This window comes from Phasianus colchicus, chromosome Z, assembly GCF_987193195.1.
Source record: "Phasianus colchicus chromosome Z, bPhaCol1.hap1.1, whole genome shotgun sequence".
NCBI classification, from domain to species: domain Eukaryota; kingdom Metazoa; phylum Chordata; class Aves; order Galliformes; family Phasianidae; genus Phasianus; species Phasianus colchicus.
This window is the reverse complement of record NC_143476.1, coordinates 80,501,215-80,789,572: the sequence shown is the minus strand read 5'-3', so window position 1 is coordinate 80,789,572 and position 288,358 is coordinate 80,501,215. Positions and strand designations below refer to the sequence as shown.

The following is a 288,358-nucleotide window of genomic DNA, read 5'->3' as shown; positions in this document are numbered from 1 at the left end:
CTTCAGTAGTGGCAACAGTGGTTTTAAATATGTCCCACATACTGGTGAGCCACACACAGCTGCTACACCACATAATGAAGAGCATCTTGATCTGTTCATCTGCATGAATTTTACTAGTGCAGTATGCAGGCTCTTGCTCATCAATAGCAAAAATACACAGTTAATGGTTATTAACTTGTGTTAAAAAAGAAGTGTTTTGTAGCTTAGAATTTGTTCTATTGACTATTGTTATTGTGCTCTTCGTATCTGATGTAGTTTCTGTGGAAACAAATAGGAGGCATTACTTTCAGCCTCACCATGTTGTGAATCCATGAGTGAAGGATACCATATCATGGTTGAAGTAGTTATTTGCTTATTTTTTGTATTAATTTCTTATCTGAGTAAAAGGATCATTGTTTGTGTTCTTCCTAGGGATGCACTGATGATGTATGTCAAAAGAGCTGTACACCAAGTAAATGTATTGATGCATTATGTTAATATAGAATAAGGAGTTTTTAAAATGTGAACTCTATGCATTTTCCTTTTTTGATTTTTGTTATTTTTTTATTATAGTTTTCTGAATTTCTTTCATGCAGTGGCAATATTCATGTCCTCTCCGAAGTGAAGTGAAGAACCTGGTACTGAACAGAATAAACTAACCTAACATATCAGTGTGAGTGATATGATCTCTCTCCTTTGAAACACCCTTTTTCACCCTGATAACACTTCAAGAACAATTTGTAATAAATATTAAAGGACTGTTCCTATTTGCTTTTAAGTAAGTCACGGAGAACTAATGAGTTCTGTGGGCCTGGGGTCCCAATAGAGAATGGAATTTCAGAATGAAAAACACAGCAAGAAAGTAAATGCTGACTACCAGACAGCCTGAATGTCCGGATGCCAGGATTACTGTGAAGCAGAGATATTCTGAGATCTACCATAGTATATGTAACATAGATCATCCAGAAGAACTTAATGACCTTACATTGTCTCAGCTGATGTGGAGTGATTATATAGTGAAATAGAAGGAAAAAGACTTTCTGACATTTGTTTTTCCAAACCTGGTGCTGCTTTTTCCCTCAGTGAAAATTTGCATGTTTTCTCAGAGCCTGTTTCTTTCTCACAATAAACAATGCAAAGCCCTCCTGCCAAAAAAATGTCCAAATGCTAAGCAGTTGCTATTATAGTCATTATTATCATAGCAACTTTGAGCTATGTGCTTTTAAATTATAATTATTTTTACAAAAGATTTTTATGTGTCTTGATTGCAGTAATTATGGTTCTATAGTAATAAATGTGTGTTTGAACAGCCATGTTAGCTTATTGCTCCAAATAAACAAGTTCCCTCAACTGAACTTCGTACACGTGAATGGTTTTCTTTGTATTAATCTTATTTGCTATTCTAGCAACACACTGGGATGTATTAAAGAGATGATAAACCATTGTTTCATAATAGAAATAACTATGAACAAAGATGTCAAATAAAAAGCAAAGTTTTATATGAAATGTGTTTCATGCAGATACTGTTAGATTTTAATTTAGAAAGAAGTAATGCTCTTTAGATTTGTTTTTTCACCTATCTGACCTCATTTTATTTAATTATAGCATCTTGTCAAAGAAAATAAAGGAATGTGAAAAGGAAAAGGAGTTCAAGACTATGTCTGTTGTACAGGCTGGGACATGCACTACTGATAAGCCTGTACCTTGTGTAAAGAGCATCCCATATAAAGAGCAGTACAGAATACAAGAAATGGGCTTTTTTAACATACAGTACAAGAGCGAATAAAGACAGAAAACCATTTAGACAGTGAGACACCCACCAACAGCACTATGTTCCCATTACAGTACAAATGTGACATCATTGCCCTGTTGCTACCACGACCCATGGCAGTGCATGCTTCCAGCAGGGCTTCCCTTCAGCACATGCAGTAGCTCAGTCAATTCATATGTTAGGAAACTTTACATCTCTTCAGAGAAAAGATTTTAGAAAGATAAATCAGAAAGAGGTAGAGGAGAGAAAAAGAGGGATGTGAATCTCTGTCTCCAGTTCTGTGCTCTTTCCTAACAAGCCACAGCGATATGTGAACTTTTGAGTTGAACCTGTCTTTGTGGTTTTTGCAAGCTATGGGAAAGCCAGCAAAGTGACCCTGTACAGAACCTTGGAACTGAATCTCTACCAGCTGCTAATGTGATCCCTTCAGATTTCTTACAGTGACACTTTCCCAATCTCTTATCCCTTTCTACAGCCCTACCCACATTTTGGTAAGAATTATTCCATTGAATATTCACAACTGTGATAAGACATTCAGGAAAGAAGTTCATGAGCCATTTTCACTGCTGGCTAAACTTATATTCCCTTCGCCCTTCTCCTGACACTGAAAAGAGGCAGAGCTGTCAATCCCAACATGCATTGTGTAGTAAGGCCCAGGCAACCGGCGATGCTGAATGGAGATACTGCAGGTTGTCTTTCTCTGCTGGGAATTGTCACCGAGCAGAAAGGAATGCTGTGTTTCTATTGCACAACTTCTAACTGAAAAACATCAGAGCTCTAAAACATAAAACAACCATTATTTTTATGGCACAAGACCTCAAAATGTTGGAATTAAAATAGCCAACAGGATGTCTTGGCCAACTTGAGTTAGCAAAACTAAGACGGTAATTGGACTTTGCTTTTAAACTGTTCTTTTGTCAGAAGAGTGGCATTTTACAATAATCATTTAATCTCCACCATCAACAGAACATTTCACAACATCTCATTTATTTATAATTGGTTTTGACCAAATATTTGTAGTCTAGTAATCAGATGCTACAGTTGTGATGATAAACTCAAGTTCAGAGTGACCGGTAGATGGAATTATCTTCTAATAGTGAGTAACAGCAGCATGCTGTGATTCACGTCCTTGAGTGGTCTTAGAAGATGTGATCTGTGTTCCTTTATGATAAAAACAACACCAGATCATACAGTCCAAGCACTAACAGGTATTAAGGCTACAAAAAAGAGATAGTAATAATTCAAGTTGTTGTTTTCATAGTGCATAGATTCATATTTTCTAACAGAACATAACCTATGTCTTCTTTGATGCATGTGCACACAAGTATACACATTACAAAACACTATCTCTATTCAGTGAAAGTGTTAACTCTCACTGCATTGTATCTTAAACAAAAGTAATGTATATTTTTCACATTTTGCTGGAAAAATGGTATTTGTAAAATGCCACAGTGTTAAGCAGATCTGTAAGCAACCAAAACCAAAAATTAATTTCTCACTGTTATTTCAGCATGGTCAAGAGGAAAAACCCAAAAGCCAACCTAGTATCACAGGAAAAAAAAAGCATACCGTGGTCCAATGGAAGTATTCAGGAGCATAGGGCTTTTTCTTAGCTCTGCCAACTACTCGCTAGTTTATATGGATTAAATTTAACCTCTCAGAGCATCAGTTTCTTCACTAGCACAACAGGATCTAATGGTACTAAGCTGAGTTTGAGCTTGCAAGGCAGTCACATATATTCTCATTTTGTCCAATTTAGTTGAAGACTGGTTATGTACCAACATATAATTTACTATAAATAAACATACTCTTTCACAAGTATTTCATTCCTATTTTACCACTGTGGCAGAGATTGAATAAAGTTTCAACAACATTTAACTAAGCTTCTACCTAAACTATGAAACGTTAAAGGTACTGACAGCATTAATTGATAGTGCTGATTTGTTAATGTGAAGACTGGATTGCTTGGGTTGTTGAGATGCCTTTTTCAACTGGGATCCATGCACGCTCAAGCTAGGTTTTATTACCATCTGAGAAATGGAGTGGAATGAAATGGAATTCATTGCTTCACTTCCACATCTTGCATTTGCTACTTTTAATTTCCCTAAGGTTTTTTTGGATAGTTCTATTCAGATGAAAATAACAATACTTTTTGTTTGAACTGCAGCTTCCACTCTGATATCTTTACTTAGTTTAGAAAGATATTTTGCCAATGTACAAAGTACATTTACTGGCAGATTTTGCTCACAACAACAAAACAGATCTTGATCCATGCTGCCCATAAGGAAAAGGTTCAAATTAATTTGTTCTCACTCTATCGTGCATCTCCTGCTTTCCCAAGAAAGAACTGAAACCAAAGCCAAAAGCACAAAAGAGGGTGCTGAGCAAAAATAACTACATAGAAAGGCTTACAAGGCCTTACATTGTTCCTTGTCCTAAGGCACATAGAAATGATTTTACCAGTGTGACATTGATGGTAACACCTGGAATGCTGCTCTGTTACGGTACAAAGCATACTGATGCTTTTCCACATTCTGAGCATTGCCTGGTTCAATCTAAAGTCTATAATGTTCCTTGGAACTTCTATATTTTAGGTTGTTGTCCCTAGAAACTTATAATACTAAAATTACAGATTAGAGTCCATAACCAGTAACACTTTTAATCTCATCCTAGCCTTGGCATTAAAGATTGTATACTAAATCCACTAAATCTGCTGTTATTTTTATAAGGTAAATCCAGTAGGTGCATTTTAATTGTGTGTTGCCAGGAGACACTGCATTACTAACTGTGACTCATTTATTGTTATTGAGGAATACCTAAAATACATGTTTATTATTATAGTACTATAATCATAATATATTGGATAATAATCTTTATGTATTTTTTACAAGTTTCCTAATTTCACTATCAGAGATAAGTAGATTTATAAAAGGAATGGATGCTAAGAAATGAAAGAGAGAGGGGAAAAAAAAGAAAGAAAATTTTGGACACACTCCCAAAAAGCCCTTACTGTTCTATTTTTCTAAGCACTCTTCAGCAGTATCCATTGCTCAAGAGAGCAAATGAAAATATCACTGCTGAAGTTCAACTAAGCTGTCAGATTGTTTAATGTCTGTCTACATCTTATCACATTCAATAGCTAATTCTCACAAGATTCTCTTTTCTTATAGATTCGCCTATTAAAGGAAGTGCTAAAAGATGGTGTACTTTGGGATCACCTCACTTGGGTCCTGATGTCACTCTGCTAAGGCAACTGGAATATTACCACCTTTTGAACACAGGGCAGAACGAAGTCCTTATCTGGGAGGTGTCACAAAAATCTCGTCATGCTCCACAAGGAAACATCAAACACACTGATCAGTAGAGGCCAAGGGTCAGATAAGAGGTCAGTTCCCAACTCCAGGCAAGAGGGTGAAAATATTTAAAAACTGCTCCAGAAAAATAATGATGAGATGGACATCTAAGCTGCCAGGTATTAAAAAATGCAGCATGTGGTTTCTATCCTTGCAACACAAGCTGTTAACATTTTTTCTTGCTTTTTAAAATAAATGAATACAAAATAAGGTCATTCAGATGTTTATTTTCTCTCTTGTGAAACGTAAGATCAAGATTCCACGGTTCTCAATCCAAACCTTCATTAAGCATGAGTGTGGATGCATTATACTGTAACAATGGTTTTTTCTTTATGTTATACATTGTTGCGTGAAGCACATTTTAAATCAGAAAACATCTTTGCAAAGCTGTCACTCTGACTGGGTGAAAGTTACACGGCTCTGAGTTTTATTTCTTATCAATTTGTGTGTTTATTGTGTCAGAGTATTCCGTATACTTAAAGAAATTATTAAAGTCACATTATCTGTAAATGAATCTCATAAATGTAACATTTATTATATATTTATATAAATGTCAATTTATACATTTTGTTAATCTTATGGGAAAATGCACTTAAAATCTCATGACTTGAAGTCATGAGAATGACAAATACACTCAATTAGGATTATTGAAGAATTTAAACTGACTTGACCAACATTCATAATGTTAATCTCCTTCAAGAATAGAGAAATCTGTGGGAATTCCCCTGACTCTACTCTGCAAACGTCTTTTCAGTAGTGCAAACTTTTAAATACTAAAAAAAAAAAAAAAAAAAAAAAAAAAAAAAGAAGGCCAGTTATTTCCCAAAAGTGGGAAGTATTATGCTTTTCACTTCACCATTCACCCCATGCTATTGACACAGGTTGAATGGGGCTTAGCATCCAGTGGATTTAAATTGCCAAATGGGAGACGAGTCTCATCACGTCCTTTGATTATCTACAGGAAATGTGTAAAGAATTACAGCTGATTGCATTTTTCTCTACTCCTGACAGTGCTCCAGTTGCTTCTGAAAGGTATGTCTGGTTCCAATCCTGGGGGAAGGGTATTTATGAATAGGTGTTGTTAAGGGTTAGAAAATACCTGATAGCATCACACCTTGCTTCTTTTTGGCACAAGCTGTCATGCTAATGTATCATATCATTTATTTTAATGAGCACAGGGATGGTGTTACATAATTATGTGGAGGCTTTGCAGCTTTCAGCCTGCAGTGCCGAGTGGAGAAGCGCTCAGCTCCAGCGCGTGTGCGATCCTTGGTCCTTCCTGGGTTCTGATTTTGCATTTCTAATGAAGCTGAACTGACAAAGCGTGAAAATGGTCTAAAAGGAAAAACAAAGAAAGTGACCCTGTTCTCACTGCGCTGAGGCTCATCAATATTCCAGCAGCTCTGCTTTCCCCTCTCCCTGATGTCTTTAACTTTTTTTCGGAGCTGGGCTGACAGTCTCCTCCCCTTTCCTTAAGTTGCAGTGATAGCAAGTTGCTGCGTTCCCCAGCACACGCGGACTGTCAGTTTTCTGCCTCCCGCTCGCTGAACCGTGCAGCTCTGCTGCATTTGCTGGGAAATCCCAACCTGGTCTGCCAACAGCGCACGGAACCACACAGGTCTGGAAAGGTGAGCGGACCCTTCAGCTGCGCGGGAGCCCTCATTTCTCACTCCTATCCTTTGTATGTTCCTTAATACAATGATCCTTCTGCCTATACCCACGTTCTCTCTTGACCTTAGCACTGAGTTGTTGTAGAGCACATTAGCTCTGTAGAGCTCCATAGATTAGCTGTATGAAGCATCTAGGGAAGAAAAGGCATGCAGAATGAATCTGTTTCTTGCAAAACAGTGAAAATTAATTGCTCTGAAAAGAACATCTTGCACCTAGTGCTCATACTCTGGAATAAGTACTAACGTAAATATCTGGTGCAAATGTTTTCACTCTCTAAGTGAAACATGTGTCCTTCTGTTAAAATTCACAGAGAATGCTGCGCTCATGTGCCAGTCTCCAAACATATGGTAATTCAAAAAGCAGAGATCAGATCTCAATAAAATTAATTTGCTACTAGATGATATTTCCTTCAAGACAAATTGTTTCAAAACCTTTTGTATTTATATTCTAACTGCTTCCTAAAGGAGAAAAAATATATATATTTAGGCACTCAATTTACTAACGTTTTACAGTTAAGCTGTGTATATGCAGAGACAGGTTTCACTGGAAAGAACTGACTGTACGTGGATACAAATTTCTGATTTCCTCATAAAAACATTCTGGTATATTAACACCTCAGAAAACCAGATTCTCTGTCTGGAAAACCACCTTTGTGCAGACGCCATTATGAAATAAGTCAATACCAAACAGATGTCACTATTTTATTCTTAAACAGAAAGTAATGTTTTAATTATAAAATATTTTATGGTTGATTCAGTGGCAAGGTTTCTTGAAATCAGACTGTATGCCTGTAGTTGCTGGACATTACATGCAAGGAGAGCTTGTATTATGGTCAGAAACAACAAGCTAAGTAGGATATAACTTCTCTTACTTTACAGATGTACTCCAAATAGTTTGTACTTCAAAGATGAATATTATCAACACAGAACTGTCAGGGGCACACCTTCTAAATAGCGGCTGAGGGATGAATAAATGATTCCTGCTGTGTTTTGCCATGTGAAAAGGAGGAATTCAGACAATGCAGGCAGCCAGTTAAAAACATCTGAAGTGCAGAACACTTTAAATGTTCCAATTCAAGCAAAATATTTCTCTCCAGTGTTTATAGTGAAGATGAGCTGGCTTTTTTTTTTTTTTTTTTTTTTTTCTTTTTTCAGATGGGAAGGATTTCCTAATCAGATGGGAAGTACACTTGACATAGAATTTTAAACCCTATAGCACCTTACACTTCCAGGAATAGTAACCAGTTCATGTTACTCTATCTCTAGGAATCACAAAAAGTTACCCCTGGTTTTTACAGAATGGCAGCAAGCTCATTGTAACTTTTTAATGCACAGAATGCCTGTCTGAACAGAACATTAAATCTTTCCAAGAGTTCTTCTCGCAGTCAACAACTTAGGTATTACAACAAATACAAGTTTTATTGAAATGGGAAGAACATCTGCTTCCATGTAAACATGCAGTTAATCATTCCTCTGAAATCTTATTGCAGTTTTTGGTATTTCTTGTCTTACAGGCTCCTCCAGCAACACTTATAGAAAGGGGTCTCCCATTTTTCTGAAAGGATTTTGATAAAAGTTTATTATAAGAGAATACTTTCTGCAAGATAAATGACTAAAGGTAACGGAGAAGATCCCAAAAATGGAAGTAGGATGGAACGCTTTCAACAAGGAGTCCGGAAACGTACACTTTTGGCAAAAAAAAAGGTGCAGAGCATAACAAAGGATGATGTTAAAAGTTACTTATTGAGGAATGCCTTTGTGCTCTTCACCGTTGTTGCTGTGATTCTTGGTGAGTCATTTATTCAATAGGAATATTCTGTTCTCCACTGCATTTGACAATGACAATTTGCCTGGGCGTTTTGCATTACAAAAAAGATCCCAAATTCTTCTGCACTGATAAGGATGATCTTGCTTGGAGAGTTTGGGCTCTTGCAGCTGCGTGTTGAAGCTGTGGGAAGAGCCATTTAAATTATTTTAGTATTTGTAAGAAAAATTTTGGGGGAAGAGATCAGATGTTTTACAGGCTCTGCTCCTAAAGAATTAAGCTCAATAACTCTAAAAGAATGTTCTCAGTAAAATCTTTTACCCAAAGCAGGTTCAGCGAAATGCTCAGTCTCGTAATAATGAATTGCACTTTGCAAAGACTAGCAGAAGTTCTTTATGAATGAAATGGGAATGAAACTTTAACTTACTCCTAAGCATACTTCTGTATCAGAGCTTCTGTCTTTTTAATTTCCCCATAACAAATGCAAACTATTCAAAAGTAAGAGCAAGCTTATGCTTTCTCTGTTGCTCACAATCTTACACATGCATCTTTCAGATGCAATTGTGGCAACAATAGAAATGTTACCTGTTCAAAGAACTGCAAGATAACACTTGATTAAGTGCCTCTTTAAAGGGTATAGAGAGGAACATCAAACAGCACGCAGCAACAAAATGTTAATTTAAAATATAGCTGCACATTTTATACTTACGTTAGAGACAGAATCATCTGACAAAATATGCAATTTTTAAAGAAAAATAAATACTTTATATAACCTTATAATTACTTTTGATCATTTTCCTTTACATACAGATTGATTTTCTAAATGACATCATATGCTCCTTTAAGTACTCATACTGTCAGCAAAAACATTAAGGTTTTACCATCTTTTCTTTCTGTTTTCATTTTTAATTAGTTTGCAATATAGAACTGTGAAACTGCTCATCAAAACTCAAATGTTTTACTTAAAGGTATACATCCTAATCCTACATAGACCCTAATGTCCTTGATGATGCTTGTTCTATTATTCCATCTTTCTTAGAGTTGAAATTTTAGGGCTCTACTATTATTGTGGTTTGGTACCAGTACTGTAGGGGCATTTTAAACCTCTTTCAGTTCTGATGGTCTTTGTCTGGGAGAAAATTTCAATGGTCTGCATAAGGTTAAGATTAGGTACTTTGTATTTGATCAAAAGTACTTTTCATTCCTAAATAAGAATTTGATCAATGCAGAAAAGTCCCAGAACATTAATACTGGGGATACAAACTGTAGATATCTTATCTACAATGGTAAGGAAAGGCAGAGCAAACTAGCCAGGTTTTGAAACGCTGTCCTAACTCAAAGCAATACAATTGAGGTAAATAACAGACAAAAGCAAATCAAGCCCACATTTTTTTAACTACCATCAGGCTCCAGGGCGACTTTCTTAAAATTAGCAATGTAGGAACAGAAACATAGACTGCACAAGTGTGTTTACTTTCCTCGAATGTACTGATTAGCTTTAGAGTACTAGTTACAAACATCTGCCCATGTCTTCCCTACCACCTACAGCCAGGGTAGAGTACAGTAAGGATGGAACTCAAGTTGGAGAATTGATGAAAATGTGCAGCCTCAAATGTCTCAAATCCTCAAATTATGCTCAAGAATATATAGAGACCTCTATCTGCTGTAGTATCTTATAAGAATCTTCTCACTGCTATGAAGGAATATTCCAAAATTTTCTCACATGGGTGGTGTAATTTTACATTACATATGTGATTAGAACAGCATGTTCGCACTTGGCAGGTATAAAAATGTAAAACTTTTTTTGGATAGTTTTTCACTGCTGTGGAAATATACAGAAATCGGGAACAGGTAGCTTAAGAGTTTGGAGAATGTTCACTGGTTGTGCTTCTTCCATCTAGTCTGAACAGAATTCATATTATCTCTTAGCTGTTCAATGATTTGTGAAGAATCAGGTGGAGGGCTCAATCCTTTCCTAGCAGACAGGAACAAACACTGTGGAAATAAACCACCCATTAGGACTGCTGATTGTGTCATCAGAGATGCTTAGATGAGAATACAGGTAGAGACCAAACTATACTCAAGTAAAAGATCTTTAATGCTTTCTATAATCTGTACAGGTAGAAGACATCAATTTCTAGGGCCATCAGTCCACAAATTTTCATGAAGACTCAACTGCAAATCAAAATTTTAGCTTAAATGAGAACAGTGTTTCTTCAGAAGCATTTATTTTCGGCTACTTTTGACTAAGGAGTGAGATGAAAAAGAACATTTCTGAATTCTTTGCTGAGCAGGATCAACACAGGTACAGGTCAAGTGAGTAAGGATCATCTGCCCTAGCCCACTTCCAGGACTATAGCTTGAAGCAAGCATTTGACTATGTCTGGTGAGTTAGTGTCTGTGGAAACAAGCACTTTGTTATGAGGCAGATGGCTGCAACATGCAGTACTTTGAGTACTGATGCTTTACTGACAGAGCAGAGATTTTGTGGCATTCACTTGAGAAGGAGAAATACAATCAATTACCTTAACTTCTGCACACAGTCCAATTCTGAACTGATTTCTAAAGTGGCTACTCCAGTACAAAGGCAAATACTCTTTAAAAATCAAAATGTGAATGTTCCAGAAGTTCTAACCCTTACTGAGGACTACTCACACACTGTTCTATATTTTTTAAAAATCTCAAGAAAGTGTTTCCTCTGACTTCTCATTTTGCATAGATAGGTTCTGTCTGGCACATCATTCTCATTATCACAACTGTTGCCATTTTTAGAGAAATTCAAGATACTTACAAGTCCTTTGAGAGACTGAGAAAAACATGGTCAGCAAAGTGAGTTACAATTACATTTTTCAGATTCTGCTGGCTCAGCCAGAAACATTAAAATAAGTTTTTTTAGCAGTGGATCTCGACCAAATCCAGTAGATGTGTGACGTGAATTAGGAAGTTGACCATTGATGAATTCAGTGTTGTGATGACCTGGAGCAGTTTAAGGTAGGATAGTTGTCGGGGTGGCTCATGGAAAATCTGCAGGAAGTCTTACCAGCTTTGAAGTGTTGGCCAAATTACTGGCAGAATCTCAGGGGCTGCCCTTTCTCCCACGCTACTTCACTTCATCATCCTGTCCCCAAAATGCCTTCCTTTCAGAAGTTCTTCCTCCAGCGGACACTTGATTCTCTTCTACCAATCTCCCATTTTCCAGAAATGCACACAAGTCCAGATTTTGCTCTGGCAGAACTTCTGAGTGCCCAAAAATATCTTGTAGATTCTGAACTTGTTTTAGAGAAAAGAGATCCTGGGAAGCTGTTCACAGAAAAAATGCTATTATAATCAAGGAGCTCAGTGAAGAAGGAACTTGTGGAGAAAGTACGATAAAAAGCACTTTCTGCATAGAAATGAAACCATTATAGCACCATTCAAGAGGGAAGGAGAGGGAGCTCATTTTCAGAACAAATTTGTGTTTTTGGCTACTCACCCACCAAAGGGAGCACAGGGCTGGCTGCATTGTGACATGCAGTCCTCTGTAATTGCAGGGAATCTCACAAAAAATGTGAATTGCTGATAGGCTAATACAACAAGTGTGTGCCTTCCACAGGATCCCAAAACTTTCTAATTGTCCTTATATACAAACAAACAACCAGTTACAATTACAATAATATAATAAGTTAAAATGATTCCTAAAAGATGCAAGTGCTTCATGGGCAGAAATGGATTTAAAAAAAAAAAAAAAGAAAAGAAAAAAAAAAAGACAATCTTGTACTTTGAAGCAATATGCTTTCTGCTACTGGTAGATCTCCTGTATCCACTGAAAAGAGGGTTATTGGACCCTGTTGCATGCTGACAGTGTGCACGGTGACAGGCAGCCTTGGTAGAATTTACATGAGAACAAAGCAGAGATTCATCATCGTAGCAGAAACTGTTGTGGGAGGTGAGTCCTAGATGAGATAATATGGTAAACATAAAGAGCAAAATGTGATACCAGCAAAAGGATAAAATATATAGAAGTGAATCACGATACCTTGGGGACAGCTGGAAAGAAATTAATTCTATCTTTTATGAAGTTAGAGGCTGTCTTTGTCCCAGCATTTTCCTAAAGAACCTGCGCTACACAATGGATCTTTCTTACCATGTGAATTCTCCTAGCCCCCTGTATATAAGACATGTATATATGGCAATATATCTCTAAGCAAAGTCTTAATTCTATTTGAAGTTTTAAAATATTTATAGATGCATGGGGGAAAAAAAAAAATAACAAAAACAATCCAACAACAAACAAAGAAGAACCAGACGCCATGTTGTCCTTAGTACAGAGCAACACTTAAAAATTCAGATTATTCTTTTCCAAAAGAAGCATGGAAATACAAGGACCTGTCATTGTGCTGTTTAGCAGCCAGTAACAAATGGCAGACAGTGAAATATGAACAGCACACTGGTTAAGTAGTTACTTGTAAAATAGAATTATGTACATTTATTATCAGAATCTTAATTTCTTATCATGCTCTTTGGTGTTAATGAAACAACCCAGCTCTACTTGTCAGACAGCATACTACATATGCTGTGTAGTAATGAAAATACACACAACTGCTGCATTCAGTAACAGTGCAGATGTTAGCAAAGGTGCAAAATATGCCCAATGTTACCTTTATACCTTACTTGCTTTTATTAGGCCAATCAGTGGACTTGCCAAGTGGTGCTGAAATGTAACGTTTCTGGGAGATCACAAATCAATCCAGAGAAACATCTATTCACTGTTTTCTTCATACAGCTTGTGAAAATGTAGGCATTGCTGTCTTTTCCAAAACTTGCTCTAGAAATTCAATGTAAATTTTTTTATTTAACACTACTTTGTACAAAATGGATTTCATGGCTCTCAAGGGTGGAGCCCAGGCCATTAACAGAGACATTTAGTGTGTTTATGTGATTTCTAAGAGATTTACTGATAAATTTATCACAGTACTCATAGAATATGGCAATTGTGCCATCAAAGGATAATGTACAAAAGGGACAGAGGCTGTATTAAAGACCATCGAGAAACAGTTTGTAGTTTTGTGAGCATTAGAGAGGTCTAAAGTGATATTTCAGTGGCAAAAGAACTATTGTCAGACCCAGTTCTTTCCAATTTCTTTATGTGTGCTGTAATTACTATAGTGACTGCAAAGCAGTACAAAATCATAAGCAAAGTGCCAGTGACTTCTATCTGAGTAAATGTTCAACATATTGTTAGATTCTTACTACCACTCTAGCTACTGAAACACTTTAATGACCAGCCATCTGCACTGGAATGCCTTTCAGTTGGCCAAATTGAAAGGTAGTCCAAGATGTCATATTCAGTCATTTATTAATCCCTGAAGCTTTTTTTGTGTTGTTGTTGTTGAATATTCTTGAAATAATCAGGTATCTAAAAGTTTGTGAGATTTATGATACAAAAGTATTCGAAAAAGTACACAGAACAATCTAATATGAAAGAGAAAAATAAAGAAATTCGATCTTCTAAATTTTAATGTCTGCTAAAATATTAAGATACAAATGCGAATATTCTCATAGTTTGTACTATAATGTTGACTTTTAGATCAAGATAAGTGGAAGCTGAGAAATATTAACTTCTTGATTATTTCACTCCTTCTTCACAAGGTTAGATGCATAAAAGAGTCCGTACAGTTACGTTAGCTGTGTGTATATCCTCTTCATTTTCCCAATTCTTTCTTTTCCTGTTCATTACATTCACATTTTGTACTTCATTAAACTTCAGATTAGAACTCACCCACTATCCTTTGCATTTTCTATATTTTGTCACATATTTGTTGCCCAGCCAGTCTGACCTTGACCTTTGGAGCAATAAGACAAAGTAAGTGATAAATAACAAAAAAGGAGCTTAGAGATTTCTATTTTTTATGCTAATTTCACTGAATGAGCTTCTCACAGAATATACTGATGTCGATATTGTGTATTAGGAAGCAGCTAGGCTACTGATTTTGGAAGACACTGTGAAACATGGAGCAGGAGCAAATGAAAATAATTCCAGATATATTTTTGTAGGTGCTTGATCACTTTTTTCATTACATCAGCACTGCAGTGTTGGAACTGTACTGGCAACATGTGTACTTTTGACTAACACAATGAAATCCCAGAGTATTTAACTTTTAGAAGCCATGCAAAAGTTCAGTAATAGATCAGTTGAAGTGTACATCAGTGAAAAGGAAAGCAATTAAAAGCAGGAAGGGAGGCAAAGTCAGAAGGATAACATGAGAATCAGAAACGTGTTATTCTTATCATCTGTAGATGTACTTCCATGTTTCTTCTCTTACCAGTTGTTATATTCAACTTTTGAATATTGTTCAATTCCACAAACTGAAGAAACACATTTCCTTCCTTTAAATTTTACATGGCTACCTACTTCCTATTAGTACTGCTGTAAAACCGTGACTGGCTATCAGCTTAGCTGTTGCACACTGCATGCTTGGTTTTTCATCATTTCAGTAACCTGGCCCAACTGAAAATTCATTTCTTCCACAAAGGTCTATAAAAGATGCGACTTATGTGATAAACAGTATTTACACTACAGACATAAACTTCTCCTTCACATTGCCTCTGGTAAATACTCAGTTTTTACCACATACAAGAACCAAGTTAAAAAAAAAAAAAAGACAGACACTATCATAGCGTGATGCACTGAAACTACCAATGAAGAAATTCCTAGGAGTGCTAAGTAAACACTACTGATGGATTAAATTGCTGCACAATTTTTGATGCCTTTTGAAATCTTTTTCACTTGGAAATACATACATCAACAAAGACTTATAACTGAGACCTCTAAAGTTTAAGTAAAGGGAGCTGAGTATCTTTTTAGAACATGGTTGAGAGCTAGGAGATTCAAATGTGACCCCACAATTCTGCAAAGCAGATATGTAACTGTTTAAATCTTGACAGGAGGCAAAATAAAGCAGGATTACGTTCCTATTCCCACTCCTTTCTTTTAGTCAGTATCATGCATATATTTCCAACCAGTCAAGATCCAAAGCATGTGAATCATCACCTTGGGCATGGTGTCAATGACTCTTGAGTAACTGACTTGCACTCTTCCTTTCAAAATCTGAGTTTTAGGATGGATTCCACCATTTCTTTCAAAGTTGTGTCACTGGGTGGAAGAAAGTGCAAGATTGAAAGTTGTGTGCCAAGACAACAGAAGGAAGCATAGTGTTTTATCCTAATGGCTAAGACACTGATCTACACCAGGGAGCCCCAGATAGTGAGGAAATAATTGGAGAAAGAACAGTAACAAAAGGCATTCCAAATCCAGCTGATTCTCTGCATATATGTGTTGTTGTTTTAGATCATGGCAATTCAAAAAAAAAAAAACCCACAGGCAAAACTGTGAAAAGCTAGGAAACTTAATTATCTTAGTTAATTAAGTTAGTACGTAAGTAAATAAATAAGTTCATACATACATACATACATACATACATAAAAACGAGAAATGACCATTAACTTTACAGAGTCCCACAACTAAGCTTTTTTTATCTAGAGGGACTTTGAAGGTCAAAATTTGGACAGAGGTGCTTTGTGATTAAGTAATTGCGATTAAGTTCCAGGTGCCAGTTTTCCTTTGCTGTTTTTCTGACCTTCCATTCTGAATACTTAGAAGTTAGAGGAGAGGTATCAGAATTTATGCAGAAGTTGCATCCAAATCAATCCCTTTTGGTACAACATTTTCAGAATCACAGACCACTCACTGTACCCTTCAAATTACAACTCATAAGAAGTCAGTCAATTAAAAGGGCCGAATTTGTCCTCATCAAAATCAAATTAAATGAAAGAACTTTTTGAAATTCATATGTTGGAAGAGGCTGTTGACCAATGAATAGAATGGATGGAAGATTCTAGATATAGGTAGTTTCATCAAAGTCATAATAAGATTTTTAGGAGGCTCAGCTGAACAAATCCAACTGACTGAAAGCATTCTAACCACCTTTGAAAAGATGATAACACGATCCCACGAATTTCACTCATGAACTTGAAATCCTTATTGATAGAATACAATTTCTTTCAATCCTTAATCCTGATACAGCAGCAGTTTTCTATTCCACATCTGGAAATCCTTTCTTTCAATTCTGTCCAGGTTGTTTGCATGTATCAGCGAAATACTGGATAAGAAATCTTAAAAATCTTCTAACAAAGTCTGCCATGTGAGTTATGTTCCATGACCCAAACAGGTCTGGCACAGGCATATCTTGATTCAACAAAAACTTAATCCTCAATGGCAAATACCTCAATTACAGGTTTAGACTATCAGTGCTGAGTTAAATTAACAGGTGGTTTTGTAGGAATGAGAAGTTGGGCTAGCTCCATAGAGATACAAATGCATAATTCAAGCAGCCCACAAATGATCATTTAAAACTGTACATCAAGGAAGTCAAGCCTGCGAAGGAATGTTTTGTAATGTATGTCTAAGGTGGAATTAAAATACACAAATAAAGGCAACCATCAAGGTCTAACCTCAGGCTCTCCATTAAGCTACTCCAGACATTCTTCAGAGTAGAGCCCTGTTTTTTGATTTTGTTTACATGAAGTTCTTGGCATGGAGGGATCTCAGTCTCACTGACTGCAATTCCTGAAAAAAGACAAAAGATTACTGATAGGCAGATGAATCTGTTGAAGAGAGGAGCAGCATTTGGTGATGTTTAGGGCTATGTCAACTTTCAATTGATGAAAAACAGGCAAGAAAGAAATGTAAAGTCAAAAAAAGAACTGTGTAAACTTTACAAGACACCAGCCCTCTTATCTGTTGGGAATTACTCTGTATGGGAGTGAAAACATGAACATTTGTCAAGAAGGTTTGAGCAGCAAAGTAAAACCAGGCATGAAAAAAGTTATTACAGCAACATTGTAGAGCACTGAATAATACCTTAATTCTAAACAATATTTCACAAAATACAATCTATCTGACCTGCGTTGGGTATATGTTGTATTTTGTGCAGTACTGAAAACTCTTCCTCTTTTCAAAACTTCTAGAAAAGCTTTACAATTACTTGTCTCATTTTTAGCAGATGAAAAAAAATCAAAGATAAAAAGTAAACATAGAAACAGTCCAAGAAAGACAAGGCAAATAGTAAAGAAAAAAATTGAAAACTGAGAAACCTAAGTTGAGCAAAAACACTTCTGAATGTATTACCAAAGAAAAAAGTCATTCCCTGACTAAGGAAGAAAGGTGAATGAAGTTACTTGAGTAACTCCGGAATCAAAAAACAGCTGAGGACAAACTTCCATTTCAACTTCTTATTTTTTAAATATTTAAAACAACATTCAATACTTCTATATCTTTGGATTTTGTATACAAAGTGTTCTAGTATATTCTGCGTTTCACAAAGCAGTGATTTTATTCATTGCTTAATTAGAATCATAGGATTATGCAACGGCTTAGGTTGGAAGAGGCCTGAAGGATCATCAGGTTCCAATTCCCTATTGCGTGCAGAGCTCCCAGCTGCTAGATCAAGTACTAGCTCAGTCTGCCCAGGATCCAACCTGGCCTTAAATGCCTCCAGGGACGGGGCATCCACAACTTCTCTGGGCAAACTTTTCCAGCACCTCACCACTCTCTATGTAAGAATTGTCCCATTGACATCTAACTTAAATCTCCCTTTCTTCAGTTATAAACTGAAGAAGCCTTCCCCTTCCCCTATCACTATGTATCCACGTAAAAAGTTGATTTCCCTCATATTTCTAAAATTTCTTTAAATATTTGAAGGCCACAATGAGGTCTCCCTGCATCCTTCTCTTTTACAGTCTGATCAAGCCCAGTTCCTTCAGCTATCAGTTCTTACAGCTTCAGACTCCTCATTCCTACTCTAATCTTTCTATCCACACTATCCAAGGAAGGGCTGCTGTGCTTGCAGCTGTGCAAAGGCCCAACGAAGGCTATCAAGAACAGGCCCCTCTGCAGTAACAAGAAAATTTGAGTCTCTTAATTTTGAGCTGCAAATTGGGTACACTACGTATTTTAATAACAACTGTCTATAAAATAAATCACAAATTACAAAATGCCTCTGTATATTTGCAAATTGTAACTGAAGATTGATGCAAGTAGTCCAGGGTGGTTTTTGGAAGGTAACAGCTCTCACTGGATGAAGTAATTCTTCAGGGCCAGGTTCAGAAACAGACTGCAGCACAGCCTTTATGCTCAGCATAGCAGCCAGCACCATGGCACTCCTGCAGAGCCTGAGCAGCAGTAACACAATGACTTCTCCCACGGTATGAGGAACTAGTCTAACAACAGTCTGGAGAAAATCAGATGTGTGCTGGAAAACCTCTCTTTAGAGCCTTCAGATAGAATTTGTAGATTTTTTGCCTGTTTTCTGATCCTCCATAGCAGGAGTCTCGGCTGCATTGCTTGATGTCTGGAAGCTCTGCATTCATGAAGAGTGGGCTCAGTAGTACATAGGCAAAGAACTTCAGCACACCCTTGAAATGCCAAGCCTGCCACAACTGCTGTGTATCAAAGATCTCCGCTCGTGCACAATAAGCACAGTGCATCCTGACTGAAATAGACTTATTTTATATGTGGACAAGCCAGGTAATCCATTCTTGTTGCTAGACCTGTCCCATAGCACAGTATTACAGGCTCTTCTGCCCCAGTCATGACTAGGATATTCAGCTCTTTTAAACAAGTTCCTCCCTGGCTCCATCCAGCATCGTCTCTCAAACAAAGGAGAGAGTTGTTTGTATCCAAATTAACTCGTACTCTGCTTCACCATATCCACCTGCGAGACCTCCTTGGAGAACTGCTCCTTAAGCTCTCTGTTGTATCAGCATCAGCAGTTAAAAGTGCAAGAACATATAACTCATTTTTATCCTGCTATATGCAGGAGATCCTCTGTCAGGTCTCTTCCAGTTGAGAGCTCTCGAGAGAAATCAGCTGGTTTATTAAGTATGAAACAGAGAAGTAAGTGTATATCAAAAATAATTCATCCACAAAAGAAAACAGTTAAAGGAATTTTGAGCTACCTATATGTTCTAATTCCAGATTGCTATAGATGAGGAAGAGTAGCTGATGAGGTTGCTCAAGGGCATGTTTTTATGATAAATTAAATCAAGGAAGTGGATAAGAGAAAATTAACCTCAATTTAAATCCTCAGTGTTTGACAAGTACATGCGCATGGAAGCAGTTAAAACTTAGATCAGCTTAAATTGTAGCTCATCCATGGCTGTAGCAATTCGGTGCTCATCACAACATTATCCCCCTCAGTTTGATGCAATATATATGTGCCCAGTATTCCCGTGCTACAAGACTTGGAGTAAACAAGCTGGAATCATCTCTTCCAAACCAAGGAGATTTGGGGAATGAAGGCTGGTAGAGAGCTCTCAAAGCTACCCTGCCAAATATAATTTTTTGTGGAGGAGCTTTAAGAAGAGTCATAAACTCCAGGATAAAAAAGATTTGAAGAGGTATAACAAGATAGTACTGATGACTATACAATGCAAGAAATAGTTTTTAAATGCTTAACAGCAGTAATTCACCTGTAGACCCAAATTAAAAGCAAACAAAAGTAACTGTCTAGCTACTAAAGAACAGTTAGAACAATAGGAGTTAATACCTAAAATATAATTAATAAAATTTTTAAAAGTTACTAACAAGAATATTACTACAGTATTAAAATATGTAATACTTATGTTAGATACTTAGCATGTAGGTTTATCAGAATGATGACAAAGGGAACATACCTTCCTACCCACAAGGGGAAAACCAGAAAGCAAGGAGGGAATAGATTATTATATACAGAGTGTGGGCAGAAGGTTTCACTGAAAATTATGAAACAAAAAAAGAATGATTGCCGGCACCTTAAAGTATTCCTTGTCTTTGGAGGGATTATTTACCTGATTGTCTTAAGTAAATACAGTTGATGTCTTATCTGAAAATGGTTGTTAGAAGAAAAGGTGTCAGAACAGAATGGTAAATTAAGCAAAAACAAATGACCCAAAGAGCAGAAGCATTCATTCCAGGGCTCTGCAGGAACATAAGAATGAAATGGTTGTGCAGCTAACAGAAATATACAATGTCCCATTAGTCTGGTAGGAGCCTGATTCTCTCACTGGCTCTAACCTAATTTCTGTCATAGAACAAAGTATTATTTGCTTGCTGGTTACAAGGTTTTCTGAAAGATTATGCTTAACTGTGATTATTTTAGTGACCACTCTACTTAGTCTAAGGAACTCTTTTCCAGTTACATGGATATTTCCTATTTCCTGCTGGAAAAGATAAAGTAAGTCTGTACTTAATCTTTAGAAGAAAAGGAGTTCATATGACAGTAACTTGGGATCTACTGCTAAAAAGCAGAATATCTAGAGTAACCTCCAGTAGGGAACTCACTTTGCAGGAGGTTGGGCTAGATGACCTCCAGTGATTCCTTCCATCCCCTGTGGCTCTTTGATTTCATTTAAAAAGCAGTTTTTTCACTGTAGTTTTGTACACCATCTAACAACTTACACTTGACACAAATCTGAGTGACTTATGATCAGTTAAAAAGGTAACATGCTATGTATATACAGAATGTAGACATTTAAATAATATAAACTCCAAGAAATTGTATGGCTTCATTTCCCATGTGTTCCTGATGCAAAAAAAAAAGAGAAGAGAAGCTCTTAAAGACTCATTTTAAAATTGAAAATACTTCTTCAGCAGAACTTCTGCTGTTGTTCACTTAAAAATGTCTTGCCATTTCTCGGAAGCTTCCTTACTTTTTTAAAGTTATCAGTTATGTGAAGTAGAGAAAAAACTCATCCTTCTCTCTTTATTTAATTTTTATATGCAATTAATTGAGGTAGGCTAAAGAGGAGAATTAACTTCCCTGAAGTTCTTGAGTAAGCCCTTAGATCTGGGCAAAGACTCTTTTATCATCTTCTACGCGTTATGGGTTTTTGTTTGTTTGTTTGTTTGTTTTATCACTGATGTGGTGTTTTACATGCATGTGTAGATGTGCAACCTTTCCTTTTCCTACGCAATATAAAGTATCGTGTGAAACACTTTTCTACCAATGTGAGACCAAAGCATTATGTAACACAATTAAAAACATCTTCATTTTCTCCATGGAATAATTTAAAATTAGTTTTCAAATTTAAGTTCAGAAAACTGTACATGAGCTGACAACATTCTGGTAGATCATCACAACATCAGTTTTGTAATGACAGCATACAAAAAAAAGAACTCAGTAACTAAACTGTTCATAAAAACTGAGTATAAAAATATTACTTTTAATTGCTGCTCCAGACCCAGATTTTGATACTCAATTCATCACACTTAATCCATTTAAGAAATTTTAAATAAAAGAATATTTGTCTACAATAGTGAAAACTATTCTTTCCTTTCCTTACTGCAGCCATTTGAAAGTGAAAAGCCTAGACCAATTCATCAATATTTTCCTACTTTAGGAACAAGAAATCCCAAATCATATCTGCCATTTCTGCCATTTCAGTTCCATTCTCATTAGCAACAACATTATTTTCCCCTCTGTTCCTTTCAAGTTTTAAATCCTCTCTTGTTTGAATTTATATACGCTAAATTCTAATTTGAACAACTACACTGGAATAAAAATGCTATAGAATAGTTCAGCTAAAAGTTTATTCTGATTGCCATCAGGTTTATCTGCAAAAAGGTTTTCCATAAATTTGAGAGTATCGCTGACAAGTACACCCCAAAAGCCATATTTTTATAACTGTAACCTGATTTGCTTTGTTATGTTAAATCGTTCTTTTGTGCTACTTTACAGATGTAGCTACAGATGAGCTACTTTACAGCTCCTCAATTTAAACAAACACTGTTGATTTTTGTCCAGAAAAACAAAACAAAACAGACTCTGTTGAGAAATCTACTCTTTCTAGCAGTGTAGAAATGGTGCACCATTTACTGTTTGAGAGGTCAGGCTCTGATATTGTAGATTAGTTGTTCTTTTCTGTTACAAAGGGTAGACAGAAACCTGCCCTACAGGTTGTGGCAGCATGTTTCACACAAAGCTTTGTTTCGTTACAATTTTCAGAATTAATCAGAAACTTGAAACTTTTGCTGAGAAAAGCCTGCTCCATTATTTACCCTTCTCAGTCTTGATTGTCCATACCACTCTTACCAGACACTGATATGGATGGCTGTTGAAATACTGCACATTTTCAAAGATTTAATGGCATGAATTCATTTTAATCTTTGTTGTAGTGCCTGACTTAAATTATGGTTTTATGGTGTTATCTGATAATTTAAAACCTGTAAGCGTTGGCTCTGAAAAATGAATTAAAACAAGTCAAAGCTATTTTAACATTACTTTCATTTTTTTGTTTTCATGACCAGAATTTTTTGTTAATAAAATTTTAGCAGATAGGAAGAAATATCCAGTATCTAAGTATTAAACTCAGAACAAAAAATGATATTTCATCTTCATTTATTCTAAAATTAAGAGAGGCTAATAAAATCATGCTGTTCTGCTTTAATTTTCAGACTACAATGAGAAAATCATTTGGTTAAATTCCTTTTTCTGCTGCTAAGATCACTATGTTAACACAATATTCAGAGAGATCTGTAAAGCAATTACTACTCTATTTTATCAGTGGGGAAACTGAGTTAGAGAAAGGTTTTTATGGCCTAGGCATGACTTCACATAAATCAACAGTAGTGCTAAGATTAAGGCTGAAGAATTAGTAAATATCAGATGTCAGCCCAGGTCACCAGGGCACATATTTTCCATGTTGCAGAATTATTTTCTTGTAAATTACAGTGTTGGGCAATACTGTAATTATGCACAATGCACATTAGGACCAAAAAAAAAAAAAAAGAGGAATACCACCAATAATATTCATTGAAGCAGCCATCCACTTGGGTCCTGATTCTCTCTTAGCCAACATTGTACTGCTTGGACAGTAGTGTTTGAGATAATCAAGCCCTTATAGTATAGCATAAGGACTAGTTCTTATAGCAGCCTCAGAATCCCTCACTAACTTCAGTAAGGCTTTGTATTAGTGCAGAGCTTAATCCATGTAGAACTAATTGCAGGACTGGAGCCTAAGTAAGAGACTGGTTTAGCTCTATTTGCTTGTTATCCAGTTGTCAAAATGTAGTGCTCATTAAGTGAAGAAACAAAGGGTCCAGATGGATTCTTTATGTCTGAGAAATGTGTTTTCCATATAAAAAGAAAATAATTAGTAACACTGCAGAGGAATTTAAAATCTTAAAAGAAGGAAATTTTAATGCAGGTCTTCTGGGGCCTTTCTGCACTTTATGGTTCACTTTCATTTATAAAATCATTTGTACAAAACACACTTTGACTTCCTGAGTCCACAAAAATGAATGAGGCTAAAATAAATGCCCTTCAGTCCTACCACTCTCTTCCACAGTGTGATCTCCATGCTTTGTTCCACTTGTATTCTTAACACTTTTCTCTCACCCCTTAACACTGGGATTTTCTCTCCTACACATTTCCAGACACTTGTAACTTACCCAGTCTTCCAAGTTTCCCAGCAGGACAAATGCAGGTTACTAACACGGGAGTTATAGTTGTTTCCTTACGCCAACAGATGGCAATAAGCTAGTGTAGAAGGCATAGCAAAATATTTTAGCTGATAAAATTTTGGGATGAAGATATCTGCTGCATGAATTTACAAATCTAAAATCTTATTAAAAAAAAAAAAAAAAAAAAAAGCAGAAAGTGATCAAGAACTGCAACTAGATGCTATGCTCTGGCATCTGCAGTACCTATCCAAGTTCTAGGAAGTTTTATGAGGGAACTAGAATGCTCTGCTGCCCATTATCTGAGGATGCAGTTCCATGAAAAATATCAGGACATCTGAGTGTGCCTGGCTGCCAAAAAACTTCAGTCCCACTCTTCTTCAAGGCACACTCCTGTCTGTTTCCTTGTGGAACTACCAACAGTTGTGCAGCCATGCAAAAATATTACCTCAGTGAATAGAGCTGGAAGCCAGTAAAATAAATAATTTCTGCAGTTGAATTAGCTATCTGATTAAACTTTCTATACAGCCATAATTAGCCCAAATGCTAGTAATGGACAGTGGGCAAGAACAGGTTGTGCAGAGATGTGGTGGATGCCTTGTTTTGAGCCATCCATGGTCGAACTGTATTGGGCTTTGAGCAACATCACCTGGTTGGAGAAGTCCCTGTTCATTGCAGGGGATTTGAAATAGGTGACCTTTAAGGGTCCCTTCCAATTCAAACTATAAGCATGGAGTCAGGAGTGGGAAAGGATAACTGAGTTTCATCATTCGTATGAGTAAGGAATGTTCTAGATACAGAAGTGTGCTGCCTGGCTGGATATAGAAAGCCTACATCAGATAGGTACAAAGCCATTTAATTCTCAGTAAATTGTAATGAGTAATGTGAATTAACCAAATAATTAACCAAATAAGCAAGTAAGGCCGTTGGTGCCAGGTGGAAGATGAAATCTTAGAAGTTCCAGCTGTGAACATGGGACTACCCGTGGCTTCCATTTGTAAATACACCTCAAGCATCACTTATCTACTCCCAGCAAGATGAATGGATTCAGACACTCCCTCACCCTACTGCCTCAGGTGTTAAAACTTGCCACTTAGTCATCCAGAAAGGCCCTCCCACTTGATTATCTGCTGCTTTGCAAGTGCTTATGTGTCTGAAGGCAGGCATGTATAAAGCTACTCACATCCTGGTGCTGCTTTGCTGTTTGAAGGCCTAACCACAAGGGGATTCTCAGCTCATCTACTGGTTATCTCATCCCATCTGAAGCATGTCTACAGGATCAGGTCCTACAGAGAAGACAGGCATGGGCAAGACTTCTGAAGGCTTGTGGCTAGCATGCACATGCATTACATATATGATTACATTCAGAATCCCTGAAGTCAAGGAACTCAGCCACAGTAGTAAGGACAGTTTCCTTTTCACTAAGTCAAGATTACCTTTTACATAAACCCGGGTTATATAAAATAGTAATGAAAATACCATTCTGAATCTGTAAAATGTAATTCACTGCCTTCAGTAGAACTACTCATACAGGTGGTTGATATCCGAGATTGGAGTGTAGTCTAGAGCAAAAGCTGCATGTTTTATGATTTTCAGATTTGTCAAGTAATTACTGTACAACTGCTTATATTCAGATGTTACTACTGCTTCAGAAGAGTAAATCATGACATCTTTTCCCTCTCTACAGGTGTAATCCTTGGATTTTCTCTCCGATCATATAAGATGAGCTATCGGGAAGTCAAATACTTTTCATTTCCAGGAGAACTACTCATGAGAATGCTGCAAATGCTGGTCCTGCCACTAATTGTATCCAGTTTAGTTACAGGTAAAAATATTTGTTGTTATTAATTTTATAAAGATGCACCACACACCAAATAACAAAAAAATGACTCTATTCTAGTCTATTCATGTAGCAAAAGTTTTGAAGATGTTTTTTCCAGCCCCAAGATAACGTAACAGTACGTTACTCTATGCAGCTACTGTGAAGTTGAGTCTTTTTCTCCTACCTTCTGAAGAGGTGTTTTCTTCCACAATGTCCTATTATTCAAAAGAGAATAAGTCTCAGAAAAATGTTTCCAAGACCCGAGAAAATTCCAACTATTGATTGAGGTCAATAACCTGTGAGATTTATATGTAAAAAATGTATTTCCTGTAACAAATTTAAAAAAAAAAAAAAAAAAAAGATAGATGATATATAGATTATTTGGAAGAAACATATTTCCATCAGTTCTGGTTTTCTTTCTTCAGGTTAGCAGCTCTGTTAAACTTCTTCACTAAGCTGTTCCCTCAGCTAGAGATGTAATAATTTATTTCATAGAATCATGTACACCTTGTCATTCCACCTGTTTCATGGAAGATGTAACATTTCTTAACAAATGTTCATGATGCACTTGTGATGTGTTTATAGAATCATAGAATAAAAGAATGGTCTGGTTTGAAAAGGACCACAAAGATCATTTAGTTTCAACCCCCCTGCTATGTACAGGGTCACCAACCAGCAGACCAGGCTGCCCAGAGCCACATCCAGCCTGGCCTTGAATGCCTCCAGGGATGGAGCATCCACAGCCTCCTTGGGCAACCTCTTCCAGTGCCTCACCACCCTCTGTGGAAAAACTTCCTCCTAGTATCTAACCTAAACCTCCCCTGTCTCAGCTTAAAACCATTCCCCCTTGTCCTATCACTATCCACCCTCATAAACTGCCATTCCCCCTCCTGTTTGTAGGCTCCCTTCAAGTACTGGAAGGACACAGTGAGGTGTCCCCAGAGCTTTCTCTCTTCTAAGCTAAACAAGCCCAGTTCCCTCAACTTTCCCTCATAGGAGAGGTCCTCCAGCCCTCTGATCATCTTAGTGGTCCTCCTCTGGACCTGCTCCATAGAACACACATCCTTCCTGTACTGGGTGTCCCAGGCCTGGACGCAGTACTCCAGATGGGTATTCTGGTAATAATCTAAAGAAAGAAAAACAAAGACTAAGCAAATCAGTGATACAGCATGTAAAAAAAAAAAAACACATACTGTTCAGTCTTTGGGCCCATACACCCAGTATACTGCCTGCACTGTCAGAGGATTCTGTTCTGTGCTTCACTGATTTTCAAACATTTTAACGTTAGAATCTCTCCTTATGAATGCAATTGAGCATTGACACCATCTTCAAGGGTGTTAAAGCTGTTTATTTAACAGCAAAAAATCATCTAGGGTATTGACTGTTCTAATATCACTTGCCTTCATGTATTTCAAAGAGAAATAAATGCTTGTTTTTACACACACATTTCAGAAGGAGGCTGAAAGCTTAATGCATGCTGAAACTAGCGATAAATTTATGAATCTTGTATTGAAACAATGACAGTTTTTAGTCCCAGCCAGTGCATATTCTGTTGCTCAAATCTGCTTACTCTCTTGTCCCTTTCACCTGCAAATTCTTCAGGTTGCACAAGCATTTACAGAAGAACTATTAAAGGTGAAAAGGGAGAGAAATTTACCCTTCCTCAATATTAGCTGAGACTCATGCTGCTGCTCTTGTTGATCCAGTAAGACAAGAAATTTGGTAGAATTCACTTAGCTGCAAAATTCTGTAGAAGCACTTTTTTCAGGTATAGATCTTCAGATGCAGAGTCACAGATGTCAGAGGGAGTTGCCTTGCATTAAAACAATCTCATTTTAAGTATCTCCAGGTCTCCATAGGGATTTTTCAAAGTTTCCAGCTAATTCTAGTCTGGAAAGGATCTTCCATCCCCGTCTTCAAGCAATACTTTATTTATTTATTTACTTACTTACTTACTTACTTACTGTAAAAATCATTTACATTTTTATATTTATATTTTTGACAAAAAGAATTGTTGTCTACTCAAGAGATTCACCTAATTATCATGCAAATGCCTCGCAGTGCTCAGTGGAATGATCTTAGAGTTTCCCTTTAAAGCAAGAACATTTATTATTAGGGTGAACTACAATAGTCAAATTTCTTTAGTCTGGAAGGGAATAATCACAGTAAAATCAATGCAAAGGGTAGATTTCATTCCACTGAAAGAATTCTTAAATACAACATTATTATGTCCTTTTTTTGTTGAACTATGAGAAATTTGTCAGCTTGTTGCTAAAAACTCCGGAAAAAGTCTTTTCTACAATGAACAGTATCTCATTTAGTGCAAAAATAGTTTTAAAACATAAATATGTTCTCATATATTTGATGCAGAACTCTCACAGTCAGGTAAATACAAAGGTATTCTTCAATAACTAAATAACAAACTATAGCCTTTATAGTTATACTACTATACTACTATACAATAACATAAACACTGTTGGGTTTTTTGATACATTATAAGCTAATTCACTGGAGAAAAGTCTTATCCTTCTCAAATCACTTTTATGCCACTCTGTGGATCATCCGTGAGCCAAATTTCTTATTTCCTGTATTTCATTTGGCAAAAGCGTAAGCGTAAGTTTCCTCCAGGGTCCTACATACTGACAGCATAATATTACATAATATTATAATGTAGTATTATTTCTTCCCACTTCAAGTTATCTGAATAAATATTTTTGCTGTTTGCAGGCATGACAGTGTCTCCCAGAGATGATGATGTTCTTGGTTTCCATTTGTATTTATGTGTGTGCAGTGCAATTGGTTTTGAGGATGCCATCAAACTGTGAGATACTAGAAGTGTTAGAAGCAAATTCAGCATAATTACATTCCTCTGTTAATTTTTTGAAAGGCAAAGAAATTAGGATAAAGAGGAAGTAATAACTATAGAAAGTGTAGGCTGTTACATAAGTGACAGATATATGTTGAAAGTGAAGAGTTCTGTGCTCCAAGTAAACAGCTCTGACAGTCATCCACAGACTCTCACAGTGAAAATAGGACTATAAATAGTGAAGTCAACTCAGTCATATTTCTTTACTGTTTCAGCATTTTCACAGGAGAAGCAATAGAGAAACCCATTCAGAGATGTTTACTCACATTTGACTTCTGGCTTACCATTACTGTATTGGTTCTAGCTTTTCTCCATGAGATTCTATCTTCTGATCTCTGCGTTACCAGGCACGTACTAACATTTGCTTGGGAGAAAATTTAGGTTATTTGCATACCTTTCACAATCTTTTATTGTTTAAAGGAAAATAGGATTATATGAATATCTGTATTCTTCATCTTTTATGGTTTAGGCACAAATCCTATGCATACTCTATGCCAGTTTTTATTCTCTACAGTCTTACAAATGTCAGAACACCTAAATCAGCATTCTCAATCAGTATTTCTTACAAAGCCAAACTAAGGCATGAAACATAAGAGGTAGCATAAATGGAGAAATAGAGAAAATTTCTATTATTTTATAACCAAATTTGGCCTGACTGCTTATACAAATGCAAGGCTAACAGTTTTGTTACATTTCTGCTTTGAATTTGCTGTAGTTATAGGAGTTCCAAATATTTTATATTTTCTTATTTTGTTGTAACTTGAAGCATTTAACATAAACAATTTGCTTGAATTTACTTTAAAATATAGTGTCCTTAAAAATTATGTAAAATAAATATATATACATGTGCTAACAATTCCACTCATTATAAAAAAGCCAAATACTGCTAAATTTGCACCAACATTAAAAAGGCTATACTTTAACATTTTTGAGCTGCTACAGCAAGAATATCATGCAATTAAAATCACAACTCTTAAACTATCCCACAAGTTTTGTCTCCATATTTTATTTATTAAGACAGTTTACAAAAATGAGTAATGACAGTTCTCCATAAAAATCGTAGTTAGAACATAACATTTGTAAAAAATATTGAAACTAAAGAAATTTTCTAATGCCTTTTTGCAAATAGTTTGTGCAATTCTGGTCACAACTCTGTCCTTGAAATTTTTGAAGCTTGGACCACTACTTTTAAATGCAAGTAACCAAATTAAATCAAGTGCATTTATTTCAGGTATATTTGTCTGGTGAAATATAGAAGAGCACGAAAAGCCCAATCAAGCTGCATATTGCACAAACAAAATAAAAAAAACATCCTGCCCTGAAAAATACACTAGCTTAAGTCAAGCTGGGCAAGGAGGAAGGGAATGTGGAAAGAGCAATAATATAAGCAAGCACAGATGTTGATAGCATTTACCATCACACGCTATGAAAAGAGCTGACAAAGTGCAGAGACCTGGAATTTCCATATGTGGATGCCTGCTAACTTACCTCAGGCGTACATGTGGTGCTCTTAATTTCAGTTCTCAGCGGAGTGCAACAAATGATGATAATGCTAAAGACAAGTGGTAAGGAATATTATAAAAATAAAAAAGAAAATAAAAATTAAAGAAGACAGAAAGTGACTCAAATAATTAATCAAACATAAGTAGATACCACATTTAACAGTCAAGATGCTTTAAATTACCTATAAAGGAGCAAAGATAATATTCAGTGAAACAACTAAACGCATATTCAATTGTTGCAAAGCCAGGTTTTGCCCAAAGAAATTTATGGATGTAAACTGTGGAAAATTAATGCTGTGAAACATTGTGCAACCTTGGGCAAACCATGTTACCTTTTTGTACCTCTGCTTTATCCTTTCAGATGTAGTGTTGGCAAAGATTTTTTAATAGCACTGCTAACTAGAAGACTACATATACTGAAAATTTTAATGAAGAGATGTATTTGTCCTGGCTCAGTAGGTGCAAAGAGTATAGCATTTCTAATTATATCACTGTGGAGATGGAAATAAACTTGAGCAAATAAGTACAGCAAGAATGGTATGGGGCCAACCATGAGGCAGTTATGGAAATACAATACCCCTAGTTACCTGGTAATGGTTTTAAGCCAGCTATGATGTTATCACCAAAATACAAGGAACGCACTTCTTTTTACTTGATCCAACAAGAATGTATTACTCATGAAGTTAAAAATAATTTCTCCTGAAGGTAGCATGTGGTATGATGGACCTACAGTTGGTTGCATGACATAGAGCTGCAGTACATTAGCATAACCTTCCACTGAGAGCAGCTGTACTTTGTCCCTAATAAGTACATCATTCCAGAAAATACTACAGCCCTGAGTTATTAAATTTAAGAAGTTAGGGTTTACTTTCCCAGTGTTTGGCATGAGGCAGTAAATGACCTATCATGTGCAACTGGATGCAAGTTCTATTAAATTTCACCAATATACCCTTCTGCTGAAAAAGCATTAGCACTGTCTCATTTTGATATTCACAAAGTTCTATATGAACATATTAAATTAATAGCAGTGAAAGTAAAGGACCAGGCTGGGAATCCACTCTTGCCTAGTTTTGTGGAAGAGGAAGATATATCGCATGGAGTCTCCAATTAGTCCTGGTGATCTCTTGTCTATTCTGTGACAAGACAATGGAATAAGTACTGTCATTTACTATAAGGTTCCAGGTGCTGTCTGCTCTTGACAACAAATATATCAATACAAGGAATCTCTCCTTGATTTCTGTATGTAGAAAAATTGATTTAATCCATACTAATATTCTACTGAGTTTTAGCACAGCATCAGCAGGTTTTCACAGAGAGAACAAATGCAATCAAGCCAGCATTATCTTTTTTCCAGGGAGAAAAAGGAGATGCTAAGAGCAGACCCGCAAACATCTCAGGCACCCACTGAAAAAATGGAAGCCAAAAGTACTAGCAAAAATCAATATCTCTCACTTCCATGTCTCAGTTTGAGAAATATATTCCTGATTCAGGTCTAATAGTTCATACGTGACACTTAAAAAATTAGGCAGTTTGTTCAATTAACCTGGTCACCAGAATAATATATCTATTTTTCCAAAATCTAATTTATTTTTTTCCAATTATTCCAGAATTTGCTCATTTTTGTATGTCCTAAAGAAATTATTTCAGAAATCAGAACAATCAATGGGAAATTTTGTACTGATCTTAGTTGACTGTAGTTGTGGACAACAACCAGAACCAACAGGTCATCTATGAGGGGAGCAACATTTGAATTTTCACTGTATTTGAGCTGCCTATATATTTCTACTGGAAGCTTTCTACAGGGGAATTTTATAGATATCTCCTACAGGATTAAGCAGTAAGAAACCAATTCAAAAATATCCTAAGAACATTATGTTTTTCTCAAGCCTTTAATTTAAGACAAAAAATGTTACTAAAAGAATAACTTATGCTCCTTACAGAGCATCTGCAACTTGTCCACCTTCCCACTTCACTGCAGTACTACAAAGCATGTCAAGGCTGTGAAATTGCATGGCAGTTTTAATTTTATACTCTTGTTTGCTTCACATACACTACAATTAAGGCACTCACACAGGCATATATGCAATTTACACAGCTGATGACAGTGCTCTTCAATTTGAACAGTCAGATCCCTTTTTTCCAACAAAAGAAAGAAAACTCTCTCTTTGATTTGTGTGTCTCCAAATTCAAGACTGATTTAAAATATGGTCGTGATACTTATTAGACTTATGAAGACCCATTCATCTTGTAAACAGGATCCCTTGCAAAAATAAAGAAACTGAAGAAATATTACTAACCATGTTCCGTAGGTCCAAGTTCTGTAAAAAGTTTGCCTCAGGCTAATATATCTATAGTAGATTAAGGCCAATAGCAGCTAAAAATCTACAACTGATTTGCTAAAAAAAAAGCAATTTTTGCCATTTTTCATAGAAGTAAAAGGAAAAACCTATAACATCATCTTTTCAGTGTCTGTATTACTGTTTAAACCAATTGTTTATCAGTAGTTATCTATAGTGATCATTAGACAAGCAGTAAGAAGTAAAAGTTAGAACCTTCTTATACACAGTCTTTAAAGAAACACCAGCAGGGCAAATTTAATAATTACGTCATGTAATTCTAAAACAATTTGGACAAAAGCTCTCAGCAGTTACAAAAGTAGCAAGGCAGTTATGTTTTGGAAAATAAGAAAAAAAGTTGCAAACTACTCAAAACCTAGAAGTAGCAATACATAAATGTCTGTAAGACTGACACTTGTGATGATGATCTCACTTCTCAACACTTTTGCAATAGGAATTACCCAGAATCAATCTTCACAAGAGCCTGAGGGAGAAAATCCAAGTGAACTCTGATGCCCTTAAAAAGGAGAAGTCAGTGAGAGCAGAGATGAAATTACTGCATATAACATTGCTACCTACAGTAAAATTTGCTTATATCTTAAAAATAAAATTTAAGCATGGTAAACAGCATCCAGCAGTGGAACGTAATAAGAAGGGAAGTTTTGGAAATGTTATTTTCTGCAAGCAATATGCACAAACAGAAAAGTCTTCAAAATTAAAGTCTGTAATGCTTAAACAAAGTAAAATTAAAAAGAACCTCTAAAATAATTTAAGTTTGCTAATAGCACTTAATTTGAGGCTGATTTAAATTTCACTGCAAAATACAGATTTTCTCAATGGACCACTACTTCTAGTTGTTTCACAAAGTGCTGTATAGCCAGTCATTACATGCTGCCATTCATTTTGCATTCTCCATGGATTTCCAGTTGAGCTAATGATAGGTAATAACCTCCCATCCATAAAAGCTTTGTTTTGATTTTTTATCTTACTTCAAATGCATAACAACAGGGGTTTCCTTGCTGAAGGGCAAGTTGCTGCAGAATAAAAATCAAAAACTATTTGAAAAACTTGTAACAATTAAAAGACCTTGCTTAAGCACTGATGGACTGTGTCAAAACCACACTGAATCTTTATTAATATTTCTATGTCTATTTATTTCCTATTCCCATCAAAGGTGCAAGGACTGAAAATATGTTAGGGGCAAATTATAACAACATTTTAAAATTTTATTTTAATACAAGCAGATTTATACTGGTTACAGAAATAAAAACACACCATACCTGTAAAGTAAAAACCGCAACAATATTATTAAATGTAAAACTAGCTGCACCAGATTATAAACAAGTCTCCTAAACAGTTTAGGCATTAGAACACTTAGAGCTAGCATTTTATTCATGACAGTGAAGACTGAAGCTGTAAAGAATGCTGTTTTCAGTAGTGAATTACTGTGATAAAATGGCAGATGAACAGTGCCGAGTGCAACGTAATACACCTGGGAAAGGCAACCATACTACAGCTATACTACACCTAATCATTAGTTCTTAATTGGCCATTAGTACACAGGAAAGAATTCTCAGACTTGCCATGAAAGTACGAAGCAAGTGACAGTGCTTACTAGTGGTATACAGTTCCAGTGAAATACAATCAGGAATTAAACAGACTGCAACTTTTTGGCTTGGAAAAGATAAAATGGGTGGACAATCTCCATAAAAGTCTACAGAAATCACAAATCATTTTCAGAGGCTTAGATGGAGTAGTTTTTGTATCTTATAATGATTTTTCATAATGAAGGAAATATGAAATGTCCAATTAAATCGTTTGGGAGTACATTTATAATAATGCCCTTTTTCATATCCTGCAGAATTGAATTGTGCTGCACATTGGCACAAGCCAGAAGTTAACCATTTTGAAACAAAACTGGAGAATTCAAAGATACAGCCATTGTTGACTATTAAGCCTGCAGCTTTTGTTTTCCTACTTCTTTCACCTTATTACCTGTTGCTTGAACACTGTGATCTGCATCCCCCCTTCCTAGGCATGAATATAATACAGCTCCAGCATGTTTACTTCCTCGTTTGTTTGTCTCTGCTTTAACACAGGCTGCACAAAGATAATTGCTATAACCACTCATGAAGACCAGAAACATCTAAACAGTCAAGAACGTTCCCTCAATCAAAAATGTTTCTGAGGGTGCCTTTTGGGGACACAGGAACACCACTGGGAGTACTTGCACACCAGCACTAGTAACACTTATCATCCTTTCATCAGAGTTATAAAATCTGACAGACACAAATTACTTCCTGAATTACTGCATCAGCTGCTCAGATCATTGGAAGGATCCACTGCAAGCTAAGTCCTTTGTGCATAAGCAGGTTTTCAGCTCTCAGGAGACTGTAATGCAATCATCAGGCTTTCTACGCTTGTTTTCATTCCTTATTCTTCTTTTTCAGCGCACTGATAATGGGCAATTCTTGATCTTTAATGTACTATTTTGAGTAAATTCTCAAATGTAATTTCTGGCTCTGCTTTATGCTGCTCTTCAAACACATCTATCTGTTATAAAATTCTGTAAGACAGGATGACCTTTACTGGAGGCAGTTACTGTCTTTTGATAGCACTGCTGGATGTTCCCACCTGAATTCTGAGCAACTGCGAACTAGGGATATCACTATGCACCATAGGAACTACAAGACTCAAGCCTTGGGTCTGGGTTCCAGTAAAGTATTTGATTGTCTGGAAGATGAGGATGATTGCTCTGCTAGCTGTTTATCATTCACTGGTGTTGGAGAATGAGCAGGAAAAAACAGAGAAACTCAGAACAGAAATTTCTAACTGAGGAAAGATTTTTTGAGATTAAAGATATAAGTAAAAGACAGCAACATCTGGGATTTGAGCCTGATGATACTATCATGGAGCAGATTCTGCATCCTCTGCAATCCCTTCCACCCAGGTGCTCCTGTTTGTGCATATTTTTTTCTTTACTTTTTCTTTATTGCTGCAGCATGTGTATTCTGCAGCCTCCAATTCAGCTCTTTAGAAATGAAAGCAACAAAACATGAACAGTACTGTTGCATATGGAATTAAGATCGTCACAGAAGATAGCATGGCCAAGTATTTAAGAACTTGCATTGTTGCTAGGAATATCTTTCCAGTTGTCACATAGTTCCTTTTCATAGCAGATAACTTTTTGCAGATATGTGAAACACAGTGTGATACTTTTTCCTTATTCATCTGTTGCAATGTTGTCACCAGATGTGCCTGAGGCAGGCATGAACACAGCCAAATTCTAAATGTTTTCTGAAACATGGAGTCTCCTTACAGAACTGTCAGCCTGTTTTAATTGGTTGGAATGTCTTGTGATGTCAACTTTTTCAGGCTAACAGACTGATCTGGTTTTCTTCCCATCAGTCAATCCAGTGTGCAACTCAATGCTGTTGCACTGCTGAAGCTTTATGCAGAACTCATGCATCGTTCCATCAATTCCATAAATCGCTATTTTGGTTTGGTTTGGTTAGTTGGTTTGATTTTGGTCATGGTTAATTCTAGGCAGTGTTAGATTTGGGAAAGTCTGGCCATATTCTGCAACTTCTCTGCACTGCATCAGTCACTTTACAGGGATCACTCTGATGACGCTTTTCCCCATTTACACAATGTCTTTCTCCTTTCATTCTCTAGATCTCTCTGATCTTGCCCAGGTTTGACTGAAAACAGTGAGATCACTGATACATAATGATACAGCAAAGTCAATTACAGTCATGTTAAAGCCTCATCTTCCTGTCTCTGGAAAGTAGCAAGCACCATTTGAATTCCAGAAGTGAAGAAAAAGAAAATTCTTATGGGCCAATGATTGTTCTCATAGCTAGCTAGCTTTTCTCAGAGCTTCCCAGGTCAGCACTGGTGGTACATTTAGCTTTTCTCTTCTCATCAGAGAGTTTGTCAGTGCAAGACATAATCCTGCCCTCTGAAAGGAGGACATGTACAATTCATGTAAACATGGACTCCTCCAAGTTTGGTACAAGTATTGGAACAGGGAAGATTTGTATTTAACTCTAACTTGCTTCTGCTGAGAAAACACTTGTACTTTGAAAAATGGTAAGAGAAGCTGCTGGGACTGTAAACTCTTAAATCTTGATTACTCAGCAAACCAGATGAAAATGTCCAATTTCTTCTGTAGACATTTTCTTGAAGAGATCTTTTACTCCACAGGAGTCTATCAAAACTAGCCGTACAAATGATGGCCTTCAAAGGGAAGTAAAAACTATTAGGACACAGAAAGATTTGTGAAAAAACAAAAAAAGTTTATTTGTGTTGCCATGTGGGAAGTTAGAAGATAAAATCCCTTACAGTTTTGAACAATTGAATAGCAATTCAATTTTAATTCCGAATAAGAAACAGAGGAATAAAGAAAACTATAGACCATTCAACTCCAGCACCTCTAGAAGCATTCAGATTTTAATGTCATTTTTAAAAACTCATCTTTTATAGAAATGAAATATCTAAGGAAATTAACTCTAGATGTGAAGAAAAACTCAAAAGTATATTCTGACCATATTTCAAAAACTCAGCACTCGGACAGCAAAAGCACTTGATTTATAAAATGTCTATTTTTAAGTTATTCCAGTATATGGAACTCCTGTGTAGTTAAAAGTTATTGATTCTAGTATAGTTCTTTAGGCAGTATTAATGCACACTACTTCATTGAAGTGTTTGAATGACCTCATGGATCATTAGTTGTGAATTTGCCTCAGATCACTGTGTTTTCAGGATCAGGTTTTCAATAACCCAGAATTAAGCAGAATTTACATTTCATCAGATAATTGCACCTTTTTGTCTTCAGATAATTGTTCCAATAGCTCTTCACTGGTGGTTGATAAGTAAAAGGAAAAATACAGCATAGTACTGTAAGTACTATATTTGCACTAGAATTAATATGTTCCCTCCATAAACAGCTCTCACTACTTATATGCTAAGCTAAATGCTTACTTTATTCTGACATTCGCCACCCACTTCTAACTTAGATTTGAATATTTGATAATATCAGAGATTCTTCAGAGAAAATAGTTCCTTTTTAGAGCTAGAAACACAATAGGTTTTGGTCAAGAGTTCACTTAATGAATGGCTGTTTCATCAGTGAATACATTCTTGCACTGAAAATCAGCCTTGTCCTGTATTTACAGCCACAGTACATCTTAACTCTCAAAATCTAGTAAAAAAGAAAAAGCTCAAGAATGTTAGCTTACTAAGCCTGCTGATGTCTGTCTCAAGGATGCAAAAAACCTGCATCCACAAAGAAAATAAGGTTTTGAAACTCAAGATAGGATGTTTAATAGTTCCTTAAAAGTAAACAGGATTCTGTAGAGCATCACAGTCCAAAAACAATAATCTAAAAAAAAAAAAAAAAAAAAAAAAACCCTTCTCTTTCATCTGTTTAGTTTTAAAACAGCTGATACTTTCTTTGGTACCCCAGACCTCTCATAGAAATTCATATCCTCAGTTCTGCCTGCAAACAGATGATGCCCAGATGGCAACTGTACAGCACTTGAATCATGGAAGCCAGAACCCTTTTTCAGCCCTACTTAGCACTATAAGATCCCAGAAAATAGATGAATAATACTATTAAAAAATACTCCTTGGTACTGTCAGGCATTCCAGAGGAAGTTCCACTTTTTTCCAGTGCCTCCAACAAGTTTGTAAGGTGGAGAAAGACAAAGCAAAATATGTACAGCTTTGATGTTGCAAGGCTGTAACTGAATCAGTGACCCAGAGTTCAAGAGGTCACTGAAACAAAGGAGAGAAGAGAAAGAAAACAAAAGTCTGTTCACATGAAACTCCAACTCCACACTTTCATAACAAGTTCTCAGAACAGCCTTAACATCATTACTGAACTATGAAAAAAAGTCCAAAGTATAAAGGCAATTTGAAGCATAATGGAATTGTTAAATTCACAAATAAGATGCTAGTTTTATCTAAGGTTCATCTGTCTTTTACCCATTAAATTCTTGGGGTAGATTTAAATTAAATCGTTAGTTACTATAGTCCTACAGTCCTATAGTCTGTGAAAAGAAAGGTAAAATGTTCATGATCTCATGAATTAGAATGTTCTTATTTATTTTTAAGAGATTACCTGATGGATTATTGGTGATATTTTAAATGCCTGCTATCTCATAAATTTGAAAATGTTACACCATTTTTTTTCTAATACGTTTACATTGAATTCCTAACTCTGTTATACCTGATTAGAGAAGTCTCAAGATGTTTTGCAGATTCATTATTAATAGATGATTCAAGTTCTCACATTATTTAAAATGTTAGATGCAGAATTTTTATTAACAAATCCAAGTTACTGTGATTCTTTGGAAAAAGATGGGCTAAAAATACTCTAGATTGTCTAATTAGTTTCTGTTCCGCAGATTCTAATGCAAATCATGCTGTAGAGTAATGAAAGAGACAGCAAGGACCAAATATGTATTTCTTTTTAACGTAGACAGATAACACTATTTAATAGTGCATATTATTTGTATTATAAAAGGGACAGATGCCCCACTACATAGGTGCTGACTCTAAGTCACTACAGTTTTGGTGGCAGTGTCTTTCAGGACAAATGTCCCCAAACTGAGAGGGGGTTATATCTAAACTGCTGACTTGCATATTGTGGGTTAACAATTAAGATATTTTTCCACTGGTTCAGAGAATGCGGTAGCAGCAGCAGCATGGAGCTACATTTAAGTTGACTTATGGTACTTCAGGTGAATGCAGATAATGCTACAACTTGGAAGAGATTAAAACTATAAATGAGGTGTAAGAAGAGAAAAATCAGTGAAGTCCCGTCAAGAATGGCTGAAGAAAACATACATAATATTGGGGAAAAAAAAGAAAACAACGCAACAGCAAAAACAGAAAAACAAATGCCTGGCAAACAGAAAGGAATGTAATAAAGGAAAAAGATTACAAGAACATATAAACACGAGCAGGGTTTGTGTAGCACAGACAAAAAAGTAAGCAACTCAGATAAATGGAAGATAAATAGGTAAAACTGCAGCAAATAAATGAACTGGTATCTTGAAAGTAAACTGAAAATGTATCACTTTCAGGTTGGACAGAGATGAACCAATTGGTGTTGTTTTCTTTGATAAGATTTCTTAAGAATAAGTTGGTATAGCTTGATTATTAAGAAACAGGTAAGTAGTAGCTACTGCAACAAAAAAAAAATGCAAGATTCTTTAATGAGTGGGCAGTTGCTGCAATAACCTCAGATTACTCCAAAATATCAAGTCTTGTTCACATATCTACAGGCAATGTCACACGATTATTTCCAAAGTTACCTTAATATTTGCTGAATTAGCAAAGAAAGATAACTTAGGGTTTGAAAAATTGTGCTAAAATTAAATACAAGGAGAAATCCAATGGCCAGGTCGGTACCATATGCTTTAGAAACACACTGCCGATAGTTCAAATCTCAGTTAAGTGCCATACATTTTAGGAAAACTTCTTTCCAAATCATGGCTGCAGCATAAACTTAACCAGTTTCAGACCCCAGTGGGCAATCATTCAAATAAAAGACAGTACTACTGAGATGGGGTATTGTTGAATATTTTAGTAAAGACGCCAAGAGTTGGTTGGCCAATAATGTTGGATCATATCTTGGGTGAGGAGATGATGCCTCTAGCACAGAGCTATTATAAATTACAAGTTGGTGCAATACCAAACACCAAATCCAGTGTCATTTTGCACGCAAACATACATGTATTTAAGATCTTGCCCCTCTCACTAAAATTATGTTCTTTTCATTTTTTTAGCAATTCAACAGAAGTGTCTCTTCAAGTATCTATTACACATTGAAGATAGAAAAGCAAATGCATTTTTGTTAGACTGCAACATTAACTACTGTTCCTTTAGGTATATCTTTAGTCTCTGTGCTAAAGTACGTCATACTGAGAAAAATTCTCAGTAGCAGCTAAAGTTGATCAGGAGTGCATTAGTAACAGTAAATTGTTTACAGCTTCATCATGTGGTATGCAGCAACTGTACATTTGTGGGATATTGCTTAATAAGTTCTGTACATAATAAAAACTTGTCTTTGAAGGGCTCCAGGCACAGTTTGCCAAAACTCAGACCTGCATTTTAGCAGATTAAATGCTTCCACATGTATTTTAAGATACTGCTTTTATGGATCGCTAAGTGCTTAGCATCATTCAGAAGGGGAAGTGGCATTTTGCCAGAATACACCACAGTTTGTATTTAAAGTACATATTTTTGGCAACATGATCAGAATAAGTGAGAAGTGGTATTTTCATCCTTGGGAAACAGAGTAGAGGTCTGTTGCTATAAAGGTGGTAGTTACTGGTGTATTTATTTCAGTCTTGTAAAAACACATCCTGATCGACCTGACATAACTCACCATATTACATTATGTTTCTCCTTAAGCAAATTGTATGTGTTTATTATTTTACTCATGATACAGAAAATGAGCAGCTTCATGCCCAACCGAAGAATCCCATTTCCAGGGAAGTTTGGTCCAAATGTCTGGACCTGAAATTATGTCTTTTTAGAATCGCACTGTGCAGGTAGTAGCAGTGTTTTGTTACCAAAAAAATGTGAGCTGCTATTTTCTGTGTTCCTGAGTCTCTGATTCTTGGCTTGAATACAGTCAGTCCTTTGTACTGTGTTATTACAATGAGGTAACTAAAGAAAGAGAGTCTTGGTTTGAGACTGTCAGCTGTTACTAATCACTGCTCCATGGCTTGCTGTGAATCCCTGCTTGCTTCTCCCTCCTGCTCTGCTTAGCACACATAAAGAAGATAAATTACTCCCTAGTTTCCCTTCAAAAAGCATATTGTTTGACACATTCCAAAACTGTGAGCAAAAGATGGAATAATGTGAAGAGTTAAATGGGCATCTAAACAGGCCCACAGCAGTCTTCTTCTCAGGCAGATGTGAGTTTCAGGAAATGTCCTTCTGCAAACACATTCTGATATCTTGAAACCCTGGACAATAAATCAGTGGCAGTCTTCAGGACAGTACAGCATATTCCCGCAAGAGGTTTTCTTCACTAATACACATATCACTGGTGTACAATAAATGCAGTTTCTCAGTGCTATTTATGTATTTTATTTTAGTGGAGGCTGTGATACATTGATGTCTATGTATCATTTAGCAACGAATTTGCTAAACAAGTCTTGGGAGGATCTTGATTTCCCTGCCTTCAATGACTAGCACTGTCTGAAGACATTTAAAGGAGGAAAATGAAGTTATTTGTGTATTATTTGTGAAAAAATTCTGTGAAAGCCACCTCAGTAAGAGCAGTGGAAGACTGGAATAACCTACCATGAAGACAGCTAAAGTAAAAATAGCAACTGATCTGAACTTCAAGCTAAAGAAAATTCTGACCAAGACATTACAGTGTCTTTGCCAGCTGTATCAGAGTACTACGCTTAATGTCCCAGGAAATAGTTTTCACCAATGACAGTTTACTGTCATTTTTCAAAAAGACAAGATAACAATTTAAGTAGCTGCAGTGAAATTAAGCATTGTGTCATTCTGTTAAAATGAATTTATTACACAGAAGCAGCAATATCAGTGATGATTGACAACAAAAATGGTCTTTCATTATTCATGGTTAAGTGAAAGGTAAAGATCCTGCAAAGCCACTGGAGTTTGCTTGGGCCTCTACCATGCACAGCAAACTATGTTCTGTCAGTATCTTATTGTGGTTTCTCAAGCATGCTCCTACTAATGATGTAATGTGGTTAGAAGAGCAAGGAGGATGAAGGCCAATAAACCATAGTCAGTTAGTAACCATTTTCCCTTAACAAGTGTTAGAAAGGTAAGGAGGACATTTGCAGCCAGCAACACATTATACCTACTTGTTAGAATATTTTTATACTGTCTCTGTCAAGAGGCATTGGACTAACAGGAATAGATGTTTTGCTTGCATCACTGTGTTGTTGCTTGTGCAAAAGCTTCCAGAATCACAGGGAATCAGCGGTCACTGATTGGTATCCGGTGCTCACATTCAGATATAATTTAAACCAACTGTCATATGAATATCAGCAATAAGTATGCATGGTGTGGTTAGGTTTGCACCATATACAGCATTTCTCCTTGCTGTGGTGATGAAGGATCATCACCACAGAAAAAGGCACACTGTTTTACGTTCGTGCCTATGTGGATTCATACATGCTTTCAAGATCCACCTTCCTGTTAAGGTCTGTGATTTCTCTGATTCATTCATGCAGTGGTATTTCTTATTAAATGCAGCAAGAATATCTTTATATCTTCAGAACGGCTTATTTTGATGTTGATTTTTTGGAAGTCAGTACTATCTCATGTAGCTCCAGATCTGTCCTGAGCCCAGGTGTTCTTTTCCACACCTTTGTTCACTCGATCTCATCCAGCTAGTTCTTGTTGTGTTCTGCAAAGTGGTGAGAGCAGAGCCAGCTGAAAGATAAGCAGGGCAAAGTGAGGAACTCTGAATGTGCTTCAGCAGCACTGCCACCACAAGCAAAGGATGCAGTTTAATAGTACAGCCAACCCAAAGCAAAGGAAAACTGCTGCCAAATAGGCTGTCTTCTCCCAGACATGCCCTCCTTCTGCTTCCTTTGTACCAAGTCTGGTGTTTGTCTGATACCATCCTGAGATGATTCAGAACAACAAATTGACAGAAAAACTATTCTACAAAAAACAAAGTAAGTAGCTTTCTGGTGGCAAGGAATGGGGATGGATTACAAAGCTGTGGGGCATGTTTGGTCCTTCAGGAGCCCCTGTTGGCCACTTAATTGGCTCATTAGATTGCATTACTGCATCCCTGCCATGGTTTTCTTTATTCATTTTGGCTTAATCACAGTCACATAACTTTGGATCAAACATAATTACTGATTTTCCTGAGAGATTTGTCAAACTGTCTTAACGGACAGTTATTACTTCCAAAAATACAAAAACATACAATTTCGCTATTTCAATTTCCATATTCATGTCAGAATAAACTAAACTGAGATCTGGGGGCAGCTTGCTCTCTTAGTTCTTGTAAAAAAGGCAGACACAGCTTTACTTCAGACTTGAATTTTATGTGTCTTCAGGAGGAAATCAGTTGTATTAATTTAAAATTAATTAACTTTACCACTGCTTGTAATTCTTTGAAAGTGTTACATCACTTTTTTTCTTTTCAATTTTTTTTTTCTTACCAGAAGAAATAACCTGGAGCTTGGACTAATGTGGGGCCTGATCTTGCATAGGACTCTGGTGTCAAAGCTTTAAATATTGATTTTCCTTTCCTGGGAACACTTGGCAGCTATCAGAATGAAGCTTCAAACTTAATCATGTTAATTAAAGTCAGGCAATACTGCCGCTGTCTTTATCTAACTAATGCTCTTCCTTTTTCTTAGAATTTTTCTGTCAGGATATTTCACCATGAGCTTGCACAGCTTTATTCATTTCCACAAGTCCTCATCAACATACACAAAAGGGATTGTTCTCCTGGTCTCACACTGAGAGTTTACTCATCACATAGTGCTTAGTGGATGCAGGGGGTCGGGAGTAGTCCTTTTAAGACTGCTTCATTAGGAGAGTGAAAGACAACCTAAAAGAAACAAAATTAGGGCAACACTCCTGAATCAACAGTTGCCATTATTGCTGTTCCACCATACGAGTCTTTAATAAGCAACTGCAACTTCTTAATGAAGAGACTCTAAAAAATAAACAGGAAAATAATTAACAGTGAGAAGATGTTCTGTTCATAATGTTCTGTATTCAAAAACTCAGTTTGAAACATGCAAAGAAAATTTATATAAAAATCTACATTAGCAAGAAAGTGCTATTAATAGCATTAATAGTTCTAAGAATTGATATTGATTAAGAAAAAAAAATTGAAGCAATCTTAGAAATCTCCCTTTTTTACTTGCCTTAGTGAATATTTCTGAGGACTAGACAGTACAGTTGCCTGTACAAGTCCATTCAGAGTTGATTATTTTATGTTTAAAATCTTTATCATAGTGAGTCACAAATATTTTTAAAGTAACCAAAATTTAAAGCTACTCTGGGCTACGTGATAGGAAAGGAAATACATAAAATCTATTTTTTCCAAAAGTTTTAAAAGACAACAAAAGGCTTCCATAAACAGAGACCTTTTGTGTGAAAAGTAATGGCTGTTCACTTTATTTTTTTTCAGACTAAGGATATACACATGCATATAAGTGTACATCTTGCTTGTTCTGACATGATAAAATCACTGAAGGCTTTAGGGTCACTCCTTTGCAGTGACTATTTAAGAGAAGCAAAATGGGTCTTCTTAGCTGCCCAGTTTTTCAGTGGTGCACTGCTTACTCTTGGAACATTTTGGGATTACTGTGTGCAAAAAAAAAAATTCCATTTAAAACTGTTAGTTGGGGCCTTGTTTCAACAAATATAGTAATTAACATTAAGGACAAATTTAAGTTCAAGTATACTTTGCTGATTGAGGATTTAAGTGCAGAAATAGGGCCTCAGTCATAGCAGCTGCTGATCAGTTATCACTATGAATATGTATACTCTTTACTAAACATGACAGAACAAAACCAAACCCAAAACAACAACAAAAACCAGCACCAAGTAACCAACAAACAGCAACAACAAAACAAACCAGGTAGAAACTCTAAGGTACTGTGACAGGAAAAGTAGGCATGGGCTTAAACTCAATTCTCAGACTTACTAGCACAGAACTTACGATTTTAGGGTTAGAGTTAGGGTTAGGATTAGGGTTTGGTTTGCACCAGTTACAGGAGGAAGTGTTCTGAAGTTGGACTTCTTAGCACAGGTACTGATTTTTGGCTTTTAGAACAATTTCTTGGAATTCTTTTCAGTAAGCAACTCCAAAATAACTGATTTAAATACTATCTATAGAGGATATGATCAGTGTGTTTTACCTTTGATCTTCCTGAGGGGTACAGTATCTTGACTGTGTTAGTGTGCCCCAGTAAAATACAGGACTACAGAAAGGCTATGCACAGTTTGCTTGCAGTGTAGAGAAAATTGATATCAATTGAAGCACCTCCAGATCCATGCATTTTAGAATTCTTTGTAGTTTAAACTCACAAGTATAATAAATATTGAATTGAAAGAAAAGTAGTAGTAGTAGAGTAGCTATTCAAGGAAACTGCTACATGATCAGCTCATGCTAATTTGGAGAACCACAATTAAGTTAGGCAAACAATCAGAGCAGTCGGATTAACAACTCAAAATTCAACAAATTGCCCTAACTAGATTTTTCTTCCTTTTTTCCTCCACTGTTTCTTTCTTTTTCCTTCTTTTGAAGTTACCCTACTTACTTGCTTTCGTTGCGTTTCCTACATCCTCTAATACCTTTGTTAAAGAACACTGCAGTGCTTTGCTTTTTGTCCTGACACTCTGGAGATCTCTGCAATATGTTTTTATTTCACTCACAGTGTGACTGATTTGCACCTTACTTCTCAAGGGTGAAGAGAGAGGACAGGCAGGGGTTTGGGTTTGTTTGCAGTTCTGTAGACATACTCCAGCCCCCTTCTTTCTTGCTCACCCTTCATCTCCACCAACACTTAAAAAATTGTTCCTATTCACACTCCGCGCTCGCACACGCTAGGAGGAATTACAGGCGCAGTGCTTGAGGTTGCCCTGACAACTTCAAGGCATCCCTGTGCGTGGGGACCAGCAGCCCAGCAGAGTTTCCCAGGCCCCTTGGGGAAGGGGAAGGAGGAAAAGAGAGGAGGCTGCAGGGTGCGAGAGCCAGCAGCCATGGGGAGGGGAGCGGCAGTAGGATGAAAGGGGCACATACATCTCCAGTGACACAATGGGAGTTTTTCTGGCTGGCTATGAAAGGACACACTGAGGATACAATGGTCTGTGACACATGAAAGCTTTGGAGCAAACTTTATTGCTTCTCCATTAAGAACCCTTCCAGAGACCCATTCAGCTCTAAGAAATCTTGTCAACGTGTTAAAATATAAAGAAAACAAAAAGCTTCATTTTCTCATGTTCCAAAACAGATTTTCAATATTTTTTTAGATGTTGGTGTCCTGGAAGCTTTTGAAGTTTTAGCCCTGGCAGGTACTGGGTGTTCCTCTTCAGGTTCCTGTTAACCCAGTCTGAGGGAAAGCTGCCCAGCAGCACCCCAGTAAGGGTTCTCTGAGACAAGAGCTTGCTTCCTCCTCATATAGCTTTTGTTCACACGTGCGCCTGCCATCCCTCTGCTGTGAATGCTTCCTGCTATACATGCCATCAGCAGTTAGAGCCCAAGAAGAGAGGAATTACTGTCCCCTACTTTCAAGCTGAGAAGTCATTTATATGATAAGCAACAGCAGAAATGAGACTAAGCAACCTAAAATAAGGGGCCATGTAGTCACAGCCAGAGTGCATAGTAGGAAGCCAAGATGGAAAGCAGCTTACAATGGAAAGAGCACGACTCTTGCTCCCTGACATATCAGGTTCACATGGTTCACCACTTGATCCCAGAATGTGTCCAAGAAAGAAACAGGATCACAAGCACTAATCCTTCAACACGGTGCTCTTTAGTGTTAAGATACGACCTAGATTGACTCCTAGTGATCTGGGGGGTTTAGGACATTTAGACTAGAATCCAGTGTGGAATACAAAGATTAGAACTGGTTAAAGCGATAGGCTTTGGGAACCCTGCAGGCTGACAGCGCTCAGCATCTGGTCCTGAATACTATTTGGCAAAAGCAGGATATTGAAAACTGATAGAATCTGAGCATTTCCAAATCATTTTACCAAACTATATAAATTAAGTTCTTTTTTTTTTTTTAAGATGTAATCCAGCTTTAAAGCTGATCTTGGCTAAACAAAAAGAATATACGGCCCCTTGCTGATACTTTAAAGATAGCAAATAAAAACATAGAATAGCAATTTAAGCATGTAAAAATAAAGTTGGCTGAACTAGTATGCATGCATTAATTTTTCACTTTTTAAATTATACTTCTTTTCAAGATACATAAGGATACTTCAAAAATAAATTTTCTAACAGATGCTAACTGACATAAATTTTGTACAGCTTAGTAGCAGAAAGATAGAAAGACTCTAGTAATTATTAACTGTATTTTCTGATTGCTGTTAACTAGTTAATTATACCTGCATTTTCTTGCATTTGTATTATTTTGAGGACTCAGGAAAAACAGCAACACTCCATCCACCCATCAATAAGCCTAGCTATAGAATTTTCTTCCTGCTCACAAAAATAAGAGGACTATCTCTGAGCAGCATTTGACATTTTCCTCACCAAATTTCAAAACTTACAAATGTAAACTTCCACAAATACTATCATCCCGTTTTGCTAATGGGGAAGCTGAGCAGAGAAATAAAGGACTGAGGGCTTCAGAAGCCGGATTTCTGCTTTCAATTTCTTACTGTGTTCGTAACATTTCAGTCTTCTACTTGACTGTCAATGGGAGATATAAATCAAGCAATTATGTGTGCAAATCATTTTGTCGATATGAATCTTACTGGGCATAATGGCTTCTACTATTACAGGGCAAGTCCTGGCTGAAATGAAAAGGAATGAAACGTGATCAGTTTTATAGTCTGAAGATTTGATCAGAGCCTATAATGCAACCTTAATCTCATTTAAAACAGTGACTCTCGGAAGGGATCTCACTGTAACTCTGGTAGCATGTATTTCCTCATTTAAAAGGTATAGAGAAGTAGTATAATATATCTAGTGATGTTATGAGAAAATGTTTGGTTTTGCTAGTTATATTCAAACAGTCCTTTTGTCTTTTTAAATGTTTTCTCCTCTTATTTAGGTACCTTAGATTGTATTCTGAATGTTCATGAATGACACCTAAATCTGCAGGTGGACAGTCAGCAAAATTTGCATCCGATAGTGGTTTATAGGAGTCTATTGAAGAAGATTCTTTCATAATGTCTTTCTTCATCCTGCAGTTTGAAAGCACTATCCCAACAAGAAGCATTAGTACTGTTGTGGAACAGGTGGTGTAATCATGCAGATGGAGTTTGGGAAAGTTACTTACTGACTGCTTGAAATTTTAAAGAGAAAGTACCAAGGAACATTTTAGGGACAAAAAACAGTACCTGCACCCATTTGGAAAGAGAAAGAGCCATTTCTGACAATGCTCATGAGACACTCCTCAGAGGTTGCGAGCGGATTCGTTTAACAACCACAGTGCAGCCCTGTTGGTGCAATCTGGAGAACAAATACTTCTGCAGATGCCATACTGAGCACCCTAGTATTGACTATAGATCAGACACATTAAGACCAGCCAAGAATTAGGATTAATGTCACAAGTTTTGAAAAGCTTATAAAGGACTCTAACTGCTTATTCATAAAATAGTGAGGATTTTCTGAAGCAAGCTAACAGCATTCAATCTATTTTAAATTCCCATGGCTTGGAACAGAGGTAAACTCAGGTCATTCACTAACAATTGAAGAAAACTCACATTAGTTGTAGCAACATTATCAACATCTCTTGAGAGTACTGTTTTATTTCTTACCATTACAAATTAGGTGCAGAACATTTCTAACGCACATTTTTCAAATTATGGTCACTACACTGATGAAAATTTAAGTATTGGCTCACTGGAATAAGGGAATGCCATTCTGCTTCACACAAATACTATTTACCTTCAACAGGTGATAAGAAAGCACATAAAACTGTAACTCTTATGATAGAAAATGTGATAGCAAGCATTAGGTATGGGAAATGAAAACATTGGTAGTATGAGTTGCAAAAAAAAAGCCAACTTATATTGGACAGCTTTCTTTGTACTGGTCCACAAAACTGTTCCCACAAACCTATTTGATTATGCTGACCTTATAGTCATTACTTATGAGCTGAATGTTCTTGTGCTTAAATTTACTAGGAATTGCTGCGCTGGACAGTAAAGCATCAGGAAAGATGGGAGTCCGAGCAGTAGTCTACTACATGAGTACTACAATCATTGCTGTACTGATTGGTATAATCATTGTGGTCATCATCCACCCCGGGAAAGGTACAAAAGAAAACATGCACAGAGAAGGCAAAATTGTGCAAGTGACAGCAGCAGATGCCTTTCTTGATTTAATCAGGTATGGCTATGATATTGCATATTTTCTGTACCAATGACAACAGGGATATCTGTATTCACAGGAGATGTATTGTGAATACATTTAGACAGTGACTGTATAAACTAGCTACATTTCTTTCAGCTATGCAATACCGATATCTCTAACACTTACAATGCTACAATGCATATTTCTATATTCTAATCAGGCTGTTGCAAGGGAAGAAGCTGCTTCTAATACTCAAAGAAAGAAAGATTCTTTCACATACAAAATACAGATTTCTGTTCTGCTATCTGCATGGGTCTTTTCTCCTCCTTCCATAGCACAATCCTTATTACCAAATTCCTCTGCTTTCTTTACTTCCAACTTTCAAGAATTTTCACATTTCACTTCAAGCCCTGATTTAGCTATTCTTCCATGCCAATCTGGGTTTGTCTACTCAACCTTTTTAAATTGTATGGATGGGAAATAAATTCCAGGAACATGCAAAATGAATGCTTGAAATAGAGGGGCACAAATACAAAATTTTGTTTTCTCCTTGCTCAGAGACTCTGCAATACCTCTTTTCTAGAGTTAATATGTCGTAGATGTATTCCAAGGAGTAGGGAAACTGAGGTTTTGAACTCAGGAGCTTTTCCACAGGTAAAGCCATCAAAATTTTGTGTTCCACTAACCCATTTGGAGAAGCCAGAGACATGGAGAAAGGCCTCCAAGAGTCATGCTGCCAGGAAGGGGGACTTCAGAAAGATCCATGAAGAGGTTTGCACTCAGATTCCTCAAGATTTACTCAGTTACGCTGACTCTAATCCCCTCAGAAATATCACCATTTTGAAAAGGAAATAAACAACCTCCCACGTGTAACAACCATGTAAACACATATACTGTTATATGTGTCTGTGTTATTATTAAAGAATGCTTCGACTTCAGAGATATTTATTTTTTTAATCATAAGGCACTAAATTGAGTTATGAAAGTCATTATTTACAAGGCTATGTGACTGCAAATGTTTTTGGGAAACAGAAATGCATTATTAATAATTTCTTTATTAATCTAGGTTCAAAATAAATAAATGTAAACTTAAAAGTTGGTACCAATACATAGAGCTTTGTTCATGTGACAAATTAGCTCATTTTCTGCTTCATTGCAAGACCTGCTATGCAGTATTGGATCCAAAAATTATAACTGACATGATCTATCCAACCCTACTGCATTTTGTCCTGATAAAGCTAACCAGGCCAATTCTGTATGCAAAGCTCTATTGTTGTATGTAACTATGCACAAATATATATCCATCTTAGGGTTCCTTTGAAAATTATTTGGTCAACTATTTAATTGGCTGTGCCACTACTTAAGATGTTATTAGAGTCATATTATTTCTCATATAGTTTTCTTTCTCTTTCACAGAAATATGTTCCCTCCAAATTTGGTGGAAGCTTGCTTTAAACAGGTATGTACGTTGTTTCCAGATCATATTAAATCTGAAGATATGGGGATATGAAAACTCTTCAGAGACTGGAAGATGCTAAAAAATGGAAAATGTGCATAGGTTAGAAACTGAGGCAACAGTTTTTTTGAATATCAATAATAGAATTAAACAAGGGGACCTTCCATTACCTGTGATAGGAATGCATAGGAATGTTCTTACTTCATTGCTTCCCAAACTCCTCCCTCATTAGCCTAACAAAGTCCTAACATAAAGTATTCTGCAGAGAAAGTAATAGTAACTGGTTACATACCTCTTCTAAAAACAAGACATCATGGATCCAGTGAAATTTTTAATGTGCCTTGTTGTAACTTAATTACTTCACACAGAATCCATAAGCAATCTCTAACTGACAATTTACCAATTGTTACTGTAGCAACCAAATAGGCTGGAATGTGGAAGTAAAAAAGCAAGAGTACAAAGTAAAAGCTGAGAAGACGAGTTGAGTTACAGCAGGAGAGAATTTAAAATAAACAGTGACATTTTCTTTAGTCACACCATGACCACTGAAGAGCACTGACTTTCTACATTAAAGATTTGTTTAAGATTAAAGATAAACTAGACACAGGTCCAAAACCAACAAATACTATCCTGTTGTTTTTAACAGATTATGATGAACTCAGAATACTGATGCAAAAGGGCAGTGTGGAAATGGAAAAACCTAAGCTAAACTAGGAAATAATTCAAAGAACTTTATGCAATTAAGTCAGGAAATGACATCATTTTCATCTCAAAATAATGAAAAAGTTAGGGCTTAAAGTTACATAGCTGGTTGCAAGTATTTTTAATAAGTCTGTCAAGTTGGGAAGTTATTACCTGTAATGGGTGAAAGCAATCATACTGCCTGTTGAACTGCAATTTCAAAAAGATTTGGGAGTAGGTTTTAAGTAGCTAATAATTATTAGCTTGATCTTGTTCTGCTGAAGGCTACAAGTACATTGATGGAAGGAGAAAATTTTTAATAACAAACAACAACAACAACAACAACAAAAGTAAAGAGTAACAAAAGTGTCTGAAAAATGGATCAAACCAGAATTACTTATAGCCTCCCATTCTAATTGTGCTGATTTTGTATTTTTATTTTCTTTTAATGTGTGTGTGTGTGTGTGTGTGTGTCAGAGATGTGCAATGGTTTATTGGACTTCTGTGAAACAGAGTTTTTAGTATTGTATGGGAAGTGAAGAAGTTGAGCAGATATTTTTATTTGGTTATTTTAAGAACTATAAAGCTTGGGGTGAGGAGGACCCTCTGGAGATAGCTTATACAAGGTGCTGAACTGAGATATGGGGTGCATATCAACAGGTGTTTTTATGAACAACATTGCCACAGGAAATACACTGTAAAATTTACAAATTACGTAAAAGCTGTTTTGAGTTAATTAACAAATGCCTAAGAAGGTGGTATGGCTCAGCACGTTGTACACCTAGAGGAAGTATATGCATAATAATGAGTAAATTTACTCTTTCAAAAGTTGACATTGGAATTACTATGACTGAATATAAACTGGGAGTTAGTATAAGGTTTTTTAACTAGAAGGTTTTTCATGGTGAAGTCTTGAAAAAATCTTCAGTTAATGGGAATGAAATAGCTCATCTGTTTTTAATGAAGATTCCTACCACAACAGGAAATTCAATTCAGTGCATAGCAGTCCTAAATCTAAGCTGTTAATTAAAGATGTCCTGTAGATTCTGTTTCTATTACACATCCCCATTTCTCACATGCTTCACAGCTGAAAGGATTTTCCCAATAACAGTTCAATGAATAGGAAATGTTTAATGAAAGTTTTTTCTGACTTTCATCAGCAGATCTCACTGGAATATACACTCCACATTTAAATCAGATCTTTTGATGTATGACGTTCACACATTGTGTCTTATAGCATCCTCCAACATGTTTCTTTCCTGACAGAGATCTGCACTGAAATGCAGTGGAAGGATTTTCCTTCTTTCTCATTATTACCACCATATACAACCTCTAATGACTGTTAAGACTCACAGCAAATTTTGGACACTACATACCATATCAATAGCAAGTATATTCCAAGCCAGTTCCACTAATGCACCAAAGATGTTATCTCTATAGACCAAACATTATTCAAATCTTTAACATAGAAACTTTTACTTTCCTTTGCATAATTCATTTTAGTGAAAAAAATTGGTCTTTTAAATGTGGAATACATTTTATGCATAATGAGAATTGTTATTGAGGAGTAGCCAAGATGGAAAGGGCTTCTAGATGCAACTAGGACAGCTTTTGTGACATTGCTGGTGATAGAAGAAACTGGAAGAGTAGGACCTCAGGGCTCAATTAGAAAGTATCTTGATGGATTTTCTATGCTGCTTCCCAGTTAGTCTTCTTGTCCTTTGACTTCCTTTTACTGTATTTTCACAACAAACCTGTGAAGCAAACAAAACTGCCTCCACTTGTTTCTCCACCTCTTGCACTTCTTCCTCCTCTTCCTCCTCCTCTCCTGAAAATGTTCATTCCAGGAAACAGGAAGAATAGCTAAGGAAATCCTTGTTCAGACTGTTCAGCTGGGACAGTCTGAACAAGGATTTCCTTAGCTATTCTTCCTGTTTCAGGAAGGAATCACAAGATCCATTTCAGGCCTAGCTGATGCTGTTCATCACCGCACAGCAGGAGGGGCTCAGGGCACATCTTTTCCTAGCACGTCTCATTAAGAATAATAACTTGGAAAATGACAGGCTTTGGGTTCATTTTATTCTTCACAAGTTAACCTCTTTCTGCTCATGAAAGATCTGTTTGCACCCTGTCTCTACCCATACCCACTCCAAGTAACTAAGTGGCAGGTAGGGATCACAGGAAACAGCAGAATATTAAAGCCTACACTGGCTATTTCCATACGACATATGATGCTACTTTTTCTATGTGCAGCTTTTTTCAGCAACGAGAATCTAAAAAGACTGATGGCAATATTCCACGCTTGTCTAAAATTAGATAATTTTGTTTAAAATATTCTCTATAGTCCAGTATTCACTCCCAATTTGGGGATATGCAAAGAAACCTTGAGATTCATCTTTCATCTCTGACTACAGCTTTTCATTTCTCTTACCATGCTAAATTCAAAGTTGCTATCTATTACTTGTATGAAGCCTGCTTCATGGGCAGAAAGTGCTTTCTATCCGACTACTCTTTGTGCTGTGCTCTAGGGATATATCAAAAGACAAAAGAAACAAAGAGTGAACGTGGGACATCAGGAGAAACAGAATCAGTCTAATAATTTGGGGGAGGAAGTCATTGTGTTGTGAATAGGTGGAATTTGATGCCAGCTGAAGCTTAAAGTTCTGGAAAGGTGTATCTGATAATTGCATTTCATCTGAGCTGTTTCTAATTAATGTTCTTTCCAGAACTCATTCTTATCAAGGGGATTGGAAGTGTTAATTACACTTTAAGACAAGACTACTGATACTGTCTATTCCTCATGATAGTATTAGCTGTTTGAGATGCATTTTAACCTGTGACATCAACTCTTCTGCAGAAAATCTCAAACGGTTTCACACATGTCCATAAGGACAGGAAAAAATGAATCAGGAAGACAGGGTATATTTCAGTCTTATTCTCATTTATCTCTATTTAGCCTTGCATTTAAGGGCTAGCAAACCTATTTTTTTCCAAAATCATCACTCACTAAAAACTAATCACCACATTGACCTAGAACAGATAACACTAATTGTCATAGTACTGATAGTAAACCATGAGTTTTCAGAGCATTTACCAATGCAATTACATTTTTCACAAGCTAAATGGTAGCATGTGCTACTTCCATAGAATATACTGTTGCTTCTTAAGGTCATGCAATGAATTCAAATGAGATATCTATGAGTATCTTGTACCCCTAGTGAAAAAAAAAAAAAAAGTTAAAGTGCAAACATTCATTTATGCAGTTCATTATATTATAATGAGTAATTAAATCTATTGCCTATTTCATAATGAGATAGCTTAATTTAAAATAATTCTAAAGCACTATACTGTCTTGCAACTAATTCCAGAAACTACATTATATAATTTTCTTGCATATAAAGTTGTTAGTAGGCTATTAGTATTATTGTGTATCAGATAGAATTTTCCTTGCTACCTGTTTGCTTTCTGTACGTGAACTAAGGGACAAAGTATGACTATTTTGAATCTAAAATCTTATCAGGCAAAACTTTTTTTGCCTAGTGACACTGTATAGAAGACTCTTCAAAATGACAGGACCACAGTGAGGTTGTTTAGTCTATCACAGATTATCAGTGTAGGTGTTCAGACTCCTAGTAAAACACAGCCAACTCTCCTGAAAATCCTAAGCGTATCTGTAGGTTTTATAGGAGCAGTTCTTCTTTATCTATTTTCTTCCAGTACTAAATAATACAAAAGAATGAGAAGTGTAGTGTGATATTAAAATGTCAGAATGGCCAGGGTTGGAAGGAACCTCAAGGATCATGAATCTCCAACCCCATCTGCCACATGCAGGGCCACCAACCTCCACATTTAATATTAGACCAGGCTGCCCAGGGCCCCATCCAACCTGGCACTTCCAAGAACGAGGCGTCCACAAACACTTCCAGGGATGGGGCATCAGTTTGAGGTACATGCTTTTACTTAAATTTCCAAAGACAGCTGATAAACCTTATCCCAGCAAGATTCAGTAAAGATCTGCCCGAAAATATAAATTTCATAAAAACTCACGAAATGATCTCTATCAATAGTTTCTCTGCAAAGCAATGATACTCTCAGATATTGCCTTATCTAATTCACAATCTTTGATATTTTCTATCCTTTTTAAAATATTCTTTTGTCCTGTTGCTTTCTACAAACTGTTGGCTTTTTCACCATTTCACATTGAGATTTTTTATTCCTTTTATATTTTTTTTTTTCAGTGCTGGTTAAGCAATCTTCTACTTGGCTTTCAGCATCATCTGAAAAAAGTACTAAAAAGAATAAACTTCAACCCATACTTTTTCCTTTGCAGTTACTGTATTTAGTTTTCCCTAATTTCCTTTGCTTCACCAGGAAGTTTCTCACGATTTTTTGATAGACAGCTTTGTGCACAGTAAAACAGACACATCAGTGAATTTATCCATAACCTCATTTATCACTAATGAATGAAAGGCCAACACAAGTGACTGTTTTAGAGCAAATAAAGGTTGCTCTCTGAGTCGTGTGCTCAAATTCCCATTTTGAATTCAACTCTAAAAAAGCTTTTTTCACTGCCCTCCACCCTGGGAAGAATTCTAGAAAGACTGCTCTCCCTAGGGTAAAGCCAACATTTCTGAATACTTCATTTTTACCAACACTGAGTCAACAGAAAAGATCAACAGCTATGTGTACCAGTAGTACACAGAGTACATAGTAGCAGCAGAAAAAGGAAGACCTTGCTGAGAGAAGTTCTAAAATCTGTATAATCGCCCCTAAAAAACACCAATACAATGGGCACCTTCCCATTTGGACAGAATTCCAGAAGGAGCAAAAAGAATGAAGAAAAAAAAAAGAGAAAAAAAAGAGAGAGAGAGAAAAGGAAAAGGAAAAGGAAAAGGAAAAGGAAAAGGAAAAGGAAAAGGAAAAGGAAAAGGAAAAGGAAAAGGAAAAGGAAAAGGAAAAGGAAAAGGAAAAGGAAAAGGAAAAGGAAAAGGAAAAGGAAAAGGAAAAGGAAAAGGAAAAGGAAAAGAAATAATTACTGTAACCTAAGATGATTTCTAACTGCCTTTCCAAAGAGGTCAGAAACGTCATGTGATTGTGCTTTCTCCTCCATTGACAAACTCTTTCTCAGTTCCCCCTTATAACATTGGAACCCAGTATCTCCAATGTAATTGACACAGGAGTAGATGTCTTACATAAACAAAAATTGTGTTACTGATGAAATAAAAGCAGTTTATGGCTTGGTACATAACCTGTTGCAACAGGCAGCAGACAGCACGCATCTAATACTGTCTAGCAGCCCTACTATGTGTTGCTTTTGACTTACTCAAATAGGCAAGAATAAGAAAAGAACCTGGGGATAATTTAGGAGAATCAAGGAGAAGTCAGTAATTGTGTACCTAGGGAGAACGAGAAATAAAAGAAAATTCAGTAGAAAATTAGCCTTTAACTTCAGTCCTCATTAAGAGATTACTTTTTTATGTTTGTCTAATCTGCATGTCTGTCCAGCATAATTAGACCCTTCAGATGTCTGAAATAAGAAATGTCTACCTATTTTTGTTTTATTATATATAATAGCTAAGAGAAATAAAAATATTTGTATTACGAAGCCATCAAAATCCCCATTAAACCTTAAAAAAAATAACAGTTAGAACTATTTCATGTACAACTTTGGACAAGAGTCCCAACTTCAATGTTGCTCAACTTGTGGAATTCAATTTCTTGACTTGATTCACTTGATTCACCTCCACAACCTATACAAAAAAAAAAAAAAAAAAAAAAAAAAAAAGGAATCACGTCCAAAGGAATAAAAATCCAAAGACACTGAATAGTCTTGACACCTGTATCCCATTACTTTAATATGATATTTAGTATCTCAAGATAAACTAGAAATATTTCATGAGTTTTATTTAGTATTTCTTGTGCTCAAAAGAATTTAATAAGGATAGGGCTGAGGGTTTTTTTTGAAGGCTGAAACAAATATTCAGGGTACATACACATTTCATTTTGGAAAAGTAGTAGGTGGTGGAAGACTGGTTGTAGAGATTTAGTTTAATTAGAGATTTTAGTTTAAGTTAGAGATAATTTAGATTATAATAATTTAGATAATTTAGATAATTTAATTAGAGATTTAGTTTAATTTAGAGATTTTTAAACTGATTTCCCCATTCACTAGAGGAACTATTTAAATTAGAAACTTCTAAATAAACAAAAATGGTGCCTTTTTATTGCATAGTAGAGAAAACTAATGGCTTTTTTCATAGCAAATTTCTAATTTCAGGTTAAAGAATTAGGAAGAGTAGGTATGTTATATTTAGACTACTTTGTCTATTTTTTACTCATTCAAAAACAGTTGGAAATATGTTTTTGGGAATAATAATTATTTATAAAAAGGCAAATTAAATATCAGTAGATTTATGATAAATTCACAAGTGTGACAAGTGTCTTCAATTTCAAATTGTGGGAGAACAAGTCCTTAAATCCAAAGGGTGGAGATTTAGCTCTTGAGGTCAATATGTGTTTATATTGCTTTCAGGAAAGCCTGTTTTCGTCACAGCTTACTTTATCAACAAGTATTACACAGAAATTCATGTGTTCTACAATGGAATTTAATAATTTAATGATATGTGATTTTTACCACTGTTTGAACAATTCACATGATTTCCACCTTTCTGTTCTTCTCGTTTTACCAGTTCAAAACTAACTACGAAAAGAGAATGTTTAAAGTAGATATCCCATCCAATGACACATCCACAGTGGCTTCCATAATAAGTAATGTATCAGCAGCAATGGAAACCCTCACACAAATGAAAGAGGAAATGGTTCCTGTTCCAGGTTCTGTAAATGGAGTGAATGCCCTTGGCTTGGTGGTTTTCTCAATAAGCTTTGGCCTGGTGATTGGAAGCATGAAGGAGCAAGGTCAGGCCTTAAAAGACTTCTTTGATAGCCTTAATGAGGCTATCATGAGACTGGTAGCTCTAATCATGTGGTAAGTGCCTCTGATAAATTATGTATTAAGTTACTAACTTTATTCTTTCACTATGGTAGATAGAGTCTGTTTGGCAGAAAGTGGTACAATATGAACTTAACTGAATTGTACCTTTGTTAATGAATCCCTAAGTTGTAGTTCTGTATATTTAGTCTTACAGTGCGTTTGGCTTTTTACCCTGAGAAGAATCAGGATCTTTGGCACAATATACCAAGCTTAGTACTCGTTCTATGTCTTCATAATGCGAGAAGCCAAAATAACATGCTATCAAAATTTCCCTATCATCTACTCAGACTTCACTAGAGGAAACCAGCAAACCTCTCTTATAATCTTATTTCTACACAACAAGACCTTGCTACCATTAGTTTCCTAAATAAGTAGATCCTGCAGTTATGTAGTATGTAAATATGTCCTTGCATTGTAGCTGCACAAAGATATACATATTTTTTGCTTCATTTCCTGTGTTCAATAGATAATTGAAACCTATACATTTTCCTTCAAACACATAGAAATCCTTTTCAAAAATGAAATCTTATTTTCTGTCATGTAGAAGGTTGATTTTGAAAAAAAGGCTGAAATATCTTGTTGCCTTCTTCACAATCCCCAAAACCTCAAAACCTACACATACTTCTGTAGTACTAACTGCAAAACTAAAAGTGAGTATATTGTAAAATTCTTCTAATCCAGAAAACATCTGTGCAAATCAAAATTCTTTTCTCGTTATTTATAAGCACACTTAAGATACCAAAGCAAAGGATAGAAAATGTTACTTCTACACTTCAACATGGATTTTATGTTTCAAAGTGCGATTAAGATATTCTAGAAAATGATATTCACTGATAAATTAGTGTAATAAGACAAATGGGCATTTATGGAAGTGGAAATAGGGCTGTACCAAAAGTTCTGCTGTAATAATAGAACTATGTTTCTGTAGATCTGTAGAGTTTTGTGCTGAGTGCTAACTCCTTTATTTGTAGCTGTGCTTACTGATAGGAAGTAATATATATGACCACTCATGTTGCTACCCCACAGTGCCATGACCTCTGCCGTACAGACAGATTCACGCTAAAGTATTTATGGAGTGCTCCACTAGGAATGGACAGAAGCATCTTGAAATCATTGGAAGAGTGAGTTCTTCCTCTGCAACATAAGAAACAACAGTGGAGAGAGAGTGGAGATGGGCACTTGGCATAATCTCTAACTGTGTTGAATGAGACTTCATTCTAACAGGCAGAATTTTAACAGAATTTGATAAACCAGCTTTTAAATGATAATTGAATTATGAAGGAAGCTCATCTCTCTACATATGAAAGCCTATTGCTGGAAAATTTTGAGCTGAAACCGTTCTTCTAATGATTCTTCCTTTCCACTGTGGCGTCAGTCACGTGTCTGGCCAATCCAATTTTCCTAAGTGATTTACATGCATTTTTAAGTTATTCTTCAACACTTTATGTCTGAAAGGCATACTGTGCTCCTCTCACATTTGTCTTACCAGATTCTGAATCTAGCAGAGCCTATCAAAAATGTTCACACTGTGGTTTCATCCAAGTTGAACTCTTAATAGTCCAACAGTTAAACTCTAGAACTGATTCTGAATTACAGTCATCCAATTAGTAATATCCTACCTTCATGCACATATACAAACATGTAAAAGATGTGAACAGGGGAATGTTTTATATTGTTCATTACTATACTAATTTGATTTCTTATTTGCAGGTATGCTCCACTTGGAATCCTCTTTTTGATTGCTGGAAAAATTGTTGAGATGGAAGATATGGGTGTGATTGGTGGTCAGCTTGCCATGTATACTGTAACAGTTATAATTGGTTTGCTTATTCATGCTGTCATAGTCCTACCTCTTCTGTACTTCCTAATCACTCGTAAGAACCCTTGGGTATTTATTGGAGGCCTAATCCAGGCACTAGTCACAGCTTTGGGAACATCTTCCAGGTATAAAACAATATTTTATGGCCAAGTATATATTTGTTAATATTATTGTTTTAAGAAACACTTTCGCCTAATGCAACCGGTTGACTTCACTCTGAGAGATCCTTATATCATTATATTGACTCAGACTCTTATTTTTATTAAGAACTCCTGAACAGATACGAAATTGATGTGTTTGGTGATGCAGACTGTACGCTGGACCCTTTGTGACATTGGTTAGCCTATGTCTTTGAGTTCTGTAGGTAGTTTTTAATTGTTGGTAAAGGACAAAGCTGACAAAAGAAATCTTATGCATATCAAAACAGAGAAGCAAGAATGAAGGCTCAGAGGCATTTGTGAGAGAGCTCAAGAGTCTTGGCAGGTGATGTTCTATTCTAAAGATCCTGGACCTGCAAGAGAAAGGCCCCTTTGACATTGTTCCATGTCAAAGGGACTTCACGTGAACAAATATCTCTTTCCATCTGTGATGAAAGAAAATGTTGTTGAAATCAAATATGTATTTCCTAAACCATATCCAGATGATAAGCTATTATGACTATTAGAAAAGAATCTTAGTAAATTTTGTATTGCTTTTGATGCTCTTGAGGACTTAGAAAGGACTCTGTCATCATAGTTTCAGTTAAAGAAAGACAGCTACTGTTGAAACTGACTCTTCCTTAATTGGCATCTTGATGTCAGTCCTTGCAATGTATGGAATGTTTAAAAGGGAATTTTCTTAATGATTTTAAAAGGAAGATAGTGCAACTAAAGACAATCAACATAGTTCAAGAGAAAGCAGTGGCAATTAAAACAAATATCTAATTTTATCAAAACTTAACTTTGGTGGGTAAGAGTAATAATGTTAAAAGTGTATTTTCCCATTTTAGCTGCTTGAGATTCTTAGTAGGAACCTAACCAACCTACAGTTGCTGGATTAAGACAGCATAATGCAAGTAGATTTAAAAACTATTCAAAATTCAATTGTACGTTGACTGTCATCAAAGGGATTTTCTAGCACAGTCTTTACTGCCCTTCTTCACACTTTATCAGTATTTTTATTTCGTCAGTATTGATGAAGTTTTCCAAGTCTGTGAAGAAGTTAGCAATGAAGAGGTCATCCAAACACAGTAACCTGGATTGCTGAAAAACCCCTTCAGTGTGATCAGATGAGAGATTGGAGAGATGCATCTTTAAGAACAGAGAGCCAAGTCCACTCTTACAAAACAGTCAACTAGTCCCAGAGGATCAGGAGAACCTCCAATATTATATATGCCTTGGCAGATATATATATATAATATTCTGGTAGATCACAAAAAGTTAAGACAATTAGAGAAATCTTTCATGTCATTGCAGTGAATGACAGTTTGCGTTCCACTATGTAAAACTCATATCATGCATTATCTTCTTTTTGTTTCAGTTCTGCAACACTGCCTGTTACATTTAAGTGTCTAGAAGAAATAAATGGAGTGGACAAACGAGTTACAAGATTTGTACTGCCAGTTGGTGCTACAATTAATATGGATGGTACTGCCTTATATGAGGCTTTGGCTGCAATTTTCATTGCACAGGTTAACAACTTTGATCTGAACTTTGGGCAGATTATCACAATCAGGTACAGAAGTCATTATTACTACATCTAATCAAAGCACCTTTGTGATGATTCCTTGCCATTAAATGAGGGATTAAACAAAAAACATCTAGAGCTAAAAACAAGAACTACTAAAGTAGCTGAATAACTGTAATGATTTACACCTTCTGCCCAGAAAAGGCCCCCAGCATACTCTTCATTAGGTAAACATTTGAAAAACTGGTGCATGACATACATATCACTGCACTTAGTAGGGTCCACAAGAAGTTTTAAATTTCTTCTGTTATTAAAATTTTCTTGAAGTATACACACAGATGTTGGGATCTGCTAAGGATAGCAAGGTGGTATTTTCCTAGTCTTGGTCTCAAGTAGAGCAATCTGTGTAAGGAGAAGCAGTACATTGTGTTAAATCAGCTGATAGAGGTGGAGGAAATGAGTATGTTTTAAAGCAACAAGCCTTCATGTTTGAAATATAACAGAAAAAAAAAAAAAAGCATAAGTAGCACTTGATAATTGACTTGCATTAATTTTATTATGTGACTAAAATGGCTTAAGAGAAAAAAGTGATGGGTACATGTGCACTATTGATATATGTCAGCAAAGGGAGAGTGGGAAAATGTGGGCAGACAAACAGGTATTTATTACTCAGCCACACTGTACATTCAGATAATGGTGACCTGGAGATTTTTAAGCAGAAGTGCTTCTCTCCATAAAGCCACCAGGTTAACTCAATATTCTTTAACAGAAGGTAAAACTCTGCCTTAACACTCCAGAACAATAATTCAACATTCATTAATACTAGAGCTGCTCCCTGACAAATCATCTGGCAAAACAAAATTCTTGCTAAACTGAATATGAACAACTTCCACAACTTTAAGATGTTTGGGGTGATGGAACTTGTTTGTTCAGTGAGTTGTGGCATGTACCTATAATGTTTTTGACTGTCCATAAGCACAAAGGAGGGGATTTACCATGTCACAAAATCATGTTACCAGAGTTCTGGATAAATGCACAGTGTATTCATTTTGGACTAAAATCCACATACCCCTCCAGCTATGCAGTGTGCAGATTAGGGACTGAGTTCACATTTTTCTTTACTAAAGAGCAAATGACTTTTTGCTTCGTATTTGTTTTTAATGTTTATCAGATGGTAAAGTGTTTACATTGGAAGTGAATCAATTGTTCTTGCTGTCTCCTTGCACAGCATCACAGCTACAGCTGCCAGTATTGGGGCTGCAGGCATTCCTCAAGCCGGACTGGTCACCATGGTCATTGTGCTTACATCAGTAGGTCTGCCTACGGATGATATCACTCTTATCATTGCAGTGGACTGGTTCTTGTAAGTATTTCTATGGCTGAATTAAGAACTTAGACCGTATTTGGAGGTAACAGTAGCAGGCACAATTTGACAATACTGCAGTAGTGTGCTTTTGCTGCAGAAGTCTTGAATCACAATTTTTTGTAATTAATGTATGTATTTAAAGCAGATGGTGTAGCCTAATGATGGCTTTTCTTGTGTGCAAAAGGATGATTTATAAACCTGGATCCTTAGCATACTAAGAAAATTTTTATATACACTGTAATGCAACTAGAAAAGAATTGCTTTAGTCTTCCAACTTGTTTGTTTGTTTGTTTGTTTGTTTGTTTTGGAGGCTGTTTTCCTTCCGTCAGTCAGATGTAGAATATTGTAGCCCAGCTGGCTATTTAATCCAGGAAAGGTTAATGTCTTCCACATAGACACAGAAATGAAAAACAGTTGTTTACTTCTTATCCAGCAACCATACTGTATTGCACATCAGTTGTTCTGTTCCTTTGTCTGCAGAAGACAGTACAGCCACATCCATACGTATACAGGGAAATCTCCCAGATCCAAGAAGTAAATCACAGGCATGTTTCCTCCAATCTATTTCCTCTGACCTAGTTTCCAGAGACTTTTACCCTTCAACTCTTATCAAGTGATCCTTGCGAGAAGTTGGAGGAAACTCTGGTCAGGAGGGAAATGAAAATAAGGCAGATTTTCATTGGCTTATATGTTCAGAGTGTATAAACCCAAACAAGTATAAAAATGCTTCTGGTAAACATTTGCCATATGCTCCCTTTGTTCTCCACATCACAAGCTGTTTCTTAGTGTGGAGTTGCCAACAGTATTAACAGACTTAGTTTCCCCAAATCCTAGTATACTGCAACTTTCTGTAAAAGGAATAATGACATTAATGAATGCAATGAATATGCACTGTATACATAAAGCTGCTGAATCATCTAGTAGATAAGTAATGGCAATTTTAATATCTCGTCTGCATACCTCCCTGAACCAGTGATAAACTCAAGGCTAATTTACTATTTCTCCTTAGGGATCGTCTCCGTACCACTACCAATGTCTTGGGAGACTCCATTGGAGCAGGAATTGTTGAACACTTATCACGGCATGAGCTGAAGAACAGGGATGCTGAGATGGGAAATTCTGTGATAGAGGAGAATGAAATGAAGAAACCATACCAGCTGATCTCACAAGAAAGTGAGAGTGAGAAACCACTAGACAGTGAAACCAAGATGTAGGGTAAAGAAGGCATGAGTCTAACACTACAAGTGCGGAAAACACACATTTTTCCCAGCCTTTTATATCTTGAATTCACAACATTCACTTATCCTTTGTCTTTTCCCTTTATGCTAGCACTGAAAAGAATTAATGGAAATATATTCCAAAGTAGCAGTGATCGAGTGGCTTCCCACTTGAAAAATAAAAATAAAAAAAAATTAACAGACAACAACACTGGTCCTGCTAGACATGTGCTAAGTGAAGATAAAAAAAGAGAGATCAATTAAATTAAAAGGAAAAAAAAACAGTATATATGTTACTCAGTCCTTTAAATGTGATATTTTTAATGAACTGGAAAGTAACAACAGATAACAAAGCTTGAAAATGTTTTTATTCTTTAAATACCAGTTGGAAAAATTTAACATCTGTAAGCACAAAATCAGAACTTCCATCTTGATAGTTGCATCCAGCTGGATGATTTTTTTCACTTTCTGTTCTTTTTTTTCTAGCATTACAACCTGGTTCAGTTACTAGACAATAAAAGGACATTAATTGAAAGAATAAAAAAGGAGGTGTATAGATATAAAAACAATTCCCACAATCAGCACTTTGTCAGCTAAGCTGAAATACTTCTGAGAAAGTGATTTTATCTAGACACTATTTTTTACGCTATCCTCAGCTAATCTTGACAAAAACTCAGCCTAGTCAGTTCCCATGGATTTGCAGACATTTGTGTATGTATATATATGTACCTCCGCACTGGATTTGACCTTTAATTTCAACTCCACAACCCAGCTGAACAATCAATGTCTGTAAATGTTTGTAGGGGCAAGGCCCTAGGCTGTACTGACTCTGGGACTGGAAATGCATCTTCTTCTACTTTTGGGGATATAAAAAAATATGCTTTAGGTACACCAATTAATCTACTTAATAAGCAATAATATAAATAGGAGGCAGTGACAGCCCTCTGCAGAGAGTGCAGAAGGGTGAGTTGTTCAGATCCTAACAGGACTGGATTCTAAATCTGAATCCTTCGGGCTAACAAGAGATCTTCTGATTGTAGAGCTCCGAAACCCTTGGTCCTCCACTGATAAGCAGTAGAGCTGTTAGCCAGATTTATGTTTTTCCACGTGGAGAAGAAGGCTCCCTATTTCAATGCAAAATTCCAAAACCCTTATGCATTTATGAGCAGCATCCCAAAAATAAAAAATAATCCTTTAGAAAGTAAAAGTTATGGGTGCTTTTTTATTTTTTACTAGGAAAAATACATAAATCTAATCTAAAATATAAAACAGTAAATATTACAATAAATATATAAAAAAATAATTAGAAAGGATTTTAAAGCGCAGTATTGTAGGCTTCTTTCAGGGAATCAGTAGGGAAAGAATGAAAAAAGAGAGACAATGCACTTGTAATCCTGTTGCTTTTTTTGTTCATTCCAGCATTATTCCCCAGTGAAGCCCCTTATTAGAAATATTAATTATATATATTCTCCTTTTAACTTGTATCATTGTAGAGGTTAAACTGGAAAGTTTTATAATACAGCTACAGTTAGGGGAATTAAGAAATGCTAATCAGAAGGCAGAATAATGCTGAGTGGTTGTTTTATTTAAATGATCATTTTTCTTATTTCTTCCTTGCCCAACAAAATAAAATCTGACTATACGAATGAAGGATTCCCTTGTAATCCCCTGGCAATGCCTCCCAAAATATTCAGTATGCTGCTTTTGTCTTTAAGAGAACATAAATGTGGTGTATTTCACTGTAGTGAAAATGTCAACATCCTGATTGAAGGTAAATTTTTTCCCATGTTTAGGGCAACAAGGCAAGACTGTTTTGTTTAGGACTGAAAACTCCTGCCCATCTTCTCCAGTTGATTAGTCCAGACAATAGGAGCAGGAACTCTTCAGTGATTGAAGTGAGCAGGGTTTAACTCAGAGCATTGAGTGGTCAAACCTACAAAGCTCTTAAATTAATCTCTCACTGAAAGAAATCAAGTGTGACTTTTATGTTTTTGCTAACAGAATGCAAATCTAGGATACAGATAGACATCTTCTGATATGTGTAATTAGAAATATTTTTATATAGATACTGTATTCAAAATGTGTGTATAAATTTTAACTGTAGAATGTACAGCATAACAATTTAATTTTTGTTAAGATTCTCTTTGGAAATACATTGCAAAGACATAATGTAAATGGCTGTCTTTCTATGACACCAGTTGAGAAAAATGAATTGTTTCACAAAATATGCTATCTTTTTTATACTAACTTTGTTTCTTATGGAAATCAGGTATTACAGAAAGATTCCCTTGCTCAGCCCTCATTGGTTCTGCATTGGTATGCACACAGAGTGGATTGAGAAACATTACTTTGTAGATGTATTTTCAATAAAAATAGTTTTACATTACTGCTTTTTGGGGGGATTTCTTTAAAAGACTCTCTAACCAAAGTTCTACACAAACTCAAAGCAAACAAACTCATAATATGGGACTTCAGGAATTCCAGGCCATTTTACACAGCAGGGGTTCCTCACTTCAAATGAGCTTAGAGTTCCAAGATCAAAGAAAATAGATAAGTGAAACACCACTGACAAAAGAAGGCAAGGAAATGAAGGCAGGAAGAAACATTAAAATTATAAGAAAAAATGTCCAACTGAATGAAGTTCATTCACATTTAGGTATATAAATACATCTCTGCAAAATCTTAAAAAGGTAAGCATTTATATTTTAATTGATTCAGTAACTGAAAAGTTGCCAGTTCATTTTGAATGTGTAATTACAGGGTCCAAACGCAGTAAGGTCACTGTGCCATGGGAAGCAATAGAAGTCCTTTAACGGGGGTATTACAGCACTGTAATGTTATGGTCATCCTAGACAATCCACTGTTTTTCTCACAGAAGTAGTTTGTTATGGTGTCAGGGTTCATTTGGCAACAACTTGAGCTAGCAGAGATACTATCTAATGGAAGTGAATGTCTTGTCAGAAGGAGTGGGAAGGTATGTGAACTGAATCACTTGCATTTGGAAATCTGTCTTGGTTGGAGCAGATGGAGACAGCAGGGAGAAGTCTTGCCTCCCTGAACATAGCAACAAAACTGGATAATGACCTTCACTGATTCATCTGCAGCGTATTGCGCAAAAACAATACATAAATGCAATCGGCTTTAAAAAAACAAGCAAACAAACAAAAAAGTAATGGTACTATCAAATGCACAAGCATATTTTTTCCCTTTTTTTTTTTTATGTTACCTACACATGCATTCTTTGATTCAATTCAATTAGGTATCTTTGTGTTTCTATAATTACTATCACAATGTGAAGAGCTAAAGAAAAGAGAGTTAGTGTATTACTTGGAGGTATTAGTGGCACGGTGACCTCACAGTTCTATGGCTCCACACAGAATAAAGATCTCTAGTATTCTATAATTTTTCAGTGGTGGTTTCATTTGGAAGCTGAGGTACAAAACAGGCATGCCATTCTTAGACAAGAATTTATGTCTCTGTGACAGTGTGTGGCCCATACAAAGCAAAGGGATCATGCATGTGGAAAATGAACTACTGGCACAAGGAAGTGCTTTTGCCTTCCTTTCAGAAGGACTCGTTTGCACTAGGGACATTCACGTTCCAATGCAAGCACAATTGATGACAAATTGAGGACATTGTTTTCAACCAATAATACAACATCTATTTGGTTTAATAAAGAATAAAAATGACCCAGAAGAGTATAACTTGCTTCTGACATGATCAAATGTGCTAGCTGTGCTTGTTGTAATCAACACAGTGTCATCAACTTGCTTCTAGCATGATCAGCGGTTTCCCAGAACAGGATAAAAAATTGAGGTGAGCTGATAGATCACTCCCTGTCTGGTTTTCTGTCATTTTTTTTTATTAAGTGATTGGCTTACACTGGAAGTGTGGAGCAATAGAGAGATGGGGAGAGATGTCTACACCTCCATACCAATCTGAAAATCCAGACTTGCAACATCAGAGAGGCAGCAAAATTCTCTCTGACAGTAAAGAGAACATTAGCTGGAAGAGAACATCCTGCATGGTGAGACTTTTTCTGTCCTTTTTCTGTCCTGTTTCCTCTCTTCTGGCTCCCAGATACACAGAGTATCTAAAATGCCAAAATTTTAGAACAGGAACATTTTCATCTTTAAACAAAGTTTTTCATCAGCACGCCTCATTACACAAGTAGGGCTGCACAAATAATTGATTTTGCACTTCAGTGAGAGAACTGAAAAACATGGGAGAATAAAATTTTTCCATGGCATCATGAAACAATTTTTTTATTGCTAACTTTTTATTACAGAGCAGTCTGTTTCAGGTATAGCTAAATGTTTCATTTTCCCCTTCTTGAAACATCTCATTTTAATCTCATTTCTGGATTGAGTTTTTAAGTGAATTGTCTTTCTCAAATAAAACATTGAACAATTTTTCAAGGAAAATGTCAAAAAGAAATAGCTCAACTTTTCTACCTTTCCTCACTTTAAAGCCAGCTGTATTCACAAAAGCTGGCACAGCTTCAAAAGCACTTACCTCAACACCGTATTTTTCAGCAATATATTTTTATATGAACACTTCTTCTTTGCTGTTTACAACTTTCTTTCCCCACACATAGTATATTTTTCTGCTTTTCCTTATTGCTCAGAATTTTTTCTTCACTGTTGACAGAAAATAAGGCACAACCAGAGGAGAGCCACAAAGAATGATCCAAGGGGTGGAATATCTCTCCTTTGAGGATGGGCTGATAGAGCTGGGGTTGTTCAGTCTGTAGGAAAGAAGGCTGTGGGAAGACATGAGAGCGGCCTGTCAATATCTAAAGGGGGGCTGTAAGAAAGAAGGGGACACACTGTTTAGCAGGGCCTGTGGTGATAAAGGGAAATGGTTTCAAACTAAAGGAGGGGAGATGTAGATTAGATATAAGAAACTTTTTGCAATTAGAGTGGTGAGGCACTGAAACAGGTCACCCAGAGAGTGACTAAGTCAAAAAATGGTATGATTCCATGATTCCGTGATAGAGATTGTGGACAGCCCATACAGTGGAGCTGGCATACATAGCTGAGTAACACCTTGTGCACCTTCCAGACTCAGAAGATCTGCCCTTTCTGGTCTGGACCTTTGAATGCTTCTGTGCTGTAGATATTTGAAATGCATTTGGGAACTCATACAACTTTTGCTTCAAACAAAACTTAAATCAATTTGGTCACTGTAATTGTGCACAAAAAACAGGCCAAAATCTTTGGTGCTTGATTACTCCTCTAACTGGCAAAACTCCCACTAACTGCAGTAGGGAGAAGAATAGAATAAAGATTTGACTCATATTTCACACACACAGAGTAAAATACAGTGCAAATATATTCAGAATAAAATCAGCATTGATGCCAGATGGTGAGTCATTGGTCTTAGCAGGTACCACAAAACTTCCCTCCCCCACAGAGTTGCTGCTTCACCTTGCCCCTTGGCCTCACACCTCTTTGAATCTCACCCCTCCACCAGGCAGCAGTGCCTGGTTTTGTGATGCACACAAATGGAGACTGGGATGGGACCACCCAGCTTGCTTCCACTTCCAGGCTAAGCTAGGATGTAAGGCTGAGTCTCTGGGAGAAAAGGACTACGATACTAACCCAGTGTTCCACTTAGCATCCACAGTGCAAAAGAGCTATTCAGATGCTGCCAACACTTCATTTTTAGCCGTTCTGTGGCTCTGTAACAATCAGCCACCTACAAACTGCAAAATGTTTCCCAGCAGTGACAGCCATGGTCCCATTGGATTGTGCTGCCATCATGTGGCAAATGTTTTTTACAAGAAAAGTTTTCTCTCCAATTAAAAAGTGAAACCATCTGGTGAACAATTCAGCAAAAACTTCACGAGCCTACTCCAGCTGCAAAATGTTACTGTAATCCAGTTTATTCAGATGAATAATAGATTCATTCATCTTGTACTTTGTTCAGCACAGCCGGTAAGAGGTTAACTGTGAACACCTTTATTCTTGTTAATGGGTTCTTTTATGAGTGTGCTCTTTTGTCTGTGCTTTGTCTGAGCATCTCAGGCAAGATAAATTTTCTTAGAGTAAATGTCCAACACTGTGCCTGAAACACTCTTTTAATACTGGGACAGTGCTGGTGTATAGGCTTATTACTTACTAACTCTGGTTGCTAACAGGATGGAGTTTAGCACAACTGCTGATCTCTCTTCCACTCACTTGGTGATCTTGGTGATCTGGTATCTTCCAGTGCACTGTGGGAGTAACAGAATCACAGAAATGTGGAGGCTAGGAGGAACCTTTTGAGATCATCTAGTCCAACTCTCTGCTAAAGCAAGTTCCTTGCAGTATATTGCACAGGAAGACTTCAAGGTTGGGTCTTGAATATCTCCAGAGAAGAAAACTTCACAACCACTGTGGACAGCCAATTCCAGTGATCCATTGCCTTCAAAATAAAGAAATTCTTTCTTGTATTATTACGGAACTTCCCGTGTTCCAGTTTGTTCCCTCTGCACCTGGTCCTACTGCTATACACCCCTAAAAAGAGCCTGGCCCTATCCACTTGACTCCCACACTTCATATATTTAGAAGCATTTATAAGATCCCCCATCCGCCTTCTCTTCTCAGGGCTGAGCAGCCATGAGTCTCTCAGTGTTTCCTTAGAAGGCAGATGCTCCAGAACCCTCATCATATTTGTGGCCCTCTGTTGGACTCTCTCCAGAAGTTCCCTGTCTTGAACTTGAGAGCACAGAACTGGACATGGTGTGACCTCACCAGGGCAGAGTAGAGGGAGAGGATCACCTCCCTTGACATGCTGGCTGTATTTTTTTTAATGCATCCCAGAATATAATTGTCCTTCTTGGTCAAAGGGCATACTGCTGGCTTATGGCCAGCCCGTTACCACCCAGTCACCCAGGTTCTCTGGGAGTAGGACTCTATACTTGCTGTTGTGGAACCTCATCAAGTTCCTCCCCGCTCAAATTTCCAGTTCTCTTTTGTGGAATGCTAGATTTCTACACTTGGAAGCTATACTTGGAAACTTGTCCCCGTTGACACATACAGACAGTAAATAAAGATATTGCATTTTGAAAGGACTTAACCAAATGATAGTCTTTCTACAAGAAACTCTGAAATGGATTCATCCAGGTCATCAGCTGTGGTCAAAAAGCAACTGGTATATCTGATGAAGAAACATTAAAAAATGTTGAGTTTCTTTTTTCCTAAGACTGGTCCATGCCAGCTCCTCAACTCAGCTCTCTAAATTGATGACATTATAGAGCCCTGTTATAGATCAAGCATCTTCTTCAATGTTCTTCTACTTGGGTGGCTGATGGTCTGCCCCATGAACGATGTCAGAATTCAGATGAGATCTTTCAGAACTACATCTGTCAGCTCAAGGGTTGCTCTCTGCTGGCACAAAAAAAAAAAAAAAGAAGTCTGTGTGGCATCTGGCCAGGGCCTGAGCTTTTCCATCACAAAACTGCGGTGTTGCCAACTCTAGTAGTACCACATGTTGTATTGCACTCTCATAGAGTAAGAATAAGATTGATAATAATATCTTAAAATAACTTTTCATCCCTCATAGCTGTCTACAAACACAATTCCACTGTGATATAATCATTTACTCATATTAGAAAATACCTTTAAAATCAGCTAGTTCCAACTCCCTGATATAAGCAGGGACATCTCTCACTAGAGCAATTTGCTCACAGACCCATCCAGACTGGCCTTGAATGCCTCCAGGGAGGAAGCATTCACAACTTCACTGGGCAACCTGTTCCAGTGTGTCACCACTGTCACAGCAAAGATTTCTTCCTAATATCTAGTCTAAATCTACCCTCTACCAGTTTAAAGCAATTTCCCCTCATCCTGTCACTACTTCCCCTTACAAAACATCCCTCCCTGGTTCTTCTGTAGGTCCCCTTCAGGAACTGGAAGGCTGCTAATGTCTCCACCGGAGCCTTATCTTCCCCGGGCTGAGGAGCCCCAGCTCTTTCAGCCTGTCCTCACAGGGTAGGTGTTCCAGTCCTATGATCAGCTTTGTGGCCCTCCTCTGGACCCTATCCAACAGCTCCATGTCCTTCTTGTGCTGAAAGCCCCAGAACTGGATGCAGTGCTCCAGGTGGGGTCTCACAAGAGCAGTGTAGAGAGGCAGAATCATCTCCCTCGACCTGCTGGTAGTGCTTCTCTTGATGCAATCCAGGATATGCTTGAGCTTCTGGGCTTTGAGCACACATTGCCAGCTCATGCTGAGTCTTTCATCAGCTGACACCCTCAAATCCTTCTCATCAGGGCTGCTCTACAGCCATTCTACACCCAACCTGTATCTATGCCTGGGATTGCCATGACCCGGGTGCAGGACCTTGCATTTGGCCTTGTTGAATTTCACGAGGTTGGCATGGGCCCATCTCTCAAGCCTATCCAGGTCCCTCTGGATAGCATCCCTTCCCTCTGTCATGTCAACTGCACCACTCAGCTTGGTGTCATCTGCAAACTTGCTGACAGTGCACTCAGTCCCACAGTCCATGTCACATACAAAATAATAGCACCAGTCCCAGCACTAATCTCTGAGGAAAACCACTCATCACCAGTCTCAACTTGGCCATTGAGTCATTAACTGCATTGAGTCATTAACTGGTCTTGAAGTACGACCATCCATCCAATTCCTTATCCAGTGAGTGATTCACCCATTAAATCCATTTTTCTCCAATTTGGTGATCAGGATGTCATGCAGAACAATGCCAAATGCTTTGCAAAAGTCCAGGTAGATGACATTAATTGCTCTTCCCTTTTCCACTGATGCTGTAACTCTATTATAAAAGGCCACCAATTTTATTAGACATGACTTGCCCTTGCTGAAGCCATGTTGTTTACCACCAGTCACCTCATCTTTATTTTCCATGTGCCTTATTAGGGCCTTCAGGATGATCTGCTCCATGATCTTGTCAGGCACAGAGGTGAGACTGACTGGCCTGCAGTTCCCTGGAAAATGAAGTTCCCTGAGAATAACATAGAGAACCAGAAAGCAGAGAAAAAAGCCTCCAATTGTATTTTTTGTTAGTCTCAAAATGGTTCAACTGATGAGGTCTGTAATACTGAATGCTACTGAAGTAACACCCCTCAAAGCCACTATAGCAAATACTGACCTTTCAGTGAATGCCTTCATGAAACTGCACAAGAATTTTCACAGCGAAACTCCACAAACATCAAGAAGTGCGTGATCTGTTAAAAACATGGAGAAGATTTATGGGATTGTGAAAGTAAATGCAAGACCATGTCTGGTGAAGTCCCCAGTGACTCGAAAAAGGGAAACTCCCATTTTTAAGAAAGGGAGAAAGGAAGACCTGGGGAACTACAGGCTGGTGAGCTTCACCTCTGTGCCTGGGTGGAGCAGATCCTCATAGAAGCTATGTTAAGGCACATACGAGATAAAGAGGTGATTCGAGACAGCCAGCATGGCTTCACCAAGGGCAATCTGGTGGCCTTCTATGATGGAGTGACAGCTTCGGTGGAAGTTTTTCCTCACAGAGGAAGGTGAGGCACTGGAACATGTTGCCCAAGGAGGTTGTGGATGCCCCATCCCTGGAGGCAATCAAGGCCAGGCTGGATGTGATTCTGGGCAGCCTGGTCTGGTGGTTGGCACATAGCAGGGGGGTTGAAACTAGATGATCATTGTGGTCTTTTTCAACCCAGGCCATTCTATGATTCCATGATTCTACGACACTACATATGGCAGGCAGGACTTTACCGCCATAGGCATAGGCAGGACTGCCAGCCTGGAACAGTGTCCCTATGAGAGCCCTAACAACAAACAATAGAATCAAGCTTTGCTTGTTCCTTCTTTCCTTTCATTCATAGAATCACAGAATATCACAAGTTGGAAGAGACCCACAAGGATCATTGAGTCCAATCCACACAGCACCACACAAAATTCAAACTCTTTGTGTGAGAGCACTGACCAAATGTCTCTTGAGCTCCAGCAGCTCAGAGCCATGCCCACTGCCCTGGGCAGCCTGTTCCATGCCCAGTGCCCTCTCGGGCACAGCCTCTCCCTTACCCTTGTACCTCTCCCATGCCGTTCCCTCGGGTCCTGTGCCTGTCACAGAGAGCAGAGCTCAGCGCTTGGAGTTTGTCTCTGATGTCTCATCTCCTGTACGTATACCCGCAGCTGCCCTTCACCAGGTACATTTCCACAAGTTAAAATTCACGCTGTTGGTGATTGCCCAGACTTGCCATGGCTTTCCATAGCCGCCACTTCAGCTGGTAAGTAAAGACCTTCCCAGAAACAAGCACAGCTCCCTGAACACAAGAGAGCGAGCATTGCAAAGGAAAAGGTACAGATACAGAGCAACAGTTCTGACTTCCTTCCATTATAAGATGATAGGATAAATTCACTCACCACATGGATAAACACAGTTTTGTGAAGGAGCTGACACAGTATTTGCAAAGGGAAGTACAGCATTGCTGGCCTTCTGGAGTTCTGACAGTGCCCTAGTAGGGGAGCTGGCACATCTGTGAAAGCATTTTATTAGAAGTAAGTTACTTAGAAAACTCAGCAGAAAGAAATTCAGAAATGGGATACTGTGAAGTTGCTTTTTCCCTCTCTCTCTCTTGAGAGGCATTTTACGTTTCTTTTGTGCTGAAAAGGAGTTCTGACAAAAACTGTAAAAGGTCATGTGCCATATGGCAAGTCAAAAATAAGTTAATTCTGAACTTCTCTAATATTTTCATTTGGGAGAATTCATGATAGACACATATATTACAAGTATTATGAGAGCTTCAGATGTAATGTGACATCTCTATTCTAACAATTCCATTCACATAATTGTGCCAAGTATGATGCAGTGATAGACCTGTGATTTCTTTCCCTCAACAGTTTGTTTGTTCAGCTGAGATCACAGAACAAATCAGATCTTTTCTGTGCAGTCTGATCTAATGGGTGGCAAACCTGCCCATGGCAGGGGGTTGGAACTGCATGGGTCCCTTCCAGCTCAAGCCATTCTGTGATTCTGTGACTCTATGATGTATAGCTAAACCTAAAGGATGGCAGCACTGTTCATTTAATTTTTATCACTTTTTATCACACTGCTTCACCCCTGTCTAGCTGCTTTCTGGAATTGGGGTATAAGTAAGTTGGTATAGAAAGCATGTTCAGCAAGGGGCCTTCCTGAATTCATCTCATAGGCTGGTCTCTGGCCATTTATCCTCGTGTAATAGAATTGGTTGGGACAAGAAGCAACACAGAATTTGCTAGCTCTCATATAGTGAAAATTTTGCATCTGAAAGCCTGTAATAGTTTGCTGAAGTTTCACACCCATCCAGCAGAGTGTTTTAGTCCAGAAGATGTCCTGTCCCTACATTAATTACAACCTTCATAGTAGCATGTCTCTTTATACAGAGAAAATGTGAGTGATGGATGTTACAAATAGACCACTAAAAGAGGAAATTCACTCCAAATCACAATTTTAATTGTTTGTTCAGCCTGACATCTAGTGGCCCTGAACAGAAGCATTTTGAACAACTTGGACTTAGTCCTTGGCTCTCATTTCTGTCACCTATATACTATATGAAACTTTACTGTTTCAGACTGAGGGCATGCAATCCTTTAGAATCATAGAATTATAGAGTCATTAAGATTGGAAAAGACCTCTAAGATTATCCATTCTAATCCTTTTCTTGAATTTTTCCTTGAAAATGATTTAAATTTGGACTTTGATGTGTATAATTGTATTTCAGATGGAGCAAAATAATTCATTAAAAGTGTATAAGTCTCAATCACTATTCAAGAGAATCAGCTTTGATTATGCATGTGCATAATGTAAAAGCAAAACAGCTTTGATGCATGAGAGGTGAAATACCTGTCCTATAATTTGCAATACATCTATTTAAAACAAACACTAAACAAAACAATAAAGCAAACAACACAAAAAGTCACATCACAGATTTTCTAGAGTAACGTTACCTTCAGACATGGCACCCAGTAGAAGTGGTGCATGGAAATTCAGCTCAGATTTTATGCATACTGCTCTTCATTTTTCATCATTCTGACCTTAGTATTTAATATCTCTTTCAGCTATAACTTTCAGAAGTAATCCTTTCAAAAAACAATGTCAAAAATAGTCTATATTCAATGAGGATTAATAAAATAAGAAAATACTTCTGTTTTTTGTTGTTGTTGTTGTTTTGTTTTGTTTTCTAATGGACTGAATAGCAGCTCTTTCCTTTTCATATTTGGCCACATAATTTCAAAAACTATGCAATAGCAACAGGACATTCCAGCAAAGGCAAAGCTACTATCTGTATTAGCAGCACGAAAAACCTTCCAGCCAAAAGTAGCATAGAAGGAGTAAAATTAGTTGAAGTGCTACTAAGAAAGACAAGATCTCTATTAAGTGTAAAGCAAATGTGCCTTTTATGTTCTCTTTAACAAAGGGGCAAAATAGTAGTCCACAAAAATTCATGCACTGCAATCAGTTTCTTCAGATTATCTTGAGCTAAAGATTTCTGCAGAATACAGAAGAGTGCTATTTTATAAAGATGTGATGAGTAGGAAGAAAATCCACTCATGGTGCACTGGAACACATGCTCTATTCAGTAGTTTTGCACTTTCACTGAAGCTTTGGCTTGCTCTTCACAAAATCATATTATTAAGTGAAGTGATCCAAGACAGTGATTCTTGAGTTCCCAATTACCGTAGCAGAATGTGAAGCAAAAGACATATGTGATTATTACTGGAGGACAGGAAGCAAGAAATCAAGATTCTGTGAGACAAGTGCCCTATTATCATTTATATTACCTTGTACATTTCTTGTCACAAATACACCAAGATCCTTTTTACTGAAGAGAATTAGGATTTAGGATTTTACCTCTATCACTATAATTGTGAAGCTGTTCATTAGCTTATCTGGTTAGGAATTTCCTCTTTATTTCCTCCTTCATAAAACCACTTAATACCCATTTATCCTATTCGTAATACTTTCTACCACGTAGGTGGCTCTTTTCAATCCCATCTTTGTTAAGGTACTGCATTTCCTCTCAGCTCTCTTTCTGCTGGACAAAGAATAAACTTTTTCTAGTCTACTCTGACGTATATCTACTCCATTAACTGCTCACAGTCCCATGCTATGCCTAAGCCCTCACCCTTCTCTTACTTAAGCAACCAGAATTGTAAATAGTATTTCACATGAAATTATAGATGCAGAAAAACTTTAATTCTTCCTAATAGCTACCAAATATCTCTTTAAAACATCTTCAGATCCCACATACTCCTTTACAGTCATCTCATTCTGGCTACTTGCAGTCATCTTTAAAGATTTTCAACATTTTTTTTTTTTTTTTTGAATAGCAGTAAATATTGTTTTTATCATTTGACTTCTTTTTATATTAAAGACATTCAGTGAATTATGAAGATTTTTATCAAGGAGGAACTTTGCCAGTAATCTCCCCTTCAATTTTACTCATCTCAGTTTCTCTTTTAACCAGCGCCTCAAGGTCCTGAGCAGTTCTACATAGTCCCAGATTCTTTGATTCAGTCGATAATTTTCTCCAAGACATCATGCCAAGATTGAATGTCAAAGAAATATCATGAATGAAAATGATGTGGCAGATTTGACTTGATTTACACGTGGGGAATCCATTCTGCATTTATCCTGTTTCATTTTCTCTTCACATCTTAATTCTCCTTTTTCCCAAGTCCTTATGTTCTGTTTAAACCACTTAAACAATACTGCAACAGTGGGGGTTTTCAGATATCTGTAGAGACTAAGCACCTGTACAGAGGCAAAATCATAAGAATGTTATCTTTGACAGATGTGTGCCTGACCTGGTCTTGAAGCTAGCATAGCTATGAGAATCTGTGATTAATCACACCAGTGTTACATTTCAGAGTCACAGAATCACAGAATTATAGGGGCTGGAAGGGACCTCCAGAGATCATCGAGTCCAACCCCCCCTGCAAAGCAGGTTCCCTACAGCAGGAAGTTAGAAGCACCTTCTATCATTCAATTCAAGCCCTCTCTGCAGCAACAGAAGATAATTCTTTCTTGCTATTTTCCCACACAGAACAGAAAACTGTTGATCATCTTCCTCTTTAGTACAGCCTCGTTGTAGTCAGACACAGCTGTGCTTGCAGTATCCTTTCTTGCGGATTAAACAAACTCAGTTCCCCCAGCTTTTCCTAGGAGCATCTTTTACAAATCTTTTACATTTCTTCTTGTTTCCTCTGGGATTTTCTCCAGTTTATTTAATAAATATTCCATGTAATAACCTACTCATTATAATTTACAGTATAATTTTCTTGCAATCCTGTAATTCCTGCTTCAAGCATGAATGAAATTTGGTAACCAGTACAGTGAGTGTTTGTTGTGCAACATGTACATCAGTACATACGTTCCTGTACAATACACACAGTATTTGCCTAAGTCAGGTAAACTGTGCAGCCATTCTTTCACTGTCTACATGTCAGATACTGTCTACAGCAGATATATGCTGCTCATTCAAAGCATTTTATTTTTCCCTCTTCTACATATCTAGAGATAATGCAGATCCTACAGACTTAAGAAAAAATGAAGTCACTTCAAGGACTGTGCAGAATTCACTACCATGTTCCTGCTGAAAGAGGCTGCTCTTGGTGAATGGCTGCTGCTCCACCAAATACATCTTAGAGTCATAGAATAACCTGAGTTAAAGGAGATCCACAAGGATCGAGTCCATCTCCAGCAAAAAGATGTTGTTCTGTCCTTGACTTGGATAAAGCAGAACGAAGGTATCTTACATCAAGCAGGTGAAGAGGCTGAGATCTGGCTCGGGGAAAAGCTCTTGGAAGGGGGTGGATGAACACTGCATGGTTTCTCCCACTGCTTGAAGTTATGCCACTACTTGGAAAAGAATTTAAGATGCTGAGCTATGGCCAGCATCATTCTGTTGGTCAGTGATTCAGATACCCATCTGTGTTTCGCCCTCTAATACAGTGTACAATTCCACATTTATATTAAACCGTCAGTGAATACAGACACACAAACACCACCTAAAGAAAGAACTGAAATCTAGAGGTTTGCTCTCTTGAGTGAATGAACAGCCATGCAACATTTCCCTTCCACAAATTCACCAAAATTCCATTTAAAATAAGGCAGGTATTTTTAACCAACATTTTCTATCATAACTCCTAATGCTTTTCCCATGTAGTGTTTCCTCACATAAAAACCTTAGTGAAGCACCATCACTTTCTAGATCTTGTGTTTTTTTTTTCTTAAGATCAATGTGGCATTTTGACTTTCAGCATCATTTCAACTGACACTTGTTTTCTGCTTTACTTTGGCAGTATTCTTTGAATTCTAATTATAATTCTGAGCCTAAGGTGTATTTATTTAGGAGTTTTTCTTCCACTCTTTCCCATCACAAAGAAACTAATTGCTTGGTGCCTGCTCTGTAAATACTGTTGAATCAGTTCACAGACTTGAATTCCAGTCTTGTTGCCAGAACAATCATGATGAAAGGGCCTGAATGTCTGATGCAATAGCAATGTCCCCAGGTGTCATCTGGTCCTGATTTACCACACCTTAACATGAACTCCTCTGCTCATTTGTCTCAATAAACACTGCAGTCCCCATCTTCAGGCTCCTCATCTCCTCTGCTGCTCACTGTTCTGATTTTGACAGTAGGACTTTCAGTTATTTGTTTTCCTATCAACTTTAGCTGTCTTGTGCTTAAATGACATGAAGTATAAAGGATGTTGTACTGCAGCAAACACAGGTTTTATAATGAGGGTGTGTTCCAGTACCAGATAGTTTCCCAAGTTTCCAGATTTGTGATGCTCTAGGCTAATCAGTGACAGGATGTCTCAAATGGGTTATAGAAGTCTGGGCTTGCACAAGAACAAAAACTTTTGCCTTTCATAGCTTAAGAACTATGGAAAGACTGCCCATTTTTTACTTGAGGTAATTTCAGAGTCACTTCCACTTCAAAGTATCTTCTTGAAAAAAGTCAGTAGAGCTTTAGGCTGATTCCCTTTCCAGGAGGAACTGAAGAAGCAGATGTAGATCAGAAAGGTGCCCTGTGGGGGAAAGCATTTGTAGTACAGGAGCAAGGAGCTCTCCCTTACAGCTGTGGCCATAGGGACACAGCACACTTTCTTCATTGAGCCCAGTGCTCTAATTCCCCAGTGATCATGCAATAAACACCTCCTCCTTCGGAAAGAAGTAAGGAAGTGAGCCTGCACTGTCCTGTGAGCCTGTCTTTTTAGAGGGGAAATGATGCAGTCACAAATAAAAACATTACTTTAGTAGTGGTTGCTTGGGTTAATTCATTTTTGAACTTAAAGATGAGGGGCATAATCTTTAACGTGATCTCATTACCTGCCTTCCCTGTGAGTCCTTCACTACATATCTCCACGCTCTTCTTGTTTATACCTCACACAAACAGTAGGTTTTTTGTCTTCCCTTGAAGTCTTCCCTTCCAGGAAGCAAGCAGTTAAAATTCAATTTGAAATAACAGTTCCCAGAAGTTTCTTCTACCTCAGTAATTACTGCTCAGGGAGAGGAAGAGAAAACACCCATGTCCCTAAATCCCCATAGTTTGCTGGTAGTTCGTCTTTGCAGTTTACATTGTATTTACTGATATATTTTAATTCAAGCATGAAAAATTAGTCAAACACCAATAACTTTGTTATCCAGAGTGCTGACAAAGGAAATAATGGAGCAATTAAACAACACATTGGAACGGGCTCATTAAACTCATACAGCCACCATTTTACTGGCAGCAGTATCTTCATTAAAACTGGGTTGAGTATCAGGCAGAGGGAGAGAAAGACAAGGGAAGAGGGCTGGGAAAGTTAGGAAGGGAATGTAGTAGCATTTTGCAGGACATTTTTCAGCTTGGGAAAGGACGAGGTAGAAAAGTACAAGTACAAGGTACAAAATGACAAGTCCTGCCAGAGTCAGTGCCAGCAGCAGGTTATGCTGAGTTGCCCTCACATGATCAAAGACATTCCCAAGATCACCTCTGAGAAACTTCCTGAGGGAAATTATCACCTTGCTTCAGCAACAAGCTGAGTAACTCCTGCAAAGTGCAGGGCGGACAACACAGATATTGTGTTCTGATCTATGCGGGATTATGGATGTTCCTGCAGGATCTACATGTAAATCTCCTAGAGCCACAGAGACAGATCTTCTGCTTGCTGTCAGGCTTTTACTGAAGCAAATCAGTGAACTGCAAAGGAATGTGGCCAGACTCAGCCCATTTTTAAGTTAGCACAGTGTACTCAGTTCTCTGCATAGATCTTAAGATTTCCTGTGAAATGTTTATTGTTCTCATGAGTAGCAGGTAACTAGAAATTTGAACAGGTTGTTTGCCTATCTCACAGCTTGTCTGCTTTTATACCAGGAGAGATGAGGTGGAGGAAAGTTCTCTAAGCTAAGAATGACCCCTATCTGAATCTGCAGGCAGATGTTCTGAGGAATCTGTTTCTCATAGAAATAGCATGCCTGCCTCTTTCTGAGCCTTTAGAACTCACTCAAATTAATATTCCAGTGTCTTCATAAGCTATTGTGGCAAAGTCATATTTGAAACCACTTCTTTTCCACACTGAAGATTTTACACTGCATCTCTAGCTGATCTGTGAAAATCTGCTTATTAGTTTCATATCATCTGATGTGCGAAGTGCGTGCCACAAAGCTACTCCACTCCAGTCCCTATAGGATTCATGCATGCAATGTTTAATGTTAATCTGAACTAAGAAATCTTTGCCATGCATGGGTTGGAACAAAATGAATTTCAGAGAGTGATTATTCATTCAGCAGAAAATTGTGTGAGTCAGTGGTAAGCAGTGGTGGTTTGGTAAGCAGGACAGCAGCGCAGTGCTTCATGGGATACCACATGCAGGTGGAACACCCTCAAACCAGGCAAGTGCTGAATATGGTATACGTGGCAGGGGTGGAAGATGTAATTTTTAAATAGTAATGGCACTCATGCATTAGCATCTTTGAAACACTTTGTGAACATTAAGGATTAAATCTGGCTCTTCCACTCCCTTTTCGTGTGTGCTCTGCATTTGAGCAAAGAAAAAATGCAAATAGGGTAATAGGCAGAGTATAAGGAAGTTCTTGCAGTGCAACCCTCATCCTCACAGAAAGTTTCTCTGGGGTTACCTTGGCACATTCACAGCCAAAAGAATATGTAGAGACCTTCTGAGCAAAGGGAACAGCCAAATCCTGTTGGCATAGTTCCCTGTAGCCATGGGGAGGTCTGTGGTTCCAGCAGCACTTCCTTCTGCTCTGAGGAAGGAACGTATTACCACCTTCAAAATAAAATGCTAAGAAACTATAAATGAACACATCCATGGGAAAGAGCCTCACCACAAACAGTCATCTGTTTTGCATCCCATAAATCTCTAGCAGGAGATCCTATCAATCACAGTTGTGTACAAAGCCTGACCTAACTCCACTGGTGCCTCCAAAATTCACCAAAGTGCAGAGGAAAATAGTTTCTTCAGAGCAAGGTGAAATATAAGACAGAGGTAGGATGACATATCCACCTTCACTTGGAGTCTGCAGATTAATTTCTGATAATGGAACAGAGATACTGTAATAGCTGGTGGTACCCATACTATCCCCTAGGATCACCAGCAGCTGGTGGAGATATCCCTTACTTAGGCCCAGATGTAGTAAGCTTTGCAAGTAAAAGCAGCCCCTTTTAATGTGGATCTTGGAAGGCTGTACAGCAGGAAAGGGGTAAAGGTGTGTATCTGAGGAGCAGCAATGGATTGGGAACAAAGATAAAGAGATTTGGGTGAAAGCATGTGAACATTCTTAAGAGAGACAGGAGAGAAGTGAGAGGGTGAGAGGGGGGGTGGATCAGAAGGACTCAGGCTCGGTTGTGACCTGTTAATACGAAGATAGAATCTGAAGACATGCCATTACCTAGAAATGAAATGGTGGATCTAAGAGCATCCAGTTAATTAAGAGACCAGAATTCCAGTCTTTATTGATTTTAGTGAGATTACAGTATATATTCTGCCCTGAGAGCTGTTTAATCAGCTCTTTTGTTCAAATAATTATTTAAGCAGACTTCTGTCCATACTCATCAGTCTCTGCACAGGTTTGATCCTGTAGGCTGCTTTATATGGAAGAGAATCTTGGGGATGCAAACTACACGTGGGTTTGGCTTTCATGTAAGAGAGAAAATGAACACTAAACTAAAACTCATGCTGGATGCAGATGAATCCATTGCTGTTACTGCTATGCAGCTCTATGCCCAGCTTTTCATTTACATCTGACCTTCCTGCAACATACTTGGCACAGACTTCATGCAGGAAAAGAACATTCATATTTTGCCTCTAGACCAATGCTACAGTTACATCATTCCTGCACACAAAGGCAAACAAGTTTTTTGCACCCTGGGAGAAAAGCAGGAGGTGACTGAATGCTCTGAGTGCAAAACAATTGTAAGGAATGTGACTTAGCTTAACTTTCTTTCACTGCAGTCTGAACTTATTTATATAAGTGTTATAAACCTCATATATTGGAAAAGCAACATTTTGCTTGGCAGTCTTAAAAAGAATTTAAAACCCCTTAGGTGTATAATGTGCTCTTCCTGCAGATTTCTTTCCAAATCACAGGAGGAACATACCAAAGACAAGCCTATGGAAGTAGGAGAAATGCTACAGAGAAGTTGGTTCTCAATGATCAGGGACAGATATTAAAGTTGTGAGCACAATGTTGTCCAACACAATGTATTCTGGATTCATAGCTGGGACTTTCAGAGGGCGGTGAGGCATCTGCTAAAGAAAATAAGTGCACTTTCATGGTGTCAAAATGTGGTAGATAGACAAAATATCAGTAGCTAAAGTTCTCCTTACTTAGATCTAATGTGAGCACCACATAGAAACAAAGACTATAAGAAAATCAGCAAAGCATATCTACTTATTTTATCAGCCTTTCCAGACAAAGGGGCCTGCCACTTATCAGGGATATATAATCTACAACATCTATAGCCTCTCTGCCCACAGGCAAGACTAATCTCAAGCTGTGGTAAATGCCAGGGTATTTGGGCTGAAATGAGACACAGGGTAACATGTTCAAGCTGTGGGGTCAGAAGGAGGTCAGATAGCATCAGATCAGGGTCAGGCTCCACCACTCCACACTTAATGAAGCTATTCACTACTGAAGCATTCAGCACACCAAGAAAAGCTCATTAAAAATAAGGAAGTTTGGGGGAAGGAGAAGGAAAAAAATGAGAGAGTAAGTGAGAAGAGCATAATCAACTGTGGGACAATGAAAATTTCCTGCTGGCTGTAAGACAGATGGTAGCTATGGTCTTAGCAATCAGGGGAGAAAAAGGGACAGAAGTAGCAAAAGGCAGATATTAAAATAAAATACTGCCAATGACAGAATTGTTTATTTTGGTCTACTTGTTGCACTTATTACTTCAAATAAATCATTTTAATTTGTGCTTTTAATGTAATGGTGTTACGCAGTTGTTGGGCTTTTTCCAAGAAGATTTTATGTGCTGTTCCTGCAGGCCCAAGCTTGCAAGGTGTTGGAGAGCTGAAAACAGAACTTCAGATTCAGTCCAGTTTAATCCAAGGCAGCATAGTCTTCCAACTAGCTGAGCGTTATGGCAAGTACCAGTACAAGATTTTTTTTCCAATTGCATCTGATGTGATCTGATTTTTCCAATTGCTGCTGTGTTCCTCTGCCTACCTCAGACGCGCTCTGGAAATACACCGACCAGCGTGCCAGAAACAGGCAGAATGAGACTGCTTTGAAAGAGTGAAGCAATTACAAGGAATGTAAACAGACTTGCTTTGCACTCTCCAAAAAAACCCATGGCAACATTCAGCTATTTCTGTTATCTTCAGAGAATGGACCTATAAAGACGTCACTGGAAGCACTCTAGAAAGCACACTGACTTCTGCTGACTTTGCAACATGAGGTATTCCCCTGTCAGAGCCCCAGTGCCTGCTCCCCTCACAGTGCAGCCATGCACCTTGCACAGTGCCTGTTTCTTGCACTGGTACCTGGAGGTGTGTGCAATGATCTGCTAACACCAGCTGCACTGCAGAGTTTTCTAGTGATTGTACCAGTAGCCAGAGTGACCCAAGAGGCAAAAACCGCAGATTTAACTTAAATACACTCTGCCCTTACCTCCCAACCTGACCTCAGACACAAGCAACCTGTGAAATCCATCCCTTTCTCTCTAATTTAAAGTCAGTCTTTTCGTGCATGACAATGAAAGAGAAAAATTACTAAGCAAGTCTCAAAAATACCGTGTTGGGATACAGCACACTTTACTACTTTTAAGAGAAATGAGAATTAGTCTGATGGGATTTATTCTAGATGACACAAATGTTTTCATTTTATACTTACAAAAAACTGAGCTCTGTACACAGTATCTGAAACATGTAAAAAACAATGCTGCATCTTTTTAACCCAAACAAATGTCTTCATCTGACTTGTTAGGCTGGTTTGATGGTTTTGTTTTCCTTCCTAGATGGACTTTCTGGGATGATTTTCAAAGCTAGGTGTTTTGAAACAGTTTCATGCTTGGAAATGTTTAAACTCTACCACTTCTTATTCCTCCTTCCTGAGAGACGATTCACTCACTGCTGGAGCAAATGAGTACCATAAAATGCTCTAGAAATAATGAAGTGCAATAACAGAGACTGGCATGTTGCTCGATGTTTCAGTACGAAACATTTCTAAAAAACACTATCAGTTGAGGATGTGACCTAATTGACATATGCAGATATATAAACTTTCATTTCCCTATGATGCAAGGTTTCATGGCAAAGCAATCTAAAGGCTAATTCTGGTTGTCTGTGTCCATGACTTATCATTAAATACAGTTTTACCTGTCAGTGTTCATTATGTTCCTTCTCTAATGGCCACATTTTGCTTGCAGGAAGGACATACAGAGGTCTTGTAAAGTACAATACTGGCACCCTCAGCTCACGGAGGATGTCATGCACGCAGCTTTCACTAGTCTGACTTCAGCAACAGCGGTGTGGTGGAAGAGGAGGAAGAACACTGACAGATAGGGCATTGCCTGCCCCTGGCTAAGAGCCCACAGCTCACAGCCACACACAGCTGTATGGTCTGCAGGAGAATGGCTGTGCAGTGTGCATCCATAGCATGCTGAGGGCACACAGCTCACGTGGCACAAGCGCTTTTTGTGCACCACAGTCTCTGCTTTTGGGCTGACAGAGAGAGGCAGAGGTTTCTATTCCAGCTATAGGGTGTGGGCATGCTGTGCCAGACAGAAACGTGGCACATCATTCTGCTCACCTTTTTAATTAAACTTAGTGCACTTATGCAGATACAGAATCAGCACCACTGAGAGTACTCAGTGTCAAGTAAACTGAACACTCAGACAGAATATTACACATTGAGGAACTTCAAACGCTAGAAGAAAGTTCCACTTAGTTTTCCCACATGAAGTAAATGCAGGAATTTCCTTACAGCAAGGATAGACATTTGTGCAGAATCAAGCATACCTGCCAGACATGATATGAAAGTGTGATTTAGTAAGAAATGTGGCAGATTATTATTCATCGCTCATTATTTCTTTTTTCTTTTTTTCCTGTGGGTAAAAATTGATTCTGGTGAAGAATATGCAGCTAAAAATTCTGGTCTTATAGTCAGAAATCTACAGTTTATTCTTCGTGAAAATAGGAATAGGTCTGCAGCAGACAGATTACTGATGCTTCAGCTCTCTTTCACAAGTAGTATGAGAGTTTTCTTGTTGTGTCTTATTTCCTTATTATGTTACGTGTGTGTGTTTTTGCTCTGTGTTCAACACAGAGGATGACTATTCCTGCAACTTAGGCTTTACAATGCAATCTTCTCTTCTACAACATCATACTGGAAAAATTGTAGGACAAAGAATCATGCCAGAGGACAATAAACTGACTACAGATTTATTTCAATATCATGTTATGTGGTTGTTCTAACCAAGTTTAATCAGTTAAATGATGGTGTATTCAAATGATGTTTAGCTCTGCATTAATACTGAACTATAAAATAATTGCTTCATTAACTGAACTGTCTCTGCTTAATCCCTGAAAGCAATTGTTTTCCTCACAGTATGAAAAGTGTTTAGAAATACCAACACATGCCACCAGAGGGCTGTGTGGTAAGGTTAATTTCACGAGGTTCATTGTGAAGAAATGATGGGCTCTAAATGACAATCTTTTGCACATTAAGGTACTTCGGACAAAACTCAAAATATATATTTTCCTCTTTATTCAATGTTTTCATCATTCTAATTCTTATAGAAAAAAGAAAACTGGTTTGAACATAGATAAACCAAATCAAAAATACCAAAGAGACCAGAATATGTGTAATAAGGTATTTTGGAGATTATTACAATAAAAAAGGAACTGGGCATCGATGGCAATTGATGAACTGTTTTGTTCCTAATCACTGAAAATGTACCCTGAGGTGGTGTGGGATGCTGAGGATCACACACAGGTAGACCTATGATCTTTCAGTACATTTTCAGAGGTGTTTTATTAACTGTAACCAAGGGCAAACAAGTAAATTTAAAAGTTCTGTTGATATACAGAGATCAGGTTTAGGAGCACATGATGCTTTTACTACCCCTCACAAAAAAAAAAGTTCTATGCAGAATCTTAAAATTTTGTGTATCTAGATATTTCCTTGCAGAACAAACCTGACACCAGATTTATTGCAAAGCTGACTGTTCAATTAAAATTAATAAAGATGACTGATAACTGATCAAATTACTGATCAAAATGGGGAGAGTGAACTACGAGTAATTTATAGCTAAATAAAAGTGTGAAGAAATTGAGAGATGTACTTTATTTTTATAAAATTGAGACTAGATTCTTCATTTCACATCATCTGCCTAAAGAATAATTGAGTTACTGCTTTAGATTTTAAACAAAATTCAGACTTATGTTACAAAGAGATAATGTATAGAGGCATGCTTGTAGAAGGGTACTTGTACAAAAGCATGAACTACCAAAAACAAGAAAATTTTACATAGAATCAACATCTAAACAGTCTGGAGGTCCATCTGAAATCATGCAGGTCACGTGAGAAAGGAAGGACTTTTACACCAAGACCAATGACAGCAGGAGGTTCTAGGCTACTTCCAATGAAACCACAGGTGTACCAGCATAAGAACAGAAGTCTATTTAGAGTTCTTAAAAGTTTGTGAGTGTTTATGTCCAAAAGAGACTGCCTACCGTCCCACATATGGAAACTATTACAGAAATGAAACTCATTTTGATTTCAGGATGGTAACATTTATACTACTGTAATTAAGATGTCCAGAAGAACTTGGGTGGGTATCCCTCTCCAAAGCTTATGTAGATGTAACATTGAGGCATAAAATGGACAATATATGATATGGGAATCATTATCAAGGAGAATGAAAGATACATTCCATTCATGGGTTTCCAGGGTTCCCAAAACCTAGTAAAATCAGCCACGTTTTATAAACATCAGATGATGTGCTCATTTTGTACTGATAGTCAGCAGTTTCTAGAAAATTGCTTGTCAATCAGAAAGAAAGACAGATAATAACAATGATTGCAAACTGTACTCAGCGGAAACGTAGTAGACTATGCTCACCAGAGGCAAACAGAAGATTCTCAGAAAGCAATAGAATTGCAGCAGTAGTGATGTTTTGCTTTTTGATGCTATCTTACATCTAGGAATCTGAAAGCATTTTTCAAAAAGTGGGTAAACATTTTGAGAAAATGAAGGCATAGGATCTGAGTTAGTCAAGGTCACACCATGAAATAATGATTCAGAAATAGAAATTCACATCTACAGTTACCTGATCTGCTCCTGGAACATGTTTCCTCCATGAAGAGCACCATTTTCTTACAACATTTATTTTCCTGTCATTAAGAGTAGCTAACTCTACTAAAACCAAAGCCTACTGGGATCTCAGTTGCTCTGAGACATAGATGCTTTGTGTGCTGCAGTGTTAAGTCAAGTGTATTGCATGGTGTGATTTTAAACTGTCATTCGAATTGAATGCATACCTATCTGGAGGTTCTGCTTGCCATTATTTGTACTCTGTGTGTTTTTCAGTCACTTGGGGGGCAGCACAAGATTGTTCAGTTTCTGAAGGGTTATACTGGGCATTCAGACTCAACCTAGGATTCAGCAGATTTGTACAAAGCTTGCACAAATTAATTCCATGCTTAAGCAAGTCTTTCAAGAAGTCTGCAGGGCCATGTCTGCAGAACACATCTTTCATAAAGTGCTAAGCCCATCATGGCAAGTAAAACTTGTGACAGACTCAAAGGTCTGATCAAGTGTCTGTGCTCCATGCTTCTTTCAGGCTTCATTTTAGTCCAGCAGAATTCAGTGACGAAGAAAGAGTATGTGAGGAAAAGGGAAGAAAGGAGGAAAGGGATTTAGAAACACAGTGTACCTGGAATTCTACCATCACTTAATGTGTACTTGGGCTACGGTAGAAATAGAGCCAAGGTACACTGCCAGGAGATACTGCAGTGAGAACCTGCTGACCCATCCAAGAACTTACTTTTAATCACAGCAGTGCAGTGGCACTTGCAGCAGCTAAGTTCTTTGTTCTGGCCAAAACACACTACCTACAGTAATTCTCAAATGCAAAACAAAGCCATTCAATGGCCATATGTAACTGTAATTAGAGGTCAGAATTGTCCTTTATGTTGCTCAAAATGAACACTAAAGTCCATAGAGGCACTGAAGCATTATGCTTTGGTTTCTTTCATGTAAGACAGTTGGTGATGCTTTCTCACCTCTGGGGTGCAGTATTGGACAGTTAAAGCACATAGGATTCCTCCTAATGCACAGTAGAGCAGAATAGACACCCCTTTCAAATATTGTTGATTTTGTTTGAGAGGACTTAAGGAAGATGCACTCAATGCCCTCATCTGGGCTTCAATAAAGATATCAAACAGGATAGGCCCCACTACCAAACCCTGTGGAACACCACTTGTGATCAGTCACCAGCTGGATGTGACTCCCTTCACCACCACTCTCTGGGCCTGGCCATCCAGCCAGTTCTTTACCCAGTAAAGAGTTTATCTGTCCAAGTCATGGGCTGACAGCTTAGCCAGGAGAATGCTGTGGGAGACAGTGTCAAAGGCTTTGCTAAAGGCTGGATGATAGATTACATCAACAGCTTTTCCCTCATCCACCAGGTGGGTCACTTGATCATAGAAGGAGATCAGGTTGGTCAAGCAGGATCTGCCTTTCATGAACCCATGCTGGCTGTCCGTGATTCCTAGGTTGTCCCATACATACTGTGTGATCTCACTCAAGATGATCTTCAGGTATTAGAAGGTCGCAGTGAATTCTCCCCTTCTCCTGTCTGAAGGATGAGCATCATTTAGACAGGCTCATTCAATTATGAATGATTTAGCCTTGGAAAGAGATGATGCTCAGTGAGCTCTAGGCAAAACCATCTTTCTGTGGAATCTGCCACATAGGCCTCTTCCATAGATGTCTCTTTTCTGAATTTTGCAAAAAAAAATTGGAGGATGGAAAAATGACAGTTTACTGTTTCTACCACAACTACACATTTTCTAACAGCAACTGCCTTACATAGCATCTTTGTGCTTTGCAATGCAGCATATCTTTTTGTTACTTATGGTAAACACATAATAGTGATAATACTGTTTACAGCTTGCCTGCAAACTCAGGAGCTTCTCTTATAAATATTCCCAACAATTTTATGTTGCTGTGATAAAATATAAAGAAACAGATTATCACTCTTTCTCATAAGTCTTTCCTCACAAAGGAGATACTCCATGCTGCTCACCATCTTTGTAGCCCTCTGCAGGACTCTCTTCTGCAATTCCCTGTCTTTTTTGTAATGGGGAGCCCAGATCTGGGCACAGTATCCCAGATGTGGCCTCTCCAGGGCAGAGTAGAGGGGGACAATCACATTCCTTGTTCTGGCATTACTCTTTAATGCAACCCAGCATTCCATTGGCCTTGGCCACAAGGGCTCAGTGCCAGACAGTGGCCATCCTGTTGTTCACTGATACATCCATCTCTGCAGAGATCCTTTCCAGCAGATCGTTCCCTAATCTGTACTGATAAATGAGGTAATTCCTCCCAGCACTTGCCCTTGTTGAAACTCATCAGGTTCCTCCCTGCCCAACTCTCCAACCTGTCCAGGTCTTGCTGAATGGCTGCACAGCCTTCGTGTGTGTTAGCCTCTCCTCCCAGCTTTGTATCATCAGCAAACTTGCTAAGGCGCATTCTATTTCTTCATCTAGGAAATTGATGAAAATGCTGAAGAAGACCAGACCCAGAACAAACTCCTGGGGAACACTGCTAGTTACAGGCCTCCAACTAGGATCTGCACCATCAGTCACAACTCTCTAAGCTCTGCCAGTAAGCCAGTTCTCAATCCACCTCATTGTCCATTTCACTATCCCATATTTCCCATCTTACCCACAAGAATGTTGTGGAAGACAATGTCAACCACCTTCCTGAAGTCAAGATACACTACTCTCTCTTTACCTACTCAGCTCCATCCTAAACAAAATAATCAACAAAAAGCAAGCAAGTAAAATACAAAATCTTCCTTAAGTTTTGATTTTCTAAATAATATAGCTAAGTGAATGCCTTAAATTTTATTATTTTAAAATTTTATCCATGCCTAAAATAACTGTAAAAAGCTATGTAATTAATTACAATAAAACTGAAAACTACGAGGATAGATGTGATCCACAGAATGGTTCACTTAGCTAAGCTGGATATAGGTGGATGAGGTTTGTGGCTCCTATTCAGCATTCTTGCTTCATTGTCCTAGTACCTTCTCTCAGATTAGTCCTTATTCATTAATTAGACTAATTTCACTCAAATAGAGACCTCAAACTGTAACACAGACATAAATACAAGGAGTTTTCTGGTCTTCCTACATTGGGAATAAGGCTTTGCAGTTCCTCTTAAGTATAAGTAAATGAAAATCCCCTTTAATGTCACAGCAAAGGTTTGTGATTTGTCAGCCAGGTTACTTGAATTTTGTCCATGAGATGTGAACTTCTAGAGCAGTGGTACTGAAAACTAGTCCATAACACTGAAAAAGTGCTGGTGTTGTGTTATAAAACTGCTTTCACTGCTGAACGTTACAGAACAATCTGTTGGTATCAACAAGATATATATTTGTTTTTATTTGTAATTCAAAATGCACACTTCAGCGGCCCCTTTAAGGCCTAAATATTCAGGTCAGCAACTAAGTACCACTGGAAAACTTCCTAGCAACAGCTCCTGTCACTATGGCAATGTGTTGCAGCAACACTGAGTGGAGACCTGTTGCTACATAACAGGAAAGCTTTTTTCTTTTTTTTTTTTTCTTGGTAGATGCAAGAGGTATTCTTTCCATAGCATTAAGATAATATGTAGATCCAACAAAAAAAAAAATAGACTTCTGTTAGATACAACAGAAAAACATAAATAGTGTGTATGAGTGTGAAAGAAACACTCGGAGAAAGTATAGAAAAGTTTTGCCTGAAGTACCAGAACTTCAGAGGTCAAGGCTGCTTGAAGTCTTATGAGCAAACAGCTCATGGCTGTTTTTTTTTAATAGATTTTGGACATAGAATCCAAAATAAAGAATTGTTGAGCTTTAATTAAGTTCAGCCATGTGGCCAAGCCTGCTTACAGCATACGCTAATTTAAATGCTTGGATTTTATACAGACAGTTTCTAATTACAAGTAATGAGATTTTGCAGCTACTACAAAGATGTGGCAAATGTTCCACCTGCCCAAAGAACATATATATTCCTGAGTTTTATACTGTACACTTATGAACATTTTAATAACTATATTTCTAGTGCCAACAAAAGCCATGTCTTTTTAATTTGCAAACGACAGCCTTTAATTTCGATTTGCTTATATCCCAGAATGAGGAGGAAAGAATGGAAGGGGGAATGGATATACTCCTTCTAGAACTGCTAAGTAACAAAAAAAAACCAATTTGATGTGAATAACAGTTAGCAGTCAGATGCTACATCTGGGTAACATCCACTGTACAAACAAAAGTATTTGCTGAACTCCACAAGTTATAAAACTGGTTGTATTTGCATTTGAAGTTCGTAGTGTAGGTATTGTGAATGTGTACTGGGAAAGGCCACTCACAAGGAAAGAAAGGAAAACAAATTTTACCATTCTATCTTCTTGCCAGAATATTTATCCGAGAGACACTGTACAGGGGAGTCCAGTTCTTTCTTGCTTTTTTTTTTTTTGTTTTTTTTTCACGTACATATGTATCATACACATTGACCATCATGCCCAGTATTCTGGATAGCAACACTCCTGTGAAAATTCTGCAATATTAAACAAACTCAGGACAGTCGTATCTGCATCTTGGGATGTTCTATCTTACATTGTTCATTTTGGAAATAATTTTGTTTTCTGGTACACTGGAAAGTAACTAAGGCTTTATCCACCTTTAAACACATTTTAGACACTACTAATCCTATGACATACCTATGAATATTAATGTATACATTTTTACAGCAGTCATATCTTATAAAAAATCTAGATACTCAACTTACTGACATCATAGTGAATGATGTATTAGATTTGCTTTCTCAGCACAAAGATGTTTGCATAGTGGGGTTTCTACTAGCAAGACAGAGGCAGGAACATCTCTACATCCATCTCTGAAGATGGTAATTCATCAAGTCTGAGTCTTAATACAATGAGGCAGCCAGAACAAAATACTCCTTCAAAAGGCTCTGGAAGGAAGCTCTCCACAAGCCTTAGCATGTAGGTCCTCTAGGTACTAACCAACATCTATCTTTCCCCTGTCCAGACAGAGTTCTTGGCTGCGTACTGCTGTCAGTACTACCAGCCTTCATTGTTTACATGGCACCTCTTCCTCAGATCAGGACTTTCTCTCACTGAGGTATTCTTCCTTCTCTGAAAGAAAAGCCTGGGAACTCCCATACTTTGATCCAGGCTGGTCTGCTAGCTTCCTCATCTTTCTATGGCTGACTTACAGTTCTGCATTTCTTCCATCCCACATCATTAGATGACAAGGCTGCAATGACATTAATCTCTGACAGAGAGCCACCACAGCTATTAGAATAGTGTTTCTCTGTTTCATGAAGTGCAAGTCAACTAAGAAAAGTCAGAGGGCAGAAAAAGCAGAGTTTAACATAAAAATGTTTGAAAAGAAACATGAAAAAGAGATATCAGCAGGTCATTCTCCAAGGTGGAGATGTGAATTCAGTTGGCCAGACTAATATTTTAAACTAAATATCAAATTATTTGAATTTGAAGCATAATAGGAATATGATCATTTGAAGGAGTAAGCCTCAGGAAAAAAATCCAAGTTCCCTACATTACTTTCTTCCTACAATTGAATCCTCAGAAGTTGGTAGTTCAGTATATTTTTTATGGTGACAAATCTGTAGCTTTAATTCTCTCAAGGATACATTTTTTTTATTTTTCTTCTCATCTCATAATGTTCTTGCTGCTCCTACAACCATTTACATAAATAAACATCATAACTATAGAAATATTCTTCACAGCCATGCAGCTATACTTCTACAAACTGACTTTAATTTGCAGGCACCAATACAGATAGTGACAACAGAAGTGTTTTTATATGAAGTGAAAGTATCCATTTTCCAGAAACTGCCAAGTGAACAAGATCACTTTCCCTTGTTTCTAATGTTCTTGCACTGGATATAGTGCACATATTCTCCTTTTCATGTTTTGTGTTGATATGTTAAATAATAAAATGCGTAAATCTCACTCTGAACATAGCTGTTCCTCAGGTTTGGCAAAGATGGCTTCAGTTCTACCAGCACTTTAGGAAGGATGTATCTATCATGCAGTGGCAGTCTGATCCATGCTGAATCAGCAGGATGGCTCTTTTATCCATCAAGTTCCTCCAAAGAGATAACTCACTCTATGGCAATTTCTGAATCTTTTGAGCTTGCAAAGGACCTGCAACTGACCGAAGTTCAAGTGTGCATGCTACAAGCCAAGCAAAATACAGACCCTTTGCTCCGTTCAAAAATCACAGTGATTGTAATTAGCAAGCTGAAAATTTATTTCCTAAATAGGACTGAAGGAGGGCTGACGTAGACAGAATGCAATGCCATTAGTTTGCATAAGAGTATCCTACCTTTGACAGGCACAGCTTTCTGCTCCCATCAATGATTGCTTGACTTGCAATATGCTTGGGTTGCAACACGCTTTAGATCTAAGTTGTTTGCCACCGCATGAGTGGCATTAATTAGTTCCATATATCTTGACATCTCTTGTAGGCTTCTCCTCTCATTACAGAGCTCTCTCAGTTCCCCATTCCTCTGACAGCTGGACTGGATCACTTCAAGTGATTCTGCATTTAAAATACAAAAATGATACGACTGAATGTTCACTAGATGTTTTTCAACCAGTTTCACTTGCTAAGATGATTTTCCTTTTGCTTCCACATTGAAGCCCTGTTCTCTGCAATCATGCATATCGAATAATGTAACCTTTGCCTATCACTGACCTACATGATAATTAAGACCTGAGAGAATCTTAAGATACAATTTTCTATTCAGATTCATAAAGATAGTGTTATTTATTCATTATCCACAAAGGATCTGACAGTATAAGCATCTTCAAAGTTGATGGTTGATTGTTTGATATCTAGACTTGGTGAATGATCTCTCTTCAGTTCCTCAGGAGATCATCTACTGTGGATACTGGGATACAGACTGTTTTGGGGAATACTGATCTCTTTTTGATTTTGAGCTTAGAATAGGCCAAATTTATGAGACATATATTTAAATTTGCTCACTCTTTCCCAGAACAAATAGAAAAAAAGCCACATTATATATTTATTAATTTAAAATGTTTTTAAAGTAGAGGCCATGGAAATTGCTCACATTATATATCCATTAGGGCCTCCTAAATCAACTAAGTTTCAATGTGCAGCATTGCAACAGATTTTATTTTGATTTTATTATTCTGAGTGACATTTTTTGCTGATGCTAGTTTTAGTTCTACATAACTACTCTTAAATTAAAATAATAATAGTAAACTGAAAAAACCTGCTATGCATTTTCAGTACTGAGTAGAAAGACAAAGAGGAAAAGAGAGTCATCTCCATGTGTAAAACCACTGTATCTGACAGTCCAAAGTGTGGTACATCATTCTTCATATCTGCAGCACCTGAGAAACCTTTAGTCACCAAGCATGGTGGAACAGTTTTGAGTAATGACTGCTGCTGCTACAGAACAATGTGGTTCTCCTCAATCAAAAGGAAAGGAATGGAAAGTTCAAGGATTTTTATAAAGTTGATGATGTAATAATCATCTTTGGTACAAGTGATAAAAATATTCCTACTTAACCATTACAGCTTGTCAGTAAACAGCACTTCTATTGATCCATGGACTCAATGACATCTGAGTAGTTATGGTCTTCCAAGTCATCGATCTGCAAACCAAATATTGTCAAGGTGGACTCTGACACAATTTACTGCTGGAAGTGCTGATTATCAACACTGGAGTTATTGGTTCCTTAAATAGAAGGTGAGACTCTGATTTCATCTGAGTCACTCAGAGGCCTTAATTGTGTCCTTAACTTCTTCTAGAGTAGTTTCTGGTTTAAATCATCAGGGACTTGAGACATATCTCCTCTGCTCTGTTTTGCTGCATCTCACTCTGCTGATGGATTTTTATCCTCTTTTCTTTCATTTGTAAACTAAGAACAGATATCTCAAGGCCAAAAGGACTTTTGCATTAAGCTCAGTGATTTGTTTGACTAAGTGTATTTTATACATTTATCATATAAAGATAATTTTATTAAATGGATTCTAAAATCTATCCATGAAAATTGCTACATAACAGTTATTGTAACTACAGAAAAATTCTGTTAAATCAAGAAAGGAGGAATTAAGTGAACTGAAAGTTTTGCTGATGTCATTTATCTTACCTAGCATTGTATTTTAATTCCTCCACAGATAAATGACTTTTTCAATACAAATAAATATAGAATTTGAGTCCTGACTGAGGTCTATATACAACACAGTAATGCAAATAATGAATGTGTTTATAATCATTTGAAATATTATAAATTGGATAATGGCTAGTAATTTTTCTGATATTCTCATGCTATTTCACCAAATTCTCTGGAAAATCTGGGGAAATTTTTTGTAAAAGATTCACAGTTTGATCTCAATATAACATCAGTAAAAGTTTATATTCATAGTTTCTCTTTCTTACGTTTTTAATGAAAAAGTCATCCCAATTTTCCTCTGGCTGGTCTAAATGTCAATTTGACACCCCATTACATTGGCAGTCCATGAAATCTGACCTGTGTCCCGTATCTGTCTCTGAAGCTTTCTCCTATGTGATTCATTTTACAGTAGTATATATTCCATATAAATATTATCCTACAATTTAGTTGTTTTCTCTTATTTATCTCCACTGAAGAATGTTGATAGAATAGTCACACTGTAATAAGTAGCTTAGAATCCCAAACTATTTTCAAGACTGATTCATTTTATTGTATTCTTAGTTCTAAAGCAGCTAAGGGTTTTTTCATATTGTAGTGTAACTAACATTTTTAACTGAGATGCCTGCAATTCTATAGCAGCACATTTCAGTCTTTCCTTCTGCAGGAGAGGGCCAGAGGAGGAGAAGTAAAAACAAAAAATTGAATTTGAAGTTATGTATGCCCTGTATGTCCTTAATTTTTATATTTCAGAGGTGATAAGCAAGCTTACAATTTGGCAGGATTTAAAGCATCAGTATTAGCTGGTAATGTTCTATGGGGATGTCTTAGTACTCTACCTAAGGTGATAATTTTTCTTTGGGTACTTAAAATAAGCAATATTCTATCCAGTCAAGTCACATTTATCTACCAAACTTGTATACAATAAAATAACATCCAGAAATTAATCCTACTTTATAAATTTATGAATAATTACCATATATTATAATAATGTTTTCTTTCATAAATAGAAAAAAGAATTAAAAACAAGAAAAGCTATTGAAATATATTTTAAAAAGATAATAATCTTAAGCCAGTCCTCAGAACTTCTTAAATTATCTCAGATTGAGACTGATAAAAGAGTATCTAAGAAATTCCAAAAAGCAGCTCAGATATTCAAAGCTAAGTGGGATATTTTGTAAATGATCCTGCTTCCCAGTCCTGCTCTGTCATTGCCCATGCCTTCAAGTTCTGGATGACATGTGTCGTCAGTTCATTTTTTACCACCTGGAGGGCAGGGAAGAAATGTTCTATTTCACTCACTGAAAGCAAGCAGCCTCAAAAAACTGACAGACCTGGTCGTTATTTATGTACAAGGTCCAAGATCTTTTTATAGAGCCATTGTTTTCACTGGAAATAAGTTAATTTACATTAACTGAGGATTTGATCTGATACGGCTTTTACAAATCTAGCAAAGAAACACTGCAAAGGCCAGGCAGCTCCAGATTACTTCCTTGTAGTAGAAAGAAGAATACTTGTCTTTGTTGTCTTTAAAATTGCATTATCAAAATATCTGTATACAATGCTAATGATGTTTTATGACAATCCTAATGTTGTCATAAAACAGAATCATAGAATAGACCATTTTGTTTCAAATCACTACCAAGGACTAGTGGCTCCCCACTAGATAAAGCTGCCCAGGACCTTGTCTTTATCCAGGGCTTTATCTTTATCCAACCTGGCCTAGAATGTCTCCAGGTATGAGGCATCCACGGCTTCTCTGAACATGTTCCAGTGTCTCCGAGAGGGAGCTCTGTGTAAAAAATTTCCTCCTAGCTGCTAACATTAATCTCTGTTCCCCCTTGTCCTATCAGTATCAAACCTTGTAAAATTTGGTTTCTATCTTGTTTTATAAACTCCCTTTAAATACCTGAAATATTGCAATGAGATCTCTTCAGAAGCCTATCTGCCTCAACCTTTCTTTGCAGGAGAGGCACTCCTACAGAACCCTTTTGGAAGTGAGGTAAACAACATCAGTTCCTTTTCCTTTGCCTATAATGTAAAAGCCATCATTCCATCATAAAAGGCCACCTGCTTGGTCTTCAGTGAAGCTGTGCTGGCTGTCTTGGATCACCTCCTTGTCTTACATGTTCTTGAAAATCTCCTCTAGCAGGATCTGCTCTATGATCTTCCCAGGCAAAGACATGAGTCTCATCAACTTGTTCTTTCTTTCTTTCTTTCTTCCTTTCTTGAAACTGGGAGTGATGTTTCCCTTTTTCCAGTCACGAAGGATTTCTCTTGGTAGTCATGACATTTTAAATATGATGGAGAGTGTCCTGGCAACCTCATCAGTCAATTCCTTCAGAACCCTGAAATGCACATCATTGGTCTCCCATAGATTTGTACACCTTCAGTCTCATGAGGTGGTCTTGAATTTGCTCTGCTCTTACAGGGGAGAGGATTTTGCTCTCCTCGCCTGCACCTAGAAGTTCAGGGATGTGAGAGGCATGGGAAGCCTGACTGCCAGTGAAGACTGAGACAAAGAACTCACTGAGTACCTCAACCTTCTCTAACATGTCTTGAAGCCAATTCTCCCTTTATTTGTCAGAAGATCACTCCTTTGCCTGTCCCTTATGGCCAATGCACCTGTAAAATCCCTTTTATTTTTCACATTCTTTACCAGCTTTAGGTCCATCTGTGTCTTGGTTTTCCCAGTTCCATTTCTGCATGTCTTTGTATCTCTGCATGGATATCTTTGTATTCTTACCAGTCCACACATCCCTGCTTCCATTGCTTGTATATTTATTTCATGTCCCTTAATTTTACAAGCAGCTTCTTGCTCAGCCTAGCTGCCTCCTCTGCTTGAAGAGTCCCTAAGAGTTTGTCTTTCTTGAACACCCCCTTTGGATGCTCTCTCATAGCTGAATCTATGCTGGTTGTGTGAAAGAGAATGCAGGGATCTGGGGGTCTGGGATGGCAGGAGCCAAGGGGACAGGCAGGAGTGTAGGTCAGCCCATGATTTTGGTTGGCCCAAGAGATGCTGCTGCTTGTCAGCCCTCAAGGAGACCCTTTTGGAGGTCTCTTCCTAGTATGAGGCAAGCTCAGGCCCTTAGCACCTCTTTCTTTGCAGGAAATAGCCTCAGATCCTAAAGAAAATTGGGAGGAAAGTAACTATCATGGCCAACAGGAGAATTAGACAGGACCATTGAAGACATCAGAACACCACACCTGCCACACACAATCTTCCAGGGCGATATCGACAATGTGATATGCTTCTTTACAACAGCAGTTGTACTTCCTCCAGCCCAAAAGCCATGGCATTGCTGGGCAGCAGGAGGGGACTGACTATCCCCTCAGGGGTTAAGAGGTCCCAAACACTACTACAAGGGAATGAGGCAATGCTGTTGATCTACAGAATTTGTCTTGATCCCTGTCAGGAAAGCAAATCTCCAAACCCTGAACATCCCAGGATTTCAGCAGCAATCCAAGAACAAGCTACTATTAAAGGAAAGTAAAATACTTTTCATGGGTTTAAGATGTGGAGAGGTTAGGTTTCAGAAGCAACACCTCTGAGAAAACGTTTTGCATTTGGAGGGATCTATCTATGTTGATACTGAATATGAAAGGTGTTGAGATGTTGAGAAGTATAATTTAAAATCTCTTTGTTGGAGATAGACCTGCAAATGAAAAGCAAATAGTTGCAATTAACCTACACCTCCTCGGACAGAACAAACATCTACACCAGCAGTTCACTGGAGAGCATGCTGGTCTAGAGGCTGCTGTGGTTTAACCGAAGAGACAACTCAGCTCTACATACACATTTGCTTATTTCCACCACCAGCAGGATAGGGGAGAGAATCAGAGAAGGAAAAGTAAAACCCATGAGTTGACAAAAAGACAGTTTAAAAGGACAGAAAATGAAAGGAAAACAAGTAATAATAACAATAATAGTAGAATATACAAAATAACTGTTGTACTATGCAATTGCTTATCATAACCTGAGTGATGCCGCCTTTCACCAAGCAGAAGCAGCCTTCCAGCCAGTTCCTTAAGTTTTACTGTTCAGTGTGATGCCATATGGTATGGAACATCCTTTGGATGGGTTTGGGTCAGCTGTCCTGGTTTTACCTCCTCCCGGGGCCTTGTGCAGACCCAGCCCTTCCCTGGCAGGGCAGAGTGGGAAGCTGAAAAGTTCTTGGATCTGTGGGGCCACCATTCAGCAACAGCTAAAAAAACACAGAATGATAAGCCGTATTCTCATCGTAAATCTTAAACAGCACCATACCCAGCTAGAAGAAAGTTAATTCTATCATATTCATTTTTTGTCTTACCGAAACTTTGCCTTTTCTTCTTTTCAGAGCTCTTTCTCTCCTTCAAAATTCAGTGACTTCTACTGCCTCAATTGTTAGGGAATGTTTCACTTCCTATGCTTCATATTTCAATTCCTATAAGGATTCTTCTATCTCAAAATACACCATAAATCTCTCTTCCCCAGAGAGGTTGGAAAAAAAGCCATTCATACTCTTCTGGTTTGCTAATGCAAAATAGTAATATCTTCTAGGTGACAAGAAACTGCCATTTCCATGCAAACCTGATGCTTCAGAAAAATTGTTTTTTCTTAGTTCCATAACTCATGGTTGTAAGATTGTGAGTTTGTTTGCCCTACTTACTGCTCAATTATGTGTAAGGCTTGCTGCACCACCTGTGTAAATGAAGGGTAGATGCAATCATAAAGATAAAACTACGTATTGAGGCGCCTCTTCGAAGCTCTGCAGTTAAACTGTTCTTCTCTTCATTCAGGTATACCTCTTTGTTTCAAGCCTGCAGGAAACTTAACACTTAACCTCATGAAAGAATTCTGTACAGCATCTCCTGTTTGGAGGGGAAAGGTTATAGTGACTCTTCAGTTTCAGGCCTTAGGCCAGTTTCCCTAGGGCAGCACTCCTTCCATCTTCAGCCTTCAGAGCACGCTAATGTCTGAATCTCATGTTCCTTTTAATATGCCCATCCATAACTCAATTCATTTTCTCTCCATTTCCAATAAAAATGCATAGTAAGATCCAGTATATTAACACAATGCATGAAACACATTACACCATAAAATCACAGAAATCACATATTAAAATATATTTTACATGTTAAAGAGAAAAGAAGAAAAAAAAAAGGAAGTAGCCGAGAGTAGAAGGTAAGAGAAAGAGGAGCAGGAAACTTTTCAGTAAAAATGAAAGAATGCAAAACAAAAGCAGTAATGTTTACAACCATAATATTCTCTCATTAACTTGTAATCTAGTGTTTCTTCATATGAAGGAGTTTTACTTAGTGTTGTGAAATCTTTCAGACTTTTTTTTTTCTGATTTGCAATATCTGGATATGTTTCCACATATAATGCCTATAGCTTTCCATGCTGGATTTTGATACGATACAAATTCCACCAGTTGTGCATTCAGAACAATCTCTCAATTTTCTTTCAGAGCTCTCACTTCATTCCCAACATTCACACTGCAGAAATCTTACTCTCATGTTGGCAAAGTAAGGTTCTCCAAAGACTCCTTCCCTCTCCTGGTTGCTCTCTTTGTAACAGAAGCCTAGAGCCTGCAAAGTAAAAATAGTGTATCATGACTAAATGAAAGAGCAAGGAATCAAATATGCGCACTACTTTGTGCTGCATCAGCTCTTTCAAGATTGCACAATTGATCAAGTTGCTACTGTATAGATATTTGTATTTTTCTCCAAAATTTGTATGCATGGGCAGCACAGACTGTTCTTCTGAAAATTTGCCCCTAGTCTCAAAATTCAGTTCATCAGATTTCTGCAACAGAACATGCTACTTACTGCCAGGAGTCATTCTTCAGGTATTTTTACTCTTATGAATTTCTAGTTCTCAATTTTCCACTAAGGCTTTTAAAATAAATGAGTTAAAATATGAAAATTACTTTAATTATTAGGACTCATAAAAACTAGCAGATTGAAATAACTGCTCTCCATAAAATATTTTAATTATATAGAGTAATTAAGTCTGATAGACACATTCAACTATGCAAAGATCTGTTCAGACATCAGTCAGATCACAGAATTATCATCATGCTGAAGTGAAGAATGTAGAATTGTAGTTACAAACAATATTAGTCCTTCATATATCACTGATTCATTATTAGCATAGATCCAGTATTGAAATAGACCCAAAATTACATGGGGAGTTAATCTGTCAAATATAGCTTAAGTGTGGTGAAGGTCTCTATCATTCCACTGGAAAGAGGAGGAATGCAAAGTGATGTCTGAAAAAAGGCTGCAATTCTACCTGGCATTCCCATGGGCCACCCCAGGTAGGACAGACTCCTGAGCCATTCCTGCCTCTGCTCATGTGTAAAAGAGAATCTACCTTCAAGCAAGTACCTGAAGATCTGGTTCCTTAAGAAAGGTTCTTCCCCTTCATTACAACTGAAAAAAAAAAAAAAAAAAAAAAAACACCAAAAAAAAAACCCCACCCAAAACCAACCAAACAACCAAAACTTCCACCATTTCTTTGCTCTCAAAAAATTATTAAATAGGTCAACTGTTAACAGAAAATCAACTATGCCTCCAAAATTGGATAGCAAATAAAATAATGCCAGTTCCTTACAAAATAAATCCTAGTTTATTTCCTAAAATCATTATTGTTTTTCTTTGATAAGCCTAAGTACTTACTACCTGCTAAAAAATCAAGTCACCTAAAACTTGGGAGAAGCTTGTAGCTCTACAATGGAAATTATTGCTATGAATACTGAGCAGTAATCTGACATCTAACCCTATAGAATATTTTATTAGTATCAAGTAGGGTATTCAAATACTTTCACATTTCCATCTTAATAAGATTATCTATGAAGATTATATTTTATCTCTTTCATTATTCACCCTGGGCGATAGAACACCCATCCTTCCTCTCCTATCACAAACGACCTGCCAGCATCAGGACTGGTAATCAGATGGCAGCAATGTCTGGACACAGAATTTTCACTGCAAACTCTCCTGAATGTAACATACTAAAATGTTGCCTTTGTGGAGGCTGATGTGCATGTGGTTAGCCATCTACCATGAGTAAATATTTATATACATAAGGTTTTAACTACATCAACATTTAATGTACAAAATCACAGAGGACTGTGTAATATTTGCACACTAGCACTGTAATGCCTGTAAGACACTTTGGCTGTGAAAAATAAAAAACAACAGTTGAGATCTCATGTGCAGAAATAGTACATTATTTCTGTAGTTTCTCTTTGTATGTTATGCTGTTTTTCTCAACATTGCTGTGAAAATCTGCAGGATACACTTAATATATTCAAAATACAAAAATGTTTTCCCAACCTCTTTTTGTGGTATCCCAAGGATAGGCATCAGGCATCAGAAATAGAACATTAGCATTTCCTAATAAATGGTTAAAAAAAAAAAAAAAGCAGTTTAAAAAAAAAGGAGGAAAAGGAAGTTGACGCTTCTGAAGTGCAAGCATGAGAAAAGGGAGAGGTGGCATACACAAACACTACTATTGCAGCAAAAGAAATTGCAGGCACAAGTATTTGCAAATACCTTATATAACTTTATAATTCAGAATACAGCCTGTATGTATCTTTCACTTAATTTTCTTCACTACAGTGTAGATCCCATATAAACAGAGAACAGTATGTTCAACTTTATAAAACAAACAAGGGACATTCCCTATGGCAGCAGCTGTTGCTGGCTACCATGTAGCTAAGTAGATTCAGATATAGCTCCGTATAAAATGTTTATCATAGTTAAAATCTTGTAAATAAAGCCAAAACAGTGCTGAAAGGATGACTTTATAAAATGCTCCAAACAAGACCTTGACAATGAAAATGACCTTCCTGTTTGCAGGGAGTGGCTCACTGTTGTAAACATACTCTAGTTGTAAGACTAATAGCATATTTCTAACACAGGAGCTTGCAAGTCATACGGACTTCCTGGATCTTTCACAAGAGGTGGGGTGTGTCTGTTCAGAAGAGTGCAAAATTAAATTTGAGTGAATAATTAACAGCACACTTTCAGAACAGGGAATCCTCTTTTTTGGTGATACAGCAGTTTTCCAAGTCTTACTGTAAGAAGGGATGAGAATCCATTACAGAAATCAGACTAATATACCCAAGTTATACATTGCTGCGGAAAGTCTCCGATTTGACTGTTTAGATTAGATGGAAATGAAGGTGTTTGTGACTTAGCATAGCTTCACAACAATTTCCTGGGAACTGTAAAATGCGAATACTCCTTTGGACAGAATACCATAACCAGAAGTAATTTCATTTCAATAACCTCAGTACACTTCTCTGCTTCCATGTGTTTGGGAAGTTTTCCATTGAGCATCTATCTATAATTACTCTCTTAAGATCCTGAGATAGGTTTTTCTTTAAGATTTTCAATTTTTGCTCTGAAAATTTGGAGGCCATGAGATTTTTTTTTTCTCAAGAAGCTCCTTGCTTTCACTAGAGCTAGTTGAAAACATGCCTTAGAAGTTCATGTCTGTGCTTGCTTTTCACATTTAACAATCAATTCTGTAATGGCATTATTATTGTCTGAAATGTAGGTGGTGCTTAACACAAATGTATTGGGACTTCCACTGACAACAGATCTGAAAAGCTGCTATAAAACTTAACAACAGACAGTTTTCCTGTTTCAGCCATTTTTTTTCCATTTTACTCAGTGTTCTAAAAATACAAAACACTAGATGATGTTACAAAAATTCTTCAGATTTCTGTGTGATTACAATAGTTAATAGTATCAGAGATACACCTGAGTTTCTGCTGGAACACAGTGAGGATGATGGATTGATGTCTGGACTGATGATTGGACTAGATGATCTTAGATCTTTTTCCACTCTTAATGGTTCAATGATTAATTACAAAACAGATTCAGAACATACTTCTACTGTTCATTTTTAGAACAGCAGTGTTTATTTCATTCACAAGGGACAGACAGCAGCAGTGAATTAGGAGAGGAGGACAGCATCATTATGGCAGTGTTAACTTTTTCTAGCTCAAATCAGCTAACTCAGATCAGTCAGTTTATTTCTGGAGTCATAAATCACCCTTTAGTGAAACTTTGTACTTCTATCAAGATTCTACAAAGCATTCTGGTTTTCACCAGTGCAGAGATGAAACAGATTGGAGGCAACCTGCATTACAGCAGCCATGCCCTGGCAATCTCAAGGAACATAGGCCTGGCAGAGTGGAGTTGTTAAGGAATAATTAAGGAATTACTGTGTCTTCCTCCTTTCTCTCTCAGTGGAAGTGATTTCATCTCATCATTTTAGTTTAGCTGAAAACCACTAACATAATATAAACCCTTGTGTGAGAACTCTTCTGTGAGATGTCACACTAGCTATTCTTTCCTGCATCTTTAGAGCTTAAATATAGATACTTACATTCCTGACTTACTACAGATACTTAAATTTCTTAGCTAGAATTTTCTTAGAATGGTGTTTGCTTATCTCCTTTGACTGATCAGATAGGGCTACATTTAACTGCTTTGTGAGATGATGGCCAGGATCCTGTTCTCTGGAAAGGATTGCATTTGTGATGCTGTAAGAAATCTATGTAAAAATGTATTATATCTAGGCTCTTGGCAGACCAGACACTTGCTCTAATCTATCCAGTCTCTCTGATGGTGAAGATGATGCTTCTGGAGAGGACTGCAGAGATTTGGCAATAAGGATCCTTCACCTATGCTCTAGATTTCTTGGTGTCAGTAGTGTCAGTTACAACCTGTCTTAAAAGCACAGGGCTTGGGACTGTCAGAAATTCGAAGTTCAACTCCTTCCTGAATGTGCCATACAACTTTTTGTAGAATTTGTCTTCTTGGTCGACATAATGCAGCTTTGACATTCCTGAACTTGATATTTGTCCAGCTTCAAAACTGTACCTTCAAATCGTTGTCAGGGATCTTTCCGAGCAGTAAAAACCTCTATCTAGTTATTGTCCAGACATACTTTAATCACATGTCAGGTCTCAGGGATGACAGCACCATAGCTCCTCACAAACACAGGTTAGAAATAACTATTTTTAGACTGGTGGGCACAGCTTTCTATAGATCTCTCTGGATTATGTGGCCTACAGCCATGGAGAAGTGAAAACTTGGACCCCAAGTAAACCACAAGGCCTGCAGAGAAACCCTTGCAGAACTGTGGTGGGGAGTCACATTTGCTGAGGAATATATGACTTGTGAATAGAGAAACAGAAAATAAGTTTACATTAACTTTATATCGCTATCTAGGATTCTCCAGCCAAGGATCAGCTAAATTCCCCCGAGAGTACTGCACTTACAATCCTAGTAAGACATTCTCAAAAGTATTACAAACACCACCCTTATGTCTCCAAGGTGCTGAAGGAAATGATTGACAGGTAAAGGCACAGTCCTCCAATCCAGGATCAATCCTTTCCTTAGAAATAAATCTGTATTTTATTTGACGCACACTGAACAAGTAGAATGTCTGCTAATTACTTTGTGAATGACTGAGCTACTACTGAGATACCTCCTTCCACTGCACTGCCAGTTCCCGCTGTGATAGTACAAGCTGGAAGATGTCATATTGGCTAGAACTTTATAAGCTGACTGTGCTACTGCTTAAATGAATCACAGAATACATGTGGCTGGAAATCCCTGTCTAAAAACCAGGTATAGAGATCTTTAAAAGGATTTCTATGGGAGCAAGACAATTTTTTTTTTTTTTTTTTTTTTGGTCTTGTCTGAAACTAAGCATAGTGCCTGACTGACAAAGGAGGTCAGTTATGAGAAATGAAATGTCTTGCATTCTAGGTCTGCTCTGAAAGTAACATCTCCTATTTTATTATTTTGTCCCACTGTATCCGAGTCAGATGTTGGTGTTATGGCAGTAGAGACTGAACCTTCCCACCAATATTCCATTGCATTTTGTTGTCCTATGACAGGTGGCAGCAGAAAGGCTGTCTGACAGAATGGAATCTGACATTTGGTGTGGATGAAGCAAATTTGTGTCACTGAATTCCTCCATGAAGAAAAAATGGCACCCACTGACATTTGTTGATACTTGAGAATATTTATGGAGATCAGACAGTGGATGTGAGCACAGTAGGGTGGTGGGTGATTTATTTCAGCTGTCACAACAGTGACATGAAAGACAAGCCACATTCCAGATGGTCATGCACAGGCATCACACCACAAAATGAAGAGCACCTTGGTCAGTTTGTCCACACAGTTTAGCAGATTGCAACCAGGGAACTTTGTAAGGAGCTGAATATAAACTTCAACATATCAGAAAAAACAGTGGCAACATTGCCACCATTTTTGTTTGTGCCAGGTGGTCCCACCAGCTGCTCAGACAGGAACAGGAGGAACACAGCATGCAAGTTTGTCAGGACATACTGAATAAATAAAAGCCTGATGGTGACAGTTTCCTGGACCTCATCATGTCTGGTGAGAATCTGTGATGTCATCACTGCAAGTCACACCGATGTCACTGTCAAAACAGCAGTCCTTTGAGTGGTGGCATATGAATTCCCCATCAAAGGAAAAGTTCAAGACACAGCATTCAATGAGTAAAGTGATATGAACTGTCTTCTGGGCTAGGAAAGGAGTATCTTTCCAAATGCCCTGCAGTCCAGATAAGCTACTAACTGATTACTACATTGCGATACTAAGCTGAAGGCGCAAACTTCCAGAGCCAGGCCAGAGAATAAGACTACCTTTCTTTTGCAACATGACCACCCCCAGCTCCATACCACTTTGAAGACAGTGAAGTATGTTGCCAGTCTTGGATAGACATTCCTACAACTGCTCCTTCTGGATTTGGTGCCTTCCAACATTTGTATGCACTGATAAAAATGGACTGTATGGACAACATTTGTCATAGCAGGTGTGAAAAAGTGGGTCACCTTCTTCAGTGCAGAATTTTAGGAGGGAGGCATGCAGGTTCTTCTTCATGGCTGACAAAAATTCAGAGGTAATGGTAGTGACTATACTGAAAAATAGTGTTTGGTAGCTGAGAATTTGCTCTACCAAATAGTGTTATTGTGTTCTTTGTATCTGTTGTAGTTTCCAAGGAAATAAATAAGAAAACATTAATTTCAGAGTGACCTAGGTATATTACATGCAGAATAGTGCAACATGTATAAGAGTAACAAAAAACAGTAAGAATGATAGAATCACTCAGGTTGGAAAAGACCTTAAAGATCATTGAGTCCAACGATGATCTAACCATACTGTCCTAACTAACAAGCCTCCACTAAATCATGTCCCTGTGCACCACATCCAAATGGTTTTTAAACATATCCAGGGATGGTGACTCAACCACCTCCCTGGGGAGCCTATTTCCAGTGCTTAACAACCTTTTATGTAAAGAAGTTTTTCCTGTTATCCATCCTAAACTTACCCTGGTGCAACTTGAGGCCATTTCCCCTTGTTCTGTCGCCTGTCACCAGTTAAGAAGAGCCAGCCCAGCTCTCACTGTAAGCACCTTTCAGATATTGGAAGACAGCAATAAGGTCTCCCATCAGACTCCTCTTCTCCAGACTGAACTGCCCCAGTTCCTTCAGTCTCTCCTTGTAGGGCATATTCTCCAAGCCCTTCACAAGCCTTGTTGCCCTTCTTTGGACCTGCTCCAGCACCTCAATGTCCTTTCTGTACTGAGGTGCCCAAAAATGAACACAATACTCGAGGTGAGGCCTCACCAATGCCAAGTACAGGACATAATATAATATAATATAATATAATATAATATAATAATATAATATAATATAATAATGATAATGGTAATGATACTGATAATGGCAGTAATATACTGATAGAATACAATTATCCATCAGATTTTTTCATTTATCTCTTAATATTTGTGAGCTGGTTCCAAATACAGAAAAATGAGTCATCCATGAGAAAATACCTGTCTATGTAAACCAGCTGAGAATGCCAAAAAGAGCTTCTTGTATTCACTTTGTAAGCTGTGTTTGCTGAGAGAATAGGCTATATCTTCTAAGCATTTTTATAAGCTCTCAAATAACTTTTTAAATATAGATTGCCCTTTTACATACTGACTTTTGAACAATGAAAAAATTATTGGACTTTTGAAACCATAGGAATTCACTAAATGGATGATTCTATCGAAGCAGGTTGTCATTATTTTACGAGCTTCTTCTCTCCCAACATAAATGTCATTTTTTAAAAGTAACAGTGACATAATACGAAGTATATTTTAATCATACCATCTAATTACAAGGAAGAGTAAATCACTTAAAAATCACATGCAGAGTGTCTTTACTACTGTATAACAAAAAAAGTAATTAGCAATAAAATAGGATAGTGCTGGTTTGACAGATTAATGGAGTGCATGGTACTTTTGGAATGCATTTCCCATCGGAATGCATGACAAAGGCAGAATCTTTCACAGTTGTTACAGGGAAATTCAAAGATAATTTGGTTAGCTATTTAAATTTGTCATATAACAACTTTGAAACTGTCTTTGTCCCAAATTCAGATTTATTCTTTGAAAGATTTCTTTTGTGCTCATACACGTCTCAGAGACACCTGAATGCACTGAGTCTTGCTCAATTTGCACCAAGAACTGCTTTAAGAAGAACAAAGGTCCAGCACTGAAAACATTTGGGTATATCTGAAGGACATTTACAGAAAAATGAGAGTTTTACAATCATAAAGGAAATGGCGATGTTCTTTAAAAAGTTCGATTTGAACTTTCGTGTTAATATATATTCTCTCATACAGTTACCAAACACTTCTTCCAGAGAAGACAGGTTGCTTACTATCATTTCTACTGCTAGCAATCTACCAGGAAAAATAATTTCTTCAATAGCTAAAAAACTTCTAATATTCTTTTATTTTCATATAATTTTCTTTAAATATGGAAGACAAGTCTTGCCTAGGATGGCCCAGATTAGGGCTGGTAAGTGCCCTCCCTGTATTTGTATATTAATTAGTCTCTGTTTCACTAGAGTATGTTTTATCTGATCCATGGCAGCCTAACTTCTGTCTTTTCATAGCTGTAATACATAATCAGCTTGTAAACAATTATTACAGCCCTCTTCTTTTATCATCTGTATCTTAAAACCAGCCATTTTTGCTGTCAAACTTTGTAAGCAAACTCTCCTACTAGCACTCTCATACTTTTTGCAGGATTATTGTGCAAAGAAGTAGTAATCAAAAACAATAAAAGAGAACAAGAAAAACAATAGCATTCTTAATTTAAGAACTTGAATCTTTGAAGTCTATTTGCCTCAAACAATAGTTTTTAGCCCCCACATATCATGGTTGTGGTTTAGTTATTTCAGTCTGAACTTTATATTGTTTTTCAAACTCTCTATTGATATAGTCTCATTTCTGATGTTTAAGATTACATTTTTTTAATAGAAAATCAGGATTTTGAAAAAAAAGAAAAAAGAAAGAAACAAAAAGGAGAAGGGTTCTCATTTGTCCTACAGCCTTATTTCAGTGAGCCACTGCACTTATTAAAGATATTCTACTTCGCTCATATCTTCTTTAAACAAAGATCCAGGCAGTTGTGCTGGAAATATTTGCTATATTTTTCAGTGTTTTAAAAACATGTAAGCTATCTATGGGGTTTATAGTATTTACTGCCTCTGATGACAGGATGTGTCACCTTGCCTGATGATAAGTACAAGGATCATCAGCAGACTTTTTATAAACAGAAGTGAAGGTGAACAAATTCCTGAACACTGAGACAGGACAATTGCAGAAAAGTAAACAAGTGCAGTTAGACTACAGAGCCAAATCACTAGCTGACATCATTCTAAAAATCTGCACAGAAACGTGGGAGGGAAATACTAGTCACCTTTTAGAAAGGTGAAAGTACTGCTAATGAATGCAAATCTTTTATCAGGATGTATTGGGAAAATAGATCTTCCTCATAATTTTATCCCTTCTACGTTGGTATTACAACAATTACAACCTATTACAGATTTCTAACCAGATATACCTACCAGTTATGCCTTCTTGGAACCTTTAAAAGAATTAAGGAAGTTCTGTGAGAAAGCTAAGAAGGAATTAATTTAGAAATTATTGGATAAAAATTCGACAGACATCTTCAATTTTGATTCTCTACTCAGAGGATCCCAGAGACTTCACTGTGTAGGCCCTATACATTTGCGACACATAGTCTGGGATATCCCACATCATCCAAATATCACTGTGTGTATAGACATATTTTCTCTTGATATTTGGAACTCAGAATGATCTACAAATATTGTGTAAATATTTTTGTCTATAGCTAATATTTATATCCATAACTTGAAGATGTGACTAAAAAACTTTTTTCTCTTTGAACAAAAGATTTATTTTTAGTCACAAGAGCGACTCCTATTTTTAAAAAATAAAGAACATTCCTCCTTCTATACGTCAGTAATTTCCTTACAAACTGGCTTAAAAATACAACCAGAGACATTTTTATGGAGGTAAAAAAGATCTGGCAAAATTCCAGCATTAATTCTCAAGAGACTGAATACATATATATGTGTTTATATATTGAGTGCTCTATGCATGTATCTATTGGATAACAATAACAGTTTATAACAGATCTTTATCTTGAGTCTCCAAGGAAATGGTGAAAGTTTGGTCCTGAGGTGCTTGACAAAAAGTTTGCATGTGTACCACTATTTGTTCATACCACAATACATCTCTCACATTTCCAGTGCAAACCACAGGCTCTTATTCACTACTTTGAAACCAAAATGACACACACTGTCATTACAAAGCTCCATTCTGACTTCTGAGTGGGATAGCCACATAACAATTGTCAGTGCTGCTCAGCTGAGACATAATCACAAGTTATGCAGCAGTGAATGACACATGCAAACACTGTTTGCAGTACTAGTTGCAAGAGAGGGGAGAAATAGTATCAAGAAAAGAAAAAGATAATATAAAACCATTTCAGAATTGAAGGTGAGAAGAATGAGGGACAGAAAGTGAAAATAACAGTTTCAAAATGTTCCACATACAGGAAGTGTTCTTCAGCAGAAGTCTGTGGTCCTCTCAACTATTTTGCTTTGCTGTTTTGCAGAAAACAAGTTGGAACGTTTCCATAGCTCTTAAATGAAAGGCTTGCATTGAATCCTGTGCCACAACTGCTTCTGTAATGGCTATATTTAGCAAATAGTAAATACAAATGGTAAGTGTCTTAGAAATATGAGGTGAAGGTTTCTTACAAACTATCTGTTTATCATTTGCTTCTCCAGCTATTAGACATTCCAAAATGTACAGTAATCAGATATTTGATGTAATTCTTGGGTGGATGGAGGCAAAACACAATCATATTCCAATTACTCTCTATTTAGTCCAATAATCCTTGTAATAAACTCCTCCTAAATACCTATATATATCAAAAACAAATGTAAAGAATCACGAGCTTTAAGAGTTTGCCCTTCTTCAGTGTGCTAAATTGTCCCTCTACTAAGTCTAACATATTATGCACCCCCAGCAGATCCTTTAGAATCAAAAAAGCAAACAAATTTAAACAAGCAAACCATGAAAGTATATCACTGATGTTATAATTCCAAGGGTAGATCACCAAAATTATACAGTGAAGATCAAGGTGGATTTTCAGAATAAGGAGAGATGAGATCTGCATGATTTGTACTACATACATAATTATGCAACCTGTTTTTCACTGCTGGCAAAGGCTTTCTGCTGTTTGTGAAACATCTAGTATTAGCCTCCTTATGAATGAAGATAAAAGACATTACTCAGAGGAGGAGTAGAATGAAGCGTGGGTATTCTGCACTCACAGAAGAATCGAAAAAGACACTATGTTATCATATGATCAGTATGTTCATCATCAGATCAGTACAGCTTGGCTTAAGACTATAACTGGTAATGGTGTTAATGCACTGAAGAGAAGAATATTGAAAGGTTAAGAGAAATAATATAAAATGGAATAAAAGAATCTCACTTTGAAACAGTGCTTGCATTAAAAAAGCATGTTGTGTAACAGTAACAGAGAAGTATGTATGATCCACTTTTAGTCTGCTTTTACTCAATTGCACATCTATATGCAAGAACTGTGGTGTAAATATACTTAAAAGTTTTCTGATTCTCCACAGCTTCAGTTTAAAACTTGGCACTGAGCAAATTTTATCTTGTACTTAGTTCTACAAAGTCAAATTGTTTATTGAATTAAAAAAACAGTAATGTGAACATGACATTCAGTAGCAATTAATTCTAAAATGTATGCTTTAGATTTCACATATAGCTTGTCTTCCTGTTTGTATAACTGCTCATATAAATCAACTGATGTCTCCTCTCTACAACATTAAGTACAAAGCCAAATATACTCCATTGTATTGATATTGAAAAGCTATGGTATTTTTTCATAGCTAAGATCTGGTTACATTTCTGTTACTTTGGTTTAGTACTATTGTAACCAACAATTACATTTTTTGTCCACTTGGAAATCACAAGATTTACACTGAATACAAAGTACATTCTTCTTTCAAACTCTGAAAGAGAGTCATCACACTTTCTCAATGCAGAACATCAGAATGAGATTCCGCCATCCTAGTTTTATTTTTTCTTCGTATTTCTTTGACCTTTAGATCACATATAACTTTTTGTTGGACCATTGTACTTCTCATAAGTTTATTTGTTTGTGAACACACATCTCCATTTCCATAGTACCTTTCAGGACAAATTCACTTAAAATAACTTTAAAAAATACAGTCATCAAAACAGAAATATGTCTCCAACACCGAAATTCAGTGTTTAAAATGGTTGACCATTGGTTTTGTATATATGGTAGAACTTATATTCTAAATGTGGTGAAGTGATGGAAGTGATGAAATTTTACGATGAAAATTAATTGATGAATTGATTTCATGAACTTTGAAATTTTTTCTCCCTGTGGAAAACAAAGAATTCAAGAGCTGAAGTAATTTCTTTCTCTCAATTCATCAACTTGAAAACTTGCTTTCAACAGTGACTACCTGTAACAAACTTTTTATTTTTGACTATTCAGAGTTATTGCATGAATGAACAGGTAAATACTGAAATAATGCATTCAAAGAAGATATAGCTTCAGTTATATATTGGTACATGAATTTTAACAACATTAGGGAAAAACAAAATCTAAACACCACACTTCTGTTTCAGATATTTTCTAAAGTAGTTCTCCCTTTCCTCAGAATAGACTACACTCTTTCGTAAACTGCTATTACAATTGGCTATATCCAAAAGCAATAATGAATAAAATGCATGTGAAGAAGTTGTGTTCCTTTGAATAAATATGAGAAACTTCCAGGAAGGTCAAGTTTATCTTAATCATATTAGATCAGAGTTTATTCTCTTTAGTTTTCCAGATATTGTAGTTATAAAATGGAATAATAATGACAAGTGACAGTAAAAAAATAACTACATACTTCTGAGAGCTCTATCAAACAAGAAACCCAATGTCTCAAGGATGAGGTAAGTGCTATCTATGCTAGAAGTATTACAGGAACGTAGCAGTTAATTTGTGCAGTGAAATGGTCAGTGGTGACAAGCAATGCTCTCTCTGTCTGTGTTGCAAACCTTGGTGCCATGAACCAAATGAACATCAGTGGTTAGAGTACATCAGGTGCACTGGTGTGCACATTCTAGTTTGATTTCATCTGAAACAAAGCCCAAGAGTAGCAACAAAGTGACAGTTAAACAATAAAGAGTTCTGGAAAATGAAGGAACTGTTGCTAGAACTGAGCACAGTATAGTTTTTAAAGTTTTGTCGTGAGTGAAGATGTGGAAAAGAGTAGTGAAAACAATTACTTTTTTTTTCATTTTTTTTCCTCTGGTTTTTGAGTATTTTTTTGTTTGGTTGGTTTTGTTTTTTGTTTTTTCCCCAAAGATTTTTTTTCCCAGTCACAGGACCAAGAGCAGATACAGTTTGTCTTCCAGGTTGCTGGAGTATACTGCTGGCTCATGTCCATCAGAATGTTTAAGTTCTTCTCCATAAGGCTGCTCCCAAGGAATTCTCCCAGTCTGTACTCGCATCTGGAACTGCCTGCATTCAAGTGCAACACCTTGCACTTTGCCATGCTAAATCTCATCAGTTTCTCATGTGCCCACTTTTTGAGTCTGTCCAGATACACCTCTGGTGAGATTTACCAGCCCATATTTCCTCGGATATTCGTTCTTCCCTTTCTTGAATATGTGAGTGATTTTACCCATTTTTCAGTCACTGAGACTTTGCCTGACAGCCACGAGGTTTCAAGTATAAAGGAGAATGACCTGGTAACCACATCAGCCAGCTCCATCAGAACCTTGGGATGCATGTTTTTGAGCCCCATAGACTTGTACACATTCAGCCTCATGAGGTACTCTCAGACTTGCTTTTCTTTTTTGGGGGGAGATATTTCACTCTTCCAACACCCACTTAGAAGTTCAGGGACTTGACAGGTGTGAGAAGCTTGACTGAAGACAGAGGCAGTAAACTTGTTAAGTACCTCATCCTTCTCCACATCTGAGGAGGCCTGCTCTTTGTTTTCATTTATCAGAGGGAGTGCACTCTCCTATGCCTGTCTCTCCTGACAGTGTATCTAAAGAATCTCTTTTTTCAGACAGCATTCCTATTTTCTTCTACTTATACTTTTCCCTTTTTTTCCCCTCAGCTTGTCCAGCAGGTCCTTGCCCAGCCTTGTTGGTTTCCTCGTCTGTCTGATCTCTTATGCTGAATGATGGAGAGCACTTCTGCTCTCAGAAAGGCATCCTAAAAGTGCTGTCAGCTATGTTCTGTTCCTTTGTCCCTAATGACCATTTCCCAGGTGATCTCATCCAACATTTCCTTAAACAGCCTGAAGTTCACTCTCATGAAACTAGGGGTCCTGACTCCACTCTTTGCCAGGCCTACATTCCTTGAGATCACATAGTCAACCAGGGCTGCTTCCAATCTTACCATCTTTAATGATCTCTTCCAGATTGGTGAGCACTAGATCCAACAACACTTCAATTCTGTTGGGTCTGTCCACAACATGAACCAGAAAGCTGTCATCAGTGAATTCCAGGAGTCTGTTGAACTGCTTACAGCTTGCCATGTTGTATTCTCAGCAGACATCTGATTGAATGAAATCCCCATCAGGATGAGAGCCTGCAAGCATGATGCCTCTTGCAGCTGAAGCAAGAAGGCTTCAGCAGCAAATTTCTGTTGATCAGACATACTGTAGTAGACCTCAACAACCAGATGCCCATCATTGGTTCAGTCTCTAATTTTAACCCACAATCTCTCACCTGTTCACAAATGTTTTTCAGAGGCAACTCTTTGCAATCTATCCACTTCTTAACATAGAGGGCAAATCCTCCCATCCCTCCAATCTTGCCTATCCCTTCAAAAAAACTGACTGACCTCAATCATGGTATCCCAGTTATATGAGCAATCCAATTAGGTTTCTGTGATTGCAATAAGATCATATTTTTCCAAACACATCAGTTTCCAGTTTGTCCTGCTTATTTCCCATGCTGTGTGCATTGATATAGAAACAGTTCATCTGGGCTTTTGGCTACAACACCTTCTTGGCCCACCCAAAACTGCTGGGATAAATCTAAGGTTTTCTCCTGCTGCTTCCTAAAGAGACAGTGTTCCCTGGCTCTTCTCTGTTCCTGAGCAGTACAACCCTTTCCCTCATCAAATTTAGTTTAAAGCCCTGGTGATGAGCCCCATCGCCTTGGTGCCAAGTATATTCTTGCCCCACCTGTTCAGTTGTGCCTATCCCACATCAATCATCCTGGTTAATGAAAGATGTGTCCTAGATCACAGAATGAATTACTAAAAACCATGTATCATCAATGTCTCACTAGAGAGATTATATCTGGTCATATTTGTTCTTGCAAACTTACATTGAAACTAGAACCAAAAACACAGCTTTTCCGCTTTTAGGACTGCAATGCAATTTTTTTCTGCTTTAATAATGGTCAGTCATGAAGATAAAACTTTTTTTTCTTACAGCTGACTTAATTTTGTAAATATAAAATCAAAGAACCAAAAAGAATTGAAGGGAAATTCATTTACTCTGTTGTCTTACCCAAAGACCAGGCCTAATCTACTGCAGCATCAGTCCTTAATACTTCAAGGTTCTACACCATCTATTTCCATCTATTCCAGAATTTAACTACCACTGTGTAAAAATGCTGGGCTTTTATTTTTCTCTAAAGTTTAACCTCAATCTTTCTTCCAGCAAAATGAACTGTTATTTCTTCCCTCGTCTAGAGCAAATGCTGTTGTGCCCCTTTATATTTTCAAATATCACAGAATCACAGAATCACAAGGTTGAAAAAGACCTACAAGATCATCCAGTCCAACCATCCACCCATTACCAATAGTTCTCACTAAACCATGTCCCTCAACACAAAATCCAAACATTCCTTGAACACCTCCAGGGTTGGTGACTCCACCACCTCCCTGGGCAGCCCCTTCCAGTGCCTGACCATTCTTTAAGAGAAGTAGTATTTCCTAACGTCCAGCCTGAATCTCCCCTGGCATAGCTTGAAGCCATTCCCTCTAGTCCTATCACCAGTTACACGAGAGAAGAGGCCGACCCCCAGCTCACTACAACCTCCCTTCAGGTAGTTATGGAGAGCAATAATGTCTGCCCTGAGCCTTCTCTTCTCCAGACTGAACAATTCCAGCTCCTTCAGCCGCTCCTCATAAGGCCTGTGCTCCAGACCCTCACCAGCTTTGTTGCCCTTCTTGAACCCGCTCCAGCACCTCAATATCTTTTTCAGATAATCTACTTCTCATATCTGAATATAGTTCTGATAGTTTCCTCAAAAATTCCTTCTTTTGACTGAACAGTGTGCATTCATTCAAAGTATTAATGCATGTCATATTTTCCAGGCTTTTTTTTTCATTGATTCTTTGTATGTGTTCTCCATTTGTCCCCAGCTTTCTTGACATACAGTGGTTTTGTTCATACAGTGAACAAAATACTCCAATTTGGCCTTTACCAGATTCAAATACGAGAGACAAGTTCCTATATATTATTCAGGACATTTAGCATCTAAATACTGTGTTTATTTATTAGACCATAGAATGACATTGCTGGTACATATTTGGGATGTTTCTTTGCAGAATTGTTGTTTTCTAACCTAAATTTTGCATTTCGTTATTCCAACTTCATTCACATTGACAAATTTTCTAAATATCTGCTGGTACACCTAAGCTTGTTTTTCCACTGGAATCCTCTTAGATATGATTTCATTTGCTGCTTTTAATCTCTTCCTAGGAACCAAAAATTCTATAATTTCATGACTATGTTCACCATTATTGCTTCTCATCTTTAAATTCTCGGAAAAATCTATATGTGATTTCAACAATTAGAATAAAAAGTTTGGCCAGTATGCTCAGAAAATTTGTGAACACTTTGCATCCTGCCACATGCTAAAATACTAACAAAGTTCAGCTGATTCTGAAATGATCTCATCCACTCAATCACCTTGGATTGATTTTCTGTATCTGACTAACCACAAAAATGCCTTTTATTTCTTCTGTAGTTTCTAAACGCTTTAATCTCCTCGCAGATTCTGCCTCTTAAGCCAACTTTGTATACACTGATATACAGAGTAACATCTTATTTTATTTATTCTGTTTTTGCTTCCTAATAAGATTTAGTATTCCCTGTTCATATTCCAATCATGACTCAGCCTATGAAGTCAGGATAGACCAAACAGATCATCATCTTATTTAGGTAGTGACATTTCCAGTGGCTCCTCCTTTATTTTGATTTCTTCTGTGTGTGTCTAAGTGTACGTCTTTAGAGGAAATGTCTTAAGATAGTGGTTTGTAAGTAAAATATAAACTCAGATCTGTTCCTATTAAATTGAACTTAATTGAACGTGGGACAGTTGTTATGAGCTTAACTTGATTTTATTCTTCCTGCACAAATGGATGCTTTATTGACTAGACTTACAAACAGTGCAAAATGTTGGAGTGTTTTTTTGAACCTAGCAAACTCTAGCAATAGAACAACTTATTGACATAGACATTTTTATTGAGAGTTAGCAGGCTTTATTTTATTAACTCAGAAAATAGATGAAGTAAATATTCAGTGCAAAATTTTCAAATATTTCAGTAATGTCAGTGTTAATGGGTAATGTGATTATGAGTCTATAACCAAATGCCTATTCCAACATGAAAATATTGTATTACAGTGTTGTTTCTTTGGATTTTTTTTCTTTTTAATTTCAAGTTGTTTTCTAAATATGTAATTCAAAAATACATCAGCACCAATGAATGAATTGTCTGAGGCAGTTTCAAAGGTCTCCTTACACTCTCAACTAATTTCCTCTAAGAAATAAAGAAAACCTTTTAAACACATTGGCTTTTACTGAGGGCTGCTTTAACTACTGTTTTTGTAAGATATTTCCCTTATTGATATAAATTAGAATATATATTTTGTGGAAAGTGCACCTTGATTTGAATTTTATTTTAATTTACTTTTATTTTAAATATTTACTTTTATGACTTGTTTATTAAATTATTTATGAAAACTTATTTTAGATAATATGATTTAATAATGATAGTACAGTTATCTGTTATCTCTGGAGCAGTAGTTACTCAGAATTCTAAAGAAACTTAGGGAATTAAAATAGTTGCAGAAATGTGCACACAAAAAATTCCTTGACGATCCACATTTCAGTTCATAAGATTCCCTAGTAGGATGTGTTCTTATTCAGTGAAATACAGATTAAAGCAGTATTGATTATTTTAAAGACTCTTCTCTTAATCAAACTTGAGGGGAATCATACTGTCTGAAGTGGCAAGTGAAGGATAATAAAATAATTTCAAAAAAGCTTTTTCCAAGGGAATGTCCAAAATCCATGCAAGTTAAACCTCTTTGCTCCACCTGTGGCTGTACGTTGCCCACTGAGTGATTTATCTTTGCAGGAAGGCAGGCAGTTTTTGTACCATTTGCCTTCCTGAGATTTTACAGGGGCAAGTTTTCTTCACTGTTTTGATTGTATGAAACTCACAGTATAGAAACTACTGTAAATCAAAGCATTTGAACCTACTGTCTGCAGATTTTTCTTTTTGGGGTACAGGATAGACTCTGTATGATGCTTCAAAACAATTTTGAATGTCTTTTATCTATTCCTGACACTCTTGCTATTATGAAATTCCATATTCGCAGAACACCGCACAATTAGGAGTGTATGTAAATTATAACAAAGTTTATTTGAAAGAGTAAATTGCTCCGAAAATTAAAAATTTTATAGTGAAGACTAAAGTAAGTATTGCCCCACACCAAAGTTTGAATAATACAATGGTCAGTAGAAATAAGATTTATCTGGTGTAGTAACATTAATATATGAGTTCATCAAATTCATAGCAACACCTTGTTAAAAACATTTGCATCTCTTTTGTTGCAGAAATTCTTTACATTCTGCAAGAGAAAATGTCTAGATTTTTCCTGTCTTTAAGATGTGTCTCAAAGATCCACAGATGTCAGATCTCCTTGTGATGAAATGTTCACAAACTAGCTAGAGAAAACAAAGTACTCTTCATTTTTAAAAATGAGAGATTTTTAAAAATCTGAGAAAAAGAAAAAGAAAAAAAAGAATTGAAAGAATCACCTGCTCATTAATTCTACTTTTGCATTCCTTCTCATCCAATCCTTAGCTGTTTATTTAAACTGTAAGAGGGGAGACAGTCATTTTCTCACTTTCATAGTTGCCAGTGAAATTTGCTGGCACTCTACCCTAACATATTACAATTGTAAACAGGTGTATTCACTTTCATACAAGCTCACTAGATTTTTTAATCAATAATAATGAAGATTAGAAGATTCTATGCATCAGCTCAGGAAATGAGGAATTAGCTGAGATGGAAGAAATAGAAGATCTGTATCCCTGAGATTAAGAAACTGAGGGTGATAAAGCCAAGTGTTGAGAAATACTGAAAGGACAAAGGGGAGGCTAATGTTAAAGGGCAGGACAGCACATAAAGGTTTGAAAATCAGACACAAATGAATCAGCAATATGGATTTCACTCTCCTTCAGAAAACAAAATGTTTCTAACTAGAGAACTGATATTATATAGTTCACAGATATTTTAAATTGTTTAAGCCACAACATTTCTTGGAAGAAATTTCCAATCTTTACCTAAGACTGTATGTGAGACAGAAGTGACTATGAAGGAGAATGTCTTTTTTCCAGAGTCCATTTCAGCAATATCACAAAGGTAGTGACACAGTTATTTTATAGATAGATACAGATATCTTTATCTGCAGTTCAATTCATATCTTCCTCAGTATTTGGAAAATGAAAGAGAGAAAAAATATGTCATGGCTACCCAACAGTACTAGAAAATAAGTGATTTGGTTCAAAATGGAAATAAAAAATATATGTGTATTACTGAAGACACTGTACAATCAACAAATTATTAGATATTATGGATCAATTTAAAAAATGATTATGCGCACAGTGGTATGCACTAAGACATAAACTTGATACAAAAGTTGTTCATTCATGCAAATAGCCAACCACATGTAAAATAGAATAGCCACAGTATGAGAACAGTCATTTCATGGTTGTATTTAGAGAATTTATAATATTTTAAGAATGTATAGTTCACATTTTTTAAGACTTAAATCACACTGCAAAAGGTCATTAATAAGTTGTTAGTTCTGAGTGTCAATATTTACTATGCATATCTGCTATGATACATAACTAGAGTTTTAAACATTGCCTTAATTAATAAATTCAGTACTAAATGTGGTTGACTAAGACTTGATTCTCTGTTCCTTTCTGTAAATTTTTGTCTAAAGTCATTATTTCCACCTCTTTAATTGCAATAATATTACTTGTTTTATTTCAAGTTAATTTACGATTGTAAAATGTTTTTCTTCTTTTTTTCATCTTATAAAGCTCCCACACTCACAACACAATCATCATCAAATAAGATTTTGTTATTATTTTCTCACTACTAGACCACAACCTAGAAAGTCTGCAGTTCCTCCCAAACAAACTAGTAGGAGTTATAATAAAGTACAAAAATAATGAACATTTGGATAAATAATGGTGTAAGAAGAAGCATAAACTTGATTCTTTAGAGGCACACCACATTTAATAGACCTTTTGGGCCACTCTAGGTGTATCTCAGTTCTTCATTTTTCTATTACATATTGCATTATCAAATCTCATCTCTACCTTGCTCAGAAGACTTCTGTACCCTTTTTTGTATTATTCCATGGAGTAAACATATTTGCACATTTCAGTCGGCTGCTGGCACATGCCCAGACTTGCTGGTGGCTGAAACACATGATCAAAAAGCTGGAAAAAAATCACTTCTTTGCTCAGCACTGTCTTCTTTTATAATGCTGTTACTTTAATGCTTTGTTGACTTCCCTGATATACAATTGCTGCTACACTTCTTTATTCCTATGTTAAGTTTGTGTGTTTCAAATTAGGAAATATAGTATCCAAAACCTTAGTTTGAAAAATCATTTACAACAGTGATAAGACTGTGGAATGATAATGTATTTCTTACATAGAGGGTATCTAGCTGTCTTTCTCAAATGCAAGACTATATGTCTTAAGGCAGAAATGTTGGATTCAAATCTGCAATTAGGGAACAAAGTAAGGCATTACAAAAATGTGCTGAAAATACCTGTGCTCTAAGAGCAAGGTGGACAGTGCCATTCTGCAGTAGCTGATTTCTGAAAACTTGTCTCAGTCAATATAAGACAGAATGAAATGGAATTTAGAAATTCCACTAAATGTATGCCACAGTCTTAAAGAAATGTCTGTATGGAGTTGTTGTTTCTGTTATTATTGTTGTTGTTGTTTTCCTTCCAGTAAAGTAGATATAATGATATTTATAACAGTGGTAAGTACAGTGTAGACATGATGCAGGTGTAATCACCTGGTCCCACTCAGGGCAATAATATTAAAGAAAAATGCTTATAAATTTCCCCAGAAAGAAGTACCTTAGAGATAAGATAATTACCTTTGTTGTGAAGAGGATATTTTTGCAATCATAAAAGATATGGCGGAATGTAATGATGGATAAACAAGACACTATCAAGGAAATCAAAGGGAAGGTTCAAAGTGCTAAGGCTCAACAGGTTGTGTTGGCATCTGATGTAAATATTCATACTAATAACAAAATCATTCATACAGGAAAACATCTTCCCTCCTAAAATGTCTCCCCTCTTGTCTATTTCTAATAGCAACAACTTCTACTGGAACATTTTCAACATTTGCTTATGTTTAAAACAAAGAAAAAAAAAAACCAAACAAAACAAAACAAAAAAACCAAACAACTGGATGCTGATAAGCAAAACAGCAAAGCTCAATTTAAAATTTTCAGTATAGTCAGTGAAACTACTGTTTGATTAGTTACCCACTCTGAGCAATCGATTTTGTCTCTGTAAAAATATCTAACTTATCACTGATTAATAAACCTTTTAAAATCTGGTTAACAGTTACTATAGAAATCTATACAAGCTCTGTGATCTGTAGAAAACAGTAGTTAAAATTTAACAGTAATTTTGTCTGTATATCTAATTCTTGAATGAGAAATTCACTGATTTTCTGACACAAGTATATTAAAAAAGTAAAGTCTTTTATGCAGCATTTTCAGATCTTTTTATTTTTTCTGTAGGCAAGATAATGAAATCTATAGTAATATGTAATCTATGAAAATGAAAGTCTTTCAGGAAGTCTAATTCTAAGTGATTGCAATACTATAAAAATACAAATTTGATGTTTACATTTCTTTAGTTTTCTCTCTATTTTTAATATTTGAAGTTGTTCATCATTTTGAAATCAGTTGGCTATTACAAAGATGTTAAAACATTTAGTTCTTTTTCCAACTAATTTATAAATTTAGTATCTACTTTTCACTAACAATATTATAAATAAAACTATTATTTAAATTCTGATCTAATTGCATAAGTATTAGCTATTCATGAAGCCTTAAGAAATATAAAGGAAATTAATGTTCATGTTCTGTGGTTTGCAGGATTCAGGTTTCTTTTTCAATCAAAGAGAGAATGAATCTTGACACCCTATTTTAGAGACACTGAACTACTTCTGAGAAGTATCTCAGATGTTCTTGCGAGTGTCTTGTAAAATTTCTCATATTTGTTTTTTTAGAAAATACTGTAAATTATATCCAGGTCTCAGAGAGGAATACTTTTTTACTATGCTACTTTTAATGTTAGCTTGTATTTAGTGTTTTTTTCCTCTTCTTAGCTGATTTACTTAGAAGTGAGAAGGTCCTTCTGTGCCTCACCCCTCCCCTCCATAAAAACCCTCAAACTTTCCATTCTCATCTTACAATTCAATGTTTTAATATACCATATTTTATACTTTCCTGAGCATAGACTGCAACTCAAATTACCTTCACCCTTTTAGATGTACCAAGCCTGAGAATAAGCACTTAAATAACATGTAGATAATGAGGAAGAAGTAGGAAAACTAGTGGGGAGGGAGAGCTGTGGAGTAAATGTTTTGTATGCAACCCACACTTTCAAACCTTTAAAGTGAATGAGTTTTTAAGCTTTCTGCACTGAAGAGAAATGTTCCACATGTAAGAAGTGTAAGATTTTGAATCATTACCATTTGTTTTCAGTATGTATTGTTATTTTTGCACAACTATGTAACCCCCAGTTGCCCAGTGATATACCTTGTATTTCTGGTCACAAATGCCTGTTCTCCTAAATGTGTTCACAGCTCCAGTTTCTGCTTCAGTCGTTACATGTCTAAGTCCCTGAAACTCAAGTAGTTCCAGCCACTATTCTCTCCAGTTATCACTGAGGCCTTTCACACAGTCATTCGTGCTGTATGATGGCTATGTATGACAATGAACCATTCTTCTCAGTTAGACAAAAGGACTTGAGTGAGGCAGCTTAGAATGTCACATTTCAAAAATAATTTTCTAAATAATTTTCTAAAATAATTTTCCAAAATATTCTTCCTATGTGTTGTTATAAGTTTTGCTCATTAGTATCACTAAGTATATTTACACGTGAATAATTCAGACTCAAACTCTCCTAAGTTCAGCTTTCTTCCTAATCATATATACACTGCGCTGCCTACAAAACAGAAGAAAAACTCTGTTGAAGAGTATTTTTAATTGCCCACATATGTCTAAAAGACTATGAAAGAGGAATGTATTGCTTTCTTCTAGCTCACAGGAAACCAACCCGCTGTCCTTCAAAAGCAGGAGCCAGAGCTTTTCCAACATCACCATCTAGTGGGAAGGAAACATGAAACATTGAGAACAGAGCAGTGGCTGTGGACCAGTAGTTAGGGTGGTTGCTTTCTGTTGATTCTGCTCCTGTGAATAGCACTGAATGCAGACATGATTATTTTACAGTTGGATATAATTATTATCAAACAGTTGGATATAATTTTCTCAAACCCCATAATAAAGACAAACATGTGGAAAAATGTGTCCTTACAGGAAAAAAAAAATAAAAAAAAATAAAAAATCTTATTACATGTATAAAACAATAATACTATCAAAGTAATGAAGGGGGTGGGAAATGATTTGCACAATAAATGTTACATCAAATAGAGCTAAAATTTAAAAGTTCTATTGATACCATCAGGGACATTAAAGGGATATGGTAATTCAGAAAAATTTACTGTGACTAGGGTATGTTCAGGTATTTTCCAGACCAGAATTCAACTACTAAAGCATGTCTTTTCTTCCTTGGCTCTTAATAAGATAGATTTCTATCCTCTTGTAGACATATGTATTTCCATACCTAAATAAATTTCTTGCAAATACAATTCTAATATTGGATTTCTTGATGTGAGAACAAGATAGAAGCTGGCAGACACTGTGAGGGACATTTGGTTTTAAGCACTGGTATAGAGACCCTGAAATAGCAATCCCTGAAATAGCAATAAAGAAGACACCAAGTTGCCTGCTACAGGGAAGTTATGTCTGTTCTTTTCAGACTGAATCCAGAAAAAGATAGAAGAAAAATAGGCTATGGATTTTTATCAAAAATCAAATAAAACATCACAACATCTGTGAGGCTGAAATAGGAGAGAGAAGAGGTCCTCTCTGGAGTCTCACTGGGGAGGAGATCGGGAGTGCAACAGAATTGGCCATAACTTCACAACCTCAGGAGTTCCCAGTGCTCCTAAGACTTCTCTATATGGAAAGGAAAAGGCCTACATTTGACTGAAGAGACACAAACAGTGAAACTGTGAGTGCACACAACACCCTTGATCGCACTTTTTAAAGAAACTTGCACAGTTTTCTAAGCAAAAGCAGACATTTCTCATATGCACTGCATTAATCAAAGCCTTACAATTTATTGTAGTTATTCAGCAAAATTGCTTCCTTCTTTTTTACTATTAAGGGCTGTGGTTGCTGTTGTGCACCATGCGTGCTTTTTAGGTTAGAATACTAGGCCAAATATTGAAATATAAACCAAATGTGCAAAAGCCCATTTCAGACAAGAAGTTATAAAGCTGTAGTAAATTTAAATATTCTAGATGCTTAGTTTGTTATAGGAAATATGATACTAGTATTCATGAAGTGTCAGACAGCAGTACAAGTAATTAACCTTGCTTGGCCATACGCACTCTAGGAGATATGTAGTTCCACTGATATAGCTCTGGAAACTTCTGGAAAAAGGACTCCCACAGGAGTGCAGGAGACATGGACTTGTGGAAGTTCCTTTACCAGAATCTGTTTTTGCATGTTCACCACTGCTAAGATGTGCCTAATAATCTTAACAACCTGAAGTAAATTTTCTTCTTCGCTTACTTCAAGCTTTGTGCCCATATTTTTTTTTTTTACATAAAAAACATATGGTTGAGAATAGTATCATTTAGGAATTAGGTAATGAAATGGAAAATACGGTGTTCTACAGATGAAACTCTGATCCAGAAAAAACATGTCAGAGAAGGAAAATAGCAAGAGTGAAACACTGAATTTCAACCATTAAAATCAGAGAAAATACATTTGAGAGATGGTACTCAGGCCTCTGGAGGAGAGACTGAGGAATGGAAATGGAGCTTCTAGTGCTCAATACAGCCAAGAGACTGAAGAGGCTGAGGGCAGGAAAGGAGTCAATACGTTTTTCAGATACTTTATTTGGTATAGCTGAAGCTTTTTGAGGAATTGAATTGACACTTGAAGTTGAGGGGAAGCAGGAACAGAGAAATGGAGAAATAGCTGAAGAAACAGAAATCTGATCTAAGCAGCCTCTCACAGTGCATTATTTTAAAATGTAAGTGTGTTTAGTATAATTTTTTGTATGGTCACTGCAGAAGACCATATATATAAAAATCTGCACCACCTTACCATGGACATTCAGCTGTTTATACTGAAAACTGCAGCGCAGGTCCCAGGCTGGGACATCTCCATGTCTCCAGTTACAGCTCAAGAGGCAAAATGTTGTTTCTAGAAGGTGAGTGAGCCCACTAGAGAGGAGCCTTCCATGTGTCCTCCTCCGAAAGGGACCATTAAGGGGTGGAAGGTGGACACCAAGTGGAGTCTACGGAAATTTACCCCACAACACGTGAAAAATAAATTTAAAAAGCTGTCTAACCACCCAGTATTTAAACATCGCTGCTTATTTCTGCAAAAGCTTGTGAGAAGAAAACTCAACACATGTCTTTATCCAGTGGCATTCAAGTCCATCTGAAGAGCGTGCAGTCATCTTCCGCACTGCACACTGTCCACGGGAGAGGGCTCTTACAACCTCTCTGAAGTATGACAGAGGCAAGACTCGGGCTATCTCTTTGGAAGGATTAAACATTATCACAAGGTGGTTGATTTGGCAAAGAAGGAGTTAAGGTGCAGCGTCGGCGCGGAGGAACCCATCGGGCGGTTCTATTTTACCCTGGGAGGGGGGAGCCTGCTTCCACATTCTTTGTTATTCACTGTAAAATTCACCGTAAAATTTCGAAAGGAGAGGGAAAAATGGGCACTACAAATCACGAGGAGGAGATCTGTGAGTTAAAACCGGTGACACTGAAGTAAAATTCTAAGGGCTGCTCTCTGCTCTCCGGGGCGTGGGCACGTCCCGCCCCGCCGCCCGTCGGTGTCGCAGCTCGGTTTGAGGGAGGAGGCGCGGCGGCACTCGGTAGCGTGTTTGGGGCTGGCAGGGCGTTTTAAGAGCTTTTAGATCGGCTTTGACGTCTTCCTCCAGCATCGGCAGAGCTTCCCTCATTACCCGCTTCGCGTAACCGGCCCGGTTACCTGAGTGGCACTGGGACGAGAGGAGAAAGGGAGGGCAGGGGTGCGGTGGTGGGAGCGGGGCTTGGAGTGGCAAAAGGGCGGCAGCGGCCACCACGGGGCAGCCCGGAGTGCCTCTCCGCCAGCAGCGACGCGGCTTTCTGTGGTGAAAATACGGTAACGTGGTGTTACTGAGCCTCAAGCTGATCAGCGGCAGCGGTGTAACGAACAGGCTGGGCTTTGCGGAGTCCCGAATCTGAATGGGAATCACCGGACCGGCTGCCGCTCCGGGCGGCGGGTGCCGCCGCGCACTGCCAGCCGCCGCGGGCAGCTCTGCGCCAGGCGTCCTCTGCACGCGGGCTGGCAGCCGCGGAGTGGGCTAGAAAGGCCGGTGGTGTGCTCTGGGCTCTGTTTAAAACGCCAGCCCGTACACGAAATGCTTTTCGCTTCTCAGCGGTTTTACCGTGGAGCTTTTGATTCGGAGGCCCATAATAAGAGTTTCTCAAGGAAGTAAGGAGCCGTGTCCTTTGATCTGCGCATAAATGGAAAGAAGAGGAGGGCCCTTAAAATGGTCGTGAAGTAGCTGCTGTAAGAGCAGCTATTAGCGATAAACGTGAACTTTCTGTCATACAGAAAATGTTTCTGTAGGACCATGAGGATGTGCAGTGCTTCCCAGGCAGCTATGAAATGCCAAGCCCACTTCCTCTGAGAATCCCTGAAACTTAAAAGCAAATCAAAACCACACAGAATAAACAAACGAGGAGCCTAGAAGGAGGTGAATGGGAGGGATCTACACTTTGAGAAGCACCTCCTCCTTCCCACTGACTTTTGTTTTTTTAGCTTGATTTTATTTTCTCTGCATAGTTACATGGTTAATAAGAGTACGTCTTGTCTATCCAGTTCTATGTGCCAGCTGAGTGGTATAAGCAGTAATACCATCATAACATGCTAGATGCATGGAGTCCACATACAAGAGCTTGGAGTGCATTATAACTGTAACGACGGTCCCTTTGGGGCATAACAGCAGCAACAAAGCAGCACGGGGAAGTCTGCATTAATCGTTGTTCTTGCTCTGTTTGCTTTTATGGATAAGTGGATTTCAGTCTACTACACTGGCAATCCAGAACCTTTCTTGAGCTCTTAATTAATGCACAACCAAGAATAGCTTTTAATTAAGAAAAAGGCTGCAATATTTTTTTGTAATCAAAGAGAAGTGTATATACTGAAGAAAATGTATTAGATTAATTGTACAGTAACCTTTTCTTGGCACATACTGAGTTGCAAGAACCCAGCCTTTAAATCTTTGCCAATGAGAAGAAAACATTCCTAAAGCCAGGAACTGGCTATTCTATAGCTACCTAGGCATGTAATTTAATTTCTATTACCAGATTATTACTGCTCTTCCCTTAAATTACATGTGAAATTTTCTATTTCAGGCACTTTGGCATCAGTATGTAGCATTTTCAGTGAAATTTTGGGGAACTGGACAAATTATATTTATTACACGTGAAGAGCCCCATCCATACAGAAGTCTCACATAGACATCTCTGAAGTGCTTTTAGAAGAGGGCAAAACTGGTAGAGGCCTGGTAAGAGAAACCTTCATTTAAATGTACACATTTGTTATTAGTTTTGGGAGGGAAGATTATTAAATAAGAACTGAGAAACACACACACACACACACACACAAAGGATAATTGGACTGTTAGGTCTTGAATGTTTGATGAATTTTGCAGTTTTATACTAAATTCACATTCTAGAAGTTCATCATTACTTCCAATAATGAAACAAAAGCCTTAGGGATAGACCACAAAACGCTTAGATGGTACATCTCCCTTAGCTCATGTTATGTTTTTGGGTTAATTATCAACAGTATAAGAATAGGGTTTATCTTTTCAAGTTCTAAGTGGTATAAATGAGAAGATTTAGGAAACAAAGTGACCAAAATTAGCCTGTATGTCTCTATTTAATATGCCTCTAGTCTATACAATCAACTCAAGTACTTCTGAAGATTCCGTAGAAACACAGAAGTTTCCATAGTATAAGTAACATGTTAAGTTACAACATTTACATTTTAAATAAAAAAAAGAAGTGAAACATTTACACTGAGTAATTTGAGTGAGGATTCTGAAACTTAAAGGTGTGAAAAAATTGTAAATAGAAAGACCATATTTCAAATACACATTTATAACAATTTTTCTGATAGTGTTTTCATGTCAGTACTTTTTATGCTATGCTATACAGAAAATATTATTTTTCTAATATAAGTTTTACATTTAATCTTTTTAAAAACAGATTATCCCTTATTTAACTGACATTTTAATTCAAACATTATTTTAACATATTATTTTCTGTATAAATTCTGCAAGGCAAAATAGAATCAAAGTGGCATACCCACCGAAATGAACTCAAAGAATTGAGATTTTTGTCTGTATGGGCATTTAACTAGCCCACAAACATAACTAGCAGAACAAGTAAAAGCAGTAAGATGATTACTTACAGAAAAAAAAAAAATCTCTCTTAAGCCAGTGTATTCTCTAAGAGATACAAAGAGCAATTTAGATTTTGGATTATTTTTGCCAGCGAGAAAAGTTGAAATAGAGAAAGAAAGTGAATAAAGACTTTTATATGTTGCCTCTGTCTTTGGGAGCTAGAGAGAGGAAATACTCCAATATGCTTGGGAAAATACAGTCTGATGGCAGAGAAAAGATAAGCATTGTGTAAGGAAATACAGGAGAAACCAGCACTTTGACCAGAAGAGAATGGTTGCTGGAGTATCCTGAAGTAAAGCAAAGGACTGACTTCACTCTGGAAATGAAGGGAAACAGTTATTGAACTACAGAAAGTAATTAGTAACTTCAGGAAAATATCTAGTGGGTGAAAGTATAACAAGTTTTCTTATAGGGCATGTGTATATATTTTCTTGTTGGAAAAATTCTTATTTTGAATGCTGACATGAATGCTGACAATGCTGACATAGGCTACTATAATTTATGGATCTATTTAGAAGGCAGCTGTGATTAAAGCTGGAAATCTATTGGTACAGTCTTTGATTAGTCAATTGTCAGGTGAAATATATGGTAGCATCAGATATTTTGCTGCTTATTGTTTACACAGATTGTACCTATGCTCCTGTCCTCTAGAACCGATGGAAAATTTCTCTCAGAATCTCAAGTCCTTTTTGTTGACAGTCATCTTGAATCTCTCTCCATTTACTCAGAGCTACACTCCTGGTGTTTTGTCATGGTGTGTAAGGTTCTGTGTCTGAACTTATTTTACATCTTTTTTTCTCACATATGCATATCCTCAAATTAATATTCAAAAAAACACACCACCTGTACATGCCTTTATTCTGTATGGTGACATGTACCCATGTTTTGGTGGAGGCTGTTCTTGTTAGTGAAAGTTTAACTGCTTCTTATAATGATTTTAAAAAGCACTATCTGTGACCATTAGCTGTAATATGTTTTATCTAATAATAGTATTATGCATAATAAGCTATCATAATGGATTAAAATCTATACAGAAATACCCAAGCAAAAGATATATTTTACAACCCCTTAGAATGACCAGATTGTCTTTTTTGTATGAGTACGCTACCTACAAAGGATTGCAATTTTTATGAGGAATTCAGGAGAGAGAGTAGACAAGTTTTCAAGATGTTCAATAGTAACTTAAAACTATGAATTAACATTATTAACAATGCTGCACATACTGATGCTCTTCCATTGTAGTGAAAATTTGTAAACAATTTTCGCTTATCTATAACCTTTAAGATGACCACGCATGCTTATCCTCTTATTTTTCATAACATGTACCTCTTATGACAAGATTTTCTATGCTGTTCTGATCTACAGGGATATGAATGATGTTTAGGAAACTTAAAGGAAGTCTTGTAGATATTTTAAAGCAGTAGGAGGGCAAAAGCAAAATTATTAACATTGAAAATTGGAATTTAAGTACATCCTTATGCAAAAGAAGTGTAATTTTTTTTCATAACTAGATTACTGTGACTAGATTTTTAAGCTCTGTGTATTTGAAAATTCCACATTAACCATTTCTAAAAAATAAATACACTCTTCACACAGTCTTCTTTTTTTTTTTTTTTTTTTTTTTTTTTTTTTTTTCTGCAGCAGTGTTGCATCATCTAGGCAGAGGCATTTATCTGTAGGTAGTTGCATTGTAAAAGTCTAGGCAGCTTTTCCAAGTCATTAATTCAGCTTCCTGGACCATCTATCAAAAATTAAAACAAACAAACACCGAACAAAGGCTTTCTGCTTTAGAATGTACAATGTTGGAAGTCTGTAAGAAATTAAATCTGTGACAAACTAATTCTGTTTTGTGGGCCACAAATGGAGCACCCGCATGTCTTCTGAAGTGGTGACAGAGCAGATGAACCAATGTTTGTCCCTGTGGCCACACTGGGAATCAAGTTGCTAGTATATGTCCAGTTACAAAATTGAGTCATCTTTCTTTCTTTCTTTTCTTTTCTTTCTTTTCTTTCTTTTCTTTTTTTCTTTGTTTTCTTTCTTTCTTTCTTTTTTTTTCCTGTCTTGGAGAAGAAATTTTAAGAGGAATAGTCAGCACTCAGAAAATACCCAGTGATGCTCTATTTATTTGTATTCCTTTTCTGTGTTTACCTTAAAAACAACAATTACATTTTACAAGTTATTTTTCATTTCAAATTGATGTTAACACCCACAATTTAAAGGGATGCAAAAAATCCTTTATTTTATTGCACAGTGTGTGCTTTCTGCTTCCATTCTGTAATATTCCTTCATAAAAACTGCAAGATATCTGAGAAAGGGACATGCTTCAGATTAGAAGGCTTTTTTAGCCACCATACAGGACTGTTTAAGACATCTTTGCATGAAATATCTAACATTATTGCCAATTCCAATCGACTTTCCTTTATGAGGTTTTGCTGATAAAATATTGGATGATTGTTGCAGTTAAGAATTAACTGGAAATATTAAGGTGATTTATCTATAAGTTGGGGACCACTCTTACTTGCCTGTATTCTAGCTCATCAGTCCAAGGAGACTGCATTAGCTCTGTCTCTAAAATGTTATGTAAATGAAACCACCACAAAATGTTCAGGAACTCTGGAAATAATTTGTCTAAAAATTGTATGTTAGTGTTTGAACAGACTTTGGCACAGGCTAAAAGCATACTAGCTTGCACTGTCCCAGACAATTCCTGGGCACAGTTTGGAAATTTGTGTGAGTCAGGAGCCATCACCAATGGGCAGTAGATGCATGTGACTATATTATTTTGAATCATTAGGAGTTTAATAATGTAGGCATGAGACATTATGCAGTTAGTAGCCTTAATACCAGACAACAGTCCCAGGCATGTTTAACCTATTAGTTTATGTGTATCCATTGAATATATTGGCTGAGATTGTTAGCGCTTCACTATCTGAGGAATGGAAATTTCTCCATTGTTTTGAAGTAGCAGTTCTTAGAGGCCTAAGCCCAAGAGCTTTTTTAAAATATGTGATTTAGATAATAATCTCTTTTAAATCTTCTTTTTACTGGCAAGTTCATTAAAAAGGGAGTGGTAAGGCATTTTAAGCATGGTACGATTTTCTCGCATTTCTTTAATCCATGCAAGTGTGGCTTTCAGCTTGTGCTGAACACAACAGTCTTTTAGGCCAATTTTTAACTTCTGTCCTTTGCAAGAAGATGAATGTCCACATTCATTTGCTGGCCATGAAGCTATATTGGCTCACCTTTAAATCTTTTTAAAAAATGAGAAAAAATAAAAATAAAGTAAAATAAAATTAAAAAAAAAATCTTGCTTGAATGTTTTTGTCCTTTTCTCTACAAGTAGTCCATATTGGCCTTCAGTGAATCTGCAAAGAATTTTAAAGAAGTTCTAGAAAGTTCAGGAAGTTATAGTAGGAATGGTACCTTCTTCCTTTCTGAAGTTTATGTATGGTGATACGTATCCAGAGGAAAGTACGAAAGGAACCTCTTTCTCCATATTTCAGATTTCTTACAATGACAACGTACAGTGACTAACCTTCTTTAAAAAAACAGCTTTTGTTTGTTCTTATAACCCTTATACAACAATTCTGGGATAGACTACTTATTCAGCAGAGTTATCTATCACTGATCTCCATTTCTATTTTATTGTATCTGTTATTCTTACATTTTATAGTCTAAATTACATGTTATCCACTATCTGTATTTAATAGCTAAATTATTCAGAATGTCAAGTGCTTTGAACAATCAGAAACTGACCATAACGTTCAAATGAAAACACTAGGGTTACATCTTCTATCACTTTTCCTTCAAAGAGAACTGTTTTTTTGCAAGTATGTTTCAAAACATATGCCATAAGATTCATATCTGATCCCTATACAATCAAAAGCACATTAATATAGTACAGATCATGCAATTTTCTAACTTAGGAAAAAAAAAAAGTAGTAGTAGTATTTCATGTCATGACACTCTTGTTAACATTTTATGCTAGATATTTGGAGTGAGGAGAAGAAATTGTTATCTTTATCTGGCTTTCCAAAAAGGGGAAAAAGAAAAAAAAGAAAAAAAAAAAAAAGCAGTGACAATATAGTAGACTTGCAGCAACTACTTGTGCAAAGGTTTTACACCTCAGTCTACGTGTTTGCTTGGATTTTTATTTTACTGGTATCACTGAAGTCATTATTTGACATTCAGACTGCTTGCTTCTGAAGATGAATATTCCCCAATGAATTAATTAAGTGCTGCTACTATTTGCTCCTGTGAACTAAAGTTAATGCAAAGAATGTCACTTTGTGTTACTTCACATGCTGCATTCATATTTACATTAATCCTACCCAGTGTTGTAGTCCAACCTTAATAGCATTTTCCAAGAATTTGAGTACTTGAGTTTAGGATGACAGCAGGCATATTCATATAATTCATATAATGAGTTAACAACATTTTGAGGGAAAGTTTCTTTCAACTACCTGAGAAATTTACAGTCATGGAATCATGGAGGCATGGAATGGCCTAAGTTGAAAGGACCACCTAGTTCCAACCTCTCTGCCATAAGCAGGAACACCTTCCACTAGATCAGGTTGTTCAAAGCCATTTAGTAAAAAACAACAACAAAAGAACAATAAACACTTTAATTTAAAAAAAAAGAATCTGCACAGAAATACATACTATCTGTAAATTATTAACAAGTAAACAATATCTGTGCATTTCCTCAATTACTTAAAATGACATGCAATTGTATGTTAACTAGCCTTTAAAGAAAACAAAACGTGGAGAAGTACAATACACTTTTCATTCATTCTAGAGAAAAAAATTAAATGTCAACAAGCGATTGTTAAGAAAATATTGGTTCTAGGTGTGTTTTTACTACAATATTACATACTGTCTATAATTTATGAAGCCGAATAGAAACATGTAGCTGTCAGGAACATTAACATCAAACGAACAGGGAAGAGTCCTTTCCCCTGTTTTAAACAGTGTACATGCACATAATGGTAATGGCCTTGCAAGCAGAAAGCTGTAAAAAGCAGCAAGAATGGTATGTATTTTGGTGAAAAGCATTTGAGAGTTCCTGCCTTTTAAAGTTACATTAAAATTACTGAATTATATGTTCTCTTTAAAGAACAAGGAATGAGTCTCAGAATAACTGGCTATGCAAATACTTCATATTTATGGGAGCCCAATCATTTGTTTAGAGAAAAAAACATATTCTCCCTTGACTTCAAAGGGAGCAGATTAGGTGGTAGGTTTACCCTGAAATTTGCAGTTATTTTCACAACTATATAGGTGTGGACTTCTCAGAGGAATTTGAAGAGCCTTGCCCTGCTCTACACTGCCACCAGCTTTGTTTAGTGCAGAGTACATTCCTTAATGTGCCACAGTCACGGTTGTGTGACTGCATAGCTCCTCCCATACAGATTAGGACTACCTCCACCCCATGACTAAGGCCTGGAGCAGAAATAAGGTTTGAAGTAATCTTTTGCTGTGCTTTCTGATAATATTTGGAAGTACTTGTTTTTATTCCATTTTGTGTCCATTTCACATAAAAAGAGATATACGTACTAAAATATTTTTAGGAACTAGTGAGCTTTCATTAAACAATAATTTGTTGTGAGTAGACCTCTGAAGACAAAAGGGATACAGGAATCCTTGTCTGAATGCAGCTGAGGAATTGTTGTAAAAAGTGGATTACAGTAATATAGAATAGAACATATTTAACAGTTTCATTCCTTAAGGAAAAAAATTTACTCACGTGTGTTACAATAACACTTTCTAAAACAACTAATAAATTAGTTGTTTTCTTGTGGAAGTAGTGACATAATAATATTTAAACAAAACAGGTGCTTCCAAATATTCCTTTAGTTAAAAAGGATTATAAAAGCCTTAACTATTTCCAGTGATGTTCTCACTGGAAAATTCTGGCAGAAGCAGAATAGTCAAGTAGGTGTGTCTTACATGATGTTTCTACTGCCTAAACCATATTTGATATGGAAGACACCTGGCATTTGAAAACAAGGAGTATTTACATTTTATTTAAATGTTAAATCAATTAAGAAAAAAATCATTTTATGAATTAATAAAAATCATATAAACAGCCCAACAACATGAATTATTTAAGTAAGTTGGAAGTAGATTGAAATAACATTCCTGCAGCCTTGCCCTTTTAGAATCTTTTTTTTTTTTTTTTTTTGAATTCACAGGTAAGCTGACATAATACACATATGCTGCCTTGAAATAGGTAATTTTAAAATTCAGTTTATCATAGAAAAAAAAAAAGATAATTCCCCCCTTATTTTGCAGAATTGCACTGTATTAAATAAAGCATGAAGATTTTTGAACATGCTTCATCTGCTACACTAATTATTTGAAATGGATAATTTGAAATTATAAATGCAGAAGCAGTTGTAGGGTTGGGACCTTTTATACTGACATATAACAAAGGCACACAATACATTTCTTTCAGAATCTGGTTTACTTTTTTTCCTTTAAGCCCATTAGATAGAAGTACTGAATTACGGTGTTTTCCAGTGTCGTCTTCATTTGTGTACTTTCAAACAAAAACACTTGTGAAACAAACTTTGATTAATCCAATATAATGAATTTAACAGTTAAGCTTGAGAGCCAGGCTTGAAATCTGCCTTAAAGATAGAGCATTGCTCAGGAAATTGTTAAGTCTTGGAGAGATTCAAGTAGCTTGTAAGGTGTAAGATATTATATCTTTGTGCAAATAATATCCATCCAGAATTGAAAGGGCATGTTTGTATGTCACAGGACATTTACATCTTGCTGTGTCCAAGTGTATGGCTGAATCCTGAATCCATTCCATAGATGAGCAAGAATATAGAAGGATTTTTGTCCAAGTACTGAGAAGTTCATAAAAGAAGTGAGTATGAAAAAAAAAAATACGGTGAATTTATTAGATGTAAGTGCTTCCATTATTCTGTGCATGTTTACTCAGCGTTACCTGTATAGAGAAAAACAGAAAATCTTTCAGAGGAGGATATACTCCAAGCCGGTCCTTCGCAACCCACCGTTAAAATATCTCCAGTAAACCTGGAAGAGGGCGGGGAGCAACAGCTTCCAGCGAAAGACCCTTCACCTTAACATCTGTCGTTGTCCCCACGCTCGTCTAAAATTGTTGTTTACAAAGCCACTCCGTTTCGCGAGGTCCGCCTGGAAATCCCTGGCCCCGGCACGGCTTTCAGCCTTCGGTGTTTCAGTTCCTGCGACACAGTCTCTTTCCGAACGCCGGGGCGGACAGTGACGGTAACAGTAACTCCATCGGCGTCCCGGGTCTGCCGCGTCCCACCCGCTGGGGCGGAGGGGGCTGCCGCCTCGTGGGCTCCTCGCGCGGCTCCTTTTTACGTCTGCCTCCTGCGAGGTGGCACCTTGCGGTCACTTGCAGTCCTCCCCACCATCCGTAAGGAAAGCGAAAAAGAAACCCAAAACACGTACATATGCATTATTATGATTTTTTTGTTTTTTTTTTTCAACCGCCACTTCTTCACAAATCGCTGGGTGCCTTCCTCTCAGCGCAGGCCTGAGCGCGAACTCCGGGCTCGTACCGCGCACCAGCAGGGAAAGGAAAAGGAAAAGACGAGGAGCCCCGGCGGCAGGCGGAGGGCTGGGGCAGGGGAGAGCCGCGCCCGGAGAGGGCCGCGCGCCGCCAGGCGCTGCTCGGCGGCGCTGGGAGGGAGCGGCGCGGAGCGGCGGCGGAAGCGGCGCCGGCTGAGCGAGCGGGCGAGGAGGCGGCGGCGAAGGGAAGGGGGAGGCTGTTGGTGTTTGGCGCCGGTGGAGGGAGTCATTCCTGCAGCTGCACTTCCGGTCGGCATTTTGTTCTGAGAGGGAGCGAGAGAGACGCGCACAGGATCCTTCCCCCCTCCCGCTCCTGCTCCTTCTCCTCCTCCTCCCCCCACCCCTCCGCTCGGTACCGACTCACCGTGCCCGGGCCGCCCCCTCCTCCGCCCTCCCGCCCTCGCTCACACGGAGGGAGCGGCGGCCCCTCGGCGGCTCTGCCCCCCCCCGCCCCCCCGCCCCCGACTTCCCCCCCCCCCCCCGCCGCTCCCCCCGCGGTTCGGGCCGCGTCTCGGAACCGGTTCGGCCCGGCGCGGCCCGTGTCGATGTTGTGAAGCAGGCTCAGGGGGAAGGGATTCGTCTCTGGCGCTCACCCCCCGGCTCTACATGTTCGCTGCACTGAGGAGGAGACGGAAGAGGAGCCAGCCCCCCTCCCGGCCCGGATTATTGTTGTTATATTATCTCCCCTCCTCCTCCTGCTCCGCGGCGGCGGCGGCGGCCCAGCGGCGGCGGCGGCTCCTCTGAGGAGGGAGGGGGGCGGATTTCTCTCCCCCTCTCGGATTCTCGTTGGATTCAGACGCCGATTTGCTCAGGTAATCCCCCCTCCTTGTCTCCCCTTCCCCTCCCTGCCCTCTCCATCAGCCGGGCCGGGCCTCCGAGCCGGGGCGGCCCGGCGCTGCCGAGAGCGGAGGGGATCAGCTCCTCTCCGGGGTACGGGGGACTCGGTGGCACAGGAGGTGTTTATTTCGCATCCCCCCCTTCTTGCTCGCTCGGGTTTGGTGGACGAGATCGGTTCTTCCCAGGCTGCTGGGAGGCCTAGGCCTGGTGGAGAGCGCAGGCCCGCCGGCCAGCGCCTTTACTCCAGCTCGGGGATTAGAAAGGCGAAGCGGCTTCTCGGTGACAGGCCTCAGCCAGGGAGGAGGAGGAGGAGGAAACAATACCATTAGCCGCAAATGTGCGCTGATCCTGTGCCATATTTACAACTTCGCCAGAGCGAGGGAGCGAGGTCCCGGCGCAGACAGCCCTCTGAACTGAGGAAGGAGTAAGTGGAGGGACAGGGGAGGAGAGACAATGTAAATACACAGAAACAAAAATATCTGTCTTCACTGCTCTGATCTCCTGGCAAACTCCATTCTGAAAGTTCGAATGGATGTGAATTTATAACCTTTAAGGGCTTGATCTCTAAATAATAAAGCGATTGATTAGGGTGTTAATCAATTTGTGTATTTATAGCATAACTAGACCTTGTGGACTAATTGGTGCAATATGGACACCTGCAGACCTAGGAAACACATAGGCAAGCATACTGTGTTGGGTATTCCACAAAGTCTCAATGCTTACGTGCTGTAGGCACTATAGAAATGTGTACTAAATTCAGGAGAAATACTATTTTGTGCTTCCTTAAAAAAAAAAAAAAAAAATTAAAAAAAAAAAAATAGGGAGGGGGTTTAAGAGTAAAGTGGTACATTTATGACACCTCAGGGCTCAAGGTGAAGGTGAGATTTTACCTTAAGTTTGTGAGAAACAAACATAATTTTAATTAAGTGAAAAAGTGAAGAATGTTTTAAAAGTGCCATCCTTTCTTGTCAGGCTGTATCACTTTGAGAACCTGAGGTTGTTATTGGCTGTTTGTGTCCATGATGTTTGAATATGTAATTAGGTGTCACTTTAACAGGTCAAGTGTGTTTTGTAAATGATTGTTGATTAAATGTTAGATCTTTACAAATAAATGGTAGCTAATTTTCAGTAAAATAAATTTTGCATTTTCTATATAATATGGTTGAGAACGTTCTTATAAATTGAGGTCGATTTTAAAACAAACATCCTCCAAACTAATAAAAGTACTCCTTCAGAAATTACATAATTGGTGGAAAGTTTAAGATAATGAGTTTCACTTTTCATTTACTAAGAAAATTAATAGATGACAAGCAGCTAATACTTTGTAAATTTTCAAGTAGTTTTTTGAGTTGCTTAGGCATATCTGTTGTAATAGTAAGTGGTTATTGTATCTAGTAAAGTAACTTTCTGGAGTATTGTGTTTAGAGTTGTAAAAACCGTGCTATGATGGCTTTGAGTGCTCTGATACATGTTTAGAAGGGTGAAGTTAATATAGCTGTCACGTAGAAGGCGTGTTTTTAATGCTGTAAATCCGTGTAGTAGTCAGTAGCGTGTCCGTGATTTGTATTGGTCAGGGAGCAGTTTGAATTTTAAAAAGCCTGAAGATCCTGCTGAGCCCCAATCCCGGCCTCCCTCCCTCCCACTAATCTCCCATTCCTGTCTTTGTGCTGCCTGGTCCTGTTAGACACTGTTTGCAACAGGGCCTCAGGCCTACGTGCCTGGAGAGGAACCATTTACTCTTCGAAAAATCAGCTTTTTATTTTTAAACTTCACGATTTGCAGAGGGAGCCACTAGTTGTCTCTTAACTGTCTCTATCTCTGCGTGTAGCTGAATTGCTGTTTTCTTTTGGTCTGTAGCATGCGTAGGGGCCGAGTGCAACTTTGCTTTACAGGAAAGAAAGGACTGTGCAGAAGTACTTGTAGTTCTTGGGTAGTTTTGATCATTAGGAAGTGACGTTAACTGAAACATTTATTTTGTTGTTTCAAACAACTCTTTCTTCAACAAAGAAATGTGCTTATTGAGTTAACACGAGTGAATTTATTTGACTTATTTTTAATTTAAGGGGGTTTGTTTTAAATATATGAGATATGGACAGGAAATGAGCTACTGTAGTTATGTAGTTCCTGTCAAGTTTATCTCTCCAGGATTGTGTTTATGGCTGCTTTTTTTTTTTTTTCCTTCTCTTTTTTTTTTTTTTTTTTTTTTAATCAGAAAGCGTGCTCTTCTCTGGTATAAAAGCTAGGCATAGTTATAGAGGGAACATTATAATGGTGTCTGTTTATGATTTGTAATGAGTTTTTGTTTTTGTTCTTTTGAGCCATAGATGGTTAAATCTCAATTACCTGCTGTATCACTGTTTATGCAGTGATTTTAGGCAGATTTATTTTAGCAGAAGTATTTAATGGAGAAATGTAAGGTGACTCTTTTTTTTTAAATTATATTTATAACATATAGAACTGTACATGTTTTTTTGTGCATGTATTTCACTTTCATACTTCATTTTCCATAGCATTAAGAGGTCTTTTGCTTGTCACAACAACTAACAGCCTAAGGATATAGTTATTTTATTAATGTTATGGAAATAGAAAATCAATTATTCTTGAGTTGTTGGTTTTAAAAATTATTTTAACTGAAAGAGGAGAAACAAACATTTTTTCTTCTGTCTGTCTTTTACTTTGTGCTTTTGGCTACCTTGTATGTTTTGAATTTGTCACCTATGTACAACTTCAATTTCTTTCCCTGTGAACTTCTTCAGTGTTTTATCTGAAGTTATTCCAACAAATAAATATCCCTGAAGCTTTTGCTATCTTGTAAAGCTGAATTTGTGGGCTTTTTTTAAGTATGTGTGTGTGTATATATATATGTATATATATATGTATATATGTATATATATATATATATGCATGTATATAATATAAATATAAAGACATAGAAACAGGCATATGACAAAAAAAAACCCAAAACATTAATTTTCTACATTTGAAATGCCTATATTTTGATTTAGGAGAAAAATAAAGAATAAGCAGGGAAGCAAAATTATGCAGTTAAAACAATTTGCAGGTCCCTCTTTTAGAGAAGGGTACGTGAATCTGGGTGCAACCTCATTACATGTTTGGGAGCCCATTGACAATAGTGTTCCTCTTCTTGCAGAATCAACACAATATGTAGCAGTGTCTTTGGGCTGGAACCATGTTTTTGTTGTTTGTATGATGTTAGACATAATCCCAAATGGTTCGTGTATATATTTCTCTTTGTAATATAAGCAAACCATATTCTGAAGGATATTAAATGAAAGAATAGTGTAGGTTGATTTCAGCCAGAGATTGGTATAGTAAGTTTCCTATTGCAATTGTCTGTGTTTTCAGTAGTAAGTGTGGTACTTTTTTTGTGTGCATTACATTATGAAGTGTAAAAGTCATCCTATTAAATTTAAATTAATATTAACTTCATAAATGTTAAACAAGTTAGTGGACAATTGCTACTAACTGGAAAAAGAAATTAGGATTCTTTTCTGAGTATCTAGACCTAAGAAAGAAATTGTTTTCAAATTCAGAACTTTATGCTTTCTAGGTATTATTCTAAAAGAATTTATTGTATGTTCATCAGTTTGTGTACATTTTGATAGCAATTATGAATGTACTTAATTGGAAAAAATATAAGTCATTTTAACTTTAGAGTTCGGTGTTTGATAGGCATGAGGTGTATCATCCAGTGTTAGAATAGCTATTTACAGTCACAGATTGTTTTGTTAGAAATATTCAACATTTGAAAAGAAGGGCCATTTCAATATGATGCAACTTATTTTCAGTCTTCCTTTTCATATGCCCTCATTAGATGTAATACAAATTAGGTTAGCTTCTGATTTTCAATAATGAGTGGTATCAACCTATAAGGAAGTGCTTGAAATTGGTGGCACTTCTATATTATGGTAATAATCCTGTTTAAAGGTGATCATCTCTAAAAAAAAAAAAAAAAAGGAATTCCTTTTGTTACATCATTGTTATAAAACCTTTTAATACAATTTATCTATATTCATGTTTTTAGTTCATTAAGGTTATAAACATATTTAGCAGATGTTCCTGACCTGCAAAGTACGTGTGAGAGAGGTGCTTTCTCTTGATGTCTGCTGCATCCCAGGAGTGAGGCAATAGTGTTAGAGGAGATTGTGCAGAATCTATGATTTGTGTCTCACTTCCTGTCCCAACTGTTCACTGTGGAAAATCTCACTAACAACAGGGAGGAGAGAAGGAATTTTGGCCAAGCTGTATGTAGGAACTAAAAGGCAACTTGAATGTAGTTGGTGCTGTTCTTGAAGGTGATTACATGGCTTATAGAAATAAAAAACATAAACACTGAAGAGCATTTTTCATGTTAAAGTCTTTCAGTCAGACCAGATTCTATAATACTATATTCTTACTACCCGTGGGTTCATAGTGGTTCTTTATATAATTAAATATTCCAATTTTTCAGATTATTGCTATGGTAGATATAAAGAATTTCTATGGTGGTGATTTTTTTTTTTCTTTTTCTTGTTTGTCTTTTCAGCAGAGTGAGTGTGTAGGCCTGCAATGCATTTTACAGGAAGAGTGTTAAAAACATTAGACTGTAAAGTCAGGGACTCAGATAAGGAAAGAGAATAAGACTTAAGAAACAAGCATAATCTAGCCCCCTTCTCTGTACACTGGATCATTAACTACATTACTGTATTTTCTCCTTACCCAATTCAGTGCTTCACACAGTGCATGGGAAATGACAGCTGACCAGTATACTGTTATAACCTACTTTATATATTTGCTTGGCTTTGTCATGTAGCGTGCAGCCTACTGACTTATTACCTGCTGTATTACATCCAATTACATCTTTAATGAATGTTGAAGTGTTTTCATCTATTCATTTGTAGGAATTATCATAAAAATACGTATCTGTGTCACCAATGTTAGAGAACACTTCTTTGGTATATCCATAAAATATTATTTCTATTTTACAGACAGAAAGCTGAAACTAAGTCAAAATTGTGTTTTAAAAGTGCTTATAAATCTTGAGTGTGTAATTTGACATGTTTTATTCTTGAGATCTTTAGAGTTACTTCACAACATGGAATTAGTTCGTAATTTTTTTTTATTTTATTTTGTTTGTTATTGTGGTGTCTCATACTTCAACGTATCAGGCCTTGTTGTTTCCATGCTGCACCCATAAAAAATGTAGAGTGGGTTTTCACTGATGGTCTTGAACATCTTTTCAGTGTTAGCTGTCTTGATTATGCCAGGAACTAGACAAAAATAGATTTCCTGTCCTGAAAAACTAAAAAGAATCTCCCTCCATAAAGTGAAGAAACAAAAGATCAGAGACAGCAACTGTAGCATAACACCAAATCTTCAAGTGATTAAATAACTTGCTAACCATATTTAAGATTCTCAAAGCACTACTTTGAACAGCATGCTGAAATAGCAAGCATGGAGAAGGTCTTAAGCCTTCCTTGGTGAGCAATTGGGGTGTGACTCTGCCCCTTGAAAGTGGTAGTTGTTGCAGTTCATGTAAACTGGTTGAGTGAAAACCCTTGTAACCTAGTGGTCTGATCATTTCACTGCAATGCCATTTGGTCATCCAATTAGTATTTATGCTAAACTATGTGTTCGTGTTAGGAAAGCAGGACTGTTTTGAGGTATCACATGTGTATTCCTAGCTAGAGCTTTGCCTTTGGGATGTAGAAAGTCCCATGTTCAAACTGTATCAGAGTTGTTTGTGAGTTTTTCTTCCTCCATACAGCTTTTTATTGTCTAATCATCTGCTCTAATCGTGACCCAGAGGCTCAAGGTATATTATAGAACAGGTAGAACAAGTAGCTCTAAGTTTATAATGGTTTGTGGGTTTTTGTTGTTATTGTTGTTTGTTTTTATGTTTTTTTTTTTATTACTATTTTTGTAGACAGTAATTGTTTTTGACAAACTGGCAGTTTCCAGCAGATCATCTCTGTTTTGGGGAGTTTTTTTTCTTTTTTTCTTTTTTTTTTTTTCTAAATTAACTGTATTCCATTCAAATTTCACAGAACAAAGCTCCTTTTACTATATAACTATGATCTGTTTCATGGCCATCATCTGTCACACACCATACATAAAGCAGAGACGCTGTGGTTAACAAAAGCAGTATATGATCATTTCATGAAGACAATTCAGTCTTCAGTGCTTTTTGATATAAGTGTAAGTGATTGCAATTCTGACACTTTGTAATTCTTTCATGTTTAGCTTTACAGTACAAACCTTTCTTTTTTTTTCTTTTTCTTTTTTTTTTTTTTTTAATAATGTAACTTCAAACTCTGCGAATGTAGACGCATGTCTACGATGCTGCAGCTTCTATCTGTTATGTCTGAGCTACAAGCTCACCTTTGTGTTGACCACATATTCAGAAAGGATACATTTAGAAGTACTTTGTCTCAAAAATTTTGTTTTCAGTTATAAAGTTTCAATAGAGACTGTCCCTCTTCTTGCATTTTTTTCTTCCATTCAGTCACATATATTACCTATAAGCTCTCTTTGAGTACTGAAAGGTTGAAGTGTCTCTCTGGTTTCAAAGGGTTAGAGAAAGCAATGTTCAAAAATAATTTCTAACCTTTTCTTCAAATCAGTTGATCATCTCCATTCTCTGAGAGAGGATACTAACATTTGAGCATGAAGTGAATTCTGCTGTTGGGATGTACATCTTCTTGCCACCTGAAAATCTGTGAAAAATTGGGAAAATTACAGGTATCTCCAAATTATCTCACTTCTCTTACTGTAGGCATTAAAGGCAAAAAAATATGTGTAGTTTGTTGTAGTGAGGTATGCTATGGATTCTACAAGGGCTGTGCTGAAAGTAATGCCATCTTTTGGTGTTTTATAGTGTTGGCCCTTGATATCAAAGGCAGATATTGGTGGTATGGCAGAAGGGGGTAAACCTTCCCACCAGTATCCTGTTACATGTTGTTGCCATGTGACAGATGACAGCAGAGGGGCAGTCTGACAGAATAGCATCTGGTACAGAAATGTAAATGTAACAAAGGTGTGTCACTGTATTCTTCCATGTGGAAAAAATGACACCCACTGACATTCGCTGATGCCCATTGAACATTTATGGAGACCAAACTGTGAATGTGAACGACAGTGAGTTGATGGATGGTGTGGTTCAGCAGTGGTGACCATAGTAATAAGTTGCCTCCTCTGGTGCAGAATTTTATGAACACAACATGCAGACTCTTGTTGATTGCTGGTGAAAGTGCATAGATAATGGAGGTGACTAAACACTGTTGAAAAAGTGTTTTGTAACCAAGAGTTTAATTTATCAATTTTTTCTCTTTGTAGCTGTCATAATTTTAATGGAAATACCTAGGAGACGTTACTTTGGAGCAGCCTACATAGTTTCCTGGTGTTCACTTACTGCTTATACATAGTGTTGATTTGTTCAAATGTGGAAGAGAGAAGAACTGAGGTTGCAGATGTTTGGAAGGGTGAACACATAGAGGAGAAGGGTGGTGGATTGGAACTGAACTTAGGGAAGGAATGGGAGTTTTATGTTCAAGAAGTTGGAATGGAGGAAGTTGCTAAGAAAGTGATAACTGATTGGAACTGAATAGGGAAGCTTGTGAGATAGATACTGATGTCCTTAGTAAAGATACAGATAGACCCGTAATATGGTTTTAGCAAGAAACCAAGATAAAGACTGGACTGGTGTTGGGTATACAGTCAAGGGAATCTCTGCGGAGGTGAAAATATGTGAGAAGTATCTATTGAGAGAGGCTTGAGAAGCCAAAACTACAAAACAAGGATTGGCTAGTCAGATAAGTGATACTTCACACACGGAAGTTTGTTGTTTGAGTCTGTCTGTTATTTTTGTTTGTTTATTTTGTTATTAACTGAGAAGAGCATATAATGAAAAGAAAAACCTCAGAAATATGGAATACATCTAATAAGAGAAAATAGGAGGAAATTCTGTAGTTTAGATATTCGTAGTCTGCATTTGTCATTTTTGTGAATGCAGTTTGGTAGGTAGTCTTAGTTTCTTGTCACTTTATCTATGGTAATTTCAGTGCCTATTTAGTGACTGTGTGGAATGAAAGTTGTTTCCTTTATAGCGATATAAAACAAAAACAAAAAAACGACGATAGGTTGATATCTTCTAGGAATGGTGATGGGTATCCTTTCTTGAGAAGATTAATCCTGCCTTGAGAAGATGAATCGCATAATGGTAGGATTGGAAGAGACTTCTGGAGATCGTCTAGTCAAACTCTCCTGCTAAAGCAGGTTCTCTATAGCAGGTTACTCAAGAAAGTGTCCAGCTCAGTTTTGAATATCTCCAGAGAAGGAAAGTGTGCAGCCTCTCTGGGCAGAGTTCTGGTGCTTTGCGACCCTCAAAATAGAGAAGTTCTCTCTCATATTCAGATGGAACTTCCTGTGTTCTGCTTTCCAGATGAACTCTCAAGTTTGCTTCCAGTCTTAGCTTTTATTTTCTCTTTGGTGCTCAGTGTATATAGTCTTTTATCTTAATTGCTTTACATCGTTAAACCTTGCTCCATTGATAGAATTCTCACAGACATTTATGTGCTATATACTGGATTACTGGAATGCTTTGTAGATTTGGTTTTAAAATGTTTTTGAGGAGAGTGCATGATCTTACAAGTTAGAAACTGAGATGCAGAAGTTGGTCACTGTCTTTGTAACTTTAAAATTCCAACTGGACCTGACATTTAAATTAGTCTGACTTTTTTTTTTAATTGTAACATACATGGTAATATTAGAGCAGATTTCATTAATTTTGATTATAGCATGATTAATGAAAAATTCTTCAAGTTAGGTTTTGGAGAATGCAGGAACAAAAGAACACAGAAAAATTTATAATTTGTAATAGAAATGGGATCAGATTCCTAAGAGTGGCATTTTTCTTTTTCTAGAAGGCTGATCTCCCATCTCCTTTGCTTCATACTTCTCTTTCACATTGACTTAAAGTTGGAGAGCCATGTATGCAACAGACCTTACAGTTTTATGAATAGCTTCTGATTCATTTCCAGATCAGGTCCTTTCTGTACAGTGAATGGAGGTTGGGCCTGTGGGTGGGAGAGGAATGTTACATGATTATTTAATAATAATAAAAGACTGTGTCAGAATTCCTGAGTGCAGGGGGCATTTATTAACTTTTGATTGACCGATCTTTTAGCCTGGGGGTATGGGATTTCCTGGTAGAAATCTAGAGGATTTTGTGTTGATGCACAGAAAATGTAATGTTTGAGAATCTGTTCATGTGAAGGCTGAATTTTGTATTCAATGTTCTGCTTTAGAGGGTTTTTTGAAGTTAGATCTCCAATGTTTTTAACATTATGAATTCTGATGTATAGAAATGTAATTAATATATTGTCTTTTTAAGCATGGACTTGTACAGCTGTCACAGATTAGTAGGTAAAATTGTGATCTTGATTTCTGCATCATAAAAAGGAGTTGAAATGAAATAAAAATGGGGCTTTGCTGTGATTCTACTGTTGAACAGATTAGCCCATGAGTTTCAATCACAAGTCAGAGATGTGTGAGCATGTAAAATTGTATTGTGGTGCTTAGTTAGGGGTCCAAATAGCTAGGTTAGTCAGTAGAAAACAGTGAATGAAATTTTACCTCCTAAAAGAGTTTAAATTTATCTGACTCCATACTCTCTCTTTTAGGCTCTTTCCTTCTAAATTGTCTTTGCTCTGTGGTGCACTATTCCTTCAACAGGAGAAGAGGGGAAAGCTTGTTGCTCCTTATAATCATAGAGATAGTAAGCGATTCTGAAGGATGTGACAGATGTACATTTGAACCAATTGCTACTGAGGAGGATGTCAGAATATCAGTTTCTGGTATCCTGAGCAAGTGCTCTTCTATCCTGATGACATTTTGAGTGAGGGGACGGAGGTAAAGATGTTGTGATGCAAAGTACTTATTTTTTTGTGTGTAAAGCATGTTTGAAACATGTATTTAACTGGATTTCTCCTGCTGTAAGGAACTTGCTCATGCTTAGGTGCAAAACAGACGTTGTTTAATTCTGCAAAATAGTGGTCGTTCTGGCATACACTGAAACAAAGCTGTAGGTGATAGCAACAATAAATTAGGTGACTAGTGGCTTTGATGTAGAATTGTGGGAACATACTGTGCACTCCAGGGTCACTATTATAAAATTTATTTAGAGTTATGGCTCTGCATATTTACTCACTGGAGTAATTCCCTCTGGTTCTTCTAGTATGATGTAAAGTTTAGTCATGTTATTTACAGAAGTAGATCATTTATTTTTACCGTGGAAAATATCATTAAAATATTTGAGGAATTGCAATAAAAACAGATTGGTTTAAAGGCTGTTTTGTCTGTAATTCTCTGAATATCATCACGTGATCAAGCCATCATAATTCCACAAGGTTCTAAGTTTTCACATCACATTGTAATCTTATCCTGCAACATGAAGAAAGAATAATGAAAGCTACTTACTTAATTTAGTACCCTGTTAAGAAATTATATTGAATTAGTAGGCTTCAGAACAGGAGTTTTCTTTTTTTAAATGTTTGTGCCTATTTCTGTCAAACCCTTTGTCAAGCTCAAAGTAGGCTTGTGATGTTATGGTATTAAGTAAGTTCTTAAGCACATCTTGATAATTAATTAGCCAGTAAAGTTTTACAAAACAGCTCTTTAGATGGACTCTTGAAGATTCAATATAACTTGTTAAGTCCTGGTAATTTTAACTTATTGTGTGTTCAGCAGTAGTAAATGTTAAATTCTATATATGTAACTTGTAGCAATACTTCATAACTTGATTTAATTTAGCACTATTTCATTGCTGGCTAAGGAGGGTTGAATTAGTTTGCATTTTTCACAGTTTAAGTATATGTGTACAATTGTTGGAAGTCATCTGATGAAACATAACTTCAGAGACTAGGCTAATGAAACTTACCTGAAATGTGTCTACAGTTCACTGAATATGAGACCCCGAAATGTGAAATGTGGGGAGAAAACAGTGTTTATCAGAATCCAAACTATTGAAGGTCTCCTACCTACTCCCACATACACATACAAATTTACACAGATGTAAATTTGAACTAGAGAATGATGGTAAAAATGGAAGAATTACCTCATTTTAAGATGCATTGATTTTTGAAATCCTGTCAGAAGATCATAAAACTTTTTTATAGATATATAAATGTAACTATTTTAAGCAAGAACAGGAAAACCTCATCTGTTTTATGATCATTAAACTTACATGCTTATACTGTTTTGTAACAAAAAAGAAACAAAAATCAGAAGATGAATATACTTTGGTTTGAATGTAAGGACGTAGAGGTTTTATTAGTAAAATGACATCTTGACAGAATTCAGTTTAGATTTATGTACATGATGCAGTGAATTAAATATCTGTAAATCAAGTTGAGCATGAACTTATTAGTGGGGTTGCATGTCAGTGCTTTAAAATGTTACTTGTACAAAAACATTGCCCTCAGTAGATTTACACATATGGGATTACTGGAAACAGGTACACATCAGCGTTTACTTCCTGAAATAAGTTAGAATCCTCAGCCGGACTTTAAATAGGCTGGTTCCTAAATCTTAGGGTATTCAAATATGATAAAATATTTGGTCACTGAGCTCAGTAATTATAAATTGGCACATGAGACTCTTTGAGAAGAGCTTTTGTTTTTCTTTAGATAATCTGTAATCATTTTATAGATTTACCCATTAAGACCAACACTAATGATTCTGTTGGAGTTGTAGTATGGTTCTTCTGGTTAATTTAGGTTTTGTTGTAATCATTGTTAAGCATTTTATTAATCTTTACAAAATGAAGACTTAGGGAGTGTAGGGTATGGAGGAGAGGATATCAGTTTGTGACTTGGAGTGCTCACTGCTAAGATACAGTGGTCAGCTTGTGATTTCTTTGAAATAACTTTGAATTCTGAACATAGTTTAATGAAATTCATAGCTTGCTAACATAACACATCAGTGTTAATGTAATCTCAACTAACTTCAAATACTGTAATAGAATTTTATAGTCATCTGTGTAAAAGGCTTATATGTGTGTATATATTTACATATACTTTTCAGTGGAAAAGGACAGCATCATCTTTAAAAATCATCTGTGTAAAAGGCTTATATGTGTGTATATATTTACATATACTTTTCAATGGAAAAGGACAGCATCATCTTTAAAAAACTTGCTGTAAAGTCTTTTGGGAACTGAAAAATACCAACTTAAAATACACATACTTGAAAGCCATCACCATAGAAGATTTAGAAGAGGGTGTTTTCTGTAAGTTAGGAATAATTAGCAATGGAGGGTGCTCAAGTTAAATGTAATATGAAGCTCGAAAACATGCATATAAATGAGTATTGAATAATGTGTGATTCCAAGCTACTACTATACACAATACTATTGCCAATATGATCTTATGTCTTAGGTATAAATATTATCATGTGTGCCAAAGTATGCAGACAGTCATGTTAAACAAGTGGCCTGAAAAGGCCGCTTGTCATTCTATAAGTCTTAGGTTATGATCTCCTCTGGCAACTGTTAGAGAAAGAAAAGGATTATGAATTGAGATTTGTCCCTGGATCATATCATGTGAGTTTAAAGTTTTGCTTTGTTTGTTCCAATTTGTTTGTTTGTTTGACGAGAGTGGATGGGGCTATCCCTCTTTGTTTTCACAGGAACAGATCTTCTCGTTTCTAATTCTTAGCTGTGCTCCTCATAGTTGTATGTTTTGCTGCAGAGATTGGTGGTAGTTTACTAAGAAAGAGGGCAGTAACTCAGAAGCTGAAACCCTGGATAAATAGCTAGCAAAGGGTATAATTCCTACCAATGTAAAGTACTTGAGTATCTAGTGTAAAAAGGGAAGACAAGAAACTGTTAATAATTACTCCTTATTTTTACTTGAGTGTACATGCTGATGCTAGTTTCAAGGAGTTCAGGCCTGATTCATTTCAGCTCTTTCTGGTCTGTGTTTGAATGACCTGAATAAAGCTGGAAGGGTATCATGCTTCCTTTCAAATGCTTCTGTGTTGTCAAAGGTTTCTAATATGGACGTATAGTCTCAGGGTCTTATTTGTGCTAAAGCAATTTCCAGTTTGGAAAGAAAGCAAATTGATTCTATTCATTCTGCAATAGCGAAGCTACAGAGGACAGAGAATCTTCTTTAAATGGATCAGTAACTCTTATGAAATGAAATTAATGCCTCACATGAGAAAGACTAGGCCACCCTTTCTAAAAGTTCAGTGTATCACCTGTAGACTACTGCTGGTTGTCTTTAGCTTTCCTTTACTGGCATTTGTATGTAGGCATGTGAATTGTAGTGTGTCTTACATTGCACATAGTCATTTTCATTCATTAGTGACTGATGGCAGGCAAATAACTGTATCTTTTTTATAACCAGAAATACGTAACAGTTTTAATATATTTTCAAATGTTTGATTTTTAGATAATTGAAAGATGCAGTGCTGATAATCAGTGGCATTTTACTTCTTTTTAGCATAAAGCATTACTGACACACAAAAAGTATTTTAAAATCCATCCCTGCCCAAGGAGGAATACTTTATTGCAAATTACTGCAATTGGAAGTTACATAAGTAAACTTCTCAGCATGGAATTGTGGACATTCTATTGTAAGTTAGGCATGTCTGAGTAACCCAGTCTTTGATTTAATTTGTGATTTATCTGCGCTGCCAGTTATGGCTATCAGTGTCTCCGTAGTATATGGACCACAGTTCACCTTTGCATTACCAAAAGCCAGGACAACCAGGACAATAGCGTTGTCTTAGTGCTGTAGTGGAAAGCTTTATAGTAATGCGTTAGAGAAATTAAGGGCTATAATTAGCTCTCTGTTCCTGTATTCCAGTGAGTTTAAGATTCTTTAAGAAAGAAGAATGTAGATGATGGTCATCATTTGAGTAAAGTGTCTGAAGAATAAAGTACATAGGTAATATGGGTTGGTTACAAGAAGAGATGGAAAGATGTGGATTGCTTTGGCTTGATCCTGTGAGGCCAGACCTAACCTTTTTGGAGCAGCTCCTGCACAAATGGCTGTCAGGTGAAGTTCCCAGTGACTAGGAAAAGTGAAATACTGCTCCCATTTTTAAGAACGGGAGAAAGAATGTTCCAGGGATAAGCCTCACCTCTGTGCCTGGGAAGGTCATGGAGAAGATCCTCCTAGATGCGATGTTAAAGCACGCATGAGACAAAGAGGTGATCTGAGACAGCCAGCATGGCTTCACCAAGGGCAGATCTTGCCTGACCAATCTGGTGGCCTTCTATGATGGAGTGATGGCATCAGTAGACAGGGGAAAGGCAACAAATTTCATCTACCTGGACTTCTGCAAAGCCTTTGACATGGTCTCTCACCACATCCTTCTCTCTAAATTGAAGAAGTATGGATTTGAAAGATGTCCTTTACCACATCCTTCTCTCTAGATTGGAGAGGTATAGGTTTGAAAGATAGACTGTTTGATGGGTTAAGAACTGATTGGGTGGTTGCAGCCAAAGGCTTGTGATCAATGTTTCTGTGTCAGGGTGGAGGCCAGTCACAAGCAGTACCCCCTACGGGTCGGTCTTGGGACCAGTGCTCTTCAACATCTTCATCAATACAGAGATGATGGAATTGAGTACACCCTCAGCAAGTTTGCAGATGACACCAAGCTGAGTGGTGCAGTCGATACTCTGGAGAGAAGGGAAGCCATCCAGGGAGGGCTGGACTGGCTGGAGGAATGAGCCCATGAGAACCTAATGAGGTTCAGCATGGCCAAGTGCAAGGTGCTGCGCTTCGGCCAGGGCAATCCATACAGACTCCTTGAATAATCCCTTTAGAGCAGCTCTGTGGAGAAGGGTCCTTGGTGGAAGGGAAGCTGGACATGAGCCAGCAGTGTGCACTTGCAGCCCAGAAGGCTAACTGTGTTCTGGGCTGCATTAAAAAAGGGTGGCCAGCAGGGAGAGGGAGGTATTGTCCCCCTCTACTCAGCTCTTGTGAGGCCCCATTTGCAGTACTGTGTCCAGATCTGGAGCCCCCAGTACAGGAATGACACAGAGCTCTTGGAACGGGTCCAGATGATCAGAGGGCTGGAGCACCTCTCCTATGAGGAAAGATTAAGGGAACTGGGCTTGTTTAGCTTGGAGAAGAGAAGGCTCTGGGGAGACCTCATTGTGGCCTTCCAGTACTTGAGGGAAGCCTATACACAGGAGCGGGAACGGCTGTTTACGAGGGTGGATAGTGATAGGACAAGGGGAATGGTTTTAAACTGAGACAGGAGAATTAGGTAAGATATTAGGAGGAAGTTTTTCACACAGAGGGTGGTGACACACTGGAACAGGTTGCCCAAAGAGGCTGTGGATGTCCCATCCCTGGAGGCATTCAAGGCCAGGCTGGATGTGGCTCTGGGCAGCCTGGTCTGGTGTTGGTGACCCTGCACATAGCAGAGAGGTTGAAACGAGATGATCTTTGTGGTCCTTTTCAACCCAGGCCATTCTACAATTCTATGAAATCATGGACAGCATGGTAGTTAGTCAGTATCTTTGAACTATGTCCCTGGACTAGGACTTGCTTCTTAGTGAAATATTTAACTCCTTTTTTTTTTTTTTTTTCCCTCCCCTGATCAATTTAATGGGCAATTTTCTGGGAAAAACTTTCTTCCTATCGTGAGGAAAGTAGTATTTTCACTACTGTTTCTCCCCTGTACTTTATTTACATCCACTTACATGTTACCATGTAGTCTGGATAATATTTTTAAACCTCTGCCTGTTAAATGATTTCTTTTTCGTACATGCTTAAAATAACATTTGTAGGATCTTTTATAGATAGTGGAATTGCTTCTTTATATTTTTCTTGCCATTTTCTGGATCTATCACAGCCCATCTCAGAGAGCTTTGGACAGCTTTGATATCATGCATGATTTTAAAATTTGGCTAAGTAGGTCAGTACCTCCTTCTTACAGGAGGTGGCTAGAACTTTTGGAATAGATTCAATTCTGTTGGTGCTAATGTGGATTTGTTCCCTATTTTTGTAGCAAAAAAAAAGTTCTGTTTATCAAGTGTGAATTTAGGAAACTAAGAATTGAAGAGAAGTACTTTCTCCAGATTGGTGGATTTGTTGTATGTGGACGGTGTATTACTTGGAAAGCATGATATAATCTTTGTGAATTATTTGAAATGAAGTTAGTATCTGTTTCTGGAGTATAGGGGTTTATTAGGAACAACCATGTTTAGTCATCCTGAGTTATTTGATACTATATTTGGTCAATCTGATTACTTGAAGAGAAATGCTTTCTCCACAGTAAAAGAGTTTGAAAGCTAGTAAAATTCTGTAAATCTATTCAAAACTGTTGAGTTGTATTGAGAAGTAGTTGATTTACATAGCCATGTTGTTCTGATTCTAAAAAAGGAATATTAAGGAAAATTCATATAAAAATAGATGAATAAAGCGGCTTCATCAAATTGTATTTACTTTTTGTATAAAGAACCCTTTTTAATACTTCAGTTAAATTTATGCTTGTGAAAATGAAAGATAGATTGAAAAATAGAATATAGTTTGGACAATCAAGTATAGTACCATTGCATGCAATTGTTATATATCGACTTGAGTCTATTCTAGATTATTTATTTTCCCCTCACCAGGGTTTATATTTTAGGTGGAAAATTTAATTAGGTGTTTTTTGTTGTTGTTGTTTGTTTCTTTATATATTCTGTTACCAAATAGATCATCGTATGTTCAACTGTGAAAAATAATCACATAACCTGAAGTTCCCTAATGATTTCCTAGTTTTACAATGTTTCTTCTCTTAAACATCTGTCAACAGTTTAAAAGAGAAAGCAGAATCATTTTTTTCTCTTTTTCAGAAGCAAGATAGCAGTGCTCAAAGTTTACAAATATCCCAGAATACTGGCAGTCCGCCTAGACTTTCAAGGTCAAGTTTTCAGTGAGCACCGGTGAAAAAGATAAACTTACCCAACGAAACTCTCCGAGAGCAGAGAGAGATTCGTTCTAAAAAAACTAAAAAGCAGCTTTTGCCCGCATTCTCCACCAAGAATGTCAACGGTTTACGGGCTGGTTCGGCCCAGTTCCGTGACTAGCAGGGCGGAGAGATCCGCAGATCCGCGCCTCCGGAAAAAGGAAACAGGGGAATCCAAAACAATTAAAAACAGCGGCAACGATCTGAGGAGAAACAAACTAATTTACTAAATATACTATCAGAATGCAAGATAACACACTATAATACAATATAATTAAATTTGAAGCTAATAAATCAAATATAATGAGAGAGAGAATGTTTGAAAGGTGGGTAGGCCTCACCACAGCGGCGAGGGCTGAGGTGAGATGCGCAGTTCAGTTGAGCAGCCAGGAGAAAAGGGGGGAGAGCCAACGAAGAGCAGGCAAAAGAAGAGCGCATCAGGTGACCTTGCCAGGAGTTGTATCTCGAGACTCTCTGTGACCACAAAGTCCCCTGGGGAATGTAGTTCTTCTTCTCTTCCAGGCAGGTACCAGAGCTCAAGCATTAACAGTTAAACTCCTACTGCCCCACATGATGTTATGATGTGGAATACTGAAAACCAAAAATCACAAAACCATGACAACATCATTTTGATACTGTCTGTTCAATTAATCCTATACCTTACAGCTTTAGTTTAGTTACAGCTTTAATTTTCATGAACTAAAATAGTTGTTAATTTAGATACTGTTATAGCAGAGATGTTACTGGCCAGGAATCTTCATGATCAACTTGATAGCATCAATTATACTTGTGTTGTGTGTCTGTCTGTCTATATATAATACAAAGCAAACTGACAAATCTACGATTTGAAAACCAGTTTGAGGGGAAAAAAAAAAAAAATACAATAACAGACTACCGATCAGGCATCTGAGCATTAAGGATGTCAGTTTAGTTTCAGTGTTTTCTAAAACTATAGGGATGTGTCTCAGTTGTGTTTTTGGTTCTGGGTTGTTGTTTTTTTTTCCCCCACTCTTGAGGATTTTTATATCCAACTTAATGTACTACACCGCTGAGATAAATGGTAATAAAACAAAACAAAACAAAAAAACTTATTAATTGCATAAGTCATCTCTGTACTTTAGCTTACTTGTGCTGTAAAATTTGTAATGAAAAGTTTTTGGATAAGAAGGGCATTTTTCTTCATGTTGAATGTTACCTAACACGTGGGATTTATTCTTTATTGAACTCTTTTGCTACTGTTGTATCTGATTGTGAATAGTATAAAAACTGACACAGTCTATGATTAAATCATTTGCTGGAATGATGCAGTTTAGCAAAGCAGTCATAATTCTGAAACTAAGAGCCATATGTTCCTGGTTCTAAGTTTTTTGGTTCCACTTACTGCTCGTGCAGAATGAAAGATTGATGTTGCTTTGAATATGTCTTACTGCAAACAACAAAGCAGAAGTTGTGGTCAACAGCAGATATTAATATGTATTTTTTTTTTATATATAAGTTAGTGCTTAAGAGACAGGTCCTTTAAGTTATTAAGTTTTGTTCTATAATGTTCATAACTTAGAATTTTAATGTATTTACTACAATCATATTTCTCACCTGTCATATGCTAAATGAATGCAAGAACATGAGAATCATGCATTCTCTAAAGTTAAAATTGTAGCTCTATCTTTATTCAGCTGTTGTGTGCCAAGGAACTTTTTCTATTCAGAATGTGAGGCTGTTTGGAGTGGAGACTACCTGTGATGTTTAATTATTAGCAACTTTTAGTTCAGTGAAGTGGGCAGGCTGTTATCTTTCTGATTAGGGCAAGATAACTAAGTTTGGCATGCTCTGTCTGTCATTTGTTGAAACTGAAATCACTTAGCTGCTTAGGTGGAGTGACAAATTTAGGAATTGATGGTTCTTAGTTCTGATGCTCATGGCTTACAGCTTTGATTTTTTTTTAAGCAAATAAAGAATACAAGGGGAAGTCTGATAAGGGAAAAGAAAAGTACAAATGTAAAAAATAAAAACAACTAAACAAACAAAAAACCCCAACACAACTATCCAAAAGAAAAAAAAAAACAAAAAAAGAAAACACCAAAAGTTCTAACCAAAAACCAATCAACACACATCCCTAAGCCTGCCAAACTTTGATACATTACATTTTCATTTATTACTGTATTATATCTTCAGAATTCTTCCCTAGTCATTATTTTTCCTGTCATTATTATTCTTAAATTTGCATCTTGTTTGTTTACTTGTTTTTGTTTTTTTCTTTTACTTTCCTGATAGAGATAATGTTGTCTTTTATCCGAAGGATTTCCTATGAAGTGGAGGGAGAGGAGAGAGAAAATTGAGAAGGTGCCCATTAGTGTACAACTGATACATCATGATTCTAGTATGATGGAGGAAGTGTAGTTCAGACTTTGGTATGGGATGGAAGCTGCCACTGTATTAGTTCACCTGCAGAAACTCACATCACTGGAAGTTATGTATTACTGTGCAAGAGAATTGTTTCTACAGTTCCTTAGTCACATGGAAAGCTTTGTGGGCCTGATCTTGTGAATTCTAAGGACAGGTATAGCAGATATAAGACAAGTAAGCCTTGCCTGAAGAATTGTTTCAATTATTTTGCTCCTCCCAGATGAGCTTGGAATTTTTTAACACTGTACATTTTTGTTTCCAATATTTTTCTGTTTTTTTCCTGAACAATAAGAGTCAGAGGTTTCTTTTCATATTTTAGTATTGTATGTTTTTCCAACAGTATTTTATGTTAATTTCTGAACAAATGAATGGAAGAGAGAGATTTAAGAATGCTAATGTTGTATAAGCCTTACTTGTTCTTGTAATTTGAACATAGTTCATTTTTGCTAATAGCTGGAAAAAAGCTACCTACAGTTTAATTAATAGATGCCTCTTCCACAACATTTTGTATTAATCATACTTATTTGGCTACAGCCTCTTAAACAGCTATTTACTCCTTGGCAGGCCAATGAACATGCCTGCAGGCCAAATAAATGCTTCTAAAAAATACTGCTACTCAAGTCTAGGTTTTATTTGCCTCTTCATTTGAGTGTTAGTTATTTTCTAGTATTTACTATTGCTGCTATTTGTGGATCAGAAATAATTTTGTAAACATCTTGGATCATTAGGCTTTTTGAAACCTGGTAATGTCAGAGACACTGCCAAAGCATTCTTGAAATTTCACCCCAAATCTCTTACTACTTTGAAGGGTTATGTGCATATTCTAACATAATTCATGCTAGAGAAAGCTTGCTCTTGATATCTGAAATCTGTACTTTTACAAAATGAGCCATTTTCAGTGGACAATGGGGATTAAATGTTAAGTATGCTGTATGTTAAATAAGTGCTGTCTGTGCAATGTTACACAGCAGGTTAACTGTCTGCATATACACAGATGTTGCTGAAATCAGCTGTGAGTTGCTTTCAGTCAATCTATTCAGTAGATGGGCAGTTCATTCCTTCCAGTGAACTGCTATGGGTTAGTTGGCAAGTGAAATGTCAGCTGGAGTTTGTGTTTGTTAGCAGTGTTTTTCAAAGGCCAACCTTGGTAGTTGTTGTACAGTATAAAAATAATTGTGCCAATTTTGCTGACTTCCTAGTCTGCAGAAGAAATAACTTAGATAACGCTTAGACATTTTTCCCAATATTAGTTATGAAACAGCCAGAGTTTGCCAGTGCTTATTAAGCTTTTGTATTGCAGAAGTTGTAAGGATTTCTGGATTCTGCAGAACAGCCTGTTAGAGATTCTTCAGTGATGTATGTTCATTTGAATAGTTTATGGTATAGTGATTGTATGTCGTTTTTTTAATTCCTGCTTATTTCATTCTTTTCTTGCATGCGGTTTTTCATGTAATGATGCTTACCATTGCATAATAGTCATAGGAGAAGTGCTGGTAATGCCAGGGTTGTGTTAGAACAGCTGCTTTATCTGGTGGTTGGGACTAGTAGGGATTTGACAGTGAAATGAACATTTGGATTTGAGTATTAAAATTTACCTGTTTCACCGTGTAGCTCTTGGCTAGAGGTCATAGCAGGTGAAAAACAAACAAATAAACAAAAACTGCTTTAGATACTAACAGTCTTGGTAGTACTTGGAGATGTGGGGCATTTCACTAGAGTGTTACTTTCATCATTGACAACAAAGTTCTTACTTCTTACGTCTTTTTCAACCCCCTTTTTTCTTTCCTCTGTAGCTTTTTGTCCCTTTGTTTCTAGGGCTAGATACACATATCAACTTTAAATTATTACCATGTGTTCTATTAATATCTTCACCAATTATATTGACAGTGGGATTGAGCAAACCATTAGCTAGTTTGAGAATGACACCAAATTGTATTGTGCAGTTGACAAACCTGAGGGATAGGATCGCATTCAGAGAGATCTAGACAGGCTCAGTAGTGAGTCAAGGAGAACCCCATGAGATTCAGCAAAGACAGGTGCATGGTCTTACACCTGGGTTGTGGCAACTCCCACTCTCAATGCAAGCTGGGGTCAAAAGCATGGCTGTGCTGAAAGGACTTAGGGGTACTGGAGGATGGCAAGCTGAGCATGAGCCATCAGTGTGCCCAGAAAACCCACTGAATATTGAGCTACATCAAAAGTACTGTGGCCAGCAGATTGAGGGAGGTGATCCTGCTGCTCTGCTCTCCTCTGTGAGTCCTCATCTGGAATACTGTATCCAAATGTGGAGTCCTCAGTACAGGAGAAGCATAGACCTGTTGAAGAACTAGCTACAGCAAATACGGAGAAGGCTGAGGTACTCAGTGAATTCTTTGCCTCAGTCTTCATTGACAGCCAGGTCTCTTATGTCCCTGAACCTCACATCCCTGAAACTGTAGGTGGAAATTGGGGGAGCAAACTCCCTTGGCCCCTAACTGCTAAAACAGAGCAAGTCTGAGACTGACTCATGAGACTGAATGTGTACAAGTCCATGGGGACAGTCAACATGCATCCCAGTGTCCTAAGTTACTGGCTGATGTGGTTGCTGACCCACTCTCCATCATGTTTGAAAAGTTGTGTCTGTCAGACAGCTTCCTGGGGACTAGATAAAAGGAACCACCACACCCATTTACAAGAAAGTGAGGAAAGAGGACCAGGGGAACTACAGGCTGTTGTGCCTCACCTCTGTGCCTGAGAATGTCATGGGACAGATCCTTCTGGAAGACATGTTAAGACACATGAGGGATGAGAGGGTGATCTGAGACAGCCAGCTTGCCTTTGCCACACTTTACCAAGAGAAAGGTGTGCCTGACCAATGTGGTGGCCTTCTATGATGGAGTGATGGCATTGATGCACAAAGGGAAAAAAACTGACGTTGTCTACTTGGACTTCTGCAAGATCTTTGACATGGTTTCCCACCACATCCTTTTCTCTAAATTGGAGAGATACACATTTGAAGGATGGAGTATTTGATGGATAAGGAATTAGTTGGAAGATTGCAGCCAGAGAGTTGTGGTCAGTGGCTCTATGTCCAGGTGGAGGTTGGTAACAAGCAGTGTTCCCTAGGAGTCCATCTTGGGTCCAGTACTCTATAATCTTTATCAGTGACATAAATTATGAATTGAGTGCACCCTCAGCAAGTTTGCTGATGACACTGAGCTAATAAAGGCGAAGGAAGGGACGTCATCTGAGGGACCCTGACAAACTCAAGAAGTGGGCCCATGTGAATGTAATGAGATTCAGCAAAGCAAAGTACAAGGTTTTGCACTTGGGTTGTGATAATCCAAGATGTGTATACAAACTGGGCAATGAACTCCTTGAGAGTAGCCGTGCTGAGAAGGACTTAGGGGTCCTGGCCGATGAAAATCTTAACATGAGCTATCGGTGTGCACTTGCAGCTCAAAAGGCCAACAGTATCCTGAGAGGCATCAGAAGAGGAATGGACAGCAGGATGAGGGAGGTGATTGTCCCCCTCTTCTCTGCCCTTGTGAAGCCCCAGCTGGAGTACAGCATTCAAGTCTGGGGCACCCAACACAGGAAAGATGTGGAGCTGTTGGAGGAGGGCCACACAGATGATTAAAGTGCTGGAACACCTCTCTTATGAAGATAAGCTGAAGGAACTGGAATTGTTCAGCCTGGATTAGAGAAGGCTGCGGGGATACCTCATTATGGCCTTCTAGTAATTAAAGGGAGTTTGTAAACATGAGGGAAGCTCATTTTTTATTCGGGTAGATAGTGATAGGACAAAGGGAAGTGGTTTTAAACTAAAGGAAGGAAGATTTAGATAAGATTTCAAGGGTAAGTTTTTTACTGAAAGAATGGTGAGGTGTTGGAACAGGGTGCCAACAGAGGCTGTGAACACCCCAGACCTGGAGGCTTTTAAGGCCAGGTTGGATAAGGCCACGGGCAGTCTGATCTAGTACTTGATCTAGTGGCTGGCAGCCCTGCCTGTGGCAGGGGGTTTGGAACTTGGTTCTTGGGGTCTTTCCAACCCAAGCCATTCTATGATTAGGAAATAAAAAGTTTTAGGGTAAATATATATATTAAAGTTATAAGTATATATATAAAAAAATATAAGTATAAAATTAGTTCATCTCATTCTTACTCTCCTATTTGTGTATTGCATCTTACTTTCACTTTTAAGTGAATAATGAATTGGCAACAGTCCTGTGAGAAACAATAGCTTTCAGTGTCAGTATGCCACTGAAACAGTTCAGTGGTTGCATGGAATTTCATCTTGAACATTGTGAGTACCTTTAGTGCTACTACTTTCACCTATCTTCTCTGATTTCCAGGCTGTTCTTTATTCATTTTTTTTTCTTTTTAACAGTCATTTCTGGTTTTTCTTTTTTACTGATGTATTAATTTACAAAATGTAATAGTACTAACATTTGTCAGTTGATCATTCTATTTCTTGCTATAATCTTCCTTTAGAGAAGACATCAAACAATTTCAATTAATTTATATAATGAATGATCTCAATTAAAAACATCAATAACAGTGGAGTGATTCAGACTTTTTCTTGCATGTCTTTTCTTTAATCCAAATTTAAATTATGAATTACTTATTTTGATAAAATGACCATGCTAAAGAAAAAAAAAAGGTAAGTGATACCGAATTCTACCTGATATATAAAAGAAATTTTCAAGGGCTAAATTTTGCTTGTCAAAGCATGGTAGCATACTTTCATATATTGATAGGAATGTTTGCTCTTTTACTGTATATCAGTTTGAAAGCTGTAGAAAGTCACAAGCAGTTCCCATAGCTCAGCTAATGGACAGTAAGCTGAAGAACAGCCCTGGGCCTGCTTTCTAGGTAACGTGCTGTCCACAGTTCTTGTACTGAACTAAATTAAAACTTGTTCAGAAATTCATCAGGAAAATAATAACATTAATTCCTGAAATAAGCAGTTTTAAAAAGGAGTGAAAGAGTAGCACATTACCTGAGCTCTGCAGCTACCTTCTAAAATGGAATGTAGCGATCAGTTCTCAGTCTGATGAAATTTGGGATAATCTGTGGGCATATGGAGTAGATAAAAACAATTACGTTTAAGAATTTGTATGAACAAGGTGTACTAGTTGCACCTTGTGTATGACAGTCAGCACTGATATGGATTCAAAGGGTGGACAGTGAGGTGGATAAAGACTTGGATGGATCATCAGAGCCAGAGGATTGTGGTCAACAGCTCTAGGTGGAAGCTGCTGATGAGTTCTGTCCCCCAGGGGTCTGTCCTTGGACCCGTGCTCTTCATCATCTTTATCAGTGACATAGACAGTGAGATTGAGTGTACTGTCAGTAGGTTTGTAGGCCACACAAAGCAGAGTAGTGCAGTTGATATGGCAGAAGGAAGAGCTGCCATCCAGAGGGACCTGGACAGGTTCAAAAAGTGGGCCCATGTGAACATGAGATTCAAGAAGGCCAAGTGCAAGGTTGTGCACTTGAGTTGAGGCAATCCCAGATATGTATATAATCTAGGAGAAGAACTCCTTGAGAGTAGGCCAGCTGAGGAGGCCTTGGTGGTTGTGGTTGATGAAAATCTTAACGTGAGCCAGCAGTGTGCGTTTGCAGCCTGGAAGGCCAACAGTATCCTGAGCTGCATCAGAAGAGGAGGGAATTACTGTGTCCAGTCCTGGATCACCCAGCATATGTGGAGTTATTAGATTAGGTATGGAGGAAGGTCATAAAGATAATCAGAGGACTGGAGTGCCTTTCACCTGGAAACAGGCTGAAGAAGATGTGCTTGTTTAGTCTGGAGAGGAGGGAACTTTGGGAACACCTAATTGCAGCCATTCCAGTAATTGAAGGAACTTATAATCAGGAGGGAAATCGATCATAGAGATGTTTGTTTTGGAAGGGACCTTTAAGATCACCGAATTCCAACCCTTTGCTATCGGCAGGGACACCTTCCTCTATACCACGTTGCTTAAAGCTCCATCCAGCCTAGCTTTGTATGCTTCCAGGGAGGGGACATCTACCACCTCTCTGGACAAGTTGTTCCAGTGTCTCGCCACACTCACAGTAAAGAATTTCTTCCTAATAACTAGTCTAAATCTACCCTCTTCCAGTTTAAAGCCATTTCCTCTCATCCTGTCACTACATGCCCTTATAAAAAGCCCCTCCCCAACTTTTTGGTAGGCCCCCTTCAGGTACTGGATGGCTACTATAAGGTATCCCCAGAGCCTTCTCTTCTCCAGGCTGAACAGCCCCAGCTCTCTCAACCTATCCTTGTAGGAATGGTGTTTCATCCCTTGGATCATTTTTGTGGCCCTCTGGACATGCTCCAACGGGTCTATGTCTCTCCAGTACTGAGGACTTCACATCTGAACGCAGTACTCCAGGTGAGGCCTCATCAGCATAGAGCAGAGGGACAGGGTCACATTCCTCCACCTGCCAGCTATGCTTCTTTTGTTGCAGCCCAGGATACAGTTGGCTTTCTGGGCTGTGAGAGCACACTGTTGGCTCATGTCCAGCTTCCCATCTACAAGTACCCGCAGGTTTCTTTCAGCAGAGCTGCGCTCAATCCCTTCATCCCCTAGCTCGTATTAGTAGTGAGGATTACCTCAGCCCAAGTGGAAGACCTTACCATTGGTTTTATTAAGGCTCATCAGGTTCTTCTGGGTCCGCAGCTCAAGCTGTCTAAATCCCTCTCGGTGGCTGTTGACCGCCACTCTCTGAACTTGATCCTGCAGCCAGTTCTTCATCAGCCCACCCATCAAATCCATATCTTTCTAATTTGGGGAGAGGGATGTTATGGAATACAGTGTCAGATGTCATACTGAAGTCCAGGTAGATAAAATCACTGACAGCTTGTAAAGTATTGATTGGTTCTGGTTTTTTTTCTTTTTCTTTTTTTTTTCCCTGAAGTTTTTTTATTATTATTTTTATTAGTTCAGAATGATTTAGAAGTGGCAATGGGGGGGAAAAAAAAGACAGAAACAAGCAAAGAAGATTTCTGAGTTTGTAGCACTTAAAGAAACATAAATATTTAAAGTTCTTAAAGTTCATAATATTATTGTGAAACTTGCCAAAATTTCAAGCTTTGAAATATTTAGTTTATATAAGCAGGTTGAATTGTATCAATGAAGTAAAGCAACAAATGAGTGCTGTTCAGATGAGACTTTGATTATTGCTTTTATGTTCTAAGTAATTCCTAGTCATACCACCTTCATCTCCTGACATGTCAAATTACAACAGTATTTCATCATTGAACCCTGTTCTTTTGAATAGGGATATCATGAGTCACCTCTAACTCAGAGTTAAATTACTGGCATATTCAACTTGCTGAACGTTTTGTGTCACTCTCTGTAGAATTTCCTCATCCACTGATAAATGTGATTCTTTATTTTGATTTGTTATGGAAAGAAATGGTTGAATCAAATTCTGATGGAGTTTTGTTTCTTTTTTTTTCTTCTTTTTTTGCCAATATCAGCTGTATCTGGAAGAGGAGTGACATTCTTAACTTTTAAAGACAATTTATTGCAAGCTTCATGAGCAGTATCTTGGCTGAATGTGATAAAAGTTCTAAATAGTCCTTCCCTGCAATGTTATGCTAGAGTAAACTTACACATAGCTGAGTCATAACTTTATAGCACTGACCAGCATCTATGTAGCATTGAGTTAGGCACAAGAGATCTATATGTAGTGCACCCACAACAAGGTTAGAAGGTAAAGTTCAAGTTAGTGTAAGTGTAGGGTAGGAGTCGAGTTCTGACTGATGATGTGGATGAGAAGATAAAGTGCATGCTCAGTAAGTTTGCTAATGACATCAAGCTGGGAGGAAGTGTCAACATGCCCGAGGGTAAGAAAGCCCTACAGAGGGATCTGGACAGGCTGGATTTCTAGGCTGAGGCCAATGGGATGAAGTTCAATAAGAGCAAGTGCTGGGTTCTACACTTTGGCCACTACAACCCCAGGCAATGCTACGAGTAGAGTGACTGAAAGACTGTGTAGAGGAATGCCTGGGAGTGTGTTGATCAATGTTTGGCTGAATAGGAGCCAGCAGTGTGCTCAGATCGCCAATAAGGCCAATGGCATCCTGGCTTGTATCAGGAATAGAGTTGCCAGCAGAAGCAGAAGGTGTTTGTCTCTCTATATTTAGCACTGGTGAGGTTGCACCTTGAGTGCTGTGTTCAGTTTTGGGGCCTCTCACTATAAGAAGGATATTGAAGCCTTGGAGAGCATATCTGTGATGCTGTGTGCAACAACTTGGTTTGATCTTCATTTGCCTATCCCTATTACCAGGGAGAGAAATGAAGAAAGTGTCTTGTGTCATATCTAGAACGTATGATGACAATGCTTTATTTATTTCCTTCCCTGGCAAAATATTTGCATTTTATGATGAAGTGTGCCAGAGTCCTCAGATTACAAGTTTGAACAAGAGCAGTTGTTTAAAACTGTTGTGGAAGTACAAAAACTCTGCTTTGAGACAGTGAGTCTCACAATTTTAGGCTACTTTATTACTAGGAAGAAAACTCCCAGAGCTAAGTGCTTTCTTTCCCTGCTGCACCTGATCTGAAGCAGTTTTACAAAAATCTCCACATGATATCTTTCTAAAATAATAAAATCTCTCATAGACTGTGATAAAATAGAATTTGAATGGAGAAATATTTCTGACCTGAATTATTAAGAAATTCATTTCCATGTTTCTGGTTACTTTTTCACATGTACAGTTCTACTCAATTTGATGAGTTTCTTTTTGCATTAAACTTCAGAGTGTCATATAATGTTTTAAAAAAATAAAACAAAAACATTCTCCTTTACATGTGTAGAAACAACTATTGTCAGTTTTCATGGTTGGCAAAAGGTAATTTATAAGGTAGAATGACTTGTCGTATCTTTTTCTCCCACTCTGTGTATGTAAGATTTGTTGCAAACAAACAAACAAAAACAGAACAAAACAAAAAAAAAACCAGAGCGTCAAGTTTTTGCAGTTTTTAAAATACTTCCCGGCACTCAGCTGTGTTGTGTTTGCAATTCTAGCATGATAAAGCTGTACTGTATTGTTGAAACCCTTTTTAGTTATGCTATGTAGGTCTGAAAGTAATACCTCCTATTTATTTCCATAGAAAATTCAATGATGAAGAGAGCAAAACAACATTACTTCATAGAGGAATTTTTCAGCTACAAAACACCATTTTTCAGTGTAGTCACCACCACTAGCTATGTATTTCTGCCAGCCTTGAACAAGGGCCTGCATGTTGCACTCATAAAATTCTTCACCAGTGGTGGTGACCCATTGGTACTGCTGCCACTGCTGAAAAACACCACCCACCACCTCACTGTGCTCACGTGAACTGTTCAAGCATCAATGGATGTCAATGGGTGCCATTTTTTCTGCATGGAGGAATTCAGTGACACACCTTTGCTTCACATGCACTTCATGTCAGCAGATGGCCGTGCTGCCATCTGTCACCCTGCAACAAAATGTAATGGGATATTGGTTGGAAGATTCAACCTCTACTGCCATACCACCAACATCTGCCTCTGATGTTATGGGCCAACATAATAAAACAGAAGACATTACTTTTGAAACAATCCTCATAGAATGTTTAATTTGCAAAAACCTATTTTTTAGTTAGTTATTAATCTAGTGAAGAAGAAAAACTTAAAATGTCAGTATTAGAAGAGGTAAATCAAATCAGCAGTCACAGAGTTGACAGTGTAATTCTTTGCATCCAGAAGCATTTGAAATTGAATCTTGGATTACTTGGTAGTTAGTTCTGTGGTAAATCTGTTTTTATCTATCACATGGTCCTGTTTTGCAGGAGTGAGTATTTGTTTAGCTTTCTGAGGTTCTGCCAGAAACTAGTAGAAAGTATGTAGAATAGATGTGAAAGACTTGCACATAGTTTTTATTTTGGCTGCTTCCGAAGTGCAGGTTGTTTTTTTTAAATGCTGCCAGAAGTGGATATCTGAATGTATCCATTTAAAATGTATCTGGTGTTTTTAACCATGTTCTGAGAAGAAGACAGTAATGTGATTTTTAGAACAGTTGTTTTTTAATACAAGATTCCTGGGAATTATGTCTTCAGATAAGGGAAGGATTTAACATTTTGTTTATCCTTAGATAACTGATACCTGAAAGATGCATCAAACCTGAGCAGATGCTTGATTTCCCTTTTTTTTTTTTTTTAATATCAAGAGAGATAAGAAGTCAATCAATGCTTTGATAATAAATTGAACTTACGTAGATAATAAAAAAGTAAAGGATCTGTCATTAATTTTGTAGAAGCTTTTAAAGACAAGGTTTTATTTGCATTGAAAGTTACGGGAAACAGTTCAGCAGCTCTAAGGAAATTTTACACTGAGATTCTGGCTCTTCATAATTGTTACTAATTCTGTTTTACCTTTCAGAAGGGTACTAAATATAACCCCTGGACTTTTATATGCCTTACATGTCCAACAATAGAATGGCTTGGGTTGGATGAGACCTCAAGGATCATCAAGCTCCAACCTCCCAGGGGCAGGCAGGGCCACCAACCTCCACATTTAATACTACTGTAATTTGTGAAATTGAATAAGCTCTGAGAGATACTTTTTGAAAAGCACATTGGTGGTATTGGATCAGTATCATCAGTCAAATGCTTCTTTATATCTTTATAAAGGTTTTTCTGTGTTAGAAGTTCTCATTTCTGTCACAGTGGTTTTCATTGTTTCATCTTTGGTGTTTTAAATACGTAAAATTAGCGTATAACTAACTAACGTGTGTTTCAGAGCTCTTTTTTTTTTTTTTCTAATCAAATTACATTTAACAGTGGATTTCTGCTTTTTTTTTTCAAGTGATCTTTAAGAAATTACTGTTAGCACTCTTTTTCAGATTGCCCATTAAATTTTGTTAAATGATTAAGAATTTGAAGTACATAGTATACTGCCTAAGTATCAATTCTACTGTGTTTATGCCAAAGCTGTTATTTTAGGTTAAGTGAATAGGGATGGATGTTGAAAGCAGTAGCTTCGATTCCTGTTTTTTTCCATTTCTTCCTTATGTTAAGCCTTTGTAGATAGTTTTTGTGTTCATTGTATGTTGTTTTTATATATGGCATAATTGTCTTGCAGCATGCATTGTTGCTTGCCTGTTTAGAATATTGAGCCTGAGTCCCTCAGGATTGTGGCCAGTAATTAATATGTAGAACTATGATGTCAACTTAATAAAATTCAGGGCATTGAAGTCAAGTAAAAGTTTGTGAACTTTCAGAAGAAAGTGAAAATCTTATCATGAGATGTATTCTCTTGGTTTGGAAGACTTGTTATGTGCATTTGAGGACACCCTAGACTGCACTTAGGAGAAAATTGCAATTTCCCACTGCCATTTTTTGCTTGTCACACTGTATTAAGTCTTACTTAAAAAATAATTTAAAAAAAATTACAGACAGTAAGGTTTCTGAATCAGCATTGTGAAAGGTGCATATGAATTATACTGTGATATATATATAGATTGTATAGATATACTGAAGGAATAGTAGCTGCTGGAGGATATTACTTTTGTAGGAACCTTTTTAATAGGTTTACTTCAGCCTATCAAGTGGTAGTTTTGATGACCTGCTAGCTGTGTCTGCAAAGAAGTGGTTTTTTTTAGTCCTGTACTTGATCATCAAACAATTCAGTGTAGTTTAGGTAAAGCATGTTTAGATTGTATATGTTTGGTAAAATTTGTTTATTCCTAACGTAGGGTTGCAGAACAGTTGGAAGAGTAATACTGAAATCATGTTGTTTCCTTCCTGTTAGCTTAAGCTAAATAATAATAAAAAATAATAATAATTGATACGTGCATCTTCCTGTACAGAATCATCACTATCTCCTTATACTCTATTCTGTTTGTATAATCAGTTCCTGTAACCACTAAAACCAATCTTCATCAACAGTGAAATCAAGGCAATTTGAGGCTATTCACCAATTCCTACTTTAGAAAGTGTGAGCTGGTGTCATAACAGTATTTTAAACTGTATTTCTTAAGTATTTTCTCAGAAACAGTCATTTAGTTGCAGAGAGATTCTTTGTTTCACACATTATGAGTGCTTTCTTTCTGTAAAAGATTTGTTTTGACCATTTAGAATGCTAACTATTCCAACAGTTTCTATTTTTAGCTCTTAGGTTTGAGGGTTGGGGTTTTTTTTTAATTGTTGATTGTTTTTAAATTCATAGAAGAAACAAAACTTTCAGCAATTGAGATGAGGTATCTAACTTGTTGGCTGGAAGTTGAACCTCCATAAGCCTCTATTCAGATGAATTACTTAGTCTGAGGAGTCACAGGACTTTCAGGTCCCTAGGAATTTTTTTCTTAAATTTATCTTCCTGCAGAATGAATCCTTTGACTATGAAAAATATGTGTAAATATAATATGAGGGTGATGCAGTAAGTTTCTGTTCTTCAGTACTCAGAACACAGATAGAGTGGGACACCCACTCCTGTTTAAGTGCTGGTCTAAAGTGTTAATGTATAGGTAAAACCACTCTATCATAAATCATCCTCTGCTATAAGTTAAGAGAACATCTAAAGTTATCAGCATCTATAAGGGGAGTGTAATGTCATTTATTCTAGCTCTCTCTATATATTTATTTTCAGTTTCGTAATGCAGACCTTTTAAGTGCAAGTTAAAAAAACATTTTTGGGGGTGAAAGTGTGAGTATGATTTTTATACATCTTTAGCACACAACATGGAAATGTTGAATTTGTTACTGTTGTCCCGAAGCATGTAACCAGCACTACCCTCACAGCATCCTATGCTGTTCTGAACATACCCTTGTCCATGCTGCAGCAATGTTCACCATGATCTTTTGCATTGCATAATATTGCTAGGCTGCTGTCATCACTCATTATCCTTTTCCTATCCATATAAATTCTTGGAAAATCTTTATTATACTATGCACAAATAAATTTCATGCTTGAAGTTCATGTTGCTTTAGTAAAGGCGGATGACTGAAATACCATCTTAAAGTTAACTTTTAAGTTTGTTTTGGTTTAATAGTCAAGGAAAAAGGTATTTTAATTTCTGTAATTTCTCTAAGAAATTATGGTGATGCTGTGCATATCCTTCTGAGAAGAAGAACTTAAGCTCAATCAATCTACAAGTTTAATTTGTTTAATCAATTTTTATTCTACAGCATTGTCCTGTTGACAGTACTACTTTTTTTTTTTTTCTTCTTTTTTCGGAGTTGAGTGGGCATTGGTTATAGAAATGTAGTGGAAGGTATACAAAATAAGAGGGAGAACAGAGAGTAGTTGTTTCAGCTATTGAAGAAGCCTGAGATCTGTAAGATTTGATACCTTTTTACCCTTTCCTAATCTAGCTGTCCTTTATCTTCCTACTTCTTGCTTTCCTGTATGAGTAACACTTGTGCAACAAATGTGCCATATGATAATTTCAGCAGAACAAGGTATACAGAGTTTCTGGTTGCAGGAACTGATTGTGAAATTTTTCTTGCCAAGTGAGTAGTAAATTTCTCAAACAACTGATACTTCAATGTGAAGTTTTCAATTAAAAAGATCTTAACACAGAAGATGAATCACTGACTCAGGAGGAAGAAAACAGAGAGAAGAACTTATTTTAAGACAGGAAAAAATAGCTTCATAGAGGACAGTTGTAAAACATGAACAGCAACTAACGACTGTTTATTTTGTAACAGAATTGCAGAATCATCATGGGGGTTGGAAGGGATCTTCTGGAGATCATCTAATCCAATCCCCTCCTAAAGCAGGTTCCCTACAGTAGGTTGTACAGAACAGTGCCAGGCAGGTTTTGAGTATCTCCAGAGAAGGAAGCTCCACAACCTCTCTGGGCAGCCTGTTCCAGTGCTCAGAGTAAATAATTTTTTCCTCATGTTCAGATGGAACTTCCTGCATACCAATTTTTGCTCATTGCCCCTTGTCCTGTTGTTGGACGCTACCAGAAACAGCCTGACCCCATCCCCTGGACGCTTGCCTTTTAGATATTTATAACCATTGATGAGATCCACTCTGTCTTCTCTTCTGGGCTGAGCAGTCCCAGGTCCCTCAGCCTTTCCTCAGAAGAGAGTTCAGCGGCCTCTAAGCATCTCTGTAGCCCTCTGCTGGATTGTCTGCAGAAGTTCACTGACTTCCTTAAACCGGGGAGCCCAGAACTCGGTACTCCGGATGTTGTCTCACCAGGGCGAAGTAGATGTGGGAGGAGCATGTTGAGAGGTCAGCAGGCTGAGGGAGGTGATCTTTTTAATGTACTCCTGGATGCCTCTGGCTTTCTTGAATACAAGGGCACACTGCTGGCTCATAGCCAACCTGTTGTCCATCAGAACACCCAAGTCATATAGTTTATTAGGATATAAGTATACACTAGAAATTTGCAGACACATTTAGTATGTATTTACATGCTTGTGATGTTTTCTTGGTAGTCCTAGTAGATGTGTGACTTTTGTTGCTGTGGCATTTCTTTCAGTAAGTTGATGTAAAATATATAAAAATGTGATCTTACAAAGTTATTAAACTAAAGAACTATTATTTTTAAATCTTATGTAGTGTGAGAATGAACCACTAATCAGAAGAAAGCTGGTCACTTTTATTTTATTTTATTTTATTTTTTGTCTTTAGATATTTCATAATGATGTCTCATTATAGTAGTTAGTTGTTCTAGTTAAAGGCAACCTGGAAACTTCTGTGCCTTTTAATACTGGACCATGAAAAAGAGTGTCTTTGCAAGATATTAGCAGGCAATCTCCTCACTTTAACCCCTTGATTATTAGTGGGTGTAAATTACATATGATTCTTCCTGACTTACTGTTATTCTTTTGTATTGATCTTCAGCTGTCATTTTGCTAGTTTTCGAGTTTGGGAAAGACATTTAATACTGAATGGTGTAGTTGAAACCAGATAAGGAAACAATGTGTCACAGATTTTGATAACACCTTTGAAAGCATTGTCAAGTACCTGATAATCTTCTGTGTAAAGATCTGATCATTTTCTTCTCATTGCTTTAGTTTTTGTGCCGTAATCACATTATAATTTGTTTGCCTTCTTTTCTTTTCTTTGGTAACAAGACTCTATTGCTAAATCTCTTTCCTTACTCTATAAACAACTTGAAATAGGTTGTGTGTAAATTATGTATTTACAGTCACCATCTGTAGATATAGTTACCATGTTACATAATTATTTTATTTTAGCAGTCATAGTTTTAAGTATGAATTGTGGAATTTGGTTTCTCAGTTTCACAGTTGTGTATTAGTTTTTAGTGGGCATATACACTGCTTTTTCAGATATCAAAATTAGGATTTAGTAGTTTACTGGCATATAAACCACAAAGCCATCTAGTGCTTTATTGAAAGAGCTGTATACTTTTACCTTCTATACATCCCTTGAGAGATGTGTTTTTGAAACCTCTTCTCAACTTGTAGTTTGATCTTCAATCCCTTCAAAACTGTTGGTTGAATGCCATCAAATCCTAGTCATTTATGGTACATAAAATGTAAAATGGTTGAAAAATATTTACCCTTTACATGTTCAGTATTTGAAAGTTTCTGAAATACTCTTCTACATGTGTTTTTGTTGTTGTTGTTCGGGTTTTTTTGTGTGTTTTTTTGTTTGTTTGTTTCTGCATTGTCTGCAGGTATTACATATATTCAGCACTTTCAACCTTTGATAGACTTGAAAAAACTTCTTATGTATCTTTGGCTAGTTGTTTCTCAACTTATGTATCGTTGGCTAGATGTCATAATTGCCACTTGAAAATTTAAATGCCAGGATTTGTGTGGCTAATACTGGCTATATATAGGCTAATGTGTAAGCAAAGCCCAGTATATGTATATAAGCATATATATACATGTTATTTTTATCATTTTTTCCTTAATGTTTTATGTATATATTCTCTAGCAGGAATTGATGTATACTAATTTTCTTTGATGTTCCAGTACATGGGAGTGAAGTAGAGGAGTACAGTCACCTCCCTTGACCAGCTTCTTATGCAGCCCAACATGCAATTGACTTTCTGGACTGCAAACACATTAGCAGCTCACTTTCAGTTCTTCATCTCCAGAGGGCCCTTCTAAACTTACTGTTCTCTGATTTCTTCTCTTTGATATAATTCTATTGTGGTTGAACCAGGTAAGCAGCTAAACACCGCACAGCCATTTGCTCACTTCCCCCCCACCCACCCCAAAGTGGGATGAGGAGGGAACTGGAAACAAAATAAAACTTGTGTGTTAAGATAAAAACTATTTACTGAGACGGAAGAGGAAAATGGAAACAAAACCACAATGATAGCTGCAGTGCAGTTGCTTGCCACCTGCTGACTGATGCCCAACAGCAATATAACATCCTTATGGCCTGCCAGCAACCAGGGTCTCTCCTCCTGTTCCAGTGCCTTCTGGATCTGCCTATGGCAAGTGGTAGATCTGTTTTGACTCCTAGAGCAGTCAGTTCCAGGTGTAGTGGATCTTTGCAGTGACTTGTGGCTCTCCAGAATTGACAGAATTGCCATGGTGACAGCACACCTCCAAATATTTCACTAGTTTCTCAAGATTCTGCTGTTTTTCAGACATGACGTTCCAAATCTGGAGATGCCCACTGTTCCAGGTACCCGTCTATACCATCCCACTCTCCCTGCCACTCATAACTATCCAGGCTTGGGGAAGATCTCTGGGGGTTATTTGTATATAACTGTTTAACCGTAAACAAAACCTGTAATACATTCAGTAGGCATAGCAGTAGGAACATGTTGGTTTGAACATTCTACATTCCTGTTTGTGTCTCCCATAGCCTGGCTCCTCAGAGAGACAAAATGAAGACTAGAAATTAATCATTTATTAGTAATCGTTTCCAAGATATAGTATCTGAAGTATGAAGATGACTGCAATGTCAAACACGAATACCAGATTATGTCTCTCCCCCCCCCAAAGCTTCCACTCCCACCCCAGTGCCAACTCATGCACAACGTCCCCAGACTCCCCACAGCTTTCTGACCTTATTCATTGGTGTCCCGTGATATGGAATAACCTCTTGCTCAACTCTGGACACCTCTCCTTTGCCCCCACTCCCTGCCACTGCACTTTTAAGGCAGTGGCTCTTCCCCACTGACTAGCCTAGCTCTCGATATGCTCCCATCACTCTAACAACATCAGTGTGCTATTAACACTATTTTGGCTCAAATCAGGAAAAATTCTCTGAAGATAGAACATTTACTCATGTTATGCAAGTCATTACAGCTATCTATTATAGAATTTTTTTGTAACGTTACTTTCTGATTTCAGTATCTTACCTTTCACATATATTTCTTTGCCAGGAAATGTGAAATCTGCTTCTTGCTTCACATGTTCTTTAGAAATGGCAATTTATTGCCTAGATACTTCGTCAACCTTTTTACTTTGAATGCTCTTACATTAGGAAAAAAGAAGAAGCTTTATGGCATATGGCAATTTTTAACAATATTTCTTCATTTCTGCTAATTTTATTAATTAAAAGTATTTTTTTCACCCTTCTTTTTCCGTGGGAAGCTATTGATTATTCAGTAAGTTATTACATGCTCAATTTTTTCAGTGTTTCTGCTTTAAGACTAACTGTGCATTGCAAACATATAAACTACTAACTGGATTGCCACTGACCATCAATTTCCTTTGGGTTCTTCAGGTTCAATGGCATCTAGAACAAGTTTATTAACAGAATTTTGATTTAAAGCATCAGTTTAAGAGATCTTCATTGTGTTATTGGAAATTGTGAAGGCAACTTTCTCCCATATAAGATCAATGCCTTGAGCTTAAAGGCCATATACTATTATTCTTATGCAGTTTTAGTTGGCAGTTCATACTAACATGGAACAAACATGGTAATGAAAAACTGGACTTAGGCTTTTTCTGGATCTCACTGTGAAAGTAGATGTATCAATTCTGAGAGGACAATACATGATTATAAAAAGTGATACTGACATCCCATGGAAACCGAAAAGAGTTGCTTGCCTTTGAACTGTTAATTTGATTTTGTTATATTTCATTGGAGCTTAACTTTTCATAAAAATTCTGCATTGTAAGTGGCTATGCTCTCCAATTTTTGTACTTACTGATACAATGCATTTGCTTGTAAAACTGTCTGTAAATATAGCTGTGACTTATTGTCTTCTGTTTTGAATCTTAATCTGGGGGGAAGAAAAAATGGTTCTGCTAAATGCTTTTTAAAATTGAGCCATGCCCTAGGTGACTACAGAGAAAGCTGTCACTTTGTAGACTATTGCTGTGAATCTTTCCAATTTCCTCAAATTATCCCCCTAAATTGGTTACCAGCTAAAGTTTATTTTTATACGATACGTAGTGGAATTTAACTTTCCTTTAATATTAAAAAACCTTTTTGTCTATTATGTGTTAATAAGCAGTGAAGTATTTCTTGTTAAATGTACTCCTAAAAAGATAGAAAAACATAATAGAAATTTTATGGCAATGATTTCTTACAGCTTTCCAAGAGTGCATCTCATATAATATTGCTTGTGAAATATAATCTATATGAGGCGTTGGATGCTTTATGAAGGCTAAATACCAAAACTGCCTCCTGAAATGAGAGACCTTGGAGAAAGCTCAAGGAATATGGCAAGCCCTAGTCCCTTTTCCATCAAGTTTCAAAATCTATGCAAAAGGGTGATTCCAAAGAACTTTATTTTTTCTAAGAAGTACCAAAGTCTGGTAACCTCATTTCTGAGAACCAGTATCTTAATAAGCTGATTTTATTTCTGTGATGTTTTTGTGTTTGTTGTTTTGTTTTGTTTTTTAATCCTAGGACAGGCTTTGAAAGAGCAGCACCTTGAGGAGAAGATGCTGACTTGCAAAGTCTTCCTGGAAGACTGAACTGAATTGAGGGAAGCCAGATGGTTGTTATGATCAGCCATATGCATTTTTAAATCATATGCAAGGGTTGTGACCATTGCTTTGAAGCAAAAAAAAAAAAAAAAAAAAAAAAAAAATCACTCTCATACTATAAAAGTTCTTTGGAAGAATTGAGCAACTGACCAAAACATTTTGTTAAATTTTGACTTCAGAAGCAAATGCTTTGTATGAGAATCTAATCTCTGCTAATAATGGTTAGTTCACTAGATCAAAGGCATTATAATTTGTGATCTTGGAGAAAGATTACCTGAAAGGGGAGATCTTTTTATCCAGATTTTTATCCAGCAGCGCGGCTTTATTGGAAATGATTCAATCTAATCTTACTTTAGCTTTTCATTTCTCTTACTGTTCATAAAGAAACTCAGGGCATTCTGTGCTTTTGTATTAATGCATATTAACTTGTTTTCCATATGGATTTACTTTTTAGAGATTAGTGATGAACTTTAGGGAACGTACTTGCTCTTTTATTGTTGGAAAATAAAACAGTATTCTGGAATTGCTAAAAATATTAAGTTACACTGATATTTGTCAATGTTTTATTTACACATTTCATCTTTGGAATATGGAGTCTTAGATTTTAGAAAATACTTCCCTCCTCACTTTAATGAAATATGTTGTCGAAGGGGCTGAATTGTCTCTAGATTTATGTTGTTACTGAGAAAGTTAGGTAGCTATGTGTCATACATGAGGATTACTGCTCAAGAAAATAAATTATGTAGCCCATTCAACTGCATTATTATTTTTTAAAATGTAATAATTTAATTTTTATTTTTTTCCAAGTGTCTAGACAGTGTACTTTTGGAGTCTTTTCGTGAGCAGTTGATTGACCTTCCAACCTCAACAATGCCCTGTTTTATTTTTTTAGAAAAATATATACAAACTTGGGCATTTGTGAACACAGTAGTTCTTTATTCCTTCTTTTCCATTCAGGGGGGTGTTAATGGGACAGGGGGAAGAGAGTGAAGGAAGAATAAGTATATGCGGTGCTTTTGTAATGTTTATTGGCATTGACAATGTATCTACTTGGTACTGAAAGACATTTAATGTAGTGAAAAGTACTTATAGCATAGATTGACGATAATTTTTAGTCCTGTCAAGTTTAGGAGACTTGTTTTCTGCTGTTTCTCATGTTGTGTACTGAAAAGCAGAGCTCTGCATAAATACTTGCTTGAATGCAGACCACATTTTGGAGGAAGGAGATTAATGCATACATCATGGACACTGTGAAAATAATGTTTTCATTTTAATGAAAATAAGCATTCAGAGTAGGGAGAAGACAGGTCAGGAAACAGTAAGGTTGCCTGTTATTCTTTAAGTCACCTGAAAATGCTTCCCATTTTGTGCTGTGCATGATCATTCAGAACATGGCTTTTCTTTCATGTTCTTGTTGCCATTACTGAAATATAGCACCCACACCTCACTATGCTCACATCCACTGTTTAGTCTCCATGAACATTCAGCGAGTGTCAGTGAATATCAGTGGGTACCATTTTTTTCTTATGGAGGAATTCAGTGACACACCTTTGCTTCATCTGCTCTTCCATGTAACATGACTTTCTGTCAGACTGCCCATCTGCTGCCATCTGTCATACAGCAACAAAATGTAATGGGATATTGATGGGAAGGTTCAGCCTCTACCTCCATCCCACCAACATCTGCCTCTGACATTGTGAACCAGCACCATAAAATAGGAGGCATTACTTTTGAAGCAGTGTATGCTTGGCATCGGTGCTTATACTTTCAGCACAGTTCCTCAGAGGGGTATTTTCTCAATTATTTTGTGTGCCCTGTGTTATGGCTATGCATTGCTCTTGTATGTGGGAAAAATAAAAATAAAAATGAAGTGTGTTTGGTATGGAAAACCTGCAATCTAATCTGTATGACCTGTGGTTTCCAGTGACATGCCTTGGTTTTGATATTTTTTCCCCCTCAGATTAATAGTGATTCAATGCTGAAAAGTCACAGTGAATCTTCTATTTATTCTGTGCACTTTTATCCTGTCTACGTTAATAGTAGAAGTTATAGAAGTTATGGTTAGAGTCCACAGTGTGGAACTTAAGTTTTTTCTAGTTGAAACTAGATCACAGATAAGCAATATGTTTCTATTCAGCTGATCTATTTGAAAATCTATAAATTAATTTTGTCCAAAAAGTAACGGTATTACACAAGCCTTGTCTTCATCAAGACTCTTAAGGCTTCCAATGTAAATTAACACAATAAATTATTTTAAAGTGGGTAAGTTGGACTGCATTAAGCACAGAGTTTATGTTTTCATTCAAAATGAGTTGTTTGAATTCAGTTGTTTTTACTTTACTGTAAAATTAAGTTTCATCAAATAAACACTATTTAAATTTGAAGAAAATTTCCAGACTATTTTGGGGTAGTTGAATCTCTTTTATGAACAAAGAAATAAATCAGATTAGTGTTTTCAGGAATTTCTATGGATAAGAAGATTTTCTTCATAATAGTATCCTTTCTTGTGCTTGTTCAATACCAGCTAGGTTGTGATAGTCCTATCCAGACAAATGTTTAGTTGTTATTCTGCTACACATTGTTACTTCTGCAGATATGTTTTCGCTCTTGACAGCTACTTTGTGTTCTTTTGTACTGCTGCTAAGCTTGCTAACTTGTAAAATTATTCCTGTCATACCCAGTGGAGGTGAGCTGAGAACATTTGACATGTTGAGATCAGACATTGAAAGTCCCCGTGTATTTTTGTGTGAGCATTGTAATTTTCAGATGCCACCTGATATTTACAGATGGAGTATTTGTTTATGCTGTGACATTGTAAATTTAGGAAAATTTGGAAGTTAGAAAGTGTAAACTTGACTGAAAAGTGCATAGCCTGTGATCAGCTTGGAGATAAATGCCATGATTGATAGGTAGATTTGTTTTGCGATTTGTGGTATCTACAGCCTATTGAGACTAGGATAGAGAGATGATCAGAAAGGTGAAAGAGATGTTGCTTTAGAGAAATTTTTTTTTCTTGGAACTGCATCCCTTCTTTCAGCATTGTTTGTGAACTTTAGAAATTTCTATCACGTTTAAACTGCAGACATAAGGGAACCAGCAATAGCAGTTGAATTTCAGTGGGATGTAGGACATTTTCCTTGGGAACTTCTTGAATCCTTCCCAAGACTGACAAAGGCCATATCCTAACATAACAATACTCCTACCTGTTGAGAGATAGTTCGTTACTATCTAGCTCCTGGTGTTCCTGGTGATCTGGTAATCATCTGCTTGGTTTAACAGTAACTTCAACAGAATACGTCTACGTGCATACATCAGGGCACCCTAATAACTTCGAGTATGTATGTGCTCTCCCTACTGTAGATTCATTTGTTTTCCTCTGCTATGTCTTTGAGTTCACTGAGCTAAGTTTAGGTAACCATTGTGTTTATATGAAGAGAAGCTTTTAGTCACTAAACTGTCTGCACAGCTGGAAAAAAAGGGTATCTTGGCTTACCAGTGATATTGTTTTGCATGCTCGTTGACAGCCTCTGGAGGGTTCTGGTTTATTTTTTGCTTTTTTTCTTGGAGGGAAAAAAGAATGTCCTGACACTAACCAGCCTTTTGTTATCACAAAGTCATGGAGCTTTACATTTTTAGGCTTGCTAAATTAGTATGTAAATTAGAGTAGTATGTGCCAGAAAAATTTATATAATACTCAACTTTACAATATGAACACCGAAGTCAGTTACTGAGATGAAATTTCATAATCATGGAATCACCAAGTTTGGAAAAGACCTTCAAGATCATCCAGTCCAACCATCCATCTACCACCATGTCTTCCCACTAAACCAGGTCCCTCAAATCTAACCACCTCCCTGAGCGCTCTGTTCCACTCCTGACCACTCTTTCAGAGAAAAAAAAATTCCTAATATCCGACCTGACCCTTACCTAGTGCAACTTAAAGCCATCCCCACTAGTCCTATTGCTATCCCCACCATCTTACTGCTAATTACATGGGAGAACCTCACCCTTGTCACAACATCCTTTCAGGTAATTGTAGAGAGTGATAAAGTCCCCTCTGAGCTTCATCCAGAATGAATAGTCCCAGTTCCTTCAACCACTCCCTCGTGCTCCAGACCCCTCCCAGCTTTGTTGCCCTTCTCTGAACATGTTCCAGGGCCTCAATGTCTTTCTTGCAATGAGGGGCCCAAAACTGAACACAGTACTTGAGGTATGGCCTCACCAGAGCTGATACAAGGGATGATCACCTCCCTGCTCCTGCTGGCAACACTATTTATTTTAGAAGTTAGGATGCCATTGACCTTCTTGACCACCTGGGCATGCCACTGGCTCATGAATAGCCAAGAGTTGACAAATACCCCCAGGTCCATTTCTTCTACACTGTCTTCCAGCAACTCTGCCCCAAACCCTCTGCCCCAAACCCTTAGCATTGCCTGGGGTTGTTGTGGCCAAAGTGCAGTACCCAGCACATGTTTTAAGTCTTAACACATTTATTTTATTTATTAAACTAACATTGCATTTATTTTTTCAGAAGGTTACTTTTGCTCTTGTGTTTACTCTTTCTAAGTGATGCATTTTTGCAGTATGTTAGTAATTTTAATTAAAATGTTAAATTCCATGGACATTTTGTGATTTTTTAAAATGTTAGAAAATGTATTTTTTCTCAGGGTCCATTTTTTTAATCTGTATGCTGGATGAGGAATACACCCCTTGTAAAATGAATCAAACAGCAAATTTTGTATTGTGAATACTGTATACCTATAAAAGCTAATTGTTTTACTAGTAATTGCATTGTCCTGTTGTATTGCACAAAGCTGTCTTTTTTTTTTTTTTTTTGGTGGTCCTGCACATAATTAGTAAAAACACTGATTTGTTTAATCATCTTCTGCCATATCGTTATTGCATTTGTTTCTCTCTAAGTGCTACACTCAAAGAGTTTTGGGGGGGGGGGGGGGGGGCAGGTGTTGGTGGTATGGCAGTAGAGGCTGAACCTTTCCACCAGTGTTTCATTAAATTTTGTTTCCGTGTGTTTATGGAGACTGACCAGTGGATGTTGACAGAGTGAGGCGGCGGGTGCTGCATTGCACCAGTGGGTCACCTCTGCTGGGACAGATTTTTACAGGCACAGCATGTAGGTTCTTGTTCATCAGTAGTGAAAATGCAGATAATGGCATTGACTGTGTTGAAAAATAGTGTTTTTTAGCCGAGAGTTTGCTCTATCAGATAGCACTATTGTGCTGTTTGTATCTGTTGTAGTTCTCGTGGAAATAACCAGAAGGCATTACTTTTGCAGCAGCTGAAGTACATCCTCTCTCATACCTCTGTCACAAGTATTTCAGTAACAAATATGTGTTCTCTAGCCTGAAGTAGTCTCCTTTGGATAGTACTGGCTTACAGAACCATTTTAATTCATCATACAGTTACGCACATCTATGAACTGTATCTAATATCAACTGTTGCTTATGTTCTGAGCAAGCAAAAGTGCTGTGCTCACTTAAACAAGTACAACTGTGGGTGTACTTTGTTAGCTGCAATAAAAATTGCATGAGGAATATGTAGTGTAGAAGAGAAATAAAATGTATGAACTATTGAAGTGTTTTAAGATCTTCCCTTTGCAAATTTCTCAGATATGCTTAATATCATGAGTGCTTCCAAGTAAAGAAGGTGTGTTCTTTTTTTTTACACCTTAATTCTGTGTTTGCTTGTGAAGGACAAAAATAATAGTTCTCAGTGATGTCTGAATCTTCCACGTGAAGGGAGAGGCTCTTGAAGAGGATATTCATAGAGTTTGAAAAGATATCAAAGGACCAGCACTAAACTCCCTAAATAAATGAATTCTTCCTTTAAAAAGTTTTAGCTGCTTTGTTTTGCAGAGCTGGTGAATGTAACTGACACATTTCATGTCTAATAGCTCTTAAAGTAATTGCGCCGGAAAAAAAAAAAGTGTACTTCTATTTATTATTATTATTGTAGTTGTTGTTGTAACAGTTTAGCTTTTAAAGCATGTCAGTTCTTGGGTTTAGGTGTGGATTATCAGTAAGACTCTTATCTTACCTGAGCTCTCTTGTGGAGTAGCCAGTAACATCTTGTTTTGGATCCAGGTGCAAGATTTTTTTTCCATTCACTTAGATTCTTAATTCTCATGTTTAAAGATGACAGCTGATCTACCTAACAGTAAATGGTCTTCAAAAAGCCTCATCTTGCCTCACTTCTCTAATGAAATATCAGGAAATACATTTTCCTATGGAGCAATGTTCTTGGTTATTTAGCTTGATCAGTGCACTAGGTATTTTCCATGAAAATCAATGCTTGCAGAACTTATGTTTTCTTCTTTTACTGCTATGGGCTTCACATGTTGATCATCACAACACTTCATAAATATAATCTGTTTTTTCTACAATTTTTTGAGATGTCAAATTGCCAAATGAATTTTAGGCTTTTAATTAGTTTTTAAATTTTAATATATGAAGGACTCAATATCAGCTTCTTTTCAAGAGTTCTTAGTTTGAACAAGTCTGAATTAAATATTTGATTGTTGCTTTTAGGTGAAGAATGCTTTGTATGTGTTTTTTTGTTTGTTTGTTGTTGTTGTTGTTTTTTTTAATTTTTATGTAAATTAAAATGAATGGGAAAACTTTCCTGTGTGTAAAAGAAGGAAATGGCTTTAACAGAAAAGGTCCTAATAGTACTGAGGGACTTGCTCCTTCTTTTCAGGGAACTGTTCTACTGAATTTTTACTCTTTTTAATTGCAAGGTAATAATGAATGGTCAACATTTCCTGCTATACATTCATGTGGTATAGATCACGGATTACCTGCAGAATTTGTTCTCATGACTTTGTCTGGTGATGTAATTTTTTTGTTTTTGATCGATTCTGTTAATTCCCCTTCCCTCCCATGCCAGGAAGGGTGGTTACAGATGTAAAGCACAATTAAGTCTTGTGTTCATTTACCCTGGTAAAAAAACAAAAAAGCCTATACATACTCTCTCGCTCTAAGGACCCTGTCCTTGAATCCACAGATATTTTGTAGAGCAGATGCTTCCACCATCTTTACTGGTGTTTCTTCTCATGTACAGTAGTGTTACTGTAGCTAGTAGCACTTGGGCTGCACAAGGCATCAGAGCAAAGGACGGTGGTTGCAGTGACAGAGGAAGAAGTTGATTGCTGTAATGCTTTTGCTGAAATAGTTCTACAGAATCTTTCATCCAGAAAGAACCTACACTTGGCTCAGTACACTACATGTCCCTACAGCTGTTTTTGTAGTAGTTATTTAGTGATTTGAACAGCTATTACTGGAATTGTTTTAGGAAGATACTGTTACGCTGATTTAGAAATGATATTAGATAGATATTAGACATTTTCTGTCTCAAACTCTTTAATCTTTCACTTGGTTTATCAGCATCCCTCACATTCCACCAGTTGATCATTTTATGAATCAAACACAGATTTCACTGGAACACTGAATTTCATCTGATTCTGTGCTTCTGGGATTTCCGTATCTGTATTTTCAAATTTAATTTCCCCTACTCCCTTTTTTTCCCTTCCATACATGAAATTATAGAAGGTGAGACCATTCTGTATAACACTTGCATTTTCTGATAGTGTGTTTTCATGGGCTTTTAAAATGAGATTTTCTGATTTCTGACCCTCCAACCACTTCCTCCTTCCATCTCCTATATGCTCATTCCCATTTGGTTGTTAAAGTTAGATTCACTTGAGGCAGCTTTAAAATTCCTTGCACTACCATTTTAACCTTAAGACAGTTCTGTCAGTGATTAATTACTTTTGATGCTGACTTTCGGAAGACGGATTTAGTGCTAAGAACTTTCACTCGTTTCTTAGTATGAAGCACTGATCTGGAAAGAATTTAGCTCAGGAAACTTGGAGCAGACTTCGTGTATTTGTATTAAACTGTAGCTCTGGTTTGGAAGCCAGAAGTCTGCCCTCTTGTGGGTATGGGTTGTTATTTATTCTGACTCAGTGTCTTGGGCAAATGAGAATTAGAGGTGTTAATTCATGATCCTTTTGACCCACTTCATTTCTGAAGTGATATTTTTTTCCTTAGGCACTACCTTACAGATCAATAGCTGGAGGAGATTCATATAAACATAGTATCTAATGAGAAAAGCAATTTATTGCCAAATGTGGAAGTTTAAATGATTTACGATTTATTATATGTTTGATGATTTTGTGAAGATAAGAAAAACTTCACTCTCATTTAAATTAAAGATAGCTGGCTGATACATGAGTTGTGCTGGTTTACTTTGAGGTGCAGTTGCAGACATCAGCTTTAATCATGGTGCTGTAGTTATACCAGTACTATTCTACTCCACATATAAGAAATGAAAACTGCTTTCTAGTTTGAGTGAAAATATTTAAAATATTTGATAATTGTAACTAATTGAAATGTAATGTATTTAAAATATTATTTGTAGCTGAATGATGTTAAAAAAAATAGAGTGGTAGTATCATAACCTTCTTGGAATTTAATTTTAATTCACTTAATATTATCTTTAATCTTCTCAGGAGCATATTAGGTCAGTCTAAGTGTTTTGTTGTTGTTATTTTGATTTTTAAATCTAGAGATTTAAAAGTTAAAGAAAAGTTAGTTTAACAGTTAAAGTAAACTCTATAGTATGAGGAATGAAATGTTTAAACATATTAGCATGTATGTTTAATTTCTGAATCCTGAGTTTGGTTGCAAAGCTGACAGTACATACTGACTTACTGCTGAACATGTGTGTTACTGTGTACAAGCCAACTTTCCTTTATGTTGTTTTCTACTGCTCTCATGATTTGCATGAACAAAGTTAAGCTATGGAAAAAAAAGCTTATTTTTGTTAAGGGAGATCAGAACATATTTCAACAAAGAGGGACATTTAATAAGTGCAGAATTTCAACTTTTTGTGCGGTAATCAGTAGTCAGAGTCCTGCAATTTTATTTGAAAGTCAGATGGTACAGTGTTTGGAAGAGGAAAAAAAATAAGAATGAAAACAGGACAAACTCAGCTTGTTTCCTTCCTCCCTCTCTCTCCCTCCCCTTTTCCTCCCGCTCCCACCCCTCCACTCCCCTTCAATGCAGCATAGTCAGTACTGGCGGCAGTCAGTATTTTCTATTTATGAACTATTCTGTCTACCAGGTATTAACTTTATCATCCCCTTTAAGAACAAATAAGCAATCAGCTTTAAAAAATTATCTTTTTGTTAGAAATTTTCTTTGGAATGTTTATTTACAGTAAAGGAGGATATATAGATAACTGACGAAAAATGAAGGTAAAAACCAACATATTAAAGTAGTACTTAAAAAGGGTAGTTAAAAAACATTATTAATAGTATAAGCTTTTTCTTTTAATATCACTTTTAATGCTATCTTGTCATGACTGCACTTTTTTGCTATGTCTTATGATGATGTCTTTTCCTTAATATATTAATATATATTCTTAATTTTATGTTGGCCTTTCACTGTTTTCCCTCACTAAGGGGTTTTTTGTATCACTTCCATTGTGTTCTGCAGTTTTTTTCTCCCTGGAATAAGTTTTACATATCCTCTGCTTCCAAGAGAGAGCAAGAATAATTAAGTGTATTCTGAATATGCAAGATGTGCTTTGCGTATATGTAAATTGGATGTGCACTTCTCTGTTTGAACTGCTACACTCTCATTCATTGTTTACAAGCTAAATAATGCAGCAGTTCATTAATTTCCATAACTCAGACAATACACTTTCTTTCTTTTTTCAATCTGGAGGTAGGAATTCTGTACCTCCAATAGTAGCTACTCTACAAAGATGATAATGTAAAGTACTGCCTAAAAATTATTAAGTTTTGATTCTCCTTGACTAATAGTGAGTTGCTACAATTTATTACTTTTAATTCTTGTTGTTCAGGAATGGAAGAAACAAACAATACAACCTTATCCATCTGTCAAACCATTAATCATTGCATGTTATTCTGGTAGTTGAAGGCTAGAGCCTGTTCTTTAGTTGTCAGTTTTTCTACCCTAACTGGTTGATATTTTAAATTCCCTAAATGAGTAATTTTACTAATATTCCTCATTTGACAACAAATTGTAATTATTGTTTCAGTGGGCCTGAGTTTCCAGTTCTGGAATTGATTCTCAGCTCTTTTTTTTTTTTTTTTTTTTTTGCCATTTGTATAAGATTCAATTTTGCACTTAACATAACAAACGCAATCTTTGCACTCAGATATTCTCATATAGTTTCTTCACATTATGCTTGTAGTATAAATCAGTATCATCACTTAATCCCATCAGTCAATTTTTTTTGTCTTTTTTTGTCTTTTTTCCTACTCTCATCTGTGTATTCACATCATCATACTTACAAAAACATAGTGCTCTAAGAGTCTTCTCACTGTGCTTAGTTGCTTGCTGATGCAGGCAACCACATCCTGTCCCTTGTCTAACATCTGCATGATCCATCTTAAATTAAAGATGTTGATTAAAGTTGTTGATCTATTGCTTCTCTTAAGAGGAGGCTGTTTCAGAAAGTGGCTGCTCTGCTGGTGGGCAGCTCTGATAACCTTGCTTGCTTGTATTCATGCCTCTGTTTATTATTATATCAGCATTGGTTTTTAGCATTCTTCTTTTTCAACTTTATTTATCTGCTGTACATAGAAAGAAGCCACATTCCCTCTTATCCTTTGTTTTGGTAGCTAACAGCTCTCTTACAGTGAAAGTTTCCTCCTCCACTGACCATCCTAAGTTTTGCTACTTTACCAGTTCTCATTTCAAATTGTGTAGCTGTGGAGAAAGTTTCTAATTTAATGGTCTGGATGAATTCTTCCCATCTATATAATTCAATTATTGTGGCAGTAATGCCAGGAAAGAACTGTTACTAGTAGTGGCTGTCTCGGATGTTTACGCCTTACCCAGGCAATCAGGAAGTGAAAGTGATAATGTTTTTTTTTTCTTGCTTCAGTGTTGCTGACTGGATTTCCAACGACACTGACATGGCTAAATACTGAAAGTATTAGTAGTTCTTGTGGGTTTGCTGTTGCAGACTCATCATGGTACAAATAAGGTTGTAGTTTTGTTCTTAAAGAAAATTTTATTTATGGAACTAAGAAACCACTGAAATTCTGCATATGATGGTGTTAGTTTCAGGTGAAGAACCTTAGGAAGTATTTGAAACTACACTGGGTGCATGAAAGCTGTTTCCTCCTAGTTAAAGCAAACCAAAGTAACCTAAAAATTCAAACTATCCAGTATATCCATCTGCAACCATTTCTTTAGCTAGATTTCACACTTCTAATAAATCATATTTTTAATAAACAAATATAACTTATTGGTAATAATGAGATTGCGGCAAGTGCTGCAAAGGAAGTCAAGTCTCTTTAACCTCATTGTTGGCATTTATTTATTTTTTTAATAATTCAGTTATGTGTAGGTAGGGAAACTGCAAAGTTAACTTCCATGGTTCATGACACATTTATACCATGCGGTTTTCTTCTCTTGCTTGGAATCTCTATGTATTTGTTAGCAACATTGTCAAGATTGTCCTATATATTGCTGTTGGTGTGACATAAAAAGAGAGTATGAGTAATTTCAGCATCAACAGTACATAACGTCTACATATGGAGGAAGTCTTTCTATTTAAGAAACTGTCAACACAGGTGACTGTCCATAGTAGATAGACATATATTTATATCAAGTTCCTTTCCTTTAATTTATTTTGTTTGTCTTTAAACACCACCATGCTCAATTTTTCTCATTTCATTAGTGTAATAATAGTAGATCGTGGTGTGTTGTCTTTGTAAATTTTATTGTTCTGCAACTGCAGCTGAAATGATTTTGACTTTTTTTTTAAAGTAGTACAGACTTCATTATACTTGGAATCTTTACCTAGTGAAATCTCAGTTAACAAATACTTACTAATTTGTGCAATGCAAACTGTACCATTTTACAGTAAATAACCAAACTTCTTTAGTAGGACTAAGCCTTTCTTTTTTTGTGAAATGAAGATACAGTTGCTATCAGTAGTTTTGCTACAGAGATTTTCAGTAGATACTTCTTTGAAAATACTCTTAAGATTTTGAATTTTTCACAGTTTTCTTCATTTTTTATGTCTGTATATTATTGCTTTTATTTTGGTAGCCACCCTGTCTATGAAAAATATTTTCTTTTCCAAAATTGAGAAGTGAATGTAGCAGCTCATCACTTAAGCTGGTTTTGGATTATGTGCTCTCCACTGCAGTAAAATGCAATGGAAGTTTTTCTAACAATTTTCTTTTAAAAAAAGATATAAAATTCATTAGCTGTTTTAATACTTTGTACTTCTAATAATCAGATATTGACTTTTGGTACTGTATAACCTGATAAAATGTTTTGTTTGCCTTATTTTGCAGTGTTTTTGCTTGAGGGCTTTGCTTTTGACATCAAACTTGACTGCTTTATGCCATTTAATGTTTAAATTAACATTGTTCTACCTACTCTTGACATATTTTATTTAGTATGTAAATGAGGTTATGGCCTGCAGTTCATTTGTATTACTGAAATTAAACTTAACATTGTAATTTGTTGGATTTTTTTCTTTTTTCTTTTTTTCAGTGCTTGGGAGATGGGAAGTAATGATAGCTGGCACCTGAACTAAAATATCTGTGTAGGCACTACCATCCCAGAACTTCAGGATGAATGGGGATATGCCTCATGTTCCCATCACTACTCTTGCAGGGATTGCTAGTCTTACCGACCGTAAGTACTCTTGGTTTTTTTTTGGACTTTAATATATTGCTTTTTACCTTTTGGGTAAATATTTGTATTTTCAAACTACTAAAAATATTAAAAGCTACTTACTAAAAAAAAAAAAAACTGATTTAAATTAGGTTTGGCATTTAAAAGACTACTTCTGCTTTGTTGCAACTTAAATTTTTAACTTAACTTGTAAATAGAATATTTTCAAATAAAATAATGCTAACATTTAATAAAATGTAAGTTAAAAACAAAATAATGCAATCTGAAGTAAACCTGACACTTAAATAATTCAGAATTAAATTAATTCATCAGAAACATATATAGGTACCTTACAAATAAAGAAGAAAATAAGACGTCTTTAAATCATACATTCATTGAAAGAGAAGTGTGAAATATGCTGTGTATTTGAAATATATTCCTTCAATTTTGTTAGAGTTGCTCTAATATTTAGATGCAAAGGGCTGCTAATGAAAATAAGCAACTTGACCTCTTTCTTGATTGTTTAGCATGTAATGGAAATGGATTATTATGATACTGTTAAATTTGGAAAAACTTTCTAAGAGCAACTAAAGTTACGTACCCCAAAATTGAGTTTAATTTCCTAGTTTAAAAGCAAACAAACAATGGACAACACAAACCAAAACTGATATATTTGAGAAATCAGTGGCTCTATATTTTAAATGTATTTTTCAGGATTGTTTGTTTTCTTAATTATATGAGGGAGTAATGTTTGTGTGACTGTGTTCTGCAAAATGTTTCTGAACTGCTTTCACTCCTCTGATGACAGTTTTGAACCAGCTGCCTCTTCCATCACCTTTACCTGCTACAACAACAAAGAGCCTGCTCTTCAATGGACGAATAGCTGAAGAAGTGAACTGCCTTCTGGCTTGCAGGGATGAAAATCTGGTTTCACAACTCATCCACAGTCTCAATCAGGTGTCAACAGATCACATGTATGTATTTTGTACTTCAGTTTTATGCCATCACTGTCCTTGTTCCTTGAGATTAAAAAAAAATAAGGTTGAGAAGGGTATGAGAATCTGAACATTGGAATCTGGAAGTTTTTTATTAGGATTGTTTAGCAGATTACCACTGTGTAAGATTCAATTGTTTCATGTAGCTCTGAAGTATAACTTCATTCTTTTTTTTTGTTTTTCTTTTTGATCTTCATAATGCTGGTTGTGAGTTCAAACTTGATGGTTTTGACTGTTCTTGACTTATTTATGTTCCTGTTAGCTGAATAATGTAAAATTATATAAATTATATACCTGATATTACCCAAAGAAGAGTTTTGGTGATGACCATGGAAGACCCATGTGAATTCTGATTTAGTTATGAAACTTTGATATTAAAAGAATCAGCAAGTATCTGCTTTTGTTTATGAATATTTTGTTTCTTTTTGTAATATGTCCTTTGAATTGCCTTGTGTTGAATTGCATTGTTTTTTTCCTACATATTCCAAGTTATCTTGATCAAATGGAAGTAGCCATTAAAAGTCTTCAAAGCAAACAAAGAATAAGAGCACAGATGTATTTACGGAAAATCTATTACATTTTCAATAGTTCAGAGGGAATTGATATGCCATTTTCCCTTTTTAAAATAAAATATATAACCTGAATGTTGTGCATTCATGCATATCTTATTTTCACACTTAGACTACTTTCTTGATGTTACCCAAAGAGTTCTTCATCAGTGGAGAAGATCAAGGCAACCATGGATATATGTGGATTAATTTTGATGAACTGTAGGGCTACTGTTTCTTCCAGTCTTTAACAAAGAGATAAAAAAAAATAATAGTAGTAATTAAGACAGGGAAGGGACAGTGCTCTGCAGAGTTGGTTTTTTTGTTCTTTATTTTAGCAGTACATTTTTTAGTTTCATTTTAGCATTTTTTTTTTAAATCTGACAATCATTTCTTAAAATTTGAAAATACATTTCATTCTTTATTTGCTTTCTTCCACAATCACAGAGAATTGAAAGATAACCTTGGCAGCGATGATCCAGAGGGAGATACACCAGTTTTGCTGCAAGCTATCCTGGCAAGGAATCCTAATGTTTTCAGGGAGAAAAGCATGCAAAACAGATATGGGGTACAAAGTGGTAAGAATTTTCTATTACTTACTGATTGTATTTGTGTTCTATATATTTAAGGGTCTAATACTAACAACAAACACATATGGAGTACATCTGTGGTATCTATGCGTTACTATGTGTTTGATAATGATAGTGAAATAATAGTAAATAATTGAGTTCATTCACCTAGATGAGTGAGTAAAAAAGCCATATAAGATTTGAACAGGACTTGTGTAGGACAGAACATGTAATGTTCCTTGAGAGAATGCAGAAATTTTATTGAATGAAAAAGTAAGCCTGATTCTGAATATTTAAAACTTCACTGATCCTGAAATTTAAGCTCTGATAGCGATTACCATGTGCTGTGTTCAGTGGTAAATGTGGTAGAATGATTTTTCCAGCTGTGTGAATTGTTGCAATTGTCCTACCCATTCACACAGTAGGACAGAGGTTTCACAAAGAGACTCTGCCTCAGTATTTTGCACTAGTTTTGTAGGGTAAAATAAATTTTTTCCAGTGGAAAAGTAAGATAATGCTTTTTGAATTCTTTCTTCCAAAAGAAGATTTTGAAAGAAAGAAAACAAACCCAGATGCTTTCTTTCTAGATTTTGCTAATGGTGTTGTTCAGAAGGAGAAATACTTCTAAACTTGATTTAGTATATTAAGAGTAACCCTTAATAAGCACCTCTACAATTAGTACTTATGTTTTACTTTATGCTAGAAGGAAGGTATGCTAGGTAGGAAAATACAGAATTAAGAATGGCATAAAATGAAACACAGAGAATAGGTGGTGATGTTTTAATAATGTTAATACAATGTTTCAAAGAGATCAGAAGAGATCTGAACTGAAAAATTCTAGATTGTTCCATTGTATTGCATACTTTGAATTCATTTGTCATTTGAAGCATTGAAGTCTAAGTGTGAAATTGGAAACTAGAGAGAAAGAAGGAAGAAGGTGAAGCTTACCTGTAAAAAAACTATTTTGAGACAAAGATGATCTTGGGAGGAATGTTTGAAAGGACAAAGTGTTACATCATTTTCAATGGGAAAGGACATTCTCTTATCTTGATATATGTGGATCTTTAAGCTAAGTTCAGGAAAACGTTGATAGTCTTATTAGGTGTTAATATATCCCATTCAGATATCCAAGGTGAAAGCACTTGGATATGGTTTTATTGGGGCAGGAAAGGTTTGCTTTTCTTGTTTTGTGCAGGTTTTGTAATCCCTGTCGTCAAAGTTTGTAGAACAATTTGGCAGAGATTTTATGGAATGCATATTTTTCAGCTAGAAGAATGATTTTTTTTTTCTAGTATTTCAAGCTCGTCTCTTGTGGTTTCTTCACTGTCTTCCTTCTGAATATTGTCTTTCTGCCTTCTGTTGAATCCAGTGCAGAAACGTCAGTACTAGGTGCTGTGACCCAGTATTTATGGTGCACGCAATTGAGAAAGAATGAACAAAGGGGGACACCCCTGCATCTGGATTACCTTCAGTCTTAGGGTGGGCCTCAGCTCTTTGTTCACTTTAGTCAGATTCATCACTAGCATGGACAAAGTGAACTCTAATGAATTTATTCCCACCTTCTTCTCTGATGTAGGAACAGAAAAACCACATGAAAAACATGGAGAAAAATTATTGGCTCAGTACAATTTTTCGAAGGAAGCAAAGGCTCCAGAAAGCTAGACAGGTTTTCAGTTGCTGTAAATATAAGCTAAAGCACAAGCAATTTTTTGCTGTTCTTTTTTCCCCCAAAATTCATTTTCATCTGTAGTTCAACAAGTCTAGAACTAGAATTGATATTAGTTGTGATTAACAAATACGATGTAGCAACAGAGAGAGGAGCCTGAAGACAGGAGGAAAGCAAATGTCACTTCTATCTTCAAAAACAGCAGGGAGGATAATCCAGGAAACTACAGCCTCACCAAGATCTCTGGGAAAATGATGGAACAGGAACCTGAAGGAGAAGAAAATCAGGAGTACTCAGCATGGATTCACCAAGAGGAAGCCACACTTCATCAACCTGATAAAATTCTATACGGAATTGACCAGCGTGGTGGTTGGGGGGGGAGTACAGGACATTGTCTTCCTTAACTTCAGTAAGGCTTTTGACAACACTGCCCCCATCAGATTCTCACAGAAAAGCTGATGAAGTATGATCTGGATGAACAAACAGTAAGGTGGATTGAGATATGGGCCCATAGTGTAATCTTCAGTGGTGAAAAGTCAGTTTAGAGATCTGTTAGGAGTGGAGTACCCCAGTGGTTAAAAGTGATTGTAGTCCCGACTAACGTCTTCATTAACAGTGTGGACAATGAGGTAAAGTGCACTCTCAGCATATTCACAGATGACATGAAACTCATTGGAGTGGCCGACTGGAGTGGCTCCATCTGGAGAGACCTGGACAGGATGGAGAGGTAGGCTGACAAGCCTCATGGAATTCAATAGGAGAAATGCAATGTCCTGCAGCTGAGAAGAAGCAACCCCAGGCACCAGTACGTACTGTGGAAATCTGGATGGAAGGCAGCTCTACAGAAAGGGACCTAGCAATCCTGGTGGACACTGAGTTGAACAGGAGTCAGCAATGTGTTCTTGCTCCTAAGAAGGCTCATGGTACTCTTAGCTGCAATAGGCAAAATATCTTAGTTAAGAGATCACTTTCTCAGCAGAGTGATCCTTCCCCTCTGCTCAGTACTGATGAGACCACATTTGGAGTCCTCTGTTGAGTCTTGGGCCCCTCGTGCAAGAGAAACATAGACACACTGGAAAGTGTCCAACAGAAGGCTACCAAGATGATTAAGGAACTGCAGCATCTCTCCCTCTCTAAGAGGCTTAGAGAGCTGGAACTGTTCAGTCTGGAGTAGAGCAAGCCCAGGGGATCTCATCAGTGTTGAGTAAATACCTGAAAGGAGGGTTCAAAGAAGACAGAACCAGGCTCCTTTCAGTGTGTCTTGTGTCAGGACAAGAGGCAGTGGGCACAAACTGGAACAGAATTTCTTTCTATATATCACAAAGCAATGTGTGAGTGACTGAGCTGTAGCACATATTGCCCAGAGAGGTTGAGGGAGCCTCCTTGGGGATTTCCAAGGCTGGTCCTTGGGTATGGCACCCTTCTCTAGATGTCCCTGCTTGAGCAGGGCATAGGCTAGATAGTCTTTTTCCACCTCAACCATTCTGTTATTCTAAGAATAATGTAAGAATGAGATAGTATGAGGATACCTTTTTTTTTTTTTTTTTGTCTTATCTTCTTTTCCCTCTCAACTCTTTGTTTTATTTTGACAGATTTTTGGAAGTTAATCTGAATTAGTGTTTTGCTGGAGGCTGGTATCCTTAGCATAGGTTAAGGTCCTAAAGGTCTTAAAATTCATAATATAACTTGTGCATTTTTGACGGCTTAAAATATTTCTGTCTTTCAAAAAGTTTCAAAAATTAGATATTTTTTTCCATTTATACAAGAAAAACATTGAAAATGTATGTTATCAACCGAGAAAAACATTGCAGATGTATGCTATCAATTGAGTGTCTGTCTTACTGAAAAATCACCAGTAGGTCAGCATTCACAGATTAAACATGTGTGATGCTATGAAACAGTTTAGTCATAGATATCACTCATTTTATGTGAGCCACTTTATGTAGTATATTCTTTGACAGTTAGTTGAAGTGCAAAAAATGAAATTATTTTTATTACTTTTCTCTAAGCAAAAAAAGTAGTCAAAATCAGAAGTGTGTGTTAAAGAAACTTCTTATAAGAATGTTATTATTGGGATAATAGTTTCTCAGTACTACACGCTACCAAATCCACAGAATCATCGAGGTTGGAAGAGACCTTAGGACATCATCTCATCCATCCCTCTGCTAAAGCAGGTTCCCTAGAGCAGGTTGCACATGAAAGCATCCAAGCAGTTTTTTTTTTAATATCTTCAGAGAAGACTCCACAATCTCTCTGGGCAGCCTTTTCCAGTGGTCTGTCACTCTTAAAGATTTTTCTCATGTCCAGATGGAACTTCCTGTGTTCCAATTTGAATCCCTTGTCCTGTCATTGGGCATCACCAAATGGATGGTGGCCCCATGCACTTAACATCTGCCTCATTGCTATTTATAAGCATTGATAAAATCCCCTCTCAGTCTTCTCCAGACTTAAATGTCAAAATTAAAGTTGCACTTAAAAAATTCTTAAATGTTTAAGGTATGGAAATACACAATGGAGCCCTAAATCTGCTGTGATATGCCAACAGTGTGCAAGATATTTTAGAGTTGATGACCTCAAGCTACTTTCAGTTCCTTTGCAGTCTAAATATTAGGGCCTTGTTTTTATCCCTTCCTTGTTTTTCTTGTTATTTCATTATGATGAAGACTTGGAAACTTTTGAGATACAGTTTTACTTTGCAGGTTACAGACTGCAACATGCTTATATGCCTTCCAACATGCTGCCACTCTCTTCCTTCTATGCCATCTTTTTCTCCTCTTGCCCCTCTCAATATAAATAGAGGTGTGAGAGCTATCTGCCGCAGAACAAGCTAAAGATTTTTGAATTATATTTAAAAAAATCATTGCAAAAAAGAATTTATTCTGTTAAACTAAAACCTACCACATTTGTGGGTCAATTTTAGTTTAGATTAAATTTGAGGATAGAAGTATTTTAAAAGTGCAATCTCTGCTTTAAACATAAAATGAAATCTTTTCTGTATAGTTCATATAAAATTACATGACATCTGTATAGTTTTAATATGAGCATGTTCTTTCTGTATGTTAGTAACTACTCATACTATCAATTTACTTTTCCCAGAATAAGGAAAATTAATTCTTACTTACCTGCATGGCTTGCTAATATTCTTACAGAACAAGTTTAAAATTTTAGGTTTGGTCATGCATGTTTCAGGTTAATTGGTGACAAGACTTGATTTTTGTATGTATCTTTGCTAGATTTTTCTGTCTCAGAATCACAGAACAGTTCAGTTTGGGAGGGACCTTTAAAGACATCTCATTCTAAACTCCCAGCCATGGTTATGCTTGCCCTGACTTAGTGATCGGGTTTCCCAGTGCTCAACCTGGCCTTGAGCACCTCCAGGGATGAGGTATCCACTGCTTTTCTTGGTAGCCTGGACCAGTACCTCACCACCCTCACAGTTCAAGTAGGCCAAAAAAAAAAAAAAAAAAAAATAGAGAGAGAGAAAAGAAAATTATAACTACCTGATGAATAATATGTCGTTGTTAGTGTCTGCAACACATGAACTGGGCACTGAGGGACCTTCCTTTAATAGAAAACCACTGTACAGGAAATGCCCAGGGAGCATTTCGCACATTCCTCTCTGTGGTTTGTACCTGTGGATACAAGTTTATTTCTCACCTGCCTCTGTAAGAGGCAACCAGTGTTCATTGAAGCAAGTTTTTGCAGGAGTTGAGGCATTCTCTGCTGTTACTCAGGATAATGAAGTAACATTTCTAGTGAAGTATGAAGATATCTGATTTTTTTCAGCACAACTAGGGATTTTCACTCCTAATCTGGGCTAGTTTAAATGTGTTAATTTGGTTGGAATGCAGCACTTCACACCAACTGGGGAGGTGATAACGGCTGCATTCCTGAGGGATTATCACATCTCATCTCTGTTGGGAGAAAAAGGAAAGAAAAAAGGTTCAGAGGGAAGATTTCTGAAAAAAGCTTTTCTTCTGTAAATATTGCAGTCATTGAGATCAGTGATAGTAGGCTGGACAGCCAATCTAAACTAGGCTCTGAGCAACCAGATCTAGCTGTGGATGTCCCTGTTCGTTGCTGGACATTTGGAGTAGATGACCTTTAAGGGTTCCTTCCAACTCTAAGGATTCTTAGATTCTAGTACAGTACTTAGAGCATTGATGACACTAGGCACTCCAAATTGTAGATAGAATCTAAGCATTCTATGAAATCTTAAGTATAAAATATTGCAACACTGACATGCTTTCACCCATTTCTGTGAGTCACTTGTTATGGCTTCCTATACTGCAGTTTGTACATGGGTTCTGATGCTGTTTAAATATGAGACATTTTATTCTGTCATTAAAATCACATGATTAAAAATCATGGAAGTTTTTATGTATTTTCACTGTTTTAACTTCCAGTGTCATGTGGTTATTAGCAAATTCTTTATAATGGTACTGTAAAAAGGGAAAAAAGATTGATTTAAAGTCTCACTGGTAAAGATGCTTGTTAGTTTCAAGCACAGTGGTACTTGTGACCTGATACAGTTCAGCTTCTGAATGTCCAAATCATGGGTCTGGGACTGTACAGACTGTGGGAATCTACATTTCGGGAAATTGGCTCTGCTTTGCAGTTCAAAATATTTCAGCACAATGATACATTTTGTAAGTGTACTAGAGGCAGAATGGAAAGACGTTATCATAAGTATTAGAAAGGAAACTGTTAGGTATTACTGAAGGAATGAAAGTATCTCACACCTTTCTGTATGAGGTGATTCTTAACTCTACTTGCTAAAAAAATGGGAGATAAATTTAATGAGTCCTTCTACTTTGTGAAGTTCCTGAATATTTTACTCATTAGCACAGTAAATACTGTACACACTGGAGTGTGAGTGTATGTCCTGTTTTAAAATGTTTCTATCTACTACCAGGATTTAGATTGCAAAGTTTGAAGTACATAAGAGGAAATAAGTCCTGTTGAAATCTGTAACCGAATTAACATTCCTTTAGGAATGCTTTTCTATTTTGCAATGTAAAGTAGATTCTTACACAGTATGAATGTTATTTAATGTTTTCTGACAGTTGCAGACATGTAACATTTTCTACCTATAAAGTTACTGATTGCTTGGTATATAGTCTTTCTGAAATGAAATGCATATATTTAATACTGTTGTCTTCTTTTCAATAGGGATGATGATTCCACAATTTAGTATTTCTCAGAATTCTATGCGTGGTAGTCCTGCATCTTCCAATTATCAACAAACCACTATTTCACATAGCCCTTCCAGGTAATGTAATATTTTAAATGAGGGAGGGAAGGGGCAGCAAACTTAAAATGCTTTCTACAGTGACATTCAATTCCAGTTGTAAGTAAATGAGAAGAAGTTAGAAGATCAATGTCAAGATTAACCCTGAATTTGTCTGACAGCAGGATGAGTTTCTGCTGCTGAAAAAGTCAAATTTAGCATTTACTCACTTTATGCATGTGAGTTAATCCTGTGTTGTAAGGATAAGTCAGGATTCTCCACTCTGTTCTCTTGCATAGTTTTGGCAGATTTTCTTTCTTAAGGAATCTTCCTGCCTTTGCCTACCCCTTCAGTTGTTTTCTTTCTGTATCAGAGTATAAAGGAGAAGAGAGTGTGTGTTCCAGCATGGGTAGCAGTACTAGTATGGCGGAAGAGTGGAAAAAAAAGTCTTGTTAAAGCACAGAATACTACTCTAACTGTTACACAAAAGGCACTCATAGGAAGATAGGTCCAATTGTTTGCCCATCGGCTTCCTCTTCAACTTTTTTGTACTTTTTCACACTCTTTCAGGTAAGATATGCCTTTAGGTTAGGTCTTTATGAAAATAAGAAAGTACCATAGAATAGAGAAAGAAGTTCTGCGTACAGTTCCAGTAGCTGGGCTGTTGGACTAAAACTGAATCAGCAGATATTAAACATCATTATTAAAATTAACTGTTATTTCACACTTCATTTCAGGTTAGTGTAATAATTATTTTGGCAAACAGAATGCTTTTTATCTCTACAAAACCCACTGCACTGTCAAGAGTAGTGGTTCTATTTTATTTTATTTGTTGGTTTTGTATTTGAAAGTGGTAATGAAGAAGGTTTTATGAATTGAGAATGTTACAGTGTGCTGTGTCTTCTCAAGATCCTTGCAAAATTGTTGTTTTAAATATTTTGCTGTAACTTTCTGTGGAAGCTTACCTTCACAAAATTACTGTCTAAAACAGAGTTGTGAATGGTTTTTGTGGGTTTTGTTTTATTTTTATTTTAAAAAGCAACACAAAACTGATGAAAGAATATAAGCTATAGTATACATACATTATCATCACAAGCCTGTTTGATTTTTATAACATTCTTTCTCTAGGATTTGTCCAGGATAAATTCAATGAAAGAATAAGTTATTTTCATTAATCTTTAGATCAGGTCCTACCTAACTGCCTATATTCCTATATCTTAGCAGTATAGTTGTGTTAGACAAAGTTATTTGAAATCTTACTGGAAAAGTCATATTTAAATAAGATGACTCCTTTGTTAGTTCTAGTGAGCTTGTGGTTATTTGATAATAAGACCTTAGCTGTCGTTTTCATTAGTGATTCCAATAAACTTCTAATAAGATACAACTTATTATGGTAAATGTCTATAACTTGTGTTATTGTTTGCTTTCACTGGATGTAAATCTTCTGAATGCTTTCTATCCTTTTACTAATATAGTACCCGTTTTCTGACTCCTAAGTAGTAACTGAAGTTGAGAAGGCATTGATGGATTTAAATGCTGCTTTTGAAGAAGTTTCTTCATTGCATTAGAATAATATCTTTTCCGGAAGTTAAAATGTTCCAGGTGTATACTATTTCAAAAGAAATAATAACATTGTCTAAATTTGCTTTTACAACTTCTCAAATCCTTTAAAATTTTATTTTTAGCCGGTTTGTGCCACCACAGACAAGCTCTGGTAACAGATTTTTGGCACAACAGAACAGTCCAGTGCCTAGTCCATATGCTCCTCAAAGCCCTGCAGGATACATGCCATATTCACATCCTCCAAGTTACACAACACATCCTCAGCTGCAGCAAGGTAAGCCTGTGATGTTTACTTTCATGTGCACGTTTCGTGGCTCTTGAGCCACAAGCTTAACATGAATCTTTGTATTGATAGAATTTTTGTTGTTGTTGTGTTTAGCTTTGTTTACCTGACTGCAGAACATCACAGAATTATAGAATATTCCAAGTTGTAAGGTATCCACAAGGATCAAGTTAAACTCCACACAGGACCACACAAAAATCAACCCCCCTCTCTAAAAGCATTGCCTAAACACTGTTTGAACTCTGGCAAATTCGGGCCATGACCACTTCCCAGGGAAGCCTGTTCCAGGGGCTGATCACAAAAGGGTGAAGAACCTTTTCTAACACACAGCCTAACCCTTCTCTGACACAGCTCCATGCCATTCCCTTGGGTCCTGTAGCTGTCACCAAAGAGAAGCGATCAGCACCTAGTTACCTACTTTTTCTCTTTACAAAGTTGTTGGCTGCCATGAGGCCTCCATTCAACCTCCTCCAAAAGTTACAGTATTAAAAAAAAAAAAAAAAAAAAAGGGAAAAAAATGTGAGATACCTCTTCACATGACATTTCTTCCCAGTGTACACTTATTTTGCATAGTTTTCATGTATTTATAACAACTGAAAAGCAAACCCTAAGGCTTTTATTTGATGGCCATCATTTACCTGTACCAGCAAAAAAAATTCATTTTTTTCCTACGTAACTTAAGTTTTGCTACCGGGTTAGCTCATTTTAATAAACCTGTGTAGTGTAAACCGGACTAATCCCAATTTGACCCAGAATGGATGCGGAAAGAGCTTGTCTAATGTTCATGGAACTTAGATTGTAAATCCTCTTGAAAATTCAAATCTTAAACACGTGATTTTATTCAGGATATTCAGGATTGTGGCTAAAGGATACAATCAGGAAAAACTTTTCTTGTTCAGATTCCAGACCTCTTGTATATAGCTCAACAATTTCCTCTTTTATAGTAATATTTGTGAAACTTTAAGAGCTAAGGAGTGTCTATGTACATATCAGTATAATTATTTACTTGTTTTGTTTTGTTTTTGCATTTCAGCTTGTCCCATTGTCACAGCAGGGATGAGGAATCTCCATGAAAATAAAGTTTCAAGTCAGTTGTCTGGAAATTCAGCTAATCATCATGCTGATAATTCTAGACACGGATCAAATGAAGACTACCTACAGATGGTGCACAGATTAAGTAGCGATGTATGTTATCTAAATCAATTTATCATAAAACATATTTAGTTGCCTTGTGAGACAGATATTTTACTGTGTTGTTGTTGATTTCTAAAACCACTGAAAACATTTAAGTTTCAGACATATTCACTCAACTGTGCAACTCTAGCATGTGAGGTTTCATTTCTTGTAGAAGACATCTCTTTCCTTTGCAACAGTTTGTATCACACTGTTGAAATTATGATAAGCAAAAAATTTTACTTATTTGCAAGTTTATGTTAACAAAATGATAAAGTGTCACTGCAGTTATTACATCAGTATATTGATGCTAACAATACTAGATTCTAAGTAGGTGTAGAGTTAACTTGTCTCTCTAAATACTCATGTACTTCTCAAGTAGACTTGACATAATTGAACAATGTATCCAGTAATATCATAGTATTGCCAAAAGCAAGAGGTCATATAGACAGTTTTTCTTACTGATCTACATGTGCATCATGGTTTGATTTCTTTTGAAGAAATTTTTTCCTTGTGGCTTTAGTTTATGTGGTAGTAATTCTTTCTGATATCTTGAACACTAATGTCTTAACAAAAAACAAAGTTGCCCCAGTTTTTGTCTGTGGTGACTTTTTTTTTTTTTTTTCTGAACTATTGATTATTTTTCATCTTAATCATGCAGATATAGTTTGATGGAGGTTCCTTAAAAGTTCAATGCAATCTCTTAACAGCTCTCGAGAGAGAGCACCCAAGTTTCTGCTAGTATTTTTTGACTAGGTCTTCGAATTGTGAGGTCAGTACTGTAAGTATTGATGCCTGCAACATAACAATGTAACAGTAGTTACAAAATTTCATCAGGAGCTAGTTGCTGGTCTATTTTGCCTTCTCAGGTGTTCTTTCACAACAGCTATGCGTCTCTGGAATTGGAAGGACAGGGACATAAAGACATGGTTGAGGACCCATAAAGATATGGCTGAGGACCCATCTATGGTACAGGAGTCACAAGGGTTAGGTCAACTGATTCCCAGCACACTGCTGGCTCGTGTTTAGCTGGCTGTTGACTAAGATCTCCAGATCCTTTTCTGCAATGCAACTTTCCAACCAACTGCCCAAAAAGACAGCTCATCTTGCAGCACAAGGTGATGGCCTGTTCTTATGCCATTAAGATTTCCTTCTTGAGAAAGTGTCCAGCCTTCCTTGGACGCCTTTGCTCTTCAGAACTATCTCCCAAGGGACTTCTTCAACCAATGTCCTAAATAGTCCAAGGTCTATCCTCCAGAAGTCCACGGTTTTGCTGGCCTTCCTCCTGACTTCACCAAGAAATGAGAACCTATCACTTTGTGGTCACTATACCCAAAAGGTCTTCTGACCACATCTCCCATCATGCCTTCTCTGTTCATAAACAGTGGGGCAGCTCCCCTGATAGACTCTTTTAACAGTTGTGTCAGGAAGCCATCTTCCACACACTCCACGAGCCTCCTAGATAGTTTCCTTTCTGATGGATTCTACTTGTATTTCCAGCAAGTGTCTGGTAAGTTGAAGTCCCTCACAAGAGCTAGGGCAAGTGATTACGTGTTTTTTGCCAGCTGCTTGTAAAATACTACTTCTGTCACTTTTTCCTGGCTGGATGATCTGTAACAGACTCCTGCCAGTTTATTTGCCTTGTTGGCCTTCCTCTGATCCTTACCCATAAGGACCCAACCTTAGCATTATCAGCATTGAGCTCTGCAGGATCAAAAAACTCCCTTGCATACAGGGTTGTATGTCCCCTTAGGTTATCATCTACTCTAGCTTTTTCAAGAAGTCCAAGGACAATCAAAAGAGACTTCATGGCACTGAGAAAATTGGTGAAGGAATCAGAAATGCAAATACTATTCTCCTTTATCTTTCCAGTTGTAGGGAATGATACTGAAGAAACAGGCATGAGAATGTGAGGTGGACAGATAGTGCTGCATGTAAAGAAATTGCTGGATTGTACAGTGCTTGCTGTCAGGGTTGAAAGTCTCTCTAAGGATTTAGCATAAAAACTAATAAAGCGGGTATTGTCATGTGAGTCTACTATAGATCACTTAGCCATGATGAGGGCAGAAGGCTGGCTTGACTCAACAATTTTCTCCTTCAGGAACGAAGGTGGGAAAAAGAAATTGTATGAACTCTGTTCATCACTACAGGGAGAAAATTGGTTTAGCCAAATCTCATTTAGAGTAGAACCAGTGCTGTACCGGATAACTAAGAAGGTTTTCTAAAGTATGTTAACATCAAAAGGAGAACTAAAAAAGGCATTGATCCACTACTTGATGGTTGGTCACCTTACAAATAGGGATGAAGAGAAAGCAGAGTGAGACATTTATTTTTTTACATCTGTTTTTAATGCCACTGGTGGGTCCTGGAACTCTTGGGGTCTTATGTTTGCGAGAGTGATAAGCTTGCAGTTGACACCGAACGTGTATGGGATTTGCTGCTGCAGCTAGATGCACGTGAGTCTTCAGGACTCAGTGGAATTTATCTCAAGATACTGAAGGAAATGGATGATGTTATTACCAAACCACTCTGTTACTTATCAATGGTCTTTGGAATTTGGAGAGTTCACAGCTGTCTGGAAGCTTGCTGATATTATTCCAATTTTCAAAAAGGGTAAAAAAGAATACTCTGATATTCTACTGGTAGTGACAGTACTGTTAGTCTCACTTTGGTGCTTAGTAAAACTATGGACATTATTCTGGGACTTGTTGAAGGGCATGTAAAAGACTTAGCAGTAATTGTTCTAGTGCAACCTGGGTTTATGAAGAGAAAGTCATGACTTACTTACTTAATATTCCAGTATGACAAGGTTATTCACCCAGTTAACAAAGGAAAAGCAGTGGATGCAGATGAATTTTTTTGAATTTTAGCAAGGTTTTTGATACTGACTCTCATAATATCTTTGACAAAATATCCAACATACAGTCTGATACTGTACGTATATATACAATACCATGAGTGAACAACTGACAGAAGAGTTGCACTCAAGGAGTTGTAGTAAATGGAATAACATCAAACTGGTGGCAAGCCACTTGTTGTGTTCCCCAGGACTCAATTTTAGGCCAGTCCTCTTTAAAATTTTTATTCATAACCTGGGCCCAGGAGTTGGGTGCACACTAAGTTTGCAGACAGTTCTAAACTGGGAGGAGGAAGAATGAAATATTCCCTTGAGAATATAGAGACCTTGCAGTGATATATTCTTAGATCTGAGCATGAGGCAATCACTAACTTTTTTTTGTTTGTGGTAAGCTCGATATGAGTGAACAATATACCTCAGTGGCCATAAGAGCCAACCATTTTTTAGGGGTACATTAAGCTCAGTATAACTAGCCAGCTGAAAGAAGTGGTTGCTCCATTAGACTCAGCATCAGAATGGCCTTATCCTGAGTAATGCATACTGTTTTATTGCAGAGACTCTGCAATATAAAGCTGATATAAAATCATTAGAATGTGTCCAAACAAGGGCAACGGAGATGCTATAAGGACTAGAAGGCATAATGTATGAGGAACAGCTGAGAATTTTTGTTCTGTGCATCTCACAGGAAATTGAGAGATGACTGCTGTCTGTTTCCTCTTGAAGGTGAGCAGAGAGGGAGGTGCTGCTCCTTTTTCTCTGGCAACCAGTGATAGGATGTGATGGCTTAGAGCTGTGTCAGATGAAGTTCAGATTGCATATTAAAGTGTTCACTGACAGGGGGTTCAGATACTGGACTGCAGGGTCATGACTCCAGGTTTGTTAGTTTTCAAGAAGCATTTGGACAGTGCTCTTGGGTTGCCTTGTTTCAAGTCAGGAGTTGGCAGTCCTCATGGATTCAAGCTCAGTATATTCTATGACTCTTGTAAACAGTATAAACTTGCACTTTTATTTGTAATTATAGTTACTGTCAGGTGAAAAGCTCTTTCCTTTGATCTAATAGCACGAACTACTCCTCTGCATGACATAATGTGTATTGTAGCTCGTCTGCTAGTATACATGTGAGAACTGTCTGTTTAGCCATTACAAAAGGGAGTATGCAGTTGTCCATCTATGTAGGCTTCTGTCTCCTTCAAATGCCAGTTTAGGGAAGAAATAAAAAGGAGTTCTATGAAAGGAATCTTTCATATAGGGAGTTACGTGAATGAAATCTTTAAAAGATTTAATTTAAAAAAATTGACTTTTTGCAATTTATTTATAATTACAGAAATTATCTTCTCATAGTTAAAAAGGTTGTTGATTTGTTTGCATTTTTTTTTCCCCCAGCAATCCTATCATTGTTTAAAAACAATGCTTATGATAGGAAATACTGTTCTATCACAGTTTAAATCTATTCAGTTGACTGAATATATATATTCTTGGCCAGCAGAGGGCTCCATGACAGCGATTTAAGGAAAATAATAATATGAATTGGGAATCTGAATAATGGTTTTCATATTTCATTTTGAAATAATGATGTAGGGAAAAAATTGACATTTACATTCTTAAAAATAGAGGATGAACACTCTTAAATTGTAATTGGTATTGTATTATGAAATTTGTCAGAATGTAGGAGTTCCATTAAAGCAAGTTGCTTTGTGCAAAGGTAGAGTAGTAAAACTTTTGTTGTTGTTGTTTTTTGCTGTGTTGTGGAATTTCTTTTAATTTCCATCAATTTGTTTCCCATTAAACTGTTAGATGGGCAATTAACTAGCTAAAAACACTCAAACTGTGTCGTATACAGGACTGTCTCACTGCTTCATTGGGGGTGCTACAGATTTTGTTCAGTCCAGATATGTGGTTGGTATGCTGGAGAGTGTGAATATGAAGTGTTGGTTTGCTTAAATGTGAAACTGTGGTGGCATTCTAGATATGCTTTAGGGGTAGGCTAAGTGGAAAAACTGTTTAATGTGTTTTAAAATCTAATTTTTATGCTCAGTTTTAGTTGTTATTATATACAGTTAATTCTTCTGCTTATCAACCTTTTGCTATTACTGGTTGTAACAAGAAAATTTTGCATATGAATGTATTTTTCTGTGCATATTCTGGTGATTGTTTCTTCTAAGAGCTCTTGTGCTCTGGAACATTACTATATCACAGCCTAAATTGTAAATATTTTCATATAAATAAATATTTTTATAATATTTATTGTGTGGTTTTTCAGCTAATCAATTTTATCAATGTATGTACTAATTTTACTTTATTTTATGAAATATTCATGCTCATAATGATATTTTTTATCATTGTCACTTTAGGATGGCGATCCTTCAATAAGAAATGCTGCATCTTTTTCCTTGAGGTCACCACAGTCAGTCTGTTCTCCAGCTGGAAGTGATGGAACCCCTAAAGGTAGTCTAGCAGTCATATGTGTCAATGTATTTTTCTTAATTTAAAGGAACAGAGAGTTTAAAGAGGTATTTAGTTAGTCCTTCTAAATTCTGTTTTCCAGTAGGATTAAGGAGTATGTAATTAGATTTCAGTAACAAAATTATTTTGAGCCCTCATCCAGAAGAAATTTCTGGAGGTCCAAAAATTGACAAATGGTACTTCAAAACATATCTTAAATTAATGGAGGACAGAAGGATTCAAAATCCTTTCTAAAGCGAGGATTGAATTGTTTATAAGAATGGATTCAGTTGCTCTGCATAACAAGTAGTTTCAAGGCAGCATTACGAGTATTGAACTCTTGACCACCTCAAAAGTGTTTTAACATGCAACTCTTGTCTTAATTGCAATCATCAAATTTAAAGATCATGAAATTGAAAGTAGTTCAATGAACACAATACACATAGCATAAATGAAGCCTGAACACCTTAGCTATGGAGAAGGAATAGGGCAAAATGTCAGTTGAAATGGAACAGAAAAAATCTGCTCAAAATAATTCTTTATGCTAAAATCTAGAAAGCATACCACTATTGATAATGTTATTGTTAAAAAGCAATTATGGAGATGCATGAGACTTAGTGAAGCAGGGGTTTGAATGTATTTTTGGTAGCAGAGGTTTTTAGTGCTTATGTGTTATATAGAAATAGTAGAAAGATACAAGAGTGCTTTCTTCCCTTTTAACCCTGGAACACATTTGATTATTTCTGGATACTCAGATTAGATTGACAGGGAGAAGGGAGTGACTGCAGTGAAGGTGAGGTTGTTAGGCTTGTTCAGCTTGGATAAATCAAGTCCTCAGAGGCAGCTTTCCTGAACCTATGAAGAGGCTCTTCAGAGTGGTTTGGAAAAAGGATAAGATAAAATGAACGTAAATTGAAATGGAAGGTTTTGTCTAAATATAAGGAAAACCCTTTTAATTATCAGGATAGTCAATCCAGGTTGTCCAGAGAGTCTGTGCATTCTCCATTCCAGGAGGTTTTCAAGGATAAAACCATGCATAATGATTTGACTTTGCTTACCCCGTTTTGAGCCAACAGATGGACTACAGACCTTCTGAGGTCATAACTGAATTATCCTTTGATTCTGTGACTGCTAAATGATCTCTGTGGTTCATCTAATATATATGTATATTGGCAGTGATGTAAAAAAAATGTGACTCACATGCAAGTTAAAAGTATTTTGTATAGTGTGCCAGTGGCATCATTATTTTAGGAGATCTTGTGCTAAAGAACTTGTAAGACATGTATAAATGCCAAAGACTAAACGTGGTTGTTTTTCTTAAACTGATTACACAAAATCCATGTTAGTAGAACATTCACAACACTGTAAAACTAAGCTTTTTCCATTTAGATATGTGATAACCACTCAGCCAGAAGGATATTTAAATTATTTTTTGTTAAATTGCAGCTGTTTAAATTGGCTGCCTCAGAACCCATTTTGAAGAGATCTCTCTTTTTTTTCTCTTCCTGGAAACAGTCTGATTCTGCTGGTCATGTTGTAATGTTTCAGCATTAGGGGTACTGAAAAAGTTCAAGAGGTATTATTTTTATTGACTTACCTGTAAGATTTATTTTTCTTGATGATAAAGCGCATAATTGAAATACTGTTACTAGTGGTGGTACCACTGTGCCTTCTTTGAGATTAATGAATCCTGATTGAGAGAATGAGTTCTTGATGCTCCAAGAACCTTGCATTTACTTCCGTCAATCTAATTTTATAAATATCCTGAAGACATCTAGATAATTACAAGACTGCTTAGAGTATATAATTCCTGACAGTGAGTTTTTGGCTTGATTTGAAGTGAAGGTTGTTGGTCGTGCTTATAAATTTATGAGATTTTCATTGCTGCTGTCAGTAGCTTTTGAAAGTTTGGTTGACATGTTGCAAACCGTGATAAAGAAAATCAGCAAAATATGTGATTGTGTGCGAGGACAGAAAGAATGGCACTAGATGTGAGGCAAGAAATAGATCTCAGGGAAGGGCATTACAATATCTATACTTCCTTATGTAGTATAGAAATGTGAGGCAATTTTTGAAGATAAAAGTACAGGCTGCAAGACATTTCTGTACTTTTGACACGGAAATAGCAAAGACATATGGTGATTTGTAGACTGCGGTTGCAAAGTCTTGAATCATTTTAAAACTGAGTGATAGCTGTCTAATTGACAGAATTTGAATAAGGTGTAAGTTTGGTTTGTAACTCAAGAAAATATTTGAGAGGGGACAAGTTATATTTGTTCTTTGGTTGGTTGTTCACTTACTAAATGGAGTACAGTTTCTCTGATACAGAAATTACTGCTTCATTTCTTTTGCTCCAGTACAGGTACCAGACCATTGAAGTTTATTGCAGAAAGTTTTAGGTTGGACTTTATCCTTCCTTGTTAGTATAAATTTTAGTCTTCTCAGTATGAAAACAGAATTCTGGCTCTACTTTCTGCTGTTGTCTACTGCCTTATCGGCTATCACTGAAAATTCATTCCTATAATTCTTCTGTGGAGAAGAAATTTCTTTCTGTTTTTCCTTTTTTTTTTCCTTCTTCTCATAAAATATTTTGTGGAATCCATTACCCAAAATGGATTACTTATCAAAGTCCTTTGTCTGTTCTATTTTCCTACCACTCTGGAACTTCAGAGAAAAAAATATAGATAGATAGATAGATACTATGTATATAGATACGTATTTAAAGACAACTGACTACTTTTAAAGATTTGTAGAAAGAAAAGTCTTCCTTGGGGTTTAAACCACTGCTTTCTGAAGAGAAGAGCTCTTATTTTTACAGTCCTGTTTCCATACAATTTTGGGAAATACTTGGGAAACATTTGTCAGAAATAACAACAACCCTTACTGAACTAAACTTTGGCACCTTGTTTTTCCCCCCAGAAATAACTTGCATTTCCTCCAGAAATTGTTACTATTTGTCTTACAGGAAATAATTCAACATAACCTTCCAACATTTTATAGGACAGTGAGAATTACAGTCATACTCAAAAATTTTATTAGAAGCTGCTGTCTTCCAAATTGGCATGGGTACTTGATTATTTTCTGAATAATTTAGCAAGATGACTTTTATTTTCTCAAGTATTTATAAGACTTCTGCAGAGAGATTCTTTTCTACTTGGTCTCTGTGTACAATGGATTGTAAGGAGAACTACAAATGTTTTCAGATGTCTGTTGCAGACTTCAGTGCTGCCAAAGATACTTAGGAAAGAATATAATCTCTCCCTTTCTCCTTTGAATGAAAGGTGGAAGAAATTCATTCTGAAGTGTTTTCTGACAGGGTCAAAAGAAGCATTCATTCTTACTTCTTCAAGTTTTAACTTTTTACACAAGGATGCTTCCAAATGCAGCAGTTCTAACTGGAATAGCCTAATTTCTTTTCATACAGTGTTTCAAATTGTGGAGAAAGTGGTGGGATTCTTCCTTGAAATTTATTTAAAGAGTATTTGGAAAATGAGTATTTTCCAAAAAAAAACCTCCCAAATCTGTGTTCTTTATCTGTCTAGTATACTATCCCTTTAAGTCTGAGTTCTAAATGAAGTTACACTGTTTGAAAATAGACATCAGCATGGTTTGTTAATAAAAATAAATGTGTGTATATATATATGTGTGTCTGTATATATATATGTATATATACATATATAAATGTATACTATAATGTATACTATATTGTATATTATATAGTACAAATTTTGGGAAGATTTCCAGAGAAAGACTCTGAGATTTCAGAAAGTAAAGCACAAAAGGAACTGAGGGCTTCCTGTCTTCTTACTCTCACCGTGAATGAGCTGTACTAGTGTCATTCCCGATAATTTCCATCTAGTTTTCTGCTACAGTGGTTTATTTTCTCTTGCAATCTGTTCGAATTCATGCTGCTAGGAAGCACTTTTCCTAATGTTTTACATGAAACATTTTTGTTGGAGTTAGGAATAACACTTCTTGATTTCTTTCCAGTGATCAAGGAAAAACAATTTATGTTCCCTTTTTTTTTCACATAGCATTCATGCATGTATCAAAGACTGCTACAGTGTCTTCCACCATCTAATCTACTTTTCAAACAGAGCTGCTTCTTTCTATCATCTTTACATAAGTCAGCATTTCTAAGCCTCTAAATGTCTTTTGTGTTATTTGAATTCTATTTTCTCTATTTGTCCTGATGTTGTACTGCCCTAAGTTGTACACATAACAGCTTGAAGATTTAGAAGGAGGAATAGTTAGAAAATGACATCTTGTATTTTATTCCTATTGCATATGAGAAAACAGCTGCTCTTTGGTGACAAATTAGATTTTTTTGCAAGCTGCTACAAACATACTGCTGCCTTTGTGTGGAGTTTGTCCATCTTCCTGTCTTGTTATTACAATTGCTCTTTCTCAGATGAGTAAAGTTTGTGCTTTTTCTTACTCAATTTATTTTGTTTCAGTAGAAAGATAATTGCAATTCTGTTTCTTTCTTTAAAAACAGGTGCAGGCCTCAACCAAAAACTCACCGAAAAGTTCAGTATAATCATTAGATTAGCGAAGGTAATCTCTAATTCTATTAGTTGAAAAGTTGACGTTGACAAATATTTTATTACTGCTACCCTTAGGATGTGCTCTGCACTGGTTTGCCCACATTCTGTTCACCCATTTTTACCATAAACTTGAAACTCTCTTTGAAAACATTTTTCCAGTATGGTGTACTGCAGTCTTATAATTCTTTTGCCCAGACTTTCCTCAGCTGTTTGTGAACTTGCTATGAGAAATTGTTTAGAAAGTCTTAATTTCTTGGACTTAATTTCTTGGACCCATCTTGGACTTGCTTAAGTCCAAATGTGGCATTAACTTCTCTTTATTTCTCAAAGCCCACCACTTCATAAAATCAGATTATTGTAATTTGAGGATATTTATTCTTAGCAAACTCACTGTGGAATATTACCTCTTAATGATTCTCTCAATTCTTACAGAGAAATTGTTTTCCTAGAATGTGCTGAAATTATACAGGCCATGCATAATACTCTAGACAGTCCTTTACTAGTCTTTTCAAAAGTCTGTGTTTTCACTTTCAGAGGGGTGGAGGCACAAATTATTATTATTGATTGTAAGATTGTTTTAGCTAGGTTTTCAAGGAGAATTTGTCTGATTCTGTTAAGTTCAATTTAGGTGAAGGTGATTAAGAAGATTATATTAAATAAAAAAAATATTTTGTTCTTCCCATTTGTTCAGTGTAATTGCTGTTTCTTAAGATCTTTTGGCAGTAAGTTGTGAATGTTCCTCAGATCCTGTCAGCAGCAGCTTCTGAGCCTTTCCAACAGACAAACATCAGTACAGAATGGATGGTGAGTTCCTGCTCCTGCTGGCAGCACTGTTTCTGTTACAAGCCAGGATGTCATTGGCCTTCTTAGCCACCTGGGCACACTGCTGGCTCATGTTTAGCTGAGCATCAGTCTGTTTCCTCTACACAGCCTTCCAGCCATTCTGCCCCAAGCCTGTAGTGTTGCCTGGGGTTGTTGTGGCCAAAGTGCAGTACTTGGTGTTTGGTCTCTTTGAACTTGATTCCACTGGCCTCTGCCCAGCTATCAGCCTGTTCAGATTGTTCTGTGAGGCCTTCCTACCCCCAGGCAGATTGTCACTTTCTCTCAACTTGGTGTCATCTGCAAACTTAGTGAGAGTGCACTAATCCAGGTCATCAGTGAAGATATTGAACAGAACAGGCCCCAGTACCAACCCCTTGGGAATACCACTTGTGGCCAGATTCCAGCTGGATTTAATCCCATTCACCACCACTCTCAGGGCCTCCAGCCAGATTTCTGCCTAGTGATGGGTACACCTATCCAGGCCGTGGGCTGCCGGCTTCTCCAGTAGAATACTTTGAGAGACAGTGACAAAGGCTTTGCTGAAGTCTAGGCAAACTATATCAAAAGCTTTTTCCTCATCCACCAGGCGGATCACTTGATCACATAATGAAATCAGGTTGACTAAGCAGGACTTGCTGCCTTTCATGAACCCATGCTGGCTCGGCTCAGTTCCCCAATTGTCCTGCACATGCCGCACATCTCCCTCAAGATGATCTGCTCCATAACCTTTCCTGGCACTGAGGACAGGCTGATGGGCCTCTAGTTGCCTGCATCATCCTTATGACCCTCCTTGTAGATAAGAGTTGCTGGCAAGCTTCCAGCCTTTGGGACAAGAGATGCTGAAAGATGATGGAAAGTGGCTTGGATATCACCTCTGCCAGCTCCTTCAGTACCCTCAGGTGGACTCCATCCAGCCCCAAGGACTTATGGCAGTCAGGTGGAGTAGTAGTTCTTTAACTGTTTCTACGTGAATCATGGGAGTTTATTCTACTCCCCATCCAAGACTTCCAGGGGTCAGGGTAGAGCAGATGGAAGGTAACTGATCTGACTTCTAAAGACAGGTATAAAGACGGTATTGAGAACCTCAGCCTCTTTCTTATCCTCAGTTCCCCACCGCATCCAGTAAAAGATGGAGATTCTCCTTTGCCCTCTTCTCACTGTTAATATATTTGTAAAACAGTTTGTTGTTCTCTTCTACCGCAGTGGCCAAGCTGAGTTAAACTGGGCTTTTGCCTTTCTAATTTTCTTCCTGCATGTCCTAGCAACTTCTTTGTACTCTCCCTGAGTTGCCCATCTCGTCTTCCCCGGGAAGCAGATTCTCTTTGTCTCTTGGGGCCTCAAGAAAATCTCCTTGTTCACTCACGTCAGTCTTCTTCCATGCTTTGTGCTCATCTTGCAGCACAAGGGGACAGCCTGCTCCTACTCCTTCAAGACTTCCTCCTTGAGGAATGACCTGCCTTCCTGGACCCTTTACTCTTCAGGACTGAATCCCAAGAGACCCTCCCTAACAGTGTCCTGAACAATTCAAAGTCCTCTCTCTGGAAGTCCCAGGTAGCAGTTTTGCTGCCACAAAGAATCGAGAGACCATTTCATGGTCACTCCGTCCAAGACAACTCCTGACCTCCACATCTCACACCAGTCCATTTCTGTTTGTGAACAACAGGCCTAGCAGGACACCTCCCCTGGTTGGCTCTCTCACCAGCTGCATCAGGAAGTTATCTTCCATAATCTCTAGAAACCTCCTAGACTGCTGCTTCTGCACTGTATTGTATTTCCAACATAAATCAGGGATGTTGAATTCCCCTATGAGAACAAGGGCTGGAGATCACACAGCTTCTGCTACCTCTTTGTAGAATGCCTCATCTGTCTCTTCATCCTGGTTAGACAGTCTATAATAGACTACCACCAGGACATGTGCCTTGTTAGCCCTTCCCTTGATCCTTACCCTTAGAGACTCAACCTTATCATTCCTAGCCCTGAGCTTAACATCAAAGACTCTCTTAATAAGGAGAGCCACACCACCACTCTTCCTTCCTTGCCTATCCCTTCTGAGGAGCTTATAGCCATCCATTACATTGCTCCAGCTGTGGGAGGATTGCACCATGTTTCAGTAATGGCAACTAAGCTACAGTATGCCTGTTTCATGATGGCTTCCAGCTCCTCCTGTTTGTTTCCCATGCTGTGTACATTGGCATAGTTGCACTTCATCTGAACTCCTTATCTCAAAGGAGATCCATTGTTCCTCTAGGCTCATCTCTAGTGGGCCTGGTTTTATCCCCTGCACTCTTTATCTTGTTTAAAGCCATCTCAACAAACTGCCAGCTCCTGGGCTGGGATCCATTTCCACCTTTGAGACATCAGCAGCCATCAGGCCAGGCACTGACTAAACCACCCCATGGTCAAAAAAACACAAAGTTCTTACACCAACCTCTCAGCCATGCATTTATGAGATGAGTTTTCCTGGTCCTCTCAAGTATCCCTCCCTGCCACTGAAGGGATAGAGGAAAATACCACTGTACATCTGCTCCCTCTTTGTTCACTAACTGCCCCAGTCCCCAGAAGTCCTTTTTGGTAATCCTCAGGATCTCTCAGTGCTGGCCTGAACTGACAGTAAAAGATAATAATCAGAGGAGTGAATCAGACTAGGAAGTTTCCTAGAAATATTACAGGGAGGAAGCACGCTTCCTTATGGTAATGTTCTACGGTAATGTCTGGAGAATCACATTGTAATGAATTTTAAAAGGCATAGCACTTTGAAAATTTGTGGTGTTTTTCTCCAGAAGCAAACTATGCAGTAAGGATTATACATTAGTCTTTTTTCACTGGTATTTTTTTTCTGGACTTGATGCACTACAGCAAAAGAGCATGTACAATTGGTGAAAGATTTTCTTTGAACATCTGGGAACCTTTACCTGAAAGTGATTTAAGAAAATGAAGATACTGCTTGGAATGAATCTTTTGAAGTCGTTATGTGACTGAAAAGCTAGTAATTCTTCTAAATATGAATTCTATGTTCCCGATCACCTTCAGAATTGTTTTTTAACCATGTGGGTTACAATAAAGAATGTGACTAGTGATGGGACTTTGGTGCACCAACTTTGACAGGCAGCCAATTCTAGAAAGGCTCCAAGATGATCAGAGAGAGTATCATGAAAGGTTAGGTAAGATGCAAATACTGTAACATAATTAGAAAGTATGCAGTTCAAAAACTGTAAGATTTAGATATCAGTGATGTGTATAACCTCCTGAACAGAAGCTTATTTCTTTGCTGCCCAAATTATAGTTGTACACTGAGCAAGTGAAGCCACTTCACATGGGGGAATGGGGGGAGGGAAAGTATTTTTGAAACTTAAAATTCGTAAGGTAACTAAGTCAGTGTTAATGTAATGCATTTTGTAGTTACTTGCATTACAAAGGATATGAAAAAAAATCATTTGAAACTTACAGGGGAAAAAAAAGGTTCAAAGTGCTAACACAGTTTGTAAAACTTCTTTCATACTCAGTGCCATCTATCACTAAGAAAATTAATATAACCAATCCTTACATTATCATGAGTGGTCAGGATGACTTTGTAAAAGAGAAGCTATAGATGTATTGTTTATGGGTCTATTTGTTCTTCATAGAGTCTTTAATTCACATGGTGTTACCTACTTGTCATTTATATTTGGCATTAGCTGGATCATCATCGGTCAGTAATGATAGAATGACCTTCCCAAATCAGAGGAAAATCTCTTCTTTTCTCACAACCTTTGTATGTTCTTGCCATACAAGGAAATTTGGTCAAGGTTCTTTTACTGTTACCATGGAAGATCAACAACAGAAAGTCAGTTGTTTTTTTTTTCTCACAAATTAGTGCACAGCTCTACATTTAGACTGGAAAGCTACTTGTATATTTCTCTATTCTAAAAGAATATTATGACAGTAGAGTCATTCACAAAGGTCATTTCCAGTGATCACCGTATGTTTTACTATACTGACATCATTTACCTTCTCAGCTTTGTAATCTTGACTGCTTCAGTTAACGTATCATACCTGTCTATTCTTTCCCTAAAAACATTTCTTTTGTTGTCAAAAAGTCTTGTGAGTACTTTGTTCTCAGATGTATAATGCCTTAAGTCTTTGCTCATAGGAAATATTCCAGACTGACTTCAGTAGTAGTAGGCAAAATTTTTCTGTCTAATGAATGATGTTTTGTCTAAAGTCTAAGCATCCAACAGTGTGGTGCGTGTTCAGTGTGTGATACGTGTTCAAAACTATTAAGGTCTGTGGTGCAATTAAACTCATCCAGAATACATGTTTTTTTCCCCAGTTGCTTCAAAATCTAGATATTGTACTGCCTACATCCATTTATTGCCAGAGGCTTAACATCATCTTCAGATATCTCAGAATATCTCAGAATATATACGTTTAAAATGCAGCTTATAGACTTAACCTTCAATGCCTTCAGGGAGAAGATAGCTATTCGTAGTGCTGCCTAGCAGAGGGAAGACTGTACTTCATTTCTTCGTTTTCTAAGTATGCTGAATGTAATGTACTGAAATCCTTCTGACCTCCAACTCCAAGTCAACTCAAAGATTAAACAAGATTAAGACAAAAAAAAAACAAAACAAAACAAAAAAAAACCAACCTCATCTGCACTCATCTGCAGTGTTATTTTTCAGTATGAAAAAAATAATACCAAATCAGAATGATCTTGTCATATTTATTTAAAAGTTTAGGGCAAGGAAGAATCCTATCTTTGTCCTCTCTTTGAACAATAGAGAACAATAGAGCAATAAGCATTTCAATATTTCAGTTTCAGAGATATTCATTTAAGTGATTCAAGAGTAAAGATGTCAGTAAATTCTCTTTGAAAAGTTTTGAGCTGCCTGTAATATTTGTGGACAAAATGCAGCCTCCGCCTAGTGGTACTCATTACCTTTAAGGAAGTAAATCGCTAACAATTTCTGCTATGCTTTATGCTGAGACAGTTTTGTAAGTTATTGTCTAAAGAGATGGTAATTAGGTTATGTGTGTGTGCACATATCTACATGCATATCAAGAACAGAAATCTGGTGGAAGGCAAGTGAGAGAGTTTTGTAGGATGCAGCCAGGACTTTGGTATGTTGCATCTAATTTGAGGAGGTGAAATGAAACAGCAGAAAAGTCTTGAGAATCAGGATGAATCAAAACAGGGCTTTTCAACATTGTAGATATTATTGGTAGAAAATAGAATTTGTTTCTCATGGTCAAGGAGAACTGTGTAAGATACCCAGCATTACATACGCATCTCACAGAATGTACCATTAGAGAGAGGAGCTAATATATAGCAGTCTACAAAGTTGTTAGTAAGGAAACAACTTTCATTTGAACTGAAACTTTGCAGGACTTACCATTCTTTCTTTCATTTGTAGGCCAGTATGTTGTTTAATGATTAATATTTCTTAAAATATCTACTATACATTTAAGCTGCAGAATAGATCTGCTTACTTATTTAGTAGTGTTTCTTGAATGAAGCATATGGGGGTCCTGTCTTCCAATAAATTTTTGAATGTTTTTAGAAGTACTGACTTATGATGATCTAAAACAGAATGACTAACAATACCTCAGTCACCTCTTTCTGAAGATCAGTATTCCCTAGTGGATGAATGGGATCAGAGAAATGTTTTCTTTGTTTAAACAAAAGCAGGCTGGACCCTATTGGTCCATCCTCTTTTTCTTTCTTTTTTTTTCCTCTTGTTTTCTTTTTCTTTCTTTCTTTTTTTTTTTTTTTTTTAAGTGTAAGTTACTTGCCTTTCAAAGTTTTTTCTGGGCTAATAGTTATGGGGAGCTGTTTTAATTTGAGGAAAGAAAAAAATTAATGTGCTGAATTGAAGAATGTTTTTAATGAAAAATGTCCACTTTTTAAATTTTCTGTAGATATGCTCTAAGTCTGGAATTACTGCATGTAGAAGTAAAAATTTGTATGTTTCAAAAAATGAGAAAAAATTTTAAAAAGAGATGAGGTATTGCAGAGAATGGTAAAAGAATGCCTTAAGACAATTAGTGTATTAGTGTTTTCTAGATATTAATGGGGAAGTGGGAAGAGGATAGAATGAGTTTACAAAAAAAAAAAAAAAAAAAAAAGACTGTCAGAGTCAAGCAAGAAAGCAAGAAGGAGAGGCCAATTGATCTTTTAATATGTTTTCTATTTTCACCTTTCTGTGGAACTGTAAGGTAGGGGAACTCCCCTGAACTACATTTGTTTTGTTCTTTTCTTTTTTTCTTTTTTTGTCTTTCTTTTTTAAAATATTTGCTTAAAAGTATATGGCTGAAATGGCTAGTATCTATTCACTGATCTTTCACCATTGGACCCTATGAAGATTCTTTTTTATCTTTTCTCTTTCTGCAGTCAATTTGCTTACATTCACTATTTTTGATAGTTGATATTCTAAATCTGCAGGTACTTTTTTTTTTTTTTTTTTGTGGTTGTGGGTTTTTTTGTTCCATCTTCTCTGAAATGATCCCTTCTCCACCTGCAGTTACCAAAATTTCCTAGGAAATAGAGTGCTACTATCTGGATTACATCTTGATCTAGGAATAATGTGCTTCCTACCAATCTCATTTAGATCTTTTATGAACACAGATATATTTACAAATACACATTAAAAATATGTAGGTTATATTTAGTGTGTTTTTATATAAACATGAAACAACATAACTGTTCAGTTTTTCTGAATTATTATTCTAGGATCAAGACCACCTTTAATCCTACAATCTCAGCCTCCACCTTATTCATCACCTAGAGATGTTCCCCCAGACATATTGTTAGATTCTCCAGAAAGAAAGCAAAAGAAACAAAAGAAAATGAAGTTAGGCAAGGATGAAAAAGACCAGACTGAAAAAGCTGCAATGTATGATATCATTAGTTCTCCTTCCAAGGACTCCACTAAGCTTACATTAAGACTCTCTCGTGTAAGATCTTCGGATTTGGACCAGCAGGATGATATGCTTTCTGGTTTGGAAAACAGCAGTGTGTCAGAGGGTGATATTCCTTTTAATGTGCAGTACCCAGGACAGACTTCTAAAACACCCGTTACTCCACAGGATGTTAACCGCCCACTAAACGCTGCTCAGTGTTTGCCGCAGCATGAACAGACAGCTTTCCTTCAGGCACAACAAGTGCCTGTTTTACAACAGAACACTTCAGTTGCTGCAAAACAACCTCAAACTCCTGTGGTACAGACACAGCAACAGGTTTCGCAACAAGGAACTATAACGTCATATGATGAAGTAGAATTGGATGCATTGGCTGAAATTGAGCGGATAGAACGTGAATCAGCTATTGAAAGGGAGCGATTTTCAAAAGAAGTGCAAGATAAAGGTAAAAGGATTGTGTGTGTGTATACACTATATATTATACTAGTATATATATACATATATATATATATGCCTACGAAACTCATATATATATATATATAAAAAAAAAAACCCTTCCTTTCATTGTCACATAGTTCAATTCTGTTTACTCAGTGTAGGTTCTTCTACAACATTCATCTCCATTCCCCTCCAGCAATGAACTGTAATCTCTCATATATGCATATTTTTAGTAGCTGATTTTCTTTATTTGGGGTCTTACTGTGTGGAAAGTGAAGTTCTTATGTTTCAAAATTCTTTCTAACCTATTCTTATTTGAACCATGGGACTGAATGAAGTACGATTAACATTGTTTATAAAGTTTCTAAAATCCCAGCAGTACCATAAGTCAAAATTAGCAGTAAGTTATGGTAGCTGAATTATTCATGCTGATGTTACCTCATGTAAGAAAACACAGAAAAAAATTTACTCCCATTTATTCATATTCCCATTTAAACCTAATGTGAAAGAGATGTTAGATTATAATCACATCTGTTTTTTTTCAAGCCACTGTAATGATTGATTAAAACATACCACGTTGCACCTGGATTTCCATTATTATTATTCATTACTATGCAGATATTATAATTTTTAGAGGAATGCCATATCTGCATGATCTCTAACACAGTAGCAGATGAGCCTCTGAAATGTTTTCATTTCAGTGGCTATACTGTTGACTTAACTGACTTCATTTGAATCTATTTTATTTTTTTGCTTTGTGTGGCGGTTTGATGGTCCTTAGGCTTCAAAAATTTCAAAGTGTATTCAAGATACATGTGAAAAGCTTCAAATTAAGATTTATTTTATAAATGAGGTAGTTATATGTTAACACAAGTATTTCTCAAAAGCTTCCTCTGCACTGTGTTTAACTTCTGAGAAAAAAAAATTGGATATAATAATATAATGCAAATTTACTAGATAATTTCAGGAACAATTTTGCAGGTGTGTAAATTGAGCAAATTCTAGTTTCAGAAGCCCGTAGTTGGAAATGGCTGATTTTGGACATACTTGTAAGGATGCAACTATTTTTATGTAGAGTTTGGATTTTGGCCACCAGAGATAGCATGTTTTCTCCCCTCCCATGGTGTGTTTTTTTTTTTTTTTTTTTTTTTCCCCTATCTTATAGGTGTCAGAAAAGAGAGACAGTTTGTATATAAATATAATTGCTGAGGTTACTAAAATTTTTAACTTAAGATATTTGTCATTTGGTAACTAAATCAAGTCTTGTTAGAAAATGTTTGTCAATCTATGTAGAAAATGGGTGCTCACTTCAATAGATCTTTACTGCTTTTAATTTTGTTTTAATGAAATTGATCATTTTTGTGCTCTGTTTACATCATCTTGTAATCAGTGATTTTAAATTTATTCATGGAGAGCTTGGGTCTTTTCTCCTAATATTTTTTTTCTAGTAAGGTTACTTTTACTTTTGCAGTGCTAGGTATATTGAGCATGCTTTAGATAAGAAACATCTGGAAAAATGCAGTGGATTTTTTATGGTGTACCATAGCCTTCAAAACATCAAACAAGACTAAACTCTTCCTTTTTTTCTGGCTTTCAAAAAATTATGTACTTAAGTTGTGAAGTTTATATACCATTATTATGTAGTCACAGGTAGACTGACTTGTTTCTCTTTGTGGAAAGGAGTGATTTTTGTATGATGCAGTCTTTCTCCTTCACCATTGCTTGATAACCATCTCACGAAATAAGTGTTCCAACTTTATGCTTCCTCTGCATCCTCTGTTAGATCTCAGTTCTTCCAGAATTCCTGCAATTGCTATGGATCAGGTAGAGGAGTTACTGCCTTATTTTGGGATAAATGATCACCATTTATTCAGTGGTATTAAGGTGCTTCAGTCTAGATAGAACCTCTTTTCTCCCTGACTGCTAGAGTATTAGTCATGATTAATTAAGTACTGAGTAGAAGAATTTTTACCAGTTTCATGGCAGATTACTTGAAAACCTGTTACCTTAGAGAAATACGGTTCTTATTTTTTGTAACATTTTTGCATTTTTGTTGTTGCTTCTAAGTTGATCCTACCCTTACTACTTGGTATGCTCAGGGATTGTTCTATACTTAATTTGTTTGGTTTGACATGAGAGCAAGAAGGTTCTTCTGTGGCTCCTATCAAAATTTGTCTGTTCAAAATATGTCCTGTACCTCGTAAAAGTGTTGTGAAGTTTTGAGAAGCTGCTTACTGTTATGATGCAAAAACCTCACATTTGTGCACTTAAGAGCATTTATCATGAATTCAGATCATATTATGTCGAGAAAACAAGTGAGTATTTGGACTAAGTATAGCAGGATGGCATAGCAGAAGTGATATGGTACATAGCAAGCAAGCGTCCCTCTAGTGCTTTTATTATAGATGTTAGCAGATGTGGAAATCTGCATGGAAATGTCTTTGATGCTTTTGTAATTGAGATGTGGGAATACATACTGCAGTCATGTTACACTTTCTGTGTATGCAGTCTTTGTTGCCTTTCATGAAGTACTTTGAGTAGAATTATACTTTTGGTAGCAGATCAGTGATCTCGTCTGTCTATTTTTTAGACATGAAATCTCTATAGTGCAGTGCTCCATCAAAGATATTCAGATGCTTCTTTTTAAAACAGTAAGGTTTTAGATGGATATGCCATTTTCTTTCCAAGGTTTGGAACTGGCAGTGTGGTGGATCTGTTCTAGACAAGAAGCAGAGATGGTTTTCTTGTTAAAAATTATACAACCTCTACTCTTGATTAAGGCAATGTTACAGAAGGACCTTAGCACTAAAAGAGGACTCTTATATTTGGAAAATAGGGGTTTAGGGCTCTTTGGAGTATCTTCTGCAATATAACCCCTTACTCATTCCCCCTATATCTAAATAAAAACATTAGAAATTTTTAGCCAAAGTCTCTCAAAATGGGAGGCCATAGGTGGAACAGTACGTTTTGCAGAAGTGCCTTCTTTTATGAAAATCAATATACTTTTTCTGGAGCCTGATTCTCATGCTTTTGCTTTCTGAAAAAGTGCAGAAATCACTTATGCAAAATCTTAATGTCTATCAGGTATGCATAAAGACAGATAATACAAGATAGAACTCTTGTCTCCATATATGAACGCTTTTCAGTACACTTATTTTTACAATTCTATCCTTTCAGTGTATTTGATTTCTTGAATTTGAGTAGTTTAATTGGTTTTATCACAATAAAAGGGTACAAAGTTTGGAAGATTCATCTTGTTCTTTTCTTCTGTGTGGAAGGACAAGATTACATCTCTTCCTTCTACTTCCAAAGAATTCTTTCTGCACGGATTAATTTTGCAAGCAGCTTGTATGTATAGTTAATGAAAGGACTAATTGGAGATTTTGAATATCAAGGAAACACCAGAAGTTTCATTCTAATATGCTTATTATGTCTAGTTGCTGTAGAACAAATAATAAGTGCTCAGGTCTTTAGTTCCTATTGCCCTTCTCATAATGGCCTCCATATCCCCGTCAGATACAAGTTGTCAGTAAATCTAGATCATATCTTCTGTTTTGAAAAGATATATGGTATCATGGGTAGTTCCAGGTGTTGTTTATCAAGACTTGGATTATCTAACTAGCCATAGTTTAGGTGATTCTGAAGGGCTAATACAGAAGGGGATTATCTTTTTTCCACAGCAGTCAACAAGAATGTAACCATCCTCTGCTTAGGTACATCAGGATATCCTTCTCTTGTATCACCATTAGTGGTCATGTTTCCTGCTTTTTGCTTTTGAATGCTTCTGAAAAAGAGCGGAGATCCCTGTTCTGAATCCATGTTGTTCACACAACTAGAGTTGTAATTAGTTCGCACTCTGAAATTGACGCCAAGAGAGTACAGGAAATCCTACCGATTTTTAGAAACTTCTCTCCCAGCAATTTTTGTGCTTCTTGTAATATTTCTTTGCAGGCAAGGAGGGTGGTGTTCAATGAGAAATTTTGTTTTGGTAACCTTGGTATGAACTTGTCTTTTGTGGCTGTTCAGATACAAATGGATTATTTTTGTGTATATTCAAGCAGATTCAAAGCTGGTAATTCTAAACTTTTCCCAGAACATTACATTAAGCTCTTCATGTTCTTCAAGATTCAGACCTGTTCCTGAATTAAGTTTCATGTTCAAAGTTTCTACCCTCCAAAGCTTTCATGCTTTTTTTTTTTTTTAAAAAATCACATACTGCAAATCAAAATTATGTAGAATTTATAAAATAGTAGTGTTAAAAGGAGCCCTGAGTCTTTCAAAAATGGAAAATAGCCTTGAAAATTAGTTGGAAAAATAAACAGAGTGGAACCCATCTTTTTTCATAGACTCTTTCTTCAATTGCTTTAGATTTTTTACAATTCAGATTTGTTTACTTTTAATTTAAGCTATTCCATATATAGTACTGTGTGTTCACTGTTAGATTTTTAGGCCAGTTCCAAGAAGTGTTTCTATAATGCACCATTCGTAAGAGACTAAGTGAGTTGTTAATCGCTAACTGTTTTACTAGAGAGGCTAATACATGGTGGTTTTTGAAAGGAGTTAAAAGTATTAGAAACATTCTTTAAAATAAGACAAGCATACTTGTATCTATGGTTTTTTTCTCTATATGATTTACATCTGAGGATTCATTTTACCCACTTCTTTGGGATCTTAATTTAGATGCTTTAAATTAGGAAGAAATAAAGCTGTAATAACTTTATTTCCACTAAGTGGATCAGTTAGGGAGCATTTGGATGCCTGCTATGGGCCCTTCTGTTTTAAGTTCATTCCTAGCCCATAGCAGCAGAGACACACATCACAAGAGTGTGAATCTGCAGGAGCAAAACTATCAAAACTACAGTTATAGGTAAGTAAACTTTTTCTCTTATCTTTTAAGTTCTTATCCAGCTCCTCTCCCTTTCTCCCTTTACCCCATCTTTCTCAAATTCTTTTGAAGAGGAATTCAGCAGAACACTGTTAAGAATTAATATTTCAAGTTTAATATTATGTAGCCAATGAATGAAATGACAGGATATGTAGTTATAATCATTCATTATTACCCTTCACATCCAAATGTGCCTTACATTGCGGAATATTATAGGGATTTTATTTCCTTATCAGTGAAGACACAAGTGTAGGCATTTGTATAGTAATCTGGAAGAAGATGAGAGTCGCTAATACAAGATGAGAAGAAACAGTGTAAAATCTAAATTGTTATGTCTCTGTGTAGAAGGAAAATGTAAGAATTAGGTATTCTTTTTGTGAGTATAAAATTTAAGAAGGCCTGGATTTAGCAGTGGTTTGTAGTAGATGAAGCTGGCACTTTATGTAGCTGTCCCTAGAAAAAATGGTTTTGCAATATTCAATTTCTATGGGTGAGAGACTTTTTTTGTTTTGTGTTCACATTTAAGAAAAGGTAGAAATTCCTTTTCTATGTAGAGAAGTTACAATAAAATGTTGCAAAGTTTCATCTATCTAGGAAAAATTATTTTTAAAAAAAAAAGAAAGACTGATTGCATTAAAAATGCATTAACTCATTTGTTCAAGAAAGAGACGGTTTTTAAGTGACTTTTACTTTTACTTTCTTTAACATGGAAGCGAATTCCTCAAATAGGAAGTCCATTTTGATTTTGTCTGTAGCACAAAGATGACAAAGTTAAATATAATGTGTATTCCATATCCCCTTGGTTGTACATGTTAAATGGGAGGATTTATAATATTACTTACGCAGTAATTACTTTATTTCTTGTGAGATAGTCACTTTTCTGTGATGGACTTAAATCTTGATAAAGAAATGGCATGTTAATTAATAAAGCTTATTGAAAGTTTAAGCCCAGCTTTTCTATAGATGGTAGTCACTGAGTTCACTCTGACATCATCCTAAAATGATGCAGATCTGTTTCCATTATCATACTGTATGAATGTTACTATATTTATTCAGTTGAAGACATTTTTGAATGTAAGTTAAGATTTCAAAATGTAGACATCTGAAAAGGAAATTAAAAGTATTCACCAATAAATGTTAAATTTCTTTGGTTTACCATTCATGGAAATGAATAAAAAAAAATTGGATATGTCAATATGTGACACATGAAATAAGCAGCATTCATTAAGCCTACTGTTTTTGATGTGTTGTGAAATCAGGTGTTGTACTCTGCATGTTAAAAGTAATTGCACTTCAAGCTTTTGCTCAGTTTTTTTAACAATGCAGTTTAGAGAACAGTAATTGTTCACAATAATTCTTCTATAATTCTCATAGATAAAGGCCAGCATCCATGTCAAGAAAAATCTATATTATAAATGAATTAAAATATTTGTTTTTGTAGGGAACATTATTAAATTCAGGGAATTTAAGCTATGGCTTCCAATCTCTAAACAAAAAGTGTAGATGCTTGATTACATTGTTCTGTAGTTCAGTTCCTGTCCCCAGTGTATTATTTCTTCTGTAGTTGACAGGGAATAATGAGTTACAAGACATTTTCTAATTGCAACGATTCCTAAAATCGTATTTTATACTCTAGCATTATTGTTGTATTTAAGAAAATGAGTGAAACTTACAAAAATGAAGATTCTAAAGTCTTCTACATGCCAAGGAATGTCAGAGCCTGCTTTACTCTTTTTGTGATTTGTCCTGAATGAGTTTCACATCTCTTCTAATTGGCTGTCTTTTTTGCAAGGCAGACAGAAGTTTGTTAAATTCTTTTGACAGGTTGCTAAAAATTAGCCCTCCAGTCTACCTGTTTATTGAATCTTTGAAATTACATTCAGTTCTGAAAGTTTTCCTGTACCAGAATTATCATTGCCCATTTTCTTCTGTAAAGGAGCACGCTGTCAGACTGAAATTACTGAGCTTTGTTTACTCAGTCTCTCCTGCAAGTGGAGGAGTTTGTGCTGTGGGAATCCATTCTGCTGATTGGAAGGGAATCTCTGATTGTTCATTTCTTTGGTTGTTGGAATATACTTTTAGAAAAAAGATGAGAGAACAAACTTTCAGTCAGAAATGCTGAATGTTTATGCAGAAGCAGAAGGATGAAAATGGCTATTTGTCCTCACTCCCTTGATAGGCCATGCATCAGAAACATTAAAGTAATTTAATATATAAACCTTTGTTATATACAGATCACACTGAATGGCTTAGGTATTTGTGATCTGCAAAACAATTTTGGTTGGTGGGGCAGGGTATTCGAACAACTTGGATGAGATCTGTAAAGAATGTCTAGGAAAAGTGAAATACTTGTCAGTAAACATAATTTTGTTACTTAAGAGTATGGTTGTGTGCTATTTGTTGAAAGTTCCTCCTTTTGGTTAGTAGTGTAAGTAAGATAAACTTGTAATTGGACTCTGTCTGACTTGTCTTGTTCAAAACCAAAAGGTTTTACAAGAGGTTAGGATTATACTGTTAGGTTTGGATATGTTTGGTACACATGTATTAATTGTTGATTTAAATAGTACAAGTAAGTTGCATTTCAAATGAGTGGAGGCATATCCCTGTGATCCATAAGGATTGTCAGAGTTGTAAAATATTAGACTCTACATTTTTATTCTTTAAAAAAAAAGACTATACTGGAGTCATCAAAATTGTTGATCCAGAATTCAGTGTTGAGGGTCTGTCTTGCTACTTTAGAACTGTCTTTGCAGTTCTAAAGAGGAGCAAATACACATTTAACCTTCTCAAATCTGAAGTCTCCAACTTAATTCTTTACAGAGTGTAAATGAGGAAGAGATAACTTTACTGTTGATTCTTCAAGATGATTCATGATCATTCAGAAATTTCTGGATTTTAGTGTCTGCAAAACAGCATTAATAAGTCTGGAATGTTACCACTCTGCTATAACAAAGCTCATTGCTTACATAACACATTTTTTAGGCTATTGCCCTATTTTATTCATTTGTTGGGTGAGTTTAATGTGATACCGAAGGCAATTATTGGATTTTCATGAAAGCAGTAATGTTGGAGATTTCAGCATTAGTGATGTTCTGGCTGCTGCTTTGGAAAAAATTCAGGTTAAATGGAATAATTGAGACATTTCTTTAATCCAACTCCCCACATCCCTAACATTTGCTCAGCTTCCAAATACGTCTGTTTTCAGGATGATGATTCTACATGTGATTGACTTGTCCTTGCAGCAGAAATGTATTTGGAGGTATCTGTAGTTATTTCAGTGCAATTTGATATTGCACAAAAGTTCCATAGTAATTAAATAATTTCTAAATCTGAAAGTACTCATCATTTTGACACACGACATTTCCAAGAAGAAAGCCATATCTGTTTTTGAGAACACTATTGATAACAGGACAGGTGAGACATAGCCTCTTGGAATTATATAAAACTTTTTTCTTTTTCTTCTCAAACTTGTAATTCCTGTAATGTTTAGTTTCTTGAGCTACAATGACATTTAATTTGGGACATCGTCTCTATTGTATTTTAGAATGAGGTAGCTTATGGGTACTAAACTATTACAAACTGGTGAGCGTGCTGCTATGTTAAGAGAATATCTATGTGGATTTTCCAAGCCGAAGAAATGCTTCTATTGGAGAATAACTGGGATCAGACAGTACTCTGAACTGTCATAATTTTGTTCAAGGAATCATTTTGGATGTATCTACATTTGTGGTATAAAGGTAGAGGAAGAGAATATTTTCTAGAAATAGAAGTATCTGAAGACGAACTTGGATGCCTGGTTTCCAACACAGTCAGAAAGCTGTTCTAACAACATATACATTATGTTACAAAAACTGTTACAGAGTTAGCAAAAAAAGTCACACTTTACTAGTCTCCAGCTTCTCAGCCTACCTGTTCAGAATTCTGGCAAGCTTTGAATGTAGGTCTGCGGAATTTGAAAGAAAAACGTATGCCTGATGTTTTGATAAAATCCTAGATCCTGATAACAAAAAGAAATTCCAGTGTCTCTGGGCTGAAGTGGATGAAGATTGGATATTGATGCCTTGAAGGATATGAAGTGCATTTGAATGGACATTTTTAAAGTCCCTAAGTTTATTTGTTCATCATGATTCTGAGGGGTCCTTGAACTCATTCCTTAACAAAGTAAATTTATGTAAATTTGCATATATCTTATTGTAAAAGAGGACATTTCAAGACATCTTTTTGCAGAAGTTAATTATCCTTTGCTCAATAATCTGTTGATTAAGCTCATGTAATTCAAAGTGCAGTTATGATTTGATCAAGTTCTTGAAGCCCAGTGGTGTTTTTCACCTTTCACACTTCTGAGCCATCATGACATCTCATGTGCTCATTCAGTGGATTTTTTTTCATTTATTTGTGATGAAGATAGTGCTACTATGTATTCATCCTACCTATGTTGGATGCCCTTGTTAAATCTGGTATTTTCATATACCTAGGCCAACTTTTCTGTCCTAGATCCACAAATCTCTTAGAGGAAGAACTGTAATGATCAAATCTAGTTCTGAAGATGGCCATGAAGATGCACTGGAAATAAGAAAAAATATATGAGTAATCTTTAACTCTGTCTACAGTCACCTTGCCCTTTAGGTAAAGGAAACTTTGAAGGCATCTTCTTCTCAGATAAGAACACAACACGTTGTGGTTGTGACAAACATCAGTATTCAGTTGTCAAGAGAAAAGAAGTTCCATCAAAAATGCTCTGTTTTTAGAGAGAATGTGCCAAGTCACGATGTGGTCTTCTGTTTATAAGTTCTCAACTTACAAGTTGACATTTTGGATGATGAAGATGAACAGCATTTTGAGCCTGGTCAGTTACGGAAGTTCAAGAGTGAAAATTGGTCCTACCTGAATTATTTTGGTTGTTTAATCTTGGAGCCCTCAGCATGAGGGCTCTGAAAGGTGAGTTTTGGTTGATCCAGCTACAGCAGTTTAAGTCATCACAGCTCTTAGCCATCGCCTTGCTTGCCAGTAGGGGTAGCAGAAGGAAACATTTGCTTGACTCTTAGCTGACTTATACTGTCTGATAGGTTAATGCAAACCATCTTCACTAGTGCCTTAAGCTGATGCACTGGACAATGAAACACACTTGTGGAAATGTGAATGTTTGTTCCCTTCTGCTACTGATAATAAGCTTACTTAAGGAATGGGACAGTTAAGTGGTACAATAATGTCTTAAAGGCTAAAGTTAGATTAGAGCTATATGAAACTTTTTTGGTGTGGCTGATGTTTCTGGGTTAAAATGAAGAACCTGACTGATTTTTTCTTAAGAGCAAAATTTTCTTAATTTGTGTTTCAAAATGGAGTTTTCACTTGAGAAGGTAGTGTGTATACCTGTGTATATTTAAAGAAAAAAAAAAAAAGAAAAGAAAAAGCAAATTTGAAACTTATCAGCTTTCAGTTTGGAGGCTTCCACTTCCTGACTATTCCTGAAACCTACCATGAAGTTCATTGAGGTCAAAGTTCAAAGGCCTCAAAGTCACAGAGAGAAAAAGAACTTTTGTCACTCTATGAAAATTTTATATATATATATATATATATATATATATATATATATATATATATATATATATATATATATTTAATTTGAATCAGTTTAAGGAAATTAATATGTTCTACAGAAAAAATAAATCTGTGCTGAAAAGCAGCATATACTAAGTGGCAATTTTATCATAAATTTTTAGGTAGCATGTGTATAATAACTGTCAGGCTTTCCTACAGGATTTTGTTTAGAATTTTGAAAAATTCCTTATTTTTGGTTGATGGATTTTCTGCATGGAGTTTAATTTATATGTCTTCACTGCCTACCAACCATTAAAGGCTGTACATAATTTTAAAATTATAGGAAGTAGAAGTGCACAAATAGATATGAGCATGAAAATGATGGGGTAAAAAAAGCCTGTCCACATTACTGAAATTAACCTGCTATGCAATGGGGCTGGACTTGATGATTTCTGGAGAGTGCATGCAGCCCCTACAGTTCTGTGATTCTGTGATTCTCCTTGTTCCTTTGTTCTAATGTTAATTTTGAAAATGATTCTTCCAAATTTTCACTGTTTTGAGAAAGAATCTTCTAAAACAGATGAAATTATAAGACATATGTTGTCATTTTGATTCATAATCTGTACAATTTCAGGGACATCTTTGATTGCACTCTTCTTAGCCTTCCCCTGCTCTCTAAAAGAGAGCTGGCTAAGACACGAGAAATGTATTGTGTTTGTAGTATGACTGACCATAGATCTACAGAAGTTTCTGACCTATATTTAGTCATTCCTTAGACTTAAAACTATATTCCTTGATTATTGAGAAGGTAATTGCTTTTTTGAATTCTTCTTATTATGTATTTTTATTTTTTTATTATTTTTAATAAATTACACAATGGTAGTTCACAAATGAGTACAGGTAGGATTTACAGTTTCAATGGCATTAATTAATTTTACTTTATATACCATGTTGATAAAATAAATAGCTTGTAATAGCTGTACAAAACACATTCATTTTTATATTTCCATGTGCTATTCATTTCTGTGACTTCTATCAAATTACAACATGTATAGTTGGCTCGCTTTTTATTTTACTGTATTCTACTCTTGGTAATTTTTTTATATAAACTGGAAGGACTGTTGATGACTCAAGCTCTTTTTTTACACTATGTAAAATTGTCACTTAACTTTTAATTTCATCTGTGCAAAGTGTTATGGTTCTGAAGGGAAATTACTCAATCTTGTAATTGAATAGCTGCCCCCTAACTAATACACATGTTATGGTGTGGGCTCCAACTCTTGTCATACTGCTTTATTTCAAAGAGAAGCACAGAGTGTTGGAGTTATTTTGATCATTTTTGCACATTGTTCTTCTGCTCATGTCACTAATATCCATGAAATCCAACTAATGAACAGAACTAATGCAGGGAGAGCCTCTGATTTAATTATGGCAGATCCTTGCTAATTTCATGTATAATGAAGCAGGCTGTATCTGCAAATAAGAATCTTTTCCAGTAGTAGTATTCATCAAGGAGTAGATATGAAGGTGCACTTTAAGCTTGTCTTAGCAGACTTTTGCTTCAACATTAAATATTTTTGTTTGGTTGCTTGTCTTTGTCATTATTTATTGTGACTGCTGCTAAGTTGTTCTCATGGAAGTTTTACAGGAGCCTTGATTTCATGTGTTTTAAGGTTTTTTTAATGAATAATTGGCACCTCTGTTTGGCTGGCAGTGAACAATAGTCTATGAATACACTAAAAAGTATTAGCTAGAGAAGATCTATTCTTGCTTTTAAATTCAATGACTTTTCTTGTATGTGAACATACATGCTGAGAGTGGCCAATTTATGGCCAGGAAGATACTATGGCTTGTACAATTAACCTTTTTCTATATATAACATTTATTATTTTTCTCTATTAATTTGCAGATAAGCCTCTGAAGAAGCGAAAACAAGAAAACAAACCACAGGAGGCTGGGGGTGCTGCTGGAGGAAATAGGCCAGCTTCTCAGGAGACAGGTTCTGCAGGAAATGGGGCAAGGCCAGCGCTGATGGTTAGTATTGATCTTCAGCAAGCAGGAAGAGCAGACTCTCAGGCAACAATAACTCAGGAACTTGAGGCTATCAAAAAACCTGAAGAGATTAAGCAGTATAATGATGGATTTGTATGTATTCCCCAAGAAGAGACTGTTGGAGTTCTTAAACTTAAACCTGAAAACCACCCTGAGATTTTTAGGAAAAAGTCAGACTTTGAGGTTCAAAAGACAGATATCCAGCAAAATGAAAACAGACAAATGGAGTTTCAGCAAAATGAGAGCAGAAGGTTGGAAAGTAAATACAATGACAATAAACAGGTAGAAGCTAAGTATGAAATCAAGCATGATAGCAGACAAATGGAGGTGAAACAAAATGAGAATAGACAGGCAGAGTCAAAACAGAATGAGAGCAGACAAATGGAGATGAAGCAAAATGAGGGAAAACAAAATAATGGCAAACAAGAAATAAGACAGAGGCCTGAAACGCCAAAGCAGAAGAGCGAAGGCAGGCCTGAAACACCCAAGCAGAAGAGTGAAGGCAGGCCGGAAACACCAAAACATAGACATGATAACAGGAGGGACTCCAGTAAACCATTGACAGAAAAGAAAATAGAATTATCTAGACATAAACCTGATATGAAATCTGATACTTCAAAGGTAAAATCTGATAGTAGATCAGATCCAGTGAAGCAAAGGCCTGATGGGCGTTCAGTTTCTGATACTCAGAGGCGTGACCACGATAGCCTTAAACAGAGATCTGAGGACAGGGAATCAGAAAGATACAGAGGAGATCCATCAAAGATTAGACGGACTGAATTTTTGAGATCCTCAAACAGAAATGAACATGATTCTAAGTATGGTATTAAATCTGATGGATCAAAACCTGAAAAATTTGAAAGGAAACACAGACATGACTCTGGTGAATCAAGGGAAAGATTTTCTTCTGGGGATCAGAAGTCGGATCAGAAGTCAAGACCTGAGAGCCCTCGTGTAAAACAGGATGGCAAAGGAGATTCTAGCAAATCAAGACCTGATAAACCTGGTTTTAGATCATCCAACAGTAAGGATGAACGAAGGACAGACAGTAGTAAGAGTAAAGTTGAGAGTAATAAAGCACATCCTGACAATAAAGCAGAGTTTCCCAGTTATTTGCTGGGGGCAAGATCTGGTGCACTGAAACATTTTGTCATTCCAAAAATCAAGCGTGACAAAGATGGCAATGTCACTCAGGAGTCAAGGAAAACTGAATTTAAAGGTGAACAGAAGGACAAAGTAGAGAAGATTGGGCTAGTTGAAGACCTGAATAAAGGAGCTAAGCCTGTAGTTGTCCTTCAGAAGCTTTCTTTGGATGACGTACAGAAATTTATTAAGGATAGAGAAGATAAATCAAGGGGCTCTTGTTTTAAACCTAACAAGAACAAGTCGTCCAAATCTAATAAAGGTAAGATTATTTTTGTTAACTGCACTGTATTTTGTCCTCTCACTTTCTTTTAGATTTGCTGCTCCTGGGGTAGGAAAGTAAACCTAAAAGTTTGATTGTTCATATGCTTGCTTGCTTATACGGTGATATTAGAAATCAAAGTGAAACTCATCTAACGACTTGTTTCTGGATGTTTTGCCCCAGTGTAAGTGAAACGATTTATTCTGTTGCAAGTACCTAATGTAGGAAGTCTTAAGTGATTTCAATCTGTACTTCATCTGGGTATGTATGTAGTTAAACGTAACTGGTATATGTGTGACCAAAACTGGTTTAAGTGTGTCTGTATAAACCAGCGTCGCTGGGGCGGTAGAAGCTACTACTTAGACAAGCCCCAAGATTCTTCTGTATCTTTAATTACTAGACTGAAATGTGTTTTTTCCAGAGATGTTTTAACACAACGCGAGTAAGAGCAGGTTACAAAATGCCATCAGCATTTGCACCACAAATGCAACACTTCTGGGGAGCCTGCATACTTTAGGCTTTTTGACAATAAACTGTCTTAAAGGTTCTGTCTTTAGAGGAGCATAGATGTTTCTGTCTCTGGGGTCCAGCGTAAATGGCAAGAGGAAAGGAACCAGTAAACAACTGGTTGATATTTTTTAAACTAACACAAAAAATATTTGTGTGATTTCCAGTGTCGCCACTCTAATTTAGAGAAAGGGTATTCACTGTGCTACTCAGGGCCATTTTTAGTTATAAACATTTTAATGCCACCAAAATGTGATTTTCATAAGCATCCTTTATTTGATTCATCCTACACTTCTTAGTAGATTGCGTAGCCCATCTTTTCTAATGTTGCCTTTAGCATCACTGATCCATTTCTTCTTCCATCCCTCTTATTTCATGTAGCTTAGAACATTTTGAATTCTCTGTTTTTACTTGCTCATATTTCTTGTCCTTTATTTTTTTCCATTGTCATCCATCCCTCCCCCAAGAAAATATCTTATTCTAGCCTTAATGGATCACTGCTGTTCAGTTTGAAATAGAGGGAGTTCACCTAGTTGAAAACACCATTTAGATGGTCATTCTGTCTCAAGAAATAATTCTGCCTCAGCTAGGCTAAATGTTTTGTCACAGAACATCTTTACAATCTATACAAATTTTAATAAATTTTAAATTTGAAAATCGTGCCGTTGTTGTGCCTGTGTATAAGCCTTCATTGTTGTGTGAAAAGATAAACATTTTCATTGTGTTTTGCTGACAAGCTTGTAAATCTGTAAGTTATTGAATGAAGGGAAGGAGTAGCTGTTATGCTTGAATCATCTTGAATCATCCTGATGGTCCGTTTTGGCATTTGCAAGAAAGAAACAATGTTTTTTTCTCTTCTGATCTTTTAGCTTTCTTTTTTTTTTTTTTGGAAAGCTGTAGTCTATTCTCAGGGGAAAGTTATGGAGCTGCTTTCAAAGAGTTGTTTGTTTGTTTGTTTGTATGCTTGTGAGGGGTCTTACTGTAACCTCTTTTCAGCAGGTCAGAATGAACACCTTCCATTCTGTATTTAGTGAAATGTGTTGTGGGAGCACCTTGGAACCCTTCAATATCGAGATTGTGAGGTCATGTGTCCCATCCTTTCTTTACAGGGCTTCAGCATATTCCTTCTGTGCTGCTTCCCTGAGCCATACTGATCAGCTATGTTAACAGTTTCTTAGTTTATGTATTCAGAGCAAGATTTACTTTATTAAAGCATGATACCAATATGTTCAGTAAGAGAAACTAACTGCCGATATAAGGCAGCGTCTGTGGTTCATTGTGTGTGAAAGGCTGTCTTTCCAAAATGAGCATTGTGTATGTAATGCAAGTTTTAGTTTAGGACAAATGAGAGTGTTTTTAAGACTTGTGCAGAAATGCCATTTGGATCTTCAAATATAATCTCTAAAAGTTTGTTTTAAAAAATTCTAATGCCTATTCCCACTCAATGTGTTGATTGCTATTACAGGACTTCATTATCTGTTCAAGAGTTGTGTAAACACAAACTTGCTTGTTCAATATAAGTCTTCTAAACACACTAAATTCTCCACCAGTGCACCTGAAATTTCAGTGCAGATTTTTCCTTTCTTCAAAGGTATGCTTCATGCATAGTCTTACAGGAGGAACTAAAGGTTTCACTGCACTGCACTTCGGTAATCTTCATGTTTTAGAGTTACAACAGTGCATCTAGATTTACTTTCTACTAAGCCTGTGTGGTTTTTCTTTGAGCCTACAGTGACTCTTGTTTTACTCTGGTAGTTTATAACAATGTCAAATTCTGTTGCATTTGTGTAACACAACATTTTATTTTTGAGTTCTAGCACTACTGGAAACAGTCTGATTTGTCAAGCTCAGTAGTCATTTAGGTGCTCATCTTCTAGGTAGGAGTGACTAGAAAGGAAATACTCTGAGATAACAAACTGCATCCACATTGCTTTGCTGATTGAGCAAACTCATGCCTCAGTTTTCTGGGCAGCATGGCAGGGCTTCTCAACTGTATTCTCTTGTATATCTGAAAATAATAGAGAAAAAGGGAATATGATTCTTCAACATTTGTTTAAATCCCTTACGTATAGGTCTTACGTAAAGAATAGATTGTCCTACCTTTTGGAAAAACAGCTTGTGGATATTAACACATGAAGAAAACATAAAAGTTCACTCAAAGTTATTTATAGAACTAATTTTTTTTATCATAAAATGAGCACACTGAAATCAGTGCGGCAATGAAGCACTGCAGTCAAAGGATATTTACTTTTGAAAGTTATTGTTTGCGATGTAGCTTCCTTACTCCAGTACAGATTGTAATTTTGTAAAGGCTGCAATTCTAAAAGTTTTTGATTCCACAGGCCTAAATTTTGGGATCACTGTCTTGAAGTTCCAGTAGAAGCTGCATTTGCAAGTGTAAATGGAGAAATAGTAACCCACTAAGCATCTTCCAAGTTGCATATACTGCCAGTTGCACTGAGCAAATTACAATTTTCATTCAAGGTTTACTTGAAAATTACACAGCATTTCAGAGAAACAAAGAACATTTTGTGCTTTACAGAAAGGGACTTTTAATGATCCTTCTGAACTGAAGACCTACTGTAAGCTCTAAATGTATCGGGACTTACAGGAAAAAAATCCTATCTCTTTTGTAAGAATTGTGGAGCCTTTCTGTCTTTCTCTTGTCACAGAATCACATAATTGCTTGGATTGGAAAGGATGTTAAAGATCATCTAGTTCCAGCTCCCCTGGTGTCTATTAATGACTACCTCTTTTCAGCTTACCTGGACAAGAAGACTTTCCCTCATGGCATTTATAAATACATTGGATTTGTAGAAGATCCATTTTAATATATACTTTTTTTCATGTAGCCATGTCTTATTTTTCTCGTAGTGACAAGGTCACATTTTGAAAAATATGCTAAGTACAGTTTCATTAAAAACTAAAACCAAATGTATATAATGAGTTAATTCCAATAGTTTAGAAAACTTGCAGTTACTTAGCATGCTTTGTGCCAGAATGGGTCATTTCTACTTGCAGGGTTTTTTTTGGTCAATATATAACCATCCTCTCCCAAAAGGTATGGTGAAATATGTGTTGGAATCATGTAGTCTCTGAGGCCTTCATTTTTTGTTTCAACTTTTCATAAATAAGTGTTGGGAAAATTCAGCAGTTACATGATGCAGTTTTTATTTCTATTGGTAGTTTACCAGTGAAAAAGGAGAATTTTTCAATACATTGCTTTGTCTAGAGGCTAATTGAGTTATTTCCTACTCTTATCTTTGCCATTAAAGTAAATACTCTGATTCTTGCTCTCATAGTTGTTCCTAAAACTTCTCTGGGTAACAAGAGTGAAACGTAGATATTGCATATCCAATTCTTGAAAAAAAGCAATATATTCTACAAAGCTCACCTGTTTGTTTATATGTTTGTTCAACAGAAATACAGTGCTTTGTCTATTTGCAGATTTAAGAGTTACAGATAGCCTTAAACAAGTATCTGAGGACAGGGAGTCAGAAAGACACAGAGGAGATCATCCAAGATTAGAAGGACTGAATTTTTGAGTTCCTCAAACAGAAATGAACATGATTCTGAGCAAGGTAATAAATCTAATTGTTGAAAACATGAAATGTTTGATAGGATACTCAGACACAAATCTGATGAATGGAGAGAAAGTCTTTCTTCTAAGAATCAGAAGTCAAGACCTGACAGCCCTCATAGTAGACAGAATGATAAAGGAGATTCTAGTAAGTCAAGACCTGATAAACCTGGTTTTAGATCATCCAACAGTAAGGATGAACGAAGGACAGACAGTAGTAAGAGTAAAGTTGAGAGTAATAAAGCACATCCTGACAATAAAGCAGAGTTTCCCAGTTATTTGCTGGGGGCAAGATCTGGTGCACTGAAACATTTTGTCATTCCAAAAATCAAGCGTGACAAAGATGGCAATGTCACTCAGGAGTCAAGGAAAACTGAATTTAAAGGTGAACAGAAGGACAAAGTAGAGAAGATTGGGCTAGTTGAAGACCTGAATAAAGGAGCTAAGCCTGTAGTTGTCCTTCAGAAGCTTTCTTTGGATGACGTACAGAAATTTATTAAGGATAGAGAAGATAAATCAAGGGGCTCTTGTTTTAAACCTAACAAGAACAAGTCGTCCAAATCTAATAAAGGTAAGATTATTTTTGTTAACTGCACTGTATTTTGTCCTCTCACTTTCTTTTAGATTTGCTGCTCCTGGGGTAGGAAAGTAAACCTAAAAGTTTGATTGTTCATATGCTTGCTTGCTTATACGGTGATATTAGAAATCAAAGTGAAACTCATCTAACGACTTGTTTCTGGATGTTTTGCCCCAGTGTAAGTGAAACGATTTATTCTGTTGCAAGTACCTAATGTAGGAAGTCTTAAGTGATTTCAATCTGTACTTCATCTGGGTATGTATGTAGTTAAACGTAACTGGTATATGTGTGACCAAAACTGGTTTAAGTGTGTCTGTATAAACCAGCGTCGCTGGGGCGGTAGAAGCTACTACTTAGACAAGCCCCAAGATTCTTCTGTATCTTTAATTACTAGACTGAAATGTGTTTTTTCCAGAGATGTTTTAACACAACGCGAGTAAGAGCAGGTTACAAAATGCCATCAGCATTTGCACCACAAATGCAACACTTCTGGGGAGCCTGCATACTTTAGGCTTTTTGACAATAAACTGTCTTAAAGGTTCTGTCTTTAGAGGAGCATAGATGTTTCTGTCTCTGGGGTCCAGCGTAAATGGCAAGAGGAAAGGAACCAGTAAACAACTGGTTGATATTTTTTAAACTAACACAAAAAATATTTGTGTGATTTCCAGTGTCGCCACTCTAATTTAGAGAAAGGGTATTCACTGTGCTACTCAGGGCCATTTTTAGTTATAAACATTTTAATGCCACCAAAATGTGATTTTCATAAGCATCCTTTATTTGATTCATCCTACACTTCTTAGTAGATTGCGTAGCCCATCTTTTCTAATGTTGCCTTTAGCATCACTGATCCATTTCTTCTTCCATCCCTCTTATTTCATGTAGCTTAGAACATTTTGAATTCTCTGTTTTTACTTGCTCATATTTCTTGTCCTTTATTTTTTTCCATTGTCATCCATCCCTCCCCCAAGAAAATATCTTATTCTAGCCTTAATGGATCACTGCTGTTCAGTTTGAAATAGAGGGAGTTCACCTAGTTGAAAACACCATTTAGATGGTCATTCTGTCTCAAGAAATAATTCTGCCTCAGCTAGGCTAAATGTTTTGTCACAGAACATCTTTACAATCTATACAAATTTTAATAAATTTTAAATTTGAAAATCGTGCCGTTGTTGTGCCTGTGTATAAGCCTTCATTGTTGTGTGAAAAGATAAACATTTTCATTGTGTTTTGCTGACAAGCTTGTAAATCTGTAAGTTATTGAATGAAGGGAAGGAGTAGCTGTTATGCTTGAATCATCTTGAATCATCCTGATGGTCCGTTTTGGCATTTGCAAGAAAGAAACAATGTTTTTTTCTCTTCTGATCTTTTAGCTTTCTTTTTTTTTTTTTGGAAAGCTGTAGTCTATTCTCAGGGGAAAGTTATGGAGCTGCTTTCAAAGAGTTGTTTGTTTGTTTGTTTGTATGCTTGTGAGGGGTCTTACCGTAACCTCTTTTCAGCAGGTCAGTATGAGCACTCTGGTTTTAACATTTGTGAATACCTTCCATTCTGTATTTAGTGAAATGTGTTGTGGGAGCACCTTAGAACTATTCCCCCAGCAGTTCAGTTGCTGTCACTGATACAGTGGACAGACATCCTGATGATTTTCAGCAGTTTTCACGTATTGTTTGTATTCTCTGCTCTTTGCCTAGATCTTTCATAAGGCTCATTGGAAGTCTTCCTTTCCACCAAAAAATACTTCTTGCTTCTCAGAGTGTCCTGTATTTTTATAAAATCATTCTTGAATATCTGCTGCTTTTCTGTGGGCAGTGATGACTTCCACAGCATTATAGAATTACTCACTGGCTTTGTCCAGATTCTTGTCTGTCCAGCCTTTATGGGTTCCTTTTCTCAAAGCCAGAGCTGAGTACTGGAGACTCGGTCTCTTTTTATAAGCCAAACTACTGGAACTTTCACCTTGTGCCAGTACTAGGACTGATGAAGAAAAATTATTTTGAAAGATGTGTTCAAGCAGATTGTATGGAATGGTAAAGGACGTACTTTTCTCTCCCACTAAATCCATTGCTGTAGAGATTCATATGGGCACAGGACTAGGATCCCCAAGGATTTAGCATGCTGTGGAACACTTCTTTAGGTGTTCTTTAAAGAAAATGTTCTTAATGTTCTTTAAGGAAAATAACTGTTCAAAGCATATTTTTAATTTGTGCACTGATATTTGGAATTTTACAGCTTTAACAAGTAAGCTGTTCGTTACATACATACGGTTATTTAACCCTCTGCACTGTAGTTCCTGACTGCTGAAGTATAGTAGTACTGAAGTATTTTAAAAAGACATTTATTTTCCAAACATCTTTTTATAGCAGGGGTGGGTATTCACATCTCTTCTTTCTAATTTGGATGTCCCACTAGCAGCATCTCACCACCTGCTGGCAGCCAGCCAATCGCTGAGCAGAAGCCTGCCACCAGCCAGCTTCCCACAGCTTTATGGGCTTTTGCATGATGTCACATGATGTGGAACTACCCCCTTGCTCAGTTCAGGGCCCCTGGCCTTCACTCCATCCCTGCTGATGCTCAGTAAAGGCTGCAGCTCTTCTCATCTGAATGGCCTAAGTCACATCTCTCGGTAGCATCCAAAACATCGGTGTGATATTAACACTGCCTCACAAATCAGGACAGTGTTTTCATTTGTAATGTCAAAAAGAAAGTGTATGACAAGTTGTCAGGACAAGTTTCTGAATGTGGAGAGTGACTAAATTTAAACTTTTGAACACTGAGAAATGCAAACTTAAGATAAATATCTCCACCATAAACAAGCAGTCCTTTACTGTCTTCCACCTTTCTGTGGTTTTACACTTTAATGTTAATGTTTGGAAAGATTACTTTTTAAAATACTGGGTACATTCTAAGATTGAAAATACAAAATTTGATTAATTTCATTAAATTTTCCTTCTTAAAAAATATATTAGCACATCAGACTTGGAAAGACATATATATATATATATGGGAAGCCAGCTTATGCTGAAGATTTCATTATTGTAAACCTTGTTTTCTATGAACCTTGTTTTCAAAATGAACCTTGGGGCAGTTTTTTCTCAAGCGCTTGTATTTGTACTCACAGACTGTTTAGATATCATGAGAACTGAGTTGTAGAATCATGGAATAGTCCAAGTTGGAAGGGACTGACAAGGAGCATTGAACTCAACCACAAACTCACTCAAAATTTAAACCCTATGTCTGAGAGTTGTCCATAGACTTCTTGAGCTCCAGCAGCTCAGTGCCGTGCCTGCTGCCCTGGGCAGGCTGTTCCATGCCCACCGCCCTCTGGTGCAGAGCCTTTCTCCAACCCCCGGCCCTCCCCTGGCACAGCTCCATGCTGTTTCCTCAGGCCATGTCGCTGTCACACAGAGCAGAGCTCAGCGCTGCCCTCCGCTCCCTGTGAGGAGCTGCGGCTGCCATTAGGCCTCCCCTCAGCTCCTCTGCTCTGGGCCCAATAAACTGGAAGTCCTCTTCCGCTCCTCATGCATCTTGCTCTCCAGATTCTTCAACATCATTGTAGCCCACCTTTCAACACACGCTAAGTTTTATGTCCTCCTTATACTTTAGCCAAATAAGAAAGTAATAATGCATTACAACTAATAGGGGAAGTTTCTGAGGTCTTCAGAATGTGATTGGAGATACTAGTTACCATTCAAGCAGGTTTGCATACTTTGGTATCATTATTGTCATTTTAAATAGTATCAAGAAAATAGGTTTACCTAAATTGTTTCTGGCAGAATATGGCTTGCTGTGGAACTCCATAGCAAAAACTTTTTTCTCTTTTTGCAGTTTTAGATCATTGTAAAGCAACTAAGAAGTATGACAAAATTTATAAATGGTCAAGCAGACAGTATCTCACCAGCCAGGCCTAGAAATCTACCCAATCTAAATCCTGTTACAATCTCATGCAAAACCACATCCAAGAATCACAATATGAGTAATGTATAGACATGTTCTAAGCCTACTAAATACACAGTTTATTTGTCAAATTTAGTTTAAAGTAGTCCATATTTTCAAAAGGCACTGCAGAGAACAACTGCAAGGACAAGATGATGAGCAGAGAGAGCTTGAATCACAAGCCTTATTATCTCATGAAATTAAGAAAAATAGAAACAATCTGTATCATTTAAGATATGAAATATACTAAATGAAAATTTTTGTGGTTTAACTCAGCAGGCAGCTAGGCACCACACACTCATTCAGTCAGTCCCTTCTCCCAGAGGAGTCACTGAATTCAACTCCTAGCTCCACATGACAACACCCAAAATCTGAACCCTATGTCTGAGAGCATTGTCCAAATGCCCATTGAACTCCAGCAGCTCATGGCTGTGCCCACTGTTCCATGTATGACCAGCCTCTGGTGAAGAACCTTTTCTTAACACCTAACATGACACTTTCCTGATCTAGCTCTGTGCTGTTTATCATGAAGCAACTCTGAGGACTGCTCTGAAAGTAATGCTGCCTATTTTTTAATATTAGCTCATGACATCTGAGTTGGTTATATGGCAGTAGAGGTTGAACCTTCCCACCAGTATCCTATTACATGCTGTTGTGTGTGACAGATGGCAGCAGAGGGGCGGCCTTGCAAAATGATGTCAGACATGGAAGTATGTAGGAAGCAAATGTATGTCAGTGAATTGCTCCATGCAGAAAAAATGACACCCGTTGAAACATTTATGAAGACGAGCCAGGGAATGGTGAGCACAGTGGGTGGTGTGTCTCAGCAGTGGCAACAGCAACAGTGGGTCACCTGTACTGGTACAGATTTATGAGCACAGTATGCAGGCTGTTGTTCATCACTGGTAAAAACACAGAGCTAATAGTGGTGTTCGTGTTGAAAAATAGTGTTGTAGCTGTGATTTTGCTCATTCAAGTACGGTTATTGTGTTCTTCATATCTGTTGCAGTTCCCATGAAGAAAAGGTTGAAGGTATTACTTTCAAAGGAACCTTACATGTATTTAAAGAAAGCTGTTGTTGATTGCTCCTATTGTATTAATTAAGTATTTGCAGACCTTTCAATTATATGTGGCAAAACCACACTTAGAAGAAATGTTTCCAAAATGTGGGAAGTAGATTCTGGATTTATTCATCGTTAGCTAAGACTCTCTGGTTTGTTTTTATCTGCATTATATTTTGTCAAGAATTGCTGGTGAGAGACAAATATCTTCACAGTCAGTAGATATTCAGTAACATCTGAAGGTTCTTGAATATCTTCTGTAAGAAACTTCTGGATTTCAGTGGACAAACAAAAACAGCAGTGCATTCTTCCTTCAGCAATCAATTAGTATGCAAGTCATGAACAGTAGTTGTATAGATTTGGACAAGCATTGAAGAAGAAATGGCTATTTATGTTTGCAGCTCTTTAGGATGAATTGTTTTTACAGCTGTTCTATGATTTACCCTTCAGTTTCACCAATGTGGAGTGAAGGAAAGATCTGGTTACGGTGGTACTTTCTGGTGGTTCTTGTTGTGTTGTTTTGTCTTGTTTTAATGGCTGTAGCAGCTTTGAGAATATGTTTAAGTGGTGTCTGAAGAACACTCATGACTACAGTCTATTTCAAGTACAATATGTATATTGATTGGTTGATGACAGTCGTTGGGGAAACAAAGTTTTTCCTTTGGAGAGGAGAGTTTTTCAGAAAGCTCAGTTTCCTGGATCATTCTTTATTTTTGGATTAACTTTAGTACAGCTACTTTCTCCTTAGCTCTTGGCTGGAGTTGTACAGTACATAAAATCCCTGAATTTTTTCAAAGAGGAATGTGCAGTCCTTTTTCATGTATATCAGAATTGTTGATACATATGCAGCCATGCCCAATGGCATGAGTGAAACTTTTTAGATTTAGTTATTTGCAATCCTCAAGAGCTAAGAAAACTGCATGCAACAGTATTCAAAGAACAGTGTGGAACAGAACGTTTAAAGATGGTTTATAGAGACTTCTACAAGAATTCTATTTGTTCTCTTTTCTGTTATTCCCATCTTAAATAAAGAACACTTAATATATTCTCTTATAAACAAATAAAAGAAGTTTATCCTGTTTCCTAAAGCATCTGTAGCATCTGAATATTAAATAAATATTTGAATGCTTGCGTTTTTGTTCTTTCATTGATATGTAATAAACATGATGACAACCGCCTTATTTTTAAAGATTGTTCCCAGCATAGTATTCTCAAAATCAGTCAGAAAAGCAAGAGTAGATATGCCTAGCAGATAGAAAAGAGTAGCATATGGGTTTGTGGGTTTTACTTATTGTTTTCGGATGTTTTTTTTTTTTTTTTTTTTTTATCTTAAGGGTTTTCTTACTTAAAATGTATCACTTTTCATGTTACCAAGACATTTGTTGTGTACAGTGTAAGCAAAATGAAGAACAAAATCAGTTCTATCAGTTTCTCAAAACAGTAATCATAACCTTAATATTACATTATGAATTTTGAAACTGTGTATGTGTCTTTAGTCTGAGAACTTGTGCCAGAGAATATACAGTGTATTACTGATTTCTTTCTTCTCACAGCAGTCTAGTGATTATTCTGTTTTAAATATACTTTTCCTAGTAGGCTCAGAAAGGCTTAAATGTATATTTGTAGAAAATACTCCTGTTGATGTACGTGGATATAGCTTTTAAACATCTGTATGAATCTGTATGCAGCTTTTGTTCCTTTACTTTTGGCTGTTTTTTGTAAGGCATTTATTTGACCAAATGTTCTATAGTTTTTATGCTCTGTGAATACTTCTACTGATTTCAATATATTTACCCACAGTACATAAAATTGAGCGTATGTGTCAGGGAATCAGGATCTGAGACTCTTTAGTGAATAGTCTGTAGCTTTGGAAATTGTGTCAAAATACATACATGCAAATTTATTTTCTAGAGTTGGGTGGAAGTTGCCTCTCATTAAATGTTGTGTAGCTGTAGACAGTTTTGTATGACCTCCAGATTAGATCTGGCTGGCATCCATTCAACTGGTAGTACATGCAGATGAACTAATCTGTCTGAACCAAATTATGGTAAAGCACAATGAGTCATTCATTTACCTACACTTTCAAAAGAACTTGTTAAATTCAGAGGATAAATAAAAAATAGACTGTTTTGTGGAAACGGAGCAGGAATATCAATTTACAAATGTAATTCACCAACTTGAATTTGTTTTTATTTTCATGTTTAACACAATGGAAATATTTATGCTATTTATTATGTTAATTTTCATTTGCAGTGTGAACAATGTGTAAAGTTCTAGAAAGGCCTGTCAAATACCTCCAGATATATCTAACTTCTAACTGTGGTATTGCTAGTGGATATTCTGTAAGTGGTTTCTGAAAAATAATTGTAGTGTTGGGCACTTTTTTAAAAATATTTTTTTCTTTTTTTCCTTTTTTTTTTAATCTTCGGGTTCAAATTGATTCTTCTTACTTTCATTAATAGGTAGCATAGATCAGTCAGTGTTAAAGGAGTTGCCTCCTGAGCTCCTGGCAGAAATTGAATCCACCATGCCTCTTTGTGAACGTGTGAAAATGAACAAGCGCAAACGTAGCACAGTTAATGAGAAACCAAAATATGCTGAAATCAGTTCTGATGAAGACAATGACAGTGAAGAAGCATTTGAATGTAAGTAGTACATAATTCTGTTCCTATGGCAAAACAAGACTAATACTTTGCTTTCTTAGAAAGATTTCTTTTTAAGTTGGCTAGTCTAAATGAAAACAAGCTTGCTATACAGACAACAGTTTGCCTGAAAATCTTGTTTTTTACTTTACGAAAGAGTAATTATTCCATTTGAATTTGTAACTCAAGATGAAAAGCAGCTAAATTTGTTTCTGTACTTACCTTATGGGAAGCCATGGGTGCAGTATGGTATCACCTCACATTCAATAGTTCTTTATTCATACTACCTGTGACGGGGCTGCTTACTGGCTATATATTGATATGGATAATGTTTTCTTTCCTATGCTCATCAAGAAACTGGAATTGTGGAATTAATTTGTCAGTTCTGTTCCAGTTCTATGTAAATCTTTGGAGACATTCTTCTCAAAAGCAATTTAGTATACAGTCATACATTTTTAAATGTCAGGAGAGTTTGGCAGAAACATGTACAAATGTAAGGGCTGTTCAATACTGTTTCATGAGAACAGTAAACTCTGCTAGTCTAGAGTGTAATGTTTTGAAACCATTTTGATCCTCAGAGCATGGTCTATATCTTTTTGTTAGCCCAGTCACCTGTTACATTAGATAATGGAAAGTTTCATGGAGGAAACTATGGAATATCTTCCTATTACATCTTAGCACCTTTTCTTCTCAAAGTACAAGACTGCCTTCAAAAATAACAGAGAAGTCTCCATTCCCTTTCTCTGAAAATTGTATTTTCACCAAATCTTTGTTTCTGATAAAAACACTCATCCTGATTTCAATGTTTAGTTCTGCTGTGCTTTTTGGTCTTGACTGGAAAGTGGTTATAAAAGCCATAAGTGATAAATACTGACTGTTAAGTCCAGAACTGTTTCTCCTTTCCAGTGAATTATGTGCAATATATATCAAGACAACTTTTTGATTTCTTGGCAAAATAGACTGTAATTGGAATTTCCTCTATTAGGTGGGCAAAAAGAACAATGAGTTGCTCTTTATAATAGCTACAATTATGTAACTGAATAATTTTTTTAAGAAGAGAGAATGAAAGTTACTTTGTTTCATTCTCCTTTGTTTAAAAGGGCAGGTGTCCTTTACATTCATACTTTTAAGTATTTGCTGGTACCTTTGATGATTTCAGGCATGTTTTTCATGTAATTCAAAATGAATTGTTACGTTAGTGCCATAACAGAATTTTATATAATGGTTTGGAGTGTTCACTTGTTTTATGGAACAGTTACATGGTTATGTTTCATTTGTAAACCTATAGTTTTGAAATATTAAAACTGGATGTTTTATACTTAGAATGAAAATGCATTTCATTTCTAGCTTCTCGAAAAAGACATAAAAAAGATAGAGATGAAGCTTGGGAGTACGAAGAACATGACAGAAGAAGTTCTGGTGACCACAGGAGAAGTGGTCATTATCATGAAGGAAGAAGGACTTCTGGTAGTGGCCGTTACCGTAATCGCAGTCCTGATGACTCTGATATGGATGATTATTCTCCTCCTCCTAGCCTCAGTGAGGGTAACTCATCATTATAAAAAATTCATTTTCTTTCATAATACAAGTGCATTTTTAAAGGACAAGTTGAACATAATGAAATAAACATTTTTACATGTACTGTTTAATACAAACATAAGAAATATAACTATTCCTTTATTTCATTTTGACAAACTGTTAGCTTCATTCTTTGCTCTCTTATTAGTGGCAAGAAAAATGAAGAAAAAAGAAAAACAAAAGAAGAGGAGAGCTTACGAACCTAAGCTAACACCTGAAGGTAATTTTCAGATTTATTTTCTTCTGTTTTTATTTTCCGCATTGCATGTAAAATATTTATTTATTTATTTATTTATTTATTTATTTATTTATTTATTTCCCACCAGAAATGATGGATTCTTCAACCTTCAAAAGATTTATTGCTTCAATAGAGAACATTTTGGAAAATCTGGAAGACATGGACTTTACAACCTTGGGTAATATGTCAGAAATTTTCAAAATGCTTCCCTCCTAGTTAGAAACACAAGAAATGACAAACAAATTGCATTTCTAGTATTTTCTGGCTTTCTTCTTTCTAATTTAATTTCCTCTGATATATGCTAGAATAAATAGTGTTCATGTGGCTTTCACCTTGTGTGGGTAGCTTTACCTTTCCAATTTCACTTGCCATTGGAGGGAGATCTTCCTTCCTTTCCCTGCAGAATCCTAAAGATTTATAAATCATAATGAGACAAATAATAGTCTATTGGAGTGTATCTGCTGGTTCATTATTCTTCTCAAGTGTGCAGAGTGCTTAACACTCTGCTTTTTACGATCACAGGATTAGAATGAGGAAAGAGATGCAGTAAACAAATCATTATAGTTTTTAAAGCAATTTTGTCTATACCCCTGGATTTAAAACTATTGTTCTTTCTATGCAAGTAGGTTGTTCCATAACTAATGCCTCCTCTTTATTTCCTTAGAAACAGTAACAGATAAAAAAGAGCTCAGGAGCACTATTTGATAGAGCAAATTCTCAAACATTACAAAACACTATTCATCTGCATAGTCACCACCATTAGCAATGCTATTTTGCCGACCATGGACAAGAACCTGCATGCCACTTTCATAAATAACTTCTTGGCTGTACAGAACATGGCTTGTATTTCATGTTGCAGTCATCACTGCTGAAACACAGCACCCACTGCCTCGTTATACTCACATTCACTGATTGGTCTTCAAAAGTGTTGATGAATGTCAGTGTATGCCATTTTTTCTGTGTATCCTTAGGCATAGTATGCATTTTTCCACCTGTTCTGATTGAAATTTGAGTTTTAGAATTATAACTATGATCATTTGTTTTGACAAATGAGGATAGTACTGCAATAAATACATTGCTATATAAAAAAAAGTAGATGTCTCATGTTAGGCTGTTAAATGAAATTTCAGAGCATGTATTCAGACATATTGAGCAAGCTGTTGTTTTATAAAAACCAAATGTTGTCATCATTAATTGGAACTGTTAGATGCTACCTATTTGTGAAGCAGTTCTTTAACAGGTTTTCTTGCTTCTGCTTTTTCACACTACCAGTCAGTACTGTATTCTTTGAAGTGTTATTAAAAATATGACTGTTTACTTTTATTTTTTTTTTTTTCCCAAGGTGATGATGATGAGATTCCACAGGAATTGCTTCTGGGAAAACATCAACTTAATGAGTTGGGTAGTGAATCTGCCAAAATAAAGGCAATGGGTATTATGGACAAGGTACATCTTCATAGTCTTTACCTCTTTCTGAACATTTAATTTCATCACACCTGCAAAAAATATGTTCACTGTAATGACATTTCAATCCCTTCAATTGTGCATGTGTCTTCCAGCAAACAGTAATGCTTACACTGAACTTAACTGAAGTACTTAAATAGTTCCCGCATGTCAACTGCTAATTTCTTTGATGCTGAAATATTTTTGTGTCTGTGACAACTAAGCACCATGTACTAATATGTAACGTGCGCCTGAGCAGAAAATGTAAATTAATTTATTTTCACAAAAGCACATTGACCTATTGTCTGCTCCTTGCAGCTAGTTTTGAGCAAACACAGTGAAATAGAACATTCACTCTTTCTAATATAAGCTGTCAGTACGTTGTGAATATGCAGATGTCCATCATATTGAATTACCTACTTCTTCTCATGTCTCCAGAAAAGCCTCTCAAACTTAAAATATTTAATGTCTCTGGTGACAAGATTCAGTTTCCATGTTGGATTGTTTGCTATACCCTTCCTGTCTTCAAAAGAATGTTCTGTGATGGTGTGTTGGTATGGCACTTCTAGAAGCAATTTTCTCACTGTCCTTATGTAAAACTCTTGGTTTTGGGCAGTCTTACGTTATGCTCTTAGTCTGCATGCTCTTGATCACCTTCTGTGTTTATGATGTGTCTGTAAAGTGACAAGCGCAAGTCACTGAAAGGTCTTCCTTAAACCAAGACTCAGATGTACTTCTTTGCCTTTTCTTCAGTCCTCCATACCTTCATCTGTAGAATGCTTTCACTCTGAGCATTTTGTCTACCTCATAGTTCTCACCCTTAACCTCTGCTACATTTTTTTTTTTAATACACATGTGCATACATGTATGTGTAAAATCAGAATTCTGTTACTTCTGGAAAGGAGCACCAGTATTATCTGGATGAGTGAAAGAGATTTTTCTGGAGTTATTGTATTTTTATCTGTACATTCTACAGTTTATTTAATTCTGTAGGATATCAGTAAGAGAATTTGTGTTATGTTTTTCAGCATGCTAATTTTTCAAAGCTATTAAAATTAGTAAGAAATTTATTTCTGCTTTTCTGCAAGGTCTGGATTCTCTCCTAATAAATCTGTACTCGGTTAGCTAAAAAATGTTCATACTTGGAACTGTTGAAATTCATTTTCTAGAAACAAGATTGTAAAACTATACAATGTTTGTAGCAGGTATGCAGTTTTAAATCTGTTCATACAGATTTTCCTGGTTGAAAAAAACAAGTTAGATTGTAGTCTAAAAATATACCTCAATGCTTTAATTTTATTATCCAAATTCTCAGTTGTGCTCAAGTCAAAATTTAATCATTATTGTGATAGTGCTTGCAGTTTAAATTTCGTGCTAGTATTACATAGTAAGTTCTTCTGTGGACCTTTTCTCAGCAATTTGGTATGTTCCTACGGCTGCTTGATATGTTTGCTTTCTTGTTATAGCTCTCAACAGACAAAATAGTAAAGGTCCTGAATATTTTGGAGAAGAATATCCAAGATGGATCAAAGCTTTCTACGTTACTTAACCACGTGAGTTTCAAATTGCATCATTTCACACCACTCTTCAGAACCAGATTTTCTTCACTTGGGTTCCATTTATTTGATAACTTCAAATACCTGGGGTTTGTTTATGTGTGTGTTTGAATGCTTGAATGGGATTTTTGATTTTAGGTATTCGTGATTAACAGATTGTCAAATTTTATGATTTGAAGTAAAATTTAGTTGATGATATTCTTTCAATACTAGTAGTTTTACTGTGGTTCTATTAACAAACAGATGTGTTGAGAGCAATTGAGTTGTCTTTTGACTTAATTTTAAGTACTAAAGTTTCTGTCTGAAGTGTTTCTGGTAATTAGTATAACTTGCACAAGTGGAAATTTCTTTGTTAGTGGTTCGTAAATCTTCCTTAACACAGTGGAGGAAAGTACAGCAATATTTAGAATGTATTTTCCCCCTAAGCATTAAAAACTAAGTATGTATTTTAAATCATAGAACCATAGAACATCTAGAGCTGGAAGGGCCCATCTATTTTAATTAAAAAAAAAAATTAAAAAAAACTTCCTTCAAGCAGTACATGGCTTAAAACTATTCCATGTGAGAAGTTTAAAGGGATCTCCTCATTTGTGGTTCTTTTCTTTAAATACTTATAACATATACATAATGCAATACTTCAAGATTCTCTTACCTCAAAGGGAGAGAACTGATGCGATTAGAAACTGTTTCACCAATCCCTTATTTTTACAAGGAAAGCCAATGTTGAACTATGCTGTTATAGAGGCAGGGAAGATTCAGCTGTAGTTCATATGGCTGTGTATGTAGCAGACATACTATTAGAAATTCTCTCTGATTTTCCTATTGATAATGTGATAAACACTATTTCAGTAATGCTTGTAGTTTGTAACTACCCTGTTGTTCGTTTGGTCCTATAGTCTGTACAGAAACCAAAGTACAAGAATTCTGTACCCAGTGCTAAAACTAAATAGGTATGTTTGATGAGATGTATGTTAAACCCATTGATAAAAGATCTTGATAACCGTTGAGCCGATCTCTGAAGAAAGTCTCATTCTTACCAGTTTTCTGTGAATCAGTAGTCTTGCTGTGTGACAGTTCCCTCTAGTGGTAAAAAAACAGATTTGTCAGAGCAGGAAGCTCTGTGTGTAGTCTGTGAAGTAAAACTGAATGAATTGTTTTTGCTTTAAGGCACATCAGTCTTAAGCAGAGAATACAGCAGTATTCCTTCAAAGAACTTCCCTATGATATACAGGAAACTTCTTTGTATTTTACCAGAACAATATGGTGGGTTAATTGTAGAATTCTAACTTAGGAAGAAGTATGATTGAAAACATGTTGCTACTAAAACAAATTATAGTTGATTTATAAAACAATTTTTTTTTGTATCACAGAGGAATGTGCTTGTATGAAAGTATATTAAAATGGCAATTTTACCCTTACCAAGTACTGTATAGCAATTCAACTTTTTCTTCACACTGAACTGTTTTTCTTGTATACTGCAGAACAATGACACTGAAGATGAGGAGAGATTATGGAGAGATCTTATAATGGAGAGAGTAACAAAATCTGCAGATGCTTGTCTTACTGCTATCAATATTATGACATCACCAAATATGCCTAAAGCTGTTTATATTGAGGACGTAATAGAGAGAGTTATTCAGTACACAAAATTTCATTTGCAGAACACTCTCTATCCTCAGTATGACCCTGTGTATAGAGTGGATCCTCTTGGTGGTTAGTATGATAAAAGATTTTTAGAAACATTTTCATATTATTCTTGCTTTGCTTTTTTTTTTTTTTTCCTATCTACTGTGTGATGATTACAATGATACAATTCCCTGAAGATTTTTATATGCAACTCCTCTATTGATAGTTCTTTCATGTGACATAGTTGTATTGGCACTCAAGTTTATTGTAATAACTATAGTGTTGGTATCACCCCTTAGACAAAAGTGTTGAGAAATTAGTCCAAAGTTTGTCTTTTGCAAATTGTTTCTGTGTGGATGAATAAGTCACTTTCTAGTCATAATCTTGATAGAATGATTTAATTTAATGAAAATTAAGTAATAAAAATTAAAACATTTTGTTGTCATATACATATTCTCAGATGTGGAGATCCAACATCAAGAACTGTTTTAAAAATCTTGGATCCATAATTCAGAACTATTATGAAAATTGAATATCATTTGAAATTCCAACTGCTGCTGCTAAATATTCTTTTTCCTGCAAATAATTTCATTCACAAAGCTGTTTGGGCAACTTTGTTTCTTGAGGAAAAAGTCATCCTTATAATATTTGACACATCTAAAACACTGAAAAATTAATGAAAATATTTCTGATTTTTTTAGGTGGTCTTTTAAGTTCAAAAGCAAAACGTGCCAAGTGTTCCACCCACAAGCAAAGAGTTATAGTGATGTTGTATAACAAAGTTTGTGATATTGTCAGCAGTTTATCAGAGTTGCTAGAGATACAACTTCTTACTGATACAACCATTCTTCAGGTAAATTTTATCAGAAGAGTGTCTGTTGTGGGAGTTTTGTTGCTGTTGTTTTTTAGTTTATTTTTTGTTGTTTTTTTTTTCTTAGAGAGACTGAAGTATAGCTATGTAAGTGACATGAAATATGAAATAATGTTTTAATTAATTGATAATATTAAACTGAATGATCTTTTGTGTAGTATGATACCTTCTTGCTCTGTTCTGCAGAAAAAAAGAATATTTAATGTTCACATTTTTATTGGCTTTTATTGAAAAAAAAATTATATGAAAAGCTTAACATGACTGTGTTCTGTTTGCAATTATAAAGTAATATTTGTTGTTGAATCCCTTATCTGCTGAATGAATAAGTTGCTTGTAAAATTGCATGAAGATCAGTTTCCTAGCCAAATACACTTATAACAATTTATTTCCATTGATAGGTATCATCTATGGGGATAACACCTTTCTTTGTAGAAAATGTCAGTGAACTACAGCTATGTGCCATCAAATTAGTGACTGCAGTAAGTAATTTTTTATTTGCTGTTTCATGTCCCTGTACATCTAGCAGTTGTTAGGACATTTACATCATCTGTATTTTTGCTGGTTTAGAAGTAGAGCTTCAAACTGATTTTATTTTTTCAGTTTTAGCTGCTGAGCTGCTGCTATTTGCAGAGTAGCTACTTCTTTGTTAATTATGGTTATGTGATTAAAAGTGTAAACACAAACCCCAATGTCTTTCTTGTCCTCTCTTCCTAAGAAATTGTAGCAATAAGATATTTCTCATTTCCTTTGTTAAGAATTGAATTTGTGCAGTGAAATAAGCTAGATAACAGGATAGGTTTTTAATTCCATATTCCTTGGAAGAGATGGACGCATGAAAAATTCTTAGAACAAATAAAATATTATTTCAGGAAAAATGCAGTGCAACATATATATATTTGTTGAAGTAGGAGTATCCTATCTTTGTAAGGATCACATTCACCTGAATTTTTAAATAGAATTCTGAATGAATGAAAGGAGAGCAAACTCAGCAATCTTGACCATAAATAGAAAGAATATCTAATATTGGGCAAATATTAAAAACTAAGATACAAAGTAAAAGTGGTTTGTCAAATATGTTCTAAAATTGTGTATGTGTTCATGTTAATATATGCAGCCGTGAGCTTCTGTTGGGATCTGAAAGCTTTTTATTACACTGTCTTAAAGCATATGGTACTTTTAAGAGCAGTTATTAGACATTCATGTCTTTGGATGATTTTAAAAATCTTTATTTGAAAAAGATTTATATTTTACAAAGACATGCTTGGTTTGAAATGATAAAGAAATGCCTTACAAACACGGTATGCATTCAAATTCATTTGAAGTGGACATTAGTATGTATTTTATGTAACAATAATATTCTAACAATGCTGTAACTGTCAAATAGGTCTTCTCCAGATATGAAAAACATAGACAACTAATACTAGAAGAAATTTTCACTTCCCTTGCAAGACTACCAACTAGCAAGAGGAGTTTGAGAAACTTCAGGTAATTTCTGACATAGATGGAAACATTTACAGTTTTGTATATGCATGATTTTATGCTTCAGAATTAACATTTCTTAAAAAATCTGCAACTTCACAAGCTACAGTTTCTTTGAAACTGATATTTCAAAATCGCTACAAAGAGAGCACAGTTTCCTGACTAATCTGTCATGTGATAGTCACTGTTTCTTGTGCCATTGTACTTACGCTTGGATACAGAAATAATTGAAATATTTGTTATTCTTCTCACTAAAGATGTAAACAAGTGCAATATTGGTGTGTTCAAGGGGGATTTTGATTCAAAAATATTTGATCTTATTTATATGGAAGTATTTAATTTCTTAATTGCTAGAACTTAATAGGAGAATGTTGGGTGAACTTTTTCGAGGTCAAACTCAGAGCAGTCTTACCAGGATTTCAAACTGATACTGCTTTGAATGAATTTCATTTAGAAAATGAAATTCAGTTCACTTCAACTGGATCTTCTAAATAATATGTTCACGTTCAATCTGAACAGAATTTCAGTTTAAACTGATGGATACTTTAAATCATTTTAAAATATTTGCTGTTTGGATTGACATTCATCTTTCTTGTTTGCCTACCAGACCAATAATTAGAAAAATAACATATTACCTATCTATCTTACTTGCATACATCTTTCCTCTGGAGACAAGTTGTCCATGAAGTAGGTTGGCTGATCCAGGATAGATTAGCAGGAACAATCAGGAAAACCAAATGCAGTGAAACTTTGAGGTTCATTTGAGTAACTCTAATGTGAGTCAGTGCCTAGTATTTCATGTTGTGTTTGTTATAGTCATCAAAGATATCTATTAAATGCTCAGTAAGAATGGAACCATAACTGGTTGATAGCTTGTTCAACTGGGATCCTTGCCAGAAGGAAGTCATCATCTCCAGTGACTATGCTATCTGTAGAACTTTAGCAGTATCCATTAAAGAGCATTTCCGATCTGTGGTTAAAGTCATGAAGGGAACAGATTATGAAAAATTTCGTATGAAAAGATCTTTTCTCTATATGTACTCAAAAATAACTTAATGAAGAATAACTGCAGTTTGTTTTGTGCTCAGTTATTATTTTGATAATTTGGAAAGAATGATGTCAGAGTATAACCATTTCATATTGCTTATAAGTGTTGATGTATGGGTAGATGAGCAGTATAACATTTGTCAGGTTAAATCACTTGTAAGGGGAGAAATGTGAGGTGGATTGTATTCATGTTGGTCATACAAACATACAGACACTACTGAATTTTTAAGTCTATAGTTATGCTATCTGAGAGTAAGTACCATGGTTGTAACTCTTGTAGAAGTCAATCTAGTCCATAGTCACTATTTTCTCCTGCACATTCTACTTATATTAAATAATACAGAAGTAGTGAATTAGGGCTATAGTCTGATGTGTTGTTTTTTTTTTTTAATACTTTATTGGAAATTGATATTCTTGTGTATTATACACAATAAACCTATTAGAAAGTAGAATCGTAGGTGTTTGATTTCATACATATTTCTGCAGATTTCTGGTTACTGAACTTCACGGATATTCTGATAGTCATTTGTGGTCGTCTCTCCACTTGAGAGTAGTGCTAGACCCAATCTTTCACTTCTTAAGAGACAAGCAAGTGACTAGTTAAATTTCTAGTATACAGATTTTGATAGGTAGTGAAAAATTTTAGAAATCTTAAAATTGTTTATGAACAAAAAATAATAGTTTTGTTTTGTTTTAGTGTTAATGCTTTGTTTTTTGTATTAACAGGTTGAATAGCAGTGACACAGATGGAGAGCCTATGTATATTCAGATGGTAACAGCACTAGTTCTGCAACTTATTCAATGTGTTGTGCACTTACCATCAGCAGAAAAAGATTCTAATTCGGAAGAGGAATTGAACAAAAAAGTAAGAAAGTTATTTTCAGCGAACTCTGTAATTTTATTTGGTGCAGGAATAATTGTGTGCTTATGGATATTGTATTCTGTGATGATGGTCCAGTAACTAGGCAGTGTAATTTTGTCTGCAGTAATAATTTGGTAGATGAAAGATGCTCACCTGAGAATAATGTTCATGTTTCTGTCTATGCTAAAGTGCTAGATTAATAAGTTTCTTATTTTTAGGTGGATCAAGATGTGCTTATTACTAACTCATATGAAACAGCCATGAGAACAGCACAAAATTTCCTTTCTATTTTTCTTAAGAAGTAAGTACTGTTACATTCTTTAGTATATTGATGAAACCAACTCTGAATGAAATCTTGCACCTTGAGATAAACCTAATTACTTAGTAATGCTAAATTCCTACTAGTGAAGTTATTTACAACTTTATAAATCCTTAGAAATTTTCCTCTCTAGACAAAACTTCTTATAGCATAGAAACCCTGCAGAGAGTTCTTCATATGTTTAAGAATCTGTCAGATATTATGTAGGATCTCTATCAGCAGACTGTTACTCATCTGAAGCACAAAAGTGAATAAATACAAGTGGTGAAACCAGATGTAGAAAACCTAAAATCTTTTTTACTTACAGAATCTCAGAATTGTAAATTCTGGAGGAGATCATTGGAGATCATCCTGTCCAATCACCCTCCTAAGGAATGTTCTCTAGAGTAGGTTGATAGGAAAGTGTCCAGGCAGGTTTTGAAAACCTCCAGAGAAGACTTTAAACTTCTCTGGGCAGCTTCTTCTTATTTATCCTTGACTTCTAAAATTAGTCTGTAATTGTGCTAATATTCCAGTGTTGTTTTTTTTTTTTCCTTTTAGAAACATATTAAACTTCTTTTTCTAGTTAATGATAGGATTACTCATGTTTACATCAGGAGAAAAGCTAAAATGATTCTAAAATTTGCTTACATAATGCATTTTTTTAAAAAAAGATGTGGTAGTAAACAAGGAGAAGAAGATTACAGGCCTCTGTTTGAGAACTTCATTCAAGATCTTCTTTCCACTGTCAACAAACCGGAATGGCCAGCTGCAGAGTTGCTGCTTAGCTTACTAGGAAGGTTATTGGTAAGTTGCTTTTGACTATAATATGTAGATACAGGACTATTTACTTCAGCTCCAGTTATTTACAGGAATGCTTTCTGATAGTCAATGCATATGCAACATACAAGGATTTTCTTTTGTTGCTACAGATAATAAAATTTAGGTCAGAAAATCATTGATACACAACTTGGGGAAGTGTCATAGTCTTACTGTTGCTCATGGTATCATAGAATTACCAAGGCTGGAAAAGACCTCCAAGGTCATCCAGTCCAACTGTCTACCTATGACTGGTATTTCCCAGTAAACATACCCCTCAGTATATCTAAACATTTCTTGAACAACTCCAGGCACAGTGACTCCACCTGACCACTTTCTTGAAAAAGTAGCATTTCCTAATGTCCAAACTCAGCTGCCCCTGGCACAACTTGAGGCTGACCCCCATCCCTGAGCCTCCTCTTCTCCAGATTAAACAATCCCAGCTCCCTCAGCTGCACCTTGTAAGACTTGTGCTCCAGACCCTCACCAGCTTCACTGCCACTCTGTGAACTCATTACAGTGCCTCAGTGTCTTTCTTGTAGTGAGGGGCCCAAAACTGAACACAGTGCTCAAAGTCCACTTCTACTACTCCATAACTTTTTACACATTAAAAAAGACATTCTATAACATCTACATGATAGTGCAGATATTCATTTTGAGTAAAATCAGACTTATGGCTGTAGATATTCACTTTAAACAACTTGATTTTTTGTTTAGCATAGATCATGAAAACTGTTAATTAAGTAGATAATTCTTATACCAATAATAGTACATTTGCTTGTGGAACATGAAATTTTAGAGAATGCATATGTTTTTGCTATTGTGTTTCTACAAAGTTCTTCTTCAGTTTTGTGATATAATTAACATAGTAATTTCACTGAATAATTAGTGTTGAAGGATCTCTGGAAGTCATCAGCTACAATAACCCAGCTCAAGCAGAGGCATCCAAAATACTGTACTCAGTACTTTATTGAAGCGGCTTTCAAAGATTTCCAAGACAGGAGACTCTGGACAACCTGTGCCAGTGCTTCATTGTCCACATAGTACAGAAGCACTTCCTGGTGCTCCTGGTTGGTCAGAAGAAACGTTGTTTTCCGTTTGTGCCCTCTGCCTCTTGTCTTGGCACAAGACAGCATTGAAGGGAGTCTGATTCTGTGTTCTTTGCACCATCCCTTCATGTATTTATGGACATCAGTGTGATGCTCATGAACCTCCTCTTCTCTGCATTGAGTAGCCCCAGCTTTCTCTGCATCTCCTCATAGATGCTGCAGTTCCTTGATCATAGTAGCCCTCTGTTGGACTGAGAATGTCCATGTCTCTCTTGTACAAAGGGCTCAGGACTGGATACAGTATTCCAGGTGCAGCTTTACTAGTGCTGAATAGAGGGGAAGAATTACCCTCTCTTGACCTAGTGGTGATACTTTGCCTAATGCAGCTAGGAATACCCTGAGCCATCCTTAGGAACAAGGGAGCTGACTCCTGTTAAACTCAGTGTCCACCAGGGTTGCTAGTTCCTTTTTTTGCAGAGCTGTTTTCCATCTGGATATCCCCAGCATGTACTGGTGTCTGGGGTTGTTTCTTATCAGCTGCAGGACGTTGCGTTTCTCCTTATTGAAGTCCATGAGATTCTTGTCAGCTCACCTCTCTAGCCTATCCAGGTCCCTCTGAATGGCAGCAGGGCCCTCTGGTGAGTCAGCCATTCCACCCGGTTTCATGTCAGCTGCAGATTTACATGATTGAGTGCACTTTACACAGTTGTCCACGTCATTAATGAAGGACATTTACAGGACTACAAACAGCTGGAGTACTCTGCTCATTACTAGCTTCCAACTTGACTTTTCACCACTGATCACTAGACTCTGGACCTAACCATTCAGCTAGTTTTTAATCCACCTCACTGTTCATCCAGCCCATACTTCAACAGCTTCTCTATGGGAATCTCATGGGGGACAGTGTAAAAGGGTTTACTTTGTCATTGTAAGTCCAGGCAGACAATATCTAGTGGTCCCCTATAATCCACTAGGCTGCTCATTTCTTTATAGAACTTTTTCAGGTCGATAGTGTTATTTCCTTTTGGTGAATCCATGCTGAGTACTTCTGATTATTTTTTTCTCCTTCACATGCCTGGAAACAGTTTCAGAAATTATCTGTTTCATCACTTCCTATGAATCCTAGTGAGGCTGACTGGCCGGTCATTTCCTGGATCATCTCTATTTACTTTGAGTGTGATGAGGCAACAGAACAGAGAGGCTGTGGGTGCCCCCATCCCTGGAGGTGATCAAGGCCAGGTTAGATGGGGCCCTGGACAACCTGATCTAGCGCGTAGCAATCCTGCCACAGTAGAGGGTTTGGAACAAGGTATTGCCTTAGGTCACCTCCAACTCAAACCATTCTGTGATCTTTCCTGCCCTTTTTGAAGGTACAATTGACACTTAATTTCTTCCAGTCTTTGGGCACCTCTCCTAGTTGCCATGAGATTATTGAGAGTGCCCTTGTGATCCTATCTGCCAGCCTCCTCACATGTATCCTATCAAGGCTGATGGATTTGTCCAGTTTTCCCTCATATGATTGTCTACCGCCAAAAATACATCTTGCTTGAGCTTTTTCACCCTGGTCTCTGGGACCAGGGGATCCTGAAGTCCATTCTCACGTGTAAATATTGAGGCAAAGAAGGCACTGAATACTGCAGCTTTTTTGCAGTAAGCAGGTCTCCTGTTTCCTTCAGCAGAGGGCCCACAAAAAGGGTCTTCCTTTTGTCATTGAGTTACTTGTCGTTGATAGCCAGATTCAACTCTAATTCTATCTGTGGCTGTTCATTGTATCTGTACTCCTGCCATGTTACCTGTCTTTACTTCCACTCTACAAGTTTCAGTTTTGTGCTTGATTTTGGCCAGGAGCAATTTTTGTTCTTCCATGCAGGCCTCCTGGCATTCTTGCCTGACATTCTCTTTGTTTGGATGGATCACTTCTGAACTTGGAGAAGGTGATCCTGCTATGTTGTCCTGTTGGTTAACAGAGTGGCTGAAAATCCCCCATGAGGACAGCGCTTATGATCATGAAAAGGATGCTCCTTTGTGTTTGTTGAGGGCCTCATCCATGTGTTCTCTTAGTCACGTGGCCTGTTGCAGAAGCCAACTGTAGTGTCACTTACTCTGTCTTCCCTTTAATCCTGACCTGTAAGGTCAGTAAGCTCCTTGTGCATCCACAGTCAGAGCTCCATGCACTCCAGCTGGTCATTGACAAAGCAAAACCTTTTTCTTCTCTTGTCTGCCTGTCCATCCTAAAGATCCCATGTCCTTCCATTGCTCCAGTCAGGGGAACCATCCTACCTTGTATCTCTGATGCCAGTGAGATCATAGCTCTGAAATGGTGCATGTCTCTAACTCCTTTATTCCCTTACATTAGTGTACAGAGATGTAAGAAGAGTTCCTCAGCATGTTATATTGTTAGAAAGTGTTTGGGAAATTTTTTTATAGTTGCCTTGTATGGCATTTCCTTGCTAGCCTGTGTATGTTGGAGGTGGCCCCACTTACTGCTCATTTGATTGATTTTTGTGATCCTTTCCTTTCACATCACTCCATATCTTTTGTTCAGTAATCCTGTCCATCATTCCTTCACAGTGCTGCTGGCTACCTTCTGCCAGATTTCTGTTGAACTCAGATAATCCTGAAGTTTCCCAAAGAAAAGCCAAAAACAGCTGTGTAACTAGTCACATCTGTTGACTGCTTCTGTCACCTGTGCTAGCAACTGATTTAACTGTTTTTTTTTGGAAAACATGTTATGGTCCCATTCCTAGTACAGTGTAACTTTCATTGTACTTGGTTGAATAATGAAGATGTGTTATGGTGGTTAAGACACTATTGAAAATGATATCTGCTCTGTTGGACATCTAGTTTATTTTATGAAAGTATAATGTGTAAAAAATTGTAACAGTTATCATTTTTAGATAGAGACAATAAAGGGAAAAATTAATACAAAATGAGTTGTGTATTTGTGGTGTGATAGTAAATGACATAATTGAGTATGCAAGTTAGGTATAATTCTTAATGAGGTCACACAGAATACTGAGAAGAATTGCAGCTTCATAAATTATTATTAAATCCTCCTTTCTTAGGTTCACCAGTTCAGTAATAAATCAACAGAAATGGCTTTAAGAGTTGCATCACTTGACTATCTTGGAACTGTAGCTGCAAGACTGAGGAAAGATGCAGTCACTAGCAAAATGGATCAAGGATCTATAGCTAGAATCCTCAAACAGGTATGTGAGAAGTCCCATGCCAGCTGGACTGAGCTGGATTGCTATGTAGCTATTCAAATGTTTGAAATTCATGAAGATTTGTTTAACATAACAACAATAAACAGAAAACTGAAAAGAAAAAGTTCATCCAAAAAAATTGCATGTGGAGAGTCAGTTTTCATTATTGTTCAGGAATCTGAACAAAATGTGTTTGGTTTATAAGAATCACATTTTTTTAGTTCTTATGTCTTTCTTGCATCAGCTCCCTATTGATTAAGTTGTTATTTACAGTAGTAAAACACATTTTACTGTAACAATACAGAGGAAATAATGGAGCTACAGTAGCAGCTGAATTCTATCTTAAGAGGCATTAAAACTATCATAGAATGTCAGGAATTGGAAGGGACCTCAAAAAATCAGTCCAATCTCCCTGCTGGAGCAGGAACACCTAAATCAGGTCACACAGGAGTGTATCCAGGCAGGTTTTGAGTGTCTCCAGAGGAGACCCCACAACCTTCCTGGGCAGCCTGTTATGGTGTTCTGTTACCTTACTATGGAAGAAGTTTTTTCTCATATTGATGTGGAACCTCCTGTGTTCCAGCTTGCACCCACTGCCCCTTCTCCTATCATTGGATGTCACTGAGAAGAGTCTGGCTCCATCTTCCTGACACTCCTCTTTACATATTTATAAACATTAATGAGGTCACCCTTCAGTCTCTTCTTCTCCAGCTAGAGAGACCCAGCTCCCTCAGTCTTTCAAGATATTCCACAGTGACTGATGAATGCTTATGACTGTTTACTGTGGTTTGGACTCTTCAGTTATGTAATTAGATCTTTGGGAAAATCTATTCTCTTTTGATGTTTTTAAATAATAGATACTTTTCTTTGAAATGTATCATTTTGACAAGTTGATTTAGACACTTGTTGGTGCTTTTCATTAGCTTTTCTCCTTATGCATTGATCTTGTGAACTTGTAACTGTGCCTTTTCCCACTTGCTTGTGTTTGCAAGCTATATTATGTATTGCAGTTGTGACAAAATTCTCAGTCTCTGCTTTTCATGGTGAATTTAAGATGCTTTAAGTTGTGAGATTTATTGCTGAAGAAGAAAAATGTTTTCTAACTAAAGAAGTGTAAGAAATTATTCTATTTAGAGTTTTATCATCAATATTGAATATGATTTGTTGCAGGCATTTGGTGTTGTTTTTTATTATCTGTGTTTTCATATTTCTTTTTATTTGACTTTTTGCCCTTTATGCCTTGTTCACCTGAGGTGTCACTGTTCTGTTTCTGTGTTTTATTGTTGGTGATGACTTTTAAAGGTTAAAACTCATGTCAATGTACTCTGTATTATTTCGGTGTTTTTTTTTTTCCTCACTGAGATGGAATCTTAACATGCTATCACAAGATGAGAATTAATTGGATCAGTCAGTCTGTTTTAAAAACAGTCCTATGCTGTTTTTAATCCCTTTTAGACTTTGACTTCACAAAGTTTGATTTAGTTTGGATGCAGTTTACAGGTAATTCCTTAAAAAGCTGTTAATGTTTGGCAATAATCAAAACAATGAACCTCGTGTATTTTATTGATGGATGTGTAAATTGTCAGATAATTATTACCACTGAGTGATATTTTGTGTCATAGCTGACTTTCTCTTCTGACAGGCTTCAGGAGGAGAAGATGATATTCAACAGCTACAAAAGGCTTTATTGGATTATCTGGATGAGAACACTGAAACTGATGCATCATTAGTGGTAAATTTCAGTTTTCCAATGTTGAGTATATATAAAAATAATTTCAATAAAATATCTACTGAATGACTTATGGCTTTCAGTCATGCATATTAGTGCTTCAGTTCAGTTGTTACCCTGACATCTATTGCTGATTGTCTTTTCTAAAATACAGTTGATGCAGTAGACTCACTCAGTGTTATTATGAATCTGTTAACTTTCTTCTTATATATCTGTTGTTTTTGTTTCTATGTGTTCTCTATCTATCCAGTTTTCTCGGAAGTTTTATATAGCTCAGTGGTTTCGGGATACAACTATGGAGACAGAGAAGGCAATTAAATCTCAGAAGGATGAGGATTCATCTGAAGGAACTCATCATGCAAAAGATGTTGAGACCACAGGACAAATCATGCACAGAGCAGAAAGTCGCAAGAAATTTCTTCGCAGCATCATTAAAACTGCTCCATCTCAGTTTAGTACATTAAAGTATGTTTCAGTACTACTTCTTCATTAACCTTTATGTGCATAAATCTTATGCATTTGATGTTCTAAATTATTTTTAATAAGCATGTCCTAATTATCACATTTAATTTGCTGCAGGATTTATTCTGATACCGTGGACTATGAGGATGCATGTTTGATTGTTCGCTACTTGGCCTCTATGAGGCCGTTTGCCCAGAGCTTCGATATTTATTTAACACAGGTAAACTGTGCCAGAAGTCTTACTACATTGAAACATAGCTTCCTTCTGATGCCAAACAATTTTAGAGTAGTGTGCAGTAATACCGCCTTGACCACATGCTTTTATATTCTGTACTGATGTTATATGTCATACTGAGCATATGTTATTTTGTGTATGAATACAACAAAGTCATTATATTAGATATGCACAGTGGAAGTGTAAAAGTTTCTGTCAGATGTATGTTCATTTGGTAACGCAGACTCATGAAATGTATCTTAATATGATTTGAAAATATAAGCCAATTTGATCATTTATTTGCACATGGGCATGTTATTATTACTTTGAAAATTGTTTGACCAGTGTGATTTCTTTCCTTTTTCTGAGAGAAGAGAAATAATATGTTGTCATGGAGACATATTTGAACTTAAGAAATGGTTTAGGTTGCACTAATTTATGTTGATTTGCATATGGAGACAACTGTAGTTACAGTGTCCAAATCTAGTTTTCCCGTTTTTAAAGAAAATGGTGAAAGCTGCTTATTAATGGCAAAAGTAGAGTTTAAAGAAAAGGGATGTAGAATAAACATAATTGCCCTTCTGTAAGTCCTGTTTGGACTAGCCTTAGCAGATCCTAGCAAAAATCCATGCCTTCATTTACATGCACCTTTGAGAAGATATATTCAATTTTTGGTAGACAGATATTCTCATTTTAATTAAATAGTTTGCATGTTACTCTTTTTCATTTTTGCTTGTGTTAAGCGTTGTTTACTACCTTCCTAAAGCAACTTAAACTGTTTTTGTTCTCTTGTTAGATTCTGCGTGTACTTGGTGAAAATGCAATTGCTGTTCGAACAAAAGCCATGAAGTGTTTGTCTGAGGTTGTTGCTGTAGATCCCAGTATTCTAGCCAGGGTAAAAATGAAATATCCATTATGCATATGCATGAAATCTGTCACGCTTAAAAGAAATCCTTATTTCTTATTTTGTATTTGTTCTATCTGTTGTTCTTAGCCGGATATGCAGCGGGGTGTTCATGGACGGTTAATGGATAACTCCACTAGTGTGCGGGAAGCAGCTGTGGAGCTGCTTGGCCGATTTGTGCTCTGTCGTCCTCAGCTTGCTGAGCAGTATTATGACATGCTGATTGAAAGAATATTGGTATGGTGACTTTTGATATTCATGATGAAATGCCATTGGGAAACTTGTTTTCAGCAGAGTTTGTATGTTTAATAATTTAGAATTATGATCCCCAAAAGTAAATTATAATTTATTGTTTTAAATGAGTAGCATCATCCTGGTACTTCCAACCTGGTGAAATGCGTTCTTGTTTCTGGTGAGGCCTTTTTACGTCAGAAAATGTAATATGTGCAGAAGGCTGTATTGCAGCAGAACCAGTCTTTATGTTCCTTTTGATTCCACTGATGAGGAACAAGCTAGGTTTAATGAGGAATTATTCCATATCTCTGAAGTCTGAGATGTGGATCACTGCAAGTCATTTGGGGGATAGTGAAAAAAAGATCTACAACACAGTAATCTAAACCTGACATTTGTAATTAAATTAAAAAAAAAAAAAAAAAAGGAAGAAAAACTGCCTTACCTTTCTGTAGTATGTTTTTTGAAAGGCGTTGTTTTAGAGTTTTTATACAAACTGCTTTCTTTTGTCTAGATGTTCAAATAAGATAGAATGTTGATGTAACTGTGAGATAACATTAGCTTTTAGTATCCATGTCAGGCAAGTTTTTAGTCAAGTACAATTCATTTGCTGTAGTTATGGCATGAAATGTTTGTGAGAGACTTTATGCTTATAAGCATGAAAACATCTTGTGTATTCCAGTAATATAGTTAAAGCATCACTGCATGTAGCTTGCAAGCCATGGAGATGAAATTACGTGTCTGCAACATCGTGAGTTCTTAAAGCAGAGTGTATAAGTGGAGGAAGCATTTCAGCATACTGGGCGGTCAGCTAGCCCTTTAGAATTGTTGCAAATAATGTGGTAGAAGTTTATGCTGACCTTTCATATACATATGAAATATGTACATATAAATGTACACTCTAAAATATTTTAGCTGCTTTTTCTAAATACAATTTCCAAATTAGTTAATGTTCAAATATTAGTTAATTTAACTCATAAATTAATTCATTTGTCTGATTTGTTTTCAAGAGTAATGCTTTTCTCATCACAGGATACTGGTATCAGCGTCAGAAAAAGAGTCATAAAGATACTTAGGGATATCTGCATTGAACAACCAACGTTTCCCAAAATTACAGAGATGTGTGTGAAAATGATTCGGAGAGTCAATGATGAAGAAGGCATTAAGGTATAATAAATGCGTAATCCTCAAGATGAACATTGTTTTCTAAAGTTTGCTTTGTTTGTAAATGTTGTACCAAGTACTTGTAACTAGTTTGTTAATAGTTACTAACAAGTGAAATTTACATATAAAAATCCTTTCTGCAAAGAAAATAAGCTTTAGGACAAAATTAATTTAGGACAAAATTAATCAGAATATGCCAGATGTGGAAGTTCTACTTATAAATCATTTTGAGGTATTTGTGTGTTCTTCTCTTGCATTAATTCTGAGCGTGTAATGAATCACTTATTTGACCTGAAACGTTATTTATATGATCACATTCTACTCTTCCTGCATTGCATATGCTAAAGGGCAGCAAACTAGGATTAAATGATAAATCACAAACTTGACATTGATGTTTTTGTTTAACTCAGAAACGCAATTTTCAAAATAACTGGGTAATTAAGAATACACCTGTGGTAGTTTTGCATCAAACTTATAGAAGGATTAGAAATCATCAACTTTGCAGTCATGGCATGTATTTTTACCACTTGAGATTCATTAATGTCGAGTGGCATTCAGAATAGACTGTTAATCAAGATGTAGGATCCCAAAGTACTGGAGGCTGAATCCAAGATTCTGCAACATAAGGAGGATGACCTTATTCTCTCTCCTAGTTTTCAACTACCTTAGAAAAGCGTAGCTGTGTCTGTACAACATATTTTTATGCCTCTGTGGATCAGGAGAGATTTTACAACTGTATCAGCAATGCAATAATGATTTTATCTCTCTTCCATTCTATTCTATCTTTTCCACCATCAAAACCATTGGAAGAGAACCTGCTTCCTAAATTTGACTTGGGTTGTCTCTCTACACCACCTTATGCAACTGTTCTGAAAACTCCTAAGTAATCTTTCACTGTGCTAATTCTGTTGTAGAAATCATAATCTTGTATTCAGTTACTGTCCCAAAGAACGCGAACGAATGAAGAAAACTTGTAATCATATGTACAGAATGTTTCTGTAGCATTAATTCCCAGTGATCAGTTGGTACTTGTACTTGTTTAGAAGCCAGTGTAACTCCCAGGAGATAAGAATCTGTCTCAGACTCTACAATTGATTGTCTTACTTATTTTGAACAATTTCTTATGAAATTGAATGTGTCATGAGCAAACCTAATATGATAGAATAGTTACATACCAACATAGACTTAATGTTTTTTTTTCCTTTCAGAAATTAGTAAATGAGACATTCCAGAAGCTGTGGTTTACTCCAACTCCACACCATGACAAAGAAGCAATGACTAGAAAAATACTGAACATCACTGATGTGGTATGTTATACAAACAAAATTTGAATTAAATTGTATGCAAAACTTGATTATGTTTTTTGTATCTTAGAAACATTATCTGTAGTCTTTTACAAACAAAAAAAAATATGAAATTAACTTACTTGTCAGGTGGTTTTCATTTCATCTTAACTGAGTTCTCTTGATATTCTACTTCAGAGCACCTGCATGATGATGTTAATGCATAATGAGGGTTAAGGATCGGTTTGTTTATTAAAAAACTGTGTATGTATACATATTCATTTTTGATTTGTCAAGCTTTGATTTGTACAAGATGTTCTACAAAACCAAAATTTGCAGTGGCCAGTAAAATATTCTGAAACTGCTTAAATTATAAGAACTATTTTCAAATGCATAAAATTGCTTCTAATCTCCGAAGATACAGAAGCATTGCACTCAGTGTGTATGTGGTAGTTTCACCCTAATTGACAGCTGAAATCCACCACAGCTATTCTCACATTCCCCCACCTCAAAGGAAGAGGAGAAGAAAAATACAATGGAAGAGAGTTCAAGTGTCACGATAAGGAGAGAGAGATGGCTCAACACAGGCAAAAACAGATTCAGGATAGGGAGATGAGAGTAATTTATTGTTTGTTCCTAGCAGACCGGAGCAGTGAGGACTAAAAACATACTGAAAACATCTTCCCCCCCCCCCCCCCTCCACTCTCATCTGCATCCTCCCCTGAAGGGAACAAGAGAACAGAGAATGGCAGCCCATAATTCTGCTTTTCTACCATTTCTCCATAGTCCTTCTGCCCCTGCAGATCCCTCCCGTGGGATGTCACCCTCCCTGAACTGATCTTCATGGACTTCCTGCCAGGTGGCAGCTCTATGAGCACTGTCCCAACACAGTTCTCTATAATGGGGCTCATCTTTCAGGACCTCGGTGCTCCAGCGCTGTTCCCCGCAGATGGCAGCTCCCCCAGCCCTCCTGCCCCACAGCAGGCTGCTCCCCATGGGCTGCAGCTCCTACCCTGGACTGCTCGTGTGGGGGCTCTCCATGGGCTGCAGCCTTCTTCAGGCCTCATCCACTGCTGCATCATGGTCTCTTCCATGGCTGCATGTGCAGATCTGCTGCTTGTGGTGCAGAGAAATTCAGCTCCGCACCTGGAGCACCTCCTTCCCTAATTTTATACTGACCTTAGCACCTTAGAAGGGCTGCTTCTATCTACATTTTCTCACTCCTTTCCCTCAGTTGCTGCTGCTGTGTATCATTTTTTGCCTTCAATACAAAAAAAGGTGCAACCAATATTATTGCTTCAGTTCTGGCTGTGGCAGATCCCTTTTGGAGCAACTGGAGCTGCCTGTGATCTGTTAGCAGAACTTCTGGGCTCTGCTTTTGGTAGCGTCCTCTATGGCCTTCTTACTACCAAAACCTCATCACATACACTTTATATAGTGTAGTAAAATATGTGTATGCTGTTATTGAAGTTCTTCAGATTCCTCTTTTAACTGGTTTATTTTCATTACTGCTTTCAGGTGGCAGCTTGTAGGGATACAGGGTATGACTGGTTTGAGCAGCTTCTTCAAAATGTGAGTATTGGATTTTTAAGGTATATGAGACTACTGTTATAAAAATATTAACATTTCTTTTGATACTAAAACACACTGGAAGGAGACTACAGGAACAATCCTTTAATGTAAATTCAGTTGCTGCTCTTGAAAAACAACCTTTTTTGTTTTGCTTTTTTGCTTTATTGCTACAGTTTTCTTTGTCTCTAATGCTAGTTTCTGTATTTCTGTATGATCTGTTTTAGAAATATTTTATATACTGATTTTCATTTTGGGAAGTTTTAGGGTTTTTTTTGTTTTGTTTTGTTCTTTAAATTCGTGTTATCTTCAGTAATGACTAACATAATGTGAAGTCTACAGCAAGGAACTTAATTCTGAAATGAGTATCTGATGTGATGTGGATTCTTTTTCCAGTTGTATATAAGTGTATTTTCGTATCTAGCATATTTGTTACAAATGAGTATTAGCACTGAGTATTTAGAGTATTGCTTACTTCTACATTATATTTCACTCATTTTTGTGAGACATGAGCATGCTTTGTTTAGATCTGCTAGCCGTGGTATCTTTCTCATCTACTTTGCGTGTGCTTTGGTTAATTTTCAAGGTACAAAAGTATGATTAGAGGAACTAAAGGTCTCAGAATACTTTCCTTTAGTCTGGAGTGCCATGAAAATAGTTTGCCAAATAAACTGGCTGAAAGCTTGGACTGGAGAAAAGGCTATTGTAAAGGATCAAGCCTTGTTAAAGGATTTTAGGGGCATAATTTCAATATCCTCACTCATACAAAAGAAAGCTCAAACTGTTTCATCTTATTTTCATGTTTTTGCTTTATATCAAAAATGTCCCTTTTCTCTTTGCCCTTCTTTATCTTTTCTAAACATTTTTAACCTTCTATTAGTTACTGTTGGCAATATAAGTGGATAATTGTTTTCCTCACAGTTCATGAAGCTTAAACTTACCTTTTGTCCCAGTGCAAGCATCATTAGAATTACTCTCTTATGTCCTTTAGATGTAGGGTTGTGGGTTTTTTGTTTTTTTTTTGTTTTTTTTTTTTACTTTTCTTGCATTTTGAATTGATTTCCTACTTCTTTTTAAGTTTTTCTTCATCACATAACTTCTATGGAACAGATAAAGAGATTGTTTAGTAATGCAAAATCCTTGATTACTTATAGTCCCAGGGTCCCTGGGCAGCCTGACCTGGTATTAGATCTGAAGCTTTGGTGCCATGCCTGTGGCAGAGGGGTTGGAGCTTGATGGTCCTTGAGGTTCCTTCCAGTCCAAGCCATTCTATGATTCTATGATAAAGCCAGTATGCATTCTATCTATTCTATCTATTCTATAGATGAATATACCCTCACTGTTCAATCATTTTTTGTTTCATTTGCTATAGCTGTTGAAGTCAGAAGAGGATGCCTCATATAAACCTGTGAAGAAGGCTTGTACTCAACTTGTTGACAATTTGGTTGAGCACATTCTTAAATATGAAGAGTCTTTATCAGGTAAGTCTATTTAGAATCCAGTATCTAAACTGCATTGAATTTTATATAAAACTGTAACAGTTATTGTTAAAATTACTTTACTGAAAAGTTACTTTTACAGAATTACTACTAAAAAATGAGCAGTAGTGAATTATTGCATATTGCATATATTTCATGTAAGCTCCTTAGGTACTTTTGAGCACTGTATAGTGATAAAGCTTCCCTAATTTTCTCTATACATCCAAAACAACAGAACTTCAAAAATATTTGTTAAAACTTTTAGATCACTAAAAGCAAAAAAAAATATTGTTTGCCTTAATATGTTCTACTGTTCTAATAGGAATCATTGGCTGAGACTGTACTGTACACAGTATTTTAAGTATTAAAATGTAATAATGTCCTATTATTTTACTTACTTTGTAATTATATATAAGTATTAACAAATTATGTTCTCATTTCCAATGCTCTTAGCTAAGTAGAATATATAAGGATATTCTGCATTGAAAGATGGAAAGATATGTCTTGAAAAATATATTACTATGATGTTTAGGTCATATGTTTCTAATTGATCAATTAATATATGGGTCTAATATCATATGTTTTCTCATTTTTGCAGATTCTGACAACAAAGGAGTGAATTCTGGTCGCTTGGTTGCTTGTATAACCACTCTGTTCTTATTCAGCAAAATCAGGCCCCAGTTAATGGTCAAACATGCCATGACCATGCAGCCATATCTGGCCACTAAATGTAGTGTAAGTAGAGAAAAATTGTATATCAGCCTTGCTTTTTTCCCCCAGATAATAAGCAAAGAATTTAATGGCTGTTTTAAATACTTGCTGGAATTGAAGATAGGAAAAGAGAAATAAAAGAGCATTTCTATTTCATGAGCTGAAGATTTTAGGTTCTTTTGATCGTCTCTGTAGCTTATAAGTTTTACAGTCAAGTGAAATGGAAACTTCTGCCTCTTTAAGGACTGAAACCCAGCTATTCACCTGTTATATAATAATTTCTTTAAATTATTGTCTCACAGTCAGAGTCTTTAGTTAAGATGTAATATATTAATATTGTGACTAAAGGTATGGTTCTGTGTGGCACGATGACTTAAGCTATATCTAATATAGCAGAAGGAGGCTGTCCTTATCTATCCTTTTCAATACTTAACCTCTCTATTCTCTACCACTCACCTATCCAGCCTTGTTTTTTTTTGTGTTCCCTTATAAGACAATTTAGTTTGGAAAAATGTTAGAGAGATAAAATGCTAAACCACTTAGACCAGTAAAATTGTCCACCTGCTCTGAAAATCTGTGGAGCTTTCTGGCATTTTGGTATGCACAGTGGGCTCAGTGAATCATTGATTTGCCAGAAGAAGCAGGGCAGATCACGTTGCTGTGGTTAAAAGAAGAGAATGGCTGAGTGGCTGGCAGCACTGCAATTACATTAGGTTAGCAGCCTTTGAAAGGGCAAGTTTATTATCAGATGAGTTTATAGGTGTATCTTAGCATTTTTAGCTCTGGAGTATTCTGTAGGCACATCTACAGACTTTTAAAGCTGCTTCTGATTAAACAGATGATTAAAAAGAGATTATTTGCACATCTCCTTAGTGGATTTCATCAGTTTTTTACTTTTAGAAGTTGAGATTAATTGTAGAATATGTTAAATGGCTTGATACAGTGTATGGCAGTTATCATGATTAATATGCCTGACTTGTCAAAAAAGTCAAGTTTTGACAGGATATAGACTTAATGTATGCAGTGTTTTCCACAGATCTCTCAGTTACAATCCTCATGGTTATTCAAGCTATTAATCATTTTAATTGTAATTTTTGTATTTGAGGACATAGTGTGACTTCATTTGTTACCCATGTTGTATTCCCTGCGTATGTGTCAGGAAGTGTTCTGTAATCTTATTAGAGCTCTTAAAAAAAAAAGATAATTAGTTAAATACAATGCCATGACAAAAAATTGAAAAGTTTTTAAGCCTCTCTACAGCCCAAATGAAAAATAAAGTTATGCTACTACAGACTTGTTTTCCAGAGGTTCCATAAAAAACAGGAACTAGCTTTCAAAATAATAAGCAGATAGCAGATAGAAACTATTTAAATAGCCTTCTAAATGTTTACTAAGTGCCTCAGTCATATTTTACATATGTTGGAATTTTTGGCTGTCAGTGCATATTAATAAAACTTAGTTTATGATTAACAACCAGAAATGTTGTTAATTAACTCTGAATGCTGTTGTTTCAGACTCAGAATGATTTCATGGTGATCTGCAATGTTGCAAAAATCTTGGAGCTTGTAGTGCCACTAATGGAGCACCCAAGTGAGACCTTCCTAGCCACTATTGAGGAGGACCTCATGAAACTCATCATCAAATATGGCATGACAGTAAGCTTTAAATTGCTGATATTCAAATTTTGATTTAGTTTCACAGTTCTCATTTAAAGAAAGTCTGTCTTCATCATAAAGTTGCTTATACGTCAGACAAAAAAGAATTTATTGATTTGATGGAGATTTATGTATTGCTGATATACAAAGTCTGCTCCTTCTATTTTATTATGTTGGCTCACAATGTCAGAGCTGGGTGTTGGTGGAATGGCAGCCGAGATTGAAACCTTCTACCAATATTCCATTAGATTTTGTTGCCATGTGACAGATGCCAGCAGTGTGGCAGTCTGACAAAATCACATCTGACATGGAAGTATGTGTAAAGTGAAGATGAGTCATTGAATTCCTCTATGCAGAATAAATGGCAATCATTGACTTTCATCCATGCTTGCTGAATGTTTATGAAAACTAAACAGTGAGTGTGAGCACTGTGAGGCGGTGGAAGTTGCGTTTCTGTGGTGATGACAACAACGTGAAAGATAAGCCACATTCCATGTTGTCGAACCATGGCCACGTTGTCAAACCATGAAATGAAGAATCTCTTGATCAGCTCATCCACACAAATTGGCTAATGGTGGTGACTACATTGGAAAATAAATTTGTAGCTGAGAATTTGCTCTATCTTTGTGTCTGTTGTAGTTTCCATAAAAATAAATTAGGAGGCATTTCTTTCAGTTTGCATACATAGTTTAAATGATTATGAGTTTGGGTAGGTTTTCAAAGCAGTTTAGGAGACTGACTGTTGGAGTGTTTGTTTTCATTATACGTAATTCCATAAAAATTTCAAGTTTAAATTCTAATTACATGATTAATTTGTTACTTTTTGCTCCTAGGTTGTTCAACATTGTGTGAGCTGTCTTGGGTCCGTTGTGAACAAGGTCACACAGAATTACAAGTTTGTGTGGGCCTGTTTTAATAGATACTATGGTAAGTAAAATCATAACATTATTTTTTCAGTTTTGGTTACAAGTCTTAGGGATGCACCATGTTTAAACACTGTAATTAAAACTTTTACTGTAGGTGCACTTTCAAAATTAAAAAGTCAACACCAAGAAGACCCCAACAGTACAATACTTACTGCCAATAAACCAGCACTCCTTAGATCACTTTTCACTGTTGGAGCACTGTGTCGGCATTTTGATTTTGACCATGAAGATTTTAAGGGCAACAGTAAGGTAAAAGTAACTCATATTTACTCTCCAAATATTATGTATATTGAATGCTTTACTTTTATTTGAAAGCACAGCATTCCTTGCTGCTCAAAGCTATGTTTTTTTCATAATACATGCAGTAATATTTTTTGGTTTGTAAGTCCTGTAAAGGATGTGCATTAATACTGTGTATCTCCTTTACTTTTTGTATTTTATGTATCTCTTTGTAAGAGATTAAAAACATTTGTTTCATCTCCAAATAGCTGTTATTTTTTTGTTTTAATTTGCTCAGGTTAACATTAAGGATAAAGTACTTGAACTGCTGATGTATTTTACAAAGCATTCAGATGAAGAAGTACAGACAAAAGCCATTATTGGCCTGGGTAAGACATGCTAATAGCTTTTATTCTTCTGCAGGAGCACACATTTTTCTGTAGTAAAAAGGGAATTTATCAAACTTCACTGCCTGTTTATTTAACAAATTGCTAGGCAAATGTTTGGGATGGTAGCTGTATGTGTCTGCTGCAGGGTTTTGACAGAGAATACTTCTTGATGTGTGTCTAAGTTTTAAAAAGCAGTGGATTTCTAAAGTAGTAGAGATGTTACTTTTTTCCCCCACATGCAGATATGTTGTAGCTCCAATTCTAGTTTTTCAGTCCTCAAGATATGATTAAGGAATAACTAGAAAAAAGTGCTGGGAATGTCCTGAGCATTCTGAATATAGCTGGGTCTTCTGCAGGAGTCAGGGGAACTCTGGAACTTATACCAAGTGGGAGACGTTTTGTGAGATTTCACTGATAATGCTGTAGCATTATAGTATTTAAGTATTCCAGTATAGATTTCTGCCCTAGGATTTTGTCTGTATTTCAGTTTTAAATAGGTGCTTTGTCTGAAGGCAGTTAGTATGGTGTATGTGACTTGCAGTAGTATTTAAACTGCCATTGACTGTTCTGTATCACATTCATCCTCTGCTTGATATACTATATACTTATGAGAGGACCTTGTTTGGGCAGTTTGGTTTCCAGAGCAGTTCTGTTCTCATGCATGTGAGCTTGCTGTAATTTAGCTGTGAGCTATAGTTTCACTATGGAAAAGAATTTGCCTCCTTATGCCGATGTTTTGGTCACTTTTTAGATGTCTCTAAGAACTAAGACTTATTCTTCTTGTGATATTCAGTGAAAAACTGCTAGGCAGGGCTAATGGCTTTAGAGTAGCTTCAGATGCAGGAGCAATGCTACTGTGTTCTGGACTAGCTTTTCAAAGTACTTCACTAAGGTGCACAACACTACCTGTATTTCAGTCTAATTTAATTGCTCTCCCCAGGATGCTGCACATAGGACAGAGGCTGCCAGGTAACTGTAGGTATGATTGCTTTACTCACAGATGCTGACAATATTGTATTAGCGAAAAATGTTGCTAAATTCGTCTGAACTGTGATCAGTTTGGGGGAAGGGGTAAAACAGAATAGGCATTTTTTTTTTACTCTCTGCCTGTAATCACCTTGTTCCTCATTTTTAGTTAAACTTCAGACAACTGTTTTAAGTGGCACGTTGGTCTAATCTGTGTTTGCATTCTATTTGAGGACTAGCTGTTGCAAATGTCCAGTTGTGGTATACAGGACAAAGTTTCATCTTACTGGCTGTTAATTGAACCGTTGTCAAGTCATCCAACATTTGTGCACAACAAGATTGGAAGGACTAGCAGGCAACTTTAATATTCATACACAGTTAAAGATTCACACAAAGAATTTGTACTTTCCTATCAGTAGTTGCTAGTGAGTCCTGTCAGTGAGGGCACTCAACAGGTTTAGTGTTTGCTTTGGTATGTATCACTCCTGTTGAGGAATTCAGCTTAACTGTAAGTCTTTTGAGGAGTAATTGTGGTTCTTTTCCCAGTGTACCTTCAGGTCAGGTTGAGGATTTAAAATTTAGATACTAAATATAGCTAAACCTCCAACTATCTAACAGGTAGAGTCTTAGTTGGCCATTCTTAACAGAATGAACACAGTAAGTGTTTTGTGTTTCATCTTCTATGAGAAATTATTATACCAAATAAGATTTCTTCCCCACTTACAGAACTTGGAATGTAAGCATCTCTTTGAGAATACTGGTGTTTTTAAACTCCTTTGAGTGACTGAAGTAAGGAATGGATTATGGGCTGTTACACAAACATATGCTCATGCTTTTGTTTTTGTTTTTATTTTAAATTAACCTGAAAAATGGATTGAACTTGCTCAGACATGATTAACTAATAAACTATTACTATAAGTTTTACAGAGTATACTATATACTTCAGAGACCATCATCACTATTTTTCTTCTTTTTTCCCTTTTTCCCCTCAACATCCTCTGTCTTCTGTACTCTCCTTGTTTTGAGATTGAAATGAGGTCAGTCACACTGAGGTTTTGCCCTAGATTTAGCCATTATCCATACTGTATGTACAGAGACATTTTTTTTTAATCTAGCTCAGTCTTCCCTTCATTACAGCCACTTTAATACATTGCATAATTTCTTATTATTTTTGCTGTCACTTTTTTCCCATTCAGTTTTTTACGTTGTCTCTTTGTTCATTGAAGGTATTAGCTTCCCGTAGTCAGTTAATGTCCACTTTTCTTTAACAGCCCTAAAAAAAAAAAAAAAAAAAAAAAAATAGTAGTTAAACCTAGTTAAAATAGAGACATAGTGTTCCTATTACCGTTTTTTATGAAACAGAGAAGAGTTGTCAGCAGCACTTCTAAATTTACACACATAATCTATAACGGTACATACAGTTGCTAATTTACATTCAGGTTTTTATGAAATAAAGGCTTCTCGGACTAAGAGTAACCAATTCTTTCTGAAGGTAAAGCTGCATCTGAAAACACTTTTGTAGTGTGTATCTTCTGAAAGTTGTAGTTTTGAAAGCACTTACAGAGAGTTTTCAAGAGTCCTTACTAGATATACAACTGATGACAGTAGGAGGTATAAATTTTATTTTACTCTGTTCACTGTGTTATTTTCTTTTAAGATTTTATTTTTAAGTGCTTGTAATTTTTATCAGTTTTTCTGTAACTGGTTATTTCTAGTTACGTTCTTCACTTGTTCTCTAGAGAGCTTCTAATCATTTAGCCCACCACACTGGATGTGCTTCTGGATGCATATAACTCTTCTTTCTGCAGCTGCCCTGGGTCAGCATCATGTATTTATCAAGTGTATTGCAAGTATGTTGCTGTAGTGCATAGAACTCCTTATAAGTTTTGGACGATGACCATGTGAAAAAGCAATTCTGTTTGGACTAGAAAAGCAATACTGTTGCAGTAATGGGAGAACATACATTTCATACCTTTGATTTGTAGCAAGACTTAAAAAATAGTAATACAATTTCTATATTATCTAATATAATAATGTGGAATATGTCCTATTTTTCCACCCTTAGGATTTGCGTTTATACAACACCCAAGCTTAATGTTTGAACAGGAAGTAAAGACTCTGTACAACAGCATTCTTTCAGATAAGAACTGTTCAGTAAACCTAAAAATCCAGGTGTTAAAAAACCTCCAGACCTACTTGCAGGAGGAGGACACACGTATGCAGCAGGCAGACAGAGACTGTAAGTGTTGAGTTCTTCTGTGATAATTACTTCATCTGTGTACAATCTAACTTTCTTGCATACAATCACTGTATATGTTAACTGAATCACTTGAAATTGTTATTTGTCAGTAATATTGTCCATGAAGTATTCTAGAGGTATTTTCAGAATTCATTATGTGCCATAGGTAAATTGGGAAGTGTAGCTTATTATTAACTTTCAAGATGTATAAATCCTGGAAGCAATCCAAAATATGTAATTGCTATAGTGATGATAGTAATACTTTCCATCAAAATCTTATGTGAAGTTATCTGTAAATACAAAATGAGAAATAATAAGGAATTTTTAAAATGAAAAGCATTTACTGAGGAACAAGGATGTAATTAAGGTCACATCTCTAGTTATCTATCTTGAAGAATATTCACCATCCAATTGTTGTGTTATTCATGGAATCTTAAAATGCATTCTAAGACAGCTGAAATGTTTGTGTACATAGTAAAACTTAATTATCAATTACAGGTTAATTAATGGCAAAGTAAGTTGTTATACTGTGGTGAGTGTGCTGTTTATTTTATCCTTTCTACAGGGAAAAAAGTAGCAAAACAGGAAGACCTGAAAGAAATGGGTGATATTTCCTCAGGGATGAGTAGTTCCATCATGCAGCTGTATCTCAAACAGGTCCTTGAGGCTTTCTTTCATACCCAGTCCAATGTACGCCACTTTGCTCTAAATGTCATTGCACTGACGTTAAACCAGGGTCTCATCCATCCTGTTCAGGTATGGTAGGCTTCTCTGATAGGGAAGATGTTGTTGTTGTTACAGATTTTTACACTTGCTAGGTGAATTTCCAGTGTTCCTTTTCTAGCTGTGTTACAGTGATTTCTTATTACAGCAAAGGCACTTTATAGAAAATGTACTCTAAATATGTGTTAGCTGGTTAACCAGCAAGATTCCAAATGTTTTTTTCTTGCCTTTGGATCAAGATGTCTAGCAAGTGACTAAAGAGCATGTACAAACTGACACAGGATCATGTTACTTTTCTATTATAAATTTCAGATGCATGCCAAGTCTTTTTCTTCTTTTTACTTTTCCACTGAAAACTGTGTCAGCTTGCCTCTACATCAGTATCCATATCCTCCAGCGTCCAAACTGTCTTCAGTTGTAATCATTATTCGTACATAATGTTTTTATTTATATTATTTTTATTTACATTGTTTTTAATGCTGCAGCCATCATGTGTATTCAGTCAGAAGCAGTATGAGTTTTTTTAAACAGCATTTTTTAGAGCTTGAGAAAAATAGGAACACAACCTGAAACCTTGCACAACTTATACCATCACTTTTAATGCTGGTCTTTCTTGTATATTGTACTCTGCTTGCAAAAAGTAGTCTGGAGGTTAAGTTGCAGAGAGCTTCCTATTCTAGTTTCTACGGTAGTCAGAACACACGAACAGTATAATGGAAGAACAAAGAGTGGGAAAGAGGTAGTATAATGACCAAATAATCATTTCATTTGTTTTTCAAGTGTGTGCCATACTTAATTGCTATGGGCACAGATCCAGAGCCCTCTATGCGAAACAAAGCTGACCAGCAGTTGGTGGAAATAGACAAAAAGTATGCTGGTTTCATTCACGTAAGTAATTCTAATGTAAAGTTTTATACCATACTGTTTGTTGATGGTTTAGCTTGAACATGCCACAGCTGCAGAAGAAGAATATAAACTAACAATCAACATACACAATTGTAAAGAAGATCCCAACTCTTTCTCCTGCTTGAAGATTTCCTAAAAACAGGAAATATGTAATAGAATATAACCATAGGAAGCATCAGTTTCAATTTAAAATTTACTTTAGTTTCTAGTTCACAATATTTTATGCACTGGATAGTACATAAGAGTATTTATTTTATAAAAGGTAAGGTTAGCTGTTTCATGATGTTTAGCAGTAAATTACCTGTATCTGTATACTAAGGATCAGAAGACCTTGCTCGAAGAAGAGGTCCTTAGAGTAGTTTGTGTTTGAATTTTTAGAGCATTGAGACTTTATTGACATGTAATCTGATCATAGGCAGCATAGGAAGGTAAAAATTGGGAGATCTTGCTAAAGGAAAATCTGAGGGCTGAGTCTGCAGACTTGTAGACTTGTGGCATAGTGTCATTAGTTCTGGTTGAGATGTGAAGCAGAGTTGCAGAACTCTTACCTCATTACAAAAGATTCCATTCTTGGTTCAACATGTGTACTGCTTTATGGAAGTTCCAAAATCTGCCTGTATTTCTACGGAGATTGAAACACTGTATTGTTCATGGTTTCCTAACATATACTTAATACAGTAGGTGAAGGCCAACTATGATGTTTGCTTTGTAGGGAGTTCTGGTATAAAACACTGTAGACATGAGGAGATAATTGTGTTGAAGTGAAGAAAAGGGATTATGAGGAGAGTTGTATCTGCAGCCTACCTAAAGATTCAGTTTGTTCTGAAAATACAGTAGTAGCCCTGAAGTAAGCAAAATCAGCTAGAAATTCTATTATATGTGCAAAAAAATATCTCATTTTCTCATGGTTAATTTCCACCAATTATGGGCTCAGTATTGGTTTCACTACAGTTTACATAAGCATACATATTTGGTAAATTATTCTACAGATGTATGAACATTTATCTATACTTGAAAGCAGCTTAAACTGAAATACCGTGCTGTGGTTGGTAAGCACATTAGCTGTAAATGTCTTACATAGGTAAGTGGTGAAAGCATTTCGCAAGACATTTTGATCTCCACCACAAACTGTGTTATAACATGTTTAGCAGCTCAAGAGCAAGTCAAGAGCAGATCAAGAGCTCAAGAGTATCATTACATAGAATGTCTGAAAGCTAAAATTCAGATGAGCAGCTGCTTAAAAGGAAATAAGCTATTTCTTTATATAGATGCTAGTGGTTTCTTTTCACAGACATTTGTTTAAAATTTCCCCTGGCAAGATTTATATTATTTCATGTTTCAGTTTTACTCCTTGAAAGCAATTTAAATAAAATAAATACTTTCTCATTTCAGATGAAAGCAGTGGCTGGTATGAAGATGTCTTACCAGGTACAGCAGGCAATCAATACCTGTCCAAAGGATCCCGTAAGAGGCTTTAGACACGATGAATCATCCAGTGCATTGTGTTCACACCTATACTCTATGATCCGAGGGAACCGTCAACACAGACGAGCATTTCTAATTTCTTTACTCAATCTCTTTGATGATACTGCAGTAAGCATCGTCTTTCCTTCCAAAAAGAAATTTGATATAGCATTACAAGATTAAATTCTCCTTCCACAATGTATTTCTATGACATAATTATTGATAATTTACTTCCCTAGTATGTTTTGTTTTATTCTGTAATATGAGGCATTCACCCTTGTAACAGAATATGCTTCTTAATTTTGCATCCTTCTGTATCTTTCTATATCCCAATCTGGATTGTTCAGAAATAATGTTCATCTTAACATATGTTCTTTAAAGTGGAATGGGAAGTATCTAGAATAAAATCTGTGATCATTATTTTTGCTCTAGGTTGTTAGGAGCACTGTGCAAGTGTTTGAGTCTAATGTATTTGTGTGTGTATTTATATGTACACTTATATTTGTTAATTTATTTTCCAGAAAACAGAGGTGAATATGCTCTTGTACATAGCAGACAATCTAGCCTGTTTTCCTTATCAAACACAGGAAGAGCCACTGTTTATAATGCATCATATAGACATTACACTATCAGTTTCTGGTAGCAACCTACTACAGTCATTTAAAGAGGTATGTGCCTTTAAATTTAATATATTTATCACAGTGGCAACATAAGCTTTTCTATAATTTCACCAGTTTTTTAGTGAGTGAGTATGATTATGATGATACAGGCAAGCAGCATTACTTTATAATCATTAGTTGAACAATAAACAACCCCTTTCTGCTCTGGCCTGGATTTGGAAGATGCTAATTAAAAACTTTCCTTACAATGCTGCTTATGTTATTAAAAAAGAATGATGATTTTTGAGACACTAATATGAAATACCTGTAATTCTGCAGTATTTCTGAGAAATAAGAAGTTATGTCAAACACTATAAAATGCTGATTTATTGTGGTTGTTCTAATAATAACCAGGTTTGCTGTTTAATTTGCTTTGTTGTCAAGTAACTGATGTTATTTTTATGTGTTTCACCTGAGAAACTTAAACTACACTGTTTACTACAAGAAGTACTACATAGAATGTAGTTGCATGAATTTAGTTGCATAAGGTGGCATACAAAAACTCTGGTCGTGGCACCTGTTGTAACTGAATACACAACACTATAGGCAATAGACCTGTTTCTCAAATACTTAAGAACCTTATTTTCCTGGGCAGCTCTAAAGCTGTTCGGTCCAAGCTGTTAGGAAGCAAGCCCATTTCAAGAATTTCCAATCTGACCATTAAGTCAGCTGAAGCCTGGAAACTATGCTGTTTGGGGTACAACCCTACAGAAGTTGCTTTTTAATCTGTGACAATCTGGAGTACATTCTTCAGATGGAGCACCAGTGTGTAGCACCACTGTAGCACAGTGAGGATACCCATGGGGACATCAAGTTATGTGTTATGAAAAGTCAGAGTAGGTGTGTAGTAATAATGCAAGTGTGAAACTGTAGCTTTACAAGTAGCAGAACTGATTTCTAGTAGCACTGTATATTATTGCTTGAGGTTTCTTTGATCAACAATGTAATTAATATGATAGAATTTTTAACAGAAGCAAGAATTAAAAGAAGCTGAGACTTCTCTGTACCTACACATGAAAGTATATGTAACGTACAAAAATCCAGGTGTCAGAAAAAAAACTTGCCTTATATTTGTTTTGTTGTATTCTGCCTTCTAATACATTTTTCCGGCACTATTAACACTACGTTTTAAAACTGCCGTGAAGTCTTTGTTGCTTCATTTGCTTCTATTGTTTCCACCTTGCAAAAAATAAGCTTTTCTGAGGGGGAGTCCAAGGGACACTTGAGTATCTTTTCATCATAAGTAATTTTAATCTTTGAATTTATGAATTAATAACGTTCAGGGAATTCATGCTGATCTCAGCCAATGATGATTTTGGAAATAATTTTTAGAAATGTGCTACTTTATGGATTGTGTATTAATTCTCTGTTTCACAGTCTATGGTGAAAGACAAAAAAAAGGAAAGAAAGCCTTCATCAGACGAGGAGACTGAGAGTGACAGTAATAGTGGCAGTGAGAGCGAAAGTGAAGAGGAAGCTTCTAAACCTCGGAGGTTACGAAAACGAGTAGATTCTGATTCAGATTCTGATGAAGAAAATGATATAAATGCTGTGATGAAATGTTTACCAGAAAACTCAGCTCCTTTAATCGAATTTGCAAATGTTTCTCAAGGCATATTATTACTTTTGATGCTGAAACAGCATTTGAAGAACCTTTGTGGATTCTCTGATAGGTAAGGATACTTAGATAGTCTAGTGATTTTTTGGTAAGGATTAAATCTGGACATTTTTTTTAAAAATTCATTGTAACTCAGTGTAATCAACAGGTTTGTATAAGGGAAAAAGTGTAAGAGTAATAAGTCAATGTAATGAAACAGAAATGTTAGCTTAGAAAAAGCAGTGACTTCATTTCTTATCAGGATGTCTGTTATATATGAAATGATGCAAATATATCTGCATAAGCTGAAGATTTAAAAGCTTTTCTTTGAAATTTTTTGGAACGTCCGCAAAAGCTTTTCTCTTATTTTCATTAAACAGTAAAATTCAGAAATATTCTCCATCTGAGTCTGCAAAAGTTTATGATAAAGCGATAAACAGGAAGACAGGAGTGCATTTTCATCCAAAACAAACTCTGGATTTTCTGCGGAGTGATATGGCTAATTCCAAGATCACTGAAGAAGTGAAGAGGAGTATAGTAAAACAGTACTTAGATGTAAGTAAAGTTGCCCAGCAGGATATCTAAAACTCTTCTAAACTAGCTAACACAATACAAGCCTGAAAGAAGATGCTCTTGGATTGGATGAACATTTCAAATTTCAAAATGTTATGTTCCTGGTAATGTTATGCAATATTATGATAACGCAACTTCCTTTCAGGACGCTTAGCTGTATTACTTTTCAAAGTCTCCTAATAAATTTAAACACAACAAACAATAATTTTAACTGAGCAATATTCATCTTTACAAAGTATTTTCTAATTTCTGATATCCTTTCATTTGTAATTTGTTCTTTTTGACCCTGATGGCTTCCATCAGAGTGAAATAGAATAGATCCAGTACATTTATCTTTTCTTTTTCTTCTTGGCAGTTCTTTAAAATATTAACTAGAGAAAACTTGGAAATTATGGAAACATGGGACGAAAGCTTTAGATATCCAATAGGAAATGAGAGGACAGAAAGAAGTATGTAGAGGAGACCACAGGAGCTGTTCAAGTTTGAAGCTGCCTTTTGTTTTACTGCATATTTCCATTTGGTTTTATTTAATGTGGCATCTTATTAATATATATTTTAAAAATTACAGTGTAGACTAACCTGTGTGGTCTCTTTTAGTTCAAGCTCCTTATGGAACATTTGGATCCTGATGAAGAAGAAGAAGATGGAGAGGTGTCAGCTAGCACAAATGCTCGGAACAAAGCAATTACCTCGCTGCTTGGAGGAGGCAGCCCTAAAAACAATGCAGCTGAGACAGAGGACGATGAAAGTGATGGGGAGGATAGAGGAGGAGGCACTTCAGGGGTGAGGCGGAGGAGGAGTCAACGTATTTCGCAGCGTATTACGTAAAATGATTTTTATGTGCTTATAAATGTCAGTCTATTATATTAAATGTACACCAAGTAATGTAATCCACATGAAAGAAAGCATTTTGTAGATAGAGATTCTCTACTTAACCGTTTATACAACTTTTGTAGAAAGTTTAACAGAAAAGACAATAAAAAAAAAAAGCGACAACAACAAAAAAAAAAACCTAGAAAATGAGATTTATCCAGTATAAAAAGTTATTAATTTTCCTTTGGAATGTACTGTGTGTTATCCTTTTTATTGTTGCCAAGTTTTTATGTAGCTTTATGATTCATGTGTATATATAATTTTATATATCATTAAGAGATAAAGACACGGGTACAAATTAAGAGTATGTGGTTTTACAAGGATATGTTAACCCCTTGGCGCTGGCGGTCGCGGTGCGTCTCATTGCCGGCAATGGAATGTGTGCCGGGAAATCCCAACTCCCGGCGTCAAGGGATTAAAAGCAATAAAAGCAATAATTTCACTAAAGTTCTTTTGTGTAACACATGGTCTTTTTTCCCCCCAATGTTTTAGTCATTGAGAAGGTCAAAACGAAATTCAGACTCTACGGAGTTGGCTTCACAGATGAATGAAAGTGTTGATGTCATGGATGTCATCGCTATTTGCTGTCCAAAGTACAAAGATCGACCACAAATTGCAAGAGTAGTACAGAAAACCAGCAATGGCTTCAGTGTTCAGTGGATGGCAGGCTCCTACAGTGGCTCCTGGACTGAGGCTAAGCGCCGTGATGGCCGCAAACTGGTGCCTTGGGTAGACACTATTAAAGAGTCAGACATTATTTACAAAAAAATTGCTCTAACGAGTGCTAATAAGCTGACTAATAAAGTTGTTCAGACTTTACGATCGCTGTATGCCGCCAAGGATGGAACTTCAAGCTAATGATTTGTACATGCAGCCAAATTTACATGAATTGAAATAACAGAAAAACTTGAAATATCAACTTTCTGGCAAAAAAAAAAAATTAAAAATCAGTTAAATGAAGAGTAAGAATGGAACCTGGGACACAGGAAAAAAAGAAGGAAATGTTTGGTAAACATTTTTGTGGGAGCTTCCTTCGCTGTTGTGCAGCAGAAACTTCTCAGTTCATTTTTACTCCCACTGTATTATAGTTTAACAAAAAATTGTTTATATCTTGAAAAAAAAACTTTCTGTTTAAAAAAAAATAAACAAGTGAATGTTGGAAATTAGTCTGTTAATGTTCTTAATAAAGTGTTCTTGGAGTTTAACCTAGCAGCGGATGGCTTTCTTTAGCTTAGCCCAGTTTCCAGGGAAGCATTGTTTTTCCAGGCTGTAAAATGGCAGAATCTCCTGGATATATAATTTATTCTGTTGAAGAAAAAAGAGGAAAAAAAAAAAAAAAGCATGCAGTATCTATGACCTATCTGCAGGAGGAGTTTTTTGTAAATGTAGATTTTGATGTATTAGGTCACCCTGAAATAATACAAGAAAAGGGATCCCCAGCAAATCTGGTGGAACGAATACTGCAATAAATTTTTTTACTTCTCTTTGTTACTTGTCTGTTTCCATTTGAATTTCTTATTGTAAAGATCTGTTTAAATCCATTTATATTATTTTGCAGTCCTTTATGTAAAATTTACTATAGCAGTGGT

General features: G+C 36.6%; 3 protein-coding genes and 1 long non-coding RNA gene across 7 annotated transcripts; 3 read left to right on the top strand and 1 right to left on the bottom strand.

Annotated features, from left to right (window-relative positions):
• The first annotated feature begins 6,037 nt into the window (after positions 1–6,037).
• On the top strand, positions 6,038–65,912 carry SLC1A3 (solute carrier family 1 member 3). 2 transcript variants are annotated; one of them, XM_090130498.1, is made up of 11 exons: positions 6,038–6,135; positions 6,581–6,731; positions 8,288–8,562; positions 25,701–25,838; positions 49,379–49,583; positions 50,964–51,006; positions 58,374–58,669; positions 60,386–60,619; positions 62,013–62,207; positions 63,388–63,522; positions 64,535–65,912. In XM_090130498.1, the coding sequence occupies exons 3-11, from the start codon at positions 8,382–8,384 to the stop codon at positions 64,737–64,739; spliced, it is 1,632 nt and encodes a 543-aa protein (XP_089986624.1). In that variant the 5' UTR covers positions 6,038–6,135; positions 6,581–6,731; positions 8,288–8,381; the 3' UTR covers positions 64,740–65,912. The 2 variants fall into 2 exon arrangements, with proteins under 2 accessions (XP_089986624.1, XP_031464990.1); XM_031609130.2 differs by lacking the exon at positions 6,038–6,135 and having other exon boundaries at positions 6,534–6,731.
• Positions 65,913–127,563: 61,651 nt separating this feature from the next.
• Positions 127,564–133,838, top strand: LOC149913125 (uncharacterized). Its single transcript, XR_016461954.1, has 3 exons — positions 127,564–129,671; positions 131,200–131,351; positions 132,417–133,838. It is a non-coding gene; the product is annotated as an uncharacterized LOC149913125 (long non-coding RNA).
• A 60-nt stretch (positions 133,839–133,898) lies between these two features.
• LOC149913124 (uncharacterized) lies at positions 133,899–140,986 on the bottom strand. Its single transcript, XM_090131895.1, has 4 exons — positions 140,758–140,986; positions 139,704–140,182; positions 139,348–139,622; positions 133,899–139,212 (listed from the first exon to the last, which is right to left on the bottom strand). Exons 1-4 carry the CDS (start codon positions 140,984–140,986, stop codon positions 139,209–139,211), a joined length of 987 nt encoding a protein of 328 aa, XP_089988021.1. The 3' UTR covers positions 133,899–139,208.
• NIPBL (NIPBL cohesin loading factor) lies at positions 140,294–288,111 on the top strand. 3 transcript variants are annotated; one of them, XM_090131804.1, is made up of 47 exons: positions 140,294–140,635; positions 191,434–191,577; positions 192,365–192,530; positions 193,547–193,677; positions 200,507–200,606; positions 202,250–202,401; positions 203,444–203,595; positions 208,792–208,885; positions 220,961–221,593; positions 233,919–235,466; positions 247,584–247,766; positions 249,111–249,308; positions 249,490–249,561; positions 249,668–249,757; positions 250,922–251,025; positions 252,489–252,575; positions 254,060–254,291; positions 254,906–255,057; positions 255,474–255,554; positions 256,460–256,560; positions 258,328–258,466; positions 258,682–258,764; positions 259,436–259,568; positions 263,695–263,838; positions 265,478–265,567; positions 265,815–266,029; positions 266,144–266,246; positions 267,037–267,135; positions 267,235–267,381; positions 268,408–268,542; positions 269,748–269,846; positions 271,341–271,394; positions 272,764–272,872; positions 273,468–273,604; positions 275,095–275,235; positions 276,069–276,162; positions 276,256–276,410; positions 276,679–276,769; positions 279,801–279,974; positions 280,540–280,730; positions 281,478–281,585; positions 282,996–283,196; positions 283,589–283,735; positions 285,104–285,399; positions 285,704–285,878; positions 286,494–286,679; positions 287,262–288,111. In XM_090131804.1, the coding sequence occupies exons 2-47, from the start codon at positions 191,514–191,516 to the stop codon at positions 287,625–287,627; spliced, it is 8,352 nt and encodes a 2,783-aa protein (XP_089987930.1). In that variant the 5' UTR covers positions 140,294–140,635; positions 191,434–191,513; the 3' UTR covers positions 287,628–288,111. The 3 variants fall into 3 exon arrangements, with proteins under 3 accessions (XP_089987930.1, XP_089987928.1, XP_089987929.1); XM_090131802.1 differs by lacking the exon at positions 233,919–235,466 and having other exon boundaries at positions 140,295–140,635; XM_090131803.1 differs by lacking the exons at positions 220,961–221,593; positions 233,919–235,466 and having other exon boundaries at positions 140,295–140,635.
• Positions 288,112–288,358: the final 247 nt, after the last annotated feature.

What these genes read in the sequence shown, in the direction of transcription:
- NIPBL (XM_090131804.1), top strand. Translation starts at nt 191,514, where the DNA reads ATGAATGGGGATATGCCTCATGTTCCCATCACTACTCTTGCAGGGATT. An exon ending in CAGATATGGGGTACAAAGTG is followed by an intron (nt 193,678 to 200,506) that starts GTAAGAATTTTC and finishes TCTTTTCAATAG; the next exon opens with GGATGATGATTCCACAATTT. An exon ending in CAGTGAAGAAGCATTTGAAT is followed by an intron (nt 247,767 to 249,110) that starts GTAAGTAGTACA and finishes TTTCATTTCTAG; the next exon opens with CTTCTCGAAAAAGACATAAA.
- SLC1A3 (XM_090130498.1), top strand. Translation starts at nt 8,382, where the DNA reads ATGACTAAAGGTAACGGAGAAGATCCCAAAAATGGAAGTAGGATGGAA. An exon ending in GCCTTTCTTGATTTAATCAG is followed by an intron (nt 49,584 to 50,963) that starts GTATGGCTATGA and finishes TCTCTTTCACAG; the next exon opens with AAATATGTTCCCTCCAAATT. An exon ending in GCTTTGGGAACATCTTCCAG is followed by an intron (nt 60,620 to 62,012) that starts GTATAAAACAAT and finishes TTTTTGTTTCAG; the next exon opens with TTCTGCAACACTGCCTGTTA.
- LOC149913124 (XM_090131895.1), bottom strand. Translation starts at nt 140,986, where the DNA reads ATGGTATTGTTTCCTCCTCCTCCTCCTCCCTGGCTGAGGCCTGTCACC. An exon ending in CCTGTGCCACCGAGTCCCCC is followed by an intron (nt 140,183 to 140,757) that starts GTACCCCGGAGA and finishes GGGCACGGTGAG; the next exon opens with TCGGTACCGAGCGGAGGGGT. An exon ending in AAAATCATAATAATGCATAT is followed by an intron (nt 139,623 to 139,703) that starts GTACGTGTTTTG and finishes GCCACCTCGCAG; the next exon opens with GAGGCAGACGTAAAAAGGAG.